This window comes from Heterocephalus glaber, unplaced genomic scaffold (assembly GCF_053883595.1).
Source record: "Heterocephalus glaber isolate CG9 unplaced genomic scaffold, H.glaber_assembly_v1.0 deba00000281, whole genome shotgun sequence".
NCBI classification, from domain to species: domain Eukaryota; kingdom Metazoa; phylum Chordata; class Mammalia; order Rodentia; family Bathyergidae; genus Heterocephalus; species Heterocephalus glaber.
The window spans coordinates 14,645,735-14,889,527 of NW_028258139.1; the positions used below are offsets into that span (position 1 = coordinate 14,645,735).

Consider the following 243,793-nt stretch of genomic DNA (forward strand, 5'->3'; position numbering starts at 1 on the left):
TGAGAAGTACCCGACATAACTTCCATCCCAGCTGCTTCCGTGCACTGAGAAAACCTTGTGTGCTGCAGTGGGCCTCTGGGCCCCTCCCAGGCTAGTCACCAGCCCAATGTGGGGTCACACACCCCCATCTCCAGAGGAGAACACAGAGATTCACCTCGTAGTGCAATCAAGGATGTTACAGGGCCCATGATACACTGTGGGCTCACAGTAAGCCCACTCTGCAGAAAGGACGCAGAATTCAGCTGACGCACTCACCTGATGGAACCAGGCCACCAGCCTACAGCCTGTCCATGGAGGAGTGGCCACAGCTCCTTTTCAGGGGCCAAGGCCGTTGGGGGACATCAGCTTGCTGCCAGCACCAGGTAGGCCATGCAGCACCTCCCTGATGCTCGACCCCAACCCTGGGAACAGCATCGGGCCTCACCCCAGCCTTCAGGGAGAGGAGCTCCCACCCCTACCCAGCCAACCACGCTCACTGCCTGTCTTTCCACGGCAGGACCCTGTCAGTGGACTGTCTAAGAAGCCGCAGTCCCCCGTGGCGGCGAGGCCTTGGGCCCTCATGACATGGTGGTTACTTTCACTTACTACAGCCTGAGTTAGGCAGCAGGTGCACCCCTGCCCATGTCACAGAGGAGACTGGCCAGCTGGAGTCCAGATCTGTGAGTTGTCCATGGCCCAAGTCCAGAATCAGCCACTGCCCAGTTCAAAGCCATCTGCCCTATGATGTCCTCACCCTGAGCCCAGCGCCCAGTCCTATGGAATGGGGAAAGCCCAAGGACCCCTTTGTGAGATGGACTTGCACAGTGCCCTAAGCACAAGCCCCTGTCCATCTTCAGAGCAGCCTGGAAGGCACCCATCACCCCATTTTATGGATGAAGAAACTGAGGCTCAGGCAGCTTTGAGGGGCTGAGATGGGATTCAGAACCAGGGCAGCATGGACAATTTCTGTGAATTTTCTCCTTAAAACAGCTGAGCTCTCCATCCAGGTGAGGGCTCAGGGGGGCCCCACCACCCAGCACCTGCACCAGTCCCCATGTTCCCCTCCCCCAGTCTCGCCTCAAGCCCAGGCTGGGTCAGACAGCAGGACAGGGGCTCGAGATCACGGAGGGAGCCAGGGCAGCTGGCCAAGACCCTATGGATGCACGTCAGAGGGCCTGCTGGGTCCGCGGGAAAGAGCCCTGACCTGGCCTCGGGAGGCCACATCCGAAATAGCCAGCCCCGCACGGTGAGAGGACTCGGCTGGGTGCACGTAGGCCTCCCAGCTCTGGGTACTGCCAGACTAGCCATGGAAGGTCACAGCTATTTCTGGGCTGGCCTGGTGGCAAGGGGCAGCCCCGGCACCCCTAAAGGCCAGCACATGAGGGGCGGCCAAGGCCCAGAGAGGGACGCACAACGGAAGGCTCATGCAGCCATAGTTCCCCTGAGGTGCCGAGATCGACGGGACCCTACTTGTGGCCTGTCACCCCTTAGCATCTCCCTCTCTGAAAGGCACTGGGCTATGAGTGCATCAGTAACAAGCTCTCCACTGGCACTCTCGGGCTGTCGATAGTGCAGCACCCTGTGCAGCAGACCTGGTCCTGGGGTGATGGACTGGCATGTGGCAAGAATGTCACACAGTCACAGGGTGCACAAACAGGTACCCACAGGCCCTCAGACACAGACCTAGCAGGCCCAGGTTCCCGGAGAAGCCAGCACAGAGCCCTGCGTGTGCAGCCTCCACCCAGGTGCCACCAACCTCCCATCTGATGCCAGAGCCCTGGCTTCAGCCCAAGGCAGTAGGTTCCCCACTGGCAGCAGGGGTGCAGAAGGCTCCTTCCCATTGCCCAGGCCTGGGCTTGCTCCCACATCTGTCTCACACCCTCATTCAGCCCATGGCTGCTGCTCTCAGAGTCCACCCTTCACAGAGCGTCACCAGCTTGGGAGTCCAGCTGGTCCCCTTCCTGGTTCCTCCGGTTGGTTCCTCCGACTGTCTGATGCTGGACACATCCCTCAACCTTTCTGTGCCTCCATGTTCTCATATATAACAGGGGTTCTCCAGAAGCCCATCCTTTGAGGAAGCCACCTCAGTGTTCTCCTGGGACCTGGAGGGACACTTCCTATTCCAAGGGGCCTTGTGGAAGTCCCTGGAACCCTCTTGCTGTCTGGGCACCCCAGGGTCTCTGAGAAGATACTGAAGTCCAGGAGGACCCACATTCAGGTTTGCACTGCAGGGGCCACACATGGTAGGGTGGCCTGCCAGAGAGGGATACTCAGGTAAATTGGGTTCAAAGTCTTCTTTCCCAAAATGACTTCTCAAGGCCCTTATTCCAGACACAGATCTCAGGGAGGTAACCAGTGGGGCATTTCAAGAATGTTTGTGACACCTGGCACTAGCAATGAGGACACCTCACGGAGCCCTACCTTCTAGCCTGGGCCACCCTGGATCCCCAGACATGATGCCCAGCCCAGCAGCAGCGAGAAGGCACCAGCCACAATGCCTCTCTGTCCCTGCCACCCCCTCACTAGCTGCCAAAGCCATTGTATCTGGCTTCCGGCTGACCACAGGTCACGGAGGAAGACCTGAGAGATGGGAATCTGAACCAAAGGTGCTGGCATCCAGGCAGCCTGCGATGCTCCACCCAGCTCCCGAGAGAGAGAAAACCATTTTCCTGGCATCTGAGGACCAAGCCGGGCTGGGATCAGGGCTCCTCTGTGAGGGACGAGAAACACACAGGCACTTCAGGAAAGGACAGGCTCAGAGGATGCTCTCAGCCCAAGGATGTCCCTTAATGCCTTCACTGGGCATCTTGTAGGCATCGCCAGGGGCAGAAAAGAGGTCAGATGACCACCAGGCCTGAGGCAGATGGGGAGTAGGGGACAGTGTCAGGGTCTCCCAGCTCTCCACCCTGTCCCCCACCCAGGAAGCCACCACAGAACAACTCGGGTTCTCCTGGTATCTCCAGGGCAGAGGGAACTCTCCGAGGAGCTCATCTGCCTCAGGGATGGTCCCCCGGCTGGGAACTTTGCCCTACTTGGCAGTGCTGCAGCCAGGCCATTCACACGGGTCAGATAGACACAGAGGCTCCCAGGCCTCCTCCAGCATGGCCAGGCAAGGACTCAGGAGGGCAGCACTGGTCAGCGCCTTGGGTACTGGGAAGTCCTTGGCTGCACTTCCTTCACAGCCAGACTCTAGGGATGAGCAGGGAACCCAGCAGTAAGAAGCAGATATCCCACAGAGCACTAGGAGAAATCAGGAAACAGGTTGCTCCCATGGGTGTAAAGGGGAGGTGGGTACCTCGCACATAGAGACCACTTCGGCCTCCACTCACCCATCTGCTGTCTCCCACAGAGCCCCTGACGGCAGCGCTCTGCAAAGCCAGGAGAGGCTCTGTCCAGCGTCCAGCACCCATGGAATTCCCATGGGTCTCCAACACCCCACAAGGACTGGCACACACTTCTCTAGCAGCTAAGAAGACTCTCCATGTCCCGTCAGAGTCAGGGCAGAGCCAAGGCATGCTGATCCTGTGTCCCCAACCTCTGAGCCCCGTTTAATGCTTTGTCACTAAGATACAACTCCAGTCCCATTTGAAAGTGGGACACAAGTCTGTACATTTTAGTAGATTCAATGTCCTACAGTCATCATCACTAGTTCCAGAACATCTTCATCACCTCCAAAGAGATCCCAAGTCCAAAAGCAGTCACCTGTTCCCTTGCTAACCCTGGGTCCACTTCAGTGTCACAGATTTGCCTGTTCTGGTTGTTCTCATATGAATGAGATGTATGTGTGGACTTTGGTGCCTGCTTTCTCCAGTGTGATATCTCCGAGGTTCACCCTCTTCCAAGTACACTGGGGACTTTTGCTGGCTGGGTGATGTCGATAGCAGGGAGATGCCACATTCTGTTTATCTGCCTCTCAGCTGAAGGACATCTGGGTCATCTTCCGGTCTGTTTTAATTTTACCCTCAGGGACTGAGCCTGGGGCTGGGAAGAGAGGCAGACATGTCTTCATACGCGCACACAGACACATGCGTGCACACACACATTACCTCTCCTGCAGAGACTCTGAGTTCAGAAGAACTGGGGCACATGGAGAAAGGCCAGAAGCTGGGCCAGGGGAGCCCACGTGGGAGTGTGAATGAGCAACACAGGGAAGGACAGCAGAACTGTGCCCACACCAGGGGCATCGGGTCAGCCTCTCTGGGCCTGGTGGTGTGTGCAGGCTACCAAGGGAAGATGGCTTCCAGTGCTAGGTAGGGGTTCTAGGAAAGTGGGACAGAGGTCCCAGAGGCAAGTAGGGAGTACCAGGCAGGGTGGGCAACAGGGGCCCCACAAGGGCCCAACCCCCTCTCCTGGGGCCCCGGATGGTAAAGGCAGCCTCAGAGATGGGCCCTCAGGAATGTGAAGGACTTGCCAAAGCCATTGTAAGAGTAAAACACACCCTTAAGCACACAGAGAGCATATAGGACAAAGAGTTTTGTAATTTGGCTGATGGAATCAGCAGAAGGTGCCCAGGAAAACTCAGATGGGGGCACCAAGCGCTGGATTAAGGTGAGGAAGAAGAGATGGAGGTGGTCATTGGTCACTGTCCTACAGACAATGCCCGGACATGTGCATGTCTGTTCACTCTGACTTCAGGAGCCCAGCCCATCTGATCATCAACAGTGGGGGACACCCTAGAGAGCTGGGCTGTCCCTGGGAGGTCTGCTGGATAACACCCAATGGGACAGTAAAGGACACACCATCCTCTCTTGCCTCAGAAAATCCAACAGAGCCGAGTAAGGGTCTGGCATCCCAGGCAAGGGCCCAGCCAGAGCAAAAGCTCATGGCAGGAAAGGCACAGCAAGAGGGAGGCACAGGCCTTCAGCTCAGCCAGATCTCCACAGTCCTGAGTATGGTCCTATGATGGAGTTGAGGGCACAGTGAGGACATGGAAGCCCCCAGAACCCCCAGACAGTGGCAGGAGAGCAGCTGTGGGCAGCTGATGGAAAAGATGCTGGCACCTGGGCTCAGAACAGGTCAGTGTAGGATGATCAGGCATCTGGGGAGTGCCAGACCCACCCTGGCATCTTAGCTATTCCCGTCCCACCCCAGCTACACCCAGCCCCTACCTCTCGACCCCCAAGTCAGACTTCAACCTCGACTTAAATCCTCCCATGGCACCTTTATCACCCAAAGGAGTCTAAATGCAGACCACCTGAAGGCACACTGCTCCCTACCCCGCTGCCCACTGACCTCCTACCACACCTCAGCCCTGATGCCACCAGTCTCACCTGCCTGCCAGCTACCCCTGCAACTCTCGAAGCACAATCCTGTCTCCGGGCCTTTGCACAGCTGTGCCCTTGGCTGGAGCACCCTCTGCTCCTCTAGCACACCTCCCTCCATCACTCAGACATCAGGCTGTGTTCTCCCAGGCCACTCCCTAACCAATCACCGCCGACACCCTACCCAGCAGCCCCTCACCTGGTAATTTGGCATCACCTATCCCCCTTCCCTGAATCCGCTGAAGTACTGCCCTTGACTGCCTAGTTCTCAATAGGCACAGCATGCAGGAGGGGCCAGTTCTGCAAGACAAAGACCAGGGCACCTTGGGGTAAATCCAAACTCACCACTCAGAGCATCCTGGGAGAGCGAGCTCTCGGGTGCCGGGCTGAGATCACTGGGGAACCCCCAAAGAAGACAGGATTCACCCAAGCACTCAGAAAGAACTGGGGTCACCTCTACATTGGCCCACACAACCAGAAGGCCGGGCAACCAGGATGGAAACCCCAGGTCCACACCCAGATGCAGCTGCTTCTTTGGTGGACCCTAAACAGCTCCTGGCAATCCTAGATGTGGCCAGCAGCAGGGAGCCTGTCCAATCCCCTGGGCACCCCCACATCACTGAAAGCTGGTGACTTGTCTGTCCCCCCTTATGGACTATGGGCAGCAGACAGGGTGGTAACTGATGTGTCCTGGGGTCCCCAGCAGCAGGCACAGGGTCAGCCCTAGTGATGGAACCAGGACAACTTCCCAGAGGCTTCTGGCAGTGTAGACAGCCAGCATTCAGCGGCACTGCCAGCTGGTGAGGGTCTCACTGCCAATTCCTGGGTACCTGGTCTGCTCCATGTGCTTCACATATGAACACTGTGTGGCCCCACAGTGGCAAAGGGAGGCTCGGGAGGTGTGGAAAGCGGGGCAGGGCCAGGGCATCTTCTTCCACACTTCTCTAGCCTGCCTCCTCCTGGATGCCCGCCAGGATCCCCAAGGATGGATCCCCCACACACACCCAGGCAAAGGCTCTGAGCAATGGCTCTGGTTCCTCCCACAAGGAGCACTGGTCATGATTTGCTGAGCCCCGGCTAAGCACCAGACACCCCACAGTGCCCCCAGATCTCACTGCCCATGCATTCAACAGTCTTCAAAGGCCTGCCCTGACATGCTCCCACATGGCACCTATGCATCTTGCCACCAGGTCTTCTTGTACTGGTGCCACCAGCCTAGGACCCCTTCTGGCTCCCCTGTCTCCCAAGCCCCACCTGTAAGCCCACCCAGCAGCTTACACTGACTACCTACCGGGGACACTGGCCACATCTGGGGGGGTCCAAGGAGGCTTGGAGGGAAAGACTCAGCTCCTAACCTGACAATGAATTTGACCACAGCAAGCGGGTGGCAGACTTCAAGGGGGTCAGAGTCCCCAGGAGCACAAATCCCTCAACAGCACAAGGGGCAGAAAGGCCCTCAGTGTCTAGGTAGCACCTACGCCTCCCAGCATTTGGGCACCGCGGGAGGCCCAGCGGTCACCATGTGCCTGCTGGCCATGCTGTGGTCCTTCCTGCAGGGGCTCTCAGGCCCACTCAGTCACGTTCCATTTCGCCCGGTGTCTCCTGACAAGGTGAGATGGCAACCCTGACTCTGCCTGACAGGCCACAGGAAGTGGCCCACGCTCTCTAAGTGCTGTCACTGCCTCTGCAGTAGGACTGCCTTGAATATTCCAGACTGCCAATATCCCCCAGTGGAACACTCACTTCACCCCAGAACTGGCCCAACCACTGATGTCCTGGGCGGACTGGCTGGTGGCCTCCAGTTGCTCCTGTCCCATCACGGCCCAGCCTTCGTACTCACTCCCTCAGGCATAGGGAAGAGTCAGGGGGCATTTGTCTAGGGAAACCTCAATACCATCTCAGGGAGGGGCCATGAGCCAGAGCCTTCCAAGGGAAAAGGGGAAGGAAAAAGAGGGGGGGGGCACTGAGGCCCAGGAGTGCTGCTGCTGCTCCTTGGGCTCCTGCAGAAGCCACCCAACTGCCACAGCCATGAAGCAGGCAAGGACACAGGCCACGGGTCTCTCCTAGGCCGGGCAGGCTCCGTTGGCAGCATTCATGGGAATGATCCCCAGGCCCCACAGGCCATACATAGGCCAGTCAGTGGGCACTGGGACCATCACAAATGCCAGGGCAGTTGGACAGGTCCCATGGGGAAGAAGCCCAGGCCAAGCCTATGCCAGGCACATCCACACTTGTAGGCTGACCTGGAGGCCTTGAGGGACCCAAGGGAGGTGGCGGTGGAGAGAGGAGTCTGCTGGGCCATGACCATCCCTGCCCAGCACCCTGGATCTCGCAACCTTCCTAAAGGCCACAGCTTCCACCCATGAACTACCCCAACTCTTCTCCTGGACACCTCCTCTTCTTCCACCCCATCCAGGGGTGCCTGTGACCCCATACTGCATCACACAGACTACCCTAGGCTGGAACAGCCGACGCCCTGCTGGGCCTAGTCTGGGGCCCATGGCCAGGGAGGGTGGCAGATGGGTGGGTGGACAGACAGACCTTCCCTCAGGGAACGGCTCACTTCCGCCTGGCCCCCTGCCACAGCACCCCTACCTCCCAGCCCGCCCAGTTACTCTCTCCCAGCTCCCTGCCCTCTGGCTCCACTCTGGGACTCCACAGCCCAGGCCCCCAGGCCCCCAGGCCCCCAGGCTACTGGCCATCTTCACAGAACTGGAGGCCCCTGGGGACAGCCCTTCCTGTGACTTCCTGCCAGGGAGGCTGGGGGAGGGTAAACAAGGCCTCCAGATGGTTTCCTGCGGCTGGGCAACCGTGGGAACTGCTGGCGAAAGAGGCCATGAAGGGCAGTGGAAGCAGGCACATCCTGCATGGTGTCCCCAAGAGAGGACCTCACACCCCCATGGACAGAGGGGGAAACTGAGGCACCAGCAGGCAAGTTATACCAGAGGCGGCAGCAGGCGCTCCCATTAACTAGTCATACCCTGTCTCCGCCAAGGGGGCAGAGCTGGGGCTGCGTGAGATCAGGTCCCCTCACCCCTACAAACTTTGGGGTTATCCTCTCTCCAGCCTCATCTGTAAACAAGGGGCAAAGGGCTGGGTCTGGGCTCCCTACAGTGCAGGCAACAGCACCCTGCCTTCCATCCCAACCATGCCACCAGGAAGGGCCAGCCTCAGACAGCAGCTTCCCCCAGGGAAATGCGCTAGTGACAGCAGCCACCACCAGGCTACCTTGAAGATTAGGGAGACATCCTGGGCAAGCTCCTCCTTGCCAGCCCTAAAGGGCTCAGCAAATGATGCTACGGCACGTTATCCCAACAGGCCCTGGGCTCCCTCCCACAGGAGCCCAACTACACCCAGTGTGCCCCTTTCTGGAGCCCCTGCACCCCTCCCTCCACACTATGATGCCATCACCTCCAAGAAATCCACTCTGACTGTGATCTTGAAATCTCAAGAACAATACTCTAGGAAGATGCCTGCTGTTCCTTGCACAGCCTTGCAATCCCTCTGGATCAAGACTCCCTCTCTGCCGGTTCCTATCTCAGAGAGCCAGCTCAGGCAAGGCTAGGCATCCGCTGAGAGACACAGAGATTTGGGGGCAAGACAAAGCCAGCACCCAGGACAGGGCAATGGGGTGATAGGCAGGGGGTGGACATCAACCCCCTCCCCTCCAGCCCAAGGCTCTGCTGATGGCACCAAGAGGTGGGCACGGGGCCCAGATGCATGAGCTGGCCATGGGGTTAATAAAGAAGGGTCCATACAGACCCTGGGCCAGGACCAAGGTGCCATCAGGCACCAGGTAAGACACCACTCTGCACAGGCCAGTTGTCCTGTTCTGGCGGTGCTAAGCACGTGCCCAGGCAACCAGGAACCCAGGCACTGAGGCGCGTCTGTTGTAAGGAATGTGCCTAAGTCTGTGATCAGAATAAGAATCATGCATTTGGAATGGTGGTGAGTTCTGAGGCCAGGCAGGGCTGTCTGCAAGTCCCTAGCCCACACTGCTAGGCACCACCTAACAGACAGGGAAACTGAGGCACCTACAGACAGCACTCACCTCGGTCACAGGCCTGGGAGACATCAAAGGGAAGACCACTGTGACAGATCACTCACAGGGAGCCGGCTCAGGGGCTCAACCATCAAGGGCACCTGGCTTGTGTGCTAACTCCCACCCTGTCTGTCACAAGCCACACAGTGCTATCAAGCTTCCTGTTCTCCAGATGAAAACACTGAGGCCTAGGAAAAGCAGGGCAGGCTCAAGGTTACCCAGACAGGCCCGGAAGAGCAGGGGCCATGCCTTGTGGTTCCCGAGGGCCCAGCCAGCAAGACAGGGAGGTCACTGTGGGGAGGGACAGCTAGGAGCTCCGGGTACCCCGGGCACCCCCTCAGCTCTGCCTAGCAATTCCCAGCAGATGGGCCTCTGGGCAGCTGGCCAGAGAGAAGCAGAGCCCAGAAGGAAGGACCTCAGCACTGACCCCAGGCAGGGAGATTAAAGGGGAAAAATGTTTGCCTTGGCAGGGGCCTTAGTCAGGGCAGGGGGAGTGGAGGGGGCTGGTGTTCCTGGCTGCAGCAGATGAGGATGGAGGTGGGGTTGCCAGGAGGAAGGGGCACCCTCTCTGGGCTGGGGACAGAGTGAAGCCCACTGTGTGCAGCAGCAAGGGGAGTGACAGATGGGGGCAGGTAGGCAGGGGCTCCAGGCGGGGTGGTAGGGAATCCTCCAAACGCAGCTGAGAAGTCTTCCAGGACGCCGAGGCAGAGGAGGGCCCTGGAGTGGAGCAGGGCCGGGAGCCCCAGTCCCATGGGACGGGGACGGGGCAGGCCCACTCTCCTCCTGCCTGCCTCCTCCAGCTGGGCCAGCCCTGGCTCTGGGTCTCTGAGTTCCCAAGGCCATGGGAACAGGCTCCACAGCTCCTGGGAGGGGCAGAGATGGAGAAGACGGAGACGCTCGTTCCAAGCCCTGCTCGGTAGAAGGGGAAGCTGAGGCCCGAGAGAGGACCCTTCTGGCCAGTGACTTGTCGTAAAGTTTACCGAACCATCCCCTGGGCCTTCCAGGCCTGGCTGCTGGGTAGACCGAGGACAGCAGCCCCAGAGGGAGCCTCAGCACCAGCCCAGCCCACATTTCCTTGCTTGCTCAGAGAGTGCTGAGCCCCCCGGACACAAGCCTCAGCCACAGACCTGGGGAAATCTGATTCCCACAGGCTGTGCTACACACACACACACACGCGCACGAAGTACATGCACACATACACGGATCCACGCATCCCCAAGGAGAATCAAGGAACCACGGCACGCTACATTCCGGGGGACTTCCAACCTCCCATCTGGTGGCTCCTAAGGAGTGTCAGAGCCTCCTGCGGGTGTGTACCTCAAAGTGTACCAAGCAACTGGGAATGTCTTTCCACTCCACGGTAGTTGATTTGGCCCAGCAGGCACAGAACACGGGCTCCAGCACAGCCTGTCCAGGAAGCCTCCTCCTTCCCTGCTCAGCCACAGGCACCATCCAGGGGCCCATGTCCCATCTAGGACTCAACCACCATGGTGGGTACACAGCTGACACATAGTAAAGTGGGAGCTGAGCGGAGCCAGGACAGAGAGGGTGATGAGGTGCCATGGCCTGAAAGCCAAGCACCAGAGGGCCCAGGCCCAGCTCAGGTCTAATTTCAGGGCAGGGTGGAAGGAAGGATCTCACAGAAGCTGCCCTGAGAAGCACTGCTTTTAGCAGTAAGGACATGGATCCCAGAAAGCCTGGACAGATCCCACATGGAGACACTGTGTCTCATCTTGAGGCTGGCAGCAGACATGGACCCAGGCTCAGTTTCCCCCTCAGGAATGCTTCCCAGCCCCTCAAGGGTATCTGGGTCATTGGGGTCTCCCAAGAGCCACCCCTGCTGGAGTCCACATGACCTCAGGAAGTGACAGAGCCTCTCTGAGCCTGGCCTTTTGCTGTATAGCAGGTGGACAATATGCCCCCACTGTTGCAAGTGTCAACCAGGACAAAGTCGAGGAGGGGCCTGGAAGGCAGCAGGCTCTCCACACACCCTGGCAGTCACATTTACAGGGCCTCAGATTCTCAACCTGTGACCCACAGCTATCACACCCACATCCCAGAGTTGCAGTGGCAGAGGACACTGTGGCCACAGCTGCACTCAACACAGTGGCCCACCCCTGAGCCATCTAAATCCTTGGGCCTGGCTTCTTCACCAGGAAAATTGCACAGTCAGAGAGGCTGAGCTCAGACCTCCCAACAGGCCCTCAGCAGGACACCTGGCACATGACAAAGGACCATGAATGTACAAACCAGACTACATTGTCCTCTGAGTCCTCAAGGGACTAGGGACACATGCCTCAGCTCATTGGCTTGGCACACTCAGCTCCATCAGCAACATATTGTCTCTTTCCACATGATAGTAGGGACATGGAGGCTCAGAGGGTGGCATGCCCAAGGTGACCCATCCAAGCCAGTCCTTCTGTGGGCACTCTCCCAACCACCTATAGCCCCAGCCTTACTGCAGTCCTTCCCGGCCACCCACCAGCAACCACTACTCTGCCAGGGTGCAAGCTCACAGTGCAGTGGGATGAGCAGCTCATGGGCATAGCCAGCCTGCCCATTCACAGTTGCTCAGGGCCACACTCTGCAGGCTGGGTGAGAAAGGAATCCCAAGCCAGCTGCCTAGGGCCAGACTGCACACCACCTGCAGACCCTACAGCTACCCTTCCCAAGGGCCACCATCATTTAGTGGGAACCTGCCTTACCCATTTACTGACCCTCCCCCAGAAAGGGGGCACAGTGGACACATCGCTGTACCCCTAGGGTCCTACCTGGCTGCAGACTGGACAATGTTAGCACTTCCCAGAGGTCTCTCTCCCCTCCTTGAGGACGGAATGAGGTAAAATGCACTAAGTGTCACGTGTGAGCAGACCATGGCCGTGGTCAGCAGCACTCACAGCCCAAATGATGGGACCGGTGCGGACTGCACCACAGTCACCAGGCACTCCTGAGGAACACCCGCCTTCACACGGCACATCTGGAGCCCCTGGGTCACACAATGGATGAGTGCTCCTTCTGAGCAGTGCACAGAGGGTTCCGGGAAGGCCAGGTTGGTGGGTGAAGGGAGAAAGTACGGATTGGGGGAGGGGGTGCCACCCTGCATTTCTCCAGTACCCCTGCCCAGCAGCATAAGCCCTAACAAGGAGGACCTCCTGATGTGAAGCAATGCCTGGAGAGGAGCAGAGCCATGGTGGCAGACAGGCAGGTGGGCAGCAGGGGGCCAGGTGCTCTGGGCCACAGGATGAGCAGGACACCCAAGAATAGGTGAGTATGCAGAGGCTGTGTCGCCTTGTCACGGTCCCTCCCCAAGGCTCTTAGAGGAGCACAGTGCCCAAGTGTGCTCTCACCTGGGAACACTTAGCCGAAGCCCATGTTCTGTGAGATGTGAGCAAGGTTCCTGGGCTCAGCCTGCTCCAGCCCAGGATGCTGCTGCCCTGAGACGCAGGAGATGTGTATTCAGGGTCTGGCAGAGGAGGGCCGGTCTCCCTAGGGGTCTTTAGAGGCCCGCCCAGCTGTGCAGGGCAGCCTGTTCCTTTCCTGAATTATCTAACAGCCACCTTGGCCTCCAAAGATGAAGTTTTCAGTGGGCTGGCTGGAGGCACCCCAGGGTTGGGAGACACACCAGCCTCCTCCTGAACGCCTCCTGAGCCTCAGCCCTTACCCACGCTGGCAGGGTGCCCACGTTGCCCGCCCCTACTCTCCTGCAGACCCCGGCACAGCGGCCTCTTAAATACAGTACCTCCTCCTGAGGTCCAAGCCCCTGCCTCCACTGGGTGGTGCTGCAGAGGTGTCAGGCAGAGAAGGGAAGGGAACATTGCCCATCACCAGAGCCCAGGGCAATACTTGCCCATGGGCTGAACCTCACGCCCCTCCTGCCAAGTAGACCTGTCACTTCCCATTTTACTGTGGAGGCTGCAGGGTAAGATGTTAAGTTCCTGGCAGGAAATGGGAACCTGGGCCCGTGACCCCCAGCCAGCCTGGTGCTGCTCCCCTTGCAGGCACCAGGAAAACCCACTGCAGGCACAAAAAGATGCCAGGGACCCGAGGAAGCAGAGGACAGCAAGGGTGGCCCAGGTGGGGGGACAGCTAAAAAAGTGCCCTGGGGAGGTCTGAGAAGGCTTCCAGTAAGAAGGGCCCCAGCAGGCAGCTGGCAGGGAGGGCACAGTTCAGCCAGAGGTGAGAACTACCACATAGCATCTGATTCTAGCTCTGTCAGATTCAGGCTCTAGGAAGCAAAGCCCAAGGTCCAAGGAACAATCATAGCTGCTCTCCGCCAGCCCCAGCCCCCACAGTGCCCGGCTCTACCCTCTGGCCAAATGCCTTCTGGACAGCCTCTACCTTTTCCACTTCACCCACGCTAGAGGGGCCTCCCTGAGCCGCGTGGTTGCCTTCTGGACGTGAGCCCTCGGGAGATCAGGCATACAGGCAGTGCCAGGAGCAGGGCCTCCACAGAGTCCACACACTGCACTGTGTCCAGTGACCTCATCTGTCTCAGTCCCCCGAGCGGGCCCTGTTGGAGTCCATATACTGCACTTTGTATCTAGAATCCTCACTCTGTCGGTGGCCCCCAAGAACAGGCCCCATGGAGTCCACACACTACTCTGCCATCCAGCACCAACCATCCCATGTGGAACTGAGTCCTGGAGGCAGGCAGGGAGAGGAGGTCCAACACGTGCCCCTTGGCCATAACTCACTCTGACCAGCTGACCTAGTCCCCATGCTGTCCTCAGCCCAGCTACTTCAGATGGGCTGGGAAGCATGCTCTCTCCTAAAGACAAGCCCTTGTCACCATGTCCCAGCAGGAAGTATCAGGCCAGGACAATGCCCATTCTGCTGGCTTGGAGCTAAGCATGCCACCCAGCCTAACTTTGCTGATGGCACTCAGGAGATCTCAGGGCAAGTCAGGAGTCACCAGTTTAATCCCTGCACCCCTGGTATAAGGCTGTTGACCTGGCTCTGCAGCTGGGGCTCTGCTGGAGTGGTGGCATTGCCTGGTACCCAACATTAGTACAGGTCTGAGCTAGAAATGGTTCCCACTGAGTGGCCTCAAGTGTCACCCTCTACATCCATATACTCTCCAGGCGGCAGGGAAAACTGTGAGGTTCTGCACCCCCAAACCATGCAGAGGAGGAAACTAAACTGTGAATGGAGCCAGAGCAAGATCCTTAGCGGGACTTCAGGAAGGATGAACTTGGAGTAGGGGGTGGGAGGGTCTTCTGCACCCCTAGAAACAGAAATGGGGACAGCTGGGGCTGTCCTGTTGCCCCCTTGGGGGTGAAAAGCAGATCTCCCCGGGGCTCAGACTCTGCACGTACTCACGCAGGAGCAGCAGGGTACAGGGTACCCGGTCACTCCGGGAAAAGAAGGAGGGAGGGAGAGAGGCGGCGAGCTGTCGGCCCAAGGCGGTGCAGCCCTCGGGTGAAGTGCTCCCCCTCCCCCGCCCGCCGGTGCGCACGCACTATACCAGGCGCCACGCTGGAGACTGACCTGGCGGTCTGGGTCTGGGTGCCAGCGCGGGCACGACAGGCGGAGGGCTCCGCACGCCCGCGCACTGGCGCCCGGCCCGCCGGGTCACGTGGGTTCGGCCCAATGGGAGCTCCCCACTCGCCCTAACCGGTGGTTGCGCACAACTCCTGGCGACCCCTTCTGGGTAGGAGGTGCGCGCTCTGGGTGGGCCTTAGTCCCTTAGCCCGGATAGAGCAGCCTTGAACCGGTGGGAGGGCGGAAGTGGTGGAGTGGACCGCAGCCGAGGCCAGGGGCTTCACGGAACTTCTGGGGTCCTCAGTTTCCCCATAGGTCGATTTGGGCTAAGACCTTCCCCCACAGGAAGGGTTGCTGAGGGAATGGGGCTACAGGACAGCAATCGCACATCCTGCAGACCTGTAGTCAGGTGGGTGTTCAAGGCCCTCTCTCTGCTAAGTGGTTTGGGGAACCCATGAGGGCCCTTGCAGGAGCATGCTGCAGAGTCTTCCCTAAAGGATGATGGGGCCAGTGGATATGGGGGACCTGCCACCGAGCTCCTCCATGCCACCCAAGGTGTTCCCTAGGGACTGGTGTGGGCTCCCCCTGCTGGGGAAGCTGTGGCCATGTTAGTGGAAAGGCCAACAGTGGTGTGCCCAGGACGTGAGGACAGAAAGGCAGGCCTGCAGACAGGAGGAGCCTCCCAGAGGCCACACCCTGACCCTGGCCCCTGTCGATGTCCAGCCCAGTGCCCCACTCCCGGTTCTGCCTACACCTCCCCAGGAGGACGCCTTTGCACCCTCACCTTGATGGCTAGAAGGACCCCAAGAAGGCAGGAGTGGACACCCAGCTTCCTTTATGCAGAATCTTGCAGGGCACCACAAAGCTGGTGAGGACCAGAGACCTTCACCTGACACCCGGCCCCTGGCTGGTCCCTCCCTAGCTGGTCCCTCCCTAGCTGCCTCGCCTCCATGCGGTAGCTCCACACACCCATAAGCTGTTTGTTCAACAGGTAGTCTCTTCCTACCTTGGAGCCTTGGTGCTTGCTGGCCCTTTCCCCGCCCCCCCATACCCTGTCCCATGTCCATCAGCTGCTGCCACCTGGGAGCCCAGCACCGGTCCCCAAGCAGCTATACACACAATAAGCATGTACAGATGGGGACTCATGTGAGCCTAAACCGGCAACCTGGCACACAGCAGGCATGTGCCATTTCACAGACAGGTAGGTGTGCAGGTGGTGCCCAGAAGCCCCCAATCCCCACTGAGAGACAGCAGGGCAGGACTAGGGTAGGGTAGAAGGCACAGCCTTGCAGACCTGGGAGCAGATCTGAGCACGTTAGCTTGTTTAATCCTCACATAGACCCTGAAGAGAACTTGTTCTTCCCATCTTGTAGATCAGGCACAGAGAAAGGAAACAACTTTCAAAGATCACTCAGCAAGCTGGCCATCGAGCTGATGGAGGCCTCCTATGCTTATCCACCAAGCCGGGTTGCCTATTGGTGTGTCCAAGCAGAGGTCCTCAGGGAGACTGAGGCAACTCGGGGTGCATTCCAGCTTGGAGTGAAGCAGAGCACGGAGACCAGATCTTCTACCTCATCTGGCCCTCATCTTCCCTAATAACCAGGGGAAGTGTGTTTCCTTTTATGACTGAGTATGGTGATCAGCAGGAAGGCCTGGGACAGCTTCCCCTGTATCCTGGCCTCGCATAATACCATATGTCAAGAACTGTATACAGGCAAAGTAATCAATGACAAGAATAGCCCAAGGAGAGAGCTGTCGGGAGCAATGCTACATAATTTTAGGGTAAAATCATTTGGTTAGCCTAGTTCTCCTGCCTACAGCCCAGCTATGGAATTCCGAGACATAATTGCATTTTGGCCTCCGGTCACAACTGAGACCTCAATGATCTGGTGATGCTGTCTGTGATTCTCCAGGACAAGAAGCATCCTGGGAGCTGAGAACATCCTGGGAGGAACAAACATCTCAGTTCCTCATTGTTCTTGGATTGTTACCATCTTGTTTACTGGGATGTACTGAACTCCCTGCAAGTCATTTGTTACATTTGTTTCTCCCGATGGACTGAATAAAAGGTGCGGTAAGGTGGGGGTTTTCATCTTTGCCGCCCAGAGCAGCACTGATCAGACCCAGAGCTCAGCTTCTTCTCAGTCTCATTTTTCTACTTTTCCTATAATTTGCCGTGTGCTGACGTGACTCGCAGGAGACTAGGACTTACTGCAGAGGTTCTAGTAACATCCCCTTCCCCTGTTCCCTACAGAGAGCAATCGCTGTTCTTGAGATTTGTAAAAGCATCTCATGACAAGATAATTAGGATTGGCTGTGCCCACCCACTCTGAGAAGGTTCCTCGGGTCTTTGGATAACACTCACCTGCCTACATAAACCACCCTAGGTCAGCTTCCTTCCCAATGCACTTTGGACAGAAGTCCTCCAGGTGCTTGGGCAGCCAGCTTTGCAAATAATTATTATGCTCATTGCCTGGACACCTTGTCTCTCAACTTGATTTGCCTGTTGTGCAGTGAGCAGCTAGACATGAGGGCCTAAGAGAAAGGACACAGCTGGCTGCACTGTTGGGGGCTCAGCACCTGCTGGGCAACTCATGTCCTTTCCCATGGTGGGATTGTGTGTCCATTTTCACCGTTAATTTTTGTTAATGCTTGCCCCAATCCAGCCTGCACAGCACTACCCTCCCTGCCCCGACGTGTTTTCTACTCTTTCCTCTTTCCCTGCCCCAAATCTTGGGGCTCTTTGTCCCACTCAGTCTGCTGGACAAGTGGGTCTGGCCTTCCCCGTGGGCTCCAAAAGACTGGGGTCTCCTTCATTTACCATGTTCCTGGTGTCTAGTGGCAGTTGGGGGCTAAGGAGGAGAATCCTGACTCTGAGATACGATTCCATTCCTTGGACATTCCCTGAATGTTCATCTTGTGCCAGACTGAAACCCCATCCCTGAGTCCACACTGTCCCCCCCAGAGGAAGCCTCACCACCCCTTCTCTGAGATTAGGAGGCAGAGCTCAGCGAAGGCAAAGTAGAGAGGGAAACCCAAGCAAGCCCAGTGAAGCAGCACCACTGGCAGCAGAGAGTGGAGTGGCCAGGGCCAGAGGAAGGGAGAGGATCCTGCAGGAAGGGGGCAAAAGAGGAGCTCTACACTGTTTCCAGAGGACAAAATGGAGGTGACACTGACAGGTGAAAAGGTGGAGGTAGAATCCAGAGCCGGTCTCCCAAATTCCAGAGCCAGACCTGCCCTGGGAAAATTATGTTCCATAGAAAGCATCCCACTCACCATACCTGGTCCCTAGACCTGCCACCCAGGGAAGCATGACCCGCAGGAGGCCCTGAGGGTGGAGCAGGAGAATCCAGACAGCCTTGGACCCACTGTGGAGGGCAGGATTAGCAGGTGAGCTTGAAGGAGAACAAAGAAGGTCAGCATTAAGTGGATTTCCAGAAGGCTGCCTCCAGCCCAGCAGGCCTGGCCTCAGACCCAGCAGGACCAAAAGGAGGGGCCCATGGAGATCCAGCCACAGGGGATATGGTAGGCTGATAGTATTAGCAGCAATTTTGAGCCCCACCACTGGGCACACAATTTAACCTTGGTGCCTGGCTCCATTTCCTGGTCCATAAATGGGGGCCAGAGTAATAGCTCCAAGCCCCTAGGGCCAGTGAGACCAAGTGAGACTGGGTAGACAAATGCTTGATGCATGCCTGCAGTCCCAGATACTCAGGAAGCTGAGGCAAAGGATCACAAGTCCAAGGCAAGCCTGGGAAATTTAGCATGATCCTGTCTCAAAATTAAAAGGGGCTGGGAGTGTGGCCCAGTGATGAGTGCTTGCCTAACATGCTCTAGGCCTGGGTTCCATTCCCAGCACCAAAGATAGCGCAGTTGTTTCTTCCTGACACAGAGCATGTCCCTATAAACACTGGTCATGAAGTGTCCTTCCAGAGTCAAAATTAGCTTTTACCGTCGGGGGGCCAAGGTGAGCAGCTGTGTCCTGGACAGGAACCTGAAACAGCTGAAGGGAGCAAGGTCTTGGGAAAGTGTGGGGTAAAGTGCTTCGTGTCTCCCTTTCCCAAATATTCCATAATGCAACTGCATCGCTGTCATGGTGAAAAATGTTTGCTGTATATTAGTTACGCATAGGTTATTTATGCTGGAAACAGGTCACCTCAGAGTAGCATAAAACAGACACTCACTTGTTCTCTGTGTGGGGAGTTCCGAGAGGTGGAGCCAAGAAGTTCCAGCCTCAGGTCCCCCTAGAGGCAGTCACGTGCAGGCCACCTGTGGCTAGGGTCTGCTTCCAAACTGGCTTGGTGTTGCAGCTGGCCACTTAGCACAGATTGGCTGCAGCCTGGTTCCTTCCTCATGGGTCCCAGAGCTGTGCTCCTCCATATCAAGCCATCCCTCCAGCTACAGTGTGCTGCCCATAACATCGAGCCAGAAGGCACACAGCTTTGCCATTTCCACTGGTCACCTGGGCTGAGGCCGGTGCAGGATGAGCCAGGAGGCAAGGACAGCAGCAGGACCAGCCATCTCATCGGGGGCCACTGGCATAGTGGGCCCTCCCCAAGAGTGGCCATGATCAGATAGGTCCGCACACCCAACCCTAGCCTAGGACTCAGCAGGACTCCTGAGACTCCAGCAAGTAGTGGGGGGCTGAGGGGAGCTGGGCTAAAACCCTTTGCCGGTTTAACCCTCCTGGCTCTTCTTGACCCCTTCACCCCATCTGGCACCCACTGCTGCATTTGGTGACTGCAGCTCCCAGAGGACCCCCTTGGGGAATGTGAGAGCTTGGGGTGCTGGCTCTGGGTCCAGCCTGGACTAGGTGTCAGACATGCTGCATGGACGCCCCCTTGTGGTGTGAGTGGGCAAGGCCCGGTGTTAATGCCCCTGTCCCTGTGTGGCACTGCTTGATACCTCTGAACAGGAGGCCTGCAGCTCCACGCTGCGCGATGTTCCTGTCTTGATGTAGCTGGTCCTGCCCATGGTACCCTCCCAGCCCAGTGTCATCTGCTAGGATTCAAGGACAATGAAAACAGTGCTAACACATGGCCCTATGGCTCACCTTGTTCAAGGCAAGGAAGCAGAGGTGCAGAGGTGTAGCCACAGCCTGGTTCTGGCTTCTCGACCTCACCTGTTCCCTGCCACCCCAGCAACAGGACATGATACCATTTGAGCCCACAGAGACCCTAGGCTCTGAGTGCTCTGAGGCCATGTGCCTTTACACTTGACTGAAGGCCTCACATATGCAGTGCAGCCAAAAGGGGACCCACTGAAGAGGCTGAGAGTCCCTGTTCCAGGCCTGGAATAGGGGTGGGGAGGGACACAGCAGAACGGTGCTCCCTGTCTGCCCCAGGAGCGCCTCCTTGGGGGCAGGTCTGGCTGCTGGCGAGTGTCAAGAAACCACCCAAGGCACCATCCCCACAAGACCATCCAGGCACCATGATCCTGGGAGATTTGTCCTCAGTGATCAGGGGTCCTGGGGGGTCAGCTTCCCCGATGCTGGCCACAGAGGCCATGTCTTCTCCCCATTTCCACTGCAGGAAACAGGAAGAGCCTGTTCCCAAGCCTGTCCCAGCCTCTGGAGCCCAAAGCAGACAGTGTCAGTACCCTCTCCAGTGCTGTCCATGGGCCAGAGCTGCTGCACGCTTTGGAAGGGGCATTGTGCTCCAATAGAAGTTGGAGGTACAGCACCTGTGGGGAAGGGAAGGGGTCAGCAGACACCTGTGCTGTTATAGTGAGACGCTATGGTTTGGGGGAGGAGGGTCCAGCCAGGACTGGCAGGTAAGTTGGGAAGACTCATCAATGGGGAAGACCTAGGTCCGGGAGGGGGACACCTGCCATGAGGGGGACACCTCCTCAGAGATCAGTGGCTGATGAGACACTCTAACCTGGCAGTGAGGGTGAGGGCCGCCTTCCTCCTGGCCCCCCACCTCAACACCCAGGTGAAGAACCCCCTGCCCCCCAGCACCTGAAGCCTTCAGGGCCACCTTCACACTGCAGCCACACATGGAAGCCCTCCTCCCCACATGGATTGGAACCCCAGCTTCGTGACCTTGGGCAGGCCACCCACCTCTCTGAGCTGAGTGTGTCTTTTCTATAAAATACAGTGGGAATCGTGACTTTGCAGAGCTTCCGCCCAGGATCCATGAGACTACCTACATGACTGACCACGCCAGGCTCGGTGCACAGCCATCGATGCTCAGGAAGTGCCATGCACACACTTTATCCTGGCCCTGCCTTCAGCGCTGAGCGCAGAAGGCTCACTTAGGATATGAACATAACAGAAACAGAAAGAGTCCCTGTCCTTCATCCCTGTCCTTCAGCTTCCTGGGGCTTCTTAGGCCACAGTGAGGCCCAAAGGGCTCAGAGACACTCTGCACCCAAACCAGGAGATCGCTATGCTGACCTTGAGGCTCTCAGTTCTCAACCCAAGAGCATTTTGGAGGCATGTGATTTGGACACACACACACACACACACACACACACACACACACCTTTGTGGTTAGGTTGTTCTCTTCTCCCTAAATGAAATTAAGGTCTCTGATCTTGAGGAGAGGAAAGAAAAGAGACAGAAGAGGGAAGGGAAGTAGGAGGAAGAGTAGAGGGAGCAGGGGGGCCTGGTGACTGTGCCCTGACCCCTGCCTGTCCCCCAGTGGATGAGGCTTTGAAGAGAGGTGACAGTGGGACAGTGTGCAGTGGCAGTCAGGCAGCTAGAGAACAGAGCAGGGACTGCTGGGGGTGGACAGTTCCCTAGGGACCCGGGATGGGGAAGGCCAGCAAGGCCTGTGCCTGGCATGTGTGTGTGCACCCTTAGGGAGCCCAGTGGGGAGAACAGAGGGCAGCCATGAGATAGGAGACCTCACCCTGAAGTCATAGGGCCCCAGCCCCGGTGCTTCCAAGGCCAAGGAAACCTGATGCCCCATCCATGGATCCAGGCCGCAGGAGTCCAGGATGGCAGCAGGGCGCCTCAGCCTCTGGGACCTAAGACCCTTGTCCTCCCTGTTTGTCCATTTGTTTCCACTGGCCCAAGGTGCTGCTTGCTGTCTCGCCTCCCAAGTCTTCAGCAGTGAGCACTCCATGACCACAGGAGCTGCTGAGGGAGGCCAAACAGGAAACCCAAACCAGCGGGCTTCGTCACCTGCAGGCAGTGGCCACCAGAAGGCAGCATGGCTCTCTATAGCTCAGCTGCCCTGCTGGGGGACCTTGGCCACTTCTTCTTCCTCCCTGCTGCTGAGCCCTCCTGGGGGCTGCTGACCTCCTTCCACAGTAGCCTTCTTGGGGAGGCCGAGCCCTCATTCCTGAGAAGCTGCCTTGCTAAAAATATGGCCCAGCAGAGAGTGACCTCTCCGCTGTGGGAGTATGTGACAGCCTGCCCAGTTTAGAAGTCTGTACTGTACACTGCTGTCTGCTAGGTGCATCCATGGCCCTTGGTATACAGCTGGCTGGACTAACAAAAGCACACCCTTGAAGAGGCTGTCTCAGCTGGGGCACATGCCCCCACTGGTCCTGGTCTTCACTTGCAAGTAATGATAAGGCCCACAGATCCTGCCTTGCAGGAATGACAAACTCACAGGGCCTGAGTGGCATTAGCTTAGGATGCTAGGAAAGGCAGACCCACAGGGAACAGCACCTGAAAAGGCAGGGCAAGGAGAGCACAAGGAACCAGGAGCATGAAGGGGGACTTGGAAGCAGGGCACCCAGAGGGCATGTGCCCAGATAGCAGGAGCCTTGAACACCACTTGGCCTGCCTAGGCTTCCTGTGGTTCCCAGGGAGGAGCTCTTTAGTCATGGCCTGGGTTACAGCTGGCATCTACTGAGTGCACACTGTGTTCCAGGCCCTGGGCCAGACACGTTTTCTGCTGTCTTTATCCTCTTTTAACACAGGAGAAGGCAGCCTCAGGTGGGGTGGGACATTCCTGGCACTAAGCATAGAGGAGCAAGGGTCAGGAAGCCCACCCTGAATGTTGGGGATGCCCTCGGGTCACCTTCGAGAAGCCGGGTGGTACCCAAGGGAGGAGGCTGTTCAGAGTTCAGAGAGGGCTGCCCACATGTGTAGTGAAGAGCAGACACGACCAGATTCCGTCCTCCAAGGCATTGAGCACCCTGTCCCTGGAGGTAACTGAGGCCCGCTAAGGTTCCTTGGGGGTGGGAGTAGCCTGGAAAGGAAAGCAGCTGTTGTCCTTCTGGCACTGCAGCATCTGAAAGTCCTTTTGGGGAATTGTCCCCTGGAGCCGTTTTATGAGGTACAGGAGGACCGGGCTTGGTCCAGCTCCACCATGTTTGAGTCCAAACATGGTGATTTGCTGCAGTGCCCTCACCTCACTCTGAGCATGAGGGGAGGTGTGCTGCCAGGGCACACAGACAGACACCCCATTCCAGGAGGCTGGGACCCCTGACCGAAGTCTGGAGAGATCTGGTGCTGGCCAAGGAGGCAGAGGGCGGAGCTCGGTGTTCATCATGCCTTGCTGTGAGCAGCCCGTGCACACACTCCCCCAACACCCAGCGCAGCAGGACAAGGTGGTCCCAAGCAAATGAGCAATGGGAAATGCCATCAGGTAGGGATGAGCATGTGCCCATGGTGGCTTCATCAGCTCCTTCCTGCCCAGGCAAGGATCATTCATTTCCCCAGGTCCCAGCCAGGTGGGGACAAGTGACTTCAGAGGATGGTCAGTGTGGTGAAGGAGTTAGATGGAGAGCAGGAGCCAGGATTGGTGGTGCACATCTGTAATTCCAACACTCTGGAAGGCTGAGTCAGGAGGATCAAAAGTTCAAACCTAGCCTGAATAACTTAGCAAAATAGAACGAGTCTTAAAAAAAAAAAATCTCAAAATAAAAAAAGGCTAGGGATGTAGCTCATTGGGAATTCCCGGGGTTCAACTCTCACACCATGGGGTGAAAAAAAGAGTTAAGAGCAGGAACTCTCACCAGAACTTGTATACATACATACAAAGTGGCACCGTCACCCCGACAAAGTGGAGAGACGACCCAAATGCCCACCAGCCATCAGCGGAGGGACGGATGGAGAAACTGACTGTGTGTGACGTCCGCTGAGGTGAGATGGTGCGTCCAACATAAACAGGCACTCTGTTCTGGGGTGTGCTGCAGCATGAGTGGGCCTTGAAAACCTCATGCTCAAGGAAAGACGCCGCACGCTGAGGACCCCATGGTACAGTCCCCTTTCTGTGACGCACCCAGGGAAAGGCGAGTCCACTGAGACAGAACACAGTCTGGTGGTCGCCAGGCCTAGGGGGAAGGAGGAGCAGGGTGAGTGACGATGAGCTCCAGGCTCCCTTTGAAGGCTCAGGAAATGTTTGAAAGTAGACAGAGGTGGCGGCACTCTGGACTGTGGAAATACTAAATGTCACTGAACTGTGTACTTTAAAGTGGTTGATTTTGTGCTATGTGTCTGTTTCCTGATCAAAAACAGGTCGTCTATGTGAAGGGGAGGGGCTGGACAGCCAAGGAGCCACGGCGGAAGCTGCTTTGTACAGCAGGCCTCCCAGGTGCGGGTCACAGTCCATCCCCTGAGACGAGGCGTGGCCACACCACTGACTGTGGCCCTTGGAACATGAGCAGGAGACATAGGCACTGCAGGGACAACACATTCAGGGCAGTGCCCGATTCTGCCTCCTGTCCCCACCTCCATGGGGCCTGGAGCCTCATGTGTGATGGTGGGGCCTCTGTCGCTTGACGACTGCAGGCCCCCAAGGGATAAGAGTCCCACCCCCTCCCTGTTGACCTGCAAGGACAGGTAGCATGAACAAGAACCAGACTGTCCTCACATAGGCCAACGATTCAGGGCTGTGATGTTGTGGCACAAAGCCAAGCAGCCCTGACCACTCATGGCTCTAAGGTTGAGGAGAAGAGGAGCCAGGACACCCAAAGGAAGGGCATTCATGGGTGAGGAAAGGCAATGCAAAGGTCCTGAGGCAGGTGTGTGCCTGGCGTGCTCCAGGACAGCCAGGGAGCCATCATGCCCAGGCCTGAGGCCACAATGGGAGGCCACACTCTGCAGGCCCTGAGGCTTCTGGGGCATGCAAGGCTGTGGTCATATGTGTGACAGCTGCTAACAACTGTGAGCCCAGGGTAATCAGTCAGACTTTTGCTTTAGGGAGCTATTCACAGGCCATGTAGAGAACAGGCTCTTTGGGAAGCAAGTGACAGAAACCTGGACTCCACGAGCTTTCCCAGGAAGGAAATTTATGATCTCACATAACAGAAAGTGGGCTTCAGACACAGGATGATCTGGCTCCAGAGGTGCCTCTCTGAGATTCTTCCCACCTCATTCTCAGGCAAGCTCCCTGCATGGTCACAGAAAGGCTGCCTGTCTACCAGGAGACAGGAGAGAGCACAGAACCCACAGCCAACCCTTTGGTCACCCTCATTGACCCAGGTAAGTCTAGGCTTACCAACCCCTGAACAGGCCATTGGCCAAGAGAGAGGCTAGGTGACCTGTGATTGATTACCCAGTAGTGGTATAAACCCCTTACCCTGCCATGCAGAAAAGCCCCTGGGAGGGCAGAGCTAGGCCCTGGCTGGATCCTCCAAAACTTGTCCAGCCATAGCACCACTCAGGGAGTGGCCATGGCTCCCCAATCTCTGCAGGGGAGAGCTCAAACCCCTAAGCCTGGCATTCTAGGCTCCCTACCTTGTTCCTGATTATTGCACCCTTACAATGACCCTGAGAAGTTAATACATGTACTTACCCTCTTGCCTGAGAGTTGAGGAAATCAAGGCACAGTGGAGTTAGGTAATGCACCCCAGGCCACACAGCCAGGAGACAGAGGTACAATTCACATCCCACAGGGCCCAGGGTGGCTGCCTGGGGATACTCTCTCTCTTTCTCTCTCTCTCTCTCTCTCTCTCTCTCTGCAGATAGCACCAGCACCTTCCCTGCTGGCTGGTGTGGACCGTCTGCCCTACCCTTTGGGCCTCCTTCCTGTACCTGGAGTCCCGCTGAAGGCTCCAGTGTAAACAGCCTGAGGCGAGGCAGCTGGGAGGAAGTGTCAGCTTGGCCTTAAACAAACCTGTTCCCGGAGATGAGGAACAGGCGCAGCCCCAGGATTTGAACAGGATTGAAATTGGACTAGGTTTACAGAGGGAAAAATAATTATCCACAAGGCCTCACATAATCTAAAGCCTGCTTGTCCCTGACAGAGTGAATGAATGAAGAGGCCTTTGTGGTGACCAGGTGGCTGCCCATCTCCAGACTGGCACTGGGAAACGAACAGCCTGATGACCTGCGTCCACTCTGGCAGCATCCCAGCATGCTGGCTTGGTGACGGTCACCCCTGGCCTTTAAATGTACTCATGCCCACACCTCTTACATCACCCCTCCAGGCCAAGATCAGGCACTGCACTGGGTCAAGGCATCCCAGGGTCCTGATGCCCAGCAAGTGGGGGCACACACTGCTCATCTCTCATGTCTGACTCACATGGCCATGGCCAATGCCCAAACAACCATCCTCTCAGTTACTCCTCACAGGGCCGAGGATTTAGCTCAGTGGTTCGGCTGCCTGCCTCGCAAGCAAGCGGAAGGACCTGAGTTTGATCCTGGGTACCAAAAAAAGAACAACTCCATGACTCAGTTACTCCTCACACAGCCCGCATACCGCTGTCCTCACGCACATGAGGAGACTGAGGCACCAGGACGCTAAGTGACTTGCCTCAGGTAGGAGGGAACAGAGCCAGGGTTGGGACCCAGATCTGTCATCCCAAAGTGTCCTCATCATTCTGTCATGAGTCATTTTCTTGTTGCCTCTTCTGTCAGGTCTGGGTCCCCAGGGCAGGGACTGTCCCCATCAGACCTGGCACCCTGCTCAGGACTGCATTCTCTCTTTCCTCACCTGCTCCACTGCCTGTCCAATGGGGAGAGGTACATGCTGGAAGCAGGAGCCTGTGTGGGGGTCCTAACTCTGCCTGCCCACGGGTAGCCCAGGGCCTCATCTCAAGCCTCTGAGCTGCAGCTCCTTGCAGCTGGGCCTCTGCAGGAGGTGTCCTTCCAGGCAGGAGGACAGGGCAGCTGAGTGGTTCCCCATGCCCAGGCCAGCAGATCTGACTCATGGGCCCAGGTGAGGGGTGAGAGAACTCAGGACTCACAGCTCAGCACCCAGCAGGAAGGCACTGGAGGAGGGCGCTGGAGACTGCACCGTCACCCTGAGCTCTCCTGGAACTGGTGACTCCCATCCTCTGGTTCCTCTTCAGAAAACTAAGGATCCTGGACCCAGTCCAGTTGGAGCCACGCTGCATGCAATGCTGGTCCACTTGGCCAGCTGCCTGGGGCTGTGGGAAGTCTGTCCAGGATCAGTGGGAACAAGAGCCTGACTGATTAGTAATACCTGCTGGGACCCTAATTGATTAGCAATGGCCCTGATTGATTAGTGATCAATCAGGGGGTGCTGGCCCATCCTTTCCCACTGCATCGTGGGAATGAAGGTTTTCATCAAAAAGACACATTTCTGCTACTAGAGTACAGGTGTGGTGGTAATATGCAAGGGACTACAAAATCTGAGTCCAGAGGGCTGTATGTTTTTTGTAAATTAATAAATACAGAGCAGTGGAAAGAAAAAATTGCTTTCCCACCACCCAGAATACATCCCACTATCACGTAACACTCTGTCACATTTACAGAGGGCATGTGCTCACCATAGACTCCAAACAGGGCCAGAATGCACAAAGGTGAGAATCCAAAGCCACCAGGGAGTTGACTGACCAGATATGGCCCTTGACAGTGGTGCCAGCCCCAGGTGCCTTCTCTGCCTACAGTTGCCCAGGAGAAACGAAGGGGATGGACAGTTGTGCAGACGAGACCTTCTGGTACTGAGTCCCGGAGATACTGACAGCCCCTGCCCACTCCCTCTGACCTTCCCAGGATCAGGATGGGGACAGAAATCACCCTGGAGGGTGGTCTGAGGCCTGAGGGCAGAGATGCTCCCCAACAGCTCCCTTGGCCTACCTCACTCTGACTTCTGCCCCACTGAGAGATGGAGGCCTTTGGATGCACTGGTTCTAACCTGGGTGGGTACATGGGTTATTGAAGGCGCTGACAGACCCTGGTGGGCAATTGCACGTGCAGATTCTGGGGTGTGCAAATCCACTGAAGCCCTGGACCCTGAATCCAGTGTTCTGAGTCAGAGGAGGTTGAAGGGATAAAAGAGTCAGGAAGGGGCTCTAGGCTCCTCCCACTCTGCCTGTGAAGTCAGATTGGCCCAAGTTCCTGCCCAGGGGCAAGGTGCCTCTGCTGCACTGATCTCTGAGGCCCTGCCCTTCCAGCAGCAAGGTCAGAGGGGAGGCTGGGTAGCCGAGTGGTAGCTGAGCCTACCCATCACAGCCCTGACCCATGGCCCTGGCTTGTTCCAGTGGCAGGTAGGGTAGAGGACTCTCTCACTGAAGTAAATGTGCTCCTAACAACCACACCATTACAGGTCCTTGGAGGAACCCTGAGCAGCGTCATAACAATTATTGCCACTGTCATCAGCATCACTGTGATGTCCATTAATTGGCTTTGCTTGCCAGTTCCTACATCATACCACCTCTCACACTCCAGAGGGCACAGGACTGTTGCTCAGTATGGACAAACCACTCCTTGTTTCCTGAGGGCAGGTGAGGAATGGAGCAGAGTGCAGAGCCCAGCAGGGTTTTAAACTACAACCCTCACCAGAAGGAGAGGTCCAGGGCCACTCACTTTCCAAGGTCATCATGGAAGCCAGGTTGTGGGAAGCACAAAGCACCCTTGACTGGAGCAGTTGGAAAACAGGCTCCCCCCACCCAACTCTGCTCTGAAGCCCCACCACGCCCATTTCCCACCTACACCTCAGAAGCAGGACACCAGCACTGGCCCTTGACAGGCAGGCCTGGTGCACCCCGCTCCAGTTCCAAGGAGTGGAAAGAGGGTCAGGGTGGGACTTCAAGCAGCTGCCTGGGCAAGGATAAGGCACAGAGGGCCCAGGAAATACCCCTTGGAGGGCTGCCTGTGATGTGTGAGAAATTATCTTAGGTGGCAGGGTCAGATGGTGGAGCAGTTTGTACCTAGGCCAGGCACCCAGCCTGCTGACTGTAGCCAGGGACTAAGCCCTGAACTGTGTCACACACTGAGCCCCGACCCTGGTCACAGTCGAAGCCCTGACCCTGGTCAGACTCTGAGTCTAGATCCTCCTGCTCACATTCCGAGCCCTAACCGTGGTTACACAGTGAACTCTGCTCTCAAGCCAAGCTCTGACCCAGTCCTCACTGCTAACCACTCACTGGCCCCATTGGATCAGGACAGAAGGATCATTATTCTCATTCCAGGTGAGTAGACTGAGGCCCCACGGCTGCTCAGCTTCGGAGCTGGGCAGAGCCCAACCAAGACTCCCTTGCCCCAGAGTTCTGTGGACCTGGCCTCAGCCAGGGACATGGAGGATCAGGGAGAGTGGGAGGAAAGAAGGCCCCTCTGGGACCAGCGCCCGGAAGGCTGAGGACAGAGCAGTCAGTGCCCAGGCTTGAGCAATAGTGGTGGCAGTGGCAGTGGGGAGCTGATTGGAGCTGGGCCTGCCATGGGGCCTGAGTGCCCCTGAGCCTCCTCCAGGAAGATGGCTCTGCATAGACCGGCAGATTTTAGGGAGCAGCATGGTGTCAGGAAAGATCCTTCTAGGGTGAGACTGGAACCAGCCCCCCAGAATAGTCCCCATTGGCCACAGGCCACTCCTCCAAGCCTCAATTCACTCCTCCGTCAAGTGTGGGAGACAGTGAGATCCACTCTGGGGGCTTCGTGCATTTCAGCATCTGCTTCAGACCTTGAAAAGGCTCCTCCTCCTTACTAGGTCCACATATGACATGTTGTGTCTCACACACACACACACACACGTGTGCACACACACACTGCCCAGGGCCTGGGGAAGCCCCTCCCCAGACACACTGGGCCCTCCCCAGTGGCCACCATGGGGCACAGAGCAATACAGCAGGTCCTGAGTGCCCGTGGGCTACAGCCCGCCAGCTCGATGACAGGGGAGTCTGTCAAAGGAACCTAAATGTCCCCCGCCAGCAGTTCGGATTCAGGGTCCTGGGTGGAGGCTGTAAGGAGCAAGTGGATCAGGCTGCGACCCCAACAGCCCCACCGTACCTGGACTGCCCATGGGCCAGTGCTGCCTGCTCCCAGCTGCTCTGTTCCCAGTGCCCTCCTCCCACCCACTTAGCCTGGGGAGACTTGGCACTGACTGTGGGGAAAGTGATAGTCCTGGCCAACAATAGCATCCCTCCTCCTGTTCCCACTCACTGCTCACTAGCACCCTTCCAGTGGTGCCAGGGAGCGGAAGGCAGAGGTCCTCTAAAAGGTACTCAAAGCCCAGGCAGAAGATGAAGCAGAGAAGAATGGGGTTAGACAACAGGAAGAACTTCCTCTTCATAAGAAGGATGTACATCACCCTAGAAGGCTATTGGGCCAAGTTTATAAAGGCAGAAAAAGGCCTATGTTGTGCTGCATCCCTACTCTTCCTGCCTATCTTTTAAATGAGTAGGCATTTGCATTCACTGACGGCTTATTGTACACCTTCCTGTATGCTGAGCATCACATCTGAGAGGAATAAACAAGAAAAACTCTAGTCCTGTTTCAGGGGGAGCCAAACATCCAGGTCCAGGAAAACCCTAGCAAGTGATCCAGACCCAAAGCAGCCTTGGAATTCAGGGCTCTGAGAAGCCCATGAGGGTGGGTGCACCGGAAGAGGCAGCCTTGAAGCTCAGGATGGGTGTGTGTCTGGAGAGAGCTGGGTGAGGCACACCGTGCACAGAGGACAGTGTGGAGGTGTGAAGAGAGGGCAGCTCCACCCGAGGCAGCACAGAAGACCCTGGGCTCCTGTTTGCGGTCTCAGTGAATGGAATTGGTGGCCAGTGCTCAGGGAGAGCCTGTCGTGGAAACTGGCCCAGGTCTTTTAAAAGTGACAACATCCTAGAAGTTGAGAGTCATAGGATCTGAGTGTCAGGGCACTTAGAACCTGGGGTCTCCACGTCACACCCCTCCCAGCTCTTCTGTCCTCCTGCCCACCTGGTGCCCACGCTCCACACAACAGCTCGTAGAGACTGTGCTGGACCAGGTTGTTTGGGATACTTGTAGTGAAGGGGAGCTCACTGCCTTGTGAGGGAAGGTAAGTGGGGTTGGACAGAGAGCAGCAGCTGTTTCTTCGGCTCCCTGCACAGACTGCAAGGCAGCAAAGAGTGCTCAGTGTCCAGGCCACTCCTCTGAGGCTCGCCAAGCAGACAGAAGAGACAGGCACAGCCATCCTGTCCCACGGGGCCATCTGAGGCTGGGAAGGCTGGAACAAAGGCCGGTCCCAAGGCTGTGGGGACATAGCTGGCTCTTGACCTAGCAGGCCCACTGGACTTTGCTGAGGGAGCCCCAGCCTGGCCAGCTGAGGCAGCTGGTGGTCCTTCGGTGGGGACCAGTGACCTGGAAGCCCTGAACTGGGACCAGGTCCCAGGTGCATACTGAAGCTTCCAGGGAGAGGGCAGGCCTGGCTCTGGAAGGCGCCTCACGCTTCACAAAAGTGAGGAGCACCAGTGGGGCTCCAGGCCCAGCTGTGTGACCTTGGGCTGGTGAATTCCCTTCTCTGAGCCTCCTGTTCTTCTGAGATGGTGCCAGGGTGCCCAGTGGGGACTGATCTGCCCCCAGCTCATAGGATGCACTCCTTAGATGGAGCCAATACTAGGCTGCCTCTCGGCCTGGCCTGCTAAGTGACCACTAGTCACCACTCGCTGGCAGGTCAGTTTAGCAGGATCTCCCTACCATCCCTGTTCTGTAGTACAATGTTCTGGATATGGGCGGCATGCGGGGCTCCCACTGCCACCTGCCAGGCCACCTGGCCACCATCCCGTGGGGTATTCCTCACTCTGCACCTGCACTTCAGAGAGAGCCCTCCAGGCAGGTGTCCCTGGGAACCACCATTCCCTATCTCTGCCCAGCAGTCCAGCCTCAGCCAGACCACGCACAGAAGCCCCAGGGAACGGAGCATCCTGGCCCAGCTCTGACCCTGCAGAGCCAGCTGCCTGCATGTGAGGCAGGGGAAGCCAGCTGAATGGGCCACATGAGAAACCCCCAGTCAAACTGCCATCATTCCCCCACCATCTTCCCTTCCTGGGGACCCGCCACTCACCCAGGATCCCCTGCATTGGCCCTGGTGGCCCTGGAAGTCTGGGAGGAGAAAAAGTGCCCGCCCCCACTATAGCCTGGCCTGTCAGGACCACAGAGGGAGTCCTGCCAGGGCCATTCAGGGGAGCTGAAGCTTTTCGGGCTGAGCCCCACTCTGGGCCTATTGCCCCATCTATGAAAGGTGGCCCGGCTGGATGGGCCTCAGTGTGCTCTGGTTCAGGTGTGCCTCCCTGAGGCCCTGCTGCCCCGTCCACAGGCTGAGACCCAGGGAAGCAGGTGGCCAACCAAGTCGACATCCAACACCCTCAGCCTTCACCCCCAGGCCTCTGGGCTCAAGGTCAGGCCACAGAACTGGTGTGATCCAGGGGAGAATGGCAGGCCAGGGACCAGGCCTTTTCCTCCAGCAAGTCCCTCAGGACTGGCTTTGGAGACGTGGGGCTTACCCTCCTCATCTTTGTGGCAAAGCCCTGTTACCCATGCCAATAGACATTCCTCACAATGGCCCTCCCTGTGCTCCATGGGCCCCTGGCAGCACCCACAGCCCACGCCATCCATCTTGTGCCCACCATGGGCTAGGGCCAGTCTCACTGGACCTACAGAAGGAACTGTCCTGTGGGTGTCCTCTTTCTCAGCCCAGGACAGAGTTTAACAGGTCACCCATGTGGCCTCTGGGTGCAACCGGAAGCTGAAGCCTTCCTCCAGCCCAGGGTCTGTCGTGCCCATTCTCTGTGTTACCTTAGGTCTTCATCCCTCTCTGGGCCTCAGTTTTGCTATCTGTAAGAGCAGAAGGTAGAACAAGATGAACTCTGCAGGGACCCTGAGCAATAATTGGGGAACAGAGGGACAAATCCCCAAGGTGGGGTTCCCAGCGCTCACCATGGAGTGACTCCCCAGAGCGCCAGATTCCCGTGCCTGGAGCAGCCATGGCCAAGTTCCAGTCTAAACCTGGCCGGGTGGGCTACCAACACGTGCACACATGCCAGCCTACCCTCCTCGCTCCACAGAGCCTCCACCTGAGCCTCAGCTTCCCCCAGGGAGCCTGTCTTTTCTGTTCCAGCCCCTCCACCTGCCCCCCATGCATTGGACCTGATGATGGAGGCCACAGGCCCAGGTTGAAGCAGCCTCTGTTCCGGGCTGTGGGCCTTGGGGTTAGTCCTGCTCCCTTCCTCCAGGCTTGATCCCCAGCATCTGCAAATTGTTGGAGGTGACAAGGCAAGGCAGGTGATGGGGTACCCCTTTTCTGCCACCAGTATAAGCAAGGTGTCCCCTGCTGTGTGGAGACACTGAGGGGTGAGGATGGGGGGGGGATGGAGTCAGTCTCAGCCCAGGGCTGCCGCAGGGCAGAGAAAGACCTCCTGGTGGGTGCCACCTGGCCACTGGCCAGCAAGTCTGAGTGCAGAAGGGGACGTGGTCATTGGACCCTTGGGAGAGGGGCCCCAGCTGGAGGGTCTGCAGAGCCCCTCTGCCCTCCCTGCCATAGCTCCAGCACCCCCAGTGGCGGGCATCCTCCCCACACACACAGCTGGCCTGTGCCTGCCCTCATGGGCCGCTGGGCGCTGGCAGTTGGCCTGGCTGACGGCCAGTTCACAGAGCTGTTAGCATCCACCAGTGACTCCCAGCACTGATGAGCGCTGAAGTGTCAGGCTAAATGTCACCAGTGTCTGCTGGCCCCCGTGTCCCTCCCCCTCCCCCACACACCCCAGCTGGTGGTGTGGCTATTCGGCACCCCCACACTTGGGCACAACAAGCTTGTGAATCCTCAGTCCCGCACCATGGTATCTCCAACTCCAGGAGCGAGAGGCAGGGGACCCCACAGACCTGGCCTCCTGGAAACACAGCCCCTCAGACCTGTTCTGGAGTCACTGGGGACATGGGGTTGGAGACAGGGCTAAAGGTAAAGACGAATCCAGGGTCAAGCTGGCCGCACTGGACGGATGTATGGCAGCAGCTCACAGGAGGCCACTCTGTCCCATCGAGGGTGATCTACATGTTGCTGCTTCCCTTTGCCTTCTGTCCCCCAGATGCGTGATGTCCCCACAGAGCACAGGCACTCCTGTGAGCTGGACAGGGCTCTCCAGCAGGCCAGGCTGGTAATGTCTATGTCCCCTGCAGCGCCATTGACCTCTGACCCCAGCCAGAGAGCCCGACCTGACCTACAGTCTGAAGAATCGCCCCTGTGTCCTTCTGCAGGCCAGGAGGCATCTCCCTGAGCCTCAGACCCTGGCCCTTCCCACCTTCCCAGGGACCTGGGTCCTAGACAGAAACCTTCCCAAGATGGTCCTGGAGGCCCAGCTGGTTGCCCTCTCCCTGGGCGTCTGCTGGTATCCTTTGCATTTGGGATTCTGAGGTTTCTGTGAGAACCAGACTGAGTGTGCTAGGCAGGATCCTGAGGCCCTCAGTGAACACAAAGTCTAGCAGCCCTGCCTGTGCCTCAACCCCCTTGCCAGCTCGTAAACTGTGAGCTCCTCTAGCTCAGCCTCCAGCCCCAGCCCCATCCCACGACACAGAACCCACACCCCTTCAGCCTTGCTGCCCTGGGACCCTGAGAGCCCTGCCTGGCCAACCAGCAGCCTGGGTGACCCACACCTCTTTGGGTCTCAGTTTCCCCATCTTGGACAGTCACAACAATGTTCTAAGGAAATAATGTAACTGTGAATTCAGCCCAGCAGAAGTGGTGAGCCTGGGGGACAGCGATGAGAACCTCTTTAGGAACATTCAATGGCTCCCTATTACCCACAGGATCGAGTGCTGCTGAGGCTCAGTATGGCAGTGCCCCACCCACTCCCAGCTTCCTGCCCCCCCTCCCACAGGGACTGTACTCACACAGACCCAGAATGTGCAGTTCCTGAACCTGGACAGCCGCCCTCCCTCACTCCCTCCCTCTGGGTTACACCTCCCTCCAACTCTCCAGAGCTGCCTTCCTGACTGCGCCCCTCCCCAGGGGGCTGGACTAGGCCCTCACGCCCGCCCCGATACCTCCTGTGGTCTGAGCCTGGGGTCAGGCCTGCTCTGGGTGCAGCCCTAGTCTCCGTCATCAGTGTGCAGTGCTAAGCAGTGGAGACCCTGAGGGGCAGGCAGGACAGGAGGGCACTCCTGGCAGAGGAAACCCCCACCTTGTCCACCTTCACCAACCTCAGCATTAGCCACTCTCGGCCTGACCCCGACCTAGGCTGACCACTCTGCCCGAGTCAGTCAGGGTACCTGCTGGGGAGCAGTGTCCTTCCAGCTGCGGTCTCACCTGCACCCCACCGACACTGTCCACCCACCCACCAGTTCACTACATCACGTATCCCACCGAGCCCATCTACGGGGACACACTCAGGACACAGAGCCCCAGGTCACAGAACCCTGAGGTCCATGGACAGCAACAAGGGGCAGGATTCCCATACACGGCTCCCTCCCAGCAGAAACTGGACTCCTCGCTGCCCCACCTCCTGCACGTCCCCCAAGTGAGAGATACCCCATGACCCCCACCACCACCCCCCTATACTCCCACCCTGCAAATTGGGACTGAGTGGTCACCTTCCTCCTGCCCCGCCTGGAGGGTATAGTTGTGGCTCACCTGCCTCCCTGTGCCTCAGTTTTTCTCTCTGTCCTGGGGAGGGGAGGGGGATGAGGACTCTTTTGGGCCAGGCCCCAGCTCCTCCTGAGGCCAGCGGGGGTGAGGAAGGAGCCCATCCGGCCCCACCCCACCCCCACCCTCCGCCTTTGCCCAAAAGCAGCCCCAGCACAGCCTGACGTCAGGTCCCTGGAAGGCGGGTCAGCCCACCGAGGCTCAGAGCTGAGGGAGCCACTCGGTCTGCAGCAGCCGCAGCGAAGGGCAGAGACGCGGTAAGTTCCCGGGCCAGGGCTGGCCTCCCCTCGGCCGGCCGTGTCCTCTGCCTAACGGGCAGGAGAGGGGAGAGGGACCGTGAAACTGTCCCCAGCCCAGCAAGCAAGCCCGTCCCACACACCACACCACGGCCATTGCACATGTGGGGAAACTGAGGCCCCAGGGAGCAGGCAGGCTGCATGAGGGGGTGCCGAGGCCCCTGCCTTGTCCCAGAGTGGAGGGGCAACCCTCTTCCCAGGCTACTGGGCACCTCCCGACTCTGCATTTGTTATTCATTCAGTTCACACTCCTGCTGGGGCTCAAAGCTGGGCTGTTTCCTCACTTGTCAAGGCAGTGGGGTGGTCCCTGAGGCTTGGCCGGGAGGGAGTTGGGGGACCCCAGAGACATCCGGTATGCTCTGGGACCACAGCCATCACATCCTCCAGGATGGGGCAGGGCTAGGGCTGCAGAGTGTGTCAGGACTGTGGGGACTTCCCATGGAGAGCCAGTCCTGCTACCCCCAGCTCAGGACCTCCGTGGACCCCTGGCCCTTCCCCTGCCCACTGAGGGGTACGGAAACTGACGGTTTGCCTGCTCAGTCCCCAGCTCAGCCCCCAGAGCTGGTACTGCCTGGCCAGAGGCCCTGTGAGAAGGCAGCAGGAGCAGGGTCCCGAGAGGGTCAGACGGGATGGGAACTGGCCAGTGGCCAGAGTGCCTGGCGGGGCAGACGTGGAGCAGCTGGGCAGACTCTGGCAGGACTGGAGACATAGCCGAAGGCAGGAGGCTAGACCTGCCCTCTTGCCCCATAGTCTTTCCCTGACAGGTCACCGGGGGCTCTCCTCCCCTCCAGGGCTGTCTGGCTGTGTAGCCATGGGCAAGCCACTGCCCCTCTCTGAGATGGTGCTGAGCAGAGGTGGGGGCTGCAGCCCAGGTAAAGGTATTGTCTACTCCCTCCTAGGGCCAGGTGTACGCCTCTGTTGTCCTGGTAACCTGATGGGATGGGATGGGCTTCAGCACGTGCAGAGAAGCAATGAAGGTTTGAGAGGCAAGTGTAGCCCTTTAAGTCATTCACATTTTTGTCCTTCGGTGGATCTGCCCTGGGGGGATAACCAGGGCTGCTGGTCCAGCTGGGGAGACAAAACCAGGAAAGCAAATATGTGTGGAGTCAGTGGTGTAGCCAGAGGGAAACGGGGGCAGTCCACAACCCTGGGCGGCATGAACTCTAGCTTTGCCACTGTTATTATAGCTTGGGGGCGCTGCAGGGGGAGAGTGCAGAGCTGGTGTTCAGGCTGAGGAGGGGGGGCGGCCCCTCTCCCTGAAAGGGTAGCCAACTCTCCCCCTCACCGAGACAGTGGCCTGAACCCTGGTTTTCCCTCTTGGGGAAACTGCTCCCTCCCTCCCTGGCTCTCTCCCCAACGGGCCCCAGCTGTGCACTCTGTAAGGAAGGGCTGGGCCTGCCAGGGTCCCTTTGGGCCCCCAGTGCTGAGACTCAAGCCCAGGTTTTGGAGATTCACCCCTCCAAAACACGTCACCAATAATGCCACTCTGCCCCGGCCACAGTAGCCTGGGGCAAGCGCCCTGTACCCAGGGCCTCCTCTGTGAAGGTCACAGTAAACTCAATGCAGGGAACAGACAGGAGGATCTGCTGGGCCCAGTCTGAGCAGAGTTGGCACTAGCAGCAGGACAGAGCAGAACTCAAACCCAGCTCTTCTCCCAGCTGGGCAGCCCGGAACATGAAGCCTAACCCCTCTGTGCTTCAATTCCCTCACTGCCAGAGAGGGCCAGCAACACTCTCTTGGGGGCACCTTGGAAGCATTATGGACCCCAGAAGGATCATCTCAGCAGGGGCCCACAGTTGTGGGGTTCCTCCCCAGGAGAAGGGCTCAGCCTTCCAGGAGACTAGATGGGCTCCTGGAGGGAAGTGAATGTGGGTCCAGGAGCCTGCATCATGTGACCTGGGCTGAGGGAACAGGCCCCTGAGAATCCCTGGGTGCAGACACCTGCTCTAGAGATGCTGCAACTCTGCCCATCTCCTGGTTTCCTTCTACCCCACCTGATCCCACCCAACCTGGGTTTGAGTCCTAGGTCTACCAGTTCTGTACTAAGGGACCTTGGGCACATCTCTCAGATCTCTGGGTTTCTAGATTCTCAATTGTCATGTGCATGCAGAGTGACCCACAGGTCAGGGCCCTTGGTGGGTGCTTGGAGCCCTTGGCAGGGAAAGGCTGGGCAGTTTTCCATGCCCACCCTCCATTCTGGGCACCCAAGCTACAGGCAACATTCGAGATCCTGGGCCCCCAGGGGCCAAGGCCAGGCCCTCTGCTACCTGCTTCCATGTTCAGTAGGGCAGAAGTGACCGACATCTGGCATCTGCTGGTCTGCAGGGCAGCTAGGAGACCTCACAGAGTCACTGGATGGATTTCAGAGGAGCTGGTGTCCTCCCCTCCTGCCGAGGAGGTGTCTGGCATGGTCCGCAGGTCCAGATCAGGGACCTAGGGCAGGAGCCTTGGCCTTCCATGCTGGCACACAGCAGAGACCAGTGCACTGAGAAGGGCAGTGGGGCAGCTGTATCCATGCCCTGGGTGGGGGCTGTCATGTGGCCATCAGGCTGGACAGGGCAGGGCTCCAGGAAAGAAGCATGGGACAAATGACTGGGGAGAAGACCCCTAGGTTCAGGGTCCTCACAAAATCCCTCACTGAGCTGGGGGACTGCGCAGCCTCCCCACTGTGGGCAGGCTTTAGCAGGTAGGAACTGCACCTGCAGTCCCTAGAGCCTCACTATAATAGGCACCTCCTGGGGCCTTTCTCACTGACTCCTCCACACCTCCAGTCATTCAGCTGGGTTTCATTCATTCAGTAACCAAGGACAGAACTGAGGCTCTTCCAGGTGGAATGACTTGTCCAGGTGGCAAGTAGATGGCAGAGCCGCTTAAACCAAAGACCACTGCCACCAAGGGACTGGGCAGGAGGCAAATGCGATCGTGGTGGTTAATAAGGGTGCAGCTAGGGGGCAGATGCCAATTCCAGCCCCCTGCCTCCACCCTTGGTGGGAAACTGGATGGACCAAGAAGAGGACTAGGGCTCAGTTACTCACACTGTTGGCAGGGTGAGAAACTGGGCTGCACCCTGCCTGTTTTAGTGGGTTCCTCTCAGGTTGCTGGGTGGTCCTGGGGCACATGGGCAAATGACTGGGCAGAAGAAAGGAAGGAACAGACAAGAGCTCTACCCACCCCACTCCACAGCCCAGATGCTCACACTCTTCATAATTTTTTTTTTTTTGAGACGAGGTCTCACTATGCAGATCAGGTTGGCCTTGAGTTAACTATAAGCCCAAGCTGTCCTCAAACTCATCGTGATTCTCTCACCTCAGCCTCCTGAGTGCTTGGGATTATAGTTGTGTGCCATCAAGGACAACTACACTCTGCAGAGAGAGGCAGTGCCCAGCAGTGGGGGACTGCCCTGGGGTGGGGGAAGCGAAGGGCATTCTGGGAAGGGTAGCAGGGAGAGGCAGTCAGCTACCCAGGTAGGAAGGGGAAGGCCTCCTGGGGGTGAGTAGGGGTGGTAGTAAAAAGGCCAGGGGCCATACCAGGAATAAGGGAAGGAGTAGCCCGGGCAGAGGCAAGGAAGTGGGAATACACAGTGCCCCAGGAGCCCTACCCCAGTGCTCCACCCTAAAGGCTGCTGTAGGGCCCTGGGGAAGGTTTGGGGGCACCACCCTTCATCCTCCCAGTCTCCTAAAAGGGACCCAGAAGATCAAAAGGCCTGTGCTTTGTGGGGCTCTGATTTCCCCAGCAGCCTACCCAGCCACACCTCCCCAGGCCTGCATCTTCACTGAGGCCCAGCAGCCCTGTGGGGCAGCAGGATCCAGTGTTCTCGGCCAAGATGAGGGGCTGAGGCTCTGGGAGGATCAGACCAAGGCCAGTCACCCATGGGTGGCTCCAGGGCCCTAGGAAGGGGCTGTCAAAGCTACCTCTGGCTGGAAGCTGCCGTCCCACTGTGCTCCTCCAGGCCTCTCCTGAAGTGGTGCAGAGCTCATCCCTCAGCCTCTGTCTGCCCGGCCTGGAGCCATCTCATTGCATGGTGACCCGTTTCTAAGCACTTACTACGTGCTTGACCATGCACCAGTAAATCCCTTGACACAGTCTACTTCGTCCACTTTACAGATGAAGAAATTGAGGCTCGGACAGGATTGGATAGGGCAGTCCAGGGCAGAACTGGGGTCTGTTGTTGTTTTGCAGTACTGGGAATGGAAGCCAGGGTCTTTGCACACACCAGTTCTGTCACTGAGCTACAACTCGGACTGGGTGCTGGACTCCTGATTGCTGTGCTCCCATTCCCCACCTCTGGGCCTCCCCTCTGACTGAGCCCTCATTCTATCCCCGTGCCCACTCCAGGAAGGTGTCCAAGTGGAGGCAGGCAGAGAAGGCCTGAGCTGGTAAAGCCCATGAACCCAGCCTGACAAGGAGTCCACACCCTGAGCCCATGTGTAACCAGGAGCAGGATATTGTGTGTGACTGAGGTCAGGGCTCAGTGCATGACCAGGTCAGGGCTCAGAGTGTGACATGGATCAAGGTTCATCAGATTACTGGGATTATGGCTCCATGTCACCAAGATCAGGGCTTAGCTTTGTTTGAGATCTGGGTTCCTACTCTGAGCTGTGAATCCACACATGTGCTTTGCCCTCTCCTCTCTCTCTACCTGTCTGGCCTCCGGGGTATCTGAATGTTGATCTATCCTCTGACTCTGGAGGCCCCGGAGTCCCTTTGGCCCTGGCTGGTGTCCCCGGCCTCTCAGTGGCACTATTAGGCGGCAGGCGAGGCTGGCCCTGGGGAATTTCCTGGGAGGGCAGGATCCTGAGGCCAGCGTCATCCTGGGACTGGCTCCCAGAGGAAACATTCAGTGATGTTTATTTGTCTCTGATTGTGACACTAATTCAAGCCCAGTGCAGACAAATTAGAAAGCCAAAAAGCATGCAGAAGGGTACCCAAAAGGCCCATTTGCCATGGTGTTCCTTGGTTGTTGGGTTTTTTCTTCCAGCACTCCATCAATGCTAGAGGCAGACACGCTGCATGGCCCCCTTTCCTTCCTGGGACCCTTAGGCCTCCCTCCTGCAGGAGGTCAAGCCCACAGCCCTGAGCTGCCAAGCTCCCAGGCTCCATGCCTGTCACACCCACCTCTGCAATACATCTTTCCCTCCCCCAAACTTCCAGTCCTTTGGAGACCACCACATGTGTGGGGACAGTAGTGGGGCAGGACACAGGCCTGGACAGCCCAGATTCCTCCCAGCAGCCCAGGGTGGCAGATGTCCAGGGCAGAGGTTACAGAGCCAGAGGGCATGCTGGTGACCTCAGGTAGGTGCTGATCTCTCTGAGCCTGAGGGCAGAGATGGCCATCTGTCCTGCCAGACCAGACCCTCCCAAAGTAAGCATTCCTTTACTGTACCCACCTGCTGCTAGGCTGGGCATTGGTCCCCAGTTTCCTGGGAGGTAGGACACAACATCATGTTCTCCCAGGATGGAATGGCAGACCTGCTGCCCAAGGTCCTGCAGCCAGTTCCCGGGAGTGGGCAGTGTCCAACCTGTTTACAGCAACAGCCACTAGGAGGGACACAGGAAGTGAGACAGTGCGGAGGGTCTTCTTTTCTCCTGCAGGAGGGTGGGGGCACTGTACACCCGGAATGTCCCACATGCCCACTCCCTCTCCCTGCCTCCCCCCAGAGGTTTTTCCTTTCTCCTGAAAGGGCCAGAAATGTCCTTATTTGGAGGGTCAGGCCAGCTTGTGGTGGGGGGTAGGGTCCCCATTAACCCTTCATTTATAAATAAAGGGATAAATCAGAGCTGAGTTAAACACTCCTCAGCAGAAACATAAACAGAGTGGGCAACTCAGGCCCAGCCCTCTGCCCGCCCTGGTCCCCACCACCCCCGCTAAGAGCACACTGTTTATTTGACTCACACCAGCTGCCTGCCGCTTCAACCTAGATCCAGGCTCCAGCCCCAGCAAGCTACTCAGGGCTGGGAAGATAGTCTGCCATAGCTAGTGGGGACCTGGGGACTGGGGACTGGCTTTCAGCCCTTAACCAGCCCTGCTGAGCATACTAACCCCTCCTGCGAAGGTCCAAGGTGTGGACCTGAGCTGACCTGGGAGTAGGTGAGAGCAGACACGTGGCTGGAGGATAGGGCCATGACAGTAGGGGTGGGGCAGATATGGGACAGACAGCTTGGAGGTCTCCATGGGCCAGCTCTTCCTAGCAGAACTGGATTATCAGCCACCACCTACATACATGCCAGGTGTGCTGCCTCGCCCTTGATCCAGGCTGGCTCAGTTAATCCTCAGAGCAGCAAGGGGATTCTGGTGATATAGATTAGGAAAAAAGGTGCAGAGCAGTTAAGTGACTTACCCAAGGATACACAGTGATTAAGTGAAAGAGGCAGAATTGGAGCGAAGCTCTGAATCCACATGCTTGAGCCCTGTCATCTTGTATTTGTGTTCTGTCTTGAGCAACCAGTGTGTTCACCTGTCCAGCAAGGATAGTCTCAGGAACTTTAACATTTGCCAAAGCTGCACCCTGTAAGTCCCAGGTCCGGGGGCATGGAGAGAGTGGGATCAGGCTGGGTGAGGCAAAGGCTTTGGAGTGGGGTTGCTGAGGGGCCCAGCAGACAGATGAACCTGGCAAGGCCCTAGCTTCAAGCAGAGCCGGATGCTGTGCTGGCTCCATAGATAACCACATCTCCTTGTTTCTAGGCCTGAGGCACATAGCTGCCACCATGCCCTCTGAGTCTCCACCAGGTCCCTGGGCTGTGGTTGCCCCCAATGCCACAGTGGTGGCAGCATGGACCAACACCAGTGTGCCAGAGAAGGCCCTATTTTACCTGTTTGCCCAGCTGGACGAGGAGCTACACAGCGCCTTCCCAGGACTATGGCTGGCACTGATGGTCGTGCACAGCGTCATCTTTCTGGTGGGGCTGGTGCTCAATGGTCTGGCACTGTATGTCTTCTGCTGCCGCACCCAAGCCAAGACGCCATCGGTCATCTACACCATCAATCTAGTGGTCACCGACCTGCTGGTGGGCCTGTCCCTGCCCACGCGCTTCGTGGTCTTCTACAGTGCACAAGGCTGCCTGCGCTGTGCCTTCCCCCACGTCCTTGGCTACTTCCTCAATATGCACTGCTCCATCCTCTTCCTCACCTGTATATGTGTGGACCGCTACCTGGCCATTGTGCAGCCTGATGGTTCCCACCGCTGGCGCCAGCCAGCCTGCGCCAGGGCTGTGTGTGCTTGTGTGTGGCTGGCAGCAGGTGCTGTGACCCTGTCTGTGCTGGGAGTGACAACTGGTGGGCGGCCCTGCTGCCGTGTCTTTGTGCTGACTGTCCTGGAGTTCCTGCTGCCGCTGTTGGTCATCAGTGTGTTCACGGGCCGCATCATGTGTGCTCTGTCGCGGCCCGGCCTGCTACGCCAGGGCCGCCAGCGCCGCATGCGGGCCATGCAGCTGCTGCTCACCGTGCTGGTGATCTTCTTCGTATGCTTCACGCCTTTCCATGCCCGCCAAGTCACAGTGGCACTGTGGCCCAGCATGCCCCACCACACAAGCCTTGTGATCTACCATGTGGCTGTGACCCTCAGCAGCCTCAACAGCTGTATGGACCCCATTGTCTACTGCTTTGTCACCAGTGGCTTCCAGGCCACTGTTCGCGGCCTCTTCCACAGGCACAGAGCACAGTGTGAGGCCAGCGGCAACATGGTCGGCGTGCACAAGAGCTCCAAGGGCCCAGGCCCCCACCACATACTCAGCACTGGCCCACAGGCCCTTGCCCAGGCCCTAGCTAATGGGCCTGACCCTTAAGCAACAGCACCCACAAGGGGCCAAAGGTCAGGCCTGTGAGCAGTTGGCCAGCCAGACACTGGCGCCTGAGCAGGGGCAGCTAATTGGTTTCATCCTGATTGACTGATAATGGCTCCTGAGTACACTGTGCTGAGATTTTAAGACCACTGTATTGTGGTAGATTAGTAATGTCTGGCAAGCCACAAGATGGGGTGTGGTGGCCTCAATACCAATTATCTACCTTCCCTGGAGGAACATTGTGTCCACTGAAAACTCAAAAGGGTAGCTGGGAGCTGCTCCTTGTGCCATCTTGTCTCCAGAAATAAGAGCTCAGAAAAAGGAACGAAGATGATTTGGGTACTGGAGTTCCCAGGAGGGTTGAAAACAGAACCTGCAGAGAACTACCTATATATTCACACAAGTGGAGAACAAGGACAGAAAAAATTGTCAGGAACACAGTCCTGCATCCAACATGGGGAGGGACTCAACTCTTTGAGGTGCGCCCAGCCGCAGGCATTACACAGCTACCCAGCAAGATGCTCACAGGGGCTGGGGCATGAGCACAGCCTTGGCTTTCTGAACTGACACTGGATCCACAGCCTCCCATCAAAGGAGAGAAGATTCTCGTCCATTGGTTGGTGCTGGGGAGGGGCCAGTGACATGCACAGGTGCCACTGCAGGGCAGTGGCAGTCAAAATCCCAATCCAGCCCCACTGCCTCTGATGGGGCTAGTCCTCCTTCATGGATATTCTCAGAGCTTCCCAAAGCCCCCATCCCAGGAAAGGCCTCAGAACACCCTGCCTGCTGCCCCCAGGAGGACAGCAGGGTTCACGCCCCATCCTGTGGATAAGAAAATGAAAACAAAGATGCACAGCCGCTCAAATTTGACCTGCCAATTGGAGGCCACCGTGTCCCCTTTGCTGTTCTCTCCAGGGATACAAAGGACTGGCCCAGCCGCTCTGACCTGGGTCAGCATGTCTCCCAGTACCTTCAATGAGAAGACAGTTTTCTGGTGTGGATCTTTGACCGCCTCTTCTGGCCTGGATTCCAGGATTTTCCTGAGTGCTTTTCGTGGAGGATCTGAGCTCCAGGGGCCTCTCCAGACTGGTAGAAGGTAGGGTGGACAAGAGGCGTTCTGGACATCTCTGCCCTTGAACTTGGCCTCAGCCACTGAAGCAGGTGAGATAGAATCAGGGCCCTAGATGGGGCCCTGGTCTCCTGAGAAAAGTCCTCCGTGCTCAGGTGGCTGGGAGCAGGACGTGTGGGAAGGGAGGCAAAGACCAGGCTTGCCCCCCAGCAAAGGTCCTATCTCCAAATTCGAGCCCCAGAGAAGGATAAGGTGGGAGGCAGGAAGACATTTATATTCCCTTTTTCCAGATAAAGATACTGAGGTTCAGAGGGGACAGGCTTTGCCAAGGTCATAGACAGAGTGCCTGACCATCCAAGGCAGTATTGTCCCCGCTGATCCTGACTGGGGCTCTCTGGCTCCAGGACTTTGTGAGGTGACTGGGTGGGAGGGATGTGAGTCCAAGGCCTCCCAGCTGAGATGTCAGCCAGGGCACAGAGGAACCAGGACTCTCCCCGGTGTGACTTCCTGGCCCAGATGCAAGAGAAGCAACAGGCATGGTCATCGTCCTCATGATCACCATCATCATCAGCAGCAGCAGCAGCATCACCCCTGACCCTTGCTGGATGCAGTCCCCAGCCACCAGCTCTAGGGCATCTCACACAGACCCAGAGCTCCACAAGACAGGGAGATCCTGGCTCTCAGGACAAGAAGTAGCTGGGCCAGGCCATCTGTGCAGAAAAATGCTGCTGGCTGGAGAATCCCCAGATCGTGGCTCTTGGCCTCTGACAGGAAGACTTTGAGCCACCCCTGGCAGTCACCCTCCCAACCAGAGGAGTAAGAAGGAAGAGGCCAAGTGGTGGGCTTCTGCATGGTCACATGGCCCGGAGGCCCCTGGATGGCTGATACTTCTCCTGGAGCCAACCCACACTCAGTCATTCAGGGTCAGGGACCCTGGACCCCATTTATTTTCATGCTCCATCCCAGGGATCCCTCATGGTCCCAGACACTGCCCATGGGCTCCTTGGTGCCCACCCAAGCCATGTGACCTGGAGCTCGAGCCCCCAGCCTTGATTCCCCCACTGTGCTGTGAGGACCACCTCACTGGGCAAGGCTGTGGGGAGCCAGAGGGTGGTGGGAAGGAATGCTCAGGTCAGGGAACAGCCTGGGCAAAGGTGGGCAAGGCTTGACTCTCGGGGGCTGGGGAGGGGACCACACTAGCCCATTTAAGTTCACGTGTGGGTTTGTGGCTCCCCCTTCTTTTATAGCACGTGCCCCCTCTTATGCCAATGCTTTGGGTCCCAGTGGCCCTGTGCCATCCTTCCCTTTTCCATCCCCACCACAGCTTCCCCATTCTGATTCTCTACCTGGTTATCACTCTTATTCACACTAATGAGTGAAAAGCCGACATTAGCTGACTGCTCTGCTTAGAGTTGAAGGGGGGTGCAATTTTTCTGGAACAGTCTCTTCTAGGAGGAGGAAGTCTCTGAGGTATGTGAGCTAAGTCCTCCTCATGTCCCCAAATCTGAAATGCATCCATTCAACCTGGGTTCCTTGGGGCTTGAGGGCTCTCAGACTACAAGAGCTTGGAGGAGGGTGGAGCAGCCACTGCTCCAGCTCAGAGGACAGGTCACCTGTCTTCTGGAGCCAAAGGTCAAGACCTGGGAGCCATTCCTGCACCTCTGACTGCTCAGTCTGATGGCCTGTTGTGCAGAAACTTGATAGGTGGGCCTCAGTTTCCCCACTCCCTGTGCTTCTCCAGATTCCGGCAGGTCCAGCCAAGCCTGTCCTTGATCGCTCAAGACAGGCAGGGAGGTCTGTGTGTCCCCTGCTGTGTCCTCCCTTCCCGGATTTTCAGAGAGCCAGAGTGACGTGAAATGGTGTATTTATATCTGATGTAAACAATCCCCATAAGGAGAAATGCTCATCTGAATTAACGCCGTTTATCCCCTGCGCCCTCAACTTGGCTCCCAGGCTGTTGGGCAGGGGTCGGTGTGGGGCGCCGAGCTGGGGGGTCTGGGTGCCAGCCACCCTCCCTTCCCTGTCCACCCAATGTCCAGGGGCAAAAATCAGCAGAACTCCCCCCATCCCGGTCCCAAGTTGGCCACCCGAGGGAAGGGACTCAGAGGTGGAGCAGGCACCCAGTCCCCACGCTGACCTACCAGATCACTGAGAGGTCTGGTCTGGAGGCAGAAGGAGGAACAGCTCCCCTGTGGGCCTCCTAAGTGCCTATGAGTCAGCAGGGTCATCACCACTTCACAGACCAAGAGACAGGACTCAGGCTTGGCCCTGGAGGGCTCCACTCAGCCTCCCAGTGTCCTGCTTAGTCCCACGTACAGCCAGCTCTGGCCTCAGCTGGGGAAGTACTGGGTGGGGTAGCTGAGCGCACTCATCACTCTCCCTGTCTGGCACCACCGAGGCCGGAGGCGTCTGGAGGTAAATATTAGGGCTTGTTTAGATTAAGCGCCATTAATAGCAGGAAATGTCACCTCGGGCACCCACCCTGGCTTCCTGGAGGCCTGGACACCAAGGCGGGGCAGAGGCCTGTCTGAACTGGGTGCCTGGGCCTGGCTGTGGCAATTTCCAGACTTTGGCTTGGCTTTCCCTGTGCTCAAGGGCACCTCCTGGGAGGCGGCTGTGCATGTCAGGGCTCCCTGCACCCGACTCTCAGTCCTACCAGAGCTGTGCCTCCTGGGGCTCCCTGCACCCCAATCTTACCTCTTGGGGGCTATGAATGCTGGGGTTCCCTGCACCCCCACTCATCCCCTGAGTGGGGGCCAGGAGGCAGGGGTGAGTCCATATGGGACACAGGGGACCCCATGGATGAAATGAAGACACCATCAGATGTCCTGCTCACACCTCCCCACCCTCTGGTCTATGTGCCCGGTTCACCTGGGAATCCTGATGGAACCAATCGCAGGCCCCCACTGTTACCTACAGGAGGAGCTGAGTTCCCCACCTATACCCCCCTGGCTCCAAGGTCAAAGCCATCCCAAATCCCTGTCTCCCCAGTAGGAGCCTCAGAAAGCTGGCCAGTCAAGCTGAATGCCGGCCAGGGCCATCTGACCTGGGGGGGGCGGGCCCAGAGGTAGGAGCCAGAGGCGGGGGGTGGGGGGGTGGGAGGGGAAGAAAGTGAGGAAAGGAAGGGGCTGGGGAACGGCAGGAGGGAGGTGGCTCCTGCCCAGCGCTCCCACCTGCCCCAGCCCCCGCCCCCGACATGCATCCCATTTCCACAGGGCCCTTTGGCCCCAACAGGGATGCTGACCCTCCTGGGCTACAGCCCAGCACCCCGGTTAACCTGCACCTCATTCATGACCAGGCCTAGCCCACCGTCCACCAGTCTATGCCCACTGTCCTCTGCACTGCTCCCCTGGGGCTGCCTGCCATGAGGTCACTCGTCCACACTGCACCCCAGGACCACACAGGCCACATGGCCCAGGGCCCTGCAGACTGCGCCCCACCCTACCCCCAACCCTTGGGGTCTCCACATAAGTGACCCCCTTTCTTGCCCCCAAATCCTTCTGGCCCTCCCTCCTCCCCAGAGCTCAGTTATAGGTGCTCAGTCACTTGGGGGCAGAGCTGGGTGACACCAAGTGCTGAGTGGGGTCATCAGAGTGCTTCCGGGAGGAGGAAGCACCAAGAACCCCTCCCCCAGCCACTCTGCCCACCCCAAGGCTCCTCCCAGACATGATCTCCTCAAGGACAATGAGTGCCCCTCAGATGGGCTGGCAGGGCCACAGGAGGAACTGCTAACCCTAGGCCTCCAGCCCGGGGCTTTGCTGGCTGCAGCTGGGAGCCACACACCCAGACTCCAGGTGCCCTGGGACTTCATGAGCCCTGAACACAGACTTCAACCATGCCCCTGCCTCTTTCTTGGCCTCAGTTTCCCCACTTGAAACACAAGAGCCCTGGGATGAGGTGCACCCCTCCAGCTCATTGGGCCTCTTGTTCCCTCTGTGACCCACCACACCTGTGTCATCACATCCTGCACAAGGACTTGCATGGGAAAAGTGCTCTTTCTAAACCACCCAAGACTCTGCACCCCACTTCCCTGAGCCCCTCAGCTTCCTGGGGCTCCCTCTGGGGAAGTAGGCAAGGACACCCTTACCTTCCCTGTATTGAACTTTGGGCCCAAAGATGGTGTCAACACTTTCCCAACATGCCAAGATGTCACCAGATTCCCAGGTATATGGCCTGCTATCCAGCCACCCAACAAGGACTACCATGGGGGCCATGACCAGACCCTAGGGCCAATCTGCATTTGTGGCACACATATGCACAACAGTGGGTTTGCATTCTGATGACATTGCGGTACTGCCTGGCCAGGGGAAGACTTCAGTATTTTATACAGGTCCATAGGCATCACCAGTGGCCAGGTATGACACACTGACTATCAGAGCCTGTTGTGCCCAGGGGCGGACTCTGAGGGGCTAGGAATGCCAAGGTTTGCACCATCCTGAGACTTGACTACCCTGTTCCAAATGGCAGTGCCCAGAGTCACTGGGAAAGACTGTGCATTTTAAAGTTTACAAAAGATTCTTCTGCTCAGCTTGGCAGAGGAGCCAGAGGTTGGGGAGCATGGGACCCAGTTCCCAGGAGACCTTCCTATCCAGGGATAGCTTGGGACAGGAGCATGTGAGCCCTGCACAACAAGGCATCCAGGCTGTACAGTGACCTTGGGACCTGGGGCCTAGGAGAGTCTCCTGTACTTCATTCACCTCATTGTCCCCTCTCTGTGGTCAGCTGTGGGCCTTAGTTCCCCTGCCTTACCTGTCCTTTCTGGAACTAACCCAGAGGTGTCTGAGGGCAGCTCCAGCATCTTAACTCAGGCGGTCACAGAGAGATCACCATAGTTCTACCAGGACACACAACTGGAACAGAGCCTAGGCTGGGGACAGGGTGTGACAGGGTCCCCCACCCTTCCAACCTCAGTCACAGCAGCCTCTCCAGCCCCAAGTAAGTTAGGTGTCTTCCATGAGCCTTGATTCTCTCCTTTGCCTAGGGGGAAGATTGGTTCACTCTACTTCATGGTGTGAGAACTAAGTATGAGGGTAGGGGTGTGGATGAATGTGTGTAGGCATGCAGGGTGTCTATGAGTCTGTGCACATGTGCATATATGTGTATAGGTACAGATCTGTATGTGAGTCTGTGAGCGTGTGTGTGTGTGTGTAACTTCCTGTGGTGTTCAGCACTCACCAGTCAGTGATTAATCTAAGATACTTCAAGGCACAGGACTGTCCCCAGGAAAGAATCACACTTCATTCATTTGCTCATTCGCTCATTTGCCAGTCCCTCCACCTAGCCTGCATGCAGTATAATTTGAGGGTCTCTCTCCCAACAGGACACACACGCTTACACACAAACACGTGCACTGTGATCATTGGCACCCATTCCTTAGGGTAAGCCCCACTTCTCCAACCTTCCCCAGAACCAGCCCAGACAGGGGAAGGAGTGGAAGAGCAGAGGGGAACTTTCTGGGCTCCAGCCTGGGTGCAGGATTCCTGACTCTCACCTGATTTTGCCACAACCAGCTGCAAGTGACCTTGGGGAGCCACAGAACTCGGCAGGGAGTGTCCCTTGGTAGGAGGTGTCTGCCCCTCAGGCCACCAGGTGGCGCTGCTGGACTGGAGGAGGGGACAGCAGTTGTGGCCCCAAAGCTAGACAGTCCGGGAAGACACCTGAGAAGCCGTTTCCCAACATGCCTGGGAGATCAGTGGCACTGCATCAAGATGATCGAGGCCTTGGGCTTGCCACCCTCGAAGCACCCCTTCCCTCTGGGTTTCTCTCCCCACCTGCCAGGTGGCGGGCTTAGATGAAATGGCCACGGGCTCAGAGAGGGCAGGACAGGCCGAGTGTTGAGGATGTTCCCTCTCTCATGTTCCCAGTGCCCTAGACAGGCTCTTTTGGCTGTCTGAGCCTAGGTCAAACAAGGATGTCTTTAACCCATGCTTTCCCTGCACAGGGCCAAACTCACACTGCAGATGGGGAAGCCCAGTGGTCAGTGCCTCATGCTGTAGCAAGCAGCCTGGATCCCCCACCCTGGGGTGCCTCAGCCTCCTCGTTTGTGCCCCTACTGGATGAGGTCAGGTTGGAGAGTGTTGTCTCAATAGCACCTATTCAAGATGGGCCACCAAGGTTGGGGGGTCCCAGGGGCCTCCTGGAGGAGCACAGGGCAAACTTGGAAGGGGTTGGGGGACCAGTGTGGTGGCCCTGAGTAGGCAGCACGGGCTCTTCCCCAGTGATAATTTGCTCAACCCCTGCTCCTGCACAGCAGCGCACTTATGTGACTGCTCGGCACCCTGAATCCAGAAGCAGCCCCCATGCCTGCTCCCATTGTTCAGGAAGCACTTAGCAGCCAAGCCCTAAATCCAGCAGATCTGGGCCTTCTGAGCCTCAGTTTCTCCTACTGCAATGTGAGGGTAAACTGTGCCCCTCAGCTCAAAGTCACCCCTTCCAAGTTGTGTGCCTGGGCTGAGGCAAGGTCAGCTGGAAGGGGCTGCTGGGGGGTGGCATCAGCTGTCGCCTGGTGGGCCCCAGCTAGGAGTATACAGGTAGACTCCCTCCAGCCTTGACCCCCAACTAGGCAATGTTTGCGTCGTCCCTTCCCCTAAGAGGTGACCCCCACTCTGCCTGGTGAAAGGCAGAGCTGCCATCTCTGGGTGCCCTGCCAAGCAAGTGTCATTTTCCCTGCGGTAAACATGAGAAAAGGGAGATGAGGACAGTAACTCCTTGCTGGAATTGGACCAGAATAGCAGTGGGGCTGGGAGAGGCGAGGGTGGGGCTCTGTGGGCAGCTTGGGTCCCTGAGACACTGCCCCCTCCTCCGAGACACACAAGCTGTCTCCTTCACCATCGGTGAGCCCAGAGAGGTCAGACACTTGCCCTGAGTCACACAGTCTGGCAGTTGAGCGCACTGCGTGGGCAGGAGAGAGAAGCACACCGAGGACTCGTTGTCCCGACAAGCAGTACCTCACATTTCTAACCACAGAGTGCTGGCACCTGCCCCAAAGCCAGGCAGCAAGGACGCAGCACACAGATGGACAGACAGACAGACCCCAGGAAGAGAGTGGACAGAGTATGAGCCCTTCAGCGGTCCCTGGCCTCTCCCACCTATCAGAGGGGACAGAGGGACACAATGTCTCCCCAGCTCTCTTTCCCGTCCTTCCTCTGCCCTCACCTGTGGCCAGCATCATTCCCACCATCAGGCCTTTGCTGGGTCCAGGTGACAATGAGATGAGAAAACAGAATCCCAGAGCCTGGGCTCCTTGCAGTGGATCTGAGACCCTGTCTCCTTTCCCTTCACTGTGACAGCTCTAGAACCTCCAACCACTCTGTTCTGCCCCTGCCTGCCCCACCCAAGCGCTCCCACGGGAAGCTCTCTCCTTGCCAAGAACTCCTGAACAGGCTGAGGTGTTCCCCACACCCCGAGATAGCCTGGCCTCTACCCCAGCTCAGACTTGTGGCCATGTGTGCACCAAGCCTCAGTCCTCCTGGGTCCCTCCTAAGACCACAGTGTTCCTGGGAGGGCCCAGGACTCACCATGTTTGTGTAGAAGCCCTTGAGAAGCAAGGATGACCCACAGAGGGGATGTAGGGTGTGAGGAAAGGAGCCAGCCAGAGTCCTATAGGTTGCCCCTAAGTCCCACCCAAGTCCGGTGCTGGCCCCGTGGACCCTCCAGAGAGATCCACATGGCTTGTGGGCTGGGAGCAAATCCAGGACCAGCCCTAAATCTTTCCACAGATGAGCTCACCTCCCTGAACCTCTGTTTCCTCATCAGTAAAATGGCTACAATAATGTTAATTTCTCAAGTTGCCATGATGAAATTTCAGGGAAGGGACAAAGTAGTCAACTTATTACCACACACATGGCCCATTGATCAATCAGTTGACAAACATTCCCAAGCACCTACGACGACCACTGGAGTAGCATTAGAGCACATAGCAATGAATGAGGCACAGTCCCAGGCACCAAGGATCCCACAGCTCTGAGCCAATGTGGTGAGATCCAAGCAGAACTCTGCTAGGGCTCAACTGCCAGCCAAAGAGTTGGGGAAAGCTTTCCAGAGGATGTGGCATTAGTTGCACTTTGAGGGAAAAGCAGGAGTTCTTACTGATAGAAGCAAGTGAGGATACCCTAGCAGCAGGCAACGTTGGGGTAGATGAGAAGGTGCAAGCCATGTCATGGGAAGCACAGGTAGCCAAAGGCCTGTTGGCTGCAGGAGAATTTCAGGTGGGCCACTTCCCCTCTCAGGGCCTCAGTTTCCTTGTCTCCAAGTGAGGACAGAAACACCTGCCTCCCAAATAAGCTAATGCTGTAGAAAGTACTGGGCAAATGCTGATGTTCCCTATTTAATTTTCCACATTCTTTTTTGAGGCCAGGGTTATTTTTGTCCACACTTGGCTATTTGCAGGCTAGCATGCGTCCTTTCCCACAGAGGACAGAGCTGGGCTGCCTGGTCCACGGTCTCACTCCCAGGCAGGGTGGAAGGACAGGGCCAGCAAGCCTGTGGAACAGAAACAGAATCTTGATTGCAGGAAAAGCCATGTGGACCTCAGGATGGGCTCAGCCCTCTCCCCAGGAAGCCGACAGCTCCATGAGCCCTGTTTGAGAGCCCAAGAGAGGACTAGACTGGGCCACTTCCAAGCCCCTCTGCCGGAGAAGTTGGGACTGAGCCCCCCTCAAGGTCAGAAGGCCAGAAGTTCTCCCCAGGACGACAGTGTGTTCCCACACTCCCCAGGAGCTTCATGCTGCTGTTGAGACTGGCATTCTTAGGAGGACCACATCTCCATGGTGACAGTCAGGTGGCCTGAGTCTCCTCCTAGTCTCCCACTGTCCAGTCTCACCTCCCCCATTCCAGAGGACTGACCCAGCGGAAGTGACACCTGGAAGAAAGTTGGAGGGTACGGTCACGGGGCTATGCGACCTTCCACAAAACTGTGGGGCCCTGCCTTCCAGCCAGGCTCCCTTCTGCTGGCTGAGAAGCTGGGGTGCCCTGGGTAGCCTTGCTCGCCTTTCTGTAGAGTCCCCCTCAGCATGGCCTCTCTCCCACTCTAAGACCCTGGCCAGCCCTTCTGGGCTGTGCACAGGTTCTGCCTCTGTCAGGTGCAAGAAGGAGCAAGGGCCGAGGGAGCCCCACATGAATGGGGTGGGAGGAAGGGGGCAGCTGAATACGACCTCCATGCAGGCACCTTGGGGTAGACAGATCTCATCTCAAGATGGTCCTGAGCAATGGGGCCACTGCCCCAGGAGCAGTGAGTGGGCAGAGGCTGATTTTACTTGGCTGGGCAACAGGGTGAGGACTGCATATTCACATGCAAAATTCAACGTACATCATAGATCCCTTAAGTCCCAGCATCCCAGGTCCCTAGAGTCTGGGAACCCAGGGCTGCTGACTGGAAACACAGGCTGGAAGGCCACCTGCAAGAAGTCTCACCTGCTGTGCAGGCCCAGGAAACCTCATAGCAAACTTGGCTGACCCCTCCCCAGGCCCAATTTGGCTGCTGTACCAACCAGGGCCACTTCCCCTCCTAGGCCAGCCCACCTGCATCTGGCCCACAGCGCTTCCTTTCTCCTTCCATCACCACTCCTGATGGCCTCCCCCTCCCAGTGATCCACCATTCCCCAGCCCAGCCTGCTAGCTCCAAGAAGAGGGCAGGCCCGGAGGGATGAGGGTGTGACTCAGCTCCAAGCACAGCTCTGGGCACTGGCCTCCCCTGCTGCTCACAAGAACCAAAAAGTAGAAACAGACCAAGTCCTGCAGGGGACTGTCACCCAGCCATAAAAGCAGTGATGCTCTGACCTGTGTCGCAATATGAACAGCCTGCAAACGCTTTGCTAAGTGAAAGAAGCCAGACACCAAAGGCCAGATGGGGCAGGATTCTGTTTGCAGGAGCTATCTGGGGGCAGGCACAGGATGGTGCTTGCCAGGGGCTACGACAGGGTGGGGAACGGGATTTTTCTGTGGGACAGAGCTGTCCTGGAACTAGGCAATGGTGATGGTTGCACAACCTTGTGGAGAGACTCAACCCCACTGACGTGTTAGCTTTGAAAAGGTTAACTTCATGTGCTGTGTTTCATCCAATAAAAAGCTATTAGAAAGCATCCTTATCTAAAAACAAGGATAATGAGACGCCTCATAGAGGTGTGAGGACTAACCAAAAGTGTGTTTGGGATGCTCACAATTCCCAGGCACTCACACCCAGTGAGTGAGTGGGGCGTGAGTCATCACTGGGAAAGTGCTCTGAAAGTGACCTGGGGGCACAATCAGTCTTCTGGTCTTTAACAAAAGAGCTGGAGAAGATCACCTCTTTAATGAATAGTGCTGGGAAAACTGATTATCCACAGTGCGGTGTAGATGAGTGTAGACCCATCTCTCTTACCCTGTATTAAAATAAAATCAAGATGGATCAGAAACCTAGACATAGAAACATAAACTCTGAATCTGCTGGAAGATAAAATAGGTAAAATTCTTGGAGACATGGCCATATGCAAGGACTTTCTGAACAAAAGTCCAAATGGACAAGAAAAAAACACCAAGAATCAACAAATGAGATTATATAAAAGTAAGAAGCTTCTACACAGCAAAGGAAACAACAAACAGGGTGCAAAGACAAAATGAAGAGACAAAGTGAAGAAGGGGAACAAATTTTGTCAGCTTCTCCTCAGAGGAACATCTAGAATATATAAAGAACTCAAAAAAAATCAGACCTCCCTGCAAATAAAAGACCCAAGCGAAAAATGGGCAAGTGAAATGAACAGACAGTTCTCAGAAGAAGTACAATTGGGCCAGTAAGCACACGAAAAATGTTCAGTATCTTTGGTCATTAGAGAAATGCAAATTAAAACAACAATGAGATTCTATCTTACTCCAGAAAAAAAATGACTATCATCAAGATCTCAAAACAATGCTGCTGAGGCTGTGGTGGGCAAGGTGCGGGGAATCCTGCTACACTGCGGTGGGAGTGTAAGCTAGTACAACCACTATGGAAATCAGTCTAGAGACTCCTCAAACAACTATAACTAGAGGGCCGGGGATTTAGCTCAGTGGTTTAGCCGCCTGCTGCGTAAGCACAAGGACCGGAGTTCGATCCCCGGTACAAAAAAAAAATTAGAAAAAAAACCCCTAAAACTAGAAATTCCATTTGAACCAACTACTACCCTTCCAGGTATCTTCCCCCAAAAGTTAAAAACAGCATATTACAGTGATATATGCATATCCATGTTTATAGCAGCTCAATTCATAATAGCTAAATCTTGGAAGCAGCCTATACGCCCATCAACAGATAAATGGATAAAGAAAATGTGATATATATATATATATATATATATATATATTAGAGTACTATTTAGCCATAAAGTAGGATAAATTTGAGTCATTTATAGGAAAATGGATCCACTGTAAGTGAGACCATAATGCTAATTGAAATAAATCAGACACACAAGCTTTCTCTTATATGAGAAACCCAGAATATAAATAATTTAAAGAGCAAAAAATAAGATAGATTATAGGAAACATAGAGGTAAACATTTTGCAGATGTGAAAGGGATATAGGGATAGAGGGAAAGGAGAGGGGTGGGGAAGTAAAAAGATTTAAGATGAGTTATGTACATGCAACAATTCTCCATGATGAATGTATTTGATACGTATCACAAACATGTACTAATGGAAAAAAAAAGAAAGTGACCTGGGGTCCCTGCTCACCCCTGACCCACTCAGTGAGAGTTTAAACTATGCTAAACTGGCTGATGGCCCCACCATGCCTTTCCTCTAGGGACCTCTGCCTTTGTAGGGCCAAAGATGCCGTGGACACCTATCCTAAGCACGGCCTAGGCTTGGGGACATGTTCCTGCCTATATCCCAGGGGCCTTGCCCGTAGGCAGAAGCCAGCTGCAGGCTCCCATGACTTTCACCCGGGCTCTGGAATTGGCCTTCCCTACTCCACTGCAGCAGCTGGCTAGCATAAGCCTGGGGCTCATTGGGCCATTGGGCCCAGAAAGGCCTGTATTGTTTTCCTCTAACACACAGACACAATGACACACAGTGACTCTCACTGCCCTGGGAATCAGAATCCAAGATCGAGGTGTCTCGGGGATGATTCTTTCTGGAACCCAGAATGAACCTGTCTCCTGGTCTTTCCCTGGATCCAGAGGACATCTGCATGGTGCAGCAGCTTGGGGACCATGGGGAACTGGTGTCGGGCTCCCTCCCCTGCCCTCTGTATGTTCAGCAGCTCCATCCACACCCACGCTGGGCTGGCCCACTATGTGCTTCCTCAAGCATGCATACATGTGACCACTCAGAGAGGCTAGGTGACCAGTTCTAGGAGGCAGTGAGCCCCTCCTTCATATGACAGCTGTTTGGAGCAGCCACCCTGTACAGGGGCAAAGCTGTGAGGGGGTCCCCTCCCTCCCAGGCCAACTCCTATCCCCTCCTTCACTGGGCTGCAGGAGCCTGGCCTAGCTTCCTAGAGACCCTTGTCCTGCGCTGCCCAGCCACCCTTGCTTCTGTCCCTGTGCCCGTTCCTGACCCCGCTAGCTGCTGCCCGATGTTCTGCACACCCACCCTCTGACGCTAGGACCCATGAGACTGAACCCATCCCACACTCCCTCCTTTCCTCCCCCGGCAGCCTGGGGCTCCCTGAGGACGGTGCTCCATCAGGGTGTCGACCAGGTGTCCTCCAAGACACGTCCCTGGACACAGGCCTCATCCCGACACGGCACTCCAGCCCTCCTCAGCAAGGACTGCTGTACTCCGAGGCCTCAGCCTTGCCAACCACTCACATAAATTAATGTTCCCGTCTTTGCTGACTCATGGGTGAGAATACTGGGGCTCTTGCCAGCAGCTGCCGCCCCCAGCCCCCCAGAGAATAGGGCTGCACCATGCGGGGATGGTGCATTGAGCTCGAGGCCCCGCCACACCCCCATCTGTCTGCTCCAAGTCAAGAGCCCTGCATTGGCATCACTCCTGGCTCTAGAGCCTCCAGGTGTATTCTGTCTGCAATCTTATTTGGGTCCTACAAGGAGGCAGGGGGCCCACTTCATTACAGATGAGAAAACTGAGGCTGGGAATCAGAGGAGTTTGCAAATGCAATTTCTTTCTGGTTTCTGACACTGCAGGAATTGGGCCACTCGCCTGGAGGGTGCTTCCTGCCACACTGGTGCCCAAGGCTGCCTCCACCCATCCTTTGCCTGCTGCATGCTTGGGAAGAAGACTCAGTATAGGCTTTTGGGCCTGGGGCCCCAGGTTCCCTCTTCTTCTGGGAAGAGCAAGGCCTCTGGTCCCCAACATAGTAAACTTGGGGGTGCTGTGGTCCAAATAAGTTATTTCACAGAGAGTAGGAAACTGAGGCCTACACAGTGATCCCAAGAGAGAGGTGGAGAACTCTCTCCTCAGCCTTGGCCCGTGGGCCCTGCTTCTGCTCCAGCAGTCCCACTCTGACCCACAGACTGGGAAGGGAAGCTGAGTTATCAGGACCTCCCCACCCCAATTCATGGTCCAGAGGGAAGAGGACCTGGGCCTTTAGAGCAGGGCGCAGGAGTGGGGAGGGACGGGTCTGATGGCAAGTAGCTCCCACACAGCTCATCAGCCTGAGCTGTGACCACACCCCCAGGCTGTTTCTTCCTCTGTGTGACAAGAAACCAAGACACCCACCAAGGATTCGGGGGCGTAGAGGGACCAGTCAATGTCACTGCCCTGAGCCCTTTCCCAGCTTGGGGATAGAGCCCTGCTCTGTTAGCCTCAGAGCCCAACCTGAGATGGAAAGGGGAGGAAGGTCATGCCATACAGGCTGCGCCACAGGGCTCAGGAACTTTGTCCACAAGTTATCCCTAGGACTTTCAGAATGAAACCAGAATTTTTAAATTTTATTTCTTTATTTTTTTAGTATAAGAATCAAACCCAGGGTCTCACACATGCCTGGCATGCTCCACCACTGAGCTATACCCCTGGGTCTTTTTATTTATTTTATTTTACTATAGTATCTTGCTAAAGATAGGCTGGCCTCAAACTTTTAATCCTCCTACCTCAGCCTTCCGAATAGCTGGGATTCCAGGTGTGTGCCACTATGCCAGTCTGGGTTTTTTTTTCTTTGCAGAACCGGGGATCAAACTCAGGACCTTGCATTTGCCAGGCAGGCACGGTGCCACTGAGCTACATCCCCGGCCCTGGATTTGTTTTTTAATTTCACATTCTATGAAAATCTATTTGGAGTAGGCTCTCACTTTTTTAACAAGTATTTAAGATCTGCTATAGCACCCTGTCTATCCATGATGGGTAGTATTCTTTTAGTAAATGTTTAGTAAGTCACCTTTGGAATTAGAAGCTCCTGAATGTCGGAGAAGAGGAAGCAGAAAGGGTGGATCCTTCTGGTCAAGGTGTGACCAAGGGCACCACGTGGTTTACCGAGAGCAAGGCGACAAACCAAGAGCCAGAGCACCTGGGCGGTAGAAGTGATGCTATCTGCTATCGGGCAGCTGAGGTGTTAATTACAGCCCTAGCCACTGTGCCAGCTCCTCCAAGTGCACTGTTTATCCCCGATTCTTCTCACCTCTGCCATGCCCAGGCAGGCCTTGCTGGGAGGGATGGGCCCTTCTCTCGTGCACGGGCCGACCTAAACAGACAAACAGGTGTTGGGACAGACTGCCTCGCGCAATCCAGTCAAGGACCAGTTGGGAGTGCCTGCTCCTGGGATGAATGTTGCCCCCTATTTAAAAAGAAGAGGTGCATTCCTGGAAGGGCCACAGAAGGCCCCGGTGCAGCTGGGCATGGTGGCACATGCCTGCAATCCCAGCATTCTGAGCATGCCTGTCCCTTGGCAAGTTCTTACTCATCCTTCCAATGGCTTAAGTGCCTTCTATCATTGCTAGACCATTGGCTATCGTTGCGGTTCATACCCATTTTGCAGGTCTTATTCCTTAGCACACATCTAGGCCCCCTAGAAAAAGCTCCTCCAGGAAGGCTCATGACCGATGTGGCAGTCACCAGCATGGTTCCTGAGAGGAGGTGAGGCAGACAAGGACCTGGGGTCAGGGCATCACTCACAGACTGATATTCTGTCATCTGCACAGGCTTTCTGGGGAGGAGCCACAGATGCGGAACAGACTCACAGAGATGCACACAGGCTCAAGGTCACACAGGCACCAGCAGTCCAGACTTTTGTGGATCCTGGGACACCTCACTCACTCCTCCCTGAACCCTGCTTCCCAGCACCAAGCCGAGGAGAAACTGGACTCATACCTTGGCCAAGGACCATCACCCTCAACCCAAACACAGACACACACACACACCTGTTGCCAGTTGTGTTGTCCCTGCCAGAAGGCAGCAGGAGCACTCAGATGCACACAGGTGCATGAGTATCTATGTGTACGCCTACAGCCTCCCAGATCCCCCACACCCCTCCTCTCAGCTGCATCTGCCCACATCCAGGCCAGGTGTGTGCACAGGGGCAGGATGGGCAGGAACTTGGAGCTTTCAGATCAGGCTAGGCCAGGGTCAGGGACATGGCATATGACCGGAAGAGAGGGCTCAGGGTTTGAGTAGGAACTTGTGTTGTGATTAGTGTCCAGATCCCTGCCAACAGGAGGTTAAAAACACGAGTGAAAGGACAACACCCAAAGTGTGACTGACCCTGCTCCTCCAGGTCCCAGGCAGGTGATTCAAAGTGAAGAATTGGCTTGTGGTCCAGCACACACCAGATGATGGTGATTGACAGAAAGGTAGCTTCAGAAAGTTCCCTGGTCTCAGCTACTTACCGATCCCTGATGCTTATCCTGGACACTCTCTGAGCCCTGGTTCCAGTCATGCTCTGAGTCCTGACTTCAGTCACACGCTGAGCCCTGGTACTGCTCACACGCTGATCCCTGACCCTAGTCACACACTGAGCCCTGGTCCTGATCACATACTGAGCTTCAAGCCTTGACAAACACTAAATTCTGACCCTGCCTGCATGTTGACCCCAGGCTGGTCATGTTCTGAGCACTGACCTGGTCACCGGGCCTGGTCACCAGCCCTGCTCATGGGGCTAGATGTGTGTCTTGGATGGAGCCTGGAGATCAGGGGCATGTGACATGTGGTCCTTGGAGGACAGGTATGTCCTGCCACGAATCTTGCTATCCAATACCTGAGGGTAGCCACTAGGTTGCCTCTGCCTGATCACACACTGAGCCCTAACCCTGACCACACACTGAGCCCTGGTCCTGACCACACGCTGACCCCTAAGCCTTGTCAAACACTGAGCTCTGACCACCCACATGCTGAGCTGAGCCTGGTCATGTTCTGAGCACTGACCTGGTCATGGGGCTGGCTGTGTGTTCTAGATGGAACCTGGAGGTCAGGGGCATGTGAACCCTGATCCTGGTACTTGGAGCCTTGACCTTCCTGTAGTCTCATCTAGGGCCTTTGTTCAGAATGTACAAGCAGTCCCTGAGCTTCCAGCTCCCTGATCTCCTGGCCCCATCTCCTGGCCTCAAGGATGCCCACACTATGTCCCCTGTCAGGGAGCTGGCCCACCCCCAAGTCTACACATCAGAGAGTCCTCAGGGCTCCCTGGAGGTTCAGACTCAATGGGGATGGGTGTGTGGTTCTGGATGAAGCCTGGCATATGGCTGGAGAACCAGGCCCCATCTGCCCCACCACCCTGTACCCAGCAGCAAGTTGGCAAAAGAGTGTGCGTTGAGTGACCTCATTTTCCTCTAGTGTATTTCTTATGTACCTACTATTTTTCAGGATCTGAAAGGTTCCCAGGCCCCAGGGGAAAATGGCCATGCAGAGCTGTCACCTGCCTGTGAGCCTCTCACTGCAATCCGGGACACACAGAGCAGGTGCCAGCTGTGTGTGATGCTGGGCATCTGGGAAAGCCTCAGCTGGCTTCAAGTCCCTGCCAGGCAGCATGGACAGCTGTGCAGGCACTGAGTGGGAGGTGACACAGTACTTGGGAGGCTGCAGCAGCGGCACAGCAGCAGGGCTAGGAGGGGCAGGAGAACAAAGGCACAGAGAGGGACAGTGGCCACCTCCAGGCATGTGGTGAGATGAGATCAAGGCAGGCAGAGCTGAAGGGGATCTCTTCAGGGAGCACCCTGGTTGTAACCACTGGGGCCAAGTGGGGCTGGAGATGGGGCCTGAGCAGGAAGCCAGGACTCCAGGAAGATGGGGTTGGTGAGCAGCCACAGGTGTGGGCACCATTAGCCCCTGGGAGAGATGCCACCCCTACTCTGTCCTCACTGGGGAATCTTCTCCCAGCCCTTTCACCCTAGGCCTGTGCTTCCCCTATCCCATCTGCCTTTGCCCTCTTCTGCCCATCTAAATGCCTGCTTTGTCCACCTCCTCCTTGGGGAAGCCCTTTCCCCACAGGCTCCTCCCTGCCTCATGAGCAGTGATGGCTCCTCCCAAGTCTGCCCTGGCACCCACTGCAGCCACACCAGCCTCAGACCCTGGGGGTCAGGGGCAAGTGACATGTGGTCCTTGGAGAACAGGTAGTTTCTGCTACACATCTAGCCATCATATACCCAAGGATGGGCACCAGGTTGCCTCTGCCTCAGACTTCAAGGCATCCATCTTGAATGCAAACACATGAACTTGTCCTATAATCACAGCACTCTTGAGGCCAAGGCAGGAGGATCACAAGTTCAAACCCAGCCTGGGCAACTTAGCAAGAACCTGTCTCAAAATTGAAAAACAAATTTAAAAGGGTTGGGAATGTAGCTTAATGGTAGAGTACCCCTCAAAGCACTAACTGATAAATAACTACCTACTGATTTGTTATCCCCCACATCCTCTGTTAAATCACAGCGGCCACGAGGGCAGAGACCAGCAGGGAGCTTCCGGCCCCCAGTGTATAATGAGTGTCACATGTCTGAGCTGAGCTGAGTGAGCAGGTGCTACCTGGTAAGGGCTGTGTCCAAGGTTGGCAGTGGGGGCCTGTCACCCTCCCACTGTCCTGCGTGGAAAGGAGGGGGTTCAGGAAGACTCCGTGGAGGGGCTGGCCTGGCAGAGTGCTAGTCACAAAGGAGGCCTGGGTTGAGGAGTAGGCTCCAGACTGAGGGACAACGTCCTCAGAGCGCCATATTGAGATGAGTGTGACAAGCACGGACAGCTGCAGGTCTTTTGAGGAGAATCAAGGAATGAACTAGAGCCACTGGAGAGCCTGGAAAGCCCAGGCTAGACACAGTGTCTCACTGTGGGAGCCCAAACTGTGTGCCACTGCCTCTATTCCACCCACAGAACTTAAGCATGGCCCCACAGACAGTGCAGTTGGGATAGTTTGTCTTGGTCTAGTTTCTACCTGCACCCTTGCCCCAAGACCTCCAAGCTCTGGGGGGCCCTGATACAGCCACGGTCATGGGTACAGACAACAGTGAGGCTTGAAAACCCATCACATTTCACTCACGAACTCATGCCCCTGGCACAGGACTGCACCTCCTTCCCCCAGTACAAACAGCTCTAAAATCACAGGGATTGAAAGCTCCAGAGGCTTATTTCTGGCATATGTGAAGTCCATCATGGGTCCAGGCTACATTGAAGGGGAAGTGATTTTTATGCAGAACTCCAGGAACTCCAGGCTGCTCTGACAGGAGGCCTCTGCAAAATTCCAGAAAGGGAAGAGGCCACAGTGGGCATTGCACTGGTGCCCAACACTGCAGCTGCCAGTGGCCTGTGGTGCTTCTGCTCACAACCTGTGGCCAGAATCAGTTGTGTGGTCCAGCCCAAGTTCAGGGGCAGGAGTAAGTGTGGGACACAGGGGTGATTAAGAAAGGGAATCCTGGGCCGGGGATTTAGCTCAGTGGTTTCGCTGCCTGCTGCGCAAGCTCAAGGACCCGAGTTCAATCCCCGGTACCAAAAAAAAAAAAAGGGCAATCCTTCTGGGCATGCCAGGAAGAGAACTGGGTAAAAATCTCCTTTGGAGGCTATTAGCTTTCTCTTACTGTAACAAAATGCCTGGAATAATATACTTAAAAAGAGAAAAGGTTTATTCAAAAGGTCCAGTCTGTGATCAGTTGGCCCTCTTGCTTTGGGCCTACAGTGAATGAGGCAGCACATCAAGATGAAAGGTCATTGTGGGTACTATGGTTTAGATCTAAAGTGTCCCCCCAAATTCTCATGTGTCAGAGGTGGGGCTTTTGAGAAGTGATTGGATTGTAGGGGTGCTATACTGATCAGGGAAGTAGTTTATTAACAAATTCATACATGAGTGTGCTGTTAGAAGGTGGGGCTGTTTTGGGGGAGGTGGGTTACAGGGAACATCTTTTGGAGCATCTCTTTTTCTCTCTGGTTCTTCATTCTCTCTCTGCTTCTAGCCACCATGATGTGAGCAGTTTTCTTCCACCAGGCCCTTCTGCTCTGCTGTTTCTGACTTGGAGCCATGTGGCCATGGACTGAACCCTCTGAAACCATGAGCCAACAATAAATCTCTCTTCCTTTAAGTTTCAGGTGTCAAATATTTTGTTCCAGTGATGCAAATGCTGACTAATACAAGGGAGAAATCTGCTTATCTCATGGCAACCATGAAATAAAGAGAAAGAGAAGGGGCCAGGGTCTCCTTCAAGGGTACAAACAGCTCCAAAATCACAGAGATTGAAAGCTTCAGAGGCTTATTTCTGGCACATGCAAAGTCTACCATGGGTCCAGGACACGGTGAAGGAGAATTGATTTCTACCCTACTAAGGAAACTTCCTTCTATAAGGCCCCACTTCCTGAAGGTTCCACCACCTCCTAATAGCACCATAGGCTAAGAACAAGCCTTTAATACATAAACCATTGGGGGACACTCAAGACCCTCACTGCAGCAGGGGTCAAGCCAGGTGCCCAGTTCACAAACCCAGGGAGTCATTATCTGACAAACAAGGTGCCTTTTCCTAACTGATGGGAAGGGCTATACACCTGGGATGGGCCCCCGGCACACCCTCCCTTTAGAACACTGCTCCATCCCTGTGCCCCCTTGCTAGAAATCAAATTGAATGAGAGTGCAACTGTGTATCATAGCACTAAAGAAACAGGCTCCAGACTGGCAGGATCTTCCCAGCAAATTCTCAAGGTGCATTTTTGAACTATATACTGTTTGATAAGAGGACATTGAGACTCACAGAGGGAAGTCACTTGTTTGAGGATATGCAGCTCATTCAAGCAGAGCAGAGCTTGAATCCAGCACCATGGGACCCAGAGCAGGCTCCTTTCCCCTGTGTCTGAGCTACCTGGCCACTGTGGCTCGGCTCTGCCTATTTCAGGGGCCTGCTACTCCCATCTGGGTCGCTGTAGCCCTGGCCATCACCATATGGATAGGTTGGCAACCTTTTTACACATCTACCTCTCTGAACTCCCGTCCTCTTCTGTGAATGGGCTGTTGAGAGGATTTGTTTCCTGCATAAACAAGATATGCAAAAACTAAAATGCTCAGAGCAAAGCCTGCAGGACTGTGTCAGCTGCTGGCAATATGCATTTGCCAAACCTGGGAAACGTAGGGTGTGAGAAGGTCAAAGTGTGGGAGACCAGCAGTGGGGTTTCAAGCTCTGGCCTGCTCAGGTTCCCAGACCACATCCTGGCCTGTGCCATCCAGTAGGTGACTGAGAAGCTGGCGAAGGGGATTATGGGCCCTCAGTCTGGATCTCCCCACTTGTGATCCATTCTTACCAGGATTAAGCACTTCCCTCCAATGTATAATTTATTTATAATGAGCTCTTATTTCTGCCTGGTCCTGGCTGACATCTCCCTGTGTGGCATGTCACTGCCCTGTTCCCCCACCTCTGGTCACATCTGGCTATGAGCACTGACAACCTTCCCTTGTCAAAGTGCACTGGTCCCCATGTCCCTGGAGAATCCTAAGTCTGAGAATAGAAGCAGCCCTGCACCTACCCCTCAACCCTTGTCCCTCCCGCTGCCCCGGGCACCACAGCCCTTAACTGGGCAACAGGAGGCAAACTGAAGGCAGAACCGGTCTGGCTTTGCAGGGTCCCAGCAGGCAGGTAGGAGGGACCATCCCTGTCACTGCTGAGAGAGTAAGGCTGAGGGTAATGCTGCCGCCCCCTCCATGATGACACTTCCCTTTACTGAACCCCCAGCCCATCCCATGTACCTACCATCCCTTGCAGACCCCATCTGTGCCCAAGGCTGCTCCCATGGGTTCAGCAAACACTATCTCACTGAGCTCCAGCAGGGTAGGCTCTTTCTTCTGCTTTCTTTTCCCAAAAGGCAATTGAGATCTTGGCATGGGAGAGATTTGGATGGGATGAAGTCTGACATATTTGAAACAGTAAACAATCATCCTGGCCTTCAGGGTTAGGGTCGGAGGAGGACAGGGGCAGAAGGTGGGCCCAGTGCTCCACAATGCGTCAGAGGCTACCTGGTTCTCTCCACAAGCTGGTCCCAATGCTGAGCCATGGAAGGGCAGGGGTGTGACTTCTGCAACATCACACAGGAGACTAACCATGCCCAGCTGTGCATCTACTGGACCTGCTCAGGATGGGACTCCACCCCAGCATGCCTGTGCTCAGGTTCCACCAGTGATTTTCCTGCTTCTCAACTTAACTCTCAATTAAAGAACAGGTAAGAATAAGACATGGAACAGCCGAAGCACCTTCATTCTTGAGTTGGCAGACAATGGGGGCATGCTTAGCGCATCCCCACGTTGGACTCTCTCAGTCCCTGCCAGAACTGTGACAAGGTCCACTTATCGGCCTGGTCCTGCACTGCCCTGTGGCTCTGTGCTGGCCTAGGGGACAGGGCTGACCATCAGAAGTACCACATGTTGCAAAGAAATGCCCATGTAGAGAGGAAATGCTCCATCCCGGGGCACCTGCACACTCCATCTCCAGCCCACTGTCTCCAGGCCCACCCTCTTCCCCTTTCCTGCCCCTCTGTTCTGCTCTCATCCCCTTGCCCTCCCAGCCTTGTCTCAGGTAGCAGGCCTCCATCAGTCTAAGACACAGGGCCTGCACAGTGCCTCTCACAGGTGCCCACGGCTCTGGGCTGAGCAGCCTGGGACCCTCAGCTAGCCCCAGGGGGCCTGCACATCCCTGCCGTAGGATACTGGCACAGGCTGCTCTTCGCATCTGCTGATCCCACCCACTTCCTACTCTTTCTAGCTCAGTGGTCACTTCCCTGACCTCTGTCCCTCTGTTCTTTGCCTTCCAAATGCCAGCTAGGGATCTCTGGCTGAAGAAAAGCCACAGTTTTATGTTTATTATCAGTCCCTGTGTGCCCACAGACTGCCAGCTCCAGGAGGTCAGGGTTTGCTTCTCGTTCCCAGCTGTATCCCCAGTGCCTAGCACAGCGTTTGGTACATAGTAGGTGCTCAACAAATGCTCCAGAGAGGAAAAGAAAAAGGGAAGGGGAGAGGAGGGCTGCGAGGGTGGGCACAGTGGGCTGCATGGGGACCTTGCGCATTCCTCTGAAGGGAGGAGAATGAGGAGCAGGAAGAGCTCAATTCAGAGCAGCAGAGTTCACCTCCCAGGAGCAGAGTTCAATGCAGGTAACAGGAGGCCACTTGCCACAAGGAGGGGCTACTGGAAGCTTGTCACAGAGGGCACAGACAGGTCTCCTTCCAGGCCCCACATGCACACACATGAACTCACTGAATTCTCACCCTAGCCCTAGGAGGGAGGCACCCTGGTGCCCGAGTTTTACAGAGGAACATCCAGAGGCTCAGAGAGGCCTCACTCAGATGGCGCAGCAAGCTGTGCTCCAGCGGGTCCCAGGAGCAGAGCCCAGGCAGAGGGGGCTGCCTCTGTGTATATTTTCTAGGAGCCCCAGCTATCTTAGGGGGGTAACCCTGGAATACCCCAGCCCCAGGTGCTATGGAAACCCCTTAGGGTCTGGGAAAGGGGTCTGCTCTGCTGCAGAGGCCCTGGCTGCCTTCCCTGCTGGGGGTTATGCTGGCAGGACGCCCACCCAAGTGTGAAGTGTTTCCCGAGGGAGGCCCTGGAAGGCCGGGGAAGCCCCTGGCAGATGCCTGTTCTAGTGTGCATCAGGGAAGAGGCCTTCCTTCTGGGCTCATTGCCTGGGCCACCCATTGGGGTCAGGCTAGGGGTGACCCTCCAGCTGGAACAGGAAGCCTGACATTAGTCTGGAGCGGGGGAGGGAGGAGTCCGTAGGCGTGTCTGGCAGGCTGGGGACAAGGACTGCCTGGGCTGACAGCAGTGGGCTCAGGCAACTCTGCCGCTCCCTGATGGGCCCACCTGTAACCTGAGCCTCCCCTCCTGGGCAAGCTGGGACCACTCATTCCTTGTACCTATGTCCCTCCATGTCCCACCTGAACTGGCATCTGAAGGGAGAGCCCAGAATCGCATCACAGCTCCAGGCTGGCCTCCATGTTTCCTCCCCAAGAAAATAGTCTCTTGCTGGCCTCCCTGCTTCCACTTCATCCACAGCCTGCCCCACACCTGTGTGCTCCAGTGTCCACTTAGCACTTGAAATCCAGCTAGGCCAAATTGAGGTGTGTGTGGTCAGTGTGAAACATGCATTCAATTTCAAAGACCAAGTATGAGAAAAACAATGTAAAATAGCTCCCTAATAATTTGTTATATTACTGACATGTTGAAATCACATTTTGAGTAGAGTGGGTTAAATAAAATATATTATTAAAATAAATTTCATCCATTTCTTTTTCTTTTTTAAATGTACCTACAAGAAAATTTTAAATTACTTTTTTTGGGGGGGGGTACCAGGGATTGAACTCGGGACCTTGCACTTGCGAGGCAGGCGGCAGCGGAACCACTGAGCTAAATCCCTGGCCAGTTGTAAATGAATTTTTTTTTTTTGTACTGGGGATCGAACTCAGAACCTTGAGCTTGCAAGGTAGATTTAAATTACTTTTGTGGCTGGCATAGGATCTCTTGGAGCGCACCGTCTACCTGCCAGTGGAATAACCTTCTTAAGTCCAAATCAGATCCATTCCTCTGTTGTTTAAAGCTGGTCGGTAGCTCCCACTGGCACTCAGGAGAAAGTCAACCATGCCTGGTGTGAACTCAGCCTCCCCTCTCACCACTACCCTATCCACCCTGCTATGCCACATCCCTTCCTATCGCTGCCCCTTGAATAGGCCATTCCCTCTCTGGGAAATGCCCTTCCTAATCCTTGCTTCCTCCTTTGACTGAGGGTGTCTTCAGTCAAGTGTCTTCCCTTCTTCAGTGGTCCTTGATCCCTCCTTCTCCCAGCTGGCGTGGACTCCAACAGGTGCCACAGACAAGAAGCTGAGGGACTTATCACTGGGGTCCAGTCTGCCTGTCTATGCAGCGGGCTAGCTTCATGAGGCAGGACCTGCTTCCTAGGCCATCCGAAATGCTCACCCAGCCTCACACACTGTAGGCGCTGGGGAGCCTGTGTGTACAGCGACAAATGTGTGGAAGGCCACCAAGTCAGCCACCCGCCTGAGCAGAGGTTTTTTAAATGTTTCCTGAAGCTAGGTATGGTGGCACACACCTATAATCCCAGCCTTTTTGGGAGGCTGAAGCAAGAGGATTGCAAGTTCAAGCCTAGCCTGGGCAATTTAGTGGCTTACCAAATCCCTGTTTCAAAATAAAAAATGTTAAAAAGAGGATGTAGCTCAATGCAAAGGAGCTGGATTCAGTCCTCAGTACTATATGTGCGCACACACACACACACACACACACACACACACACACACAGTTTCCTGAGGATGGCCAAGAGGTGCAGGAGCAGATCCTGCCAGTGCCTCTGGGTGCCAAGAGGCCCCTTCACCAGGAGACGCTTACAAATGGCAGCCTGTGGGCCACCCTGACCAGCCCCCTACTTGTGTAAGCCCGAGAGTCCAGCAAGTCTTTTTATTTTGAAACTATTCAAAAAAAATGAAAGGAGAAAATTTTGTGGCATGCGAAAATGATGTGGAATTCAATTTTGGGGTCCATGGATGAAGTTTTGTTAGAACGGGGCCACACCAGCTCACTGCCATGTACTCTGAGGCTGTATCTAGCTGAAGAGAGGAGGGCTGGAGGCAGTCTGCCGTACCAGCAAAGAGGAAAGTACTCACTTTCTGGCCCTTTCCATAAAACCACAAAGCTTGCCAGCTCTGGCTTCTGGTAAACCTCAGAGCTTGCTGGGTAGGAGTCATGGGCTGGGGGGAAACTGAAGCACACGAGGGTTAAAGAAGTCACCAAAGTGCCCTAGACATGGGGTATTTTCATAACTATTAGGCTCCATGAGTGCCCACCTGGGCATCCATGCCTGTCCCTGGCCTGCCTAACAAAGTGCTTGTCACCACTTTTATTTCTCGGGGCTACATAGATGTCGCTCTTAATACCCTCTGCGTTCCTCAGCTCAAGCTGCCCTAACAAGGAGCCACAGACTGGGTAGTTTAAACATCAGACACCTCCTGTCTCGCAGCTCTGGAGACCGGAAGTCTGAGATCAAGGGGTGGACCTGTTCCTTACAGTCCCTTCAGCTTGTAGATGTGTCTTCATGGTCAAGTGTACGTGCCTGTCCCAGAGTTCTCCTTTTCTTGAGGATACCTGTCATCTGGAACTGGGGCTCCTCTATGAACTTGCTTAACTTGACCACCTCCGTAAAGACTCTGTCTCTAAATAAGTCACATTCTGAGTGACTAGGAGTTCTACTTATGAATGGCAGTTCATAAAAACACCCCTATGAGGAGAGATTTAGTACTCCACCTCTCAGATAAAGTGCTAAGGCCCAGATAGGTTCAGAAGAGGGCCAGTCCCCACAGGGTACAGAGGGACCAAGTGTCACCTGGGCAGAGGGAGGTCCTGGGAGAAGGTGGTGGGGTGAATCAAGTTCACTACAGTGGTGGTTGAGGCCAAATTTCAAAATCAGGGCCCTTGCAACAGCCTCCTCCTCCCCTTCCTCCTCCTCCCCTTCCTCCTCCCCCTACTAATTGGCTGCAAGTGCCCACGGGGGTATCAGGTATCGATGAATGTTTCTTCTCCAGGTCCCCGCCCTGCCCAGAGCAGTCCTGGCATCTTCCAACCTGGCCACCCTGCCTGGGATGATTTACCTCCAGCATGTTTTCAGCAGAGCCTGCATAGTCAGAGAGGAAGCAGCAGGCTTCGAGAGTGGCCCCCAGGCAGGTCCAGGTAGAGTGGGGCTGGACTGATGTCCTGGCTGACCTGGGCCTGAAAGGAAGCTAGCACCCCCCCACACACACACACACACTCCTGGACACCAGGCTTTCCCTAGTTACAAGTGCCACCCATGGGGTCACATTCCTCAAGAAACCGTCTGTAACAAGTTCCTCTCTGCACCCGGGATTTCAGCTGCTCCAGGCATGGCTTTATTCTTATTCTAGAGCTGGGGCTATGGCAGGGGAGCCTTTGTGAGTGAACTGCCTTTGCTTTAATCAGAGAAGGAGGCAAGAACGCAGGCAGGATGAGCCAGCAGCCAGCCTCGAGTCAAGGGCCCTTGGAGGGCACCGCCGCCCCGGCCTCTTGCACCCCACCCCCTGGGGCTGGCTGGCCCTAAGCAGACTTCCTGTCCTGACATTTCACACATTCTGCTGTATGCTTTTCCATCTCCTCCACTGACAGGACCTGGCCTCTCCCTCACGCTAGGCTCAAATGACACTCAGGCCCGGGGCCTCCCTGAGCCCTGTGTGGGGTCAACAGTGTCAGCAAGGCCCACTACAGCCTTGCTCCTGTGTTATGGCATAATTGGTCTTTCAACAGCCCAACCCCACGTCACAGATGAGGAAACTGAGGCAGGGAACACAAGTAACTCTATCAGTAGCCAAGAACCACTGAAGTAAACTGAGGTGAGATACCATGCATCCCTTCGCTCCTGGAGCCTCAGCTACCTGGTTTACAGAATGGCAGAACTCTGTCCTTGCTCCTCTCCTAGAGCATTGTAGGGTCAGTGGAGTCACTGAGGGTTCCACAAGGTGCCATGTGAGACAAAGCCAGGTGTGGCAGGCATTGTGGGGCATCCCCAGGAAGGCACCCAACAGCAGCAGTCATAGGGCCCTGGGCTCTTGTCAGGGTTGGGTGTGCCTTCCTGTTTTGGCCTTTGCTCCTCTGAAGTCAGCTGTGAGGCCTTCTGTGTGATGACACGGAGCCCCTGCCAGCCCCAAGGAGCTCAGAGTGGACCCTGAGCTGTGGTCACCAAGGGCAGCATGCTGGGTGACCTAGGCAGAATATTCAGGCTTTCAATCAGCTTCACGGGGCCCGAGAAGCTTCCAGATCTCATCAGTGCTGTGGCCTTGGGGATGAAGACTTTGTGTCCTATCCTTTCTATCTCTATCACTGCTTCCTCTCATCAGGGTATTCCATGTCAACAACTTCAGCATTCCTTTCTGTAGGTCCCAGGGTCAGATGGCATCTCATCTTATGCATGAGAAAATTGAGGCTCAACCAGGTGAAGGCCCCAGCCCAGGTGTAGGTCCCAGGGCTCCTCTCTTCACTATTGGCAGAGTCCTGAGGGCCAGTGTCTATGAATAAGGCCCTGAAGGACAAGCAGAGACTTTATTCAGGTGACCTCAGCATTGTCTCCAGCTCTGGAGTCGGACAAGTTTCCTGGGGTCATAGGGTCTCGGGTTAAGAGAACGGGGCCTGGCAGCAGGTATTCTGTGGAGTACCTGGGGTGTGTGAATAGGAGATGATGTGGAGCCCGGGAGGAGGAACCTTGGCCAGCACCCCACCAGCTCCTGTGACACCCCTGGGGCCAGGGCTAATGCCCTAAGGAAGACATGAACAATGGAAGCAGGCATCCAAGAAAAGGGGAGCAGAGCCAAGAATGGGAAGACCCCTGAGCCAGCTTTCAGAGCAGCCTGGGGCCTGGGGAATATGGATGTGAGCATGTGTGACAGCTGCCAGTGTCTGCCTGCAGGTGTGTACACACTTGTGGGTGTATGTGTATGAGTGTGTTCACCTGCGGGTCTGAGGGTGGTGGGGGGTGCTCATGAGATGGGGGTGCCCATCTCAATCCTGGGTATCCCTTACTTCATGAGCTTCAAGTCTCTCTCATTGGCATCAGAGAACTGAATGCTCCCAACTATCTGTGTCAACACCATGGGGCATATACATGGGGAAACTGAAGCACAGAGAGAGGAAGCAGGTGGTCTGCCATCACAGCTCACACAAGGTAGAGGGGTCTCAAACATCTGCATCTGACTGCACCTCCTGCCCTCTGGTTCCATCCCACACTGGGCCAGGGGTGGCTAGGTGCAGCCTAGTAGTGGGCCTGAACTCATGTACCCATGTGGCCAGCTCTCCTGTTCCAGAGAACACAGGTGTGTCAGGCGCCAGGCCAGCATTCAGAGCAGAATCTAGGAACTGAGCTTCTGTGTGGGGTTTGCATTGCCTAGTACTGCAGACAGGGAAACTGAGGCCCTGCCTACATGGGACCTGCCTGGCCCGGCCATGGCTGCACATCTGAACTCCTTTCCTTGCTGGCAGGCTTAAGGCTTTCCCCAGAGGCCAAGAGAGTCAGACTTAGCTCCTTGAAACCTCTGTTCTCTCTCACAGGCACCCAAGGGCCTGTACCCCCTGACAGAGGCATGGCACAGTCCAGCAAAGTCCCTACTCAGAGAGAACATGTGGAGAGGGTGTGGCTGGCGGGCTCCCAGGTGTGGGGTGACACCAGGGCCAAACCAACCCGGCAGGTCAAGCAAGAACTGGGTGGGCCTTGCACCCCATTCCCTGTACCCGATTCCCTGCAGGACATGGGTGACCTTATTCCTGGCCTTGAGGACAGCCCGGGGCAATGGACAGAGGGGCCAGTGCTCTGCCCTCTCCTCACTGTGGTCCAGCGTCTTGCCTCAGTCAGTGCTGTTAAGTTACCCAGGTTGGCCTCAAACTTGCCGTCTTCCTGCCTCAGTCTCCCAAGTAGCTGGTATTACTGACATATTCCACCATGCTGGGCTGCACCAGGCTTCATTCTTGATGGTTCTAACACCTCCTGGGATGCAGGAGAGGGTCCAGAAGGGTGCCGGACGGAGGCACAACCTGGTCCACCGTGTTTCGGTAAGATGATTCTGGAGGCTCTGTGAAGGGTCCTAGAGAGGGCCAGGCCGGATGCCAAGGCCAAGGTCTGGGGGAGCTGGGAGGCCCAGGCCAGCAGGCCAAGCTCATCCTCCAGGGTCCCACCTGTCCAGTCCGTGAGCCTGCACCCTTGCACAGGGTGATGGCGGTGAAGTCTCCAAGGCAAAACCTTCAAGCAGGGACTTGAGGACAGTTCCAGCTGGAAACCCAGCCCCACACAGTGCTCCACATGCCCCTTGTTGGTCTGTTCCCTTCCAGGCACTCCCCACCCTCACCTGCTTTGCATCCCTGGCCTCCACCCAGCCCCCACGCCCTCCACCCCCTTCTCACCAGCCACCCTTGCTGGCCTCACGAATTCTCATTCCTTCCCATTGTCTGCTGCCTTGTGTCCCACCCAAGGTGGGCGGCCTCCGGGGCAGGGAGCGCCCACCAGCTGCTAAGGCAATCACTGTCACCTGGTGGGAACTGACTGCAGCCACCTTGAGCTTGGGGAGAGCAAGGCCTCCTGCGCCCATGAGGCTAGGTGGACACCTTGTTGTTGACCTTGTCGTGGTCAACAGTGGAGACCTGGCTGGGCTGCTGGGAGATGGGCGGATGCTTAGGACTGGGCTGTAGTGAAGCGGCCTTGAGTCTTCAGCATCAAGGACAGTGCCTGGCAGAGAGCAGATGACTCTGGAATCAAAGAGAAAGATGAATGGGTTTGACTTATTCAGAGAAGAGAGGCCAGTCCACCCAGAGGCCACATTAGAGTTGTAACTGTCACATCAGCCTCATGCTGAGTTCCTATTGTCAGTCACAGACTGAGTCCTGATCTTGGTCACAGACTGAGCCCCAATCCGGGTCATAATCACAGGCTGAACCCTAACCCTGATCACAAACTTCAACTGGGCGTTCAGCGTCTGGGCAGACACTGAGCCCCGCACTTAGTCACAGACTGAGCCCTCATCCTGGTCACACACTGAGCCCTGGCCCTGCTCACAAGGTGACACCCTCTGAACCTTGCCTTTATCACAGACTAATCCCGACTCTTATTCATATTCTGGAACTTGGCCTTGGTTGGACATTAATGTCTGACCCTAACAATGCCTTAAACCCCGAGTCCTGATGTCGTTTGCTCCCTGGCTGAGCCTGACCCTCTTTACTGAGCTATTGATAAAGGGGGAATAAATACAACTCTTAACCTGCTAGGTATCAGATATGCCAACTTTGTGTTCTCTAAAATCAAAGAATGAATTTTAAGGAACAACAGAGGTTATGAGCAGGAGAATTTTATTGAGAGAGATAGCTTCTGAGAGACAGGAGGGGACTCAAAAGTGGGCTGCCAACGAGCCCACTTCTCAAAGGAAGTTTTATAGAGCAAAATCACAAGGTGAGTATAATGTGGGTGAAAACTATGATTAACAAATTATATTACAAGTACAGCCATTCAGGTAATATTGATCTAATGAGGAAGAAGGTCACGTAGCAAGTGTACATGGAAAGAACAAGGACCTTTTTAGGAGGGGATGGGTTAGGAGGTCTTGGTCACCCACCTGGGTGGCCGATATCTAGCTAGACTTTATTGGACCAGGTGATACCACTTATCTTATCCCTTGGGGAAGCATGTAGGCCTGGTTATTTCATCTTTCTCTTGAGGCCTGGCCTTCAACAGATGAGCCTCTAGCCAGAGTTGTACTGTGTTCTCATAAACCCTGAGTCCTGAGCCTGTTTGCTCCCTGCCTAAGCCTGACCCTATTTACTGAGCCATGAGCCTTTTGCTGTCTGACTGCCCCCTTTACCACACAACCTGGAAAAAGGCTGTCAAGTCAGACCCACCCCATCCCCTCTCTGCCCACGCCAAAGGTGGGCCAAGGGCGTGGCTTCCCAGACTGCAGATTAAGGAGGGTTGAGCCCTGTCCCACCCACAGGCCTTGGCAGCCTCTACATTTCCCAGCTGGCCCAGGCCACCACTGCTCAGCCTTCCCCACCTCCAGCATGCTAAGGAAGGGATGACCCTGGGAATATGGCCCAAATACTCAGGACTCCTTAGATTTGGATTTGCTTTGAGGACACCATTGAAAGTTGTCCTCCTGACACCTCTGCCTCTGGATGAGGTCAGCCCTCTCTGCAGTTGGACTTCTGTTGCCTTGGCATCTTCTCTTGGGCTCTCTGGCCTCAAGATCAGACAACACCAGGCTGTCTGGGCACTGCCTGATCCAGGGCAACTGCCCCACCTGATCACTGTGGCCATGCCACCTTGGGGCTCCTCATTGTCTACTTTTCTCTCTCTCTCTACTACTGGGGATTGAACTCAAAGCCTTCACACTGAACTACATGCCTAGACCTTTTTCATTTTTTATTTTGAGACAGGATATCATTAAGTCACTAATATTGCTCAGGCTGGGCTTGAACTTTTGAGCCTCCTGCCTTAGTTTCCCAGCATAATCCCAGACTGAGATTACAGGCCTGTGCCCAACTTCCCACCTCATTTTTCATTTAACAAAAAGAGAAGTCACCATTTGTTATGCACCTGTGGATCACTGTGTCCCCCTCGGCCCAGAGCAAAGATGGAGCCCCCATGTCTGCAATGCATGATGGGAGAGTGGCTCCTCTGACACTTTCCCTGGTTGGTTCTCCCCAGAGTTGAGTAGCTAGGCTAGCACCCCACTTCACAGGCGGGAAAACCAAGACTCGAGGAGACTTACACCGGCTTTCATGGCCACACTCACGCTCAGCCCATCAGTGAGTCTGCCCTGAGGCCTCAGTGTGATGCAGTCTGCTTTCTCCACTGCCCCCAGCCATCAGCCCCTTGCACTGTCAGGAAGTACCCTGTGCCTTCTGCCCTCCAGGTGCTCTCCAGTTGCAGCCTGAGGGACCTTTTAAAACATCAAGTCCCTTGTGTCGCCCCTCTGCTCAGAATCCCCCACACCCCAAAGACTTGTACAGTCCATTCCCTCCCTGGTCTTCTCTCCTTTACAGCCTCTGGCCTCTGTTATTCTTGTATTGCTGCTGCCCCACTTGAAGGCTGAGGATTTTGTCTGTTCCCTGCTCAGGACCCAGCACAGGACAACCTGTGCTCCTCGAAGAATGAACCTGCAATGACAGCCGGATACATCCACAAGTAGAGATGAAGGAGTGGGAGGGCAGCAGTCCCCTCCTCAAAGTCCCCTCAATAGAGAGGCTCACCATCCCATCTCCCTTCTTGCACTGGCCCCACCCTCTGACTGTGGCGGTTGCCCCATCCATTCTCTGTGTCCCACGGTTTCCAGAAGGGAGGCTGCCGGTCTGTTTGTGCTGTTGCTACTTCCCCAGCTTCTGGGACAGCCTAGAGCAGAGTGTGCACTCAGTCTATGCACATTTTTGAATGAATGAATGAATGAATGAACCGGCCCTTGGCATCCAGGGCAGTCTCAGTCACTACTAGCTCTTAGTGCAATGATGCCATGGAAAGCTTGGTCCTTCCCTTGCCTCTTGGGTCCCAGAAGTGAGGATGAGAACATGCGACCCCACAAGGATGGATGCCATGAGGCTCCATGGAGACAGTGGATAGGAAAAACATCTTGTGAGATGTAGATCATTCTTCAAATGATGGTTTGGGACTTCCCCAAAGCCAAGTCCAGCTTTACGGTTACTGCATGTTGGGGGAGGCAGGAATTTCCATCAGCTGGGGTGGTTGAGGAGGGCTTCTTGAAGGAAGTACACAGGGGTCAAGCTGACTTAAGGAAAAGGAAGACATTACAGGAGGAGGAATGGTGTGAACAAAGGCAGGAGAAGGGAGAGCCAGGGGGGAAGGCTGAGGAGGCTGCCCCCAAGCTGGACCAGAGTGAGAGTTTGGGAATGGATACCTGGCTGAGGACACTGGGTTGGCAGGACGTCTGGGAGGGAGAAGCACCCTGGGGACCTGCCCTTCCCTATTGATGCTAGCAGGTAGGGTGGCCCTACACATCACCTGCCCTTAACCTTCATTCCAAGCACTGTGCCAGAGGTTCTGCCCTGCCACCTGCTGTGGGCGGCTGACTCCCAACTCTCTCCAGGTCACCCTGGTCGCCTGATTCAGGGCTGTGGTTCCAGTGCTGGCTGGATTACAGTGGCCCTGACCCCCCACCTGGACCAGTGCAGTGGAGGTGAGGAGTACAGCTCCTCCCCACAAGCCCCGTGTCCTTGGGCAAGGGGGCACAAGGACTCAGAGCCATCCAGCCTAGATTCAAGTCCCAGATGAGCCACTTGCCCACTGCATGACCTCAGGCCTGCCACCTCACCTCTCTGTGCCTCCCCTTCAGGCAGATGAGGATGCTAACTGCACCTGGCTCACTGCTTACTGCACCTGGCTTACAGCTTGCTGCTGTAAGTATGAGGCAGGACCTCATAGAGCTGTCTAATACACAGGGCATAGACAGGAGGAGGTGGACAAGCATCAGCACTGACCCATTTTACAGACTTCTTCCAGCCAGGACTGGCCTCCTGACCTTCAGGCCTGGTGCAAAATGGAAAATTGGAGCTCCTTGTCCACAAATTGGTAGCAATTGCTAAGTCGCAACCACAGAGCCTTCAATGAAGTCTGTGGCTTTTCTTTGTGAAGAGTTTTGTGACACTGCCTGGGTTGCATGCCTGAGACGCTGGCCTGCCATGGGTACCACAAGAGGGGAAACTGGGACTTGAACCCAGGCTGCTCTACACCCCAGCTTCCCAGTCTAGGTCTCCTGAGTCCTCTTTTATTTTATCATCATTATTTTCTTTTTATGTTTTGTGATGCTAGGGATTGAACCCAGGGCCTTAGCACAGGCTAGGCAAGTGCTGTATCACTAGCTACAGCCTCACCCCAAATTCTCTTTTAAAAGACTTTTGGCAGCATGAACCCCTCCTCCCAAGGTACAGAATGTTCACCCCTGGGGCTCCTGCAGGTCACAGGGCAGTGGACAGGGAGAGGCCTGTTACTTCGGACCTGGGCCAGGAAGGGGACTGAGGTCAGTGTTCCTCACATGTGCATGTATGGACGTGTGCACCTGTGCGCTGTGTACGCCTGACTGCTTTAAGGATTTAGGGGCCCTCAGCGGGGCTTCACCGCTCCCAGGTAATTTCATTCCTGTGACATGAATCCCACCTGCCATGTGCCTTGGGGTGCATCATCCTGTTCTAAGGAGCCCACACTCTGAGACAAAGTGGGAGGGAAGGCAGCCCCTCTATCCAAAGTGCTAAGTAGGCAAGGAGGGTAGAGCGGGAGGAACAGGGGAAAGGAAAAGGCATCCAGGTGGTCTTTGGGGATCCCAGCCCACAGCAGCATCCTTGTGCAGTGTGCAGACTGCACCACAGTCCACAGCTGTCCTGTCAGCCCCAGCCAGTACCTTACCTACTCAGTAGCACAGGAAAGTGACCCCCTCCCTGGGCTCCTCCTTCCTATTTCTCACTCCCACACACATACCCACATGCCCACACAGCCCATCTGGCTCCTTAATGACCCATCAAGGGTCCCTTACCCTCAGGAAAGAAACCAAACTCTGAGCCCCCTCAAACCTGGATGAAGGGCCAAGGATGTAGCTTAGCGGCACAGTGCTTGTCTGGCAAGTGCAAAGTCCTGAGTTCAATCCCCGGTACCAAAAAAACAAAAACAAAAACAAAAAAAAAACACTTGGATGAAGCCGGTGTCCACTCTGTTATCATTTATCATAAGTGTTCATTTGTGGGATATAAGATGATTATTAAGAAAGGCATAGCACAGCTAACATGCACCCTCCCCCAGAACTGGAAATTGCCACCAGCTCATCTCCCCGGGGACACACCTGTCTCCAGCCCCACACCCATCCCCTCCTTACCCTGATGAACCTTGTGTCTCCGGCATTGGACCTTGCCCTCCAGGGACAGCCTGCCTCAGCTTCTTCTCCTGAGGTAGCTTCTGATAGCACCACTCCTCCTAGGATGACTGCCCCTTCCTGGCATGAGTGGCCCCTGAGGCCTGGTGGGCCCCTCTTCATGGACTCCTCACCACAGCCTTGTGCTGCAGAAACAGCAGCTTCCTATGTAACAGATCAGGAGACCCAGGCTCAGGCAGGGCTGGGGATCATACAGCACGCAGAGGCAGGGGAGTGGCCTGGAAGGAGCCTTAATGTCCAACGAGACACGTCTCCACAGGGAGCTCATGACCCAGGTGTCCACTTGACCTGGGAAGCTGTGACCAGGTAGTTGTGTGACTCCTGGCAACTGTATGACCCTAGGCTGCTATATGACTCAAGGTAGTATATGATCCTCAAGCCCCATGATCATGGGAAGCCATATGACCCCTCAAGAGGCCACATGGCATTGAGAGACTATATGAGCCTAAGAAGCCATCTAATCTAGAAGCTCTTGGCTCTGGAGTCACCTCAATCACCTGGCGTCCTGATACGGATTTGTGGACAGATGCGTGCCCTGCAGGGTCTCAGGCCCCATTGTGGATAGTAGTATGCCTGGCTCTCTGGATATCTGGGACTGTAGGGTCTGGCCCCACTCTCTGGGGAGTGCTCAACCACTCCATTTTGCAGAGGAGCTCGTAGCAACTAGGTGCTTAAGGGGAAGAGCTCTGGGGTCTCTGCTTTCCCTGCCACACTGAAGCACAGCTCCTTGAGGGTGAGGGGCAGGAACAGGGAGGGACCTGGAAGTGCATGACAGACACAGCTAAAACATCAGCCCTGAGAGTCAGGAAAAGGCTTGGCTCAAACCACTGTTCAGAATCCCCTAACAATAAGTAGGCATGCTAATTGGCATAAGGGGTTTTACAAAAGAGCTTTTTTTAAAAAAAAAAAAAATGCTTGTTGATTTAAAAAAAAGAGACTTGTAAATCAGCAGAGGAGGCGCCCACCAAGGGACTGTCCAGTTGGGACACTGTCTCAGCTTGTACCTTCTCTTTGCTCCTTCTTCAGGGCCACCTGTCTGGAGAGGACTTCTCACCTCTATTCTCTAATGGAATCTGGCAAGGTACGGAGGGGGCCTCAGTTAATGATCAGGTACACTGCTGTTTATCACAATAAAATCTGGGCCATCGTGGTTCACATAGGGCTTCAATTTACTTTACACACATTGTTCCCTCTCCGGGAACTGGGAAGTCCTGATAAATGTCTGATAAGCAGACATTTCCACATCAGGAGAGGGGCAAGGACACTTCCAGAAGAAAAAATGGAAGGTGCAAAGGTCCAGAGGCAGGTTCAGAGGAGTGACACAGACAGCCACCTAGTGTGACAGGGTTGAGGGCAGGAAGGAGGGAGACCTTCCAGGCCTTCCAGGAATGTAGAACACCTGGCCCCAAGGGCTTTCCAGGCACCTGTACCTCTCACAAGCCTCCAGCCTTTACCCTTGGGGCCACCTTCTTGACCCCTTCAGCACTCAGTTCCTGCAAGACACATTGCTCCTCCTAGTCATAGGTTCTCTGTGAAATGGGATTAATACTCTTGGTGCAAAAGTTTGATGGAGCTGGGTAAATGTGAGTGTTCCCTGTCCTCCTCTGCACACTGTGTGTCCTGCAGAATGCCTTCTACCTCTCTGCCACGGCCCATGGGTTCGCCATGAGATTCACAGATGGGAGTCCCACTTCTTACACTGAACCAAGTGCTATCCACATAAGACTGCCACCCTGCTCAGGGTGGGCTGCCATACCTTGGTGGGGCATGGAGTGCAGAGCATCCCTGCTGAAAGGGCTTTTCATGTATAAGGCACAGAGATGGATAGGAAAGGAATGACGCCCAGCACATCCTTCTTTCCCTCCTTTGTTATCCTATTCACCCAGCTCCTAAACAGATATGCCCCACGTAGATATCCCGGCTCTATCAACTGCCAGCTGTTCAGTAACAACCTCTTGCATCCCTGCTTCCTCATCTGACACCTGTCTCAGGAAAAGACGTATACACACAGGGCCAGGGATGAGTGGAACACAGGCTTCCCTAGGTGTCCACAGCAGAGTTGAGAGGAGACAAGGTCACAGGCACAAACAGCCATGGAGCCGACCTCATGCCCCAGGCTCCTCCCATGCTCTGTAGTTCATGGGCCCCTTGTTAAAAACTGTTATGAGAGCAGAACGATAAGCCAAGCATGGACCTCATCTGAGGACAGAACCTGGACCAATTACAGGTGCCCCAGGATGGTAAGGGCCTGGACACACCCTGGTCTGGAGCCAAGCCAGACTCAGGTTTCTGGTCTCAGGTAGCGGGCTGCCCCATACCAAGCTATGTCCTCATGGACTAAGGCTAGCCATTCAAGGAAGAGTGAGGCAAAGTCCTATGGGGGTTCTGAGGCCCTCATTCCCAGGCCACCATGGGCAACAGAACTGTGGAGCCACAGGCCAAACATTCTTGGCAGCTGCGGTTGAGATGAGGTCTTGGCTGACCAGGCTGGGGCAGAGTGCTGGCAGGGTGGCCCTGCTTGGGTCCTCTTGCACACACACTTACACACGCATGCACAGGCACTGAGACAGTACCAACACATGTGTATAGCCAAGGCATGCTTCTCCTTAACCTCACCCCATCTGATCTCTGTGCCTAACTCCAGGTCACAGAAGTAAATAAATTGGACATTTCCACATTTAAAAAACTACTTTCCAATTTCCATCAGTAAGAAAATGTATACTTACACTTTCACGCCGCATTCATATATTCTTTGAGAAAGGTTTATGGAGTGTCTCTGAGTCAGATCCTGCACCAGGCTCCACAGCTCCAGAGCCATTCTCTGTCCACATGCGTCTCCTTCTCCACAATGGCATCCTAAAAGAGAGGGAGAGATATGCTCCCAGCTCTAACGCCAGAGTCCCGCATGGCAGGTGGACATGGTAGACACACTCACTCATTGCTTGCTGATGAACGAAACTGGAAAAGATTCACTAAATACCAGCAGCTCATGAATAATTAAACAGTTCCTACATTCTTACGCGGTGCTCCTTCCTGTACTCTTTTTTACAAGGATACATTATTAATCTTTCATCTAATCATGGTGGCAACTGTGAACTGGTATTATTAGAAAGCTTCCGGTCCAGAAGAGGACTCAGAGAGGCTCAGGAAGGTGCCTCGGTCACACAGGTGACAAGCGGCATGGTTGGAACTGCCTCTGCTTCTATCATTTGATCATAGGAGTTAAAAAACCACACGAGAGGCAGGTACTCAGTGATGCCATTCCCAACTGTCACGTACTGCTCTGAGCTCTGTATGCACGCCACTGGTGTTCTACCCCTCTGTCTGGGTGTTGCATACACAGGGAAGGGCACCGGGGTCTTTTCTTTGTATGTGGTACTGGGGATCATATCTGAGCCTTCACACTGAGCTACATATGTTCCCATGCCTTTTATTTGTTTTATTTGAGATATGGTCTAGCTAATTCGCTAAGTTGCCTGGGCTGGGCTTGAACTTGTAATCCTCATGCCTCAGCTTCCCAGAGTACTGGGATCACAGGTGTGCACCACCACAACTTGCTGACACACACGTCTTGACTGCAGAATTGGAGAACTTGTCACAAACTGAGCACACTGTGTCACTAGCACCCAGACCAGGAAACAGTACCGCCGGCTCCCAGACACATCCTCCACACCCACATCCTGGTCCTAGCACCCTCCCCTGAGGTTAACCACTGTCTTGACTGCCAGCACCAGCCATACAATATCTTTTACTTTTATGTACATGGGAACTTATAGTTTTCAGTATCTTTTTTTTTTTTGCTGAACATTATTGATAAGTCATACATGTTATGCGTAGTTGTAAATTACTGTTATTGCCATCATTCCACTCCCTGAATCTATCACATTTTATGTATTTCTTCAATGGCTAATGAGTATTTGGGTAGTTTCCAGCTTGGGGTACTACAAGCAGTGCCGCTATAGACAGAAGTATGAAGTCAGATGTGTCTCTGGGAGTAAAACCCGGGCCTTGTAAGCAGGCTGTATCTCTCAAGTTCCCATTGGCCCTGTGTGAGTTCCAGTTGCTCCACTTCCCTGCCAACACTTGGTATTGTCAGCTTTTCCTAGTTTAGCTGTTCTAGAGGCTCATAGCCACTCTATTTCTAAATTCCCTCCAAACCCCTTGAAATGGATCTTATGGTCTCGACAGATCAAGATGCCAAGGCTCTGAAAGTTGAAGAAATGTATCCAAAGACTCTTAAACTCTGGCGATGGCTTAGGCCTGAGATGTAACTAGGCCTTTACCTACCCTGACCTTGCTCCCTGTTCCATCTATTTGTCCTGCTGCCTTCCCTGACCTTGTCCTGATGGGTTCTTCAGCTGGCCCCTCTTAGGGATTCTGGCCATTCTGCATGTGGGGAGACACGGATTGGGGCCCCTGCAGGGTACCTGGGCCGGTCTCCAGGAGGCTCTGGCCCTGAATCCCGCTCAGATCTACAGGACACTTGCAGAAGGGGGGGGGGGTTCATGGAGCACGTTGTGAGGGATACAAGGAGTGGGGAGGGGACAGCAGGAGGCTTGCCCGGTTGGGGTGGGGGCGAGGGGAAGTAATTAAGCGCAGGTTTGGGGCAAAGGAGGATGCAGCCCTAGAGATGGGACCCACCAGGCCTCCGTATGGGCTTAGGGCTGCCCTGTGGGCTTAGGCAGAGGGGTGAGGAGGGTATCTGCCCAGGGGTGTGAAGAGGTGGTGGTACAGGGGTGGAAAAATCGGGGGTATGGGGCGGGGGGCGTAGGGACCTGTAGGGACCTGAATGTTTTCGGGGCCAGTGAGGGGCGGATGCCCCAGTGACTCGCGGCGGGCGGAGGGGGGCGCACTGGGAGGCGGGGCGGGCCCGAGGCGGAGCTACTGGAGGGGCGGGGCCTCGCGGGGAGGGGGCGGGGCCGCGCGGGCGGGTGGCGGTCGCGACCAATGGGGGTGCGCGGCACAGGCCCCGCCCCCACGGCCGCTGCATAGTCATGAGGCGCAGGCCGGCGCTGCGTCAGCGGAAGCGGCGCGGAGCGGCTGTTTCCGACCCGATAAAGCGGCGTTGTCCCCGAGCGCCGGCCGCAGCCTCGCAGCGCTCGCTTTGCGCCCGCGTAGCTGACTGACGGACCACCCGGCCGGCCGCCGAGAGCGCAGCCGCCGCCAGCCGCCCCGCTGCCGCCACCCCGGTGCGCCCGGGGCCCGCGCCCCCCGCGCCGCCCGCCAGCCCTCCCGGCCGGCCCGCCGCCCCGCCGCCCCGCGGCCCCGGCCGCAGGAGACAGGTGAGCGGCTGCGCCCGGCCCCCTGCCCCCGGCGCTAGCACCTGCCGCTCCCCCCCTCCCGTCCGCTTCCGCGAGGCCTGCGCCTCGAACTCGTGGCCCAGCCCCAGCCCTGCGTCCCTTCCCCAGGGGAGGGCATCCCCCACTCCGCCCTGCTGGGCGCTGGCCCAGTAGGCGCCCCGCCCCCACTCCTCGGCACCTTCCCTTCTCGACTACACCTGCTGGATCTCGTCTTCATCCCAGAAGCCTCCTCAAGCATCCCAAGTGCCCTTCCGGACTGTGCGCCTTCTTTTGGACTGGCCCCGGCCTCATCCATCAGCATCCCCCTCACCCTAGCTTTCATCAGGTTCCCGCAGAGGAGTCCAACCCTGCTGTACACCTCACCCCCTGCCGGTACCCCTCCTGCCATCTCTAACTTCTGAGAGATCAGACTCTGCCCACCACGCACGAAATGTCCCTGCTCTTCTCTCCTTCTCCCACTGGCACGCACAACCCCCTGGCTGTGTCCTACCTCAACTCCGACCGAGCCTGTCCCTCTGGGCTGGGAACTGTCCCTGCTCTGTCGTTTTGGGGATGGATATTTCCTGAGCCCGACCTCTCCTCTGGAGGAAGAGGCCAGTCTATCAGTGTTCCTGGTCCAGAGCCTATGTTTTGGAGACGTCCCTGCTCATATCTCTGGACCTCAGCACACATGGCCCCTTTCCTCGGCATCCTTCATCCTCTCGCCCTTGAGCTTAACCCATTCCTTACCAGGGTGCGTTGCTCTTGAAGGGCTCCCGGGGAGCACACTCCAGCGAGGGCTTTCCCGGGGGAGGTATGTTCAGATGAGGGGGGATGCTGGCCGGTTACGCCGTGATTCTAGAAGGTGGGATCAGCGAAGAGTGGGAGGGTACATTTGGATTCCTAGGGTTTGTGATTTTTCTGATGGGGCCACTGATGGAGTGTGGATTCAGGATCACAGAGTGAGACATCCCACTCAGCTGACTCCAGCAGAACACACTTTGCAGCTACTTCTTACTGGGGTGCCCTTTTCTGGTCGAGGGCCTGGGAAGGAGGGTTTACAAGCTTAGTGATTTAAGCACTTGTGGGGCCAAGCAAGTGATTGTCATGGCCTTGAGATTCAGACAGCTGGGAGAACCGCACCAGACCTCCCCAATTGTGTCATCGAGTGTGCCCTGCACTTTTATTACCTGCAACTACGTCCTCTGATCTGTCTTCCACCGATAGATAGGATGTGGTAAGAATCTTGCCTCTATTATATTGTTCTTGTGGTAGGAAAAAGTAAGAAAAGGCTGGAGGATTGGTTTACCGATTAAAAATTATAACAAATGATTGGACATCAGAACCAGAATCATCCACCTTCCTTGAAAAAATGGGGTAATTTCCTTACTTTTCTGTTAGATCTGAATTATGTATTGAAAGAGCAGGTAGTTTATTGAGGAAGCTGTGGTAGAGTGGGAAGAGGCAGTGATTTTGGCCTGAAGCTCTGGGGGCTCCAGGTAGAAAGAGACTCAGGCATAATAAAGAAATTCAGTGCTTCTGGGAGTGATTGAGGAAGTAGGTTGTCTTAAAATCAGAGGTTGCAGTCACATCAGGCTAATTGCTTTTGTGGCTACAGCTGAAAAGGAAAGAACTAGATAGTTTGAAATGCATATTAGGTTTGAAAACAGAGATGGTTACATCTGGACAGTGTCCTTGGGTCTGTGGGAGTTGGAGAGGCTGCCCAGGGCCAGCTCCCTGGGCCAGTGGGGATTCGTTTGCTCTCTTCCCTTCCCTTGCTGAAGTGCTTTGCGCTGCAGCTTTGGCTCTTGTCGCATCATAGAACAACGAGATCAGAGATTAGGCTTGTGATCTCCAGGGGACCTTGCAAGCTTTTAACACTCTATAACTTTGCTTATTGGAGAGATTAGGGTGGGGGAGGGGCCCAGAGAGCCAGTCTACTGGCTTCTGCCCCTCTCTGGGAGCAGGGAGATCCGGCCTCCTCAGGCTCTGCCGATCTGCAGGGGAGGAGAGGGCTGCCATAGTATAGGCAGCAGCTCCCCCATCCCGGATGGAGGAGAGGAGCTTGGGAAGGTATCTGAGCTGATGTTAGGTTGCTTGGTATTGAATTGATTTCATCTGTGTCGTCAGAAAGGCTGTTGGGGAGGATGAGGGGCAGTGTTGGAGTTTAGGCTGCTGCTGTTATTGTCATTTTCCAACTGAGATGCATCTGTCTGCTGGTGTCCTGTCTCTTTCATCCCAGAGGCCCTGATGTCCTGCTTTGGGTAGCCGGTAGGGGTGGTTTGTGACAGCCTCAAGGCCTGGCACTGAGTGAGGGCAACTAGCAAGTGTGGTAGGTGGCGGACAACTCCAAATTGTCAGTGCCCTCCTTCGGTACACCCCTGGCAGAGTCTGTCTGTAATTTGTGGAGCTGGGAGGTGCCAGAAGCTGTGTTCTTGTTAAGGATGGGTAAGGACACTGCTCTGAGCTAGCTTCCTCTGATTCCCTAAATTTTTTTTTAATCACAATGTAAATTATGTTGAAGGTGTGCTCAGTGAAACACCATTAGAAGGGCTGCTGTGACTCCAAGCCAGGATTCACAAGAGCATTTTAGTTGTGTTGAGTGAAAAATCCAACAGCAGGAACAAGCCTCGTGGATAAAGAGCAGCTTGGGTGGGGGGGAGGACCACGTAAGCAGGAGTCTGCACAGGGCCAGAGCTGCTGCACCTCCCCCACCCACTCCTAGACAAAGTTCCCTTGTTTAGATTAGTGTAACTGCCCCGCCAAAATCAATGAACAAGGATCTTTTTAAAAGTGGAACTTTCAGAATTTTAAAAAAAATATCTATTTCTTAGTGTCTGTGAAGTGAGGCAGATGAGTCTCTGCCCTGAGCTAGAAGAAACTCCAGCAGGCTTCGCCAAAGGCACCTCCAGCTCCTGGCCATTTGAGTGAAAGTGATGCGAGAAACGTTTAGTGAAGGCCTAATAGTGTTTATGAGGTGGCTTCCTTGGCGAGTGACCTGTGAAGGAAGTGTTTTAAGAAGATTAAAACATGCACTGACTTGGGGGCAGCATAAACTGCTTGCTGTTTTCCTCTTCAACTTGCAAGAAATTCTCTACCTAGAGGTCCTTTGAGACCAGGGGGTGGTCTGTTTATGTTTTCATCTTACAGGGTGTGATGTTAAGGCCCGCAGTCAGTGTGAATCCTTGTTAGAGCAGTCAGCTTGAGAGAGGAGCAGTACCGGTTTTTTGAGAGAGGTTGTGGGAATCAACACAGAACCCTGATGTTGGAGAGAAGGGCTCTTGAGTTCTGTTCAGCTCACTGCTGTGTGACTTTCGGTCCTTGGATGAGCAGAAGGGTTTCTCTTTTAAAAAGCGTGCAGGTATATTATCTTGAATGCTGTCACCAGGCCTACCTTCTTCTCTAGTGAAGGCTCAAAACAGCTTTGCCCATGAGTTTGGGGAAGCCAAGGAAGGTGCCCTTTGTGCTGGAAATCAGGGAGCCAGCCTCTCCACTGAGGGGTCCTGTGATAGAGCCCCTGCAGCCTAGGGGATTTGCATAACCTGCTGGAGTCACTAGACACTGCCACCTTGCCCTCCCACCTCTGCTTGGCTAGAAGCCCAGGCCGGAAAGGCATTGTTCAAAGCCAGGTCTTGGTGTTTTCATCCTTCTAAACCTATTGAGGGGTTTTGCTGGCAGTGAGAGGCTACTGCATTCCTGAACCCAGGCCCAAAGGTACTTAATTTACTGTATTCAAAAAGTACCTTCCATGCTGGGATCCTGCTGCCCAGCTTACTTTTAATGTTGGGGATTCTGCCTCTGAATCCTGGAACCAAAGGATTGGCTGGCACCCACATTTTTCTCATTTCAGAGAAAGGGAAATCATGAGTAAAAAATGCACAGCAGACCCTTGAAACATTTAAAGAGGCGTTGAAAGGCTGTTCTTGCTTGGTTCAGATGTAGTGGTCACTGTACTTTGGCACACAAACCCTTCTGTGCAGTTTGATGTTTCACTTAGAAGTTATAAGCCACTGAACAGTAAATGAGCTCCTTATCGCCAACAGTCATTTTAGGACAATATATTAATCTAAAGGAATACAACTTGGTTTCAGGTGGGAAGAGAATGTTTTTTCATCACTTTATTATGTTTGGTTGGTTTCATTGTCATTGTTGCAGCTGGAGATGGAACTCAGGTCCTCCAGCATGTGCCTCTGAGCTACATCTGCAGCCCACCGTCATTTTTTTTTTTTTTTTTTTGGAAGGGAGTGGTTTTGACATCTGCACTGGAAATGAAATCACTTTCCAAAGTATGATGGACTTAAGGTGAAGGACCAGCTGGGTACCAGTAGAAAGCAGCTATTTTATCAATAGTACTGGGTTAAATTAGGATTGTTTTATATTATGTTAAAGCAGAAGCTGTTCGGCATCTGGCTCACATGTTCCACAAAATTTCTTTGAGAAGCTGGGCATGGTAGTGTACACCTGTAATCCCAACCATTTGAGAGGCTGGGCAGGGGGATCTCAAGTTGGAGAGCAGCCTGGCCAGTTTAGCAAGACCGTATCTCAAAAAGAGCTAGAGATATAGCTCAGGGGTAGAGTGCCTGTGGGTTCAACCCACCAGTACTGCAAAACAAAAGCAGAAGCAACAAAAAACCCCAAACTTTGAAAAGCTATGCCCATATTTAAAATCCCAGGCATGTCTAAATATTTTTATCATAATTTTAAATAGCTATAAAATACATAATTTCTGTTATATTGCAGGCATTTAAAAGTTACTGTTCTATTGCTTTTTAAATGCTAAATACCCTAATAGTTTGATACCCACTATCAGTAACCCCTTTAAAAAGTATGTTCATAAACAGTGTGAAACTTAGGTCCACTTTCCCTTGTGGACTTTTATATTAATGTAATGTGCTTTTATACTTCAGAATCTTTTTCTTGGTCATTCTTCATACTTTTTGGAGACAAAAGTATATGTAAATGGTAATTTAAAACATTTTGTAATCTTTAGGCTGTTAACTCAATCTGGGAAAATTTGTGTCATTGTTATTATCAGTACAGAATTGATTACAGAAGCATAAATGTATCTTTGATCTCAATTACTTGCTAAATGCATTAACTTGCCCGCATCTGGAGATGCTGCCAGAGCATAAACATTTACTATTTTTAGCCTAAAAGCCAATAGAAATTGGGTGTTAGATACATTTAATAATTAAACTGTGACCCCAGATTACCTTCACACCCAGAAACACAGCGTGCTGTGGATGGAGAGCAGTGGAACTTGGCATTGTTCCATAGCCTTGTGACCTAAGGGAGGGTTCCAAGGGCCCAGGGGCCTCCGGCCTTGCTCGGCTCTGTGGCTTTGGAGCCCAGCTGAGTAGCTCAGCCTGAGGTTCTACCTGTCTTCCCCTCTCAGGGCCAGTGAGTAAGAACCCTTTGAAGAATAATGCTTCAGTGGAAATGTGGGCAAATAAATATCTCCGGAGGCAAACAAACATGTCCTCAGATTGTGGCCAATGCCTTTGCTCCTAGGGATAAGTGAGTGGCCAGTTCTAAGACCATCTTCTGGGAATCTTGTGGTGTCTAAACAGCATGAATGGGATAGGGCCAGGAGCTTTAGGAGGTAGAGCCTCCTGCTCTTCCCTCACGTGCAACCAGTCCTGACTTAAATTTTCTTGGCACTTGGGGAATCAGTACTGAAGTCAAGATCTCAAACTCTTAAAAAATTTTTGTCTGTGTGGTAATGGAGATTGAACCATGGCCTCATGTGGGCTAGGCAAGCACTCTTCTACTGAGTCACATGCCCCACCCTTTTTAAAAATTTTGAGACAGAGGGGCCGGGGGATTTAGCTCAGTGGTTCCACCGCCTGCCTCACAAGTGCAAGGACCCGAGTTCAATGCCCGATACCAAAAACAAAGAAACAAAAAAAAATTTGAGACAGAGTCTTGCTAAGTTGCCCAGGCTGGCCTCCACCTGTAATCCTCCTGCCTCAGCCTTCTGAGTAGCTGAGATTACCGGCATGCACCACCATGCCTGCCTGGAAAACTTTGAGAATTGCTCTAGATTTGGTTGTTTCTAAAAATTCCCATGCTCACCTGAGGCTTTACTTCAGAATGCAAATCTAGGCAGGCGTGCTACAGGAATACTAGAGTAACCGTTAGTGGTGTTTTCATATAGCTTCTGTAAAACCGTTTGCATTAAAAGCTTGGAGTAGGAAGTCCTCCCCCAGGAGGCCCTGCACACCACTACCCTCTGCTGGATATAGCCAGATCACAGGGGTGTGGCAGGGCTGCTCTGCCTCTGCTCAGCGGCCCATTTGAAAGGCAGCTCTGATTTGAGGGAGCAGAGGGATTGTAAAGGTAGAGGTGGCCTTGGACATTGGCCTGGATTGGGGATCCCTGGTGGGGCAGGTGTCTCCCTAGGTAAGCTGGAGGGAAGCTGAACACCGTCAAAGCATTTCTAGGTCAGGCTGAATTAATCAGATAATTTAAAGTGTTCTTTTGTTTGTTTTTTTAAAATTCTTACATGGATGGGGAGAGGCCCTGTGCCTCTTACTCTTCAGTAGAAACCTGCTGGAGCCCAGTCTTGTCATGGGAGGAGTGTGCAGAGTGTCATGGTGTCATGGTGCTGGCTGGGTGAGCCCTGAGTTTGTGACCTTGGGCCAAAAGTTGCCCACCCACAGCTTGACACCTCAGCTTCTGTGTGACAGCTTGAGAGTATCAGGGGTATCTGTCCCTGGTTTTGAACAGGCCCTTGAGCTCTAGTAATGACACTTGGTCCCTGACAGAACCTACAAGATTTCCTGTGCCCAAAGCCACCAGCTAAGTGGCCGAGCCTGGTGCACACCTGGGGTAACGGGCTCCATTGCTCACCATTCTCACACTGGCCTGTACTTTCAGATGTAGTTTGTTTTCTGCCCAGAGAGGCATGGACCCCTCATCCTACATTCCACCTTAAGGCTCCCGTTATCCCTGCTGAGGGTGCTTCTGGAGGCTGTTCTGCACCAGACCTGCCACCCCCATGCTACTCCCGATCCTGGAGCATAGAAGGTAGGACCCAGCAGCTGGCATGGGGATGCTGTACCCAGCTAGTTTGGCCCTCTAGGTGGTTCCGCTGGACTCCTGCAACAGCCTTTTGCTTTAATTCTGAGGTTGGGTCTTCCAGGCAGCACGCTTGGCCTTCCTTGTGTCTGTGACCATCATCAGGACATGCTGTGAGCCAGGAAAGGACCAGGCCCCTTGTGGTCCACTCTACTCTGGAGATCCTCACCAGTAGCTGCTCTGCTGGGCATCTGGGCATTGTGACAAGGCAGGCATGGAGCCTCCAGAGGCCAGTGCCCTGAGATTGGGCAGGTGGTGCCTGAGCCCAATGTAAGATTGTTCTTAAAACTTTTCATTAAGGACATTTTCAGGCACCTAAAAGTAGTGAACCTGAGTGAACTTAGTGTGATAGTGTCATCTTCCCAACTCATTACCAGCATCAGCAATTCTGTCAATATATTGTTGGTTTTTGAATTTTTTTGTTGTTGTTGTTGTTGTTGTTGTTGGTTTGTTTTTTGTTTTTGTTTTTTTTGTTTTTTTGGTACCGGGGATCGAACTCGGGTCCTTCTGCTTGCAAGGAAGGTGGTGGAACCACTGAGCTAAATCCCAGGCCCCAGTTGTTGGTTTGTTTATGAGGGAGACAGTCTTGCTAAGTTACCCAGGCTGGCCTTGAACTCAGATCCTCTTGCCTTAGTCTCCCCAGTGCTGGGATTACAGGTGTGTGCCACCACTCCCAGTTTGAACCATGTTTTAAAGGAAACTAAGAACTAGACATGTTGGTGCATTCCTGTAACCCCAAAATGAGGGAGGCTTGTGGCAGGAGGATAGCAAAGTTGCAACCCAGGCAACTTGGTGACTCAGTGAGACCCTGTCTCAAAATGGCTGGGGATGTAGCTCAGTGTGAAGGCTGTGTGTTCAATCCCCATTACTGGAACTGAAGGTGTGTGTGTGGGGGGGGGGGGGCTTTAGGAAGAAGCAGACATGAGCTACGAGCTTTCCAGAAAGCATGTGGGAAGCAGGGTTGGCAGCCCTTGGAGAGATGCAGCCAGTCCAGTCAGGCACTGCCCAAGGGCCTCAGCTTCCTGTGCAGTATGGCACCATGACACCCAGGGTGTTGGGCTGCATTGTCACCATTCTCACACTGGCCTGTACTTAAAAATGCAGTTTGTTTTCTACCCAGAGAAACATGAAGTACTCCTCATCCTGGGACTCTGAGTGCAAAGTAAATGTGCGTGTGCATGGGAAATGTAAGTAGTCTTTGCAGTTTTGAGTGTCACTTTTCAATACTTCAACAGTGTGTACAAAATATTGGCCACTTCTCACACAATGGAATGAGGTGATGTTTAAAAGTAATCAGATGTAAAATAAAATCAGAGTGGTTTTTTGAGTGACTGAAGTAGCCAGGAGCCGTGTAACCAGTGACTCAAGAGGACAGAGAAGAGAAGACAGCCCCTCACTGTCCCCTGGTCTTGAACACCAGTGTCTGTGGCACAGGCCTGTGGCTGCATCGCGGCCGTTAGGGGGTGGTGTGGCCGGCCTGTTTGTGCCATCCTTGCAGCAGAGAGGCTGTGTGCCGATAAGGCTCCTGTGGGTGATGCCGGTTTGTGGTTGTTGAGTTCAGATAGGTTTTTGATTAAGTTTTGTGGGTCTGTGGGAGAGTCTGGAAGCCAAGTAAATGGAGACCATGGTTTCTGCCTGATCATGATACAGTTTTGGAAAATAGTTTAACAATCTTTTAATGTGGATTTTCTCATGGTATCATCAGAACTCTGGCCATCTAGGGGTTTGTTTTTGCCCATACAGTTCTACTTTGGCTTTGGAGCGCTTTAAACTTGGACTGGTGTCCCAGGCCTGCCTTCCCCACAGAGCAGCCATCCTTTCCACTGCCCGGTGGCTAGTGCCTGTGCCCAGCCCGGTCCCTGTCCCTTTCCGATTGAGCCCTAATGCTTTTGACCTTAATGACTCAGTCAGAGGGGAAGGGGCCGTTGTGATGTTTATACTTCTAAAACACCAAGTACATCACTCAGTGAAGCATCCTGGTGCCAAGGATATCCTTTGTGAGCTGAGTTTGTTTCTGTAACAGTATGCTGAACTTAGGGGTTTGGGGTCTTGGTCTGCTCAGGTTGCTGTAGTAGAAACTATATGCTGGGGACTTGAAAAGAACAGAGGTTTATTTCTTGGTGCTGGAGGTTGTGGGTCTAAGAGCAAAGTGCTGTCGGACCTGGTGACAGCTGAGGCCCACCTCCTGCTTCAGAGACACTGTCATCTCTCCATGTCCATGTATGAGGTCACAGTGAGGGGCTTCCCTTCACCAAGGCTCTGCCCTCATGATCTGATCACCTCTCAAGGGCCCCATCTCCTAATACTGCACTTTGGGAGTTGAGATTGAAACCTATGAATTTGAGGGGTCATACACATTCAGACTATACCACCGAATATTTCTTAGTTTCAGTGAATTTGGTCACCAGCAGAATGCAGTTGATGTTGCACTCAGAGTATTAGTATACCTTAAGGCCACCCACCTCTTGTCTGCAGGGTCCTTACAGCCTCACACAAATCCTACGGTAGCTCTTGCTGGCACTTGTTAAGTACACATGGTGAGCAGGTGGCTCAGGTGCCACTTGGATGTAGAATTAACTTGTGAATGTGCTGACTACACTGTGAGTCTTGGTTGAGAAAGCTGAGGATCAGAACCCTTAATAACTTAACCCTTAATAACTTGTCTGGGTCTCTGACTCCTGACTGTTCCACTATCTGCCAAGGCAAAGAAGTGACAAGTGAAAGAGAGCTGGTTAGATGGCCCTCATAGTCTTGATGAGGCAGTCAAGGATGGCTTCTTGGAAGTGAGGGCTTCCCGAGAAACAAAGCTCAACTCTCAGAAGCCAGGCTACTGAAGGCCTAGCCCTGAGCAGCAGCTGCTGTTTATTGGCAAGTGGTGCTAGAGTGGGCTGCCACACATTTCTAGCAATGCCATAGTGACCAGGGAAAAGGCAGGCAGCTTTCCTCAAGGGCCAGGCCTGCATGGTAGCCTGTTCGGGGCCTGAGTCCTTGGACTGTTGTGCCAGGAGGGGTAAGGGCTCTGTGTCTGAGCCACAGAGACCATGATGGGGCAGGGTGGGTCCCAGGCACAGCACTGCCTGGTTGTGGAGTCCTTGTTCTTCTTCAAGAGCCTTTCACCTGTGAGGAACCGGTGCCCACACTGGGCTGTGCTGCAGTATACCCCTCCACCTTTTGAAGGGTCTGCCTTGTGTGGTACATACATCAAGTGCAGGGGTCTTTGTATTCACTCGCAAGTCTGGTCCTAGAAAATGCCACAGGAGACAGTTGCAGCTCATTCATCCCCATTATCACCCCAGCGTGTCTAGCCGCAGAGACCTTCCACAGTGCGCTGTGTCTTCCCAGTTGCGTACACAGCATCTTCTAGGGAGGCGCCCTTCCTCTGCCTCCCCAGCGAGCAGTGTGGACCAGGGAGTGTGAGGGATGAAACTGGGAAGAGGATTGCTTAGTTGAGCCTGTTGGTCCTCAACTTTCTGGATACCCCTGGGTATGTAGACTTGTTTCTTTGTGTGTGTCTTAGGTTCCAAAGCATGATGGCATTTGGGAAGACTTCAGAAGAACCTTCACTACCTGTCACTTATCAAGTGCCTATAGTTTGATAACAAGTAAACTTCAAAGCAGCTGTATGATAAGCATTTCTGCGTGTTTTTAAAATGAGAGGTCTGTTTATGTTTATTGGTCAGATCAGGGACTGCCTTGGTCACCTAACTACACCGTGGTTACTCTGTGGAATTTTAGCCTTGTGCTGTGACTGCCTGGGAGCAGATGTGGCAACAGGACTATGGTGTCTCCCTCAGGACTAGGTGACTCTGGCCACACCGCTGCAGCTTTATGAGTCCCAGGGCCCCACTTGTAAGGCGGGTGTTATAAAGCTGGGGACATGAGGAGCCCAGACATGTCTTTCTCCCTGTAGAGAGCATGCTGGGCAAACATTCCCACTCTGCTATCCTACTTGCCTTCTGTGGTCACTTGAATCCACCTGTGGCCCACCCAGAAGCCACTGTGGCCACTTTTCTGCAACACAGCTTTCCTTCCATGTTTGGGCATGTCCTCCTGCCCTCTGGCAAGCCAGGCCTTTACCAGCATAGGATAGACTGCTAGGCTCTGGCTCCTTCTTGGTGCCCTGGGGAAAGACTGTCACCATGGTGGTCTTGACCTGGTGCCCCACCCTGCGGGGGGGACTGGGATCTGTGTCCCGCCCTTTGTTGGCTTGTTTCCTTCACCTGTGCATCTAGCTTGCCCCCACAGGGAGTGCCTTGGAGCCCATTGTGGCATGGGTGTGTGGGTGGCAGCCTACAAGTGAAGACCCAGGACTTGGCTGGTGCCCAGTGCTATGCCTAGCCCTGGGTCCCCATGCTGACCTGTCCTCTGTGTGTTCCTCTTCCCTTGCTGCCTCCTTTCTGTTTTCTCCCTCGTGGTTGTCTTGTAGCTAATACTGGCTCCCACTTAGTAGACACTAGCCACGTGTGACGTAGACTGATGGAGCCAATGATAGGAGGGCCCTGGCCTTGGACCCACAGGGTCCCAGCCAAGTGCCGGGCAGAGCCTCCTCCCACTTGCCCTCTGCCTGCAGTGCCACCTCAGAAGTGGTTCCTTGACACTGCTGTCTCTTCCTGCCCTAGCCTCGGACTGCCCAGTCTGTCATGCTAGGCCTCTCTGGAGCTCCAGCTGGGGCCTGGGCCCTGGACAGGGCCTCAAGTAGTGACCTGCAGTAAAAGCCCTCCTGGTGGCCACCCCTCTGATCATGTTGGTTTTTTAAGGTGGCAGATGTGTCCAAGAGCTGTGGCAGGGCCCCTGGAGGAGCCCTTTGCCCACTTGCTGACCCCCCCACACACACAGTGTGCCCTACCTCAGCCAACCCAGTGTCCTCTCTCTGCCACAAGGTAGAACCCCTAACCAGGAGTTCCGATCCCTCCTTCATTCCATTCCTTCTCACTTTTTCTTCTATGGGTCTTCACCCCAGGTAGATTTGTGGAGTTTTTCAGTAGCAGAACATGTTCCTACGTAGAATGTGCATTTCCAAGCAGGCCCTCAACACAAGCCCAGAGGCCAAAGCATAGCTCTGTCTTCAGTGCAACTTTCCTGATTACATCTAGCAAACTGCACAGTGCTGTGCGTTTACCTTTTTCACTTTGCTAGGACCAGGTTGTGTTGCTGCTAGGTACAGTGCTGCTGCTGTACATTGATTGGCCTACATACCTGACTGTGGAATTGCCTTTAAGCTTCTTTTTCTTTGTACTATCCCTAGTCACTAGACATGTGTGGGTGTCCAACACCCAATTTTGATGGTGAGTGTGTAAGTGGGCCTTTGTGTATACAGGTCTCTTGTCTGGATGGCATGGAGTCATCTGTAGTTTTAGTTGGGCTCCAAAGCCTGTGGTCCTAGTATGGATTTGTTAACACATCCATCAAGAGCTTCTTAGAGCTGGGTGTGGTGGCACACACCTGTAATCCCAGTTACTCAGGAGACTGAGGCAGGAGGATCACAAGTTGGAGGCCAGCCTGGGCAATTTAGACCTTAACCTAAAATTTAAAAAAAAATTGCTAGGGGGGTGTAGCTTAGTGGTGGAGCACTGCTGTGTTCCATCCCCAGTGCCACCAAAAACTAGATTCCAGCCTTTGTAATTGTGGACAGGTTGCAATTTTTGTCATGGACAACTTCAGGATCCCTCAGAGACTTCATGTGTGCACATGCATGTGAGCCCATGTGCGGTTGGATCAGATTGTTGCTGAAGCAGATGACACTAGCAGGTAGGGAGATGAAGAGAGTTAGTGGAAGGACCCTAGGAAAGAGTGGGTAGGGTGAGGGCTGCTGGTCAGGAGGGCTGAAACCCTATGCTGTGCCTGGCAGCAGAAGGCACTGAGAGGGAGAGGGCTGTGGGAGAGGGCCCTGGGCTTGAAGAGTGTGTGCCAGGCCACCTCCCTCCGAGGCACACGGGGCTCTCTGCCCTGTAGCCTCCTGGCATGGTTCCTGCTCAGGTGGGAGCTGCAGGCTGTGAGGTTATGGGGTCTTGGGGATGGGCAGAGCAGGGGTGGTGGGGCCAGCCGCAGCTGGGACTCTCTGGGGAAGCATGTGGGTCCTCTGTGAGTGTTTCGTGAGAGCCAGTCCCAGCGATGCATGGGGTCACCCTCTGGCCTTGAGGCAGCTCCCACCAGTGAGTCCCTCTTGGCGACTAGAGCTTGGTGGTTGGGTTTCTGTGAGCTGTGCACCTGAGTGACCTGCACAGCCCTGCACACCTGGCAGGCCAGGCTCACAGGTTCTGGGTGCCAAATGGAAGAAAGCAGGGTTGCTTTCTGGAATCTGAGGAAAGGAAGTGATGGCAACCAAGCTCCTTGCTTAAACTTCACATGCAGATGAGACGAGGTTTCGTCTGGGCATGGCTCATACATTGGTGTTGAAATGTGAAACCAGTGTTTTGCTGATTTTTTTTGCTAGGTTGGTCTTTCTTCAGTGAGGTCTGCCTGGGTTTCCTTCTCAAACGTAAACGCTGACTCCATGCCCTGATAATTCAAAGCAAGCTCTTACTACCCCATGGGCTGCCCAGAGAGCACTCACCGGGCCCCAGCCTCAATTCCCTGCTTGCCTCACTCACGGTTGCAGACAGTGATTTTACTTGCAGCTGTTCAAACTTTTTCCTTTTCTCTGGGACCAGTTGTAGACAACATGGTTTGAACATTACTCTGATGTCACCAAGTGTGCGTAACAAGTTCCAGAAGGTTCTCAGCTATGATGATTTAGGTTGGTCCTTACTGTTTTCTCTGAATTTAGAATGTTCTACCCTCTCCTCCCCTCTCCTCCCCTCTCCTCCCCTCTCCTCCCCTCTCCTCCCCTCTCCTCCCCACTCCTCCCCTCTCCTCCCCTCTCCTCCCCTCTCCTCCCCTCTCCTCCCCTCTCCTCCCCTCTCCTCCCCTCTCCTCCCCTCTCCTCCCCTCTTCTCCCCTCTTCTCCCCTCTCCTACCTTCCCTCCATTTCCTTGAGTTGCAGGTCTCACTGTATTGCCCAGGCTAGGCTAGTCTTGAATTTTTGGAATCAAGTGATCCTCCTGCCTCAGCCTCCCAAGAGCTGGAATTACAGACATGCACCACTCCTTCCAGCTATCTAGTTTTCTTACCCTTTTTTTTTTTTGTATAAACCTAATTTATTCAACTAAGTCCTAAAGGAAAGAACAAATAGGAGGAACTACTTTTTAAAAACTGCAAAAAGATTTTGTAATAACCGTGTTACAGCAAAAACTCCTTTAACCAGTTGAGTGACTGTGTGGCTGTCCCTCAGGCCCGTCTCCAGGGTGAGGTAGTCTTAATCTTACCTGGGTCATGGGGTCCTTTGAAACTCTGGTGAAAACTATGTGCCTCTGTCTTACAGCAATGCAGGTGGATAGTTTTGTATATACTTTAGGGGTCGTCCATGTCTCTTGATGTTCATCCAAGAAGGAGCCTCTTTACCCCCCATCTCTGGGCCCCCAGTGTGTAACCCCTCAGAGTGGAGCTCTGATCTGTCTGTGGATCCCACTCAGTGCTCTCTGTGTCACCTGTGTGAGGTGTATGTGGCTGCTGCAGAAGCAGGCGAGCTGCCTGGGAGTTGGGGCTGGCCCTGTGCTTTTGTCCCATTAGAGATCAGCCCCAAGCAGCTGTCTTAACAGTTTTTGTTATATGTGTTCATTGTTGTTTTGCGCATCAGTAATAGTGATATGGCCATGGACATGCTGGGCTGTCATGCATTTGGAGGCCCATGTGGTCACATGCTGTCCACAGCGACTGGAATGTGTCTTGGTGGTGACATTGGTGCCTTGTGCTTACTTGTGGGGAAGAGTCCAGAAGTTAAAATTAGCAGTGAGAGCCAGAGAGGTCAGAGTTGTCCAAAAGAATTAGGCAGTGTCACACTGGAAAATGTGGTAGAGATAAAACTTGGCAACCAAGGAGTGAGGGTGGAATTCTCAACCCTGAGCTGAGTCAGGTGGGTGTGCTGGGCCTGGAGCTGTGTACACAGGGCCCTAGGGACCTTCCTGCAAGCACCAAGGGGTCCTGGGAAAGGAGCCCTGGGTGAGATTTCTGCATCTGCCTGTGTGGTTAATCCCACAGCCAGATGTGTGCCACCATGCAGAGCAGGCTGGTGACCCAAAAATGCAGCTGTGTTGCTGTCCTTGGAGAAGTGGTTCTAGGACCCCTCTGACAGTAATCTGTGGGTACTCAAGTCCCTTATGGTAAAATGGCAAGGTATATGCCCATAATGTATGCACATCCTCTCTAAACTCATCTCCAGGTTGCTTATAACTCTACTATGATGTAAATGCTGTGTAATAGTTGTTATACTGTATTGTTTAGGAAAAATGACAAGAAAAAAGTGTGTACATGTTCAGTACTAGTGCGTTTTTTCTGAATACTGTAATTTTCTTTCAATAATTGGGTGAATCCATGAGGGCAGCTCCCATGGATATGGAGGGCTGAGTGGGTATATAGTCCTTTATGAATAATGTAATGTTGTTATGTAGAAGATGTAGGCTGTGTATGTATTAATGTGCTATGCTTTCTTATAGACTTATGTGTTATAGTGCACACACATACAGTTATATGTTATGTATAGTTTATTGTACGTCTGGCTCTCAGGGTTTGCCTTCCGCAGGCGCTTGTTGTTGCTGGAGTGAGTGCCAGCATGCTTCAAGGAAGACTCCCATCTGGGGTCTGTGCTGTGCTGCCAGCGCAGTGGTGCCTGGGAGTTCTGTGCGTGGGCCCGTGGGGCATGCACGAATTGGAGGAATGGTGTGGCTCAGCTTTGTCTTGGCTCCCTCCCTGGCTGGGCTGGAGGACCTTGGGCTGCAGCTCTGTCTAGTGTTGACCACTCACTTCCCTTGAGGCCTCCTCTGCAGAGGTCACAGCCCCAAGAGCCCTCCAAAGTCTCTCTGGCACATGGATACTCAGTTCCTCTTATGATAGAAAGCCTGATCTTGTCCAGCCTGGCTTCTTGGCCAGCTGGCCAGCTCTTCTAAGCCCAGCAGCACCCTAGAATCACACCCATTTATAAGTCACCTCTGTGAACTCTTTGGTGTGACAGGCACTGATGGCTCACAGCGGTCTATTACCCTAATTGGACTCCTTGTTGGAATGCTCAGATGGTGTCTTCATGCCTGCTAGACTTTGCTCCCGATGGTTGCTGTCATATATGAATGAGGGAGGTAAAGGGCTGCTACTGACAAGGGTTTTGTTCAGTCCACAGCTTCATTTTTTGTGTGAAAAAGAACATAGGCTCAAGCGCGCCTCAAGGCTCCTGCCAGCAGCCAGTTAGCTCTGTTCCTTTCAGATGTGTCTTGGGCCTCTTCTCTCCTCTCCTCTCCTCTAGCCTCCTCTGCTCTGGCCTTTGTACCCACCACTTCCTAGAGCCACCTTTCTCACTGTCACCCACGTCCCCAGGCTCCAACACCCAGCTTCATGAATTTTTCAGCCCTGCTCACCCAATCTGTTATCACTCCCCCTAGGACCGCCCCCTCCACTTTCCACCTGCTCTCCTGGGAGTGGTGGGTCCTTCCCAACCCTCTCCCATGACCAAAGACTAGCACCTGCAGGTCCCTGGGCGTTCCATTCTTCTGGGTACCTGTTCCCAGCTGCCTATCCTACTTCCTGTGGCCAAAGATTCCCACAGAAAAGTGGGAGTCTCCTCCTCCGAGGGACTCTTGCTCCACTACTGCATCCCACTGCCTCGTAGTGGGACCATGTTGCCTAGTTTCGTGGGTACTGGGAGGGGGTCATAGTGCCGACTGTCTCCTTTTGTATGGCCAGAGTGGACAGCAGGCAATGATGGCAGTGCATGGTGAGGAAAGCTGGGGCCAAGCACAGCCATCTAGGACCAGAGAGTGCTGTGTACAGAACACAGCCTGCCAGCAGGGGTAGGCCCATCGGAGAAATGCTACCATTCGAATGGCTGAGCCAACTGCTGGGTGGGGGAAGGGCACCCTTCACATGCAGTCTCAACAAGAACTAGAAGCCTTGTCCCCACAGTGGGTCACCATGCAGTACACGGAAAGTGGAGTCTCAGTACAGACTAAGTGTGAGCATCCTTAGAGCCGCTTATCCCCTTTGCTGTGAACTTTTTGTTGGTCATCCAGGCTTCAAAGGAAGTCAGCCCATGCCTGTGGCTTTCAGTGAGGGAGTACACTGTGAGTGTTGTCACTGTCTTTTGACTTTGACTTGCTTCATAGTGATATGTTTCCTCCTCTGCTTGGGTTTTGTTTTTCCCCCCCTGTGGTCATAGTTACCAGTATCTCTTCTGTGGCTTTGAGATTTTGATGTAGTACCGAGATTGGTAGTACTTTTATGCATTCAGTTTTGCATTAAATCTCTACTCCAATTTGAATTCATCCTGTTATATGTGGAGAGGTGTGGGGCCAGCTCAGTGCTCACGGCTGCCCAGGTGTCCCAGCAGCCTCTTTGGGTAATTTACCTTCCTTCACTGAACTTTATGAACTTTGTGAACCTTCATCTCCACCTAGATTCTCAGGTATGTTTGGTACTGTTTGGATTTCCTTGTGCTCTGTAGGACCTCTGGACCTAGTTGCATGTAGTAACTGCCTGCCGATTAAGACTTCTTGGCATTTCTAAAACTTGGGTGGGGCTGGGGGGGCGGAGCATGGGGGTGGGGACCTGGCTTCTTCACTTGCCAGTACTGGCTGTTCTTATGCAATTTTCTAAACAGGCTTTAGAGCTACCTTGTATAATTAAGAATGTGGAGGAATTGGAGAGAGCCCCGCTGGCCTTGCTCCTGGAGAGTTGAGATAACAAGCCATCACGTCTGTATAGAATTCTCGAGGGCTTGGCAAGGTTTTCTTTACCTTGGTCGTAGGTGGTTTTTGTGAGGCATATTCCTGAATACCAACTCTGTCTTGTTTTTTTAAATAACAATAAAGTTTTGTATATATGAACATGTTAGATTGTCCTGCCTTTCCCTAAGGAAGGCCATGGCCTTACTGAGATAATGTAGATCATATAGATCAAATAGAGAGTGGGGAGAAGGCTCTGATGCCAGACTGCCTGGGTTCAAATCTTGCGTCTTTCTTCCACATGACTTAGGCTTTCATGCCTGAGTTTCTTTGACTATAAAGTGGGGCTAATAATAGGATTCTCCATACTAGATGCCTGTGAGAGTTGAATAGAATAGAAATTGGCTCCCAGGAACTGATTTACAAGATTTAGCTACAATTACTGAACACGTACATGAAGCAGTTTAATAATGTCTCCAAAGAGACTCACCCGAACACAAGGCTTTGCTGCTCCCCTGAGAAAGGGCATGAGCCCTGGGATGGGGAGTTGGAGGGCTTTCTGGAGGCAGTCAGCTTGCTGGTGCCTGCTGATGAATGGGTAGGCAGAGCCCAATGTTCTGCACTGAGGGAATCTCATATTGACTTAGAAAAAGCAGCCGGCCGGGGACCCAGGACAGATGCACGGATGAGCCACATTTGACCACTTGTTCCAGCAGCTGCTGTGTGAGGCTAGGTAGTTGTGGTAGACTTTGTCAGTGCAGGTGTGTCCCTCCTGTGTGGACCCTTATGCAGGTGCTGAGGGGCAGACAGGTGACTGGCAGGGGAGGGGATCAGCTTGCCTGGTTGGAAGAAGGGTTGTGAGGGGTAGAAATAATGAAGGCTTAACGAGGGCTGGCGGCACACAAGTGGGTGAAGGAGGGTGGGAGAAACATGAGGTTGTCACTGGGCAGACCTTCCTGGCGCTTGGCAAGAGGTGCAAGATAGACCTGCTCCTTCCTGGGGTCCTTGGGAGCTGTCCCCAGTCTGGCCTCTGGAGGCCACCAGTCTTGGCACAGTGGGGAGCCTGCTTCATGGTAGCATCCCTTGGAGAGGGTGATGGGTGAAAGACACGTCTGACCTTTATGGTCCTGTTTTCTCCTTGACAAACTTCTGAGTTGCCCCAAAGAGTATCTTTTTTAAAAAAAACCAAATACTTTAATTTTCATATCTGTAGCTGGCTGTTCTTAATTGTTTGATTAGCTAACTAGGCCTGAAGATCAGCATCCTGGCCTCTCAGATGTTCCCTGAAGGAGTTTGAACATAAAGACTCACCTTGCAGGGTTAATGAGGGGCCCACCTGGGGCTCACAGGGACCTAGAGCTAAGAAGGCCCTTTGTGGGGAGAGGAGGGCACAGTCTGCTCTCTTGCCCTGGCAGGTGATTTCCTCTTTGAAAGCATCTTTCCTCCCCAGGTGAGCTCACTTGTCAGACCATCAGGGCAGCTGAGTCATAATGTCATAAATTAGCATCTGCCAGGGAGGTCTTGTCAGTTGTGGTTATGTCTTCTCCCTGTTAAAATTAGTCTTTTGAGGATAGAGTGAGGTGTGTTGAGTTTACAGCTGTCTATTATGGGCCTCCTTCGGGCCCGCAGGCCCTTCTCCTCTGAGGATCATCCCTTCCATTCGTGTGTGGCTTCTGCTCTGCATTCTGCTTTTCTGACCTGCCAAGTCACACAGTGGGGCTGGCCTGGGATTCCTGCTCTGTTGTGGGTTCTGATTTCTCAGAATTCATATCTGGTTAAAGGTGGAGCCCTGGCACACAATGGAGGACCCCTTCCAGTTGATACAAACCATTAATTTGGTTGTCTTCATTGTTTTTGTGATGCTGGAGATTGAACTCAGGGCCTGGGGTTTGCTAGGCAGGTGCTGTACCACTGAGCTATACCCAGCCACAGTTGGCTTCCTCATGAGGTATTAAGGGGGTAGAGTACCTGCCTCCATTTTTCCTGAGTGTACAACTTGCTGCAGACGGGATGAAGTAGAAGGGGCAGGGCTCCAGTGAGTCTGCAGTGAGGCTGAGGCTCTTCCCAGGCCTAAAGGTCTGAAAAACTAGAGGGGGATCCCACTGTGACAGGCACAAGGGTAGGGTAGCACAGGTAGCACAGGTATCCTGCCGAGGTGAGCTGCTGTGTGAGGAAACACTTGCTTTTGAAATGTAATTAATTCTCTTTGTACCCATCTTTCTCTGGAAGGCTTTAAGGTAGTTTTAGTAGAGAATATGCTCAGAAGTTGTTTGTAAAGGTCCAGGTAAGATGTGTTTGCAGGCTGCATGCTTACCTTGTTGCATCATGGTCTGCATTTAATACCTGCACGAGGCTGCCTCTCAGATTGGCCCAGTTTGAGTATAGGAGGCTGACATGTGACACCAAGGATGGAGCCTTTTCAAAACATGCCACAAACCTCACCTTTCCTTCTCTGTCTCCAGTTCCAGCTGAGAGATGGGAAGAAAGAGGAGCTGTGAGCTCTGAACTGCCTTCCTAGGGGACAGGGGTAGACACAGATGCTGGGACCTGACACAGTGGGTTCCTAAGGGCTGGAGCTGGGCTGTCTCCTGTCCCTTATGACTCCTCTGGGTGCAGTTCATGGCCAGATACCCAACCCTAACCTGATTAGGAGCTCCTGCCTGGCCCTGCATGCCGATGTGCCATGGTTGTCTGGAGGAGATAGCACTGTGTGGGGAGCCCCTCGTGGTCCTGGAGGGCAGAGGACTTGCCCTTGGGAATCATTGCCTCGTTGGGATTTGCTCAGGGAAGGACAGAAACCTGTTTTCAAACCTCCTGGGTATGGAAAGCAGGCTCCAGGGAGCTACAGATCCCAGACTGTGTACTCATACCTCCCTCATGTGCTCATACCTCCTTACCATCTAGTCTGCTATCCCCTTCCCCAGGGCAGTGCTTATCTAACTGGGTGCATGCCCTTGGGGAGGTGACACAGATGTACCCTGAGTGAGATGTCACAGGGTGTTAACCACAGTCTGGGCAGGCTACTCTGGTGGTGTGTGTGTGTGTTCCCAGGAATGATGAGCATCTTCTAGGGACACATGGGACACTTGGCCATGGGGCAGTAGCATAGCACATCACAGTGAATGCGGGCTCAGAAATGGTTTGGTGAAGCTGAACACACTTGTCGTGGGGAGGTTCATGAACATACTACCTGTGTTCCTGCATGTGCTGGGTGTGGCACTGGAAACAGTCCCTGGAGATCTCTGAGGACCAAGTTCATTTGTGGCCAGCTTAAATGGGGAGTGCTGCTCATTATTCCAGCGAATGTCCCAGCCAGGGCAGGTGGGCCCTGCACTTTGTCATCAGCTCTGGCTGGCTCTGTGTTGGCCTATGCTGGCCTTTGCCAGCCACTGGTCTGCATTACTTGGCTTTGCTGGGTAGCTGGCTTTCCCTAGCACCAGGCTCAGAGACCTGTGCGGCAGCCTCTGTACATCTTGGTGAGCCCAGAATAGATACTCTTAAGTGGAAGCCTCAGGAACCATGGCTAGGGACATGGCAATTATTTTTGCTCACAGTCCCCTATGAAGACTAAGAAGAGCCCCCAGGTGGGGAAGGGCCCAGAAGCCTCTTGGGCATCCACCCCTCTCCCTGGAACTCCATAAACACTCTGACTTGGTATGGGATTAGGTTTTTTAATCCCCTAGGAGAGTTCTGATCTCACCAAGTAAACAGAGTAGAGTTACTTTGGGGCACTGGCCAAACTGGAAATATTTTGGATTTGATGATCTTTTTCTTTGGGCTGCTGTTCAGTGTAGAAGGTTTTGACCCATATTCCATTTCAGAATAGGAAGAACAGCTTATTTTTCAGAGTGGCAAATAAGGAAAAGAATGAAAGTATCTCAGAGTGTCTGTTTCCAGCTGTCTCCTGGGAGGAACATTTTTATAGACACCAGACGGCTCCGCCAGCCTCAGCCAACTTTCCATCCTGAGATGGCCAGAGTGTGCCACCAGCCACCCCTCCTTTCCTGGCCAGTTGTACTGCAGGCACGAGCTGGCAGGCACCCTAGGAGTGAGCCAGGGTTGCCCTGCCCCTGGAATGTATACACCTGCCTTCTTCCGGTCTAGCTCCGCTTGTGGTGCCCCCTGGCCAAGCTCTCTAAGGGACTCTCTGTTCTACCCTGGATCTCAGGGTTCTCCTCACTTGGTTGCAGATGTTGGATTTGAGTGCAGTTAGTTTGTGGGAAGGTCATTGTTACGGGGCATGGGCGGGAAGCACAGTGCTTACTGTGCATTTTCAAGTAGTGAGGAAACTATGACTTTGGCCTTTGTTTAAGCGGTTCATACTGTTAAGGTCCACATAGAAATGTTCTGTCTCGACTCTTTAAATGTCTTTAAGTGGCATATGCTCAAGAGAAGCGGGCTCAGGGTTTATATTCCTGGTTCTAGAACCCAGAGCAAGGGTGATATATCCTGTACCTCCATTGCCAGCCAGTCTTCTCTGCCCTCAGGCCACATAGCAGTGCCGCAGGGCAGTCCCTGAAGCTTTGCATCAGGTAGCACAAAGCTGGCCAGCTGTACCCCTTGCTGCCCTATGTGTGTGTGGCTCCAGGGACTCTGAAAGAGAGGCAGGCAGACCAGAGCTGGTGTGGTGCCTGGAACCCTGGAAAAGATGCCTAGGGTTCAGTGTCATCCTCTCTCTTGCTGCCTTCTCACGCCTGCTCCAGGCCCTGGGAAGTCAAAGAGAGCCCTGAGTTTCAGGCTGGGGAGGAACCTCTCTGATGTGAGAGTCCTGGTGCCTGCAGGGAGGGCATGGCTGCTGTTCCCATGGAGCAGTACTGGGTTCCCCTGCTCTTGGCAGAATGGAGCTGTATTCTTGAAGTGTGTTAGTCTGGGTTCCCTTCAAAGTGTTGTGCTTCAGAGACTGTACATAGCTCAGAACTTGGGGTATCATTTGGGGTTGAGGTTGTGGAGTAAGAGTAGCAGGACACTGTGGAGTTTGGATTTAGCAAACCGTAAAGTTGCAGAAATCCCAGAGGCAGCTGTAATGGCTTATTGATGCCTCCTTACATCTGTAGGGTTGGCCAAGATAGGTGTCATCCCTGGTGCTGGCCAGGCTGCTGACCAAAACTCTGCTGGCAGGTCTGTGAGGATCCCTGAGGGTCCCTGTGCTAGGTTCCTCCTTTGGGTCATCTTCTCTAGTGGACCAGGCTGGTCTCTAATTCATCCTGTCTGGCTTCTCCAACCTCTAGGTGTACAGATGAGAATTAACCATAAGAGCTTGGGGGTGGCAGAACCAGTGCAGGCCTGGAGACCTGTGACCCCATGTGGCTGCATGGTCAGGCCCCAGAGGAGCACAGCAGACTTATGATGCAGCCCCAGATCTCATGGGTGTTGCTACCTCCAGGGGGTGTTAGCTCTGGACCAGGGGAGGTTAATGTTTGGTGTTGGGGGCGGGAGCAGAGTGCGTAGAAGACAGCCTGAAGCTGAGTGTCCTGACCCCCTCCCTGTCTCATGAAGGAGTGACAGGCCTCTGAGGTCGGAGAAGGAGACTGGAGTTCAGATATCCACTCCTCTTGGCCCATATCTGGTCCTTAGAGCTAGGGCTCAGCCCTCTTGCCCACTGGACATGCAGTTTCTGAAGTTTGTATTTTTGTGGCAGCAGCAATCTTTTTCAAGAGGTAATTTACCCCAAAACCAACATGTGGCATGTAAAGTCAGGCTGCTTCCCCTGAGAGTTCTGGGAGGGCAGGGCTTCTGCAGTTTTCAGCGCCATGTGCTACAGCTGAGACTATTGCCCTAAGCCAGCCTGGGATCAGTGACAGAGTACATGAGCATGCTCCAGTGAGGCACTGCAGCTGCTGGCCCCAGCCCCTTCTTGGCTACCTGGTGGCAGCTGCCTGGGAAGGAGTGGTGTTAAGTGCTGGTGAGTGAGCTGGCAGCGCTGTGGCCCCCTCTGTACCTGTTTACTCACACTGGGTCTGATAACCAATCAGAAACACATAATTAGCCTGAAATTTTGTATATCCAAACTAGAAATGTGTACCTTTTAGTAACAATTCTGGGTGAAAATCTTCATGAAACCAATGATACTACCATTATTAAATTATTCTTTTGAGACTTTCAAACAAAAATGAGTCCATATGAAGTAGCTGTTACATTTTCAGCTAGACTGGTCTTTGTTCTTTTATCTTTTTCAAGGCTCATATCTATTTACTGAGGCAGCTGAACAGGGTTTAACTTACCCAGTAATTGACAATGACTTCTTTTTGAGTGTCATCAGAGGTGGCCGTCATTTTGCTCCCCATATAGACCTGCCATTGCAGCAGCTCTGCTTGCTGAGAACTTGGTGGCACTCATCTGTAGCAGTCAGTTCTCTGGGCAGTTTGTAGTGTTGTTCCCATTTATAGCTGTGGAAACTGCGGCTGGGTTGGTCTGAGCTGACACAGGGGACAAGCTTGTGACTGGGGTCCTGTTCTCATACTGTGTTCACACACATTCCATGGTAACCTGTGGAAGACCCAGAATCCTCTTGGGAGGGAGCCTGCCTTGCCTCCATGGGTGCGTGGGAAGGAGAGGAAGAGCAGGGATCAGGAGTCATAACCTCGAAACCTTTCCTTCTCCTGAGGCTGAGGTTGTGCTACGCAGTTCCTTCTGTCCAGAGATGCCTGGGCCAGGAGAAATGTACTCTAATGGAGCTGGGGACCTGTTGGTAACATCATTTTAGGTCACTCATGTGGCTGCCTCTGTTCCAATGTTTGCATTTCCCAGGTGAGTTGTTAGCCATTGTATTAAACTTAAAAACCTGTCACGGGTGAAGTTAGGGTGAGTAACTCTGAAGTCAGTCTTGAATTGGTAGCAAAAATACATTGCAGGTGATAGCCAGCATGTCCAAGCCTGGCTGTTTGGAGTCCTGAGCAGCCTCAGCAGGGCCAAGATTGGTGCTCCCCCATGACTGTGACTGTATTGCCTTTGTCACCTGGACTGCTTAAATGTCTTCCTAGAAATTAATCTGAAATCAAATTTAAGCCTTAATGCCACTTTATTCTCTTTCATCCCAGCAAGTATCTGAAAATCTCTCCTTTTAATTAACTCCATTTTCTCTCTTTTGTGTTTGTTGAGAGCCTGGCATTGAGCTAGCCATCCCAGAAACAGAGTGGCAGTCCTGCCATCGTGGCTGGCCCACCCCCAGGACCAGTGGGCAGGGAAATGGGGAGCCCAGAGAGTTTGGACCTCAACCCTGCCCTGTAAGATGCTGAAGGCTGGCAGTGAGAAGAGTCCCCAGAAAATGGAGCTGCAGTCAGTGAGGCTGCAAGCACAGCCCAAGCCCAGGCACCCTGCTGCCTTGTGGCCACTGCTGTGACTGGCTGTGACTTTTTTTTTCTTCCTTTCTAAAACTGCTTCTTTGGCAGCTTTCACTTCTCATGTAGGCAAGTCCCAAGCTAATATTTATCCTGGAAAGTATCTTAAAAATGTTGGAGTGTGGAGTATTTTCAGAGAACTTTATTAATCTTTGAAAGAGAGTTATTGTTACATTGATAAACTGAGGCACTGTTTACAGCAGCCAGATTATGTCTGAACTTGCAATCTTTAATTCAACAGTTAGTTTTTGTTAACAGATGGAATTGTTTTGGCTGTTGTGTAAAGGCTTCTTTATCCAAGTGGGTCTTGTTTGTTGCGGGCAGGCACTGGCGTGTGCTGAGGCAAGACCTACCCTGAGAGTGCCACAGGTCCAGGTGTTGCTCCAGTTATGACCAGCAGGCTTTTCAGGAAGGCAGACTTTTGTACGGAGCCCCCAACCTTATGGACTGCCACTTTAAAATAAGAGTGACCTTGTTTCCGAGAGAAAACGTGCTCTCCACAGGTATGTACAGAGCAAGTGATGTACACCACAGGAAGGTGGAGAAGGTGAGGAAGGTGAGGTGTGAGAGACTGGGGCTTGGAAGGACAACAGTGTTGATAATAAACTCCTTTAAAAAAATGGAACTGTTTCCTGAGCATGTTAACTTCTCAGTAAACATGGCACTTCTGGCTCTCCTCCAGAACCCGTCTTGTACCTAGCAGCTGCCCTTGACTTTCTGAGTGGGTGGACAGGAGGCTAGGACATGCTCCCTAGGGCAGTGGGGATGGAGCTAGCGCCTGATTCTTTATTCCTGCTTTGTCCGGGTGCTGGAGGAGGGGTGTGAATCACTGTGTCGGGCCTGATACAGGCTGAGAGCAGGAGAAAGGTCCAAAGAGAGCCCACCCTCCACCCTGCCCGCTTTACCCAGAGGCTGGGGGAGGCAAGGTGAAGGTCTTAAGCCTGGATCTGCTGGCTAGGCTGGCCTCGTTGAGGACAGAGAGGGTCTGAGGCACCTGGCCTGGAGTCTGAAGCCCCACCCCCACAGTGCCTGGCAGTAAAATGTGCCAGGAATGGGGCCCCAACCTGGTGCAGTGTTACATATCAGAGTAGCCCCTGCCTGAGCACTTGCAGCTTGCAGTCAGGCGTATGGAATGTGTTTGTGCCCTGTGAGACCTTGGTAAGAGCCTCAGGACTTCCTCTTTAGTCAGCTGACACACTTATTACTTGCTTGCCTCTCCTCCCCTTCTCTGCCCCACTCTTGCCCTGGGTGTGACCAGCACTTTGAGCTGGTTGTCTGAGGCCTGGACACGTGCACACACACACACACACACACACACACAGAGGTGTTTGTGCCTGCTGGCTGTGGGTGTCACTGTGTGTGAAAGATGTCCATGGGCTAAGTTGTTTGGGGATGCTCTGAGATCCTGGAGAGAAAACTTGCCTTCTAATTAATGTGACTGTGCCCAGATGTTGCTTGGTGTTGAGACCATCAAGTGCAAGGTCCACCACCCAGAATGGCTCCAAGGAGAGACACAGGCATGCAGAGGGGCATCAGGGAGCCTCCAGATTGGAGGCAGAAATGTGGTGTTTAAAAGCAGTGACTTCTACATGAATTACCTTGTTTTTGAAAGAGGTAGAACTTGAAGTGCCTCACTTGTGATCCTTGCAGCACATGGCTCTGTCAGTAGTAGACTTCCAGGCCACATTGTCACTTGGCCTTATGTGGAGTCAGTATTGTCTGTTGATGGATACAAAGACCCCTGCAGCAGCTGAGCTTACCTGTTCTCCTAGGTTTTCAAGCTCTTGGGCTTCCGCGTCTTCAGTGTCATGAACTGCCTTTTGGTGCCTAACAGCAAGGCTTTCATACTCAGAGTAACAATCAGAGGATATTCTTTGAAATGGGTTTTACTTACAACACTGTGGTTGTAGTTATGGTCTGATCCTTGTGTGACTCAAATTTACATGAAGCATTCCGATGTGGAAGATTCTGGTAATGGTCGCAGGACTGCCAGAATGGCAGGAGAAATGTTCTCTGCACATGTAGGTTGACATGTGCAGCTTTGGGAAGGTAACACACACACCTCTGGCCCATACTGAGCCATCCTGCCATGACACCTATGCCAGATGAGTGCATGTGGCTGGGAATTCTAGCCACTTTGGTCCTTTGGTATGTTTTGGCTTTGCGGGAGGCAGCATTCTTCTACTGGTGCCCAGGCTGTGATCTGATCTGCAGGGCAGTGCTTAGCCTGGACCCTTAGCCCCCAGAGTTACTGAGTTGGAAAGCTGCCTGTTGATGTCTTCAGCTGAGAAACCCAAACTGTGGGCCTCAGGAGCCTAGTACCATGTGGGCCTCAGGCAGATACAGAGTAGGCTTCTCGATCCCAAACAAGCCTGTCCAAGCTGAAGGACCAGGCTCTTCTTCCCCCTCTTCACCCTGGAGAGAAGAGGACAGTGGCTGGCTCCTTTCTCTATGACTTGCACAGGACCTTGTGGTTGGGCCAACCCATGGATACTTATAGTACAGGGCATTATGGCAGAATCTGGCAAATCAAGCCAGTGGTGATAGGAGGGCTGCTTGCTGTTGGTCTGATATGGAAGGTGAAAGTATGGCATAGGCTGAGCTCTGAGCTCCCACATAAGTGGCCCTGTGGTTGAGGAACTGCAGGAGAGCTCCAGTGAAGGACCTTGCTCCTCCCAAGCGCCTTCCTCCTGGGCTGTGGGGTGCTCTTTTGTTACCTTAAAGGCTGATGCTGGGCTGCGGAAGGCTTCTATGTTGTTTCTTGGTAATTGGCTTTGAGTCTGGATCAAGAAAATGAACCTACTGAAATTTCAGTCTGTAGGCAGACTTTTTTGTTTTTGTTTTTAATGGTGCTGGGAGTTGAACCCAGGCCCTTGGCATTGAGCTACACCCCCAGTGTTTTTTTTGTTTTGTTTTTGTTTCTGTTTTTTTACTTTGAAACAGAATCTCACAAAATTGCCTAGGCTGATCTTGAAATCTTGACACACACCCCCCACCTCAGTCTCCCAAGTAGCCAGGATTATAGGAATGTGCCATTGCCCAGCTCAGAAAATCTACTTTTATTTTTTTTATTATTATTATTTTTTTGGTACCGGGATCGAACTCGGATCCTTGCGCTTGTGCAGCAGGCGGCGAAACCACTGAGCTAAATCCCTGGGCCTAGAAAACCTACTTTTAAAGATAATTTACTGTTTAGTTTTAAAATAAAGTTTAGGTCTTACTGAAGCAGAAAGAACCTATGAACCACACAAATAATACCTTGTTGGGTAGTGGCACACACCTGTAATACCAGCTCCTTGGGAGACTAAGGTATAACAGTTATGAGTTTGAGGCCAGTGTGCAGGGCATGTAACTCAGTAGAAGAGTACTTGTGGTACAGGGCCCTGGTTTGATCCCCAGTGCTGCTAAAAAAAAAAAAAAAGCTGAAGAGAAGAAAATTAACAGCTTTTGCTATACATCCATACTTTTATTTTTTTTAAACCTTCATGGGATTATAGTTTGCACTTGATTTGTTTCCTGCTTTTACACTAAATATCAGGTATTTTCTATCAACAAACAGTCATACAGCATGATTTTGTATGTGGATACGGCCATTTCTAACCTATTTCTTTTGGGCACTTGAGGCTTCTTGGTGGAGTAGCAAGTTAACTGTCTGTGTGACTTTGTTTCTTTCCATGAGTTTCAGAGGGTGAAATTTGTGCACATGTTAATGCATGTTAATGTCCTGACCTGGCCTGCAGTCTTAGGAAGTCACTGTTTGTATCTCCAGAGCACTGTAATGGTCACACATTGCCCATGTGCTCAGGAAACACTTGGTCCTGAAGAGCCAACTTTCCCCAGAGCTGAAGGGTTGTCCATTAAGTACGAGAATTGAGTTTCCTCATCACAGAAAAAGGGGCGCCATCAGGTTTAAGGGGTTGCTCCTCTGTGGATGTATGGAGATACTTGGATTTTTATTCTGATTTACGCAGTTAAAGAACCTACTGCCCATGTGCCCTTCCTTTGTCTAAGGTGTGCCCCAGTCCCAGCTGCTTCCCTGAGTGCGGCAGGGGAGGTGGAGAGGAGGTGGCCATCTTGATCCTCCCTTCACTGTCCCTCTGCAGTGGGTTAGCGCTAGAGGCCATGGGCTTCAGAGAGTTACAAGGAGCTGAGCCTACCCAGAGGTCACCTTCCACCTGTTTTCAGAGATGGGTGGGGCTGTGCTGTTTTATGAGTAGTACTGGTGACTGGCTGCCTGGCTGCCTGAGCAGGAATGCTGGTGGTGGCTTTTGTAAATGTTTGTTTGTTTGGTTATAGGAAGTAGGAACAAATCTAGCCCCAAGCTAAAGCCATAGGTAAGTTTTCCTCATTCACCAGAACTGGAGGTTTTTAAAAACTAGTTTTAATTTTAACATTTCTCAAATACAGTAGCACCCCTTTATTCACTGTTTTATGTTATAGTTTTCAGTTACCTGCCATCTCAGAGGTTGATAAAAATATCAAAGGGAAGATTCCAGGAATAATTGCAAGTTTATCCAGTTGTTCCCCATTCTGCATAGTGTGGTGAAATCAATCTTCCACTGTCCTCCCCTGTCCTGCCTGGGGCTTGAATGACCAGTGCACCCATGCTCTATATGCCGTCCATTCGTTAGTCACTTAATAGGCCTCTCGGTCATCACATCGACAGTATGGCAGTGCCTGTGTTCAGATAACCCTTAGTTTCCTTAATAAAGCGCAGGAGTGATGGTTGGCAGTTGAGATATGCCAAAGAGAACCTTCAAAGCACTTTTAAGTGAAAGTTACCAACATTATGAGGGCCAAAATTGCTGAGATTGTTGTGATCTACAATGAGAATGAATCATCCATCCATGAAATTGTGAAGAAGGAAAAGAATCATGCTAGTCTTGCTGCTGTACCTTCAGATTACAGAAGTCATGACCGCAGTGTGAGTGCAAATACAGAAAAGCATTACATCTGTGCACGTATAGGAGAAAACACAATTGGGTCTGTACTATTCAAGGTGTCATTCACTGGAGACTTCAGAATATGTCCCCTGAGGGTAAGGGGGACTGGTATATACTTGAGACTTTCCCTCTTTAGAAATGCTGGTTCCTTGGGTGTATCTGGTTACACGTGTACAATAATCTAAGTAATTCTGCATTGTTAGTCAGGTCTCCAGTTTTTGCTTCCATTGCTTTGCATCCTTTTTGCTTTAGGATACAGTAGGATCTGGAAGCGCTTTGATTTGGATTTTGCACATGAGTACCTCAAAGGGCTTAGCTACATCTTGGCAGTCTTCACAGTGGTATTCCTTAATTATGCCATCTTTGAGGTTAGGTCTTGATTATATATATGTACTGTGAGGAATTTGTATTTTCATTTTTATACCATTCAGTCGTTCTGTGTGCAGTTAGGTGATTTGCAACCTGCCTCTCACTCTGTCTTTGGAATGATGGATGATAGAAACTGAGTTTATTTCAACCTGGCCTTTCTCCTGGATGGAGTAATCAGCAATTCAGAGAAATATTCACTTGTGCTAGAACTTCTGGCTGCAGTTGCTTATTGGCCTAGATCAGCACTGTAATCTAGATATCCTGGGCTAGCTGGGATTCTAGGAGCTGTGCAGTTTAAAAGCTTGCTGCTGTTTCCATGGCAGCCAAAGCTTCATTCTGACTCTAGTGGCTTCAACTAGCAAATCAGTGCTAGCAATATTTAGAAAGAAGAGAGGAAAAAAAAAAACCCATACTGCCTTTTAATTAAAAAACAAAAACCCTCTTACTCAGCTGATTGTGCAAATCAGGGAAACTGCAAGGATCAGAGGTAAGGAAGCTAAATGGTGCAGTGTTTTCTTTAGGGGGCTGTTTGTCTTTGTCTCCGGGTAATTTCCTTCCCAATGAGCTTTTGATACTTGCTTTCTAAGTGCTGTGATATTTGGTATAGTTTTAGAACTTGAAAGGGGATTCTGTTTTAGCATTTTTTTGTTTCAAATCCTAATGCCTTGCCCCTTAAGTGTTTTGACTGCATAGTTTTATTGTCGTTGTTGATTTTAAGAGATGAAGTTTGTTTTATTGCCCAGGCTGGCCTTGAACTTGTGGGCTCAAGTCATCCTCCTCCCTCAGCCTCCTGAAAGACTGGGTCTGCAGGCACCTGCCACTGTGCTTTGCTTGCCTCTAAATTCTAGAAAGTGTAGTAACAAGCACTTGAATTTGGCTCCATATTAAAAATATTTGCCATCAGATAAACCTGTTCGTAGAGTTTGCCTCTCTTTCACTTTAACACCATTGTGCTTGATTTTTTGATTTGATGGTATGCTATTGGCTGGTAGGGGCAGGCAGTGCTGGCAGAGAGGCTATGTGATCAGGATCTCTGGAACTTGTGCCGCTGGGAAGGGGCAGCTGACAGAGGCCTCAGCAGAGGTGGAGCAGAGCCAGGGACTAGAAAGCCAGTGAGGTTTGTTGGAGAGACTTTGGGAGCCACTTCAGATCCAGGGCAGAGTTGGAGGCAAGGATGTCCTCTGACGTGGTATTTTAAGGGATTCTCCTAGTTATAATATTGAGAATGGATCCAGGGTTAAGGGTGAAGCTGTCAGGCTAATTAGAACCCTTCTGCGGTGACCCAGGCAGACATGGAGGTTGACATCGTGGGGTTCTGGATTCACTGGAAGCAGAGCCCAGCAGGCTCCTGACCCTTGGCCCTGGTGTGAGCTGGTGGACAGAGGCAAGCTAATTCCATTTGATATGTTGGCCTCTGTATACATTGGTACCTCAGTTCACAAACTTAATTCTTTCCATGATTCTGATCGCAAGACAATATCTGGTGGAGAGAAGCTGAGCTGGTTCTGGCTTCTTCTAGAAGGGGATGAGGAAGGGAATTACCTGATGCTTTCTGTTTGCTCTGTTTTTCAACTAGGCTAGCCCTCCAGGTAGAGACTATTCCCCATGGTGCAGCTGCGTGCATCTTTCTTGAGAGATAGGGTTCTGAATGTCTGGACCAGTCTGTAAGCACATTCCCTGCCCCATAAGTCCTTAAGGATTCCTGGTAGCATCCCACAGCTCTCTTGGCGATTCTCATATTTTCCTTTGCAGATGGAAAAGTAGCTTCCCGAAATGGGTGTGCCAGGCCACTTCAAGTTAATAGCTCTGATCAGCTTTATCCCAGACCTGCATCAGTCCCTGAGGGTTGTCCGCTGCCAGAGGAATCATCTGGGAAGCCTCTAGGTGCTTATCCAGTAAGGGCTTGGTTCCTGTCTTAGTCACTTTCCTGTCACTGGAACAAGGCACTCAAAACCTTCAACTTAAAGGAGTAGAGGTTTATTTTGGCCCACAGTTTCAGTCCATGTTGGGCTGGCTCCAAGGCAGAAGTGGCATGGTGGGAGAAAGCTGTTCAGTCCATGGCAACCAGGAACAGAGTAGAGAAGGTGGGGACAGGAGTGTAACTTTCCAGGTCCTATACCCCAGTGACCCTCCTAACAGCACATTCAGCTATGAATTCATCATGGATGCATCCATTGATAAGTATAGCACCCCCAGATCCAGTCACCTCTCAGACACATGAAACTTTGGGGGACATTTTAGATCTAAACTGTAACAGTTCTCAGTGAGTTCCCTTGGCCTGATGTGTAGGGTGAGCCCACGCATTAGAAGGGTTTGTGTCAACAACTAAGAGGACAGTTTCAGCCAGGTCTTTTATGTTGCCTTTCGTAGACTTTGCAGTCAGTGCCAGGAGGTTTTCATCTGCTTGTTTTCAGATGCACTGAGTACATGTGGCAGGTCTTGTTCTCTGCTAGCTGGTAGGGTCACCATCTTGCCGTGGATGTGGGGGACCCAACTGAGTAAATGACTTCACAAGGAAATGGATGGTGCAGCTGTTGGCCAGCGTGGGCACCTGGAGGGGCTTACCTATAGTCACAGGGAACCGGGAAGCCCCCGGGCTGTGGTAGGATCCTTTGGTGTCTACAGTTTACTGCTGAGAAAGCACACCCAGCAAAGGTAAATGGACTTGTCCAAGGTCTGCCAGCTGGTTTTCCACAGGCCTGCTGGGCTGTGTTGGTGCAGACCAGGCAGGCTGGGCAGGATGTCAGGGGTCTGGGTGACCTACTCAGAGGCAGCTCTCCACGTGCTGCTGGATAGACCTGACTCTTTGTGTCCTGAGAGCCCCTGTGCTCTTGTCGCCTCACCAAAGAACAGAAGTTCTTGTCCTTTAAATGGCACATAGGTATGCAATCAGTGTATGCTACTATGATTTATGTGGCGGGTACAATGGCTTTTTCAGGGGGCTTAATTAGTTCTGGTGTTGGTGTGTGTCTTGAAATTTACTTACATTGCAGTATGCCAGTTTCTAAGTATAAAATTAAAAAGTAATCTTTACTTGTGTGTTGCTGACGTGCTAGTCTCAGCTTTCTGTCCAAAAGAGAAGTGAACTGTCTCTGAGCTGTGATTATCTTGCTCTTTTCACAAACAGGCAGAATTTCTCAGAATTGGTTTTCTTGTTTTTTGATTTTTTGGTACCGGGGATCGAACTTGGGTCCTTGCACTTGTGCAACAGGTGGCGAAACCACTGAGCTAAATCCCCGGCCCAGGTTTTCCTGTTTTAGTGGAGTGATTATGGTTGGCCTGGCCTCTGAATTCAGTGCTTGTGAATCTGTATCTTCTAAGAATCATGTGGTGTGGTTCAGGGTGGGTACTGAACACCCAGGGGCCTGTGTGTGTGCTTCCTGCCCTTCAGGTCACCTGCAGCACGAGCCTCTGGATCTGATGGGCCCTTCAGGAAGAGCCTGGGAGCCTACACTGCCTGGGAAGACACAGGGCCCCCAGGATCTTGGAAATTGGACTGCGTCCCTCAGGTGGCCAGGGAGGAGGGCTCAATAGCCACCCGTCCTATAGGCAGCGAGCCTGTAGTTCTGCTTCTTGGCCAGGTTCATGGTATCTTATCCCAGGGTGTGGGTAAGGCCTGAGGAGAGGGCCTGGTGGAAGCAGGAGGAGACCCACAGGGCCTTATTTAGTGTGAGAAGAACCAGTCCCCAGGGACAAAGTGGCACTTGTGGTTAGTAAAGGAGATGTGCTAGAGGTCCCTGCATGGCCAGCTAGTCCTGTGGTGTCGGGATGCTAATCCACCAAGAATCCTTTAATGAGACTGACTAGTGTAGTGATCCCCTCCCTCCTTGGGATCCTTTTCCAGCTTTAGCTTGATTTGTTTCCTTAATACTCAAGAGTGTTTTATGCACGAGACATACACAGACACAAACATCCACATATATAGTACAGATAGAGACACACTCAGACACACAGGTAGATACAGACATGTGCACACACAAATTTGGCCATTTACCTTTTCCCCCTTCATCAACAAGAGGAGTGCAAGTAAGAGGCTGTGGTATGTGGCAGATGTTGATTTTTAGTTTATGAGATGTCCTTGACTGTGTGACACAGGGCACAAGGTGGCTAGGTCATTGAAGAACTGAGGCCTGGCTATGCTTTGATTACTCACTCACATCAGGCATGGCAATTGGAGTAGCAGCAAGTATTGTACAGACTGGGACACTGTCAGAGTAAGAGGGGGTGTGGTCACACACCAGCTGACACAGTCTCTATAAGCAGGGCATGTGGCCTCAGACCTGCAGTGCCTCACACTCAGTCTTGGAGTGGAGTTCTAGGCCCTCCTAAGAGGAACCATGGACCCAGCTGGAGCCCAGGAAGGCCCCCTAGGCTATTCTAGCTCAGACTCCACAGTGGTGAGCAGCTGTATATTCTGGGGATGCCACAAACTCACGTGCTTTATTTGAATTTGTGTTAATTGTGCATGCCTGAGACCACCCTAGTTTCCTGAAGGTGGCACACATAACACCTAGGGGCAAGTAAATGCAGCTTGGGACTGTTGCAGTGTGAGCCAGTTGCATGGAAAGCTTCTCCAAGCATACTCCACCATGTGATTGCCTTTGGTCCACTCTTGATGTTGTATATCTGTGGCTTTAGGCAAATGTGCACTATTATAGCATCATACAGAGTATTTTCCTTGCCCTAAAATCCCCTGATCCCTGCTTATTCAACAAGGCACCCACCACTCTTTATACCGTCTCCCTAGTTTTCCTTTTCCAGATGTTGTAGAGTTAGAATCACACAGGCTGGCTCCTTTCACTTAGCAGTGTGCATATAAGGAGCCCACATGTGTTTTTTGTGGCTTGATCCCTCTTTTCTTTTTGGTGCTGAATGATGTTCTGTTGTCTGATTGTATCACAGTGTATTTATCCATTCACCTACTGAAGGACATCTTGGATGCTTCCACATTTTGGAAATTATGAATAAAGTTGCAATAAACATCTGCATAGATAAGCTTTCAATTCCTTTGGGTAAATACCAAGGAGCTTGCTTCTGGGTTGCAGGGTAAGAGTATATTTAGTTTTGTTTTTGTTTTTGTTTTGTTTTTGGTACCTGGGATCGAACTTGGGACCTTGCGCTTCCAAGGCAGGCAGCGGAACCACTGAGCTAAATCCCCAGCTAGTTTTTAAAAACGTCAAACTGTACTCAGCGTGGCTGTCCCATTTTGCATCCCCACCAGTGGTCAGTGAGAGTTCTGTGGCTATCCGTTCTGGCCGGTGCTTGGTGATGTGCTTGCACTGCATTTTGGCCATTCTAACAGATGTGTAGTGGCATGTTGTTTTAGTTGGATAGGATATAGGACATCTTTTCATATGCTTACTTGGACATCTTTTATGTCTGTGTATCTTTTGTGAGGTGTCTGTTAGTCTTTGACCTATTTTTTTTTGTATTAAATTCTTTTATTGGTACACTGTAGGTATACAACACAATTACATTTCTCATTGGGAATTGTACCTTTACATAATGCATCTTGGTTCTTATTTTTTTCCCCATTCCTAGCCCTCCCTTCACGCCCTCCACCCTTCCCTATTTACACAGACTTTATTTCCATTTTTTCCATTTCTCATCATTTTTCCTTTCCCTTCTTTCCTTTCCCCTGCCCCTCCCACTACCCCTACCCCTTTGGACCTTTTCTTCCTATTTTACATTATCGATTATTCATTCTAATCATTGGTACATTTTAGGTATACAACATAATGACATTCATCATTGGAAATTTGCACCTTTACATAGTCTCTCTTGGTTCTTATTTTTCACCCTTGCCCAGCCCTCCCTTCAACCCCTCCAGTCCTCCCTATTTACAAAGATTTTGTTCCTATTTTTCCATTTTCTCATATTAATCCCATTCCCTTCTATCTTTTCCCCTAGCCCTCCCACTTCCTTCCCCTTTGCCCCTTTTTTTCCTATTTCACATTACCTATTATACATTTAGTCCTTACTTACACTTTCAGTTTCTCACACCAGAGAAACTATTCAGTATTTATACATGTGTGTCCTATTTATTTCACTTACGAGTATCGCCTCAATGTGCATCCACTTAGCTGTAAATGTCTCTAATTTCTCATTTTTGATGGCTGAGTAATACTCCATTTTATTAAAAAACCACATTTTCTTTATCCAGTCTCCAGTTGATGGGCATTTGGGCTGTTTCCAAGTTTTAGCTATTACAAACTGTGTTGCTATGAACATGGGCGCACATATATCACTGTGGTATGATTCTTTTAATTCTTTGGGGAAGATCCCCAGCAGTGGAATAGCAGGGTCAAATGGGACTTCCAGTCCTAGTTCTTTGAGGTATCTCCGTGCTGATTTCCACAGTGGTTACACCAGTCTACACTCCCACCAGCAGTGGAGCAGGGTTCCTCTTTCCCCACAGCCCCGCCAGCATTTGTTATTGGTTGATTTCATGATAGCAGCCATTCTTTCTGGAGTGAAGTGGAATCTCAGCGTTGTTTTCATTTGCATCTCTCGAATGACCAGTGATGTTGAACATTTTTTCATGTATTTATTTGCTATTTCTACTTCTTTGTCTGAGAAATGTCTGTTCATTTCAGATGCCCATTTTTCGATTGGGTCTTTAAATTTGGGAGGTCTGATCTTTTTAAATTCTTTATAGATTTGAGATAGTAGACCTTTGTCTGAGGAAGAGCAGGTGAAGATTTTTTCCCACACTGTGGGTTTTTGACCTATTTTTTGTCAAGTTGTTTTCTTACTGATTTAAGAGTTCTTTGCATATTTTGGATAATAACCTTTATCAGATGTGTCTTTGGGAAATATTTTCTCCTAGTCTGTGGCTTGTCCTCTCATTCTTTTAATACATTGATTTTTATATTGGAAGTCAGTGGAATTCATTAAATGTTTTTCAGGAAATATATAAGCAGAACTGCCAGAATGCTGCATTTAATTCTTACCAAGGGTACTATGAAGTTGCTTCATTTGATTTTACACTTCTTTATGTTCTTTGTCCAAATGCAGGTTTTCTTTATTCTGGGCTGTCATTTGTGTGGTTTTGCTGGCTTCTGTGTTATAGGTAAGTTGTTCTTACTCACAGCCATCTGGAAAGAGATGCTAGTGAGGACAAGTAAAATAGGGTTAGTGAGATACAGGGCCTCTGAGGTTAATAGCTAGTGTCTTCTTAAGAAATTGTTAGTATAGCTTTCCAACTTACAATGGACCCCTTCAGCGTCTTTTGACTTTATAATGGTGCAAAAGTGGTAGGCATTCAGTAGAAACTGTACTTTGAATTTTGACTTTTGATCTGTACCTGAGCTAGTGACATGGTAAGCTGCTCTCTGGATGCCAGGCAGGGTAGACCAGCTTTCACACAGGAAAACCCCCCTTACAGGGTGCTGTGTGGCTGAGTGAGCCTGGGTGTGCAGTTGGGTGAGTGGAGCCCATGCATTTTTAGCATAGGATATTTTCAACTTGTGATAGCTTGATCAGGACATAACCACATAGTAAGTTCAGCATCTACCATGCTAATGGGATTTTTGAGGGTAGGTTCCCCCAATTTGTGCCTGTTTTAAATGGTGGATATAACAAACAGCTGTTCAGTGAGCCAATCACTCCAAAACATTTGCTTCCCACAGAGTGTGTAACCCCTGCTAGTGTACAGTGTGTGTACATGGCAATAGAAGTCACACCGCAACACATGTCAGTGCTTGCTGGGCCACTTTCCAGAATGCATGAGTTACTGAATTTCTTATTACTGTACTATTGAATCTTATGATAGTTATGTTTGCCTGAAACTTTTAAGCCAAGCTTGGGGTGTTTGTCAAAAATTACCATTCCGCTAACTTTTTGATGAGATTAAGTTCACAGCCAGCTTTTTCCACACAGCAAATTGTGGGAAGTCACATGTTTGGCATCAGTTGTCCTTAAATTAGAAACAGGACAATAGAGGAAGTTGTTGATTGGAACAATTGTCGTTTCACTTGTGTGAGTGCATCTGCAGATCATAACAAAATTGTTGTCACTGAATGCTGAACAATCACTGGAGCAAGTTCCAAGGGGAATGCTTTTTTCTGTGCTGGGGAAAACCTGCCTTGAACATTTTACTGGTATTGAATAGAAGATTCCAGAAGAGGTCACAGCTTACTCTAAACTCATCCACATTGTGAGCAGCCTGGAGGAGGCTCTGGGATTGCAGAGCTGCCTGTGCCTTGAGGAGGAGCAGTCTTTGCTCCCAGAATGTTGCAATGCTTAAACTGTATCCTTCAGAAGAATTGTTTCAGTGTTTTTCAATGTCATTGATAATGTATTCATATAAATCATCTTCCTTGAAGAAAACAGTTTGCATACACTAAGAGGATGATGGAAATAATGCTGTGACAGCATACCTGGTTTATGGTGTCCAACAGTTCTTTCTGAAAATGTGCTGACACACCATTGCCTTGCCTCTGGTCGGGAGTCACTGGGCCCCACCCTGTTTGCTCCTTCTTTTGCTTCTCAAAGAGTCTTTCAGTTCCTCTTTGTGATCCATGATGGAGGGACCCAGAGCTCGAATGCTTGGGGGAGGCTGTGAAGGAAAGAATTTTAGCTCTTCGGGGTCTGTTTCCAAGACAGTCACAGCCATCCACTGTGTGGGCTTTGCTCAAGTCCCTGTGCTTGCATTAAATCCAGGCTGTGACAGATGAGGCTACACAGTGCCCTCAACACTAGCTTTGGGGAAATAGATGACCCCACCCAAACATGTACCTGAGCTTTGGAAACATGGTCCGCCACCAAGTTAAGTGGAGGACTCTGCATATTTTGGTGATGATTTGTAGATTTGTTGTTAATTTGATTATATTCTTCTTTTTGTCCATTCTCAGACAGTAAAGGAATTTGCTAATAAACTTGTAAAAGTCAATAGCTACCGTTAGATCGAGAGGGACACAATGACTGAATGAATCAGAAATACTCAGCAGTCTTCATGTGTCTAAGCTAACCAGTTGGGAAATGTAAAAGAAGAGAAAAATCCCAGTGATAAGAGAAAATGACAGTGATAAGAGTCATTAGGAATAGACTCAGGAAGTGTACAGAGCCCAGGGGTGCCCAGGTGGACTCCTCAGGGGCTCCCAGAGGTACCCGGGTGGCTCATACACATGGAAAGACGGATGACACAGTAGTAAAACATAGTAATTCTCCTTAATTTATAAAATTAATGGAACCCCCCCCTTTCAATATCAAAAAAGTATTTTTCCACTAGAGCTAGTCAGACTGCTCTTTGAAGTTCATGTGCTCATAAAGTTCTGGAAAACCAACACGGAAGAACAATTAAGAATGTGCTGGGAAAAGGGGCCGTGAATCACACTGGTAGAGATTGGAGGTCCTAAATGCCTTCCTGTTTAAAACAGACCAAACAAACTGTGTTGTTTGTTGTGAACTAGACAGGCATATGGGGGGAATAAACTAGAAGGTTGAGAAATAGACCCAAGTATGAATTGAAATTAGTTATTTGGTAAGAGAGAAATCTCAGTGTTGGGTATGGGCTTTAAATAAATCACATTGAGATACCCACATGGCCACTGGGACAGGATTAAAATGGATCCTTCACACCATACACAAGAATACGGGTGGATCCAAGGTCTGAAACTATCCACATTGTTTTCTACCAGTAACTAGTGGCCAAGTAGAACCTGTACAATGTATAGTCTGTTGTGTGTATTGCCTGACCAGGGGTCCTTATGGCTGACACCCTTGTGCTCTGCTGTGTGCTGTGGACCCAGGCATTCATCTTTTGGTCATGGCCCTGAAGCAGAACTATTTGTACTGGTTCTCATGCATCAGCTTTAACCACAGCTCCACTCTGTAGATCTTTAGTGCCCATACTGACTCCTTGATACATGATATGACCCTTTTTTTCCAAGTATGGAACTATATTTTTGTTATTTTGTGGTACCCTTAATACTCTTACCAATCCCCAAGGCTTTGAAGAAGTAAGGATTTTGGACACAGTAGCTATATAAGTGGTACCCAGCTGATGAGCTGATCAATGTTAACTTCCATGGTGCTAGCCTTTAAAAACGGATTAGTCAGATCTTTGCTTGTCTTTGAAGAAATTCATTGTTCACCAGTGTGAGATAGTTTTGTTCTAGTAGTTAATTTAGCCTTATTTAAAACCCATTTGAGACCCTTGAGGAGAGAGGGAAGAACCCGGGTCACTTGAGATGCCAGTGGGAGAGGCAAGAGGCAGTGAGATTCCCGGACATGGTGTCCTCAGGCAGGTGGGTCTTTGTGGGATGAGCCATGAGGAGTGAGACTAAAGAAGGCAAGTGACTGGAGGCAGGCATCTGCTCTGAAGGTGACTCCTCCACTTTCCCACCAGAACCTACACCCAGACTCCTTGCAGACTACAGTCCTGTCCTGTGCATGGTCCAGAAACAGGTACCCTGAGCCTAGTTAGGCCATCCTTTCTCAGAAGACCCATGTGCAGACATGCTGATATGTAGCTGGTCTCCGTCGGTTTGAGCCCACAGTGCTCATACTTGCCTGACCCTAACCATGTGGAGGTAGCCAGCTCAGCATGCTCTCAAGCAAGGACTAGACAGCTTTCATGTCTAGCTGCTCTTCTTTCTCCTCAGAAAGGCCGGTTTTTCTCACAAAAAGGCCAGTTTTCAGCTAGTTCTTAGAATTCTGGTAGGGAGATCCCAAACATGTCAGAATTGCCCACATAGTGACCACCTTGGCTGCAGTGGAGTCCTCACATTCACTGGGGACTTCCACCACCACGCCGTGCTTTGGCTTGTGTGCTTGAATTTTGTGAACTCCCTAGTATTCCCAGGTAAAATGAAGACATCTTGAACTGACCTGGTGGCAGCTGTGACCAGAGGCCTGTGGTTGAGGCTGCGACGGTTTGCTGGGCTCCAACAATTCTTGCTCAAACTTTTCTTCCCAGTAAACAGCTAGGCAAGGCTGTGCCCCAGGGAAGGCATGGCCTCAGCATTCCCTCCTGCCGGCTGGCCTCCGAAGTCACCTCTCAGCTAGTGTGGCCCATGGCACCCCCCCCTCCCAGTTCTGCTTTGCATGCTGACTAAGGCATTTTATACAGAACAGCAGCAGTGAAGTTGGGTGGGTGTGGAGGCCCAGCAGCCCCTCCCCTCAGCTGTCCCCCCAGCCCCAGAAAGTGCCATGAGGAAAGCCATTCCACAGTGAGACCTTGAGACCCCATGGACCCTCATCTGGGATGGAAGTCAGCACCTGTCACAGGTTTGAGACCTGGACTTGCTGGACTGCCAAGTGGGCTGAGAGCGGCTTTTTGCATTTTTCAAGGATTTGTAAAAAAATTAAAAAATTTAAAAAAGAGAATATGCAACAGAGACGGTATGTGGCCCCACAGCCTAAAGTACTTATCACCTAAATTTACAGGGAATCTGGCCACATCTGGTCTAGTTGATTGGCTCAAAATAATAAGGGTTCATCTGAAATGGACAGACATTTTGAAGATGTAGAAACAGCAAATAAGTATATGAAAAAGTGTTCAACATCACTGGTCATTCATGAGATGCAAGTGAAAACACTGAAGACTCCAACAACAATAACAAAATAACAAATGCTGGTGGGGCTGTGGGTTCTTCTCCACTTCTCCACTGCTGGTGGGAGTGTAGACTGGTGCAACCACTGTGGAAATCAGTGTGGAGATTCCTCAACAAACTAAAACGAGAGCTCAAGCATTTTTAAAGAAAACCCTTTTCTTCTTTACTAACCTTAGAACAGAGTTTCTCAGCCTGGGGCTGTTAGGTAGGGTCTGGGGCTGGAGCATTCTAAGCTGTGGAGCTGTGCACCCCAGGGTGCTGACCAGCATCGCAGGCCAGGAGCGGCCCCTCCAATTGTGACAGTCAAAATCACCCCTCGTTGAGAACCACTGGCTTAGAATAATTCATGTACGCTTACTACAGAGGTGTCTTGCCTAACTTTTAGCTGTTGCTGAAATGACTTGGGCACAGAGACATCTTCGTTTCAGGCACAAGTCTCCTAGGATGGAAGTAGCAGTGGGACAAAGGACCTACAGAGCAGAAGTGTTTGGTGTCTGTAACTAGGTTGTTAGGGTTTCTTGGAAAGCTAATTGCAAAGTACAGCTGATCTATGTAGACTTCACAGACTGTGAGAATATACTTTCTTCGCTGGAGACTGATCCCTTTTATCTGGTAGAAGCAGGCAGTTAAATCAGTGACCTTATTTTGGCGTAAGATTGAAAGGTTGCAAAAAGGAAAATCCTGCCAGTTTCTCTTAGGATCCAAACACTTCAGAAATGGTAGACATAGGTCAGGAGTAGCAGAGTGTTGATGCCAAAGCACAGTGATTTATTATACTCTAGTGTTTACCTTGTCTAAGTTGGAAATGGTTCCATAATAAAGTCTTTGGAAAGAAGATTGTAGGCGGGTGATAGTTTGGAAACACTGCTTTATTTAAGAGATTTACCTGCTGGAGGACATTTGGTGAATTTGAAAGAATTTTCAGATGAGGGCTGCCATGAAGTTTGGGGAATGTGGAAACAAGTATATTGCTAGGATTGCCCCTTTGATTTTCAGGGAATCAATCAGGTTTCAGCTATAGCAAGAGAGGGCATATGGAAAGAGCCAGTGCTCTGGGAGGAGCAGCTCTTACTGAATCCCAGAAGCCCTGCCATGCTGGGATTTGGGAAAGTCTAAGTGGAGCTGGTACCTTGAGGTTTCTGCCCTTACCTCAGAAATGGAGGAGGGGCTAATCAGAACACATCTTTGGTTGCATGGATGTTACTAGATTTATTTTTTATCAAAAGCAGTTGTTAGAAACTTTTCAGTAAAGTTTTAGCCCACAGACCTGCTTTTAATATAAAATGTTGACAGTGTTCTGTGTGACTTCAGGGCCCTTCTTTTTGCAGCACTTCAGGTGGGACCCCTTATCTGGAGTCCACCTCCTGAAGATCTTGCTTCCCAGAGGGATGACTGGCCTTCTCTTCCTGGAGCCTTTCTAGGGGCACATTTCCAGTCACTTCTCAGCAATTCACACTATATTGTGGTGTGTTCATCCGGGTTGACTATGTCACAAGCTGCTCACAGGAATGGGTATGGAGGAGACTTTAGGACTGGGGCTCTAGGGGTTATGTAGTCCCTAAGAATGCCACGTGTTGCAGGAAGTTTGGCCCATATGTACATATTTTTAGGAAGAGGGGTCTATAACTTGCAGGTTTTGTAAGCCACATAGTTCAAGGATCATTGCCCGAGATGGCAGATAGTGAAGATCCCAGCCTCAGTACAGACTTTGAAGCTCCCTGCTGTGGCCAGCCCTGGGTCTTTGCTCTCTGCCCAGCTGTCATCATCCATCTTTCTTTGTCGCCTTTCCTGGTGGACAAAAAAAGTCCCTCTGTGGCTGTTTTTCAGCTGCCCCCTCAACATAATACTGGACGGTCAGGAAGGGCGTACAGAGAAATACTTGTATACCAGAGGATACAGAGGTGCTAGTGTTATTCTTGGTCAAAGGGCAAAAACACTGCTGGCTTTTTTATATCTCCTTGTCTTCTCCCACCTTTCTTGGTTGTACCGCCTTTGTCCACCCAGGATTAAGTCCCGCATGAGTAAATGATGTTTCTCTAGCGGTCAGGTGTCCATTGTACAAACACCGTCAGAGAGCCAGCCAGGGGTGGGATGGGCCTGGAGAGGGTTCTTAGTGGCAAGGACCAGCCCCTGGAGCACATAGGTTCCAGCAGTGGGTGGGCAGCTTGTGGCAGGCCATGTAGAGGGCCGCCCCTGACTCTGGCTGGGTGTCTTTCCTCTTTTGCAGATCCTCCAGTCACTCGATGGGGATTCACAGAGGACCACCTGTGTTTGTCACCTTCCCACCTCTCTATAGCAAGAGAAGTGACTGCAGCGCCTCTTCAGTAATGATGATGAAACTGGTATTAACTGAGTGGCATTTATGGATTTTTAACTCTAATTCGCAGTGAACCAGCAAGCCATATGTTTACAGTCCAACCAAAAACCCTCTGTTTGCTGCGTGTCTCCTGCAACGCGGAGAAGCTGAGACACCCATTTGTACAAAGAGGAATATAAGTGTTGCCTGCCTGAGGAGCTCACCTGGAGCAGAACGAGACGTCTTAATTTATCATTAAAGAGATATGATAGTATTATTTATATAGTTAGAATATATATATATATTTTTTGGTGGTAATGAAAATGGCTCCACAGAATGCTGACTCAGAATCTATGCAAGTGCAAGAGTTACCTGTGCCCCTGCCAGACCCACAGAAACCTGGAAACCCGGAGACCGAGAACCGAGATGAGACCATCAGTGAGGGGTCCATAGACCGAATCCCCATGCGCCTGTGGGTGATGCATGGGGCAGTGATGTTTGGCAGGGAATTCTGTTACGCCATGGAAACAGCATTGGTCACACCCATACTGTTGCAGATTGGTAAGTGCTACACAGGTCTCCGTGTCCAGCATGGCACTGACGGTGCTGCAGGTGCTCGACCCGAGTGTCCTCAAAAGCCTTGACTTGGGGTCCTAGTCCTCTCTACCTTAACCTGCTGTAACAGTCTCTTCCTCTGTTAAACTCAGCCAGGGGATATGTGGCCTGGTGTCAATCTCTAGTCACAGGTTTTGACAAGAGGGGTGGTTGAGCATGTGGACATTCTGGGTGTCAGTATCTGTGCTGGGACAAGGCACGGTGCCTGGCTGTGGCCTGAGGCAATGCTGGCTTCTCTATTGTTCTCTATCATTATCATCCTTGGTTTCAGTTTTAATTCATTGTGATATTTAGGTGGCCGAGTGACACTCTTTGAAAATATATGATTCATGGGGTTGCTTGGCTTGGCACAATGGAGCCCAGCCTGGTGACAGTGCTGGTGACCTTCCTGACTGCCACTGGGGAGTGGCTGTGGGGCCAGAAGTTTTATCAAAAGGTTTAGCCTTCCCTGTGGTCTCAGAAAGCTTTAAAATCTGTAACTTTGCAACTCCTCCTTAGCCTTATAAGAGATAGGAGCTGAGCCATTGAAGAGCTTCACTTTTATTCCACATAGACTTCCACATAGACAAGGTAAAATATTCTAAGAGTTGATTTTGGTTGTTTTAAACATATTTCTTGCCACAAATGTAACTGTTTTGTTGAGTGAGAGCTGACCCAGCCCCATCACTTATGCACAGTGAAGTGCATGGTCCTGAAGTCCAGGGCAGTGGCCTCTGGTGGTGTCAGTTTCTGTCTCAGGTCTCTAGTTCCTGTGCCCGCCCAGGTCTGTCACCAGACAAATTGGTGGAGACTACTCACGATGCTTTAGCACTTCCGATGTCAGCATGCTCTTCCCTCTAGAATTATGTGTGTGTTTCATTTACTTCTCTCCAAAGCCCTTGTTCTGAGAAGAACTCACCAAGTGGCCTGCGGGATTAGGCACGGACAAGATCAGGATCCCCTGCAGGGCTGGGGAGTTGTGGAGCATGATCACTTGTGTCACTCAGTTCTTTCTTGTCACTGCGTTTCTTCTCTTGTTCCTTGGTGCCCCATGCTGGGACACTGAAATGGACAACACACCACGTCTGTCCTCTTGTGGCTTAGCCTGGTAGAGGAGGCAGAGACAACTGACCAGATCCACAAGGGCTACTTTAAAAGTAGCCTGAGGGAAAGAAACAAAGACTCCCCTGGAAGATGGAGACACCAGCTTCTCCAGGAAGGGAAGAAGGCGGCATGCCCAGAGGGAGGGGCCTCAGTGTGTCCACAGGCAGCCCCAGTGAGGAGAGTTTGGGATGTGACGTTTATTTTGGCCCGTCGATGTCTAAGGACTTGCTCAAACCATTGTGCAATGCAGGTGGCTAGAATCGGACCTGTCCTTCAGTTCTGGATTACCTCTTAGGGTTATGGTGACTGCTGAGGGATTGACCCAGTAAACAGATGTCTGAGAACTCCAAGTTCCACAATTTCTTTGTTGTACGTTATGTGTATTATGGCTTTGAAACTGACATGCACAACTCCTTGGAATTTTCACACTTTATGGGTTATGAGCCTCAATTCCATATACTTTTAGCACACTTCATTGTTTGACTTTGAGTACAGTAAGTCCCCGATTTATGAACATTTGAGTTGTGAACTTTCACAGGTGTACTGTATAGGACTCACTTTGTCTGATTACCAACAAATTTGACTTATGAATGTTCTCCTGGTATGGAACTTGTTCGTATGTTGGGAACTTACTGTAGTTATTACATGAGATTTGTATAATTTCAAGTAACTGAGAATAGTGTGTGTTTTACAGTATATTGAAAGTAGCTTTCCTGAGTTCTAGTTATGTCTGCTCCATATCAAATTCCAGAAATGATGACTGAAATAGGGGAATTGTAATAAATGAGTAGGCCATGACAATCTGACCTTAAGGGATGACAGTATCTAGTATCAGCCCCAAACACTACATAACTCACATAAACCTGCACACTCAGTCTGTGTGTAACAGGACTTGTGGGTAGGGCTGGTACTGGGGATTGAACCCAGGCCCTTCCCAATGAGTTACATCCCCAGCCCCTCCCCACCTTTTTTAAGACAAGGATTCTCAGGCTGGGGATTTAGCTCAGTGGTTTCGCCACCTGCTGCGCAATTGCAAGGACCCGAGTTTGATCCCCGGTACCAAAAAAAAAAAAAAAAGGACAAGGACTCTCTAGTGGCTGCGTTGCCCAGGCTAGGCTCAAACTTGCAATCTTTTCTGCCTCAGCCTCCCAGAGTGCTGGGATTACAGGCATGGCCCACAGTCCTGGCTATAATTTGTATTTGAAATAATTGGGTGATAGCAAGTCTGTTCTTTCTCATTCAAAAGATTGATTCCCCAGGGAAAACTTTCTCATTGAAAACTCAAAAGCAAAACACCAAGAAGTGGGTTAGCTCAGACTCTGCCACCATAAAAGGTAGCAAGAGAATTGTGCTCAACTGAGGAGTAGTCAGCTGAGAATATGCAGAAGATAGTCCATCTCTGACAGTTCTCTGAAGGTAGCAAACTTATACCTCCCTGTGATGAGTGTGCTATTCCCACTCGGTAAGTTGTCTTTTGTTCTTAAAATGTCAGTGGTAACACTGCTTGATGAGCCCGGTTAGGGGTTGTGCCACATCGCTGTCCCCCAGAGTGACTCCTGTAAACAAAGGCTGTTGGGGTGCCCCATGGTGAGGAAGTTCCTCCTGCTCACTGCCCATGATCTTGTAGCTGTTGGGAACCAGTGACTGCTGACATCTGTGTGGCAGGCTACTTCCTAGGCCTGGGAGGAAGGAGGCCCTTGATATGGCAGAGGAGGTGGTGGGTGTGACAGGAGAGCAGGGTCGGGCCTTAGCAGGACTAGCAGGACTGGCTCCCTCTCTGGGTCCTGCACGCTTGGGACCTGGCTGGCTGTGAAGAGGACCAGATGTTTGCACTGGAGGGCCACCTGCATATGCAGGGAGGGTATGGGCAGCACTGTCAGATGAGCAGGCTGGGCTTGGCACCCTGGAGCAGCCTTGCCTGTGGTTTCTAAGCCTTCACTTGCAGGGGAAACTTTGAAGATTTTCTTTTCTTTCCTTTTTCTTTTTCCTTCTTTCCCTTCCCCTTCCCCTTCCCCCTCCCTCCCTCTCTTCCTTCTTTCCCTTCCTTTCTTCTTCTTTGTCTACCCCCCCAACAGTGGGGATTGAACCCAAGGCCTTTTGTGTTTTTTTGAAACAAGGTCTCACCTAGGCTGGCCTTGTGCTTGGATTCCTCCTGCTTCAGTTGATCTGTTTTCTTAAGTTGAGAACGTTTTCCCCCAATTCAGAGTTCGGAAGTTACATTGAGTTGGACAGTGAGGTCTCTTCCCACTCCGGTCCCCCAGCCATTTGGCTCCCGTCCTGTATCTCCTGGCTCCTACATGGAATACAAGCTAGGTAGGCATCTTTGTGCCTCATCTCTGACCCCCAAAGTGACTCTTGTAAAGCATCTGTAGCATATCATGAAGCTGATTCCATGCTAGAGCAGAAAGCTTGCTCTTTTTAACCTCAGAGCTGCCTGTTAGTCTGCACTTGGGAATGGGCCTCTGTGGCTGTGTCCGGGAGTGTCCCTGGCTGGCCTTGCTGCAGACTGTCCCTTGTCTTAGTTACTTTCTCATGGCAGGGACAAAATACCTGACACCCACAAATTGAAGGAGGAAAGGTTCATTTTAGCTCACAGTTTGTAGAGGTTTCAGTTTGTAGTCAACTGGCTTCAAGGTATAGAGCAGCATGGCCAATGGACATGGCAGAGGAGATACGGTTCATGACAGGAAGGCAGGAAGCAGCCAGACTTCTTTCTTCTTTCCCTTTTTATCCCATCCAGGCTATAAGTCGCTTGGTTAGTGCCACCCACACCCAGGGTGAGTCTTCCCTCTTTAGTAAATCCATCATCCACACCCAGAACTATGCTATGCCAATCAGTGGACAAAGTCAGTATCACACACACCCGTAATACACTATCACACACAAACCTAGGATCCATCCACTCAACTCCCAAAAGCCCCGCCTATGAGCACATGATACTTTAGTGGGACATCTAGATAATAAGCCTAACATTCCTTCAGTCAATACCACAGCTTCCTTGCCTGTTTGAGGTGCCACTGTTCCTGTGGACTAAATTTCCATACCATTTATTGATTGGTTCAACTTTTGAAAGAGACTTTTAAAAATATAAGCATTCTTAGGCCCCAGGCTCTAGGATTCAAATTGAGACAGAGTGGTACCTAAAATTCTGTTTTGGCTTTGTTTTGGTTGATACCTGAATGGTTTTTGATGGGACGTACAGCCCTGCTCTAGAGAACAGAGGAGGTGAGGCATTACTCTGGGCACCTGTGGAGAGGTCTGGAAGGCAGAGCAGGACCCTGAGAAGTTCCCCAGTGCACACACTCCCCTCCACAGCTGGCGGTAGACGTGCCATTTACACATCACTGCAGTTGCAGAGCAGGTGACTAATCTGCCAGCTCAGTGTCCTGTTAGAATGCCTGGCCATGTTTAACAGGAAGGCTTGGAAGCAGAGGGCTCTGTAGCCCTCTGAGTGGCCCCTCCTGGAGAGCCAGCAACTCTGAGTCAGCTCGCCTCAGTGGGTACCCTCCCATGCTGGTTCCCATGTAGTCTTTTTCCCTTGAGAAGGAGAATCCAGCCTCCCCCTCCACTTATTGTTTCCCTCCTGGCTCAGGAAGTATACTCAGGGGAAAAGGAATGTCAGATAACAGAAAGGACCAGCTTTTATTGCTGGCTCTGGGTTTGACTCATGAACAAGAGCTGGGTTGGTATAGGGGAACCTGCTGTTCCCCTCCTTGACAAAAGCCCGGTGCAGCAACTGTAGGAATTGTCAGGCAGTGGCTGCAGACTTACTTATGGGGAAAGTCATACTTATTCTGTACTGCATGCAGAAGGTGGAGAATAATGCCCAGGATTTATGTCCACTTTGTGAACGTCCACTGAGTTAGGACCACCAGACTTTTCCACTCTGCGTGGCAGCCTCTTATGATCAGAGTTCCTCAGGCGTGGTCTGCTGTAACTGGAAGCTTGCCTTTGCTCCTGTGGGAAAAGCTTGCCCTTTGAAAGCCATTCACAGCAGGCACTAGAAGTGGAAAATGCCCTCCATGTGCAGTTCACCCTCCGTTTCTGGATGTGCAAGGCATGGCCGCTGGAGCCCTGATGCCATGGATTGGCTGCAGCAGTCTCCCGTCAGTCACCTACAGGACTCCTTCTTAGAAACTCAGTGCACTGTTTCCAGAGCTGGCTGCCTATTAGCTTCATATCAGAATCCACAAACATGACAAGTCCTTGGTGAGAATTGAAAAACATCCCTCCTACCCTGTGTGAAAATGCGTCTCATTACAGTGTGTGCATGTGTGTAGGTGCACATATACAATAGGCACTCAAGGTGTCCTCATGATTTTTGAGTACTTGGGCATTATTTTAAACCCTAAGCCAGGTGACTTGATTATGTAGTGACATTGTGGCTTCTTTGCCTACAGAGTCAGTGTGTCATTCTCATTCTTCGCTCCTACAACTCAGATGACCTTGACATCTTTCTAGGAGTTCCTTCTAGGGGAAGGGTTCAGTCTTGCCTGAGGCCCTGGCAGACCCAAGGGAACTTAAGCAGGCAGCGAATCCCTGGCCTGTTCTCCACTTTAGAAAAGCTGGGGCTGGGGTTCAGCTCCGTGGTGGAATGTGTGCTTAGCTTGCAAAGTCCCTGGAGTTCAGTCCCCAGTGCGTGTGGGCGCGCACACACACACACACACACACACACAATGACTTTTTGTGCACCTGTCGTCCCAGCTACCTGAGAGACGGAGGCGGGAGGATTGCTTGAGCTGAAGAGTTCAAGGCTAGCCTGGACAACAAAGTGAGAACCCCATCTCAAAAACAGAACCCAAGGCCAGGCTTCAAGGCTCACTTCCCTTTCTTGGCAGGAAGTGCTCCTGAGAGCATCTCCGCCCCACCTTACTTTAGCACCTGGTACCACTTTGTCACAGCAGGCACATGCAGTGCCTTGGCACCCAGGGTCGGGTAGTAGAGCCATACTTTGCAGGGAGTTCTCACTTGGCAGTCCCTCCTTTCCTTACCTGCTAGCTCAAATGAGCTGGCACAGGGGCTGTAGAGGCCAGAAAACTTACCAGGAGGGCACCCGTGGTGGCTTTTCCAGGAGCCCTGCATAGCACCCTCAGCCTGTGGCTTATCTGCAGCCCCAGGCAGGACAGCCGGCTCTGCAACCCAGGGAACTAGGGCCCAGGCACAAGCACCTGAACCTGCTGCATGTCCAGTATGGGGAGCGTGCCAGCCACACACTCAAGGATGTCTCTGTTCAGTGAGGAGCCCTTCCTACACATAACGCTGTGGGACTGCAGGGTCACTGGTGCCAAGGAGGTCAGTGGCCACAGTTGGATGAACCTTGAAGGCATTCTGCTCAATGAAATAAAACTGTTACGGAAGGATGAATGCTACATAATTTCACTATATGAGGTGCCCAGAGGAATCCAGTGCATAGATAGGAAGTAGAACAGTGGATGCCAGGGGCTGGGAGATGGAGAAATCTGTGTCTAACAAGACATAGCTTCAGCTTGGGAAGATGAAAGTGTTCTGGAGTTGGATGATGGTAGGGGTTGCATAGCAACGGGAATGGACTGAATGCTGCTGAACTTTAAACTTAATGGTTAAAATAACAAATTGTGTGTAAAAATCTTATTACAGTAAAAATGTGAGGGAAAAATTGGGTGGCTATACAGAACTGCATCTAAAAATTAGATTTTCTGCTGATTGGAGACAGGAAAGTCTGAGGGTGGCTATTGTGTAGGTGGGAGCTGCCGCAGACCCGCACTGATCTTGTGAAGAGACCCAGAGGATGAGAGGGTGTGGGCATCTGCTGAGTCTCCTTGTGTGAAAACCCTCAGTGCCAGGCCTCACCACAACCCACATGCAGTTAAAACCTACCAGGAGGACACCTGTGTGTATAGGCATAGGGGACAGTTAGATGTGGTGGATCTCCTGGCTCTGTCCACAGTGCTCACACAGCTTCTAGTGCAGGGACCCTGCGTTTGGGCTGGGAAGTCTGAATTTCTTGGCCTGTAGAATGCTGTTTTCTACAAACAGTGAAATGTTCACAGCAGCAGTTTTTCTGTGCATGCCTGTTAATCTTGGACCAGACTCTCACTCACACCTGCTTGCTAGTGTTGGGTGCTGGAGATGATGGCAGCTGCATGCCTGTGGCTCGCCAGGGACATGGCACCTGGGCAGTTTCGTTTAAGAGAGCTAAGGGGTGCTGGTGAATCCAGGACAGTTCAGAAGGGAAGGCCAGAGAGAGGCTGTCCCCTCAGGTAGTCAGTGTTGAGGGACGCTCGTGTGCTGGGTGCTCTGCCCACCTTTGGGGCAAAGGTGGTAGCTTTTGCCCCAGAGGCCTCCAGATCTGGAGAGAGATTAGGAAGTCTTTTCCCTGCTGTAGAGAAGCACATAAAGTACAAAAGGACAGGTGGGGACAAGAGACCCGGCTCAGTGCAGAAAGGGCGTGGGAAGTCAGGCTTGCCGCTGATTTGCAAAGGTTAAGGGGTGTGAAACAAGAGTGAGTGTGAGCACTTTGGGCTGTGGCACAGCAGGAAGGGTAGAAAGGAGGGTGTGGCATATTACAGAAGTAGTGACAGTCTAGCAGGGTGGAACACAGCAGCTTTGCGCAGAACAGGAGGCGCTTTGCAGAGACCTGGGCAGCTGTGTGCTCATGAACACTGGTAGAACCTCAGTGGTCATCAGTGAGCTGTACTGCATTGTGGTGATTTGTCAATTTACCAGGTCATCATAAATATCAAAATACAGGGGAGTAGATAAAGGGATGGGCAATGATGAAGATATATATCACTTCCCCAAAATGAATGTAACTATTATGTTTTGTGAACACACACACTAATTTAAAACAACTGAAAAAATATGGGGACAAAACATGAACCCCATTTGCTTTGGATTAGAGAGAAGAATTTTACACATTATTTCTGCAGAAAATTATTGTTTAACTTTATAGTGAAAGCCAAAAACAAGTTAAATTTTAACAAACCATCACAAATTCATGTTGAATGGTTAGGGCAAAGTGGGAGCCACCAGGAGACCCAGTGGCAGCCCCTTGGGATCTGTGGGCCTGGGGCTCAGTACAGCTCCCAGGCAGGTGAGCAGGGGCATGAACGGCTCCCTCAGGGAGGTTGCTCTGTAAATTTGAAATACTTCCCTTAAACCACACCAAAAGGAAAGTTAGAGTCATGGAGAGAAGTATTTTCACATGGTAAAATTTAATACAAATGCAGTTTTTATTCTTAAAAGCAGTCAGTACAGAGTGTGTCCAGTAGAAGAATAGTTCCCAGATGGTGGTAATTTTGTCAGTAAATAATTAACTACTGGGCTGAGGCCATAGCTCAGAAAAAGAGGCTTACCTAGCACACTCAGGGCTCTAGGATCTATCTCTAGCAGCACCAAAAAAAAATTATATATCCAAGAATTTTACACAAAATATGACCACATCCACATTACATAAGTACTATAGCATAGGTCATTTGCTCACCTTTTCTTTTTTTAAAGATGTTGAAGATAAAACCCAGGGTCTTCCCCTTGCTAGGCAAGCACAGTACCCTGAATTACACCTAGACCTTGTCTCCTTTTTTTAAGTGAAGAGTGGACATGAATGTGTCTTATACCTTGTAAACTACTTTGGAAACATCACAGCAAATAGATCAAAAGAAACTTTGATGTAATATGTTGTATTGGCTGTAACTTTCAGACCTGCTTGATATCTTCAGGTTTCCAAGTAGGCTTGTCACAGAATGGAAAATTGGGAAAACTGAAGTTGGCTGGGAGGGACAAGATGTAGCCTGGGTGATTTTCTCCAGGTGCCTGCCTGTGTTAGAAGTGGTATAGAGGAGGAACCTGTACCTGGGCTTCGACTGTGTGGCTCAGGCTGCAGCTCTGACCAGGGAGCGTGTGGGTGCCAAGTCCAGGAGGTTATCATGGGTCATACATTTCAGTCAAGCTCCTTCTTCATTGATGTACACACAAAGGCATTTTTTGCTGTCATTTGAAAACATGACTAGTGAGAGTTATGGGCTGTCGTGGAGAGTAGTCTGTCTAACCACAGCAGTTTGAGGCAGCACCTCCTTTCTCTTCCCCTTGCGGAGTCCTGACTTCCCCATTCTCTGTCAGCCCAGGGCCACTCTGGCCGCTGGTAGCCTAGGCCCTTCCTTGTATAGCTGTCAGCTTTCATCAGCACTCTGTGGGAGTCATCTTGAGGTCACAGAAGGCCTCTGCTGCCCCCTTTTTTGTTTGTTTGTTTTTGTTTTTTGGAACCGGAGATCGAACTCAGGGCCTTGTGCTTATGAGGCAGGCAGCAGAACCACTGAGCTAAATCCCTGGCCTGCTGCCCCCTTTATTCTAGAACATGGATGTGCCCTGTCTTCTGCACGTGTGACTTTGCTAGAGTGTGATTGTCGAGCACGATCAGGGTCGAAAGTGCTCCTCTGCAGCTCGACCTCATGATGTGTGAACAGGGCCTTGCCGCATCTCATGCACTTCAGCTTTTCCTCCTAAGTGAAGAAGGGGGCCGTTTGAGCAGAGTTGGTTCACATCGATTGCTTTTAGCAGTGCTGCCATGGGTCAAGTTGTTTCCTGGTATGAGGACCTTGAACAGGTAGGTCCAGCCAGAGTCTCTGTGTGTCAGTCACCTCCATCTCTAAGCTAGAGCATTTACTCTTCACTGGAGGTGAGGCAACAGCAACAAGCTCCGTGCTGAGGAGTCAGTTTCGTTTTGCCCAATGTGGTTTTGGTTTTTGTTTTAAAGTACTGAGGATTGACCCAGGACATTTGCACTGAGCTACATCCCCAGCATTGTTTAAAATTTTGAGACAGGGTCTTGTTAAGTTGCCCAGGCTAGGCTGGAACTTACAATGTTCTTGTCTTAGCTTCTTAGAGTCCTGTTATGGGCATGTACCACCATGTCCCACTACAAAACGCATTTTGAGAGCCTGTTAAAAAGCAGCCACCTAGGCACCAGATATACCACATCTTCAAAGAGGGCAGACCAGCAGAGCCATAGTCACTGGGGGACAGCTGCACTAGGACGGGGCAAAAACCCAAGTGAGGTACTTGGGGAAGTCAAGTCTTGCCTGGACCTGCTGTGCTGGCAAGATAGGGCCCACACCAAGGCTGGGGATTTGACTGGGCCCTGGAGTCGAAGACTGTTGCCATTGTGCCTGGTTCTCAGAAGTATCATTGTAAGCAGCATCAAGGCTGCTGAGGTCTGGGAGGTCAACCCCGGCCATGGTGCTGTGGAGGAGAATGTCCTTGAGCAAGCTGTTGACTGAGGACTTGGGGATCAGGCAGAAGTGATGGTTGATACTCCTTGCTCACCTCTAGGGCTGCTAGAAATGGTGAGACCCTCTTCGGATGGAAAGATTCTACAAGTAATACCCAGAGGGCAAAGGTCCCAGTGGGACTCATGTGGAGAAAATGCAGAGCATGGGCTGAGGGCAGGGAACAGACCCCAGGCCTATTTCCACACTGGACCTCTCAGCCTTGCTAAGATCTCACAGGAGGAAGTGGCCTTTCTCAGTGAGAGAAAATCAGGATTTGGAGGGGGAAGGAGACCTGCTCAGGGTCCTCAGTCAGTTACTGAAGAATCAGAATTTGAGCCATCCCTTTCTCCCAACCAGGCTGCTCTTCACAGAGACCACCATGCTGGGCTTCTGAGTGACCACAAGTTAGGCCTCAGCTGGCAGAGAACCCCGACAGGAAGAGGCGTAGCCCCGGTTCCTACAGACTAGACACGCAGACCCTAGTGGGGATGATTATACACTAGCGGTTGCACCAGCAGCAAGCTATTCTGGTGACTTGGTTCTTGGAGTCATCAGAGACATTTACAGATCTCTGCAGAGTAGAAGCTGATGCTCCCAGAGCTGGCATCAAACTCAGAATCCAGACCACAGAGCCTCGCCTCTCAGCCACAGCACCAAGTGTGGCCTCCCAAGGCTAGCCTCACTCACCTGCAGATCGGTAGCCCCTGCAGCCCTGAGACCGAGGGAGAGGCCCACTCTGTGGGCTAGGCATCATGAAGGTAGATGTGTCTGACTACTCAAGGTCTTTATGGTCAACTGTAATAGAACCTTTAATACAAATTTAACCTTCTCCTTAATTCCTAGTCACATGGTAATGACAGTTTAACCCCTTAACAGTTTACCCCAAGCGTGAGTTTGTTTACATACTATCCTGAGTGTCACTTCAGCAGGTGTCATTTCAGCCAGTTGATTCTTGTATTGATAAAATTGTCATTTTTATATTTCCTGTTATATTATCTTATAAAAATTAACAAAAATGATGTGCAACTTTTGGTCATCCTGTATTTAAATAATTGAACTAGTAAGTGGTTAATAGTGTTCTCAAGCCATATCAAAATTTACTTGTGGATATGGGGGTGTAGCTCAGTGGTACAGTGCTTGCCTAGCATATATGCGAGGTGCCAGGTTCAATTCCTAGCTCTGCTTCCCCACCCCTCAAAGAAGAAAAACCTACTTTAGGAAGGAAGCAGGATAAAGTCCTGAAAGTCAGAGCTGTCTGCAGTCCACCTCTGCATTGGCTTGTGAGTTTACTATTTTTTAGTAATTTTACTAATTTTACTAAATTTTAGTAATTTTAGTAATTGGGCTGATTGATAAACACTTATGTTTTAAAAATTAAATTCTGTGGCTGGGGATTTAACTCAGTGGCACTGCACCTGCCTTGCAAGCACAGGGTCCTGAGTTCAATCCCCGCTACCAAAAATAAATAAATAAATAAATTCTGTACTGGGCCGGGGATTTAGCTCAGTGGTTCCACTGCCTGCCTTGCAAGCTAAGGACCCAAGTTCGATCTCCGGTACCAAAAAAAAAAAAAATTCTGTACTTAGAGTTGAATCATGCTACCTGTAAAGGTAGTAAGTCCTGCCACCTGCTAGTGATGTGGGGACACTCTGTGTGTGTACTCCTGAGGCCACTCCCCTGTCCACACTGCAGGGTGGAGATTCAGGTCTCTAGGACGCTGGCAGGCACACATCCTCTTGATGTGCCTTGGACAGTTTAAGCTAGACCATGAAGGGAGTGTTGATACCGTGGAGTAGCAGGTGCTGCAAAGTAGACCCCTGGCCCAAGCTGGCTGTCAGCATTCCCACATACTCCGAGTACAGGCACCGGTTAGTGTAAAGGTGACATTCAGTGTCTTCACAGAAAGACACTACTCTGCTGTTCCCCATTTGGGGTGTTTTTGGCCACTTTACTAGGACCAGAGCTGTAAATAACAGAATGTAAGGCTTGTGTCACCTCATGCTTGAGACCTTTCCCTGTCTGGCTGACCCTGCACTGTCCCTGAGGCTCCTCACAAATTTCCCCTCCCCTTAAGCAGGGTACCCCACATCCTTTGTCTTGCCCCCTCTACCATCCCAGGTCCCTCCCTGAGTCCTTTCTCTCTGGATGGCCCTCAGCCCTGGACATGTGAAAGGTTATTCTTCAGGAAGGCATGGATATATGTCTAGAAATTAGAGGAAGAAAGCTGAGAAAACTTGGCTTAACTTTTATTAAGAATAAGAATTACAACTTGGGGCTGTTCCCTTTGGCTTCCTGAGGGTTCTTGGGAGCATAGTGCATATCCTCCAGAACTAGTGGTCACGGAAGAGAGGACTGAGGCAGGCTATGTCCTACACGTGGCCAAGGACCTGCATACAGTGCTGCAGAGTAGTGTTCGGGACAGAGCTGGCACTTGATGCTCCAAGCTTTAGCAGGACCAGGTCCAGGCTCCTAGAGGCACTGTTCCACCCTCAACCCCCGCTGCAGGAAGTGGCTTGGGTGAGAACCACCCCACAGGCCACCAGCATTGGCTTCAGACCTCTGCTCTAGAAGCCTGTTCTGCTGCCCTACCCTCTGCCATCTGTCTAGCTCCTTCCACACCAGCTGACTGCTGTCCGGTTATCACTAGCAGCTACTCCTGTTAGCACCTGTTACAGGGCTCCTGTATCTGGGACTGCGCAACTCTACCACCACCACCTGACTGAGGGCACGGTGAGAATAAGAATAAGATAAAGGCTTGACTGCTTAAACAGGGGTCTGGGATGGTCAGAGATCTTATCAAGCTAAGACCCCAAGGCTCTGGCTCCAGACCTGCCACTATGTATTGATTATACAACATTGTAGGGGGTGTAAAAGCAGATGCAGGGAACAGCAAGGCTATGGTGCTGGTGCAGCTATGCTTGTAAAAGGAGAAACAATGCATTCCTGCAAAAGACAGGTCATGATTAACAAGTTACCTGTTTGTTTTCTTAGCTAACATTTGTTCTGAGAGAATAGCTGCATAAGAGTTATAAAGTCCTCAGCTGCAGTGTTACCTTGCTGTCAGAGGCACCACAGTGTTCCTGACCATTGAGGCTTCAACTGTGGCCCTTGGCATAGAGGTCTGTTTCTGTACGCCAGAGGCTTATCTATCACATAGGCCTAGGACAGACTCACAATCAATAGCTAATTCATAAGCCAATTCAATAATATTTTATAGCCTGCTCAGCGTGGCTTCAAGCTGGTCTCCAGCACTCCCTCCATCCCTGTCCAGTGCTAAGTTACAGTGGGCTTACTGGACGGACTACTCACACTGTGGGGTTATTTGTGGGGAAGGTCCTGTGTGCCCAACACAGTATGTCACTTGGTCCTCAGAGATGCTGGCATTTTAATTTCATGGATGAGGATGCAGAAGCTGGCTAAGGCAGTGGGAACCCCTCACAGCATATCACCACTGTTACACCCATCACAGTGTCATCCACAGACCAGAAAGAAGCACTTGAGAGCCTCATGTCTGTGTCGCCCATGTGGGATAGGCCTGGTTCCTTCTCCTTGGTTCTGTTCTCGGAGGACATGTCCAGTTTGGTTGGACAATACAGTCACCACATATGTACGATGCATCCTTCTGAAAAATCAGTTTCCTAGCAACTTCGTCCAGGAAGCAGGAAGTGTCTACTGTAATTGTGAAGGCATGCATGAGACTCTTCAGGTGGCTGATTGCACAAGAAAATAGCATCAACTTGGATGCCACAAGGCAGGCTAGCACCTCCCTAAGTGTGGTGTTCGACCAGTGCTAGGTCAGTGAGGCTAAGGTTGGAGGCAGGACTGGGCCTGAGCCCTGCCCCATGTACCCAGTGGGGGTCAGGGGCCTCTCTCACCGCTTAAGTTCAGTTCATCCAGGAACTTGGAACACCTGAGGCTCCTGTGCAGGGACACCTCGTCCCTACCTAGTTTGTCCAGGGTGTGGGGAACACCACAGGCTTGCAGGGCCTGCTGAGCTCTGTTGGGATCCTATAAGCACCCTCGGTTCTGTAGATGGGTCTCTGGGAAGACACAAACTGTGTTCCTCTACACATCTTCCTCCTTGCTAAATGAGAGAGTGGGTGTGTGGCAGTGGCTGTCAGGTTGAGGTTGTGTCCAGAGTGGCTTAGCACTGCATGCTGTCTAGCAACTATGTAGTTCTTCCTCAGTTCCTAGGGAGGCGTGCTTCAAGGAGGACTCTTGCTGGCCGACTGTCATGCACAGCAATCATGCAGACGCTTTTATGTAATCTGTTTACTGAGAGCAAATAGACTCCCTGAGCACTTTCTTAGAACCATGTAATTGATCTGTTGAACTGCCTCCAATGTTTTGAACTCACTGGCTGTGGAATTTGCTGTAGCATTGTGGCCTCAGAAATACAGAAGGGATTCTATGTCTTTGCCTGTGTCAGGTGCCAAGCACTTAGCTGGGCCTTTCTTTTATGTTTTCTTGTTTAATCTTCAGAATGCTCACCTTTATCAGTGTGCTCCCTTTCCACAAGGTGACAGAATGTTTGAGGCCTAGTCTGTTCCTGAAGTTCTGAACCTGGTAGAGCATGGCCCCTGAGCTCACTCACATCTATCTGCTTTCAGAGCCCACCATGGCCCAGTCACTTGCAGGGCTGTCATGATGTGGGAGGTTCCAGGTCCCACAGTTCCTTCAACATTGACCCAGTAATCTGTCTTCAGGGCCATAAAGGTGGGAGCTGGTGGAAGCCATAGGGGTTGGGCATTCTTTTCTCCATAGCTGTTGGCTAGGAACTTTCCACCACCTGGCAGTCAACCAGGACCCTCTGTCTGGAAGCTCACTCCCAGACAGTAAGAAAACAAATTCATGAGCAAGATGAGTCAGTGTGGCTGTTGATGTTGGAATGGGAATATCTGGACTCCGTGGAGCTGCCCCTACTGAGTTGGGTGTGGTAGGAATGAGGTCCTGGGTGTGAACAGGTCTTGTATTTTCTGGGAGCAAGAGAGGCCAGGATGGGGCAGCTGAGAAGAGAGAAGATGTCCAGTGGGCTGAGTGGCCAGCAGGGAGGGCAGGGCCTTGCAGGCCATGGGCAGCTGGCTGGATGCTGTCCCAGGGCACTGGCAGTTTGGGTGGGGTAAGCAGTGCAGGCATACACATAAGTTTCTTTTTCTTTTTCTTTTTCTTTTCTTAAATTCTTTTATGGGTACATTTTAGGTATACAACACAATTACATTTCTCATTGGGAACTTGTACCTTTACATGATGCATCTTGGTTCTTACTTTTTCCCCATCCCTAGCTACATATAGGTTTCTAAGTCACTCTGGCTGTGAAGTGGTAGGTGGGCTGTAGGGGCCAGGGAAGAAGCAGGGATCAATTGGAAGCCCACCGTGCTCAAATAAAACTGCAGTTCTTTTAAGGGCATGAAGGGAGGCACTTGGCATCAGATAAGAGTGAGGCAGAGTGCTCTGGGCAGAGGCAGCAGTGCAAGCAAAGCTCCCTTGTGTGGGAGGAGCTGCTGGGAGCCAAGTGCAAGGCAGAGATGGTAGCCTTGCTGGGTGAACCTGGGGTCCTGCCAGCATGAGTGGCTGGGTAATGGGGCTTTTCTCTTAGGGGACCCCAAAGTGTCACCAGACGGGATCGAAGAAACTCCCCCCACAAAGAGAATATGGAGACCTCATTTCACTCACCCACAGAGTAAATTTGCAAACTTTGGTCACAGAAAAATAATTCTCAGGGTGAGTCAGGAGAGGCACAAGTAGATGTATTTGGCAGAGTTAAAGAAGTAACACTCTCAGAAGTGAGCATAAGCACCCTCAGAGTGAGATCCATTATGGTCTAGGGCTGGAAGTGTTATGTAGTCCTTGGAGGTGTCCACAAGACAAATGATCCAGTATGTGTGTTCCTAGTGTCTGCAGGTTACATGTTAGTGGGTAGTTTAGAATGCAAACTATTTGCATGTGTGTGAAGTTTAGAGCTATGGTACCCACTTAAAAGTGCTATTTCCTTGGGCACAAGGAGTCTGGGATTTACGAATCTGTGGTATGCAAAGAATAACACAGGCTCAGGTTATAAGTGAAAAGCATGGGCCTAATGTACAGACTTATTGTATCTTCAAGACCTTCAGGAAAATTTGAAGTCAATTTCCTGGAAGGAAAAAAGGCATTATAACCTTGGGTAACCTGGATTGTGTCCTGAAGCTGCAGTTCTTTAAAGTACGGTTTTTTAAGTATCTCCCTTCTACCTATCTTTCCTGTCTATTTCTTCCACCTCAAAGGAGGTCTAAAATTAGAGTATCAGACCAAGAGGTGGGTTTTGGGTAATACTGAATTTGAAGAACTTCCCGCCTCCTCCTCAAAGGACTGGGTCATAAGAACCTTGTTTCCTTGGTGGCTCTTGGCTTTGAGACTGATGACACCATGCAACTGTTATAGCAAGCAGAGGATGTTGGTTGACATTGACTTGTGATTTGGGGCTGGGTGGCAGGACATGCCACAAATTTTGTGATCTCTAAGAAGCTTCTGAAATCTCAAGATGAGAGCCATATAATTGCTTATCCAACCACAAAATATCTATTTTCTTTTTTGTGGTGCCAGAAGTTGAACTCAGAGCCTTCCTTGCACATGCTCAGTAGGTGCTCCACCACTGAACCAGATCCTGATCCCCAAACATCTGTAGAGTCATAAGGCTAGCCGGTTGTGTTATAGTGAGGCAGAGAGCAGCTCATGTCTGAGCTCACCTGTAAGTAAAGATCCCCAACAGCTGGGCACAGAGGCTGAAGGATACAGCAGGGAAGCAGGATGGGTGTCCCACTGGCATTCTTTTGGGGAGTCTGTGTCCTGCTGGGGTCTGGCCAGGTGTATCTAGTTGTGTGTTTGAGGCTCCTCCTTGTGTGAAAATTGAAACAACCCCTCCTGGAGAAATCAGAAAGCCCTCTGTGGGCAGCTGGCTGGACTGTTTACTTCCCAGAGCAGAGGTCAGCACAGACCAGCATGAGGAGCTAGAGATTTCTTTTATCAAAGGAAAGACCATTCTGAATCTGCTAGCATTAGGTTCATGGAGCCTGCAGGAAGTTTGAGTGCCACAAGGCAGTAGACCACACTGACAGCCCATCTGCACTGTTGCTGCAGGCAGGGAGCTGTGGATGGATCTGCGGACTCCCCCTCCTCACACTGTTTCGTACCACACAACTCTCCCCTAGGCCTCATGATGTCACCTCTTTCACTGATCCCAGGATCTGCTTCCCACAGTGAGGCCTAGACCAGCAGTCAACATCCTGGGAGCCCTACCTGGGGGTCCTAGGCCCTGGGCTTCTCTCCACCCATCCTAGGATTTAACTCCAGACTCCTGGGAAAGCAGGGAAGAGCCCAGGGTCACACTCACCCCAGGCCCTGTCTCATAGACCTCTGAGGGATTGCTGGGCCTCTGGGAAGTAGCTTGGTGGGCAGTGGATGGTGGAGGCATGGGGGTGACAAGGTGACAGCTCAGCAGCAGTCATGTCTCCTCCCTGTCCACACCAGGGATTTGGAGTGGTACCAGAACAGCCACCTGAATATCTTGTTCCCTTTCACCCTCTCCCTGCTCTTCCTGCAGCTCCCATGGTTCTAGAATGTTCCTTACAGCCCGGCATGCCCCCCATGGAGGTGCCCCCTCCCCCATGCAGACTCTCAGCAGCCTGTGCTTAGGCCTGGGATGTGAAGGGCAGCACCCCTGTCCTCCTCTCTGTGGTCTCAACCTGATGGCTCCATGGTGGGCTCCAGCTTCTGAAATCTTTCAAGGTCACTCAAGGATGCAGCACATTTCCCATGAAGAACTCGTTCTCATGAGATTAATGTTACGAATTTTTGTCCAAGAATACAAACATAATCTGGATGTGCCAGGCTTTGTCTATTGAGAGAAAGAATGTGAGCTCCGATTCCGTCTCAGACCTTTGTTAAACATTTATGGGCCACTTTCCCAGCCCCTTGCCTCCCCCTCAGAGTACCAGTTTATCAAAAATGCCCTTGTGAACAGTAGCTGCCACACATGCCCCAAGCGTCCCCGTGACCTCACACAGCCGTGGACGCGCAGTGACACAGTGAGTGTTTCCTGTGCATGGGGAGCCTTCCGGGTCCCACCATTGTTGTTCAACTTTTGCCTGGAAAAAAACACAAATTATTTACTGGGGACCGACGTGTTTGTTTAGTGCTTTGCTGGGAATTGCCTGTTTGAGCTGTCCCAAGGGGAGCCTGTGCTACACTGGCAGCAAGGCTGTGTGGCCAGCTTATGGGGGCAGCTTAGGTGGGAGGGCACCCCTTGTTCACTAGGGCTTCTGTGGGAAGTGTTTGCTTTTCTTGCTGACATACTGAAACAAAGAGTACTGTTACCCTGTCTCTCGGGCAGCTCTATGGGCTCTGTCCCATTACTGTGATGGCCCAGCTACAGGGGCCTTCATTTCCTGATAGGCTGGGATTTTACAGCCTGGAGCAGAAACAAAATGAGACCCTGGTGTGCTTGTTGGTGTGCTTGCCTTCCTGGGCTCCTCCTGCCCCCTGGCATATGCAGTTCTGGATGCTGCAGCCTGCTGGCCCCAAGATCCTTCCCTGGTTGAGCCCTTCCGCCTGCCTCCCCTGATGCCTGATTCTCATGCTTTGGCAGTCAGATCCTAGGTTCCTCCAGTGCCCAGGCAGCACCCTGGATGTGGCTGGGCCTACCCACCGGTGTTCAGTCACCTGTGGTTCCTGCTGCATTCCTTGATTTCTCTGGGGAGAGAAAGTGGAGTGGGCAGTCAGGACCAGGTGGGCTGCTGGAGAAGTGGGGTCCACCTCAGGGAGGAAGCTACCTGTGGTTAGGCCGTGGCCTCAAGACTGCGTGATTGCTTTGTGATCCAAGCCTTGGTGAGCCCAGTCCAGTAGTATGGTGTGAATGAATCCTTCGCTTACTGCGGTGGAGCAAAGCGGTGTCCCAGCTCACTGAAGCTCGAAGGTCACCTCAGTGGGTGATCTTGTGCCCACTGAGTGGGATGAGAAGAGCCTGTCTTTCTGTGCCAGATGACCTGCCATGGATCATCTCAAAGTGTGGTGCACCATTCCACACCTTCATTGGTACCAAGTTAAAGAAGGATGGACAGAGGAAGCCCAAAGCCCTGGCCAGGCCGGACTCTTGAGGACATGAGCCTCCAGAAGTTCTGATCCAGCTCCTCCAACCCATGTTTTAAAATTAAAATTCTAACACCACCAGGCTATAAGGAACTGTCAGAGGCCTCTAACACCTAGGTCCTCAGCAGCTGTGTTTTGATAGGCCACTCTGGCTTCTAGGCCGAAAGTGTGTTGCTCAGGTTCAGAGAGGAGGTTGGGAGGCCTAACCAAGAGCTATGGGAGGTGACTGTGTGGTCAGGGCTGAGGGAGCCAGCCTCAGAGCCAGAGACCTGGTGTGTGTGTCACAGTGCAGAGCAGGGGAGGGAAAGAGGGAGGCACCCAAGAAGAAGGGCACGAGGTGGACATCCCTGCCCAGGATGCCTTCACCCACACATCATTATGGCGCCTGCTGGGTCCAGGCACTTGGCCAAGTGAGCCTGTAGGTGTGCCAGTGCTGTCTGCCTTGAGGAGCTCAGGGCCACAGCCAACAAGTAAGGATCAAAGGACCAGCTAAGCTGGCAGGTGGGCAGCCCTGATGGCCTCCACGTGGGGCCTGGGAGCTTAGGGCCTGAGCCTGGGCCGGCTGTTCCCTCCTCAGCACTGTCTCTCTTTATCCCTTGGGCATCAGAAGCCTCACTTGTGAGCTGGAGAAGGCTACTTGGTCCTGGTGCATTTTTCTACCTCCAGACCCATCAGCATGACACTAGATGTGCCATGGGGCAGGCTGGGAATGACTGGCATTGTCCCCTGAGAGCAAGTAAGCTATGGCTCACACCTGCAGTGCCCTTTTTGAACCTCCTGGGACCCGGCCAGTGCTTGGGCAGTGAGTGCTGCCTGTTGACATTTTTCTGGGCAAGCAGAAAAATACTTTGTAAAATTCAGGTTCAGATTCTGTGACCATTTTCATTTCACTTGCATGCCTACTTTCAGAAAGGAATGGTGGAGGGCCGGGGATTTAGCTCAGTGGTTACACTGCCTGCCTCGCAAGCGCAAGGATCTGAGTTCGATCCCCAGTATCAAAAAAAAAAACCAAAACAGAAAGGAATAGTGGGATTTCCCAGTTCCTTCTGTGAACTCTGCACTTGAAGCCACACCCTTGTCCCTGGCCAGCATAACTCACCCCAACAGCCCCCACGTGGCTACCCCAGCCAGCTGTGGGCATCAGTGTTGGGTAGGGTGCGCCAGCAAGCAGCTGTTGGGCTGGGTGGCTGCACTGGCTTTCCCAAGACTTATGACTGGATTCAGCACCATTGCCTGGGACCGCTGCATTTGACCCTCTCTACCTTGATGCTGGAGGGAGTCTGCACCAAGTTTGGCCGTCTCTGCTTTGTCTCCCCTCACTTTCTGTGGTTGCAGCTTCTATGAACAGCAGCAGGTCCTTCCGTGGTGAATGCCTTGGCACCCACAAAGATAATGTCCCACCAGAATCACCCGGTCAGCCCTCAAGGAGCATGTGAGACAGGGGAGCGAGGCTGGCTGCCCAGCTGGCTGCCGTGGCTGTGGTGACCTGAAGGCACTGTAGGGCTTGATGACCGCCCTCACTTACTTTCTTTGTGTCAGTTTGGCACTGGGAGCTGTTCTAGGCCACGCCAGCCCCTGCTCACCCTGGGGACTCTGCAGAATTCAGCACAAAGCCTGTGTTCACAGGATGGCTTGGGTGGAGATGGCGTCCTCCTCTCACAGCTGTCACAGAGCCTTATATGTGATAGATGCCTGAGTTAAAGAGGACTAGTTAAAGATAGTCCTTTGTGGCTTGGTCCCAGTGGTGGTGATGACTGGCTGTGGCCAGCAGGAAGCAAATTAACAGTGTTTATGGCTCTTGAAAATCTTCAGGGAACTGCATTAGCTCTGTCCCTCCCTCCCCCCTCTCCTTACTGCTCCAACACCAAAAAGAGGCCCAAGTTGGGGCCTCTGAGTGTGGCATTGAGGGTGCCATCGAATGTGGCAAATGCACATCCTTCAAAGTGACAGCATTCAGTGGGGAGTTCACTTGGCTGAGAGGGCAAGTGTCCTCTGAGTGAGTGTGGAGGTCTCTGAGTAGAGGAGGCACTTGTCTGTACCCTGCCCTGCTGATGTCAGCTTGCCCTCTGCCCTGCCTTCATCAGCTACTCCCTGAGCTCAGGCTTTAGCTCAGAGACCAGGGTCAGCTGAGGCCCAGGGGAGGAAGTGACAGACTTGTCTCTGAACCCCAGCTCCAAGATTTGTGCCATCATGGTTCTGCTATTGCCCCTTCTGGCGGGCCATCGAGCCAGAAGCCAAGATAGGAGGAGCTGAGATTGATGTGTACCTGTCAGCTCCGGCAGTAGCAAAAGTGATGATATCAGAGCCCCAAAATTCCCATGGGTACCCCTGCTGGCCAGGAGAAGCATGGTTGTCAGGCCCAGCCCCCGTCCTGACTTGTGCAGACCGTCCCAGTGGCATGCAGGCCGGTATATGAAAGGGACACTCACCCTGCATCAGGCCCACATCCTCTTAGGAGAGCATCTTTTAGCCTCCTCATTTGCTCTGAAACGTGGGAGCCCATGTCCCTCTCTCTGCCTGGCACACAACCTCCCAGCCCTGTCGTCCCCCTTAGCAGTGTGGTCACTTGTGACACTTGTCCACCTGCTAGCTCAGTCTGTCTATGCCATGGCTTTGCTGGTATCTACTTTTCCTGGGGCTGGAAGCTGCCCAGGTCAGGCCAGGGCTGGAACCAATGGGTCTTCATCCCTGGGATGCACAGCAGGTCTGCCTTGGGCAGGGTCTTATGACTTGACGTGACACCAGAGTGAGGGGTAGAGAGTGGAGCCACAGGTCTCTTTAGGGGACCCACAGGGAGAGATCTACTTTAGGTAGATCTGGTCACTGAAAAGGGGATGGGCCTCATGGGGCATATGGCAGGCGAGGGTAGCAGAGGGTGGCCAAGATGAGGATCACAGCTGAGACTGGACTGGAGTTTGGGTAGCAGCAAACACCAGGGCAGGAGCAGTCAGTGGAGTGGCCCAACCAAGTAGGGCAAGGGAGACTGGACACACAGGGTGGACTGGCATTTCCAGTTTGGTTCCAGTCAGCAAACCTTTTGGCCCTGTCTGGGTCCTGTCTGGCTTTAGGTTGGGAGGGGAGAGCCTCGGGTGAACTGTTTCACCCACCCTCCAGGACCTGCAGTCTGTCTGGGTGCACACAGAGCCTCTGGGGTACATACTATGGAGTACCGCACTTGGGGAAGGCACAGGGCGTCCAAGTGGAGGTTCCCCAGGCTGGGAGGTGAGAATCAGTAAAGAGCTGCAGAGGGCCCAGCACCTCCAGAGCCCACCCCAGGGGCAAGACCATTAGAGAAAAGTAAGCCAAGGCCAGGAGGCACCGTAACCAAAGGATACAACTCCAACTGGTTGTCATTGATTGCAAAGTGGTGGCAGAGCCTGTGTGTTGGGGCAGTGATATATTCCCCTCCCTCTGAACTTTAGGCCACACTGCTGGCTCTGAGAAGTTTCAATCAGGATGCATTTCTGAGAAGTAGGTACCTGATGTGTGCATCATTGAAGGTGGGCAGGGTGCTGTGCTCTGTGGCACCTCCCTGTCCATTTGGAGTGCCTCAAGGCAAAGCCAAGGAACCCACACCCACTATGTGAGGCCCAGCCCAGCCTGAGGAACTCACTCAGCAAACTTCTCATTTCCCAGGCCCTCGATACATTCTGCCTGGGAACAAAACCTAGCCTTCCTGGAGTTGTATGGGGCGCAGAGGTCAGAGCAAACACCTGAGTACCGCAGAGCGCGTCAGCATTTTAATGGACTGCTAGCAGTAGGTTTCAAAGGTGCTTCCCTCCTGCCTGGGAAAACATTTCCTCCTCCCACACAAGTTTATTTTTCTTGTCAGTTCAACACGATATTCCGTTTCTCAGCGCCTTTGGCAGCATGAGATCCTAGCCAAATGAGGCAGTGGTGTGCCAGAGCCCTTTTATTCTTTAAGTATGTAACATAGGAGGGCATGTGACAAAGCTAGAGGACTTGTTACCATGTGACCATACAGTGACATCCACTGTGCACATCCAGGGCAGAAACAATGCCCCCAAGCCTGCCCTCCCCTGTAGGCCCTGCCCCTCCTGAGGTGACCAGGCCCCTGACTGCTAGCAACAGTCTGGACGTAGCAGGACAAGAGCCCTGTGGTGCCCATCCTCTGAGGCTGTGTCTTGCCATGGGGTGAGAGTCATCCACACTGTTGCACACAGTTGTAGTCTCTTCTTTCCTGTTCTGGGTGGCACTCTAGCCTATGACCCCGCCCTCACCCTATGCCCACCCTACTGTTGAAGGCTTTTGGCTTTGTGTAATAGGAAGGCAGCTTCAGAGTGAAGGAACATGGACCGTGAAGTCAAGCTGTCCTAGTTTAAATCCTGGGGCCACCACTTCCTAGCTGTGTGACCTGGGGCAGGTTGCCTGACTTCTCTGAACTTCAGGCTCCCCTGCTATTAAATAAGCACAGTCCCTGCCTCCAGTGGTGGTTAGGGAGGCTACATGCGAGTGAATGTCATGTGCAGCCACAACACTCATCTCCAGCTGGACACACAATTTGTGTTTCTTCTTTCTCCCTGTAACTGTAGCGCCTGTCTTGCCCCCTGTGGACTGTCAGTATGGAGGGCCGATGGTGCCTTGAGGAGCCTGGTTGCCACCAGCACTGTGGAGGGTCTCGGTCCCAGTCACACCCACCTGCCAAGTGCCTGCCGTGTGAATCAGGCCAGAGCCAGTCTGATGTGACTGCCCTGCAGGCCAGGCCCAGCGCACTGGGCTGATTCCGGGTGCTTGGCGTTCTCGGAGACCCAGTGGGGCTGTGTGCGCCTGCGTGAGTCTCTGGGTAGCGTGCCTCCTGAGTAACGCCCCGTGTCCCCGTAGGCCTCCCGGAGCAGTACTACAGCCTCACGTGGTTCCTGAGCCCCGTCCTCGGCCTGATCTTCACACCACTCATCGGGTCAGCGAGCGACCGCTGCACCCTGAGCTGGGGCCGCCGGCGGCCCTTCATCCTCGCTCTCTGTGTGGGCGTCTTGCTTGGCGTCGCACTGTTCCTCAACGGCTCTGCCATAGGTGAGTGCCAGTGTGCTGGGCCTGGGGACTTCACCCCACAGGTGTGCAGTCGGAGCCACAGGGCTGGCCCCGTGGGACCTGCGTGGGCTGCCTGGCAGTGACCAGAGTGCAGGCGGCTTGGCAGGGGCGCCGGCCCACGTGGGAACGCCAGAGGAACCTGTTCACAGGGAAACGCTTCCTGCCGGGACCGTTTGTTTTTAATGCATATCAGACACCACGTCCTGTTTCCAGCATTATTCCAGCATTATTTCAGAAATTATCTTTTCTTTTTTTTTTTTTGTTCTCCTTTTCTCAGACTTGGTATTGAAAATATCCAGATCCTAGTTGGATATTTATTTTTTGTTTCACATGCTCACGTATTGTTTTGCCTCTTCTTGTTGTTTTGTTTTTAATTAAAGCAACTGTGTGGGAAAATTTTTTTTTGCTATGAGTGCATCCATCAAAACTGGTAAAAACAAAGCCTCATTTTCTGGCACAAGCTTTTGAGCTGGAGCTGCCTGGCATGTGTTCTGCATTGCAGGAGCTTGCCCAGGACTGCAGAGTCAGGTAGAAGTCCCGACAGGGTGGACGGGAAGCTCTCAGAAGTCCTCGGTACAGAGGAGCCACTCAGCTTCTCAGGGCCTGCGGGATGGGCACAACTCTGCCCCCTGCCCCTTGCTGTCTGTGTGTCACCTGCCTTCTGTAGGTCAGCCTCCTCTAGCCCTGGCACCTAATGCTGGCTCCGGGCTGGTCAGCGCCACCCTAGGCAGCGGCCCTCCCTTCTCTCATGCAGAGTGATGGCAGTCTCGTGCTGTGTCCATGGGGCTGGCCCTGCCCACATGTGGCCCAGATGCAGCCAGCCTGGGCACTGCCTCGTGAGCACTGTTGGAGGCCTCTGGGGAGCTCCTAGGCAGAAACTCCCTTTTTGAAACTGGCCCTCTTGTGGGTCCAGGTTCAGCCTCATCACAGTGCTCTGAGGTGGTCCTGGGCCCAGGCTTTAGCCCTGCTCCCACTGTTCCTGAGGCTTGTGTAAGGAGCACTACTCCCCACCCGCTCCTGGCATCAGATGCCACCCAGCTAGGGCTGCTCAGGTGTCAGGTTAGTAATTGACCTCCGGCTGCAGGGCAGACTCCCCTGAGGCGTAGGAGACTTGGTGTGGGAAGGCGACTTCTTGGGACCACATAGCCTGCCTCCTAAGGATGGTGGAGTGCTACGGCTGTGCTCGTCCCCCTCAGAGCCATGTCTGAAATCCAGTGCTTGTTCAGGGTCCTCTCCACTTGGGTCTGGAGTCTCCTGTGGGTTCCACAGCCCCTGGGTCTAGCTTGGTGCCTCAGGTGGCATGCAGGGGAGGCAGAGGTAGCTGCCCACATACCCACCTGCCTGCTGACACTAATCAGCACCACCCACCCTGAGGTGGCAGGGCAGGGACCTGCTCCCCTTCCTGCCTGAAAGACAGGGTAAGGAAGCCGTCAAGGTCCAGAGGGTGAAGAGAAAGAATGCCCTCTAAACCTCAGAAAAGGGAAAAAGAAACCCCTTTTCCCAAGAGTCTGCCTGCCAGAGTACAGCTCTCCTGAAGAGACTCCTGTGCTGTTCCCAGCTGGCTCCCCACGGAGGGGAGGCTGTTTACTCGAGGAGCCTGATTCAGCTGGCCCTGAGGTCTGACCACTGTCTGTGCTCTGTCCAGGTCTGGCCCTTGGTGATGTCCCCAACCGGCAGCCCATTGGCATCGTCCTCACAGTACTGGGAGTGGTGGTCCTGGATTTCAGTGCTGATGCTACCGAGGGCCCGATCCGTGCCTATCTGCTGGATGTGGTGGACAGTGAGGAGCAAGACATGGCCCTCAACATCCATGCCTTCTCTGCTGGTAAAGTACCCATGCCAAGGCAGGCTGGCAGCAGCCACTCCCCAAGCCCCATGTGGGTGGGGGAGGAACCTGTGCACCCAAGTTCAGTGCATGTGGCTCTATCTCAGATGCTGGTAGGCAGAGGCAGTGGCCAGAGCTCAGGAAATAACCAAGAACATCCTCCTGACCACCGAACCCAGCAAGATGAAGGGACTAAGGAGCAGAGATGAAGGAGAGTCAAGCCAGGCCTGCCAGGGTGACAGGCTTGCTGGGTAGAAATGGCCAGGGCCCTGCAGACCACTGTCTTTAGCCATGCTTAGGGAGCGGCATTCAGTACAGACAGGCATGTATGGGGGCAGTTTGTGTCCACTCCTGGGATTAATTTGCTCTTAATTTATTAAGTGGGAATTTCATAAGGCCAGAATTCTCAGATCTGGGGCTAACAGGGCTTCTTGTTTTATTTTTCCTACCCTTTTCTCATTCCCCATTCCAAGACCTTGTGTCCTGATTCACAACATAACTGTTAGAGTGCCCAGGCCCCCACTGAGAGTGAAGCCCTCCAGCCCACCCTGGCACTGCCTCCCACACTAGGCCTGGGAGCGGGGACCAGAGCATCCATTTGGCTCACCTGCTGCTTCTCCCCCTCCTAGGCCTCGGCGGTGCCATTGGCTATGTGCTGGGTGGGCTGGACTGGACACAGACCTTCCTGGGCAACTGGTTTCGGACCCAGAATCAAGTGCTCTTCTTCTTTGCTGCCATCATCTTCACGGTGTCGGTGGTCCTGCACATCTTCAGCATCGAGGAAGAGCAATACAGCCCGCAGCAGGACCGCAGCTCAGAGGAAGCTGCTGCCCTGCCCAGCGCTAGGCTTGGCAGCACCTTGGCCCCCACTACCCGCCTAAATGCCCTTGGCGGGGGCATGCAAAACAGCAGCCCTCCATTCCCTGATGAGGTACAGTCAGAGCACGAGCTAGCCCTGGACTACCTCGATGTGGACATCGTGCGCAGCAAGAGTGACTCCGTGCTGCACATGCCAGATGCCACACTGGATATGGAACCCGAGCCACCCTTCCTGTATGACATTGAGCCCTCCATCTTCCAAGATGCCTCCTATCCCAGCACTCCCCACAGCACCAGCCAGGAGCTCCTGAAGGTCAGGCTGCCCCACCTGTCTACCTTCCTCAGGGAAACCACCAAGGAGGATGATACCTTGCTTGATAATCACTTGAATGAAGCTAGAGTCCCAAATGGAAGTGGCTCCCCGCCGAGAGACACCCTCAGCAGCTGCACCAGGGTGGACTTGAAGCCCTCAGCCGCATCCAGCTCCATGAGGCGGCGCAGGCACATGTTCCGCCGGCAAGCCTCCAGTACCTTCTCTTACTATGGCAAGATTGGGTCCCACTGCTACCGCTACCGTCGGGCTAATGCAGTGGTTCTGATCAAACCGTCCCGCAGCATGAGCGACCTCTATGACCTGCAACAGCGTCAGCGGCAGCGTTGCCGGCACCGGAACCAGAGTGGGGCTACCACCTCCAGTGGGGACACAGAGAGTGAGGAGGGTGAGGGTGAGACTACTGTACGCCTGTTGTGGTTGTCCATGCTGAAGATGCCGAGGGAGCTGATGCGCCTCTGCCTGTGCCACCTGCTCACCTGGTTCTCCGTCATCGCCGAGGCTGTCTTCTATACTGACTTCATGGGCCAGGTCATCTTCGAGGGGGACCCCAAGGTGAGCATTCTGTAGGCTGGGAGGGGAGCCCAGGTGGGCCTCATCATTGGGTGCTCTTCCAAGCAGGCCTTTGCTGGCCCTATGCCCTTGTGACCACATCAGGGAGAATACATGGAAGGCAGCTGGCTGACCTACATCTTTGTTCCATGGTACAATTGTCTGAGCCTAATCTGGTCACAGTAGGGTGCATGGGGAGCAGGCGTGAGTGCCAGTTGCTTTCAGAGGGTGGCAGCACTTGGAGAAGCCTGGTTGGGCATTGCTTCAGCCATCTATTGCCTTGAACTGCACTGTCCCAGAACTTGGCAGTTAAGGTAACAGCCTGCTGCTACCCTTTGGTAAGAGCTGGCAGCCCTTTGGGGCCCGTGACATTACCTGGGCTCACCTTGTGGCCGTGTTGGCCACCTTTCCAGGAGGGCCAGGGTGGCCTTGCACAGCACTCGGGGTCCATCTTCACCCCTCCAGGTCTCCCATGGCAGCTCAAGAGGGCAGGGTCACTTCTACTAGTTGAGACCAGCCCATCTTTTGGATGTAGAGGGTCCACCTTTTATTGAGGGGGCCACAAGAGACTGGAAGTGACTTACCAGATACTGGACCTGGATGCAGAGGTGATTCTGTTTGCTAGACTCTTAAACAGCTTGCCACTGTCCCTAACCCCAACTTCTTTCTGGAACAGGCAGCCTCCAATTCCACCGAAGGACAGGCCTATAATGCCGGTGTGAAGATGGGCTGCTGGGGCTTGGTCATTTATGCTGCCACCGGTGCTATTTGCTCAGGTAAGAGGCGCCCAGGTCAGGTAACCGTTTGCAGCTGGGCAATCCTCAGAGCTTGGAAATGTGGATTGTGAGTAGGGCCCTTATTTCTGCCAGGAACAGGTATTTTCACAAGCCCCTCGGGATGCCCTACCACATGCTATCCTGCAGGGCGGTCCAAGTTTGACGGCACCTATGTTAGGCATATTGTCCCAGCCCTGCCAGCTCAGGGTTGGAAGGAGATCAAGCCCTGGGCCAGAACTCAGCAGTCAGAGCAGAAGAAGCTGTGCTAGGCTGCTGCACAGGGCTCCTTTCAGTGCAGCTATGTCCTGAAGTAGGCGGTCGAGGAGGCAGCTTCCCATCTTGGGACCAGTGCTCATGGCTCACCTCTGGAACTGGAGCAAATCATGGTTGGGATTTGCTGCCTGAACCAAGGGAAGGAGGTCAGCTTAGGATTATCCTAGTGAGGACTTGGAAATGGCTGATATAAATACCATGGTCAGCCAGGTGCCAGCACCAGAGTGACCACATTGTTGTCACCACTGTAATGGAGGTATTCTTGGAGACCATGTGGCGACAGGTCAGGCGAGAGAGATGTTGCTTGCACATGGTGGCCTAGGTTTAGTCACAGGAAGGCACTGCTGGGAGAGGAGGGATGGGGAGGTAGCCCCCATGAGTGGGCAGCTTGATCACTATTCCTGTGGCCTCTCTTTGCAGCCCTGCTACAGAAGTACCTAGACAACTATGACCTGAGCATCAGGGTGATCTACGTGCTGGGGACGCTGGGCTTCTCTGTGGGCACGGCCGTGATGGCCATGTTCCCCAATGTCTATGTGGCCATGGTCACCATCAGCACCATGGGGATTGTGTCCATGAGCATCTCCTACTGCCCCTATGCCCTGCTAGGGCACTACCATGACATCAAGGAGGTACGTGTGGCCTAGGGGTACCCGGTAGGGTGGCAATGAGATGGCCTCAGGCTGGGTCCACGGCCTGTTTGGCCCAGAGCATGGGCTCAGTGCCCTGCTCTCTCTTCCACATGAGCTGAGCGAGCACCTTCCACCTGTGCAGTGTCCCAGACACAGATTTTCCCCTCCATCTTCCATTCTGATGAAGCCAAGAGCTGCTAGTTGCCCTGGTCAATCCCTGGTCACAAGCCTCCTTCAGCCGCCCTGGTCAGCCAAGAGACTTCTGGAGGCTGGTGCCGTCGCTGGGTCACCACTGAGAAATGCAGAGCATTTCTGATGTGCTGCAACCCAGGTACAGGAGCAGACCAAGGCTCTCCAGCAAAACCTGGGGGCCTTCAGGGAGAGGAGGGAAGTGCATATCTCCTTCCTATCCCTAAAATCTGTTCGCTCTCCTAATCTCTCATGCAGTTATTAAGCAAATAAGTTTATTGATTAGAAGCACACCAAACACAGTAATAATAAAAATCTAATGGCATCATTTTTTAACCACTTAACAGTCTAATTATTTAAATATGTGATGACCAAAAATCGCATATTTTTTGTAATTTTTATAAGATAGTATAACAGGAAATATAAAAATGACAATTTTATCAAATTTGTTCAATACAAGGTGGTTGAAATTATATCTGCCCAAGGAGTGCTCAGGATAGTACATAAACACTACCTAAGTGGTTAAATGAACTTTTAAATTAAAATGTAGCAGACCACCAACTAAATCGTAAGTAAACTGCTTCATGGCTCTTGGGGAGGGAGAACACAGTTGTATAACCAATCCAGACAGAGGAAGACTGTTGCCAGAACCCCTTCATCCGACTTCTGTCACCCTAAAGGTGACTGCTGCCCCAACTTCTAACACCATACATTCCTGTGCCTGTTTCTGAACTTTCTACCACTGGACTGTCTGGCTTCTTTTATGTCACCTCATCCTGTGTGACTCATTGCCACCAGCACTTTGTGCATTTTCACACTCCTGGTGTGCCTGGGTTCCCGATCACATCCCCAGTGTGCTCATGCTTTCCTGACCACATGCCCAGTGTGCCTGGGCTCTGGATCACATACCCGGTGTGCCCATGCATTCCTGACTGTATCCCTGGTTTGCCTGGGCTCCTGACCAGTTGCCTCGTGTGCCTATGGGTTTCTGATCACCCTCCTTTGACGGGCTTGGTTCTTCCAGTTCAGGGCTGTTTCAGACATGCAGCCACAAGCATTTCTTCTCAGCCTTCAGGGTGCTTTGTGCTCTGCTACCTCTGCCTGGACAGACAATATGTGTGGCTTAAAGTGGCAGATCAAGGTTCTCTTACTGTCTGCCGAAGATGGGTATTCACATGCCCTAGCTCCTTCCACCCTACAGGACCATCTGTATCATAAACTGCGCATCGATGTAAGTGTGTGCAGGGGCTTCTGGCCCTTTGGTCGTTCGACTCTTGGACAAATGTCCCACTGTCCTGATTAAAATAATTCTGTAATAAGTCCTCAGACCCTGTAGTGTAAGTTTTTCACTGAGAGCAAGATTGTCTTGGCTCCTCTTACCTGTTTATTTTTCACCTAAATGTTAGACTCCTTCTGGCTTTCCTTTATTGAAAATACACTGACTATATATAGATCAGTTTGGGGAGAGTTAATAACTTTGCATTGTGAGCCTTTCCATCCTCATGTAAGATCTAGATTTCTTTTATGAATTCTCAGAGCTCACCTCTCGGTTCTTTTGGACTTTAACTATGCAGCTATGTCACCTGTGCATAGTTTTAGTTCTTCCTCCCTAATCTTTGATACATTTTCTTTCTTTTCCTTGCCTTCTTGCAATGACTAGAACCTCTGACATGGTGTTGAATAAAAGTGGTGGTGTTGAGTTTGCTCTTTCACCCTCCAGTGGGAGGTCTTTACTGTCTTAGGAGGAGAGGCAGTGCTTTAAGTTGGAGTTTTCTGAGAATTTGTCCATTTCATCTGAACTTGGCAAGTTATTTTTTATTATTTTTTAAACTTTGTAAATTATTGGCATTAAAATGTTCATATTTCCTTATGATGTAATAAAACCTGTACTGATACCGTATTTTTCATTGATACTAGTTATTTGGGAATGCATTGATTTTGTGTTTTCGGAGAGCCTTTGGTTTATTCAGTTCTCTGTTTTTCATTTTATTGGTTGCTGCTCTTTACTGTCCCTTCTATTATCTCATTTTAATTTGCTGTTTTCTAATTTCTTAATTTGATTTTCAGCCACATATTTGCCTTTGAAGCTACTGATTTCCCTCTACAAACACCATTAGCTGCACTTTGCAGGTTTTAGTATGTTGTGCTCTCAGTCACTTGGTTTTCTCATTTTTGTCATGATTTCTGTTTTGAACCATTATTTAGGAGTATGTTGATGAGTTTCTGACATTTGGGAGAATTTTCCAATAGTTGTGTTTTTATTGATTTCTAATTTTTCACTATCAGAGAACATACTCTTCTATGATCTCAGCCCTTAAAATTAGTTGAGACTCCCGCTGTGGTAAATGTTCAATATGTACTTGAAAAGAAAGTGTATTCTACACTTTGTGCCCTGTCTCAACTTAGATCAAGTTTGTTCACTCTTATCTTTTACTGTTTTTGTGTCTGCTTATTTTATGAAAAGTTTATTAAAATCTCTTGCCACTGTGGTTGTGGTACATACAAATATGTGTACACGCATACATCTAGAATTGCCTAGTTTCTTACCTTCTTTGTGGACTGGTTTTTCTTCGTTATCTCCAGGATAGTTTCCTTCGGAGACTTGGTCTGAGCGTGACAGTGCAGGTGCACCTGTGTCCTTTCATGTCTTATTTGAGAAACACAGATGAAACTGCCCCTGTGTTTGCACTGATCCAGTCTGCGTGGCCGTGTCCTCAGCCACGTGTGGGGTGGGCTGGCACTTGGCAGCACAGGCTCATAGCTCCCCTGCTCTGGTCCCCACTGGAGAGCCCTCAGGGTTAGGAGAGTCACCTCACCCAAACCCTGCCCTGCCACCCTTCCTTGGGCTGGAGGTGGGTCCCAGGGAGCTTGTGTCCTGATGGGATTGGTGAAGTTGCTTCCATTTTCCTCCCCTCCCAAGAGCTGGAACTTTCTGCCTCTCCCACCTACACAGCTGGCAGTGTAGGAGCTGGAGTCGGGAGACTCGGCAGGAATGGCTGCTTAGAAGCTGGGAGGAAGCAGGCCTTGCCTGCAGATTCCCGAGTCAGTGCTCACACCACTGACACGTGGGCCATTGAGTCTCAACTGCACGGCCCCTTATGCATGTGTTCCCTTCTCTTGCAGTACGTCCACCACAGCCCAGGGAATTCCAAGCGTGGGTTTGGCATCGACTGCGCCATCCTCTCCTGCCAAGTCTACATCTCCCAGATTCTGGTGGCATCTGCCCTTGGGGGCGTGGTTGATATTGTGGGGACTGTCCGTGTCATTCCCATGGTGGCCTCTGTGGGCTCTTTTTTGGGCTTCCTGACAGCCACCTTCCTGGTGATCTATCCTGAGGTGTCGGAAGAGGCCAAGGAAGAGCAGAAAGGCCTGTCTATGCAGCCTGCTGGTGATGGTGACGGCAGTGACAAGCCCACAGTCCTGAAGCTCTCTCGGAAGGAGGGTCTGCAGGGTGCAGTGGAGACTGAGTCCATGGTCTGAGCTCCGGCTGACACATTCCGCGGTGGGGACAGGTGGGGAGGCTGCCGGCCACTGGCCTTGCTGGCGGTTGGAGGGCAGCGCCAGGCAGTGCTCCTTCTTCAAACAATTGAAGTTCAGTAGTTGTAGGGTAGGTTTGAGCTATTAGGCAAAAGTATCACACTAATTACTTTTTCCACAATTAAAAAAAAATCATTTGAAATTTTTTAATTGAAAATGATCTTTTAATTTCAACTCTGTCTTTTATTCTGCAGGTATATTATTCTGCATGTCTTTACATTGTAAAACATTTACAATATAGTCAAGTAATTTAGAAAAAAATGGGATTTTTTGCATTTCTGAAATTATAATGAAAATGCAAAACCTCGGATGTCCTGGGTACATGTAGTCTGGGCACCTCAGACAAGAGCAGTGTAGTCAGTGAGTACTTCACCCTTCCCAGGTATCCCTCTGGCCACCCACAGGAATGTCGATGCCCCTCAGATCTTGTCATGTTCTGTTGGTGCGGCCGCTGTTGGAGAGTATTTTTCTTTATGATTATTTTAGACACAGGGTGTTTTTTTTCTTTTTTTTCTACCACTGTTGTTTTCTTAGAAGAACAGCATCTCCTTTCCCTCAGAGAGTTTGACGCATCATGCCCTGTGGCGCTGTGCTCGGGCACAGCAGCCGCACACCAAAGCTGGGGAGGGCCCCTGAGGTGGCTGTGGGCGGAAAGGCCAAGGGCAAGGCGTACACCAGTTCCCGGACAGAAGCTGAACTCTCAAATCCAGTGCTGCTTGTGGCACCTGTGTGAGCATGTCCATGTCCAGACCCCGCCCGGCTGTCCGTGCCTGGAGCTCCTCAGCCCAGTCCCCAGGCTCCCCGCTGCACTTGGACTCATTACACCTCTGCTGGAAATGGCACACAGAGTTCCAGCCCTGCTGCAAGGCTACCTCAAGTGTGGGGGACAGCACCTCCAAGCAGGGTGCATGAGCGCAGGCATCCCTCGCCGCCATGGCAGGATGTGCTTGCTGGAACCTGTCTGAACTCTGTGACTTTCTCACCTGCTCACTCGCTTGCCACTGGGATTAGAACCACCACAGAGAGAAGCAGGTGTCTGGGGAGAAAGGCCCTGACCGATGGTGTTCTGGTTCCACACCCAAGCAAACTCATCAAATGCTGCAGCTGTTTGGAAATGTTTTTCAAACCACAATCTCTTTATTCAGAGCTAGGCAGTTTCTGCTTTTCTTATGTGAAACGGTCAGTCTAAGCTTTCTGAGATCAGTAGGAAGAGGCTCTGCATAACACACAGATGGAGTCAAACCTTGTCATAATTGCTGCCTCAAGTCCATGTTTTTTAAATAAAGTACTTTAAAATGCATGAGAGTCATGCTGCAATATGATCATTCTAAAGCAAATATTATATATGTATATATATATATAGATATATATATATATTTCAAGATGAAACTAAGCAGTTTTTAAATAAATTACTTGAATTTTCTGTGTACTTAAAGTAATGGCTGTTCAGCATCCTCAGCAGACTTCTCGCCTTGCTATGTCTCCTGCCACTGATGGTGCTTTGTAGGTTGTGTGTTTTTTGTTGGAGGAGCAGTCCAGTGCCGGTCCACAGGAGCATTTCTACAACCTGGGGCCTTCCTCAGAAGCCGTCTTTCAGAGGCCTGGCTTCAAGACCCTAACGCTTTCTCTATGTGCTGACACTTGGAATGGTCTGGAGAGTTTAGTGCTTGGACAAGAAAAGTCTGAACACACAGCTGGCGTGATGGGAGCCCTCCTCCCACTAGCAGGGTCCCCCTTGGCTAGATGATCTGACCTTTCTTCAGGGTGACCGGCACATCGGGGTTTGACAAGTCGTTCTATGCAACTTGGTTCTTAGTAGCTTGCGATTGTATCTCCTCCCTCAGGCCTTGACCTAGCTTGTAATCTGCTTACAGCTGGGGATTTTGCTTCTCCATCTGACAACTAGAGAGCAGATAGTGCTGAGTATAGAGAATACAGCTTGAGCTGGGACTGGCCCCAACCAGTCAAGATCGAAACAATCAAACCAAGCACAGGGGACCAGCCAGGAGGGCCATGTGCTGCCATGTGTCCCACCCTGTGACCCAGTGGACCACAGACACTGATCCCCTGACAGCTTCGTGTGCAGGAGGCTCAGGCATGGCCAAGTCACACGTTTTAGGAGGAAGGGGCTTGAGACCACTGGCTGCAGTGCATTCGGCCCAGAGATCTCAGCCTTGACTTGACCGTGATCTTGTGTCCACACCACAAGCCTTGTCACAAGCCACTCTTAGACTGTTAACTTGCTGGAAAACAAGCCAGCAAAGGGCATGGCTGCTGTTTGCTCCTCAGTGACAGAAGTGGCTGAACACATGCTAGAGTTGTGAAGCTCTTGAGTTCTCCAGATACTTACAACTGAAGTCTGTCTTGCTGTATGGGTCTGGCTAGTGTGCAGGCCCTTGGGCTTAGGTCCTAGAGTTAATGACGAAGTCAAGTTCTGGGAGGCAGACAAAGGTAACCTAGAGCTCTGAGTGTGAGTCACACCTAGGCATGGGAAGACCAAGTAGCCAAAGCCTTTGACTCAGCCCTTCCCTTGCAATGAGATTATTCAAGTTTGTAGTTGCTTGAAATTTGTTAGAGTCCTCACCTTGTGTCTTAAGCCAAGAAGCAGGGATCATGCCTGCTGCTTGCCTTGGTCAGAGTGGCTCAGATGTTGGTGTTTTTCTATCATTGTGCCTCAGATGAAGCCGCAAGGGTTGGTGGGCTCGCTGAGAGCCCCCCAAGCACTTCATATATAGCTATTATGTGAAAAGCACTGTTGGGTGGCCTGGGCCTCTGGGACTGGCAGGGCCAAGCAAGTGCCTACTCACGGCCAGTGCTGAGGACAAACCCTGAAGTTGGCCATGTAATGCCTTCAGAGGCCGGGTTGCAGGGTTCCAGGGTGGGGTCCTTTGAGCATTTAGTGGTGTGTATCTGTAGGGTTTCACCTAGTTGGATACTGTATAATGCACATTAACTTAGTACCAGCATAGGGCAATGCTGGTCTCATTGGCATTTTTGTGCCCTGTAAAAGTCAACTAAGGGCCAGGGATATAGCTCAGTGGCACTGTGCCTGCCTGGCAAGCACAAGGTCCTGAATTCGATCCCTGGTTCCACCAAAAAAAAAAAAGTCAACTAAGTGAAGATTGTTTTCACGGGGTACCCCTTAACACGTGGCAGAAGTGCCCCTGTGCAGGAGTGTAAGCTGGTAGGAAGGGATGGAGGGGGCTATGGGCCACCCCAGCCAGTCTCAGACTAGTTCCCTTGGTTGGCTGTGCCACTTCCCTGGTGGCTGGAGGGCTGGCAGTGGGCGTTCCCTTTTTCTTGGTGTAAAGCAGGTCCTCAGCACCAGCATCTGAAGTGAGCTGACATGTCCACTGCTTCAGACCCCAGCTTTGTAAGCCTCTGTCCCTGTGAGGCCCAGACCTGGGAGGAGCACTGTGTCCAGTTATGTACCCTAGGGGAGGCAGGACAGTGGAGCCCTCCTCAAATGATCAGCGGCTCCCAGCAGTGCTCAGGGTGTTTCTGAATGGCATTGTGTGGGAGAGGGTCTTGACAGCACAGAAGCCCAGCATTGAGCCTCTCGGTCAGCTGTGCAGCTAACATGGAAACCAGGGTTGGCCAGATTCCTGTGAAGGGCGGCCCTTTGTTCTCCAGCCCCCAGGATGGGGCCAGCTTTGACTGCCTGCGGTGCTCAGTCGCATGTTTGAAAAACACTCCGTGTGGTCTGAGTAGCAGCACCAGTAAGAGACACCTACCATAGACACGGTTGTGAGATCTGCTGAGTGTGGCTGTGTACACTGGACACTGACCAACCTCAAGGATGCACCAGGCTGCTCTGCTTCTGCCTGAGTCTCTCTCCATCTCTCCATCTTCAGCTACCAAAACTGTGAACATGCAGACTGGCTGCCCAGGGCTCCTCTGACAGCTGCCACTGGAAACAGGCTCGTGTCTCTGCCTGTCAGTCAACATGCAGTGCTTCTGAGGTCTGCCACCTCAGGTCTGAGGCCTGCTGCCAGTCGGGCCTGTTCAGGCTCCGAGCGCCTGGGGCCTCTGCCCAGCACCACCTGGGTGTGGTGTCAGCTCAGGCCAGGTTGAACTGGCCCTTGCACCCATGCTGTATTGGATCCAACCTGCATACCTCTTGTCATCTCCTCATGTGAAGTCAGCATCACCATCTGGGCTGGATCCCCAGACTTCAGGTGGCCCCTTGACCAGTCCATCCTTGGACCTCCCAGAGAGCTGACTGGGGCACCGTGCTGTGTGCCATGGACTGAGACTGCCTCTGGGGAGCAGGATGACCTGTTTGTTAGAAATGCCTCAACACCAGAAACACCCCAGGCACCTCGGAACAAAACTATTTAGTTCCATTGCGAACTGGCCACAAGACAACTCTTTATCAACTTATTAAGTTGGAGCACTATAATGATAGCTCTTGCTGATTTTAGCAATGATTCAAGTGTGTGTTAAACACATGATGTTATGTTTTATGAGAAAGGGGGATTATAAAGAGTAATATTGCACATGACTTAATTTTTTATTAGGTGAGCAATAGCAGCGTCTTGTCTGTGTCTCTGCCCAACCTTGAGTTTTATCCCATCCTCTGCCACATGAACGTCTGGTGCATGCTGTACTGTTGCATCACCATGCCTTGCGCCTGGTTCGGTATGTGTCACACCGGCTTCCTCCTGCTCGGAAGAACTAGCGCTGAGGCCAGAGTCTTCCTGCTTCTGTTTCTCTGTTACTGTGTGGTTGAGTCATAATAAACCTTTCCCTCTAAGGTGACCGTGTGGGTGTCTGTCACTGTCACGTTGCTGGGGCTGCCCTCAGCCCTCCTGGAGCCCGGTGGGTCTAGTGTGTGAGGTAGAATATGATCAGGGCTGCAGGTAGGGGTGGGCACAGGATGGGCTCACGGATGCCCTGAGCTGTCGAGGCTGCAAACCTGGGGTCCACAGTGGGGGCCCAGCTCTCCCAGCCTGCCAGCTTGGGCAGGACTGAGGCCTTGCAGCCTTTCTCTCCTCAGGCTGGTTCAATGGATCGGTGGTGGGATCCAGGGACTCTAGCCTCTCAGAAGACCACTGGCTGCCCCTAGGGAAAGCATTTGAGGGAATAAGGTCTGGTTGAGGCTGACTAGCACGCACTTGAGTGCCCAAGGCATATAGGACAGTAGGAGACCCCTGGTGGCCCCTGGGGGCTGGAAGTGGGTTCCCTAGGTCTTCTTTGGGCAGAACCTATCACCTGGGTCTTCTGGCAACCTGCTAAGAAGGTTCTCACTGCCACAGCCAGTTGGTAGCAGAGGATATGAATGGGAACAGGTCACAGGACTAGTGGGATTCGAACCCTGAACAGCTGGGTTTCTTTAATGGTTCCTCTGGCCGGGAGCACCAGGTGCACAGGCAGATGGGGGCAAGGGTGCCAAATTGGGGTGGGGTTGGGGGGCTGGGGTCTGCTTGGGTTCCAGGGGAGGGGAGGAGGGGTCTGAGGACAGGGACAAGGCATCCTGGTGGGCCTGTTCCCTGCCGCAGGTCCCCAGTCCTAGGGACTGAAAGGATCCACACCTTGAGCATCTGCAATGGCACAAATAGCAGAGTGCAGGACAGAAGAACAGAAAGCCCTGAGACCCTGCCTGGAGGACAGGAGAGGAAGTGCTGTGCCCCCTGCTGCACCTGTGGGCCTGATGCACAAGTCCCACCTGCCAGAGACCTACTAGGAAGTCCCAGATGGAGAAAGGCCTTCTATGGGGGCGAGGGGTGGCCTGGCCATCACATCCCATTGCATGGCTGCACGGAGATGTCACCGAGGGCTACCCATCTGGTGTGTGCAGCAGGGAGTGGGAACCGGTACCCATGAGGACCTCCCAGGGGTGGAGGGCATCCAGCCAAGTATGGGAGAGACCCCAGCTGTGCCCCTTTCCTGGCCTCCCTTCACCCAGGATGGAAGGAGCAGACAATAATGCCAACAAATCCCCTCCCAAGTCCCCAAGTCCCCTCCCAACTGGCACAGCCTTTACAACTTTGTCCCTTCATAGACTAGTGTTAAAATCGTTTTTTAAAACAAAAAGTGGGCCACTGTGTTGAGTTTTACAATGTATGATCTCTTTGGTCTAACAAAATGTTGATTTTTATTATTAGTGCCTGTATATAGATGTTCTGGTTTTTGTTTTTAATTAAATTTCACTTCTGGGGATCAAACCCAGGAGCACTCTACGACCGAGCTACATCCACAGACATTTTCGTTTTGAGACCGGGTCTTGCAAAGTTCCCCAGCCTGGACTCAAACTTGTAATCCTACCTCCACCTCCATGGCAGTTGATACTACAGGCGTGCACCACCAGTCCCCCGCTTGTTTATCTTTTGGGATTATGCACAGTAAACAGAACGGGTGTTGAGTGTGAGAGTCCGTGAGTTTTGACAAGTGCGTACACCTGTGGAACGGATGCCAGTCTGCAGAGGACATTTCCTTCACTCCCAAAAGTCCGGCCTGGACCATTTCCAGTTCATTCCCACCCAGATGGCAAGCACAATTAGGATTCCAACCATAGAGGTTGGTTTTGTTTGTTTTGAACTTGCTACAAATGAAAATACAGTTTTTGGCTTCTGTGGCTGGCTGCTTTCGCCCAGCGTAATGCTTTTGGAGACACATCAGTCCTTCTGCTCCTGTCCCTGCCACACACCACTCCAGGGTGAGAGGACGTACCACATCCACTCCCCAGGGGGTGCACACTGCCCATTTCTAGTTCTGAGGTATTACTGAAAAAAAATGCTTTAAACATTTTTGTAAAAGTGTTTTTGTAGACATGTCTGCATTTCTCTTGGGTAAGTACAGACTGTAGAGTCGTAGCGTAGGTATGTGTCTAACAGAAACCACCAAATAGTTCTCCAGAGTGGTTGTACTATTCTTATCCAGCAGTGTATAAGAGTTTTGCTTGCTCCATATCTTTAACTATTATTTACTTTGCTATTATGGGGTTTTTTTAAGAGTAGCCATTCTGGTGAACATCAAATGGTGTTTAGTTTGCATTTTCCTGATGACTAATGATATTAAAGGTTTTTTTCAAACTGGCTACCATATAGCTTCATTGATATCCTTTACACGTTTATGAACCAGGCATGGTAGCACATGGCTATAATCTCAGCACTGGAGAGGCTGAAACAGGAGGATCATCTCGAGTTCAAGCTACATAGTGAGTTTCAGCCTGGGTTACATAGTGAGTTCAAAACCACCCTGAACCATATAGCAAGAGCGTGTCTCAGAAAAAAAAAAGTACACATTTGCTAGTTGACCAAAACATCACTTGTTATTGATTTGTGGAATCTTTTTATATATTTAGGATAAAAATCCTTTTCAGATACATTTCTCCCAGCCCATGGTTTCTTTTTTCATTTTCTTAATTATGTATTTTCATGAAGTCAAATTTACCAATTTTCTTTTGTGTTTAGCATTTTTTTCTCTTAAAAAATCTTCACACTAAGGTTGCAACGACGTTCCCCTGCGCTTGTTTCTAGAACTTCTATCTTGGCATTTAGATCACTGAACCACTTGGAATTAAATTTTGTGGAGCGAGAGGTGAGCTTCCTCTTTTTCCACACCCTCCCTTCTTTTTAGTGTCTAGTGGTTGTAGTACCATTCACTGAGCAGATTTTGTAAATGCATTGTTTTGAAATTTTTGTATTTATACAGTCAGCTGTCTGTTGTACCTCTAGATTCTATATTTTGTTCTATTCATGTACTTATTTGTTACAATACCAACTCCTATGGTCTTAATTGCTACAACTTTTTATAAACTTTTAATGAAGTTTAAAATCTTTTCAACTTCTTTTAAACTTGTAATAAAATGTAAAATCTTGTAATATGAGTTCTCCATCTTGATTTGGAAGTGGGTACTGGAGATTGAAAAAAACCCAGGGTTTTGAGCCAACTAGGCAAGTGCTCTACCACTGACCTATAGCCCCAGCTCTTTATTTTTCATTTTTGAGGTAGGGTCTCACTAAGTTGCCCAGGCTGTACTCAAACTTGCAATCTTCCGGCCTCAGCCTCCCAAGTTGCTGGGATTACTTACAGGTGTGTACCACTGCACCAAGCTTTTGATCTGCTTTTTAAAGGTTGTCTTGGGTCAGGGATTTAGTTCAGTGGATCCGCCCCGTGCCTCACAAGCTCAAGGCCCCGAGATCGATCCCCAGTACCAAAAAAAAAAAAAAAAAGGTTGTCTTAACTATTCTTGGCATTTTCATATGTATATTATCAAATTTTCAATTTCTTTTTTAAAAACTAAATATAAAGTAGAGTTTTTATTTGGATTAAATTAACTATCAAGTCAATTTTGAGAAACCTAACATCTTTACAATATTTAACCTTTCAATTCATGAACATGGTGTATCTTTTCCCTAGGTCATTTAAATTTTCTCTCAGCGATGTTTTTGAGTTTTCAGTGTATAGGTCTTTTACATCTTTCATTAAACTTATTTCTATTTGATAATTTTAAAGTTATTATAAGTACTATTTTAATTTCTCCAGTTGTCTGCTAAATTATTATATATTGAACTTGTATTCAGTTACCTTACTACATTTTCTCACTCTAGTTTTTGAAATAGATTCTTTAGGATTTAGGTAAGTTTTGAATAAAGACAGTTTTTGCCTTTTTCAGTTCAATCTTCATGGCTTTTTTTCTTGCCTATGGGCCTGGTTAAACTCTAGTAGATTGTTGAGTAGGAGAGGTCAACGTGAACGTCTGTGCTTTTTCCCTAGCTTAGGGGGAGAAGCAGTTAGTCTTTCACTGTGAACTATGATGTTTGTTCTATGCCCCTTGTAGGTGCTCTGTCTGAGCAACTTTTCTCCTTTTCTTGCAAGATTATTTTTCATCATGAATGAGTAGTTTATGTTGTAAGCATCTATTGACATGATAATCATGGCTTTTCTTTGTTCTTCCGGTGCTATATTGATTATTTTTTTTAATTTTTTTTTTTTTTTGGTACCAGGAATCAAACCCAAGGCCTCACGCTTGCCAGGCAGGTGCTGCACCACTGAGCTACATCCCCGACCCTATTGATTGATTTTGAATGTTAAAATAATCTTGTATTTTACAGTCCCATTTGGTCATGGTATATTAACCTTTTGAAATACTGCTGGATTCAGTTTCCTGTTTTTTTCAAGAGTATTCATCCATATTCCTGAGGGGAGTTGAGATCATGCTGGTGTCCCAGAATGAGCTGGCAAGTGTTCTCTCTTCTGAAAGAGTTTTCTAGAGGATTCAATTATTCCATATTTAAGACTTAGAATTCACTAATAACCAACTGAACCTAGAGTTTTTCTTTATTAGGTTTCTGACTACAAAGTCAATTTCATTTCTTGATATAGGACTATTCAGATTTTCTACTCCTCCTTAGGTTTGTTTCATGAAGTTATTTTTCAAGATGTTTGTACATTTCATCCAGGCTAGTTGTTCATGATATCCTTTTGATGCCCATCAGATTTTTTTGTTTTGCTTTTGGTTATCTTTCTTAGCCTGCCTGCCTTCTTTCCTTTTTTCCTTTCTTGATGTCTACAAATTTTAATCCTGTCCTTCATTCCTGGTATTGGAAATTTGTTTTCTTTTTCCTTGAGCAGTCTTGCTAGAATCTATCAATTACTTCACAGAATGAAAGTTTGACTTTGTCAATTGTTTTCCCTTTTATTGATTTTTTTGGTCTTTATTATTTTTCTCCTTTACTTATTTTTAATTTACATTTATTTTTTTATAGTCTTATGATGGAAATTTATGAGTAAATTATCAATTTAAAATCTTCTGATAAAGGCATTTACAGCTATAATTTTTCTTTTAATACTTCAGCTGCCTCTCTCAAATTCTGAAATACTGTGTTTTCATTATGATTCAGTTCAAAACATTCTCTGATTTCCCCTGTGATTTTTCTTCCATTCCCCCAAGAGTTATTTGGAAATATGCTGTTTAATTTCCAACATAATTTTAATTTGTTGAGATTTTTTAGATATATTATTACCGTTGACATCAAACTCAACTTCTGTGGAGTCAGAGAACATATTCTATGAGTTATCAATATTTTCAAATCTATTTATTATCCACCACGTTCCAACTGGATGAGCAGTCCTCGTGCACTTGAAAGAGCAGGTATTCTGTTGTCGGGTGTGGTGTTTGGAGTCAGGCCAAGTTGGTTGATAGGGCTGCTGAATTTTTCTGAATCCTTCCTAGTTGTGTACTTGTTCTGTCAGTCACTGAGAGAAGGATTCTAACATCTCCCACTATGGTTCTGGATTGCTTGTTTTAGAGAGGGTTATATAGTTATATTGTTACATAGTCCATGATGGCCTCAGATTTAGGTATCCTAGGCTGACGTCGCTCTCCGAGTGCTGGGATTGCAGGCATGGACCAGCATGCCTAGGTGGGTTTTAGATTTGTCTATTTTCTCTTATACATCTATCATGTTTGCTTCATGTATCTTAAGTCTCTATTATTAATATGATATGAGATTATTGTGTCCTCTTGATGAATTGACAGTTTATCATTATGCATTTCCTATTTGTTCATTGAAGTATGTTTTATCTGATATAAATATGGCCATAAGCTTTTTGCTTATTATTTGCACAGTACACCTTTTTAAAATTTTTTTACTCTTCTTTGTGCTTCTGTATGTACATCTCTCAGCATACACAGAATACAGTTGGATCTCATTTTTATCCAGTTTGACAATCTCTGCCTTTTCATTGGAGTGTTTAGTCATTCACACTTAACATACTGACCAATGCGGTTAGGGTTAAGTCTACCATTTTGCTATTTATTTTTCATGTGTCACATCTGGAGTTTTTTTCTCTCTTTTTATTCTGTTGTTCCGCTGTCACCGCTTTCCCACTTTATTTTCAGTGAGTCGCTTTCTAAGTGTTTAATTTTGTGGCCATCCATATTGAGATGTTAGTGGTCTCAGCTCAGCTCAGTACACTGCTGTCCTACTTCACATCGCCTGAGCCACCCAGCGTCTCCACACAGCGGCAGTGCCTTAGCCTCTAGCCGACCATTACTGACAGGGCCCACAGCCACCGAATGTGCTCCCTCACCTTCAGGGAAAACGCAGGCCTGGGAGAGGTCCTCCTCTCCATCACCAGACAAAGTGAGCCCCCTCTCCTCCCTCAGGGCACTGGCTCAGCAGGGCAGAGGTGCTGACTTCTCAGGACAGCCCTTCTCAGCCTCCCCACCGCCAACAAAGCCTCCTGCCCAAGCAAGTCCACCTCTGGGGGCTCCTCAGGAAAGCTGCCCCTGATGTTCTGGAAAGGAGGAACATTTATTTACATCCTATCAATCGCCCTTCACTTTGCTCTCAGGACTGGAGCCAGGGTGCCTGGATGTGTACCAGGTGAACAGTACTCCCAGTATTGCGGGCCTTCTGAGTATCACACAGAACTATGCATTTGAAGCACCTGGTGAGCACTGCCCGGAGCAAGCTCTCAATAGATGGGAGCCGTGTGAGTGTCCTGTGGCTGTTCAGCAAGTGACAGCAAACTGAGGGACAAGAAAAGTTTATTTCCTCACAGTTCTGAAGGCAAGGAGTCTGAAATCCAGGTGTGGGCAGGGCTGTGCTCCCTCTGGAGAGTCTAGGGGACCAATTCTTTCTGCCTGTTCCAGCTCTGGGTGGCTCCAGGTGTCCCTTGGCTGTGGCTGAGGCCCTCCTGTCCCTGCTCCATCTTCACGTGGCCTGTTCCTTGCGTGTCTACTTCAGTGTCTCTCCTCTCCTCCTCAGGATATTTGCCATTGATTCATCTCAAGATCCTTAGTTACATCTACAAAGACCCTTTTTGCAAGTAAGGTCATAATCACAGGTTCTGGGGGGTTAGCACATGGGTGTGTCTTTAGAAGGCTACTGCAGTAGCATTCACATTTGCTTTTGTTTGTTTGTTTTTGGTACCGGGGATCAAACTCTGGGCCCTTGCACTTGCGAAGCAGGCAGCGAAACCACTGAGCTAAATCCCCAGCCAACATTTGCTCATTAATATTTTCACAAGCCCAGGAAGCAGCCCAGGATGGAATATTCTTTGAGCACTTCCTGGTGCCTAGCAGTGGACTGGGAGTTCAGTTTGCCTCCCGTCAGGCTTCATTCCAGCCCTGCCCAGAGGAACCACCCATGTTTCACAGGGGACACAGGTCATGTGGCCAGGTCCCCAGCTAGCCCAGCTCAGGCCCTGGTCCACCTGCCTTGCCCAGCCCCACAAGCAGCCTGTATTCTGAGGCACCAAAACTGGGTCCCTGTCCTGTGCATGCCCCAGTCACCTTATAATCAGTGGCAGCACTGTCCCTGCACCTGTGCCACCCTCAGTGGTATCATGGCATTGCTGCAAGAAATGCAAATAGAAGCCACTCTCCCTCAGTGACTGACTCCCTGAGGAGTGCTCCAGAGGTGGACAAAAGTCATGTGCTTTCAATTCAGACCTTACAGTCACATTCCAAGGGCCATTACTGGGTAGCACCAAGGCACAGCAAACACCTGAGAACAAGTCACAGAACTGTCACCACCACTCTGCCTCAGTGAGTGGAGGGGGCTTCTAGCCCCACAGAGCCCCCAACAAGGACAGCCTTGGTGTCACAGAGCTGAAATTACCCTCAAATACAATGGTTTCTGGCTCAAGAGCAACACTTTTGTTCCAGTTTAAGTTGCTAAAGCCAAGGCAGTAGAGCCTAATGAATCCCAGCTCATTCTGGCCCTTCCGTGACAAATCATTCATAATAGACTCTCTCCAAGGCACAGGGGAGACCGACACACCAAAGTGCCCCTTTCTTCTAGGCGAAGCTCACTAGCAAGGTGCTATTTTCATCAGAGGAGAACCGTGCGCTCGCCCCACCCATTCGTCCCGCTTAACTGCACTGCTCACTGCTTTTTCCTCTTTTATATAAATGACCACTTCTTAAAAGCCCCTGGGTTTCTTCTGCACTGGTTGTTTCAAATATAATCACTGTCACATAGATCCTGGAAATTATCACCATGAGTAAAAGAAATGAAAAGTCTGCATTGACATAACTTGATTGATGCTTAGAATGAATCAAGAGCAAGTTCAAAAGGTCCTGGATTATTTTCAAGGCCTCTTCCACCAGTCAGTGATGGCTGATGGAAAGAGAGTGGATGTCAACATTTATCAAATAAATGAATTTATTATTCACAAGCTGAAAATACCTGGTTACATCTGGACTGGTATTAAATAATTTAAACACATCTTTCTGACAGACTTTCATTGTAAGTTTCCATGTGTTTACAAAAGCAAAATTCAACCCCTGCCCTTCGATGCTGGCCCAATCCTCCTCGGGAAGTTGGGGACCCCTCTGCAAGCACTGAGCTCTTGCTGCACCACGTTCTGGATGCCCTGAAAAGCAGCGGCTACACAAAGCCCACACCCTGGGGGAATATCAGTCTGTGACATGCCTCTTCTAAAGCCCAGGTGTCCACGAGGAGGCCTCCGTGGGCTGGAGTGTGGCCCTGCTCCTGGAGATCCACAAACACCCTTGGCAGCCCGTTGGTGGGCAGGCTCTGGCCGGATATCCGTCTGTGCCTGAAAACCAAGGCAGAAGCTCCAGAGAGCCCGTGGCTGAGCTCATGGTGGGTCCACAGGGACAGGCCGCATGCCCTTGTGATCTTCCTTCAGGTTCAGCAACTGCACCGGAAGCATCCTCACAGAACACCTCAGGGATGAAGTCTTCATCACAGTGTAACAATGGGCAAAGGGCCCTTCTTGTAAATATTTAGTTATTTACAGCTCTTTTTCAGTTACATAATAAAGCATCACCTGCATATACACACATTTACAAAGACTCCGGTCAGTGAGCTGTGCCCTGGGAGGGCAGCTACCCTGGAGATAAGATCGTGCCTGCTCGTCCAGACAGACCTTTCTGTCTGTAATCTTTGGTGGAAACGAAGTCTCTCTAGGTTTCTTCATTATAAAAACTTTGAATTCATGAGAAAGAAAGACAAGCCAGGCATGGCAGAGCACACCTGTAATCCCAGCATTCTGGGAGGCCGAGGCAAGAGGCTGAGCTTGGGATCAGCCTGAGCAACTTAGTGAGCTAGTGAGATCCAGCCTCAAAATAGAAGGGGCTGAGGATATAGCTCATTGTGAAGCCCTAAGTTTGAATTCTAGTGCTGCCAAGAGGGGGAGAGGGAGGGAGGAGGAGAGGAAGGGAGGGAGGGAAGGAGGGAGGGAGGGGGAGAGGGAGGGAGGGAAGGAGGAAGGAAGGAAGGAAGGAAGGAGAGAGAGAGAAAAGAAGGGAGGAAAAGGGAGAGGGAAGGGGCGCGGAGGGGAGGGGAGGGGAAAAAAAGAAAAGAAAAAGGGAGGCCAAGCCCTGACCGGACAAATCTGTTCACAGTGTTGTCCCCTCCCCTCTGTTATGGGGACAGTCTGGGCAGGGCAAACCTGCTCCACCACAAAGTGGTTATTGTAAAATGCCCAGAAGACTGGCTGGAAATTGGAAGTCACTGGAAGACTGTAGGGCGCCTTGGCAAACCATCATGGCCAGCCACTGTCATCCTGGTGACACCTAAGTAGTTGAATGAATGAAGTACAAGAGACACAAAACCAGACACCAGGGGCTCCCGGTCACCTGTGATTCAGCTAAACTGGTGGACCCAGTGCAGACTCTGGATGTGGCTGCTGGAACTTTCCAGACACACACATGGTAACTTTCCAGCACAAGTAGCTGTTATCAAATGAGCCATAGCCACCAGCCTGAGGGGCACCTGGCTTGAACCGCTCTTGGGCTGGAGGTTCATCTGTCATGGGTACACGGAAGGGGACACTTTCCACACAGGTCCCTCCCTACTTCTTCCCCACAGAGCGCCCAGACTTCGGGGCTTCTGCTGTGGGGACAGCTCCAGAGAGATCTGTGCAGCTGGCGGAGGAGGCTGCCGCCCGCACATTTACCCACCATCACTCCACTTTCCAGATGGCGATCTTGCCCTCCTCCCTGCCCGACCCACTCAGCACGTATCGGTCCTCGGCAGAGCACAGAGTCCTCACGGTGTCTGCATGCGCCACCAGCTCCTTTTCCACCGTCTTCCTCTCCACATCAATCACATAGATCTTCCCTTGGGGTCTTCCCTGTGACAGCCCCTTGCCGCCCACCCAGACCTGCCAGGGAGAAACAGGAAGAGTGTCAGCTGGGAAGGGGGCCCTTGAAGATGTATGCTGCTATTCCCAGTGCCTGAGCTGACTAATGCACCCCCAAATTCATGTCCTTCCTGGTGTCCCAGAGGCTGGGCCAGCTGGTGGGCCCGCACAATGGAGCCTCAAGCCACAGTGACCTATCCCAAGCCATAAAGCCTAGGGGATAATGTGACCATAGTTAGTAATTCTGTCTCGTATACCTCAAATTTGCTAAGAGGTAGATCTTAAGTTTTCCCCACAAAACAAAACCCCACAGAAGTAACTATGAGGTGATGCATATGTTAATGAGCTTGACTGTGGTGATTATGCACTGTATATCAAAACATCAAATTGTGTACATTAAATGGCTATCATTTGTGTTTGTTAATCATATGTCAATAAAGCTGGTGGAGGGGGCCTCTAACAGAAATTCCCTGCTGAGTTTCAGGTTTGCTTGGGGCCTGGAACTCCTTTTTCCTTCCAATTTCTCCCTTTTGGGATGGGACTGTGCACCCTCTGCCTGCCTTGTGTCCTTCCACAGCCCCACAGGTGGAGAGTTCCGCCCCAGAACAGGCCTTACCCAGAGCCTCCCTTCTAGAGTTGGATAAGTGCCCCCTAACAACCTGGGAGTTAGAGGTCTGATCCCCAGTGGCACAGCTGGGACTTGGTGGGACTTCTAAGGTGTCACCACTTTGGTTTCGGATTTCCAGCCTCTGGAGCACTGGGAAAATAAACTTTGGTTGTTGAAGCCACCCAGACTGTGAGTATTTACTATGGCAGCCTGGGGAGGTCCGGTTTCTAAGCACCATAATCACACTACAAAAATCACATTACAAAACCCAAGGCGTATGACAACCTGGGGACACAGAGATGCAACCTGGGAGAGGAAACAAGAAGGCAGGAGCACCAGGAGGGGCCAGGCAGGGCAGGAGCCCATGTCACCTTACCTGCCTCTTCACACGGATCATGCAGCTGACCTCAGAGCAGTCCTGCAGGTGAATCCGCTGCGGAGCCTGGGCCAGGTCCTGCAAGCTCCAGATGTATACCTCACCGCTCCCCGCGCAGGTGGTCCACAACTGCCCCTGCTAAAATGAAAATGACGCTGGCAGTGTGCTGTGCCGAGCCGAGGCAGCCCGCCCCGTGCCCGCACCCCTCTGTGGAGTACCTCGGGGAGTAGCTGCAGGCCCAGGAAGGAGGTCTTTGCCTCCCTAAGGTCCTCGTCTATCCTCAGCTCTTGGCAAAGGAAGCCGTGTGTTGTCACCACCACGATGCTGCTGCCGGCGCCTGTTGCAGGAAAGAGCTGGGATGAGGATCAGGCAGACAAGTCCATAAGCGGAGGGACTGCCGTGTGGCACATGTCCCCGGTGATGCTTTAGAGTGGGCAAGGCGCTTCACATTCTCCCTGTCAGTCTACACAGCAACACTGGTGACTGCAAGGATCCTTCCTTCCTCCTTTTCTTTCTTCTTCTTCTTTTTTTTTGTGGCACAGAGGATCAGACCCAGGGGGAGGGTGCTCTACCACTGAGCTACAACATCCTTACATCTTTTTATTTTTTGAGACAGGGGCTTACTAAATTGCTCGTCCAGGATTTCAGTTTGCAGTCCTCCTGCCTCAGCCTCCCAAAGTGCGGGTATTACCTGTGTGTACCACTATGCCAAGTCTGTGAGCCCCCTGTCTACAAAGGAAACAGCTGGAGTTCTCCACCCTCTTTTGAGGCTTTGTGCAATGTGGCTGGAAACCACGGCTGCTTAAGAAGTTGTCTGGCAACCACTGATTTGAGTTTTCTGCCACCTGATGAAAGTGGTTCTTAACCCACTTAGTGACCACTGCAATTCAAAGCACATACCGATGCTTGGTTCTGGCATTTCTCTCAGCTGCTACTTAACTCACTCAGGTAAAATGCTCTTTTGCAAACTGAGATCTTCAGTCTCTGTGAGACAAAAGCCACGGAAGAGGCAAAGCCACATCTACAGTGAGGGCAGAGATGCCTGAAGGGAAGGCTCAGTGTTGCCCAGCTTCCTTTCTTGTGCTATCACTGTGTGCAGCTCTTCATCCCCTCTCCACCCAGTGCGACAGCCGTGATGCACACAGGACAGGAGCCACAGGCCTGGCCCGTGGGAGGACCCATCTGACAGGCAAGAGGCCCAGGGGATGCAGTGCCAGGAGGTAAGAGGTGCTGCCTGGAAAAGCAGTGTTGGCTTCATGTTACTACAACCTTGAACTGCGGCCCCTCCAGCCCTCAGCCTCACCTGGGCAATGGCCCCTGATAGCCCAGAAGCCAAGCTGCATTTATTTCTCAACTGGGACCTCTGAGCCAGAGACCTAATACGCAAACAGCAGCATCCTCCAGGAACCCTTTTATCCAGCCATGCGGTTACCCACTCAGGCTGATGAATAAGGCCCTTGCAGGTGGCTGCTCTGTAGCAATGGCTGCCAGCAGGAGCCACGAGCCACAGGAAGCCCCTGTAGAGAGGGCCTCTCCCTGGGGCCACAGAGGCTCCTCCCCAACAGTCACCAGCTCCCAGGCCACCCCTGACATTGCATCCTTAAGCTTGTCATGTGCTAAGGCTACATGGGCCCCTACTGCAGGAGGAGAGGGCAGAGCTCAGCATCCGCGCTGCTGTGTGAACAACCAAAGGTGCAGATGTGGGCAGATGTGGGACTGCTGCTCCCTCAGTAGGCCAGACATACAAATATGCTTAAAAATTGATAAGAGGTATAGATAGGATAGGTGAGGACATGAAGACTTTAAGAGAAACATTGAACTTCTACCAGAATACTAAATGGAAGTTCTGGAATTACAGTGAAAATTTACTGAGTAGATTTAATAGCAGACAGGACACCGAGAAGAAAGTTTCAGGTTGCTATCACTTGGATCTTGAATGTTTCCCAGCCATGACGCTACTGGGAAAGGAGTAGAACCCTGGGAAGGTGGAGCTTAGTGAAAGGAAATTGGGGCCCTTAAAGGAGATTGGGGGGCTTGACCCTTCTCTTTCTCCCTTTGCTTCCTGCCATCAGCAGATGAACAGCCTTTCTATACCCCACAACCCACAGTGATGTGTCTGTCCCTCCCCACAAGCCCAAAGCAACCATGGGATGCAAACCAAAATAAACCTTTACTCCTTTTAAGATGTTTTCTCAGGTATTTTGAACAGGTATGGAAAGCTATCACCCAGGTCTTATCCAAACCAACACATGGAGAGAAAAGAGAACGCAAAAATTAAAATAGTGCCCAAGAGCTGGGGGATGGTGATAAACATTTGTGTAATCATATTGGAAGAGACGATGATTAAACTTCCTCCAGTGATGAAAGTAAACCCACCATATGCACAAAGGCCTTCACACTTAAGAACAAAACCTGGAAAGCTTATACAGCCAAACAGCACCAGGAAGGATGGCAGACTGCTGGTCAGGGACAAAGCCAGCTAGAAGCCAGTGGATCAGTGTTTCTAACCTGCTGAGAAAACAAACGCCATTGGGCTAATGTCTGTTTCCAGCCGGCTCTGAATGAAAGACCTGCATAGGGAACATTTCAGGCTGAAGTGGGCGACGTAGATAAAACTTGAATCTATGGGAAGGAAGGAGGCGCACAAGAATGTAAACATTGACAAAATGAATTTTTTTCTTACTTTCTTTAAAAGAGCTCTGACTGATTAAAAAAATATTCTGGGGTTTATCATAGTCTTCTGTGTTGTCTTCAACAACAGCACAAAGGGAAGAGAGGTAGGTGGACTTAGGCTTTTGCAAGTTTCTTAGCTTACACATGAAGGGCTGCCGGAGTTATCTGGGGTGGGTTGAGGTAGGGGTAAAAAATAAAGCAACAAAGAGGTAGAGCTAAAAAGACAATAAGCAAGAGTAAGTTAAGAGTAAAATACTCAATTAGTCCAAAACAAGGCATGAACAGAAGAACAAAAGAAAGAGAACAGACCAGAAAAAAGAAAAGAAACAGATTTACAGCCAACCATATGATAAATAGCATCAAAAGTGACTAAACTAGTGGACAAAGGGTTTAAATAGGCATTTCCCAGCCTGGGATGTTGCTCAGTGGCAGAGTGCTCGCCTGGCAAATGCAAGGCCCTTAGTTCCATCCCCAGCACTGCAAGACAACAACAAAAACAAACAAATATTTCCCAAAAAGATGTGCAAGCAGTGAGTAAACAAGTGAAGACAAAACCACAGTGCTTCCTCGTGCCTGCAAGGATGGCTGTTATCAAAATGGCGGACGGGAAGGGTTGGTGAGGATGTGGAGAAACTGGAGCCCTCGTACTCTGCTTGTGGGAATGCGGGACGGTGCTGCTGCTTTGAGAAACCAACAGTTCCTCACACAGTTAAATACAATTAACCCCATGTCCACCCTAGGAGAATAGGTGACATAGAATCGTGCCAGTATATTAACACACAGAATACTGCACTACTCAGTGATGAAAATGAATGAGCTACTGGGGCCAGGGATTTAGCTCAGTGGTTCCTGCCTCGCAACCACAAGGTCCTGAGTTAGATCCCCGGTACCAAAAAAAAAAAAAAATGAATGAACTATTGACATTCAAAGTAGCATAGATGAACCCTAAAAGTATTATACTAAATGAATAAAGCCAGATGAAACAATATATATTGTAGGGTCCACTAAGTTCTGAAAAATTAAACTGCATCCCCTTTGAGCAGGGCATGGCCTAGAAGGGGACCCAGAGGAATTTTAGCAGTGGTAAGTGGGCTGTATCTTGATTTTTCCACCATTATTCGGTGTATACAGTCAGCCCTCTGTGTGTTTCACATCTGTGGATTCAATCAACTGTGGCTTGAAATTATTTGGGAAAAAAATCAGGAGCTGAGAGTACAACTCAGCAATAGAGCACTAACCTAGTATGCACAGGCCCTGGGCTCAGTCCTGAGCACAAACACACACAAGTCTGTACTGAACAAGTTGGGCTTTTCTCTTGTCATTGTTCCCTAAACCGTACAGCATAATTATGTAATGCTTACATTGCATTAAGTATTATAAGGCATCTTGAGATGATTAAAGTGTATGGTATAGGAGGATATACATGGGTTCTACACAACCACTGTGCCATTTTACACAAAGGACTCGAGTAGCCATGGATTTTGATATTGTGGGGAGGCTGGAACCGTCCCCTGCAGGCACCGAGGGACAATTATGCTTTTGTCATAATACAACAACCTGCATACTTGTGCATTTTACTATATGTAAAATATCCTTCAACTAAAGAATGAAATTCATGACTGTTACTCATGCTGTCTGGCACATGCTGGCCGGGGAAGCCTTCAAAGTGCAGGTAGTGTTTGCACCCTAGGGTGTTGAGAAACACAGAACATGAGCCACCAGGCCAAGGTATGCACAGCCCACCACCCCTGAAAAATGCTGGCGTGGCTCCAAGGACACGAAGGGCCCCAGGGATGTGCTAGGAGCAGCACAGGCAACCACACCAAGGCCTTGCTGACCTGGTCCCTGGGGAAGGTGGTGACACACACGGCTGTAGAGGACGCCAGGGGCAGCACCATGACCTCAGCACCTAGACGGGGGTCACCCCAAGAACAGGGCCCCCTGAGAGCAGGGGAGGGGCAGGTGTGGAGAGGGCTAGGGCTGGGGCAGGGGAAAGGCTGCTGGGAGCAAAGAGAAGTAACTGGGAAGGGGCCCTTCCTTCCCAGGCAGGGAGCCAGGCACCGGACTTACAGCACCACAGGCTGCTGCTGTGCAGGCTGATGGACGTGAGGCCACAGCAGGGCAGCTGGAAGTGGCAGGTCACCCGCAGTGTGCTGACGTTCCATGCCAGGACTGTCCCATCCAGGCTGCAGGAGTAGACCTCACTGGAGGGACCAAAAACATGCACACATTGATTTGGGCCCTTGCAGCGCTGTGTGTTCCAACCACAGGAGGAGCAAGGCCACCGCTGGAGTCCACCACAGGGATCTAAGTAATGTGCCACATCCTGTGAACATGTGAGCAGAGAGCAGGCCAGGCTGGCCACAGGCTTGGTGAGTGAAGCCACAGCTAACCATTACCAGCAATCTGGTCTCAACAAAGAGCCACACAACTCCAAGGGAAGCCCAGAGGGCAAACACACCTCGGCACTGGGTTTAATAACCCACAGCTGAGGCCAAGTGGGGTGGTGCACACCTGTAATCCCAGTACTCAGGAGGCTGAGGCAGGAGGATTCCTGTGAGTTCAAGGCCAGCCTGGGCTACATAGTGAGTTCAAGGCCAGTCTGAACTACACAGTGAGTCTCAAAATAAAACAAAACCCACAGCTGCTGGAGGGCAGATTGTGGCCAGTGCCACCTGTGACTCCCATAACCTGTAGCCTGTTCCATTATCAGGTTTGTGCCCTTGTCCCACCTGACAAGTTTCCCTGGAGCTAAGTAAGGATAAGAGGGGGCCAGGAGGACAGCCAGCGTGGAGGGAGGCATGGGAGCTGGGCTCGCCTGCCAAGTACCCCTTCCCCAGGGGCAACACAGAGACCCCACCTCGCCAGCACATGCATGTTGGGTGCTGTTCTCTCCACAGGACACAGAGTGGGCAAAACAGAAGCAGGCATTCTTGACACAGTGACCCAAACTGGGATTATGCTGGGATTGTGGCCCTGAGAAAATATATGTCGGTGTACCAAACACCAGTATCTGGAAATCTGACCTGATCGAGTTAAAATGAGGTCACCGTGGTGGGACATGACTGGCGTCTCCTTACACACAAGGGAGCTGTGGACCCTGCAACATGACACATGAGGGACACCACAGGTGACCATCAGCCACCTGGCACTGGATCAAGAAGGAAGGACTCTTCACAAAGGGTTCAAAGGGAGCGAAGCCCTGACGACACCTTGACTTTGGGCTTCTGGCCTCCAGAACTGGGTGAATTTCTGCTCTAAGTTAACTCACTGGTGGTGTTCTGTTAGGGTGGCCTTACAAAACTAATGCAAAAGAAAGGGATGTGGTTTGCTAGGACATGGGGAGGGGTCATGTGAAGGTGGGCGCTTGGGAAGAGATGGCAGGAGTTCGTGGGGACCCTTGGATGGGGCCAGAGAAATAACCTTTACAGTTCTTCCTTGGGATGCTGACTCCCTATGGTAGGGAAGTGGGCATAGGAGGCCCCCAGCCTGCTAGTCTCAACCCACGTCCAATCTGTGTGGTCTTGGGGCCACCTTGTGCCCTCTCTGGAAGCCTCCCATGGACCAGGACAGTCTCAGTAGTTCAAATCTCTTTTCCTCCAGGAGAACTTGGTCCAGGTGGGGTGAGGCTAGAGATGGGAACACAGGTGGATGAGGGGCTCACTGGTGCCTGCAGTGGTGCTATGGTTTCCATCTAAAAGGTCTCCCAAAGTCTCATGTGTTCAGAGGTGGGGTCTTTGGAAGGTGAATGGATCGTGGGGGCACTGTACTCATAGGGGGTTGATCCACTGATGAGTTCAAGGCTGAACATGCTGCTAGTAGGTGGGGCCTGGGGATGTGACCTGGAAAAGTATACTGTTGTCCCCAGCTCCTTCCTACTCTGCTTCCTGGCTGCCACAGATCAATCTTCTTCCCTCTACCATGCTCTTCTACAATGCTGTTCTGCCTTGGACTGAATCCTCTGAAACCATGAGCCAAAATAAACCTCTTTCTTTCTTTTTTTTTTTTTTTTCTTTTCTTTTTTTTTGGTACCGGGGATTGAACTCAGGACCTTGTGTTTGCAAGTGCCACTGAGCTAAATACCTGGCCCAAGCCTCTCTTTCTTTAGGTTGTGGCTGTGGGGTATTTTGCCCCAGCACTGGGAAAGTGATTAATACAGGTAGAGTCTGGAGCTGCCTGTCCTTCATCTCCTGAAGGGAGGGCAAGGCCGAGAAGGGAAAGTCCACTGGGTGGATTTAAAAATGAAGATCACTGGGACCCCAGCCCCCCCCTCAAAAAAACCAGCTGAAGCCAGGCCAAGGGACACAGCTCCCTGACATCGGCCCCACAGCTGGCAGAGAGAAGTACCTCATTGGTCCTAGTCAGTCTGTACACTGCTAGCCAGCAGGTAAGTTTTGAGGGGTTGAAGGGATCTTACAATGACATTTAAAAATGAAGCCAAGGCTGAAAACTTGAGTGAGCTCACACAGAAATGCAAATTCCCAATGTCAATGGAAAAATGAGGAAACTGCCGATAATGGGTGCTATTCTTACACGGTGCTCACCCTTCTACCACAGGCCTCCACTGTCCAGGACCTCAGCAGGAAGGCCAGGTGCCAAGCCAGGTCAGTCTCAGGAGAAACACCCCTCTTGTACCCATAACAGAAGCAGATCTAGCCTGTCACCTCCTGGCTATCCCACTCAATCGCCCTCCTGGTCCCTGGGGCATGCACCTAGGGGACCCCTCCTGTAGGCCTAGTGAGTCTCCATCCCCGATTGGGCCCTGTACCTGGGCTTCTTCCCATCATGCACAATCAGCCCTGTGATGGCGGCGCGGTGGTCCGTGAGCTGCTTGTTGCAGGACATGCTGTGGATGTTGATGATGTAGATGATGGAGTCTTCTGAGCCAACCCACACCTGGCTCTGCTCGGCCATCACCATGCAGTTCTAAGGGGAGGCCAGAAAAGAACAATGCTCAGTGCTCATGGAGTTATGTTCCACAAATGTGCCATAAACACTGAGTAACCCAATACTGAACCTTGCTCCTGGGACAAACAGTGCTGGGCCCAGGGCCTCTGATCATGGGTCTTCAATGGATCAATGTGTGACCGTGTTTTAGGCTTGTGTGTTTCCTCCAAAGACCGTTTATTGAGTGCATATTGTTGCTTCATTAATGTTGAACTCATGGACAAGGGTATCACCACACCTGGGCGAAGCGCATCTGACCCTCTCTTCTCCATGGTGCATCACAGCCTCTGTGTACATAGGAACACTACTCTTGGGGCCACTTTAAACAGCAAAGTCACCAACAAAAGCACAAAAAACGCAAAAAATGCAAAAAATGCAAAAACCATGACCATGGAAAGGCTGCTTACACAGTCTGAGTGCAGAGAGAAAATGGTGACACTCGTCAGCCTCAGTTGGGTTGTGCACATCAGCAACTCAGCTTTTCCCACTCTGTGCCTAACCAAGAAGGCACCATGAATACATATTTGGGGTCACAAATAAATTTTAGCAGGTGGCTGAGAAGAATTTAGAAAGGAAAGTCTACCACATAGGAGCAACCAACAATAGGGCTGTTTGTAAAGAGTGTCCTTGGGGTCTGCTACTTACGAAGGCCAACAGTTGGCAATTTTGCTGTTTATCATGGGGCTTTTTGATATTGTAAAGCAAGGCTTAAAACTCCAAAGAATTGCAAAGTCGTACATGACATGGAATAGGGCTGTGTTCCTGCACCTGGCAATCAGTCTGGGGCCTGACTTGCCCCAGCAGTGCCAACAGAGACGGTTGGGCAGCCGCTGCCTGCTGTGACTGCCTCTCCTGTCTCCATCCATGCCATGGCCCGCGCTGCATTGCTGAATAAATGTCTCACAGTTTCAAGTACACATAGATTTTCAAAGAGTAAAAGTGATATCATGTTGGCAGGGTGCTGAGGACTAGGTACAACATTAGACATAATCAATGTTGATGGTGGTTATAACCTTAAGTCAGAAGAAATCTTATGAAATTAATAATTTAAATTCTAGTCATAAAAATTCCCATAATTTAGAAAAGATGCCAACTTGTTAATACAAGAGCTATTCATTTAAAAGAGCCCTTTATTTTTAGGTATCCACCTAAGAATTGGTGTGATTTTGGCAAATGTCTTGCCTATATGGCCCCAGATAAGATGTCTTAGATAAATCAGTTTGAACCTCACACTTCAGTGAGGCAGCATTTTCTTAAGCTATTTTCCAGGTTTCTGTCTTATGGAAAGATATGAAATATCTGTGAAATTGGTAGGAAGATATTTTCACATAACTGGATAACATGTTGCATTCAGTGTTCAGAGGCCTAGTTGGAGCATAGTAAAAACTGTTACAAAATGTAGCCTTTGATTTTATTTTTAACTAGGATTTTTAAATTATTGTTATCAAAAAGTCTTTGAAATGTTATAACGAAGAGCCACCAGGAAAAAATTAAATTAGAACAATTCCTTAATTTCTCTTTCATGTTTTGATTAAAAGCATTATTGCCCCTTTATAAATATTTTGACTTACTGTATTATGGATCCTGTTAGTTATTCAGTTGAGGCTCAGTTGAACATGGAAAGAAAATGACCAAGCACTGTCTCAGTACCTTGCTCACAGTCACGCAGGCACTAAGAGTGACCCTCCTCCTCCCCAGAAGTAAGCACATTCACGGTACTTCTATTGTACAGCAGTCTTGAAAGCATACACGGTGTCACAGATTGTCCTATTATTTTTAGATAATGAAACCCAGACCCTGGGTTGATCATTACAGGGCCTAATGAGCCTAAGCAGATCCTCTTTCACCTTCAACAGGAACTCAACAGGTTGCATCATGTGGAGGAGAAGGGTGTGAGGGTGTCCCTGGAGGGTTCCTCCATGTCCCCAGAATGTCCTGAACAGGATGAAGCCACCGGGGGGATGTGTAGACGCGGATGCCGTTTGAGTGTGGGGTTTAAAGAACACATGCACACCAGCAAGAAGAGATAGAACGAGTGCAACGTGCATAGAGGATGTGCCACCATGGGGTGCCTGGGGGCTGGCAAAGCACAGACAGCAAAGCTCAGTCTCATGAGTGCCTGGGGACTGGCAGGAGACACTTGTCACATTGACCAGAGGGGCCACAGGCATGGGGGTCTCCCATGGAGAGACTTGGAGGACAGGGGTCCTGGGATATGTACATAGGTTTGTATGATTTATGAGACAGGTCACACCATGGCAGTGCCAAGGACATGTGACTCAATGTGTTGCCAGTTGTACTTGCTGTGAAATCCTGAGCTTGCTATGACTCAAAGGACTAACTGTGATATGTGTTTTGCCAGCTGTGGTGTCTGCTGTCTGGTCCACAGGGTAGCTGGATGCCCACTCACACTTCCAGAGGGACAGCTCACTCCCCTTTGGGTCCAAAAGAAACCCACTTATCACCCCTCACCAGCAAACTCCAGGATTCACCAGGAGCATGGTCTTCGGCCACCTCAAGGCATCACCCCATCATGTGTGCACCATGCTGTGGCACGTGAGCATCCCGGGGTTTTGAAAGGTGGGTGGGAGGTTAAGCCATTACCTCAACCTTCAATAAGGCCATCTAAGCAAAAAGGGTGGGATGAGCTTACATTTAACTTAAAATCACAGTAAAAACAACAGACCTCCCATTTACAGCCCATGTGTTCTCTGAGGACTGCAGGCCACCACACTCGTGTGTTGGACCTGGCGTGCACCTGAAGCCACACACAGCTGTCTGAACTGAGTGGGTTCATCTACTCACCACCTTGGAGGTGCCCACTTTGAAGCAGTGCTGGTGGATGGTCCAAGAGGAGGCATCAAACACGATCACTCTGCCCTCGCTCAGGGCACACCACAACTTGGGGTGAGCATCCTCCACTTTCTCTGCAGGGTCAAGGTGCCCTAAAGAGAAGAGCAGCCATAGTGTTGGAGTGTATTGGCTGAGGCGATGTGACATTACTCCATATTTACTGGGCACCTACTAAGTGCCAGCAGTTGTGCTAGGTGCTGAGACGCTGAGAGGAGCAAGGCCACCCCCTGCCCTGCCCTGCCCATGTAGATCTTGGTGCCTCGAGAAGGGGCTGCCTGCCACAGAACCACATGGACGGACAGAACTAGATCGGGGGTGGGGAGTGCAGGCTGCATTGCTGAGCTAGGTCTGCAGTGAGGGTTTACTGCTGAGTAGCATTGTAGGTGCAGGGTCAGGACGAGGAGCCAGTGGGCTCCCAGCACACAGGGGAAGGATCAGCTGGAGACACTGAAGCCAGAGCACTGGGCTTCCACCAACTTCCATGCCACCGAGTACATGGCCAGGACTCTCACTCCACAGCTTCACCAACACTTGGTGGCTTCAAGTCTCTTGCATTAGCCTTCTGAGTGCTGGGGGTACAGGGCCACCATGTCCTATGTCAGTTTGTTTAGGGTTTTATAACTATAATTTTATTGGCATTTCCTTTCTTGCTCTTGAGGCCGAGGTTTTTGCTGGCCATTGGGATGTCATTTTCTGTAAAGTGTTCATCTTCTCGCAACTTTTGAGGGTCTCGTCCCTATGTGGCTAGGAGCCCCTAACCATTCTATTGTGCCAAAATGGCCTTTCCCATCTGTGGCTTGTACGTTCACTCTTGGAAATATTGTGGAACAATACTTCATTTCAATGTAGTCAAGTCCATCTTTTTCTTCAGTCAGTACTTCCACATGTTGCTCAGGAGTTCTTGCTTGCCCCGCAGTCACAAGTATGCTTTGTGCGTATGTATCTGGCAGTTTACTGGCTTTAGCTACCAGCTGTTTGCTGTGCTTGTCACATGTAGATTTCTGTACCCTTGGAATGGTGACAGGTTGAAGTGGGTCAGGACTTACCTCCCCACATGGAGACACTGTGTCACCCCACCGTGTGTGGTGAGACTGCCCTCGGCCCACCTGCCCAGCAGAGCCACCTCTGTCCTTGATCAGGGGCCACAGGCCTGCTGCCTTTCTGGGGGCATCTATTCCATTAGTCCTTGGCCCCCAGGGTGGGGATCCACTGCACACTCTCTCCACCCATTTGAGGCTCACAGACTTGGTTCTCCCAACTCTTTTTGAACTAATGGGTTTGCAGGAACTGCCCATCTTGGCTGTCCCAACCCCAGTTTCTGCCCCATCTGGCCCTGCAGGCTGGGAAAGCTCTGTTCCCTTTCCGCTCCCCAGTCCCCAGAAGTGGCAGCCAGGCCACAGGGAACAGCAGCTTCCTACTCTTTCCCACTTCCCCAGCCTTTATGGGGATGCAGCAGAGGCACAGAGAGCAGGGATCTGACTACTTTCCCCTCAAGACAGGAAGCCCAGCGTCTGGTCAGCTCTAACAAGCAACTGGCTCGGATCTGCTGTGGTGCAACATCTGATGAGGTCATCAGAGAGCCTTGGTTAGACCAACCCACAGTGTGCCGGGGACAGAATGCCCTCCTGGGAGAGAGCCGCACCATGTGGCTTCCACGTGCCTGCCTACGGCTGCTCAGACACCTCAGTGGGGTCACCATCCCCAACGTGATGGCCGCACGAGTGCACCGAGGATGCTCACTGTTCACTCTGTCCACAAGGAAGGACTGGCCACGTTACCCATCTGACTGGGTCAGTGACGGAGTCTGTGTCCTGTTCCTGCGGCAACAAACAGCTGGGGCGCCATCTCCTTGGCCCAGAAGAGATATGCAGTAACTCCCAAGGGAGACGACGTGAGCCGAGCACCTTACATCACCTGCTACAGAGGGAGGGATGCTCACTGGAGGCAGGGAGGAAAGCTCCACGGGATCCCTTCCATTTCCCCTGGGATCCCCAGATGCTGGGCACCAGAGCCAAGTGCTGAAGCGGGCCCAGCAGTACCAACCCTTCCTCAAGATTATACCCCAAGAGCAGAAAACACCCCCTTTCCACCACAATGTTGCCTCCTCTCTTAGGGCTGACCTCAAACCCAAACCTAAATTTATTGGGTTGTTTGTAACCTAGCAGCATAAACCAGTAGGATAGCCTGTTACCTGGTGTGTACAACAAGACATCAATGGCTTGTGGGCCAGTCTCCCCTGCTGAAGGGTTGATTTTGTGTTTCAGCGTCTCTGAGGTGGTCTTGGGGACAGCCATGGGCACTGAAATGCAAGCCCCCGAGGGTTAGTTCTGCAGACACATGACAGTGATGTTACTGATGGCCTTACACACACTGCTTTCCTCAGATCAAGAGTTTTGGGTAAAACCACATGATTCCTGCTGAGGAAGTTATCTGAACCCAGCATTCAGGATGCCCTTCTCTGGTTTCCTGTCGTGTAAAGCAGTGGCAAGGTGGACAGGGCTTTATCGAATACCCCACCTTCCTCTCGGCTTGGATGCCACTTACCCGGTCTCCAGCCACACCTGCCCACTAGTTACTGCCAAGCAGAGAAGGTTTAAACATTTCTCAACACCAACATGTCCCAGATGAAAGGGACCAAGGAGACTAAATCTAGAGGAGTGACATTTTCTGCGGTGAGGCTGTCCTGCATCTCCCACACTGCATAGTGTCAGTAGCATCCCGGCTCACTCTCCAGGCACCAGGCCAGCCCCACACACAAAGTACACCCAAGACGTCTCCCCGAAGTGGGGTGCAAGTCACCCCTGTTAGAACCACTGTCCAGGAGGGCAGTCTCCCACCTGCCCCTCTGTTGCACAATCCACTGAGTTCCCCATGGAGCCTATGACTGCCTCTCTGTGGGGCTCTGGGGACTACCCTCTGGGAGGTGGGCCCCTCCTGCTGACTTCCTGGGAGACCTTACCAGCCCCTTCGCCCATTAACAAATGAGTCACTGCAATCTTGGTGCTGGGGGCTGTGCAGGTACTCACCATCTGCTTCTCTTCCCTCTTTCCTTTGAGACAGGGTTTCACTAAGCCACTAAGTTGTCTAGGCTAAGCTCTAGCTCATGATCCTCCTGCTTCAGCCTCCTGGAATGCTGGGATTACAGGGATGTGCCACCACTACCAGCTTCCTCCCTCATTTTATTACACTTCATAAGATCTGATGAGATTGATACTGTTACCCTCAGGAAAAAACAAAGACGAAAACCTGAAATGTGCAGTTGAACTACTGAAGATCACAGGATCAGCAGGTAGTCAGCCAGGACCCCAACCTGGGCTGGCTGCTCTTGCCTCTTTGCCTGTTTCCCAAATTATCATCATACTTGGGGCATTCTCAGACCCCTCACTGTGAACTAACCATGAGCTACAAAGCTGAGCTCAGGATCATGGATCTTGCACCTTTACCTCATGAAGCTCTATATACTGGAAAATATTTCTTGATTTGCTAAGAAGGGGTCAGGAACTCAGACATGTTTTGTGACCTGAGCTTAGATGGTCCTTCCTTTGCCACATGAAACAAGGCTGCCAATGATTGAGAGTGAGCTGTCCGGGGCAAGTGTTACCATGGTGGCTGTGTAAACTGTTAGAAGGCTGTTCCATAAACTTTGGGCAAAGATCAAGTGTAAGTTTGGAACTATATAAGCAGCTAAACCACGAGGTTTATTTGATTTTGTTCCTAAGGGAAAAAAAAAAAGAGCAAATGCTGCCTGTTTGTGAGATAAAGCATCTTGGAGCCACTCCAGCAGGTCTGGTAACTCAAGGCTCCTGAGCTTCCTGGCTGCTGCACCAGAGCAGGGTCCTCTGGGTCATGTGAGAGGGGTTAATGACCAGACAGCACCAGGGATCCCGCAGTCAGTGGCAGATGTCACAAAGAGGGCAAAATATGCCAAAGTAAATAAACACACAACTGGGTTTTGTTTTCTCTAATTTTGAGAGAGCGTTTTTAAAAACCAGTGTCTCCTAGCTATCTATCCAAGAGAAACAAAAACAAATGTCCTCACACAAATTTGTACATGAATGATCACAGCAGCATCATTCACAGTAGGCAAAGAGTAGACACAACTGTTCTTTAATTGATGAATGGATAAAGAAAATCCAAACAATGGAATATTATCCAGCCACAGAAAGGGGTGAAGGACTGACACTGGCCACAATGTGGATGAACTATAGGAACATGCTGCTGCTGCATGAAAGACGCCAGTGACTAAAGGACAAATACTGTAGGGTTCCATGTGTATGAAATGCCCCCAAATAGACAAATTCATAGAGACCAAAAGCAGGTCAGTGATTGCTCACGGGAGGGGAGGGAGATGCTCAAGGGGTGACAAAAACATCTAAAATCCGCTGTGGCAATGGTTACACAACTCTGTGGATATTCTAGAAACCACTAAGCTGTATGCTTTAAACGGGTATGGTACACAAATTACATACCAATAAAGCTCTTATAAAAAATTCAACAAAATGCACACAAGCAAAACTAGATGTCTTTTGTAAAACATCCCTAGTTTATTAATGTTTCATAAATTAATTTTATATTATTGGTTTTACACATTAATAGTAACAAGTAATCCTCAATATATTTTCTTTTCCACACTGATTGCAAGATGGTTGTAAGTGATCATTTAAAATGGAAACAAAATAGAAGTAGCTAAAATGATGCATATAGTCATTTACCCCTTTGCTCCTCAATTGAAAATCATCTAAAAAACATACTTCAGCCCACCACCAATCTGTGTACTCCAGAAAGTGAGAGCCAGATATAAATGCACAGGAAGAAGATTGGAGAATCCCTGTCTAGGAAACTGACCAAATCAAGTTTAAAAAAAAAAATACATACTGATGTTCACCATCCTCCTAACCCCATGCAGTGGTAAAGTCCACCAGTCCACAGGCCAGCCATGTAGAGGGGCCATGACTTCCCAGTGGGCATGTTTCTGACTACAAGATCAACATGCCACTGGGAGATTCCACGGACCACTTAATAGCTTTGCACAGACTTCCAGCCTGCTTACACCAGCCAGAGGGAATTCTGTTGCTTGCAACTAAGAATCATGACAAAGCTTTACAATGTGAAACCTCTTACAAATGCTCCCCAGATGAGCAAATTACAAGACAACTCAATGTGTCCTGACGTACAAAGAGCTGTGAGGCCCACTGTTAGTAAAAGAAGGGAAGCACAGTTCACTGCATGGGGCACAGAAATACATTAGAAGGTATAAGAGAAAAGCAAGATGGAGAGAGGGGAGAGGGAAGAGAGGGAAGGGGATGGAAAAAGGAATTAAGATGTGTTATGTGCATGTACCAACTCCCCACAAGGAATATAAAATTATGTACTGCACATATGAGCTAAGAAAAACAATTTTTTTAAAGAGAGAAAAATGAGCGAGGGATTCAGGTGCATTCTAATGGACAAAGCAAACATCAAGCAGATAAAATCACTTCGGAGAGATCTCAAGACTACTGTATGAGCGTGGAGCTTGTCTTACTTTCATTCTTCATCTTATCAAAGTAAGATAACTTGGAGGCAGCATAGATGGCCCCTGGGGACTGCAGTGTGCCAACCACGGCATCCATCAGTAAGACATTGGTCAGCGCCTGCTGGACGTACTGCGGGTCCTAAGACAGAAACAGGTACATGTCAATACATGGGACTCACGGAGCCCACTTGACGGAGATTTTGTTGCCTTACGGGAAACAGGTCTTCTAAAAGTACATTTTCTTACAGCAACAAGAAGAGTTCAAATGAAGGATGAATTCGGAGTTCATGCCTCGTCACTTCTTCCACTTAGTTCAGGCTGGTACTGATGCTTTACTTCAGAAGCCAGCGAACTTTCCCTGTAAAGCCAACATTCCAGGCCCTGGGGCCACACCATTGCTGCTGCCACCACTCAGCTCCATCCAGCAGCACCAAGCAGCCAGCCACAAGTCCTTTGTAACATGTGGGCCTGGGCTCGGTAAAACTTGTTATACAAAACAGCCTACCAGCCCACAGGATTTAGTTTGACTATGCTGGTTTATGCTAAATATATAATGCAGGGAGTGTAAAATCAAGTGCTAGTCCAAAAATCGCACAATACTAGAATCTTAGAAAGGACCTTGTCCACCCTTCCAGTGACTGCAAAGCCCTCGGCATTCTGTTTTGTCCAGGGTTTGCCCCACAGTGGGTGCCATCATCACCTGTACTTTTCCAGTGACTAGTGGGATGACTATAGTGCCATGACTTTATGAACTGTTACTTTTATGTGTGTCCCTGCTCATAGTCCTGCCCTGTTTGTTAACAGGCTTCCTGTCACAGCTTTCCAGTTAGATAATACAAACAGCCTCTCCCATGCCCTCACCTGTCTCTGTCACCTTCATCACCACAAACCATGATCTCATCACTCGGGATAATCAAAGCCACCAATCTGGCCCAAAATAAGGTATGAAAGTACAAACCCCCCTACGATAGAAACTTAATGCTACAGAAGAAACCCAATGCCTCCCCTGAGATCCCTAATCCTGTGATGCTGGAGGGTGGAATTCCTCAAAGCAGTGTGTGCCCAAAACACCCAACTAAGACCCAGCAGTGCGAACAAGATCACCACAGCCCAGGCCCTGTTCCCATCCAGTGGAACAGCACTGAAGTGGGGCGAGGCCTTCATGGTCAGCCCACCCCTACTGGCTCCTATGTTTCCTGCCACAGCACCCCCATGTGCCAAGAGGCCTCTGGCTGGGTCACAGAACATCCCAGGGCACCAGACCTCACCCCTGGGCCCTGACAGCAGGCCACTTGCCCGACATCCAAGTTGGTCACAGAAGGCAGGGGTGACTGACCTTGTGGTCATCGGCCAGCTTCTTCCCAGCCCACATCTCCTTCACCATCAGGTGCCAGAGGTCACACTCAGATTTCAGGTTAGCCTCGAAGACTTCCTTCTTGGACGTCATTTTAATTTTCAAGGTGGGTATTCTCAGAAGGAGAAAAGCAACCGTGGTGCTTCTGACTTCCTGCAGAGGCAGAAATAGCAGTTGTGTCAGAGTAAGCACTCACAGGGCGCTGGGTCACAAGAGACAGGCTATAGGCCATCCTGAAGTACCCCCACCAAAGAAAAGACAAAGACGAAAGATACAGTGGCTCCTGGGGGTCACGGAGACAGGGCGCAGCTCACCCTGAAATAGAAGAGCCCCGAGCTTCTCCCATGGACTCGGCTGGAAGGCCACTGCCTGGCTTCTCAGCCCTCCGTCCCCACACAGTGGGCTGCGTTGTGGGTAAGCACCCACTGCTTCAGGCACAGCACCTAAGCCATCCCATTCTCATAACCACCCTGACACTTTCCAGGTCCACAAACTGAGGTGCAGGAAGGGGACTGGCTGGGGTGGCCCTGCTGGAAAGGCATGTGGCTGTCCTCACTCCTTCCGGAGCAGAACTGACTCCAGCCTGGCGGGCAGGGCTCCCGTGACCTCACCTCTATGTTCCTAAAGGTAGAGATCTCCACATAGCCTGGCCTCCCCTCAGTCAGCAGAAACAGGCGCTTCTGGGTCATGGCGATCTTGCCAACACCACGGTTGGTCTTGACAGAGCTCGACAGCTTGTAGACACACTCATTTTTATCCAGATGCTCCATCACCAGTGACGGCAGACTGACCTCCTGGGCCTCGGCTTCTGTCTCCTTCCAGCAGTTGTAGAAATCTCTGAATGTTTCTGGATCGATCAGTTTCTGCTGTCCTGAGTTTCATAGAAAGAAAAAAAAAAAAAGATTTCTTACAGCTGAGGCAGAGGGGGCTTTGCATCACCTTAAGAACTGTGTTACCCAAACCAGGCAGCAGGTGGCACCAGAATTCAGGCTTTTCTGGATGGGGACCTTCCCAGAGGGCCTCTCCCAGTGTGTCCAGGTGGGGCTCACGACCTGGGCGCGGCCCATCTGCCCTTCTATGGCTGTGTGCCCTACTGCAGGTGTCATAGCAACTCTTAGAGCTCTGGGTGGAAATACTGAGACCAGGACACTCTTACGGTGCACAGACCTTTACACTACCAGAATGGGGGAGCCCCCTTCCAGGGACATTAAGGAAGATAGTCCTGGAATGAAACCAGTGTTGAAGACATCAGATCCTTGGGGACACTCCTACACACTGGATCAAGCCTTGCCTGAAACTAGCCCTACCTTGGTGCTCTTTGGTTGTAAGCAAATAAGGTGTTTGCTTCTAGCCAAGGAAACAACAACCTACCCAAAAGTCCAACCTTCTCTGGAGTAAGCCCACCTTCACCTCTGTTTAGTACCGAGGGAACCTGCTTCATTATCTCTAGAAGGAAGATGGATACCCCCTAAAGCTGTTAACAAGCCCACCCCCACCAAGCCCTGATGTTTCCCTGCCTCTGCACCTGTCTGGGCTCGGTCCTGTCTCTGCTACATCTCTGGGATCTGTCACACTTCTCTGTCCCCCTACATGTCCCATCCTGCTCAGGAACATACTTGATGCTCCCACCCTCAGACATGCCCCACCCCTCCATCACCCAGCGTGGCTTTTCCAAAACAAAAGTAGCAGCTTGTATTCCCTCATGAAGACATCCCAGGGCTGTGCATCTATAGCAGGCCCCAAAGCCTCCAGGATCAGATCCCTCCTCCTCTTTATACCCCATTTTCAGATATACCAAGTATGTCCGAAAATAGACCATATGTTCATGTGTCTCTGCATATGCTCATCCTGACTGCTCAGACCAGGAAGCTCCTACTGATCCCTCAACACCCAGGTAAATTCCCAAGTGAACCCTTCCCTGACAAGGCAGATCATCCTGCTGGGTGACTGCTAAGCTGCACACACACGTCCCCCATGGCACCACTGCATTCGACCACATCATGTACCAAGAACTGTCCACCACACTCTACTGAGGATCCCACCACCTCACTGCCACCATCTGAGGCAAGCATATCATCAGACTCCTCCACAGACTGGGAAACTGAGGCACAGAGCAGAAAGCCCCTCACCCACAGAGCTGGGCCCTGAAGCCACAGCCAGACTCTGGCCAGGCTGTGTGACCACCTGCGTTGGTAGATCTGCCCTCCTTACCAGTCCTGCCCTGGGCTAGTCCTCCTGTCCCCGGCCTAGCCAGAGGCCTGGATCTGAGATAGCTGGGCCATGTTCCCATTCTGATAACATAACTTAGACCTTGTCTCAAAGTAAAAAATGGAAAGGGCTGAGGATTTGGCTAGGTGGTAAAGCCCTTGTCCAGCATGTGCAAGGCCCTAGGCTTGATCCCCAGTAGCAAAAATGGGTAGTTAAATACATACATACATACATACATACATAAAATAACAAGCTGTCTATGGTGGTAGTTATCTGGGGGCATTTCATGGCATAATGGGGTTGGGACTAAGTCATTGCCACAGCAGTCTATGAGGGAACAGCCACATGCAGGGGTGGGTGCTGTAATAAGCTTACAAGGAACTTCCTTGACTTTTACATCTTGCTTCCAAATAATGGCAGCTGAGAGCGCAGAAGGGAGGCGGCCCGGAAGGCCCAACAGGCCACCAAACCACATGCAGGCTCCTGGCTATGCTCCATGGGACTCTCCACCAGATGGCGCCATTTTGAGTTACAGTGGTTCTTTCTGTTTCTGTTTTAAGTGATTTGTAGTGGTTGAGTATTACTCACTTTTTAAAAAAGTTTTAAAGTCACTGGATCCTAACAGAAAGACCCCACAACCCTAAGGGTATTTACGCACTGTGTAATGTTTGCAAAAGCAGTCGCTGAAGGAGACCAAGAGCAGGAAGCCAGATGCACCCTGAGGGTCTCTGCAGTCCCCTGTGCCGCCGGGTAGTGAGGTCTGCACAGTCACAGAGGCATGGATGGTGCACACACCTCCTGGCCACCAACACAAGCGGCACCCTCTTTCAGGGTTTAGACACCTGTCCCCTGCATCGCCACTGGCTGGGGAGGCTCAGTCTGCACTTCCTAAAGGGAATCAGGGACTGGATTTGTGTCACTTTCCTCAGACATGACACTGCCCAACAGGGGGAAGAGGAGGACGTGCCTAAGAGACAGGCAGGCCCTCCTCCTATCAGATCCAACAGTCATCATGTGACCATAGGTGATGAGGCTGGGCCAGAGAAGTGGAGGAGATGGAGGAGTCTGGTTACTGATGATACAGAGGAACCACAGGCACGCTCATGTCCTGGTAGGATGGGACAATCACCCCGGTGTGTCTCAGCCACTGGACAGCAGGGATCCCCACAGCTGAACCATGGGGCCTTTGTCTCCCTGTGTGGCCACACAGGAAAGGCAGCAGGCCTGCTCCTGAGCACCCAGGGCCACACAGGTAGCCAAGCTCTGCTCAGGTCCCTCACGTACAAGAGCAGAGGACTTACACATGACTCACACACAGTCTCCTGTACACTGCAAGTCTCTCCAGGTGACTTCACTATCTGATAGAGTAGATGCTATACAAACGTCATTTTACTGGACTGCTTAGAGAATAACAACAAGAAAACAAATCTGTGCATGTTCGGTACAGATGCAATTCTTCTCTGAATATTTTCGATCCACAGTTGGTTGACATGGATAAGAAGCCCCGAGAGAAGGTACTAGACTGGCACCACCTCACCAGACTGAATAGCTGGGCCCAGCAGATGTGTGATCTGACGAGTTCCCAGTGAGGAGAGAGCATGCGCATCCTCGGCTGGCCTGTCCCAAGAGGCAGACAGACGTGGATCAACACAATCATGCTCTGCGGTGTCTGCTCAGTGCCAAGGAGAGACACGCACATCAGCCTAGGCTTCGGGTGCAAACCTGAGAGGAACAGCCCACATGTGCACTGGGGGCAGGAAGGGGGCCACTCAGTGTCATGTGGGAAGGTGAAGCCCCTGGACACCTCCTCAAGGCCACAGGGAGAAACAAGCTGCACTTGCCACATGGCAGCACCAGCACAGCCCAAGAGGACAGCCAGAGCCGTGCTGTGAACACACGTAATTCTGCAACACACTGTGAATGAGACAGGGTGCCCACAGGTACGGATGCCCTAACGCAGCTGTAGGCTGTGTAAACACGCAGCCTGTGCCCTAGGTTTGGGCACACCCTCCTGTAGTCAGAAAGGAAAGTGCAGGCTGGGGACAGCACCTCCCTTGTGGAAGAAGGCACATGGGCCCAAACAGGCCTGCAGCAGGCAGGGGAGGCTAGGCCTTCTCAAACCTGGCATCTGTGTGGACTCTGCTTCCATGGTGCACAGCTTTTCATGGCTGTCTAAATGAGGCCATCAGTGAGGTGAGAGCTTCTGAGGATACTGCCTCCCATCTCCCATCACAGGCCCTGGGGCCCCCTACCCCACCAGGGGCGCAGCCCAGAAGCCCAGCGAGGGCGAGTCTGAGATGGAGCAATAGGAAGACTACCTGATGGCACCATCACCCCACCACACCTGGGCTATGTCGCCCCTCACCTGGTACCTGTCAGTGCTTGGCCTGCTGCTATTCCTTTGTCTTTAAGCACTACTGTCCCTTGGTATCTGGGGAGAGGGTCATGTTTCAGGACCTCTGCAGATACCAAAATCTACAGATGTTCGAGGTTTTGGAATAAAATGATATAGTATTTGCACATAACAGGTACACACCCTCCCACAGACTTTTACATCACCTGTAGTAACTAATACAAGCCAGGTGTGGTGGTACATCCTTGTAACCCCAGCCTCCCAGGAGGTTGAGGCAGAATGATTAAAAGTCTGAGCCTAGCCTGGGCAACTTAGCAGTTTAGCAAACCCTGTCTCAAAAATGTTTTCAAAGGGTTAGGGACATAGCTCACTGAGGAGACCCTGAGTTTAATTCCCAGTACAGGAAACACACACATACACACAGATACAATGTAGATGTTATGGAAATAGTTGTTCTACTGAACTGTTTGGGAATAATAACAAGAAAAGGGATCTGTGCATGTTCAGTATAGACACAATTTTAAAAAATTTAATATTCTCAATCTGAGCCAGGCATGATGGCACCTGCCTGTAATCCCAGTACTCAGGAGGCTGAGGCAGGAGGACTGCCGCAAGTTCAAGGCCAGCCTGAACTGTATCATGAGACCCTGTCTCAAAAAACAAAACAAATACTCTCAATCCACACTTGGTTGAGCCTCTGGATACAGCACTTGTGGACACAGGGGCAGCTGTGTTTAAACAGGGTGCTGTTGCATGTGGCCTCTTACCTACAGTCAGCGCATCGAACAGCCTGTGTATGATGTTTGTGTCCTTCACGATCCCTGATTCCTGAACCCTCTTCACGAAGTCTTCTAGCTGCATGTGCTTCTTGGGCAGCTCAAAGTGCTTCACAGCATCGTCTGCCTTGGCGGCCTCACCCGGCTTGTCCAGGACCTCGGTGATGAGCCTCCTCAGCTCAGGAGTCCGCTCAGCCTGGGCACGCTCAGAGGCCGACATAGATTCCACAGTGCCCTTGACAAGGTCGGCAGGGAAGATCTGGATGTCTGTCTTGTACAGGTTCTGGAAATCTGAGAGGGCACTCAGCAGCTGTCCCTGCGTCAGGTGGACAAGGCCTCGCAGGTAGAAGTACCTGGCCAGGAGCAGGGAGTTGTCAGGGCCCAGCAGGCTCATGGCCTTGCTCAGCAGGGTGACGAAGTTGGAGTGGTATGCCTGTATGCACTGGCTCACCAGCGGAAAGTGGATTTCAGGAATCTTGAACATATATGTGGACTTAGGAGCCACATTCAGAACTAAACAAATTAAGGGGAAATAAGCCAATAATTAGCATAGACTTTCAAAATGGACACGTGTGCCTGTCCCAGGAACACATGGGGCCAGGACACAAGGCAAAGCAAGGACCAGTGTGTCCCTTCCAGAAAGCTCTGTGTCCCCAGAGCCCCCCATTTTGCACCCTGAGACTAACAACACCTAGCATCTGTTGAACAATTTTGTTTGCTGAAACTTAATACCAAATTGAAATATTAGTGCTGGGGCTCTGAGGATGAAGATAACACTGTAAGTCAAGATGTACTTGCCCTTTTAAAGTAATTGTTTCTGGTGGGAGGAGATGGGGAAAGAAAAGAATGGAAAGGAAAAATTATGAGAAAAGAAAAAAAATGGAAACAAAGTCTATGTAAATAGGGAAGGGCAGAGGGGTGAAGGGCGCACAGGGAATGGGGAAAAAATAAGAACCAAGATGCATCATGTGCAGGTACAAGCACCCCATGATAAATGTAAACGTATTATATACCTAAAATGTGCCAATAAAAGAATTTAAGCAAAAAATTAAAAAAATTAAAAATAAATAAAGTAATTGTTTCATTTACCTTAGCAGCTCTGGGACCTGAGTATTACTCTGCTGCCCATCTGCCAGACACAAAAAGTGGGGCCTCCATAGCCCAGGTTATCTGTCCCAGGGACACAGCTACTGAGTCCCAGCCACAGTTTAAACCAGAGGTGCCCATCCCTCCAATTCCCTCAACAAATGTGGCCCAAGGGACTCCAGGGGCCAAGCACTGACCAGTCCCCCAGAGAATGCAGAAGGCAACCTGGCTACCCACAAGGCCAGCTCCACTTGTGGGAGCTGAGAGGTGTGGTCTTGGCCTAGACCTGGAGAAGGGGGCAGGGACACAGACCGCACGACTGGTGGGTAAAGGCCGAGAAAGCAGAGTGTGTCCCCACAGCAGGAGCGCGTACGGTACAGGCCCAGTGCAGAAGAGGAACCATGGGCCCAGAGAGGCAGAGACTTGGCTAGGGTCACACAGCCAGGAAGTGGCTATGCAGGAGACTCAGATCCAGCAGTCAGCCTTCCAACAGCTGCTCTGAGCGCTGAGTCTCAGCTGTAAGCAACCCTCTGGGGCCACAGCATGTGCTGCTCACAGAGCATCCTGGCTTCCGGTACCTTCTTCTCCAGGTAACATTCAGTATATGCGGCTCAGCTAAGACAGCAGCCACCAGGGCCCCAAGTGTGCAGGTCATGGTGACAGCCACTCTCATCCGCAGAGGACAGCCCGGGCCTCCCCAGACCACTGAGGTGCAGCTCAGACTCTATGCATCTGTCTCTGCCAAACCATCACTTCCATAGCCAACGCCCCACCACACACACAAAGGCTCTGCTTTAGCCCCCAGGGGGAGTCTGAGCCTCCACCCTTGGATGGCCAGCTGAAGGTGGCCAGGCCCAGGGCTGCTCTGCACCCCGGCCCCTCTAGACAGTCCCTGGCATTCAGCAGGGCCTAGCAGCTGCTGCATCGCACTGCACTTACACATGCAAACATGTATCTTACACACCGTGTATGCCTGTTATCCTCTGCTCCGACACTAGGTGATGAGGAATACTTTTCTACAGTTTGCAAGATGAATGCTCTAAACATATTGCAAATAATTAAGCTGCTAAACAACGAAACAAACCGACTCCCTCCCCTGGAAACCAGCTGTAGTTCCCCCTCAGTGCCTTGCCACAGCGGAACCCAGGAGGCATGGCTTGCTCACCTGGGCTGCTGGTCCTGCATGCTGTGGTGTCCATGATTCGAAGCGATGCATTCCTGGGTGGCAGCTCAGGCAGGGTGATGTCCTGCAGGCTGGGCATGCTGACCACCATGCGCCTGTGGGTGGCGTTCAGGTTCCTCGAGGCCATCTTCTCCACTGTTGGCCTTCTGGGACTTATAAGCATGCCCCTGATTCTAGGGTTGAAAAAAAGCTTTACTTTAGAGAAGCAAGAATGATTGAGGAGTAAGCATCAGCATGGCATCGTATCCAGAGCAGAGAGCAGTGCAGGGCAACCCTGCCCACAATCACTCACACTGGTGGCAACCTGCTACCTAAATCCCACCTGGTGCTGCAGGTGGGGGAGATGGCATATCTGTGGGCCCAGCACAGCCCAGAGTCCAAGAAACAGACAGGGCACCATGCAGGTTTTATGTGTGTTCCAGGTGGTCAGGAAAAACCTCAGGAAGGGACGAAGAACTGAGCAGATTTGAGGATGGAGAACATGCGTGGACAGAGTCCGGGGCACAGCACAGACCCACTAATGCTGGGAATGAATGCTCAGAGTGCTCCCATGGGTTTGTTTCCAACTTGTTGAAAATTTCTAAATGTCAGGGTTTTCCTGTTGAATCTCTCACTTTTCTATCAAATAAGTGCTCCATGCCACCAGAGCACTTTGGTCACCAGAGTCATGTGCAAAAGCCAAGGAAGGGTACCTGTCTTCCTCGGACTGGGTGTCGAGGTCCATGTGTGCATAGGCGTCCATCCTACGGCTGAGCCGGGCTTTCAGGAAAGAATGGAACATGTAGGTGTCCAAAACCTGCAGGAGATGGCAAGAGGGCATCATGCGGGGCTCAGGGTTCTCTCCTCTCCCTGCTCAAGGCCACAGCGGCCCCCACAGACTGAGGACCCCACCAGAACCAGCTCCTCAGCACAGAGGTCCCTAAAAGCAGAGAGCTTCCACATTTAGTTCTAACCTACCAGGAGCATCCCCCAGGTCTTTACCTGCTGATCTCAGGTAAGTAGCCACTCCGTGTTTGAAGAATCACAAAACATTCAAAAGCCTAAACCATCTGGCCACCACAACAGCTATGCCTGTAAGTATCTGTGGCTCCACTGACTCCCCACTAAGTGTCCCCTATGCCCCACACCACAACACAGTCTGCCTTCCCTCACTGCATCGGCTACTTCCGCTGGGCTCTGGTACTCAGGGCCTTCGGGGTCTTCACTATAAAGGGGACTCTCGAACACCGGTGTCTTTGTTTCCCCTAGACACCTGCTCTCTACTGACCATGGCATGTGGGCAAGTGGTCTAAAGAAGATGAGCCTCCCTGCAAGCTGCCACCAACCCAGGCAAGGAGGAGAGGGAGAGGGTGCCCAGGAGGTCCAGAGAAGGCCAAGCAGGATCCAAACGTGCAGAATGGGGCAGAAAAGCACAGGGCAGGAAGAGACCGCGCAGATGACAACGGAAGCACTGCTTAGCCAGCTGGTGGACCTGCCCCAGCTAGGCCCTAGATCACCATGAGAGCCAGGAAGGTCACAGGGCAGAGCAGCAGAGAGGGGGCTTGGAGCTCAGCGGTGGCACTGCCAGATCCCAGAACCAGGCCCAGACACCATGGTTACCAAACAGGGCAGGAGCTCTGAGTTCTGGATTTTCCTTGAGCCCTGATTTCCAGTTCCTGACTTTCTCCCATGCTCCCTGTGGGATGAGCCTGTGTGACAGCATCATGGGGTCCGTCTGCGGCTCTGCCCACCTGCACCGTGAGTTGGGGGACAGCAGGCTGCACAGCGGCCCCCGTGCTCCCACACTCAGGTGGCTGCAGCTCCCACAGGATGCGCACGAACAGAGGAGCCCTTGGTACATAGAGCAAGAGAAATGCCAAAAACACAGCGGAAAGATGAAAAGAAGAAGGAAGAGCAGCAGAGAGCTGGTGATGCTGGCCACAGTAGCAGGAGCATGAAGGTTGTTCAGGTGCGGGCTGTGCCCTGGGCACGCAGAACTGGCCCTAGTCACATGTCTGCAGTAGCAGTAACGTGTCTCTCCAGTGCTGTCATCCTTGCTGGGACTATAGGTAATTTCTTTGTCTTTTTACTTTATTTCTCCAAAGTGATGATGTACCATATTATGGGGGGAAATCACTTAAGGGTAGAGGGGAAAGGAAATAAAGGAAAAGAAAGGAGAGAGGTTGAAAGCAAACTTGTCCTTCCATTTAGGAATCAGCAGGATACTCAGTAGTCACCTGGGAGGAAACAGGAAGGATGCATTTTAAGAGCACTGGCCTGGCCACACTTTCCAAAGTCTCCTGTCTCCAGGGAGGCACAGGGGAAGCCACCTCAGGCTGCCGTGGAGGGAGAGGCCTTTTGAAGAGGAGACAGGTGGAACCCCAGGTAGGAGGGCCCTCACCACACAGCCTTGCAGACAAACTCCCCACGAGGCCTGTCACCCAGGTCTCACTCCCAAACCCATGGCTTGGTCTCTACCACTTCACAGAGCCACTTGTCCTGGTCACCATGGCTGGCCTCTGAGCCACACTGTCACAACAGTGACCGCTCAGTCTTCATTTGAGATCACTGCTATCTTCTGTCCTCCTCCCTTGCCTCCATACCACCTGCCCCAGGTGTTTCTCCTAATTCCTGGCATCTTCTTGGCTCCCTTGCTGGAACCCCTTGCCCAACTTCCTGGCAGGCCCAGGTCTGAGCCTCTCCTCTGCTTGTTCCTTTACTCCTCCCTGACACTGGCTCCGGGTGACCTCGCCAGGCTCATGGTGCTAAACATCACATAGGTGCCAGGATGCTCAGAAGTCTCCCTCCAGGCCCGACCCTCCCCAGGCTGCAGAATGTGCACATCTACCCACCCAACTGCTTGGCACGTGAGACCACATATCTGGAGTGGGTCCCCAGGATGTGTTTGGACATAGCAAACCTGCACAGAACTAGTCAGATAAGGTCCAGGAAGTTGAAAATGAACCAATTTCCTGAACTCAGAGGGCAGGGGCGGTTCACGCTCTCAACAGAAAGAAGGAAGAGCCTGGGCCAGAGAGGGGCCCTACAGGAGCTGCCAGGGTCACACACCAACAGCAGAGGGACTGAACTATACACTGCCTGCGAAAGGCTACTCTTGGCCCACCCCAGGGGTGTGAAAACATACCCCTCAGGGACAGAGAGGTTCTGCAAGTGACATGAGCCATTAAAGGCTATGATGTCACTTTTTGCAATGGACAAAAACTGAAACCCAGCTGGGCTCGGTGGTGCATGCTTGTAACCTCAGCTACTCAGTGGCTGTGAGGTAGGAGGACTGTAAGTTCACAAGACTGTCTCAAAATAAAAAGTTAAATGAATAAAAAGGGCTGGGGATGTAGTTCAGTGAGAAGTCCTGGTTCCATCCTCAGTGCCACTCCCCCTCCCCCCAAAAAGCCTGAAAACACCCAAATGCTCATGAACAGACAGACAGAAAAACAGAGTGTGCTCTGCCCTAACACTGGGAATTCTTTGGCATTAGCAATAACAGCAAGCAACTGTTGAGAGAGCCCGAGGTCATTCCCAAAGGCCAAGGGACTGAGCCAGAGAGCTCAGCTAAGATGATGCTGGCATGGGACTATGAAAGAGCCCGACCTGTTTCCAGGGCCTGGGGGAAGGAAAGGGTGACTCCGAAGAACCACAGGAAGCACTGGGGATGACAGAAATGTCTGATGTCCAGATTGAGGACACTGTTACACAAGTAGGCACATTTGTCATAGTGCGTCAAACTCCACATTAAAAATAGGTGCATTTTATTATATGCAAATTATACTCTAAAAGCTGAAGAGAAAGAGGATGAAAAAAGAAATTAAGATGTAATAGGTACATGTATCAGTTCCCCACAAGGAATGAAAATATGATGTACACCAAAAATGTACTAGAAAAACAGAGCTAGCCAAAGGATCAAAAGGAACCATGTAAAAACAAACCCTTAGGACAAGAAAACACAAAATATTAACAGATCTTGATAAAAGCTTATTTTTGAAAATGTTTAAACACAGAAAAGTAAAATAGGTTGAACACAGGTGAGACTGCCCAAGTCCACACCTCTCACCTGCTTATAGAACTGCTGCTCCCCCGTGGCTCTTGTTTTGAGAAACTCCTCACTGTTAAACACCCTGTGTTCGTAATTCAGGTGATTCTTCACCTCCCTGTCAAAGAAAGGGCAGTCTAAGTGCTAAATCACTTTAAACATATGAAAAACATGCTGCTTTTAGCAGCAGAAGAATGAGGACAAGAAATACACATGGCAAACCTATTCTTCAGAGAGATTATCCTTATCCCCAAAATGTGAGGGTCTGGGTGGACTGCATGGTCAGCAAACTTTCTCCAGCTAGGATGGACCCCTGGAAGACAGTGTCACTGGCCTCTTCCAGGAGAGCCCCTAGCTTGTCATGCAATTAAGACTCAATAATCAACCCTTATCTGAGAATGACGCTAAGTTCAAGGGGGACCCAGGGAGTAGACAATCTCCCTAAGTGTTGACCCCACTTAGCCACCAGCCTGCCCTGGACAAATCTCCTCCCCCCTTACACCCCATTCCCTTGTGATTATAAACCCATAGGTTTTTGACATACAATCTCTCACATCTAAAGTAATCTTCAACAAATAGGATCAATGACCTTAGAGGGCACAGTCAGTGCATGGTATGTTCTGTGTTTATCTTCCATTGTGAGGGGAAAAAAATTATTCCATCTAGGGGACATAATATTTTATAATCTGTAATCACATTTTCTGCTTTTTGAATCAACTCGTTGGTCTTGTAAAGTGTTTTTTAAAAAATGACAACCACCTTGATCATGAAAAACTTCAAAGAACAAAAGGAAAATAATACTCAGGACCATGTTAATTACACTGCTATGAGCAAAGAGATAACATAATCTGTCTGAAATACACCATCCCATTTTTTCCTAATAAATCATTTGATTTATGTAAGTAAAGACATCAAAAGAACAAAGCCATTAACATTTCAGTTTTGAAATAATCATGCAGAGTCCTGGCAAGTTGGCAGGCTCTGTGCTCAGCCTTCCTGAGCAGAGGGCCCTGCAGAATGGACCAGAGCTGGAGTTGGGTGCCTCCTTTGCTATGGACTCAGGGAGAGAGCAGCAAGAAGGGGGAAAGAACACTGCAAGAGAAAGAGAAGAAAGAGTTGGAAGAAAGAAAAGGCCTAAAAATTACCCAAGTTGAAATATAATCCTTAAATGACAGTACATTTAAGCCAGAAATAGCAACTCAATTTCTGCACTGTGTCTCTTGGAGATACACACTACTAGTCTACCTAACCAGTTCTAGCTCCAATGCTAACAGACTTTTCGCAATGGTAACTACAGGATGAGAGGAAAGAAGAAAACTGTCCAGGTGCCAAACTTGCAGTGCCCTGTCTGATCTGGAGGCTACTTTAGGAGCTCCCTTTTCTGCTTTGTGTCACACAAAAATGACCTGCCTGTCCCTTCCCCCTAGATACAGGCCTCTTGGTACAGGGTCCTCCCTGGACTGACCCTGAGCCCTTGGCCAGTGTACACCTTCACTGACAAGCTTTTCTAGCAGGTCTGTGACTGTTCCTCTGGACGCTACCTCAAAGCAGCCAACCATCCACATGGCCACTGACAGGGGAGAACAACCAGGAGGATGCAAGCCAAGGTCAGAATGAAAACACCCAGCTCTTAATAAACCTGCTGATGGTGATGACAGGGAAAGGCTTGGCAGGGACAGGGCCTCTCATATTGTCAGATGGTCTCAGCGGTCTGAGCTTTGGGGCCAGCTTCTTTGAAGTGCCACAGGCAAGCTGCCTCTCCCAGATGCCAGGCATGCCCCTTGAGGTACCTGAAGATGCCCACAAGCAGCTGCAGAGTGATGTGCTGGATGCGGGAGTTGAGTGTTTGCTGCCAGGCTCGTTGGCGGGCACGGCCCTCATTCAGATCTGTACTGGAGCTCAGGTGGGCGAGGTGCAGCTCAGGATGGAGCTGGAGGCTCTGGACCCTGGAAGGAAGCAGATGAGCTTGCATCATGGAGCACAACCCCATGACAGCTTACCAGTCACAGCCACTGTTGCAGGTAGGTGAGCCCTTCAGGATGCTCTGTATACCTGTCAATCACTCAGGGGGCAGGCAATCATTACGCATCAGAAGCTGGAAGAGTAGTCTCCTCCACACAGCACACACATCTTTGGACCTTGTACATTTTTAATCCCAGAGAGTCATTCCAACAGTGGGCACTGCCTGGCTAGTGTGCACCCATTCTGGGATACGTGAGGGTTTTTGCAGAGGCTGCATCTTAACCAGCCAGCAAGGGCTGCAGGAAGGAACAATCACAGCACTCCCAGCAGCTTCTCTTGACATCCCCAACTCAGGTGGGATCAGGTGCTCCTTGTGCCTACACCTAATGTCTTGGGTGTCATCACTTGTGACCCACCAGCAGGTGCCCACCACTGGTTCATGTGCAGGTCCTCATTTGGAATCAAGGAGGCACAGTTATATCTGCGAACCCCAAGTCACCACAGTCACAAGGCCTGGCCTTTCTAATACTACCCAAGGCCATGTTATGAGAGGGACTTTGGACACCAACGAGCAAATCTGTAAGGTTTATTTTTATTTTTTTGGTACCAGGGATTGAACTCAGACCTTTCACTTGGGAAGCAGGCGCCAGAACCACTGAGCTACATCCCCAGTCCTTTAAAAAACAAATTTGGGGGGAGTACCAGGGATCAAACTCAGGACTTTGTGCTTGTCAGGCAAGCATGGCGCCACCATTTTTTTGAGGTATGGTGTTAATAAGTTGCCCAAGCTGACTTCCAATCTACAATTGTCCTATGTCAGCCTCCCACCTATATAGGATTGCAGGCATGAGCCACTGCACCTCCCCAGTCTGTGGTTCTAAATAAGCAAAATAAAGACAACCAATACATGGGTGGGGATTTAGCTCAGTGGTTCTGCTGCCTGCCTCGAAAGCGGAAGGACCCGCGTTCGATCCCCGGTACCCCCAAAAAAAGACAACCAATACACATTTGTTTCACAGATATTCCTTAAGCACCTACTCTGTACCAAGCCTGGTTCTGGATGCTGACTGAGCCAAAGCCTCTGCCTGTGTTGAGCTTACATGCAAGGGGGAAGAAACAGAAAAACAGATAATTAATCACAAAACAAGAAACAATGAGGTGATCAGGCAGAGAATCCAAACAGGGCCTTGGGCTGCACATGGAAAAGGTCAGACTGGGTGGAGATGAGTTCTCCCAAGAGATGACTTTGAACTTGAAATGTGAAAGGCAAGATGGGGGCAGCAGAGGAGGGGTTCACAGTCACCAAAAGCCCTACTGTGGGCACAGCGGGCCTGCCAGGCCAGTGTGGCTCCAAGCCAGGGGAAAGCTGTGAGGCCAGGGCTAAGTGGTCAGCAAGAGGCTCTGGAGCCACTTCTGATGTGTTGGGAAGCTGCTGCTGAGGACATCCCCAGGCCTGGCTGGCCCACCTGATCAGGCAACGGCCATGTTGTTGTTTGTCAGCCCCAAACCAGCCTGTGATCCAGAAGATCACAGGACGGACAGCACAGTAGGGAAGGATATGTGACCAACTCGCCTGCATCAAGGATGCTGGAGTCCTTGTCCTCCCTCATACAGGAATAATCAGGTCTTGGGGAGAAGGCAGTCCACTCCCTGCACCCCCAAAATGCAGTCCTTCCCTCCCATCCCACACTAAGCGCAGAGTTCTGTGCCAGGTCCCCGTCCCAGAAAGTCCTCCAGGGAAGTCGGCAGCAGCAAAGAAGCCACAACAAATGTATACTTCTGATGAAAGAGACAAAGACAGAAGGGCAAAGAGAACAAGCAGGAGCCAAGGCCTTCCCAGGGAAGCTGGGAGGGAAAGGCCACTGCCCCTCGGCCCTTCTGGAGAAATGCCCATGTGCAGATGTGTACCACACCCCAGTTCACACTGGGGAAGCTGCACTGCAACCTGGCTTATGGGCTCAGAGCTCAGGACAGACAGATACATTGTGGACAGCACACAGGTTAGTTCATGTTTATAAACAAAGTCCCTGTGATGAACCTATATCAGACACCACATGTCATGTACCCTGTTTCCAACCTGTACACCGTATGCATTTGTATTTTGGAATCCGAGCAATGCAGACAGCAAAGCAAACACCTGAGAAGCTGGCAGAGGTCAGTTCTGGAATGACTCTGAAAGTCAGAGGAAGCAGCTCCTGCTTATCTGAAAGTAAACAGGGCAAGGAGGATTCAAGTTTTGACTTCCAAGTTCACACAGGTCCAAATTCCAATGGAACACCTTGCACAGGTGCCCTGAGAATAAACTGCCCGCAGCTGCAGGAAGAGGAGCCCTGTGACCCTGCACCCTCACTGCAAGGGAGGACATACCTCCTCCCTCTCCCCCACTCTCTACCCCTCCACTTTTTTTTTTTAATTTTTTTTTTGGTACCAAGGATCGAACTTGGGTCCTTGCACTTGCACAGCAGGCAGCAAAACCGCTGAGCTAAATCCCTGGCCCTACCCCTCCACTTATATCATAGCTGTTTCTTGGAGCTCTGGGGGAGCTTTTAAGTTTTTTTGAGATGGAAGGAACAATAACAAAGGTGGTACTCCTATATACAGATTGAGTATCTCTTATCCAAAATGCTTGCAGCTGGGCATGTAGCTCAGTGGTACAGTATTGGCCTAGCATGCATGAGGCCCTGGGTTTGATCTCCAACACTGTAAACAAAAATAAAAAATAGCTTGGGACCAGAAGTTTTCCAGATTTTAGATTAGGGGATATTTGCATGTACATAATAACATATCTTAGTGATGGGACCCAAGCCCAAACATGAAATTCACTTATGTTTCACTTATTTCTTGTACACACAGACTGAAGGCCATTCTGTACAGTATTTCCATGAAACTTTTTTCATTTTGATGTATCACATGAGGTCAGGGGCAGAACTTCCCACTTGTGTTGTCATGTCAGCACTCAAATGTCTCAGACTTTGGAGCATTTCAGATTTCGAATCCTATACTTTGCAAAAACCACCTGGGTAAAAGGAACAAACTACACCAAGGAGAGTCAGAAGAGAGAAAACCCATGTGGAGGGAAGCCAGGACAAACTGCCACCCTCCTCCCTGCACCTTGAGCTTTCAGCTCGATGTCTTCTGATCTCCCAACAAAAGACAAGGTGAGGATGACTACCCTACGTACAGCTGCCCCAGGGTCAGCAAACACCAGTAAGGCTGGGCTGATTGCCAAAAGCCTAAAAGGAACTGAGTATCACTTCTACAACTCACATGCAAGGTCTGACAGCAGTTGGACCACAGGTCATGAGGACAGACAAGCAGGAGCTCTCCTGCTACCCTTTGTTTAAAAACTCAAAGGGAGAGGCCAGGGATTTAGCTCAGTGGCACCTTTCCTGCCTCACAAGCACAAGGTCCTGAGTTCAATCCCCAGTACCAAAGAAAAAAAAATCAAAAAACAAAACTCAAAGGGAAAAGGTGCTGCACAAACAACCCCAAGAGAGGCCCATGCTGCTGCACCTAGCCGTCCTGCTCAGCCTGAGCTGACATCCCCCAGGGCTACAGCCAGACACCACAGCACACACCACAGCCTGCCATGACCAATGAATAACCTCCCTCCACCACTCAGGAGGAAAGTCCTGCCCAGCATCTGTACCACAGCAGAGACCCCAGGGCCCCAGAACCTAAAATATATCATGGTCATTTTTAGAAGTTTGCTGACACCTGATCTAGGCCAATGAAGCTTAGTAAAAGAGATGAAAAAAAGTGTAAACATCTATAAAACTAGATTTGAAAAATTAAGAGCACCAACAGATTGCCAGGGGAGGTGAGAGAAGGTCACATCCACAAGGTCCCCTGGACTGAGTATCCCAAAGCAGGGCCTCCACCGTTCTGTCACTACTGTATAGTCCTGCCCAATTCCAGCATTTAATGGGTATTCAACACCTATCTAATGAATGACAAGAGATAACAGTACAGGACCCTGAGGCACAGGGCCAAGGATCAGGAGAGTAGGAGAAGTGACGGCTCCTAGACTGTTCAGCCATAATTAGTATTTAGACAAAATTGGAATACAGATAAATCCCTTTTCTTTAAAAATATTTGCAAATAATTTCCAAAATCTAAATATAGAAAACAACTATCAACAATATAAAATTGGAAAAAGACTGTCACAGTAGCAAACACAGGATTTAAACAAAGATGTTCTCAAACACATACTATTTCCTGTTACCTCTGAATAAACATCTGTGCCACCAGGAGAGGGATGTCCGGAATGTCCATGTCATTGTCTGAGGACCTAGAGCATGTGATGCTTCCATGATCAATATCTATGAGAATTAAACCATCAGCTTCCTGCAAAATAAAGATTGATGTAAGAATCTTTGAATTTGTGCATACCTTTAGAAACACAAGAATGCATTTTTCACTCACTGATAGTATCATTATTTAAATTATTCTAACATATGATTCCTAGTAGTGCCAAAAATTACTCTAATATGCACATATATCTTTATATTATCTCTACAAAAAATGTGAACTATACCATGAGTTATACCAATAGGATAAATCTGATTCAATGTGCCTTTCTCTTATTTTTCATTATTGAAGTAAAATATACTAACATACTATTTACTATTTGAGTGTACAGTTCAATACTGTTAATTACATTCTGTAACTACATTACTGTGGATTGCATTCACACAGTTGTGCAACCTTCACCACAATCCATCTCCAAAATTTTCTCCTGCTCCTAAACTGAAACTATGTAGCCACTAGCATGAACTCCCCATTCCTTCTTCCCTTTAGCCCCCAGCACCCACCATGCTACTTTCTGTCTCTCTAGTTTGACTCCTCTAAGGACTCCATCTAAGTGGAATCATACAGTATTTGTCTTGTGTCACTGAGCAGAGTATCTCCAAGGTTCATCTGTACTGTAGCATGGGTCAGAGTTCCCCCTCCTGTTGAGGCTGACTATTCCACTGTAGGAACAGACCATATGGTTTTCTCTCTTTCTGTTTTTGGTGCCGGGGATCGAACTCGGGTCCTTGTGCTTGCGCAGCAGGCGGTGAAATCACTGAGCTAAATCCCTGGCCCTTTATGCTTTTCTCTTTAAGTTAAGTTTCCAATGTGTGGTGTCAAGTTTTCACTGACTGTGGTACAAACACTGCATGTGCTACTTCATAGTGTCCTGGGGGATATTCCAGGCCTCCACTAAGTGCACCACCGGCATTCAATGCCCAGCCAGCTCTGCCCCCCAGGGTCCCGGGCTAAGTGACCACACACACAGAGAATTTCTGAAATATGCACATAGATTATTTGTAAAGTCTTATCCACACCAAAATACACACAGAATGAGTGCTTCACTAGAGTTCTGGGGACTCTAGGCTCCAGAATGCAATGCACCACTCCTGCCTTTCATCCTGAGCCCTGCCTCATTCCAGGTGACAAATGAAACACTATGTGTAAACACCAGTATCCTCTTGGCCCCAAGTCTCACAAGGCAAACAGTGTTCAGCCAGCAGCACACAGTGACCTCTGAAAGAGTCAATGCCAGGCCTTTGCAAGGGCTATGGGCAGACGTGGTACAGGATCACCCCCAGCTCCCTCTGCAGGTCCCACCACCAGCCAGCAACACAAACACACAAACCAACCCAAAATGCTTTCAGTTAGGAGTAACTGTGGCTCCTGGAATCTCCCAGAGCAAATAATTCATGAAGTGAGTTTCCTGCGTGAGTGCTGACTAGAATTGTTAAGTAAACATGCCAAAAAAGTTTCCCTCCTTAGGAGTCTGGAACAAGATGGTTCTTTCCCCAATGACTAAAAAAGGAAAACAACTTTAAACTTCAGAGGATGGCTTATTTTTTCTTGTCCACAAAGTGCACTGGGTGACGTTTTTCTATTCCTTCCACAGAGCCCTGAATGGCCCTTTCCCAAAGTGTGTTTTTCCCCTGGTGAATCACTGGCTTTAGAAGAACATAGAAAGAATGCCTGCCCTTTCACAGGAGGGACCAGGCCCAACCTAGCACCTCCCACCTCCTGGACACTTGAGCAAATGCCCAGAGGTGGAGATTTGTTTTAATACATCCCGCCGGCTTGAACCACCAGTGATATATGCATGACAGTTCCATCAGGCAGTTTGTACCACCCGATGGGACTGTCCCATGCCACCTGGTGGGTCAGTCAGGCATTTACTACCAGTATCTCAGAGCCACCCAGCAGCAAGTCATACAAATTACAGCCCTGTCATAAACATATTAAACCCCCAGGAAAAGGGAAATGTGGAGGACACACGGTCTAGCAATAGGCCAGCATCAGGCTACAGAAGACAACAAGGTACACTGGCATCCACCTGTATTCCTCTCTCAATTTCAGTGTACACTTAAAATCTTCAAAATATTTGGGTATAGTTGTGCACACCTGTAATCACAGCACTCAGGAGGCTGAGACAGGAGGATCACCACAAATTCAAGGCCAGCCTGGGCTACACAATGAGTTCAAGGTCAGCCTAAACCACATAGCGAGACCCTGTCTCAAAAGATAAATAAATAAAATCTTCAAAATAAAAAGTTAAGCACCTAGACTACAGACAGCATTCTTCACAGAACTGGGGCAAACAATCCTAAAATTCACATGGAACCAGAAGTGATACAGAATAGCAAAAGCAGTCCTGAGTAATGAGAGAAAAGCAGGAGGTATCACAATCCCAGACTTGAAGTTATATTACAAAGCCACAGTGATAAAAACAGCATGGTGCTGTCGCAAAAGCAGATATAAGGATCAACAAAACAGAAACATGGGACACAGAGACAACCCTAAACACATTTGATCTTTGACAAAGGGGCCAAAAAATATATACTGGAGGAAAGATAGCTTCTTTAATAAATGGTGCTGGGGAAACTGGCCATTCACATGCAAAAGATTAAATCCAGAGCCGTATTTTTCACCATGTAATAAACTTAAATTAAAATGGATCAAAAAACCTAAATGTTAAAACAGAAACACTTAACCTGCTAGAAGATGAAATAGGTAAAACTCTTGAAGTCACAGGCATAGGAAAGGACTTTCTAAACAGAACCTTGATTCCACAGGAAATAGTACCAAGAATAAAGGAATCGGGTCATAACAAATCAAAAAGCTTCTGCACAGCAAAAGAAACAACCCGTAGAGTGAAGAGACAACTTACAGAATGGGAAAAAATCTTTTGCCAGCCATTCCTCAGACAGAGGGCTAATATCTAGAATACTGGTGGTGAACTCATGGCACACGTGCCACGGCAGGCTGTTTGTACCACTGAAAACTCTAAGATTCACCATCACCGATCTAGAATATTTACACAACTCAAAAAAGTTAAACTCCCCCCAAAAAAGACCCAGTCAAAAAATTAGCAAGTGAAATGAATAGACACCACAGAAGAAGTGCAAAGGGCCAATAAACACATGAAGAAATGTCCAACATCGCTGACCATTAGAGAAACACAAATTAAAGCAACACTGAGTTTCCTTCTTACTCCAGAAAGAATGGCTATGATCCAGAAATCAAGTAACAAATGCTGCTGAGGCAGTGGGGATCAAAAAACTGAAACTAGAAATTTCATTTGATCCAGCTATTCCCGTTTAGGTATCTTCCTGAAAGCATTAAAGACATCATATTACAGTGATACATGCATACCCATGTTTATAGCAGCACAACTCATAAATAGCTGAATCTTAGAAGCAGCCTATATGTCCATCAACAGATGAATGGATAAAGAAAATGTGGTATTTACACACAATGGGAGTACTACTCTCCATAAAGAAAGATAAATTTGAGTTATTTGTAGGAAAATGGATGCACCTTGGGACAATAATGTTAAGTGAAATAAATCAGATATACAAGTTTAAATATTACATGGTTTTTCTTATATTAGAAACCCAAAATATAAATAAAGAGTAAAATAAAAGATAGGAAGAAGAAGATAGATCTTTCTCGAATGGGAAGGGAATCAAGAGATAGTGGGAGGTGGAGGGAGAGAAGGGATTGGGGATGAAAAAAGGCATTAAGATGTGTTACGTACAGGTATGACCTCCACGCAAGGACTGTAAACATTATGTACTGGAAACATGTACTAATAAAAATTTAAGAAATAAAATTAGAATAAGAAAAAAGTTAAACATAAACCTACCCTTAGAGCTGCCAGTAAGCACATGAAAAGATGCTCGACATCATTAGTCACTGGGAAATAAATGCACAGGCAAACCACAGTGAGCCTCCAGTTCCCACCCGCCAGGAGAGCTGAAATCAAAAAGACAGATGATAATAAGCACTGCCAAGGATGCAGAAAAACTGGAACCTCTTACCCACTGGTGAGAATGTAAAATGAGGCTGCTGCATTGTCAAGCAGTCTGGCAGCTCCTCAATGATTAGACACAGAGTTACCACAGGATCTAGCAATTCTGCTCATTTCATTTGTACCCAAGAGAAATGAAAACCTAAGTCCACACAAAAACTTGTACAACAGTGTTCCCAGCAGCCTTATTTGTAAGAGCCAAAAGGAGAAAACAACCCAAACAGCCACAGGCTGTCACCAAGTTGATGGCTGCCTGTCAACTATACTACAGTATGGCAGAATCACACAGTGGAATTCTGTTTGGCAATAAAATTGGGATAGATATTATAATATAGATGAACCTCAAAAATGTGGTGCTAAGTGAAAGAAGCCAGATTCATGTTGAATGAGTCCACTTATAGGAAATGTCCAGAATAGGCAAAGTAATCAGTTAAACTTTGTAGCAGATAAATTATATCGCAATAAAGCCGTTTGGGTTGCTTGTTTGTTTGTCTGGAGTTTTTGTTTGTTTTTACAGTACTTGGGATTGAAACATGGTACATGTGAGGCAAGCACTCTATCTCTGAGCTACATCCCCAGCCCTTTTTAAAATTTTATTTTGAAACAAGGTCTCACTAAGTTGACCAGGCTGTCCTTGAACTTGCAATCCTCCCGGCTCAGGCTGCTGAGTAGCTGAGATTACAGGCATGTGCCACCACATCTAGCCAAAAGAAGTATTTATTAAAACCAAATTCAATCTGCATACTGCCTGTTAGTATTATCACAATAATTATATATCGGGAACAGATAACCATTCAAATCTATGCCATTTCCAATCAGCATCAAAAGTAATGACAGCTACCACTTAGTAAGCACTTAATATATGCCAGGTACTGTTCTGTTGCTCATGTGATTTTCATCCTAAGAGTGAGGCTGGCACATTCGCTGTCCTTTTACAACTAGAAAAAGAAGGGATTCAGTGCTTTGTTGTGGGTCAGCCATATGACAGTAAATAGCCACTAAATTCAGCAAGGTCATGAGCCCGTCTAACACATAAGGAACAGGCTGCATGGACTTGCATTTTTCTAAGAACAAAGTCTGTAACTGCAACAAACCACAAAAGCTGAATTAAAAGAAAAAAAACTAGAAAGTATGTAGCAATAACAATGGAGCTGCCACCTACCAAACCCCAGGCAGGCACCCAGCAACATACGGGACACAGAATCTTCCTCAGCTCCAAGCCTTCTCAGAAGGACAGGCCCTTGTCATATTTCACAGACAAGGAATCAGGCTGGGCAAGGGCAAGTAACTGCACAAGGTTACAAACAAGTAAGCAGCAGAGGCTGACTGGAACTCAGCCTCCGGGGGCTTCAACACCTACACTCTCCTCACTGAGTCTTCTAGGGTCAACTGAGCTGCCTGCATCTGCAGACCCACAGGCTCCAGGACTCACAATGCTGTAGCCTTGAATATACCCCAAGGTCATCTAGGGGAGGGGAGCTGGGATACACACAGAGCCTGGAACTCAACAAGCGCTTAAAAACTGAAGCAAACCCTCCTCAGCACAGTGTACTCTATCCCTGTGCACAACACTTTCTTTTTTCCTTTTTTTGTTTTTGTTTTCGTTTTGGACACTGGGGATGGAACAAGTGCCTTGTGCCCACACTTTCAAAAGTCACTTCCCACTGTCCTCACAATAGACTCACAGGAATTTAACGCTCCACATCAAGCATTCTATAACTAACCTTGCTGACTTCTTCAAAGTGGTCGAGGTGGCAGCCCATGAGAAAAGATGTAGGAGCCATGACAAAATCCAGCATCTGGCCCGACAGGATGGGCACAAAGGTGTGCTGCCACTGCAGGGGGTGAAGGTAGACCCTGAAACACTCCGCAATGAGCGTCAGCAGGGCCCAGTCCGAGGAGAAGAACACAATCCGCTGCTCCGTTAGAAGGCAGGAAAGGATCTGGGGGGACCAACAGTATTGTTCAGAAGCTGCCAATCCGGTACAGCAAACTTCAAACATTCAGTGACCCAGAGTATAGCCTCTGCCCTGGGCTCCCCACTCCATTTGCCAAAATAAAGCCACCAAGATCTCACAAAATGTTTTATTTGCAAACATTGTGCCCTGTAGTGAATATTGGTGCTAAGCAAATACATATATATATTTCTGTAGTGTATGCCAGTCTCTGATAAGCAATGCTTTTGGATGCCCCATGAAATCACCAAGCATAAGCTGTACCTGCAGCACCTTCTCGGGCCGGAAGCACAGCAAGGGCAGGTGAAGGTCCAGGTCGATGACGGGGCTCTCAGGGTCTGCTCGGGAGGGAAACACGATGTGCAATGGCTTCATGTTAAACATCTGTAATGACCAAGAGCCACAGTTAGCTCAGAGAACTGCACCCAGCAAAAGCTGAAATGTGCCCAAATTCACTACTTTGGCACAGGAAGTGTCTTGAGTTAGAGATCACTTTGGAAGACTTGTGCCACCAGGTGATGTGTCACAGAATTAAACAACAGCCTATAGACACTCATAACGACCACAAGTTCACACACAAACTAAGTACATAATTACTTTTTTTGCTAAGTTAACTGATCAGCAAACTATTCATTGGAAGACACAGACATTTGTCCCAACTGGCACAAATTCTACAGCAAGCACATTCAAATTATTCTTCAGTATTACTCTTATTCCTAGTCACTACATACTATGTGTTCTCAGTATTTTCCACTTAACAGTCAAAGTTCCTTAGACTTGTAGTTCAAAAAATTGTAAGAGGGCTGGGGATTTAGCTCAGTGGTTTTGCCGCCTGTTGCACAAGCACAAGGACTCGAGTTCGATCCCCGGTACCAAAAAAAAAAACAGAAAAAAAAATTGTAAGAGCTGAGGATGTAGCTCAGTGGTGCCGCACCTGCCTGGCAAGCACAAGGTCCTGAGTTCAATCCCCGGTACCAAAAAAAAAAAAAAGATCACTCTCAGAACTCAAAAAATTGTAAAAAAGACCTTTTCTTTTTCTAAATGACATGATTTTGAAATAACGTTTCAATGCAAATTCCTTCTTCACAGAATCCCCATGTCGAGCTAAAGGACCTCATTGCGGAAGGAAGAAATCAAAGAGGAAGATACAGTTGCTTCCTCAGAGGGGCTTCCCAGCTTGTTGGGCGATGAAGCTGTGGACGGCAAGTTTCCAACACCACAACATAGGGGTGGCTCGGGCATCTTCTCTGCCCCAGGTTCCACCAAATGAGCAGAATGGAATGTTAGAGTCACAAGCAAAGATCTAGAAGATAGAAAGGAAACAGACAGAATAGCTTCACAAAAGCAAAGCATGAGAGGAGGAGGAAATTGAGAGCAATAGGGCACTGAGTCGAGGAAAAGGTAACAGGATGAAGTATTTGCTTTCATACTTCCCTATAGTCACCTACATCACTCTTGTAAGTGTATTTTCATGGGAGGAAAACAAGAAACAAGACAGATTATAGTTTCTTGGTACTAAAGACACAAGTAAGTGCTTTTCATCAATACATGGAGACTCTTTGCTTTCCTGTTACCAATTTGCCTACAGAAGCAAGACACATTAAACATAAGGCACTCAAATTTAAAGACACAATCCAAAAATGGGCATCTGAAATGAACAGACATTTCTCACACAGAAAAGTAGAAATGGCAAATAAACATATGAAAAAATCAACATCACTGGTCATTTGAGAGATGCAGATGAAAACAACACTGAGATTCCATCTCACTCCAGAAAGAATGGCTGCTATCAAGAAATCAACCAATAACAAATGCTGGTGGGATTGTGGGGAAAGAGGAACCCTATTCCACTGCTGGTGGGAGTGCAGACTGGTGCAACCACTGTGAAAATCAGTATGGAGATACCTCAAAGGACTAGGGCTAGAGGTCCCATTTGACCCAGCTGTTCCCCTGCTGGGTATCTTCCCCCCAAAATTAAAAGACTCATACCACAGCCATATATGTGCACCCATGTTCATAGCACCACAGTTTGTAATAGATAAAACTTGGAAGCAGCCCAATTGCCCATCAACTGGAGACTGTATAATTTTTTTTAATAAAATGGAGTAGTACCCAGCCATAAAAAATGATAAATTAGAGACATTTATTGCTAAATGGATGCACATTGAGGCGATACTCTTAAGTGAAATAAATAGGACACACATGTGTAAATACCAAATAGTTTCTCTAGTGTGAGAAACTGAAAGTGTAAATAAGGACTAAAAGGTATAATAGATAATGTGAAATAGGAAGAAAAGGGGCAAAAGGGAAGGGGAACTGGGAAGGGTAGGGGAAAGGAAAGAAGGGGATGGAATTAATATGAGAAAATGAAAAAAAGGAAACAAAGTCTTTGTAAATAGGGAGGGATAGAGGGGTCGAAGGGAGGGCATGGGAAGGGGGAAAAAATAAGAACCAAGAGGGTATGTAAAGGTGCAAATTTCCAATGATGTATGTCATTATATTATATACCTAAAATTTATCAATAAAAGGATATACACTTTAAAAAAAAACATAAGGCAGCTGGGGCTAGTGTGGCTCAGTGGCAGAGCACTTGCCTAGCATGCACAAGGCCCTGGGTTCAATCCCCAGCATCTCAAAAGTAAGAAAATAAAATAAGGTAGAGTCATTTATGTGAACAATAAAGGCCTTTTCATGGAAAACAAAATAAAATGGAGTTAAATTCTGCAGGCTATATTGTAATATTAATAATTATATAGTTTAGATGAAAATTCTCAATATTTCAAAAAAAAATGTGTCAACCAGTTACCCAATTAGACATAAAAGCAGATGCTAATCATTCTACCTCTTGCTGATGCTTGTCCCCGGGATGCCTTGGTGCATGCAGGTAGTGTACAGCACGCACCCTTGCTCCCTGTGGGCTGTTATCTTACTCTCTTTGCAAATGAAGAAACTGAGGAGATACAGATTCTAGGTCAATTCTTGCCAAAGGTCATCTGATTTGAGTCCCGAAACAAGAGTAAGTTCACATTCAAAGCAACTCACACAATGATTCAGGAACAATGGGGTAGGGAGAGGTATATGCATACACACGCACGCACATGCACACACACACACACACACACACACACACACACAGAGGCACATTTCACTGTGCACACCCATTGGGCCCAAGATTTGGAAAGCAGGTAACGTTGCAGGCAAAGGAAGCCCTGGGCCTCTGGTGTCCCTAATATCTGCTGCTCTCTTGGGTGGGGGGTCCAGGCGCAGTGAGGGACAAGGGGAAGAGGGGACAAGGGAACAAGGCTCAGCTTCCACTTCTTCACCACCCCCATGCTGTGGGGCCTCCTGCATCTTCCAGTTAGCAAAAATAGAGCTGACCAGGCCCAGAAATAACAGGAAATGGCTGCACACCACATGCAGGCACATCACTCAAAACATAAGCACTGATGCCCACAACTGCCACTGACACCTGTAGGAGACATTGGCTGGCAATGGGTTCTAGAACATGCTGCTGAGTCAGCTTCTGGTGCAGATGAAAACACTCGCCTAAATCAGCCTCTTGGATTTCTTTAAAACAACAAACATGGATGAGGTGGTGCACACCTGTAATCCCAGCTACTCAGGAGGCAGAGGTAGGAGGTACACAAGTTCAAGCCTAGGCTGGGCAACTCAGCAAGACTCTGTCTCAAAATAAAATTTTAAATAAGGCTAAGGATGTAGAGCAGTGGTACAGGATTTAACCAGCATGCATGAGGCTCTTGGTTCAATCCCCAGCACCACAACAACAACAAAAAAAGCACTATCATGTGACATTCCCTCAAATAGATCATGAGCAATATGCTCCTTTAGCTCCAGAAGCCAAAGAAGCTGGTTAAAGGAAGTCACAGCACTTGAATGAGGCCATCAGGTGCAGGCATGAGGGCTATATCAGAAACAGAGGCAGATACGCAGTGCTGCTGTGGCCTCTTCCACATGCTGCTCAGCGTCTGGTGGAGGAGATAGACATTAAACACAAACACACACAGAGCTGACTCACTACAGACAGTGTTGTGCCCTGCAGGAAGGGCTGGGGACCATGAGAGGGACAAGGAGAGTGCCCAGAGGCTACTGTGAAGAGCTGACAACTGTGCACCAGCTGGATGAGGAACAGGTGCTGGGCACAGGACAGGGAGGAATTACTTCCAGAACTGCATAGGCAAGAGCCCTGTGGCACCACCTCCAGGGGACTGATGGGAGCCTGGTGAAGCTGGAGCCCAGCAAGCAAGGGGGAGAGGTCCAGAACAAAGCCGGACTGTGAGGCTGGGTGCACCGTGCAGGGCTGAGGTGAGAAGTGCAATGAGGAACCATTGTGGGGTTTAGGCAGAATAATGGGGCCCAACTTACAGGTTTTGGTGGCCTCTGCAGCCACAGAGCAGAGGATGAAGGAAAGGCTAAGAAGGAGCAGAAGTGGGCAGACAAGTGGTTCCCAAGTCACAAAGGAGGGAGAACCAGGTGGCCCAGAACAGGAGATAGCAGGAACATGATTAAAGTAAGGGGGACAGGTAGGTGGGCAAGGCCTGAGCGAAAGTGAATGTGCAGGGGAAGGGAAGGTCAAACACCACCCTCCATGAACTTGCTCCCGGGAATTGGGAGTGGGGAACAGACGCCAGCAGAGCAGGGAGTCTAGGTGCAAAACGCTGCTGTGAACATCTCACAGGCATAGCTGCACTCTGCTCTATCTAGCGCAAGTTCTGGGGCAGTGCTAGGCTGCAGGATGAAAGCACAAACTTGGAAGACTTCACTACAGTCGCTGTCAACGAGAAAACACCAAGGGCAGGCTGAGCCTCCCTAACCTGAAACCCAACTCCAAAAGTGCTCCACATCCAAATATTTTTGAGCACTGGCATGACGTCACAGTGGAAAATTCCTCACCTAACCTCATAGCATGAGTCACAGTCAAAAAACAAGGGCAGCTGGGTGTGGCAGGACAGGCCTGTAATTCAACACGCTGGGAAGCTGAGGCAGGAGGATCACAAGTTCAAACCCAGCCTGGGCAACTTAGTGACTTAGTGAGAACCTGTCTCACAATAAAATGTGGGAAAAAGTAAGAGGCAGAGAGATGCTAGGGATACAGCTCAATGAGAAGCCCCTGCGTTCAATCCCCAGTACTACAAAGTACACGTACTAAATGTATTTTATAAAATGACTTTCAGGGCTGGGGATTTAGCTCAGTGGTTGCAGTGCCTGCCTCACAAGCCCAAGGACCTGAGTTTGATCCCTGGTACCAAAAAAATAAAATAAAATAAAATAAAATGACTTTCAGACAATGCACACAAGGTGCATATGAAACATAAATAAATTCTGTGCTAGGATTTAGGTCTCATCACTGAGGTATCTTGTATGTACAAACATTCCAAAGTCTGGGGGGAAAAAAATCCAAAATCTTAAACAATTTCCTTTACCTAAAAACTTCAGGAAAGAAATCTTCCAGCTATACCCATAAAATAGTCACTCCCAGCAAAGGTCCCTGGGAGTAGACTGGAAATGACCTGCTCTCTGTCTGGACTGGAATGCACCGGCAGGATCCTCCTCCTAGCAGATTTCTGGGCTGGGAGTAATATTAAAAATACATGTTTTCAGTTCAGGATCACAAGTCTTCTGACAAGCAACACTTGGTTTTCAATAGTCAAGAATAAAAAAATGTAGAGGTCCGAGATTTATTTGTATAATCTCTCAAAAGGGACTAATAAAGTAAAGCTCACTAAACATTTCTAGATGCTTATTAACAGATTTTTTTTTTTTGCTTAAATTCTTTTATTGGTACATTTTAGGTACACAATATGTTCACATTTATCATGGGGTGTTTGTACCTGAACATGATGTATCTTGGTTCTTAATTTTTCCCCCTTACCTGTGTGCCCTTCATCCCTCCACCCTTCCCTATTTACATAGACTTTGTTTCCATTTTTTTCTTTTCTCATAATTTTTCCTTTTCCTTCTTTCCTTTCCCCTTCCCCTCCCACTTTCCCTCCCTCTTTGGATCTTTTCTTCCTATTTCAAATTATCAATTATTCATTTTAATCATTTTAATCCTTATTTACACTGTTAGTTTCTCACACTAGAGAAACTATTTGGTATTTACATGTGTGTCCTATTTATTTCACTTAAGCGTATGGCCTCAATATGCATCCATTTAGCTATAAATGTCTCCAGTTTCTCGTTCTTTATGGCTGAGTAGTACTCCATTTTATAAAAAAACCCACATCTTCTTTATCCAGTCTCCAGTTGATGGGCACTTGGGCTGTTTCCAAGCTTTAGCTATTACAAACTGTGCCGCTATAAACATGGGTGCACATATATTGCTGTGGTATGATTCTTTTAATTCTTTTGGGAAGATACACAGCAGGGGAATAGCTGGGTCAAATGGGACCTCTAGTCCTAGTTCTCTGAGGTATCTCCATACTGATTTCCACAGTGGTTGCACCAGTCTGCACTCCCTCCAACAATGGAGAAGGGTTCCTTTCTCCCCACACCACCGCCAGCATTTGTTATTGGTTGATTTCTTGATAGCAGCCATTCTTTCTGGGGTGAGGTGGAATCTCAGTGTTGTTTTCATCTGCATCTCTCGAATGACCAGTGATTAACAGATATGCTTTTTGTTTTGTTTTGTTTTGTTTTTTGGTACCAGGATCGAACTCAGCTCCTTGCGCCACAGCAGGTGGCGAAACCACTGAGCTAAAACCCCGGCCCCCAGATATGTTTTTAAAAGAAAGCATCCTGTGTAGGGCTAATGAGTTTAGAAAATGCTGAGTCACATAGAACAGGTTTCTTCACCCAGCTCAGCAGTCTGACACATTACTCAACCCAAGGGGAATCTGGGCCCCACTTCTCCAAGCCGGCTTCACCCTGAAACCCAGGTCGTGAAGTAGGCAGTAACATTTTTTAGAATAGAACCCAGCTTGAGAAGTACTTGTCTATTAATTAAACCCAGCGGCATTTCTAAGAATAACAAAACATATACAACCAGTTACTTTTCATTAATTCCACTGTACAAAAGAAAACATTAACAAGTTAAATATAATAATCAATATTCAAGACAAATAACTAAAGGGGAATTTCAAATTTAAAGTAAATTCAGAGGATTTACTTAGACTGAAGGACTGGGGTTTCTATGTATTTTCTGCATGCAAGAAACAAACTTGCATGTTAACACCAAAGTGTCCCATTTCATACTATTAGCTCAGTTCTCATGAGCTACTCAGCAAAACTCAATCCCTAAATATTTAACTTTTCACCTCTAGAAAGGAGGAACATAATTTAAACACAGCTAGAACTTAATCATCAGCATATTACTTTTACTACTTGCAAAGAAAAACTCATAATATAATTCCAGATTTAATTTACCAAATGGAGTGGTCCAGGTGGGGGGCTAGGTATTAACGATAGTCTCGCAGCAAAATCTTTTATATGACTGTCAACTTCAAAGTCTTTACAGAGCTTCAGATGAGTCAATAAACTGTAATTGAAAAAAAAAAAGTCAAGTCACAAATTAAAAGTGAGAATCCAGTTGCCACCCTTAGTCTTTCTAACCAAGCTGACATCTCCTGAAGGGTCTATATGTTCAATTCCGAGACTCTCCCGAGTTATCAGACAGTGGCCCCCCAGGGTGGGGAAGCCTGGAAGGGGCCACAAAGTGGGAGGGGAGCATGGTCATGCTCTGTTTCCCATTCTGGCCCTGGTTACCTAGGTGTGTCCATTTGTGAAAAATCGCTGGACTCTGAGCCTTGTTCTATATTGTGTGTGATACTGAAGTCAGTAAGGAAGAAAAACCCAGCACCACCTTGAAGGGAAGCACTTGAGAAACTTTGTCCCCAAATGCATGCTGACTTTTTAAGTATATGATTTAAAGACACAATGTACAAGTGGGTGTTGGGGCAGAAGGGCTGGGAACTGACTGTAAGGGTGCCAGGGAACTTGGCATCTGAACTATCCCTTCTCACAACTGTGCTGGTTACACAGGTGTGTACACATGTCAAAATATACCCACCCATATGCTTACATGGGTGGGTGCTGTTGTTGCATATCTATTACTCTATGATAAAGTTGCTTCTTAGAAATGTGTGTGTAAAAGTACAACTGTCCCTTTGTATCTGCAAGGTACTGGGTCCAGAACCCTGGCAGACGCTCAGGTCCTTTATATAAAATGGTATAATACTTGCATAGAACCCACACACACCTTCCTGTACTTTAAGTCACCTCTGGATTACTAATAATAACTGATACCATGAAAACAGTTATTATACTGAATTATTTAAGGAAAATGACAGGAAAAAACTCTGTACATGCTCAGTTCAGGCACAACTGGATATGTGGTGTGAACTCTATGGGTGTGGAACAGCAGACCTGGAAGGTAGCACACGAGTTAAAAGATACACAGGAAATGTTCAGATGCTAAGGACACTCCCTTTCTGAGGAGCCCAAGAATGGACACTGTAATGTATATTTGCATAAATTCATTTGTTACCCATTTGCTACATTTACTCATTTGACCAATTATTTTTTTTCTTTTTCTTTTTCTTTTTTTTGGTACCCGGGATGGAACTCAGGACCTTGCGCTTGCCAGGAAGGCACAGTGTCACTGAACCAAATCCCTGGCCCTTGACCAATTATTTTTGAAGGTTTACAAAGTGCTATGCCTTGGGCTAGCCCTGGAGTCCATGACTACTTGGCCATAAGGAAAAGAGTTTGACGGGAAAGGAAAATAAACTCAACACAAAGCAACATGAGGGCATGGAAGCCACACGGAGTGCATGTCCAGGGGTGGCCATAGTGCTGAGAGTGCATCCAATGGTCACACTTGACCAGGCAGCCACCCAGGAAGGAACCACCATGATGCAAGACCCCGTATCCCAGCAATTCAAAGTGCTGTTACTTTAAGTAACAAACAGTATTTATTCATGTGGCCACTGTCAGGATTTGGAGATAATTCAATAATCCTCCATATTTGTATTTATTATAAAATTATAATAGCATCAAGGTAAAATTTAAGAAGAAAACTGCCTATAATCTACTCCCACAAAGATAACAAACTGAATACCCAATTTGTGTCCATAAGAAGGTGAATTGTGCACAGTATCACTGTAGTTGATGAACAGATGGTTTAAAAATATAATGCTTATTGACATGAGGCATCTTGCCTTTCTGTCCTTTGTTCCTCTCTAGCTCTAGTTCCAGTTCTGATATTGCAGCAATGACCACTGAAAGAAGAGAACTCAGAAGCATGGACGTGAAAGCTCCACTCTTTGCTGTCACATCATTTGCACTGATGCCCACAGGAGGAAACAGAACCAGCCCAGCCAGGGAGAGAACACACCTTTCTGTCCATCTGCTGAGTACAGGCATCATCAGGCCCTTGGTCATTTGTTTCATTTAGCAAAGGCTAGACATGACCACCCCACTTTACAGAGGAGGAAACTGGAGATGAGTTAGAAACCTGTTACCCTCAAGGAATGAGGATGTCATCAGTTAATAACTCAGAAGGAACCACATCCTAATTATAATGCTAGTGCTCCCTGTGGGCACAAGCACGGGCTCAGCTCTCTCTCTCACAAAGACCAGTGGGCTTTGTCCTACAGACTCCTCTGTCCATGGCTGCTAAATGCATGATGGACCCACACAGTGTCCACAAATCAGCTGTTATGGCTTGTGTCTAGATATCCCCCCAAAGCCTCATGCAGTCATAGGTAGCCTTTTCAGAGGTGGCTGGATCTAGAATGTGTTATGTTGGGATCAAGGGTGTGAGATTACTAAAGTAGTCCACAGTGGGCCAGGGATTTAGCTCAGTGGTTCCGCTGCCTGGCCCATAAGCACAAGGACCCGAGTTCTATCCCCAGTACAAATAAATAAATAAATAAAAAATAAAGTAGTCCACTGATTAGTTTGGCATAGTTCTAGGTGTGGATAATGGGAAGGTCCACCCTGAGTATAAGTGCTACCCACCCTAAGGAATATAACAAGGGACAGAAGAGGGCTGCTGTCCTGGCTTGTGGCCTGCTGCTTTCTCACTACTTTGCTGCTTTGCTGCCGTTCATCCACCACGAACTGTTTCTCCTCTGTGATGCCTCTCTGCCATGTCAGCCAGCCTTGGAGCCAGCCAACTATGAACTAAAACCTCTACAAACTGTGAACTACAACAAAGCTTTCCTCTTTTAACTTTGGGTGTCAGGTATTTTGTCTCAGCAATGCAAAAAGTAACTAAGACACCAGCTATATTTTAAGAAGCAAAACACGAAAGGGCTGGAATTTGAATTACAAATGCTGCTAATGTGAACCAGAAGGTTCCAGCTCACCAAACCATTGCTTGGTGCACTCTATGACAAAGTGTAGGGTCCACAGCAAGTGTCCTTGACAGGGTACCAGCTGCAAAACCCCCAGTGAGTATGGACTGCTCTTTAGTGTCTTGACTAAGGGACTCTGTAACTGCCCCATTCTCAGTCTTTAATCAAGTAACAAATTCTACAACTACGACTTCATGAGGCTTCAAAGCAAACGACTCTCTCACCTGTGTTCAGGGGACTGACTGGTCCAAGCCAAACTTGGGGGCCTCTCCCATCACAGTAACAGCCTCTGATAGTCAGGTCCCACAAAATGCCTTCCTGATTTTTTTCAAAATTCTTTATTTATATCTTCAGGCTTTCCACTCATTAGGAGCAGTAAAACAATTACAGGCTTCCCCCAAAGACCTAAGTTATTTTGTTGTGGTGGTGGTGGTGGTGGTGGTGATACTGGGAAATTGATCCCAGGAGCACTTTACCACAGAGCTACGTCCCCAACCTTTTAAAATTTTTGTTTTGTTTTTGGTACCGGGGATTGAACTCGGGACCTTGCACTTGCGAGGCAGGCACAAGAACCACTGAGCTACATCCCCGGCCCTTAAATTTTTGTTTTGAGACAGGGTCTTGCTGTCTCAAGTTACCCAAGTTCAGCTCAACCTGAAATTCTCCAGCCTCAGCCTCCTGGGTAGCTGGGATTACAGATTTGCACCACCACACCCAAAAATATAAGTTTTTAAAATGTCAGTGAAACTTACAGCACTGGGGGTATGGCACAGTGGTAGAGCACTTGCCTAACATGTACAAGGGCCTGGATTTGATCTCCAGTACACCAAATTAAAAAACAAAACAAACAAACAAAAAAAACAACCTGGTCAGAACAAACTATAGCTTCCTAAGAGCTAGGAAGAGTTTTCCTGATAGGCGTCTCTTCTCTAAAACCAACAAAAATAAACTCCTCCCTATTAGCTTCACTTCCAGCAGCACAGCACTTACCTCCTACCTCTGCCATGCCACATCCCTACTTTACCATTACCAGATCTGGGTTTTCAAAGACCTCTGGCTGGCCACCCTGCCACTTTCCCCCCACACTTGGAGTCAAGTGGCCCCTAGTCTCACCAAGAGAGGCAGTCCTTGAGGGAGTTGTAGTAGGGGAACCTGGAGACCACACACACTGCAAAGGGCACAAAGCAGCCGGCAGCGCCAACTATACTTGGCCAGGATGGCTCCCAGTGTGCCGTGCCATTGTAGAAACAGCGATCATCCTAGGGAAAGAGCAACAGGGACATTGTCACATACACCTGCAGTCCTGGCATCCAACAGTCGCACATCAGTACAGAGACAACATAGGGGTGGGAAAGGTCCCTCAACATGCTGCCCATGTCCCAGCCAGAACCACCTACCAACTGCCATGGACAGGCCCCATGTGATATATGCCTCTGCAGGGCACTGAGGTCACAAAAATGTACCAGATGCCTGTGGCCTGAGGATGAAAAGGGACACACAGCCAGAACACAACGGGACACAAAGCAGGCGAGCTGACAGCAGCAGCTACACAGCAAGGCAGCATCTGCATATGCCTGGGATTTACTCCATGGCATACAGGACAGAGTCCATCTGATTATATCTTTTGCCTCTGGTCAGTCACAATGGAAGCATAATTCTTTCCCCAGCCTCTGAGGACAAAGAGGGAGCAGGGTCCCCTAACAGCTCCTCAAGGGCAGCTGTTTCTCACCTCACAGTCTTGACTAGACAGTACCCCAACACAGGATGAGTGAAATGTGCTCAAAAATTCTAAACCCCCTGAGCAAGGAGGATTGCTAATTTGAACCCAGCCTGGGCAACTTAGTGCCTAAATGAGATCATGTATCAAAATAAAAAATAATAATGGCAAGGATGTACAAAAGCCCTGGGTTCAATCCCCAGTAATATGTATCCCCATGCACCTTGCACAGCAAGTGAAAGATGGGAACATGTGCCCATCAGTGGGTAAATAGATAAATAAAATGTATTCCATCCACACAAAAGGAATAACGAAGCTAGGTACAGTGCTGCATACCCATAATTCCAGCTAACTTGGGAGGCTGAGGCAGAAGGATTTTGAGTTTGAAGCCATTCTGGGCAACTTTGCAAGACCCTGCCTCAATCTAAAATTTAAAACAGGCTTGGGGGCATAGCTCAGTGGTAGAGCACCCCCAGGTTCAATCCTGGAAGGAAGGAAGGTAAAAAAGGAGGAAGTAAAGTAGGGAGGGAGGGAATAGAGCACGCTACAGTGTGAATGAGCCTTGAAACCATCTCGCTGAGTGAAAGAATCCAGACACACAAGGCCCTGTAGTGTACGATTCCATCTACACAAAGTCTGCACTTTAGAGAAATCCAGAGTGCAGGAAAGTGCATTAGTGGTTGCTGGCACAAGGGAATCCGGCAGGAAGGACTTAATGAGTGCGGGGCTTGGGGGATGCAAATGCTTTGGAACTAGACAGTGGTGCCGGTTGCACAGCATTGTGCACGCAATCTACGTTGCTGAACCAAACACTGTGAAATGGTGAAAAACGTGAATCTTATATATGAATTTCACCACAAGTGTTTTAAAAATCAACACCCACTCAGAGGGGGCCACCTACATGCAGGGGTCGGTAGTACTGGGCCACCACGCCATAGGTCCTGTTCCCACACACGTCAGTCAGCACCAGAAAATGGACATGGTCCTCCTTTGGTTCTGAGGCCACATGCATGCCTCCTGCAGACAGAGTGAAAAGAAAGAACAGTCTCAATTGACAACCTTCCCCTGGGGTACAGGACGTGACCATCACTCCTTCTCCATGGGGCACTTTGATGCCCAAGATGTGTCCACTCTGTAGCCTGCTCTGCCCACCCTCTCTCCCTGTCTCTCCCCCAGCAGCAGCTTCTTTACAACTCCTGTGGTCTGAAGAGTTGGGTGAATGATGTGGTGGGGTCAATACCAACCTTCAGAGCTGAGACACACTTTCGGGGCCTGCCTGGTGGCACGGTGATGCTTCTGGGCACAGAACCCTGCCCCACACCTGTCCCAGGTTGTAACCCTGTGACCAGGAAGGGCATCAGGCTCTTGATGGGGACCGAAGACAGGACCTGACTATCCTACATCATCCATCTTAACTCTTCTTAAGACCAGGGAAAAGATGAAGCCCAGAAACACAAGTTTACCATTAACTGGAATTGTGAACTTGAGGACAAAACGCAAACTGAGCCCTTTTTTCCAGTAAACAGAGACAGTGATGGGGAGAGAAGAGGCTCAGGGACATTCCAGAGGCCAAACAAACTTCCTGTAAAGTCAAAGCACCAGTGCCTCAAGGAGCCCCAAAGCGTACCACACCACCTGGCAATCCGCACAGCCGCTCTTTCTGGACTTAGCTTTCCAAGCCCTGGGACTGCACTAAATGCTTTCAACTTCCCCTGAGAGAACACAGAGTCCCATGATCCAACACTGGATGGCGGGGCCCCTGGCTCCACTGCCCACCCTGCCGTCCTCAGCATGCAGACCTCTGGGCATGGACCAACCTGACATAAGCCACTCAGGTTGGCCGCCACATGTACCATACCTGGGAAGCACAGCTGGGGCAGGGCAAGGAGGTCCACACCACCTGGGATGCTGATGTCTTCAGTATCAGGCCCTTTGGAGTCCCCTGGGGGGCCTTTCCAGGGCTCTGTCTTGGGCTTCTCTCTCTTCTTCCTGAAGGAGCGCCTCCTGCCTTTCCCTAGAGTCGCACAATTCCCACCGGCCCCCTGGCTGTCCTCTTTACTGATAAAAGGAGGCACAAAAACGGACAGAACCTCTGGGTCCAGGAAAGAAAGGCTTCTGACTCCCCTCTTCTGAGTAAACTGGAAAAGGAAAAATAAGAGTCACTGCATGGTCTGCTCCTTCCCAGCAAGCATCCTCTGCTCATCTCCTCTGCCTCCCCTCTGCCACAGGCTCCAGTGGCTCTGCATTGTCCTGTAAAGGTGCAGCAGGAGTGTCCTTCCCTCCCGAGACTCATGTTGAGAAAGTTTCTTTTAAGAACTTCCAGGCCCAGTGTTCAAGCGGTCACAAAGCCCTCCAAGCCCAGGGTTTCCATGTGGAATACGGGCAGCAATAATACGCCCTCTTGGCACAAGCACTGCACTCCTGAGCCGACTACTGAGAAGCAGACTTGGAGCTCCAATCCCAGCTCTGTCTCCAACAGCCAGCAGCATATTACTATGCCTCCTAGTGCTCCTCTCACAGGGTACATGCAGGGGATGGGGCAACCAAGTAGGTCAGACACCCAGAGGAGGGGAGCGCCAGGAGCGCGCATGTGCCCTCTGCCCAGGGAGATCAGGGGCAGATGCTGAAGGGCTCTGTGCACCCTCACACTCTACATATACATGTTCACTGGCACCATGCCCTCCATGCCCCTGAGCTATCTCTCAAATCACTTCCTGTCCCTGCTGACCTGGGTGGATGGACAGAGGAGTGAGGAAGATCTGATGGATATGAACAGGAGAGACACATGCCTCCTCACTGACCAAATGGTTCCTTGGGATGGGTAAAAGGAGAACACTTAACCTGAATTCTTTTAAACTTTAAGTTGGTACCAGCTTTTTTTTTTTAAACCATTTATCTTTCCATTCTTTTCCCAAATAATGAAAGAATACATGCTGAATCTTAAACCTCTATTCTGTCCAGATACAATGCTACATAGTTCCTAATGCAGAGCAGGGCTGAGCGTGTACTGCTGCTAGGCTGGTTTCAGATCTTTCAAAGAACTTCTGGCAAAACACAGTTTGAGAGAGAAGGAAGTAGCCCAGGTGCTCAGCAGACTAAAAATAGAAAAGCCTCAGCCACAGTTCTCTGGATTACAGGATATGAGAAAGCAGGAGGCAGTAGGCAAGGGCTGGGAGGTTGGGCAACTGAGAGTCTTTGCTGCCCTAGAAGGAGTATCTAAAAGGACTGCACTGTCCCCACAAAAAGAATAGCCAGCTGGGCCGGGGATTTAGCTCTGTGGTTCCCCTGCCTGCCTCGCAAGCACAAGGACCCGAGTTTGATCCCCGGTACCAAAAAAAAAAGAATAGCCAGCTGTCAACAACTCCTAAGAATCAGGAGCTAAAAGGGAACCTCTCACAGGAAAGGAATTTTACAAAGACAACATCTTCAGTCAGTAAGGATGCTCTAAACTCAATACAATTATTTATATGCTGTATTATTCAAATTCTGTCAACAATTCTTTATATTTGGGGAAAATACACCAGTAGCAATGAAGATCAAACATGGGAATTCTGTATTAGTTCATAATGTGAAAACCTTTCATGTCCTACACATGAAGGGAACCCATGCCTCCAGTCACATGAAACTTCCTCTAAAACTTTCTTACCAAAAGTCAACAGTTCTGACCTAATTAACTGAAAATATGCTTGTCTGCTTCTCCCACTATGGAGAGTTATGGCCATAAAGACTGAGATGTACCCCCACCATGCAAAATCATCTCTTGATAGATGTCAGGTTGTGGGAGCAAGTGAGTTCACATCAAGCAACACACAGGACAGCTGACCAGCCCCTTTTCTGGGGCTTCCCTGATCCTGGCTTCCCTCAGCTCTTCTCCAGCTTCTCACTGTTCCTGCCCGGCCCCTTCCTTAAGGCTGGAGCTCCAGCCTTCCAGACCATCTCACTCCCAGGTTCCGGCCATAGTTCCAAACGCACAGCTCCAAGGGTCCTGCTCTCCACTCAAAACTCTCCACTCCCACACTCTCCTCAAATCTCTCTAGCAATCCCCCTGCCTGTCAGGGGTCCCTTACAGGTTCAACAGTTAAGCTCCTGCTAGTTTCCAAAAAACCTGGTCTCCCACCTATATTCTCTGCAATGAAAATGGCGCAGGTTGGGCCTTTGGAGCTGGGACTCCAGGCTGTGGGCCCACTTCCCATCTGCAAACCCCCACCGTGGGGTCACTGGCCTGGAAAGATCTCCCACATCAGCTCACTGCTGTCCCATGGCATTGGGGTTGCAAACCCAGCACCTGCACAGCTGTAGCTAAGAGTAGGAATAGATTAATCAGGACCAAATCCTTCAAAGGTCCCAGGGCTCCCTATCATCATCTGTGTCCATACTCCCCAAGAGAGGTGCCCCTGTTGAATGACCAGACCAGGCACCTTGTGGGACCAACCAGCCCTACAAACCCTTCTCTGACCTTCCACCGCACTGAGAACCATGTCTCTCCGTTATCATTAGCGCTAATCTTCCTGTGTAAGTATCACACATCTGCATGGGCCACATGACAGTGTGCTCCCGAGCGGCAGACCAGCCGCCCCCTCCACGGTGCCTCAAAACCACACACAGCTACTCACCTCAGGGGTCTCTGCAGCACCCTGCTTCTCGATGCCCTAGGCTCAGCCTGACACCTCCCAGCTCTCTGCTGGCTCCACCTCCTCACCAGGCAAATCCTCTGCCCTCAACTCACTAGAGAGGGCCTCATCCACCCTGGCCAGGATGGTGAGCTCTTCCTGACCCTGACCCCCACCACCCAGCTCATCACCTCCTACGGTGCCTCCTTTCACACCTCCAGCTCCTGACTCATCATGTCCTACAGCTCCTCCTCCCAGGGCTCCACCTCCCCAGTACATCAGAGCTTCTCTGCCCCCCACAGCACTACTCTCTCACCTTCCAGGTTGTGAGGGTGTGGTGAGACAGAGATTGTACTGTATTTCTGTCCCCACATTTAGCTCTTAGGTGATGTCCCTCCATTCACACTTCTAATGCTTGGTGATCTCAGATCTGGACTGAATACTGGTCATCACACTAAAGCCAACACACTCCTGTCATTCCCTCTATTTATCTTTAATTACTAAAACGATGTACTCAAAATCCATCCAACATTTGTCCACCAGTCCATTTCACTTGTGTTTCTTCTTCCCTGTCTGGAAATCTCTGTTTTCTTTCCTGACTGGATAAGCAGTACAGTCTCATTTTCACAAATAACAACAAGAGATATTAAAGGACACACCAGGACAGGAAGACCTTCCCCAGGGTTTTATGACTCCAAGGTAACACCCTTTGTACAGCCCAGGGCACTTCCTTCCATTTTTTATGCACATGTAAACTTACAACATTTTTTAATACTGTGGTCAACCAATTTACACGGTTGTCTTGCCTGTTTCATTGCAGTGTGACTGACTTCCCTGTTCACAGCTGTCACACTATGTGACTGACAGATCAGTAATATATTTGTCCCTTCTCTTCTGAGAAGCATCTGGTACACGCTCAGGTCTCACCAATATGGCTGCACCCATCATTCCTTTGTTAGAATAAATTTCCGGAAATGGATGGCCCCATCACGAGTGTGCATGGATACTCCGTGATACACAGCTTGGCTGTGAAGACAGGTCCATGCCCACAGACTGCCAACTCTGTTACCTCTGCCAGCCTAAGCCAGGAGCTGACAGTTATTTCCTCCTCTCCTGCCCCAAACACTGACTTATTAAACCCCTATACAATAACCACTGTTTGTGTTTTTTTTAAAAAAAGCTCATTATAAAGTTAAAACCACAGCACCTAACTCATTAAGTACCAGATTTACTTCTAAACTAGACTATACAGTGCACTACTCTTTACTGTAGGATTGACTGTTATAAATGAAATAAAACCAAAAATATTCTTTCAATGCCCCTGAACTATACTTTCCAACACAGCTGTACCATATGGCCATTGAAATTTAAATTAATTAAAACTAAATGAGGGCTAGGGATGTGGCTCAGCAGCAGAGCACTTGCCTAGCATGCATGAAGCCCTGAGTTCAATCCCCAGCCCTGAAAAGGAACAGCAAAAAACAAACTGAAACATAAAGTCCAGTTTCCTCAGGAGCACCAGCCACACTGCAAGTGCTCAGTAGCCATATATAGCCAGGGGACATGTATTGGACTACGTGGACAGGGTGCCACCAACCCAGAAATTCTTCTGGACAGTGCTGTCCTAGGAACTGAAAGCCCTCACTCAAACCATAAAAATGTATCTCTACACACAGCAATTATGCCAGTAACCTACACTGCAAAAGGCACTATGAGCACTTTCTGCCACTATGTGATGGATTTATGATGGATCCCCTTACACCACAGCAATCAATAAAGGGGGACCCCGCTACAGCATAGGGCTAGAGAGAAACGTATCACCGTAACTTGCATGGCGATTGACCAATTCTGGAGTTCTTTCTCACCATTCCCAACAAAATTAACACTATCCCCCACTATCTACCAGATGAAACAACACATCAGGGCACTATGCTACCTTAATCTCAGGATGGATACTTCTCAGCACTCCATCCTTGTTTTCATGTGCCACCAAAGAGAAACATATGAACGGTAGAGAAATGGCAATTTTAAAATGTAAAATAAAAAAGTGTTTTTTAAAACCTTGGACATTCAAAAGAGAAATACTATAAAAATTAAATTACATAAAATTTACATTTGGTTAACTGGAACGTTGATGTTGATTTAAAAGGAGGGTCACTCCAGAAATTTAATCCATCTTCTAATCTCCTTTTTCTTGCCACACTGGGATTGAACCCAGGGCCTTTGAGCTCCAGCACTCTACCACTGAGCTACACCACCAGCCCTTTATTCTATTTTATTTTTTATTCTGTGACAGGGTTTCAGTAGGTTGCCCAGGCTGGCCTTGACTTTGCAATCCTCCTGCCTCAGCCCCGAGTAGTGGGATTGCAAGCATGTGCCATCATGCCCAGCTCTAACTCTGCTTTATTTACAAACTCATAACTATTTTTCTCTCCACTCTGCCAAATCCCTAGCAGAATCAGAATATAAAACAAAGAGGGTTCATGTTAAATGCAGAATAGCAAACCATCTCCTCTCACTTTAGCTGAGGAGCACTGCAGCCTGTTAGCTCAGGAAAGTACCAGCATAAACATTCTGGTTGATTCATCCTCTCTCAAAACATTTTTCACACCAAGCAACCAAGAGACATGCTGAAGTGGTCCAGGAAGCAAAAATGCTGAGCTGCCTGGAAGACCACAAGTGACACCAGGTTATTTCCTGTTCTAAGAAAAAGGAGGCAATGCCATTGGGCAAGTTAGAGGCAAAGAGACAACTTTCAGTTGATGAGGGTTGGAGCAGATACACCGACATTATGGGGGGATTGAGAAGTAGGACAGGTGGGAGGGACTCCCGGAAATCATTTCTGAGTAGAGAAATGCTTTTTTGCATAAGTCAAAATTAGCTTTGTACTAAAGCTCAGCAATAGAAACTACTGAGACATTAACAGGCATTCATTCTGTTACTTTTAGAAATATTTAAACTTTTCTTGATGACAACCATGTAGCTTCAGCTGTCTGCTTTCCCTGAACAGCCGGCCATCAAACCCTCATATACTGTTCCAGTGTCATCAGCTGGAGAGAGATGAAAGGACTTCCCCCAGGCACCTGGGCAGGAGACCAGTGAAACCTCTGGGGAAAAAGACAGAGACAACATCACAGATAATGCTGGAGCAACAGGAAAAAAGACAGATTCAAAAGAAAGCCAGGTTCCACAAGTAAAAAAGGGAACACAGGAGAGGAACAAGGAGGAGGTTTTCTAAAACTGCTCTTCTTCCAAAGAAAGGATATGAATTTCCCCACTAGGGAGCAGGGATGGAGGGAAGGCAGAAAAAACAAAACAAAACAAAACAGCTAGGCTTCGTCGCACAACAACTAAATGTAGAATGTTTAAACCTGGTAATTAAATCCACAACTTAAGATCACATTGTTCTGTGCCCAGCAGAGCACACATTACTTAGGAGACAATAAATCTTTGTGTAATGAAGGAAATCATTTAATGTGCTAATCGTCAAGGATTTGGTTCACTAGACCTCGACCTCGGGGGTACTGGCTTGTCAGCACCTTGCTCCAGGCGGGGGCAGCCTGCGGGCCCGGACTCCAGGGAGGCAAAAGGCCACGGGGAAGCGCTGCAGCGCATGCGAGCGCTCTGCACCACGATCACCGCTAGGTACAGATCCAGGTGGCCTCTGCCTCGAGGGTCCCCAGGGAGAAGGGAAAGCACCCCCCTCTCGGCGAACAGCTCTCGTTGGCGAACAGCTGCTGGCCTCGGCCCAGGGCCCGCTGACAGTACCTGCTCTGACCTTGGGCGCACTGACACCCACCCAGCAGGGGCGAGGGGCCCCTCCCAGGCCGTCGTGAGCTTCGTGGGCACAGGCTGGGGTGCACCTCTCGGGGACCCGTGGGACCGAGAGCCCAGGAGCCAGCGGTGGTGGGGGTGACATAGCCGTCGGAAGCCCTTGCCAGCCCTGCTGAACACCGGGGCCCTCGTTCGGGATGCGCCCGACCTGACCTCGCTCTCGGGTCGTCATCCCTCGCTCTGCCTCAGTGTCCTGGACGGCCCCTTACCTGCTCGAGGCTGCGAAGGCTGTCGCGAGGGGCGCCCAGTAGCGCACACAACTCCAGCAGCCCTGAGGGCAGCGACAGGTGCTGCTGCGTGGCCTCCGCCATGGCTGCCCCGCGGACGGCCGGGCGCACTGAGCTCGGGACCCCCCAGGCCGCCCAGTGTCGACCCCGCGCTCCAGCCGTGGGGGAGCCTGGGTCCGGGTAGGCAACCCGGAGCCGCGTCCGCAGAGAGACCGTCCGCGGGGCGGGGCCTGGAGAGCGGGGCGGAGGCCTGGGGCGGGACTGGCCAGAGTAAGCAGACCCTGACAGGGACTGTCGAGGGGCGGGACTACAAGGGGCCGGCAAGGGGCGGAGCCGGCGGGAGGGGCGTGGCCGGCCCCGGAGCCGGCTCTGTAGCCTTAGCGCTCAGTCGTCACTTCCGAACCCGCGAAGCCGGCTGGCGCCTGCGCGTCGTCTGTGTGCTCGGTTCTCTCGCTTCGCTGGTTCCCGCCCCGCAGCCGCGCCCCCTGGCGGGAAAAAGCCCCCTGGTTCCCGCCAGCGTCCTCCAGCCCCGGGGCTCTGCTCTGATAGTCCCCAGCCCACCCTGGAGAGCGTGGAGAGACCAAGGCCCGGAGCACCATCTACGCCTCGTCCAGGAAGCCCTCCGGTGCCCGGACGGCAGAGCCGGAAGAGCATGGCCGGAAGGACCGGCGAGAAAGGAAGGGTGGCGAGCCGGTGCTGGTTAATAACTGCCCGATTAACCTAAGGCTGGCCATGTCCAACAAGAGGCTGAGTAATATTCAGCAGGAAACGAGGTGGGCACCCTGGAAGGGAGCCCAGGCAGCTGGGGCTGAAGGAAGTGAGTTCGGGCAGGCTGCTTCCCTGGTTAGCTCCAGGCCTGGCCTGATCGCTGGTGAACCACGAGGAAGGTGGCAGTCAGCGCGCCCTACCGTCTGGGGCCCGGTCATTGGCTGCAGAACTGAAGGATCTGAGCTCCAGCCCACCCAGCTGGCCTTGCCCCTCTGGACCCTGCCCCGGGCACTTGTAAAAAGGAGGGGAAATACGACCAAGGGACTTTCTGAGTTCTGGTAACCTAGAATTCTAATTTTAAAAATGGAAAAACCCTAAAATGCTTAATAATAATGTCAAACTTCTGTCATCAGTCTAGCCGGGATCGGAGCAATATACCCAGTCAAAATCAAAGTGAGTAGGCTGGGCTGCATTTGGAGACCAACGGAATTCCTTCCCCTGGGCAGAGCCTGGACCACAGCCTGACTCATCAGCAACCTGTTACAGGGTAGTTTCTTTAGAAATGGCTCACCGATCAAAAGCATTCCAGGTTCTTCTTGCCGCGAACAAAGAATTGGACGAGACAAGCCAATAATGGTGCCAAAATATTTATTTGAAAAGTGTGTGGTAAATGTGTATGGGGGAAACCAACTGCAGAGCGAACTTGGGCCGAACAAAGAAAAAAAAAGTTTAAAAGCAAAAATAAAAGTATACCCCGCGTCTGAGAAACACAAGCATGGTAGCAGCTTTCTGTGATGGCCGGTCCACTTTATGGTGTCCATTCCTGGGAGCTCTGGAGAAGTTCTACATACTGGGTTCTGCCATAGCCCTGAGATCTTGTAATTGATAGATCCCGCTCATTTCCCCCAGCCAGCTTTGCCATGCCCTATCTCCTGTATCATAACCAGCATGAGTCTGCAAGCTCCTCCTTGTCCCAAGACTACAAAGAGCCTCAATGGCTCTCCTCCATGAGCTATGACAAGTCATTAAAGTCATTGACTTCAAAAGAAGGGCACACTTGACAGTGTGTAATAGCTAAAGTTTGGAAACAGCCAAAGTGCCCATCAACTGGAAACTGGATAAAGAAAATGTGAGTTTTTTTATAAAATGGAGCACTACTCAGCCATATAGAACAAGAAACTAGAGACATTTAGAGCTAAATGGATGCACATTGAGGCCATACTCAAGTGAAATAAATAGGACACACATGTGTAAATACCAAATAGTTTCTCTGGTGCGAGAAAGTATAAATAAGGATTAAAATGATTAAAATGAATAATTGATAATTTGAATTAGGAGGAAAAGGCCCAAAGTGGTAGGAGAAGTGGGAGGGGAAGGGGAAAGGAAAAATTATAAGAAAAGGAAAAAATGGAAACAAAGTCTTTGTAAATAGGGAAGGGTGGAGGGGGTGAAGGGAGGACAGGGAATGGGGGAAAATAAGAAACAAGATATGTCATGTACAGGTACAAGCATCCCATGATAAATGTAAGCATATTGTATACCTAAAATGTACCAATAAAAGAATTTAAGGGGGAAAAAAAAGGGTACACTTTGCTTATGCTTGTCTGGCTCTTTCCATGGTGTCTTTATTTTTGGTGGCCTTTGCTGAGGGTGGGCCCTGAGTCCTCACCTGGGAATCCCCAGCATCCAGGAAAGAGGCTCACAGGGACCATTGGTGGCATGAGCCACTTTCTGCCTGGGTGATCAGGATTCACTTTGGAAGCCCTTGCAGCAGAGACCCAGAAGGCTCAAGCAAGGGCAGGTCTCTGCTGCCTCTTTTCCTCTGAAGGGTGAAAGGTTTAAGGAGGGACTCCCTCAGTTGGACTGGAAAGCCAAGGCCAGGCTCCAGCTGAGTTTGAGGCTTTGTGCCACCCACTCCTTTAGACTCCCTTTCCTCATCCTGATGCCGGAATCAGGCTAGCTGACCTCTGAGGGGCTCCTGGCCCTGTACTTTGTAATAGTCCCCCATGGGCCATGCTGCAGGTATTGCCCAAGTGCCCCAAGAAAGCTCTGTCTGTCCTTGAGAAATCACCAGTGGGTGTGGAGATGCCACCAATTTGCAATCAAAGTCAGGTGGA

At 51.0% G+C, this 243,793-nt stretch overlaps 3 protein-coding genes, 1 long non-coding RNA gene and 1 other non-coding gene across 13 annotated transcripts; 3 read left to right on the forward strand and 2 right to left on the reverse strand.

Moving 5' to 3' along the window:
* The first annotated feature begins 41,474 nt into the window (after positions 1-41,474).
* Positions 41,475-47,582, forward strand: Gpr20 (G protein-coupled receptor 20). Its single transcript, XM_021251375.2, has one exon. It carries the CDS (start codon positions 42,449-42,451, stop codon positions 43,523-43,525), a length of 1,077 nt encoding a protein of 358 aa, XP_021107034.1. The 5' UTR covers positions 41,475-42,448; the 3' UTR covers positions 43,526-47,582.
* A 21,010-nt stretch (positions 47,583-68,592) lies between these two features.
* LOC110347318 (uncharacterized) lies at positions 68,593-85,506 on the reverse strand. Of its 3 annotated transcripts, none has more exons than XR_015441141.1 (4): positions 85,377-85,506; positions 82,074-82,203; positions 79,291-79,491; positions 68,593-74,173 (listed from the first exon to the last, which is right to left on the reverse strand). It is a non-coding gene; the product is annotated as an uncharacterized LOC110347318 (long non-coding RNA). The 3 variants fall into 3 exon arrangements; XR_002391865.2 differs by lacking the exon at positions 85,377-85,506 and adding an exon at positions 85,138-85,321; XR_015441142.1 differs by lacking the exons at positions 68,593-74,173; positions 85,377-85,506 and adding exons at positions 74,188-79,052; positions 85,138-85,324.
* Slc45a4 (solute carrier family 45 member 4) lies at positions 84,365-164,300 on the forward strand. Of its 6 annotated transcripts, XM_004837882.3 has the most exons (9): positions 85,893-90,026; positions 91,506-91,655; positions 128,886-129,515; positions 153,860-154,048; positions 155,712-155,891; positions 156,521-157,596; positions 158,270-158,369; positions 159,063-159,274; positions 162,587-164,300. In XM_004837882.3, the coding sequence occupies exons 3-9, from the start codon at positions 129,272-129,274 to the stop codon at positions 162,941-162,943; spliced, it is 2,358 nt and encodes a 785-aa protein (XP_004837939.1). In that variant the 5' UTR covers positions 85,893-90,026; positions 91,506-91,655; positions 128,886-129,271; the 3' UTR covers positions 162,944-164,300. The 6 variants fall into 6 exon arrangements, with proteins under 6 accessions (XP_004837940.1, XP_021107058.1, XP_004837939.1 ...); XM_004837883.3 differs by lacking the exons at positions 85,893-90,026; positions 91,506-91,655 and adding an exon at positions 84,365-84,629; XM_021251399.2 differs by lacking the exons at positions 85,893-90,026; positions 91,506-91,655 and adding an exon at positions 85,475-85,863.
* Positions 164,301-176,103: 11,803 nt separating this feature from the next.
* On the reverse strand, positions 176,104-241,280 carry Dennd3 (DENN domain containing 3). Of its 2 annotated transcripts, XM_004837888.4 has the most exons (23): positions 240,951-241,256; positions 234,156-234,435; positions 233,199-233,314; positions 231,694-231,839; positions 227,648-227,759; positions 220,529-220,648; positions 220,034-220,252; positions 214,215-214,336; positions 209,818-209,973; positions 208,049-208,145; positions 204,693-204,796; positions 203,983-204,173; positions 201,723-202,244; positions 197,006-197,265; positions 196,377-196,547; positions 195,050-195,179; positions 191,717-191,824; positions 189,478-189,617; positions 186,494-186,651; positions 183,796-183,929; positions 179,271-179,389; positions 179,053-179,190; positions 176,104-178,090 (listed from the first exon to the last, which is right to left on the reverse strand). In XM_004837888.4, the coding sequence occupies exons 1-23, from the start codon at positions 241,050-241,052 to the stop codon at positions 177,890-177,892; spliced, it is 3,846 nt and encodes a 1,281-aa protein (XP_004837945.3). In that variant the 5' UTR covers positions 241,053-241,256; the 3' UTR covers positions 176,104-177,889. The 2 variants fall into 2 exon arrangements, with proteins under 2 accessions (XP_004837945.3, XP_087043126.1); XM_087187000.1 differs by lacking the exons at positions 176,104-178,090; positions 179,053-179,190; positions 179,271-179,389; positions 183,796-183,929; positions 186,494-186,651 and adding an exon at positions 191,266-191,442 and having other exon boundaries at positions 240,951-241,280.
* Positions 222,829-222,905, forward strand: Trnaa-agc (transfer RNA alanine (anticodon AGC)). The gene has a single exon. It is a non-coding gene; the product is annotated as a tRNA-Ala (tRNA).
* Positions 241,281-243,793: the final 2,513 nt, after the last annotated feature.

Excerpts from the sequence above, each read along its gene's own strand:
- Gpr20 (XM_021251375.2), top strand. The coding sequence starts at position 42,449 with ATGCCCTCTGAGTCTCCACCAGGTCCCTGGGCTGTGGTTGCCCCCAAT.
- Slc45a4 (XM_004837883.3), top strand. The coding sequence starts at position 129,272 with ATGAAAATGGCTCCACAGAATGCTGACTCAGAATCTATGCAAGTGCAA. Across the intron at positions 157,597-158,269 it reads TCTTCGAGGGGGACCCCAAG|GCAGCCTCCAATTCCACCGA; the intron begins GTGAGCATTCTG and ends TTTCTGGAACAG. Across the intron at positions 159,275-162,586 it reads ACTACCATGACATCAAGGAG|TACGTCCACCACAGCCCAGG; the intron begins GTACGTGTGGCC and ends CTTCTCTTGCAG.
- Dennd3 (XM_004837888.4), bottom strand. The coding sequence starts at position 241,052 with ATGGCGGAGGCCACGCAGCAGCACCTGTCGCTGCCCTCAGGGCTGCTG. Across the intron at positions 202,245-203,982 it reads ATGCAGGACCAGCAGCCCAG|TTCTGAATGTGGCTCCTAAG; the intron begins GTGAGCAAGCCA and ends TAATTTGTTTAG. Across the intron at positions 178,091-179,052 it reads TGATCCGTGTGAAGAGGCAG|GTCTGGGTGGGCGGCAAGGG; the intron begins GTAAGGTGACAT and ends TCTCCCTGGCAG.